The sequence below is a fragment of the Lontra canadensis genome, unplaced genomic scaffold (assembly GCF_010015895.1).
Source record: "Lontra canadensis isolate GAN:19392208 unplaced genomic scaffold, GSC_riverotter_1.0 scaffold20, whole genome shotgun sequence".
Lineage (NCBI taxonomy): Eukaryota > Metazoa > Chordata > Mammalia > Carnivora > Mustelidae > Lontra > Lontra canadensis.
This window is the reverse complement of record NW_022631014.1, coordinates 23,362,196-23,650,553: the sequence shown is the minus strand read 5'-3', so window position 1 is coordinate 23,650,553 and position 288,358 is coordinate 23,362,196. Positions and strand designations below refer to the sequence as shown.

Below are 288,358 nucleotides of genomic sequence, written 5' to 3'. Positions count from 1 at the left end.
ATATGTATATTTGAATTCAACAAAAATACCTTAAATTACATTTTATGGTCTCAAATACTGTGAAATGTTTTTGTTTCTCTAAACTCCATTAACATCACAGCATAGCATTGTACTTGAAAGCATTAGCATGTGACTCCTGTAAAAAAGTAAAATGTGGGTCCTTCCTGGAAGAAGCAATATGGGAAAATATACAGAAGCCTGTATAACACATTGAGAAAACATAAAAGACAAATTTATGAACAACAACTACAAAAAAGCATTGCAGCAAAGCACATCATCTCCTGAGTGTTTTCATCATAGAGAAAGGACAGAATTTCTTTGAGAAATAGAGATATGAAATATATATTATGATCCTGCTATACTTATTCAATAGATAATTTACTACTCATTGCTCACAAAAAATATTTACAGAATAGACATTGGTTGTGGGGCACCTGGGTGGCTCAGTTGCTGAAGCATCTGACTCTTGATTTTGGCTCAGATCGTGATCTGAGGTCAGAAGATCAAGCTCCATGCTCAGCATGGAGTCTGCTTGAGATTCTCTCTCTCCCTCCACCCTTCTCCCTGCTCATGTGCTCTAAATTAATTAATTAATTAATCTTAAAAAAAAGAATATTGTTTGTTTTATTATACTCAGCATAGAAAAATTTAAAAAGCAAGAGAAAACTTACTAATTCATATCAGTATGTCAAAAATGACCACAACTGAGGTTTCCTGTGCATAAATTACCAAGCATCAGAAGACATTATCTGTGACAAGAAGGGCAGATACTACTGTATCAATTAAATGTTAGCTGGGGAGTAATGTCTTGTTATGAATAAGTTATGCTATAGGTCATGATGTCATAGATGTTACATAATAAGAGTATATTAATCAACGAAATGTTAAGTAGGGAGTAATTACTCCATGTAACCTTAAGTTCTTATCAGTTTTACGACTGTCTGCAGTAAACAAGAAAATGAACAGTTAACCAGTGAATGGTATGGATAAAAAAAATGGGGAGCACTTAAAATATTCAGAAGATCAACCCTTTTCTTTTCACTTACAAGTAAGACTTTTTAAAAACCTGAATCATAAGTATTTAAGTCTATTCATTTTCCATGCATAGCGGTGACATGAATGACATTTAACACATATCAAACCTTAAAAACTAATTTTAGATAAAGGTCCTATTCCTGTGATAGTAGAAAAAGTATAGGATAAGGAGAAAGGCAAAACAGGGTTCAAATTCTAGCTCAGTCACCTACTATCTGGGTGACTTTAAACAAGTTACTGCAGTCATCCAAGCCTGGTTCCTAGGCAAAAACTTAGGCATAATAATACTTTCCTCACAAGGCTACTATAAGGACTTAATCAATGATAACTATTATGAAGAAAAGAAGATTGATTCTTAAATATTGGAATTTTTGAAACATTGAAAATAAATTTTCCTAAATTTTCCTTTTTGAGATTCTTTTGTACTCACCATTAACTGCTTTAAAAAGCATCTTGGGGCACCTGGGTGGCTCAGTCGGTTGTGTCTGACTCTTGGTTTTGGCTCAGACCATGATCTCAGGATCATGAGATTGAGCCCCTCATAGGGCTCTCAGTGCAGAGTCTGCTTGTTCCTCTCCCTCTGTTCCTACCCCCCAACTCTCTCTCTCTAAAATAAATAAATAAAATCTTTAAAAAATTTTTTTTTAAAGGAGGTGTTTTTAATCCCACTAAACCAGGGGGCTCCTGGGTGGCTCAGTGGGTTAAAGCCTCTGCCTTCGGCTCAGGTCATGATCCCAGGGTCCTGGGATGAAGCCCCACATCAGGCTCTCTGCTGGGTGGGGAGCCTGCTTCCCTTCCTCTCTCTCTGCCTGCCTCTCTGCCTACTTATAATCTCTGTTAAATAAATAAAATCTTAAAAAAAAAAAAAAACACTAAACCAGGCTCCACTTACTATAATTTCTAGAATCTTCAAGAAACTTTTCCTGTAAAATTAGCATATTTAACTTAGTTATGTACACCCTATGTGTTGGTTATTGTAGGAAGAAAATTTTTTTTCATGGTATCTGGCAATTAGAGAAAGTCAGTTACATTTTAATAGCTATGTAGCTTGAACCAATGGTGTGATCAACTATAAATTTGTTATTTCTGTTGTTATAAGTCATTTTGATCTATTAAAACTGACTTAAAGCTTTAACTGAATTAATTCTGGCCTCACACACCATACGGAGGTTAGTAGTTAACTATTGCCATGTAACAAATTACCCCAGAATTTAGTGGCTTAAAACAATGAAGGTTGATTATCTGACAGTTGCTATGGTAGCCAGACTGAGACACAAGATTTTTTACGACGGAGCCATGGAAGTCGCATGCCGTCACTTCTGCTGTATTCACAGACAAACCTTGATTCAATATGGAAGGGGAATACACAAAAGTACCAGGAGGTGAGCATCACTGGGAGACCGTCTTGGAAGCTGGCTACCCCACACCCACACAGGAGTAAATACTCTGAAGAGATGCCTTTACCAGTGAAAATGCTTTTAAAGGCAGAGTATTTCATGGGGCGCCTGGATGGCTCAGTGAGTTAAAGCCTCTGCATTCGGCTCAGGTCATTATCTCAGGGTCCTGGGATGGAGCCCCAAATGGGGAATCTCTGCTCAGCGGGGAGCCTGCTTCCCCCTCTCTCTGCCTACTTGTGATCTCTGTCAAATAAATAAATAAAAATCTTTAAAAAAATAATAAAGGCAGAGTATTTCATCTTAAACATAAAAGCGTTCAACAATTTGTTGAATGAATAAAGATTCGCTCTTACAACCTAAAGAGAAAACAATTAAGCCCATGAATTTAATGCGTTGGGGTCTGATCTTAGACCTTGATTGGTTAGCTTGCACTGTGTAGCTATCTTGTGTCTTTTGGAGATGGTGGTCAGCAGAAGTGAGCATTCTACCACAGGACACCTAGGACAATGGTGTTATAATCAGTTGCTACAGGTTTCCATGCTCCATGGAGGCAGAATGAGGATATGAGGGATGTTTCCAAAGCACCTGGGGCTTGGCTCTCAGGGCATAGTCATCAAGGAAAAAAGGTCTTTGGAGGATACCAGGACATCACAGTCAAGAGATAATGTCTGAAGATATATATCGACACACATAGTGTTTCTTCCTATGAATGTCATTCTAGCTGTGGTTACCTGTATGGTCAGGATAACTTTAAGATTTCAGTAGAAACACCCCATTTTCCCTCTCTACAACCTGCAGGTTACCACGTGCAGGAAGCTGAAGGGACCCATCCCAAATCTGAGCTCTATGGAGATAATATTTTTGGCAAAGAGCATCTGAAGCTAAAGCCAGTCTGCCTGTACGAGTACCAGAAATGGAATGATTGGTTTCCTAAAAGCTTCTGTCTGGGGATGATGCTCATAGTTCTCCACAGATGGCGCTTAATAAATATATTTACATGAATAAAAAATGAATGAGTAAAATTGCCCATGTATGAATTAAAAAGTTTTTTTAATTATTTAATGGGAGACTGAGTATATGGCACATGCTGGATAGCCAGCTTACCCTGAATGCCTCTGTTAATTATTATCTCGAGAATCTAGAGATCCTATCTCTCTCTATATTCCCATCAAGCAGAATGTGCAGAAGAACCCGTCGTTCAGTGTTCGAAGTCAGGGGCTTCCAGTGGTGGCCAGCGAAGATTGCCCAGGTGGCAGATCTTAATGTCCTTGGAAACCCTGGCTATGCGAGGAGGAGAAGGGCCACTGATGGTTGCTAGGGGAAGTTGCTATGAGTAAAAACTCACTGCACACAGAGCCAAGCAGCAGATCCTTTGTCCAGTCAGCCTCTCCCGAACTCCCTGGATGTAAGTTCCCCCAATAAACCTGCGTCTTGATCTCTGTCTCCGGGATTTTCTCTGGCCTCACCAGAACATCATCACCCCCACCCCTCAGACTTAGAGTCTGCTGGGGTGTGGCTGTACACTGAGTCAGCAAAGATATGTGATACAGACTTAGCATATCTTAAAACAATGCCATCCCATTCGAAACCACGTTCCCTGCTGCTATGACCTTGCTCTTTGCTGGAAATGGACACCTTGGGAAAAGGTACCAAGAGGCCAGCACGATGTTCCTTCTATGAAACTCTAGCTCCTAAACAATAAAGTTTGTTAATGAACATCTACTACTAGGTAATGGGGTCTCCTAAATGATTCCATATCTATCAATTCCAATAGCTACAAAGAATAATTGCTAAACCCCTTAAAGAAAGGACCAACGTGTTTGTCTCACCTCCTGCTGGAGACGGTCAGCAAACATTCTGTGGATGAATAAATGCTATGCCGGCTGGACTGTCTGCTCCCAGACAAGCTCCATAAACAGTTAATCAGAATTTAAACTGGAGTATAAAGCTTTTAAACCTCTTACAAGACATATATTGTTGCTTATGTGAAAAGGAAACAAGAGCATGAACCAAATGAGGAAGGCATATTTGACAAGAGACTGATTTGAGAGTAAGAACTAATTACTTAATGACAAGCTAAGTTGCTATAATGGATGAGGTTTATAGCCAAAGACATTACCAGGCTAGGACGATGTGGTTCAACCAGTTACAGGACCTTTGAAGTCAACCGTTTCAATCTGGCCGCAGGTAAAACTGTGAAACTGGCTTGGTCTGTCTGTGTGGCTCATAGACCTCCCTCTCTCCTTCAACCTTTTTCCTAGGCTAACAATTCCCTCGTGTGTTCTGCACTCTCCCCTTAACCTTTCTGTGTTATAAGGAAAATACAATGGTGGTTGTTTTAAATTATCTCTAAACATATCCCCCCAATCCATGTATTGCCACAGTCTCAGGTCAAATTTCCCAGGCTGTAGATGGTGAGTTACACCCCTGCTGAGTTGAAATAAACTCCAGTATTTTCCCTAGAAGAAAGGGTTAAGATTTCTGGCTTTTACTTACTACTTTTTTCTGGACGTGTGCGTTAGAAAGCCCAGCTCCCCATCAAGTAATGTAGTTAGATAGAATTCAACCTGGCTGAGTTAGGGGAGGTGGGGAAGTATAGCTCTTTAAGAAGTAAGCTCTTTTGTAATCACCGAATTACAATTGTAATTGTAATCACCGGTGATTACAAAACAGCCTTCGAGTTCAGGGATTATTTGATATCTAATCAACAACCTCTAAGCAACACTTGCTCCGGCAAGAAGATAATCCAATGCAAACAGAATTGGGCATTTCTTTGGGCAATTTATTTAGAATTTTTTGTCCTTGCATGATTCAGCCTGTCCTTTTAAAAACTGAATCACCATGATTCTCATTCTGACCAATATTTTAATGCTTCATGGTTTGGGGGGAAATGAGTATTGTATTTCAAATCCAGCACATTATAGCTAGCATAAATAGTGTTAACTACTGAAAGGGATTTTGAGTAATAAAGTAATAAAGTAAAGTAATAAAAAATAAAATAAAGTAATAAAAAATAAAGTAAAGTAATAAAAAAATAAAGTAATAAATAACTATGCAACAGCATGATACAAGATAGTTGCTTAATATTGTGTGTCTGGTTGGGACATCTGGAACTGCTGCAGCAGCCCTGTGACCATGAAGAGAGTGATAAAAGAACTTTTTGCTGGACCTTAAATATATGCATTCAGACTTGCTCGCTGCATGATCTAGACCCTGTAATATGTAGCAGGGAGAGAGACCACCTGTCTCCCCAGAAGAAGGAACCAGAGCAATCACTTTTCAGAAGGCTAGCTGGTCAGTAGAAAAGCTGCTGATGGTGAATTTGTGACTGTACTGTCTAGACTTGAAAAACTGACTTGGGGCATAGCAATCAGCCATGCCAAACTCCACTGTAACTAAGCAATTTTGAACTGGCAATCCAAAAGTTTGTTTAAACCAAGCAGTCATTTTCCCTTGTAAAAATTTGTGACTTCTGCATTTAGAGGTCCTGCCCTTGCCTTTGATCAGAGACATGCCTTCAGAAGGCTGTACTCTCTCTTACATTCCTGTAAAGGAGTAAATCCCCAAGACTTTACACTGAATTTGTCTACAAAGTATTCTTTGCAGTTTAACAATTACTCTGCCACAGAATCTGTGTTTCTTTTGTCTGGAGGTCAAAACTGACACACCAAGGATGGCAAAGTAGAAAGAAAGAATCTGATTCCTTGTTCATATCTTTCTTTTCCTAACTATGGAGCCCTTCGACCTCTAGACTTTTTGCTGTGTGATATAATAAATTTCCTTTTTTGTTTTGTTTTGTTTTGTTTTGTTTTGTTTCGTTGCCTAAGCCACATTGTTGTGTTTCCTGTTTACTTGCACCAAATTAATATAACTGATTTACCTTCTCTGGTTGCTCTTTCAAAACTAGTGCCCGATTCCATCACACACTGCTCTCTTATCCTCCTTATTACATATTTCTATGTTTGTTTACTTATTTATTGCTATTGTCTCCCGCTAAAATGTAAGCTCCACAAGACAAAGAAGTTGGTCTATTCAGATGCCCAGTGTCTAGGCAGTGCTAGGATATCATCAATGCCCAATAATACTAGTTCAATAAATGTTGATTTAATCCATGGGATTACATACTGTCTTAAATTGGGTTTCCTAGAAGCAAATCCCAAGATAAGGATGCAGAAGCATGTGATTTTTTTGAAGCAGTGCTCTTGCAGAAGGAGAAAAAGGGAGTGAAAGAAGCAGGCTAAGGTAGGCAGAGGAACCCAACAAGCTCCCTGAAGTCTAGCCTCATCCTGAGCCCATGGAGTGCTCCAGAGCGAGACTGGTTCCACAGTTAGCACCACTATAGAGCAAGGGCGGCAAGCTTTTTTTTTTTTTTTAACACCCAAATCAATAAGTCATTAGTTATTGACTGTATGCTGCTTGGTGGAAATGGAGGAGATTGTTATCTCCAAGGCAAGTCAGCTCCCATTCAATGAAGGGCAGTTCTCCAGAGAAGGGGGCAGCTGTGAGTAGTTAGTAATCAACATTCAGGAGAGCTGGGGGATGGGCACACTGCTCTCCTAAAGTGGATCCCAGTGGGATGATAATATCCCGGAAAATAGCCTAGAGAATTTCTAAAAGCAGAAGCAATAATAGGATTCAGTAAAATGGCAGATTATAAATTTAATGTATAAAAATCAACAGGGACATGTGGGTGGCTCAGTAAGTTAAGGGTCCAACTCTTGATTTCTGCTCAGGTCATGATCTCAGGGTCATGAGATCAAGCTCTGCATTGGGCTCTGTACTTAGCGTGGAGTCTGCTGGGGATTTTTCCTCTCCCTCTGCTCCCCACTGCCATCACTAAATAAATAAATAAATAAATAAATAAATAAATAAATAAATAAAATCTTAAAAAAGAAAGAAGTCCCTAATCAATAACTGTTAGAAAATCCAGTGGAAGAAATTATTTTTAAATCATAAACTGATCAAATATCTAAGTATTCACAAATTTTTTAAAAAGTGTGGAACTTAGATGAAGAAAACTTTAAAATTCTATCATATGACATAAAAGAAGACAAGTAAACTGAAAGACGTAACATTTCTTGCATCAGGAAACTAAATATGTTAAATATATGAAATCTCCACAAATTCTATAAATTAAATTTAATCCCAATTAAAATACAAACAGGAATGTTTTATCTTGAAAAATAATTCTATAATTCAGGAAAATTTAAAGCAAAGTATAACAAGAGACTGGTGCTACCACAGACTAATGCTGTAATAATAAATGCACTTGAATACTTGCAAAGAAATGGGCAGATTTATGGAATAGAATAAAGGGGCCAAAAATAGAACCAAATATGTATGAAGAGTTAGTGATAGAGGTGGTACCTCAAAGTGATGAAGAATGAGAGATTATTATATATGATATCAAAACAGCTAGGTAACTTTTAGAGGACAAAAATGTTGGATCCTTACCTCATTCCTTAAACCAGAGGGAGCAAAGATATTAGGCAACAAATGAAAAACAAAAGCTTCTAGAAGAGAGCACAGGAATATATTTTTGTTATTACAGAACAAGGAAAGCCTTACCAAGTAGTACACAAATCCATTTGAGTCAAAGCTCAAATGATGAGAAAACTATTAGCAACACATTTGACAGGCTAGTTTCCATACTTTACGAAGAGCTCTTATAAACCAGTAAGATTAAAATTGTGCAACGTATAAGGACAGATGGCCCAGAGAAAAATAAATGCTAATGACCAATAAACTTATAAAGAGAGACTTGACTTCAGCCACAGTTAAAGAAATGCAAATCCAAACAATGGAAGATTTTTTTCGCCTTTTGGATTGGGAAACTATTGAAGTTTAATGCTAGTTCTAACAAAATTGTGGTAAGTCAGGGAAATTCACAAAAGATTGGTGGTATTATAAATTAGTGGAAATTTTGTGTAGGTGATTTGGTAATCACCTACACAAAAATCACCTGAATTTTAATGTAGAATGCACATACCCTTGGCCTATCAAGCTCACTGCTAGAAATATTCCATAAGGCCATGCTTGCAAAAGTTTACCAAGGTAGGATGTATCAAGATGTTTAGTGAAGCACCATTTGAAAAACAAAATAAAAACAAAAACTGGAAACAAATCGCTAATCAATGGGGCATTAGTTTAATAACTAAGATAGGTTATTTTTTTTTAATATGAAATAGATTAGTTTTTGTTGATATGGAAATTATATGAACAATAATATATTTGATTTAATTAACTAGTCCCTTTTTAGTTTAATTAACTAGTCCCTTTTTAGCTGAATTAACTAACTCCAAACAGTTGACATATTCACCATTCACGTATTAGAATAACAACAAAAGCGTGTGTAATATTAAACTCCCCTAACTATCTTTTCAGTTCATTGCACTGCCTCAATTTTGTCATTAACAACTAGTGTCATAGCAGTAAAAAAACAGAAGCTATTGCAGACTTGCATTTGGAGTAAGAATAAAACAGTGACTAAGGGGCGCCTGGGTGGCTCAGTGGGTTAAAGCCTCTGCCTTCGGCTCAGGTCGTGATCCCAGGGTCCTGGGATCGAGCCCCGCATCGGGCTCTCTGTTCAGCAGGGAGCCTGCTTCCTCCTCTCTCTCTGCCTGTCTCTCTGCCTACTTGTGATCTCTGTCTGTCAAATAAATAAATAAAATATTAAAAAAAAAAAAACAGTGACTAAGAATGCAGACTGTCAGTAATCTATGCAACTTAACAAGTTACCCAAAGTACAGCAGCTTCAACAACAAATATTTATTATCTCATAATTTCTGTGGGTCAGAATCTGTGAGTGCCATAGCTGGATGGTTCTGGCTTCAGGGTCTCTCAGGAGGTTGTAGTCATGTCTCGCTGCAGTCATATAAAGGCTGAAAGAGGGCTGGAAATGTGCCTCTAACCCTACTCTTTGGTGGTGAACTTCAGTTCCTCTCTGGCTTTTGGTTAGAAGCCTTCTTTCCATCCCTATGTGGGGCTCTCCATGGGACTGCTGCCCATAGCAGCTGGTTTCCCCCCAGAGCAAATAATCCAAAAAAGAGCAGGCACCTAAGACAGAAGCCATTGTCTAATCTCAGAAGTGACATCCCATCTCTTCTGCTGTTGGTTTCACAATCCAACATATGTGAATACCTGTTGAGATCAGGAGCCATCTTGGAAGCTGGCTATCACATAGCCTCTGGACTCAGACTCCAGGGTTGAATCTCTTAATAGCATTGGCCTCAGTTTATACATATGTAAAGTGGGAATAGTAATAGTATCTACTTCTGTTGTGAACTTTATTTATTTTTTAAAAGATTTTTATTTATTTTTTTGACACAGAGAGAGAGAGAGATCACAAATAGGCAGAGCAGCAGGCAGAGAGAGGGGGAAGCAGGCGCCCTGCTGAGCAGAGAGCCCGATTCGGGGCTCAATCCCAGGGCCCTGAGATCATGACCTGAGCCCAAGGCAGAGGCTTTAACCCACTGAGCCACCCAGGCACCCCTCTGTTGTGAACTTTAAAACAGCTGATATATTTTAAAACTTTAGAATATGCTTAAGATATTTATGACTGAATTATAGGACATTTGATATTTGCCCCAAAAAATTGGGTAATAAGAATGATGATGGTAGATAAAACAAAGATGTTTTTAGATTATTTATTTATGTATTAGAGAGAGAGAGAGAGAGCAAGCGGAGAGGGGCAGAGGAAGAGGGAGAATCTCAGGCAGATTCCACACTGAGCTCAGACCAGCTCCAGGCTCCAACCCGTGACCATGAGATCAGGACCTGACCTGAAACCAAGAGTCAGTTGCTTAACCAACTGCACCACCCAGGTGTCCCTAAAATGTTTTGATAATGGTTAAAAGTGGGTGATATAGAGAGAGGTTCCTATATGAGCTTTTCTGTATTGCTTAGTTTTCCATAATAAATTTTCTATAATAAAAAGCTATGTAATTCTTTACGCAAAATGTTTATAGTGGTATCTGGAACATAGTATGGACTCAATAAATGTAAATTATTACTTTTGGAATGCTAGATGAGCCAGATTTTTCTTTATTCAAATGATGTAATTTCTTACACCCAGGGTCTTTATACATGTATGATTCTGGATTAAATATGTTAACTTAGGTCTATGTAATGTTTGCTTAAAAATCATTGGTCAGGTCAAGGGTGCCTGGCGCAGTTGGTAGAGGATGTGACTCTCAATCTTGGGGTTGTGAGTTCAAGCCCCACTTTGGGTGTATAGATGACTTAAAAAAAATTATTGATCAGGGTCGCTTGGGTGGCTCAGTTGGTTAAGTGTCCAACTCTTAATTTCAGCTCAGGTCATGATTTTAGGATTGTAAGATTGAGCCCCACTTTGTTCTGCACTGCGTATAGAGCCTGCTTGAGATTCTCTTTTTCCTCCTTCTACCCTTCCCCTGACACTCGCGCTTGCGCACACACATGTGTGCTTTCTCTCTCTCTCAAAAAAAATTTTTTTTTGACCAATTTAGCTGTAGTCATTTTTCTACCGTACCCAAGTAATCCTTGCAGCTACAGAAATGCAGATATAATTTCCTATATCTTGTACGCCATACCCATATCCTACGAGCCACAAGAGGGAGCCCATTGTCCAGAAGCATACTAAAAGTGACAAATTTAGAATTACTATTGACAAGAATGGTAGTCCACTGAGCAGTCGTTATGAACAGACACAACTAACAGTTCTCCAATCAGCATTCTTTACTCCTTTCCCCCAAAGCGAGGCCAACCTTGTTTCCCAAGACTCCTTGAGAAAACAAGTGGAGCCCTTCTAGTGTGAGAGGAGTTGAGCAAGCTATCTTGGTAGGGAGTGATGTCAGGTCGGGGAGACTGGACACACATTGGGGGGGGCCTGGTGGGGTGACCTGTACTTAGCTTCCTTGCTGCACCAGGGAAGAGAGCCAGAATCAGAGGAGCCCGTCTCAGACAGCAAGATTCAATAATATTTGAGATCTGAGGGGCATCTAGGGGTATTCCTGATTGACATGTCTTATACCAGCTTGTTCTCTTGCCTGAGATTTCCCTCTTCAGAAAGAGTTATTCCCCCTTAGAAGTTGGCCATCCTTAAAATGCACCTCATGCACAGGATAAAGGAAAGTAAATATTTCTTTTGCATCTAAGGCTGTTTATCAGGTTACTCAGGAGAGACTAGGGAAAGGAGCAAATGACGAAGTCCCATGAAGAATGCAGTCCTGGGAAGACACTAAGCACCTAGCTGGGCAAGCTAGGTGAGCCCAAGGGAGACATGGGCAATTTCAGACTGCCCTGAAGACAGTGAAAAATCACACTGAGACACTGCTTATGACAGATAATTACAAAAACTCAGATTTGCCTCATTTTTATGATCTAGGACTCAATTTCAATTCTACTCAGCTTTGTAACCCAGTTTTGGTGGAAGTTTTGTGAAATGTGTCCAGCCTTGGCTATTTGGAGACAAACATATTTTACATTTTTTCATTTCTCGTTATCACTAAAACCTTTTTTTTCTCCTATATAAATACTGCTTTCAATTACAGAGTTATGGACTTCAGTATTCCCTGTATGGTGCAATTTTCCTCTTAATAAATAGAAATTTTGTCCATCTCGTTATGAATTAGGATCTAACTTGGTTATAGTAGAGCCCTTCTTGCAAACACTCAGCATATCAAGATCCAACAGTGGTGCACAACAGAATATGTAAAATACATATTGTTTCCGTGCAATGTTAACTCCACTTATATTTCATAGACATTTATTGAAAGTCAATTCTGGGGGTACCATGATATACAAGAATAGTGATAATATGACTTGCACACAATTCTTGCACAAGTGGCACTTCTGAGTCTCATCTGTTCCCTACTATATCCCCCCCTTTTTTTGCTGGAAGGAGGGGCATTTATGATTAATACAGCTCATGTCAAACTTGTGACTATCCCACCCTTCTACCTTTTATTTATGCCATCCTTAAGTTTACAGAACAAAATCATAGGTATGGGATTTTTTCCTCCTAAGAGGAGCCAAGTGAAATGAACTTTTAAACCTGCAGACCAAACACATCTAATGTGTGGTTTCAGTACACCTGATACTTAACATGATGGAAAAAGGGTTGTCAGCAAATTCTTTCTCCTACCCTCAATAAAATAAGACAAACTAAGTAATTAAAGGCCCCTTGAAGGAAGCCTGTGAAGGAATCTCCTGGAGGGAGAAAAGGAGAGATGGGATGGACTGTCTTAATAGACGGGAATGTCAGGGGATGGGGAGAGCCCCCAAGGCTGAGGGAGGCATAGGTTTGGTGAAGTAAGGAGGCGGACCTGTGCTTAGCTCCTTAAAGCTACTGAAGGGGTATCAGACAACCTTAATTGTGAAATATTGTAGCAACTCTCTACCTAAGAACCCCGAATGGGGTAACTGGCTAAAGACTCTGGAATTGGCCATCATTGCCCTTTGCTGGTGTGACTACTGGACTGACCGTGACATCTCTTGAACTCATGCAGGAGGGACATAATCTACTTAATCAATAATCTACTTTGCCTTCTTTGCAGGGTAGTGTAGTGGGGAAGGAAGCTCAAAGAAGTCCTAGGATATGAATGACATCTAGTAGTTAAAAAGATAAAAAAGTATAAAGTGGTAACCACTGGTTATTGCAAAGAAAGGCATCTTATTTATGAGATAGAAATCATTTTACTGATCTTTATGATTGTATATGTAACACATGCTCATTGCAAAAATTCAGAAATACAGGAAAATATAAAGGTTCTGTGTATGATTTTAATGGGTTCAGTTGATAAATACTAATGATAACCTGCTTTTTTTCAAACAATCATATATTTTGGACATGTTCCCATGATAAGTAGTATCAATTTATGGCCACGGAATATTTCCTTGCATAAATACGTCAAATGTAATGCCTACTGGTAGATATGGAGATGGCTTACAGTGCGGTTTTTATAAAGAATGTTGACTGGGGCGCCTGTGTGGCTCAGGTGGTTAAGCGCTTGCCTTCAACTCAGGTCATGATCTTAAGGTCCTGGGATCAGGACCCATGTTCAGCTCCCAGCTCAGTGGGGAGCCTGCTCCTCCCTTTCCCTCTGCCTCTCCCCCTGCTCATGCTCTCTCTCTCTCTGTATCTCTCTGCCTCAAATGAACAAATAAAATCTTAAAAAAAAAAAAAAAGGGGGGGGGTGGGTGCCTGGGTGGCTCAGTGGGTTAAGCCTCTGCCTTTGGCTCAGGTCATGATCTCAGGGTCCTGGGATCGAGTTCCGCATCAGGCTCTCTGCTCAGCAGGGAGCCTGCTTCCTCCTCTCTCTCTGCCTGCCTCTCCTGTCTACTTGTAATCTTGTGATTTCTATCAAATAAACAATAAATAAAATCTTTTTTTTAAAAAAAGGAATAGTGATACAATGAACAGAATTTTGCACATTAACTCAATTACTTTCTTAGGACATATTTCTAAAATTGAAATTGTTGGGCCAAAGAGTACATTCATTTTTAGAACCTTGATGTGTACTATCAACTTATTCTCCAGAAGCTGAGAAGCAATTTTTATCTCCAGCAACAGAGTATTGACAGAGTCTATTTTTTCACATCCTTACCAATTCTGGCCATTGTCTTTTTTAAAATCAATGAATTCATTTTTTACTCAAAATTTTAAGAATCTTCCAAGCCCTGGATACCAATGATGCTTTTTTTAAAAAATTCTATAATAGAGGGGCGCCTGGGTGGCTCAGTGGGTTAAATCCTCTGCCTTCCTGTCAGGTCATGATCCCAGGGTCCTGGAATCGAGCCCCGCATCGGGCTGTCTGCTCAGCGGGGAGCCTGCTTCCTCCTCTCTCTCTGCCTGCCTCTCTGCCTACTTGTGATCTCTGTCAAATAAATAAATAAAATCTTTTAAAAAAATCTATAATAGTAAGAGTTGATCAAACATTCAGCGAGATAAGTTTCAACAGACAGTTCTGAGGCAATAAGCTTTCATTAAGGAAAAAGTAATGAATTAAAATTTTATTTGCATAACATCTCACAGACAAAGCAAATGATAATTATTTAGATATATGCTGTCACTATGCATCTCTTTCTAATGTTACCTGTGGCATGACTATGACAATACTTGTAGTTCAAAATCAGTTTGTTATTAAATTACCCATATTGACCTTTGTCCTAAACACAGAAGACTTTGGTCATAACATGAACCCAGGGAAGGACTCCAAAAACAGAAATGCCTATAATTCGTTCTTCCTTTTTTTTTTTTTTTAAGATTTTGTTTATTTATTTGACACACAGAGAGAGACCACAAGTAAGCAGACAGGCAAGCAGAGAGAAAGGGGGAAGCAGGCTCCCTGCTGAGCAGAGAGCCCGATGCGGGGCTCCATCCCAGGACCCTGGGATCATGATCTGAGCCGAAGGCAGAGGCTTTAACCCACTGAGCCACCCAGGCACCCCACGTTCTTCCTTTTTTGTATATATCTATATATAAGTAAGTAGGTATTTAGACCAAATAATTAAATCTGAGAATTATAGCCATTAAAGCCAACTTTAATGTCCAGTAAATGATTTTTAAATCTCCCTCAAACTGATACAATTACATTAATTAAAAACATGAGCCTAGAATAGTGGTTGGGCTTCTTATTCTTACCATGAGTAAGCATGGTCATTTAAAGAATTTGTAGTGATGCAAATTATAGTCCGTGTAAGTCAGAGCAGTGAAAAGCCAAAACAACTAGAGCATTTTAATTTAGAGTATTGGGATAATTCATTTCAATTTAATGAATGGATCAATTACTTAATGAGCTCACCTTAAATAAAAGTGTATGCAATCCATAGTCATAGTGTCTAAAACAAACAAAACAAGCTACAATTTTTCATCGAGATAAAGTTCTTGTAACATAAAATTCACCATTTTAAAGTTACAATTCAGAGGTTTTAGTATATTCACAATGTTGTGCAATCATCACTACTCTCTAATTCCGGAACATTTAAATCACCTCAAAAAGATGTTCTATACCTATTAACCGTCATTCTTGATTCCATCTTCCCTTGACCCTTTACAAACAGTGATCTACTTACTATATCAATGGATTTGCCTACCTGGACATTCATATAAGTGGAATCATGCAGTATGTGACCTTTTAAAGTAACAGCTTTATTAATATATAATTAAAATACCATATTATTCACATATTTAAGGTGTGCAATTCAATGTTTTTAGTGTATTTATAAATGCGTACAACCATCATAATACTCAATTTTACGATATTTTCATCACCTCAAAAAGAAACTCTGTACCTTTTAGCTGTTACCTCCCTATCCTGCCATTCTTCCCAGCCCTCAGCAACCAATAATCTACTTTTTGTCTCTAAAACATGCCTATTCTGTGGCTAAAATTAACAAGTCAGGAAATGACAGATGCTGGCAAGGATGCAGAGAAAGGGGAACCCTCCTACACTATTGGTGGGAATGCAAGCTTGTGCAGCCACTCTGGAAAACAGCATGGAGGTTCCTCAAAAAGTTGAAAATAGAGCTACCCTATGAACCAGCAATTGCACTACTGGTTATTTACCCTAAAGATACAAACGTAGTGATCAAAAGGGGCACGTGTACCTGAATGTTTATAGCAGCAATGTCCACAAGAGCCAAACTATGGAAAGAACCTAGATGTCCATCAACAGATGAATGGATAAAGAAGATGTGGTATGTATATACAATGGAATACTATGCAGCCATCAAAAGAAATGAAATCTTGTCATTTGCAACGACGTGGATGGAACTAGAGGGTATCATGCTTAGTGAAATAAGTCAATTGGAGAAAGACAACTATCATATGATCTCCCTGATATGAGGAAGTGGAGATGCAACATGGGGTTTTGAGGGGTAGGAAAAGAATAAATGAAACAAGATGGGATCGGGAGGGAGACAAACCATAAGAGACTATTAATCTCACAAAACAAACTGAGGGTTGCTGGGGGGAGGGGTGTCGGGAGAGGGTAGTGGGGTTATGGACATTGGGGAGGGTATGTGCTATGGTGAGTGCTGTGAAGTATGTAAACCTGGTGATTCACAGACCTGTATTCCTGGGGCTAATAATACATTATATGTTAATAAAAATTTTTTAAAAATAAAAATAAAACATGCCTATTCTGGACATTTTATATAAGTGGAATCATACAGTATGTGGTCTTTTGTGACTAGCTCCTGTAACCAACATATTCTTACCTGACTTTTTTTATTATAAACATCCTGGTCGGTGTGAAGTGGCATCTTGTGATTTGATTTGTATTTCCCTGATGACATATAAAGTTGAGTAACTTTAAATGTGTTTTTGGCTATTTATGTATCTTCTTTAGAGAAATGTCTATTTAGATCCTTTGCCCATAATAAAAATTAGGTTACATTTCTTGATTATTGAGTTTTAAGGGTTCTTTATATACTCTAGATATATGTCCCTAATCAGATATATGACTGCAAATACATTCTCCCATTCTGTAGGGTGTCTTTTCACTTTCTTGATAGTGCCATTTGAAACATGACACTAGACGCTTTTAATTTTGCTTAAATCCAATTTATCTATTTTTCCTTTTATTGCTCACACTTTCAGTATCACATCCAAGAATCTATTGTTAAATAGGAAGGAGCCATGAAGATTTACTACTATTTTTCTTCCAAGTGCGTTAGAGTTTTAGCTGTTTCATTTAGGTCTTTGATCCATTTTGAGTTAATTTTGTATGCGATATGAGATAGGACTCCAACCTCATGTAGATGTCAGGTTGTCCTGGCATCAATTGTTGAAAACACTATTGTTCCCTCATTGAATGGTCTTGGTATTCTGTCAAATTTCAATTGACCATAGATGCAGAGGTTTATTTATGGAATCTCAATTCCAATCCGTTGTTCTGTATTGCTATCTTCATGCCAGCACTGCATTGTCTTGATTACTTTGTTTTGTAGTAAGTTTTTCAACTGGGAAGTAAGTAAGTCCTCCAACTTTGCTCTTCTTTTTCAAGATTGTTTTGTCTATTCTTGGTCCCTTGATATTTTATACGAGTTTTAGGATCAGCTTGTCTGTTTCTGCAAGAAAAACCCACAGAATTGTGATAGGGGTTGTGCCGAATCTGCAGATGAATTTGGAAAGTACAAAACAAGCTTCTAAATAATGTTAGGTTATGGAAGACTTTTTGCAAAGATGGCCGCGATCATTCCCTTCCCCATTATACAGATAGATGTCATGGTTTTTGAGCTCCTCCCATCAAAAATTGGAGTCATTTCTCATCCCCTTGAACCCAGGCTGGGCTTGTGACTTACTTTGACTAAAAAGAATGAGGCAAGAGTGACACCGGGTTAGTTCCGAGCCTAGGCTTAGAAATTTCTTCCACTCTTCTCCTTATTCTATCACCATGTGATCATGGTAGCCTACTGGAGGATGAGAAACCACATGGAGCGTAGATAAATCACCCCAGCTGAGGCTGTCCTAGACCAACCAGCTCCCAGCCAACGTAGAAGTACTACAGCTATGACAGAAAACCCTGCTGAGATCACAAAAGCCTAGCTCAAATCAGCAGAGCTGCCCAGTCTATCCAAAGACTCTGGAGCAATTTTAAACAGGTATTATTCAAACAATCTGATTAAAAAATGGGCAGAGGACCCAAATAGACATTTTCCCGAAGAAGACATACAGATGGTCAACAGACACATGAAAAGATGCTTAACATCACTCATCACCAGGGAAATGCAAATCAAAACCACAATGAGATAACGCATCATACTTGTCAGAATGGCTAAAATAAAAAAGCCAGGAAATAGTGACTGTTGGTGAGGATGTGGAAAATTGGAACCCTTGTGAACTATTGGTAGGAATGTAAATTTGTGCAGCCACTATGGAAAACAGCATGGAGGTTCCTCAAATAATTAAAAACAGAACTACCATATCACCCAAAAATTCTACCACTGGATATTTACCCAAAGAAAATGAAAACATCATTTCCAAAAGATATATGCACCCACTTGTTTATTGAAATCTTATTTACAATTGCAAAATTATGGAAGCAACCTAAGCATCTGTCAATAGATGGATGGATAAGGAAGATTTTATATATATATATATATATACACACACACACACACACACACAGACATATATATATATACACACACACATATATATATAAATGGCATATATATGTATGTACATACATATATATACATATATGTATATATATATAATCATTGCAACAACAGGGATGGACCTAGAGAATATTATGCTAAGTGAAATACTCAGACTAAGATAAATATCGTATTATTTCATTTATATGTGGAACCTAAAACAAAACAAAACAAATTATAAACAAAGAAACAAAAAGCAGAGTCAGACCTATAAATACAGAAAACAAACTGATGGTTGCCAGAGGGGAAGGGGTGAGAGGAAGGGAAGAATGGATGAAGTGGGGTGGTAAATACAGGCTTCGTGTTATGGAATAAATAAGTCACAGGAAGGGGTGCCTGGGTTAAGTCTCTGCCTCCGACTCAGGTCATGATCTCAGGGTCCTGGGATAGAGCCCCGCTTCCTCGGGCTCTCTGCTCAGCAGGGAGCCTTCTTCCCGCTCTCTCTCTGTCAAATAAATAAATAAAATCTTTTAAAAAACATAGGTCACAGGAAAAGACATAGCATAAAGAATACAATCAATGATATTGTAATAGCATTGTATAGTGACACATGGTACACTTGTAGTGAGCATAGCATAATGTATAGAGAAATAGAATCACTATGTTGTACACCTGAAGTGAATGTAATATTGTGTACCAACTATACTCAAATTTCAAAAAACTTGAAGTTTTTAAAAAATATTTTAGGGACGCCTGGGTGGCTCAGTTGGTTGGACGACTGCCTTCGGCTCAGGTCATGATCCTGGAGTCCCGGGATCGAGTCCCACATCGGGCTCCCGGCTCCGCAGGGAGTCTGCTTCTCTCTCTGACCTTCTCCTTGCTCATGCTCTCTCTCACTGTCTCTCTCTCAAATAAATAAATAAAATCTTTAAAAAAAAATATTTTATTTATTTACTTGAGAGAGAGAGCTCATAGAGGGAGAGGGAGAAACAGGACCCACCCCCCAACTGAGCAGGGAGCCTAAAGAGAGGCTCGATCCCAGGACCCCAGGATCATGACCTGAGCCGAAGTCAGACACTTAACCAATTGAGCCACCCAGGTGCCCCCAAGGTTGTTATTTTAATATACTTGGGTATGGAGTGAGTTGTTTTATTTTTTTAAAGCAGTAAATATATAGGCAAAGAAAATTAGGCAAATTAAAAAAATAAAATATCCACAAAAATATGTTCTTCTTATGGACATAATATAGGCATATTACACAGGAAAATTAAAAAATAAAATGTCCACTAAAATGTGTCCTCTTGGGGTGCCTGGGTGGTTCAGTCAGCTAAGCATCTGACTTTAGACTTTGGTACAGGTCATGATCTCAGGGTCATGAGAGGGAGCCCTGCGTCAGACTCAGTGCTACGCATGGAGCCTGCTTAAGATTCTCTCCCTCTCCCTCCGCCTCTCTTCCTGTCACCCTCTCATGTGTGCTCTCTCGCTCTCTGTTAAAAAAAAAATGTGTCCTCTTTATGATTTTATGGATAAACAAAATGTGATGTGTGTGTGTGTGTATTTATAAATATATGCACACACTTACGCAATGGAACGTATTCAGCCTTAAAGAGGAATGGAATTCTAATACATACCATTATGGGTGAACCTGGAAACATTATGCTTACTGAGATAAGCCAGACACAGGAAAACAAACAAAACAAACACTGTATGATTCCACTTATATGATGTACCTAGAGTAGGCAAATTCACAGATACAGAAAGTACAATAGAGGTAACCAGGGACTGGAGAGTTATTGTTTAATGAATAGAGACGTGCTACTGGGGACGATGAAGAAGGTCCTGGAAATTGATAGCGGTGATGGTTGTACAACATTGTGAATGTACTTAATGCTGCTGAATTGAAGACTTAAAGGTGGTTGAAATTGTAAAATTTATGTTATGTGCATTTTGCCACAATGTTAAAAATATGTTTTCTTTGACCCTGATTTTTAAAATATGTCTAGTTAATTCATGTACCTGGATGGACACTCTAAAACAATACAAACTCACACGGACACAATAACCTTCGGTGCAGCTCTGAATTCTCTTGACTGGCCCCATTTCTGGTTCTAGCAGTTTGCCCTCCTATAGTGTCACCCAGCTCCCCACTCAATGCTTCAACTTCCGCTCCTTGGAATTGACAGCAGATTCTAATTCCTGAGTCTGGCCTTTGGTATTCCCCGGCACAAGACTCAATCCGTGCCTATGGTCCTTTGCATTTCTGACACCACTGGCCTCCCCTTCCTGCCCCACCTGCTTCTTACAATCCCATCTGAACTTTGAGATGCACAAGGTAGGCTTTTCAGAGAAAATACTTTTCATATTTGTGACATATTTATACTAAAAACTATTAATTGCTTATGTGAAGTTCAAATTTAACTAGAACGTCCTGTATTTTTATTTGCTACACATGGCAAGTGGATTTGGGGGCGGGGATGCATCAGGGAAAGTAAATGAATGCTTTTTATTTTTATTTTCTTTCCTGGTGAAGCCATTTTTCCAAGCACTGCATATGTTGGTATGTCAAGGACCTCAACAGCCAGACTAACAGTCACAAGCTTAGTTTGAAACACATACAACTGTGCCCTCCAGAGAGAAAATGAGGTGTAGTGAATCCAATAGTGTTTTATTCCACTGGGCTTCACAGTCAGTCAATGTATTACTTTATAGCAAGCTACATCGAGTGTGCATTTAGCCACATAAGTTTACATTATGTTAATTTACACTGAAAAAGCACATTTTCTCAAATTATTTTAAAAGGGGCAATTAGCATATAGTGAGCACATGCCCAAGTTTTATTTAACTCATTAATGAAGAAAATAGAAAACAGAGAAAATAGTTCGATGCGGATATGAGAAACTGGGATGGAAATGTCAGTGGGAAAAAGAATGTTGAAATCAGATGGCTGAGTTAGATCTGGAACGGGATCATATCCTACAAAGCAATAAAACCATAACCTCGGGGTTATCTTCTTTACCAGAGGGGGGGGGAAAATCATACCTTGCCAATTTTTATAAGTTAATATCTAACTTTACAGAGTTATGAGACATCTGGGCCCTAATCAGTCGTTAGACAAACAAAGTTCTCTTTCTTGAAAGATACGACCCTCAGGTGAGTCCATTGGAAAATGCTCTAACACGATGTTAAAATATCACTCATCTTTGGCCTTTTGTCCAATCGGGATCATTTTTCTGTACAATATATACTACATTCATAACTACATTTGGTATGGAAAAATAAAGGATAGAGACCAACGATATGCTTGATCCCCCTTCCATTCCATCCTGGGGTGAGCCTGGGATGCCAAATAAAAATCCACTCTTGCCTCAGTCCCTCTCCGTATCCCGGGGCCTCTCACCGGTGAATACAAGTCCAGTGTTTAAAGCTGTGAATGTTTCAAACAGAAGGTCCCCTAAACGCAAGCCAACTATTTCATGTGGTGCTTATCCAAAAAAACACAATTTGTTCCAATTCTGGCGGAAAAACTGACTAACATCTGGTCCTAAATTGAAGCCTTGCTAAGGATTTCTAAGGCTAACTTTTCCTGTTTAAATTTTGGCATTCATGCTGAATTTAGAATCTAGACAAACCACAAAGAGACCCTTCCATAATACTGATTTGTTTAATTGATTTTTTTTTTTTTTTTGAGGAGGTGAATACAGACTCCACAACTTTCAAAAAGTACAATGAGGTTGTAGTAGGCAATTATTGGGGCCACGTCCCTTCTTCTAATCTTGTTCCCTCCCAGCTGCTCTGAATATTGATTCCTGATTGCTAATTGCCCCTTTTCTAGAGGATGGCCTTTAGCCAATCAAGAGCCCCCTAAGAGGATACTCCCTCCTCCTGAGGCTGCCCGCAACCAAGGATTGACTGATGAAGGTATAAAGGCCTGGACCCTTTGGTTCTTTTGGGGGAATGGGGAGGTTTGTTTGTTTGTTTGTTTGTTTGTTTTTTAAGATTTTATTACTTTGCTTGAGAGACAGAGAGAACGAGCAGGGAGGAGGAGCAGAAGGAAAGAGAAGGAAGCAGACTCCCTGCTAAGCAGGGAGCCTGATGCGGGGCTCCATCCAGGACCTGAGCAGAAGGCAGATGCTTAATGATGAGCCATCCAGGCACCCCTGGACCCTTTGTTTGAAGGCAGGACCAACTCTAGGGCACAACCCAGACTCCAGAACTCCTCAAGGTATCAGGCAGAAGCTAGACTCCAGCTAAGACACCTTCTTGCTTAGCTTTTGATTCCTGCTTGTCCTGCTTATCTCCCCTTCTGACAACACACCCTCAAGAATCCCCATCACAACCTCTGTGTCTAGAGAATCTGACATAAGACAAGGGTATCTTTGCATCTTTCCTTCAAGGCACCAGTTAACTCCTAAGAGCTAACCAAGATTGCCAGTGTCTTAAATTAACTTACAGAAATATAAGAAAATGTATAATATGTAAATATAAAATATTAAATATGTATTTTGTGGGCTTATTATTGTTTTTATATAAACAGATAGTATCATAAACTATCACTGTTTTGCCTTTAGGCTTTTTAATTGATAATGAGTCTTGGAGATGTTTCTTATTGAGTACATATAGTGCTGTTTCTTTTGTAAAATTTTTAATACTCTGGGTTGGTTTTTTTTTTAAGATTTTTATTTATTTACTTGACAGAGCACAAGCAGGGGGAGTGAGGGAGGGAGAAGCAGGCTCCCTGCTGAGCATGGAGCCCAATGAGGAGCTCCATCCCAGGACCCTGGAATCATGACCTGAGTTGAAGGCAGATGCTTAACCAACTGAGCCACTCAGGCACCCCTTGAGTATTCTGTTGTATCTACTGTAATTAGGAAATTGGTCCCTTAATTTTGGACATGTAGATTTCCAATGTTTAGCTATTGAATAATATATATAGCAATGCTATTGTGAATTCTTGTTTGTGTGAATCCTTGTTTGTATGAAATATCATAAATAATGAATGTTTTTGTAGGACAAATTCCTATCAGCGGAATTCCCGAGTCAAAGTGTACATGCATTTGTATTTTGGCAGATATTGCTAACTTGCTTTCCACAGAAGTTAAATCACTTTTCACGATCACTGCCAATATAAGGGAATGGCTTGTCAGCCCTCACCAACATGCCAAGCTGGCAAGCTGGCATATGAAAAAAGGTATCTCTTGGGGTGCCTGGGTGGCTCAGTGGGTTAAGCCTCTGCCTTCGGCTCGGGTCATGATCCCAGGGTCCTGGGACTGAGTCCCGCATCGGGCTATCTGCTTGGCAGGGAGCCTCCTTCCTCCTCTCTCTCTCTCTCTGCTGCTTGTGATCTCTCTCTGTCAAATAAAAATTAAAAAAAAAAAAAGGTATCTCTTTTTTTTAAGGATTTTATTTATTTGAGAAAGAAAGGGAAAAAAAAACACAAGTTGGGGGGGAGGGGCAGAGGGGGAAGAAGACTCCTCGCTGAGCAGGGAGCTGAATGTGGGGCTCAATGTGGGGCTCAATCCCAGGACCCTGAGATCATAACCTGGGTTGAAGGCAGCCACTAAACCAATGGAGTCACCCAGGCACCCCCCAAAAAGGCATCTCTTATAAGGAATGAATTATGCATGTATTTATAGGTTTAAGAACCTTTTTTAGTTCTTTTTCTGTGCAGTATCTATTTATGTTCTTTTCCATTTTTATATTGGATTTTGGCTATTATTAATTTGTAGATATTCTGTGTAGAAAAATTAACTCTGTGATGTGTTATGAATATTTTTCCAAGTTTGTCATTTGTCCTTTTCCTTTGCTTATACAATTTTAATATTTTGCAGAATTCTTTTTTCTTTTTAGGTAGTTGAATATACAAATCTATTGTTTCTTGATTTTTTGTGTTATTGGGCAAGTTTTCCCCTGGTCTAAAGTTATTTTTGGAAATTCTATTATATTTTCTTCTAATACTTTTATAAGTATATTTTATTTTTTACATTTAATCTAATGCATCTGTAATGTGTTTGGGTAAAAAGTGAGAAGCAGTAATCCAATTCTCTTTTCCTGATGAATATCCAGATATCTCAATATAATTTATTAAATAATCCATCTTATTATTCCTATTTTATTAGTAGCTTTCATAAAAAATGGATGTTGGATTTCATCAAATGCTTTTTAGTGCATGTAGAGATAATTATATGATTTTCCCACTTTTTCTATATGAAATGGTGAATTATTGAAAAATCCTTGCCTTCATGGAGTAAATACCACTTAGTCAAGTTATATTATTCTTTTAATGTACTCCTTAACTGTTCACTAATATGCTACTTAGGATTTTTTTAATGGTGTTACTACTTAGGATTTTTATATGCATATTCACAAATGATATTGAGCTATATTTTATTTTGTTTATGTTTCCTTTGTTTTTAGCTTCATTTTATTAGAGATTTAGAAGTCTTATTCATGCATACTTTAGAACATAGAAACGTGAAGTCATTCTTCCTTGAAGATTCAGTAGAAGTCTTCAGTGAAAATAACTGTACTAGGGTGCTTTTGGGGGAATAGCTCTTTAATATTTCCCCATACACACACTTTTACTGTGGCAATCAATCTCCTTATATTTCCTATCCATTCTGAGATAAGTTTTGGTAATTCCTCATTTGGACCAGGTTCTCAAATTTACTTTATAGTGATGTACCAGGTAGTCTCCTGAATCTTTTAATTTATCCTATATCTATTTTTGATTCTCTCATATAAATTCTTATTTACTGCATTTATAATTTACTCTTTTAACCTTAATTAAATTAAATAACAGTTTATTTATCTTGCTTATTTTGGGGGAATTATATTTCAGATTTAATTTCTCAGATCTGCCATTTTTTCCAAGTTTCTAACTTCTGCTTTTATTTTTATTAATTCATTAATTTTTATAACACTAGGCTTATTTTCTTGTGCTTTTCTGATTTCTTGATTTGAACATCTAATTCTTTACTGTCAAGCTTGCTTTTTAAAAAATTAAATATTAAGACTTTCCATTTTCCTCCAAGCACTGCTTTGTATGTATCTCAGATATTTTACTGTTTTCACATTTCAGTTTTAGTTTCTTCTTTGATACAAAATTGTTTATGATTTGTTGGTATAATTTTTTTGTTAATTTCTAATTATATCTAATTATATCTATTCTAAATTGTATCAGGTACAAAATAATATTGCCAAAAATTAATGTTGTTTGTATTATTTCTATTTTTTGAAATTTATTGATTTTAAAAAATCACATCTTGCAGGTATTTCTTGGATGTATAAAAAGATGTATTTTTATTTGAAAAATATAGAGTTATATGAATTAGGCTATTTAACTATTTCTTCAGATGTTTGAATTCTTAGTGGAAAGACACAGAAAACATTTTTTTAAAGATGGTTTTAATACTCCTTTATCGTGGACTATTTTTAGTGGTATAGGGACAAGATGAATACTGTTGTTCTAAAAATTATAGATGTGTCTTGCCATTTGCAACCACATGGATGGACTTGAAGGATATTACACAAAGTAAAATAAGTCAGAGAAGGATAAATACCATATGATTTCACTTACATGAGGAATCCAAAAAAATAAAAGAAAACAAAAAAGCAGAAACAGACCCATAAATGCAGAAAGAAACTGAGGGCTGCCAGGGTGGATGGCTTAAGGGGGGGTGGACAAAAAGATGAGGGGGAGGTTCAGGCTACCAGTTACAGAGTAAAGAAGTCACAGGGATGAAAGTTACAGCATAGGGAATATAGTCAATGGTATTATAACGGCACTGCATGGTGACAGATGGGAGCTATCCTTGTGGCAAGCACAGCCTAATGTATAGACTTGTCTAATCACTACGTTGTACACCTGAAACTAATGTAACATTGTATGTCAATTATACTTCAAAAAAAGGTTGAGTACAGTATAAAATTCTTAAAAATAAATAATAAAAATTATAGGTGTAGTTTTTATCTTTTGCTCTAAAGGTTGTAAGAGCTGTATTATTTGGACAAACCTTTTCAGGAGTTTTCAACTGACACAAAAAAATATTGTAGCATGGCTGATTTAGGAGTAGTGATGATTGATACACAGTTTTAAAGTTCCATTTTCTCTGTACTAACACTCTTCTATTATGCTAAAACTTCTGGTGAGCCTGTTACATAAGGTGCTTTGGAGGAATCTAAGGAGAGATCTCTGAGAACACTCGAGGCAGTGGTGAACTCCAACTTCCTGAAGCAGATATATGGGAAATGGTGACTGGAGAAAAGGATGTGTTGTTGGTCCCAAGGATTGAAGCCTTAAGTGTGGACTTGAGACTCTTTTGGCATATAATAGCTAGCACAAAACCTTGAAAGGAGAAACTACAACCTGCTAACCCATGAGTTGGAGTTATCCAGTAGATATCACAGTCTACCCAGTAGATATCTATATAATGCTATTATAAATAATAATAGTTCAGTGCTTGCTTGAGCACTTACTATGTGCCAACCACTGGTATTGGGTGTGTGTGTGTGTGTGTGTGTGTATGTGTGTATGCATGTGTGTTTATTTCATTCTCACTACAGTCCCATGAGGCAAGTGCTAATTTAATCTCCATTTCACAAATGAGAAAAACATACTTAAAGAATGATCCAAGATGGCACAATTGGGATTTAAATACAAACAATATGACCCCCAACTGAGTCTTTAAGTATGGAAAGGATACTAAAGAGACTTCTGGTTGCCAATGAAATGGAATAGACACACTTCTTATTCCTTCCACTCAATACAACTCGAAACCTTGGACATTATATATAAAATAAATCAAGAAGACCCTGAAAGGTGAAGCAAAGATAACAAAATGGCTAGGCTAGGGACCTCAGGACCCAAGGAATGACATGCATTGAGTTCCCTGAATTTTCTTATTCTCAGCTAGATGCTAGAGAGGCTAACAACACAGAAATGTCAACAGGTGTAGACCAAAAACCAGATGTAGACCTTTCCAGCCAAAGGATGGCTAAGTCTAGCAAGACTGAAAACTTGTAGACAGTAATTGCCCCACTGCAGCAAAGGCCACAGGAAAAACTGAGGCTCCACCCAGAGCCCTATCAACGGAGGCTGAGTGGGAGGCCTAGACTTTGCTCTCACCCAAATGGGATGAGGCACTCCTGTTCCCCACCTCTGCCCCAACTGGGGTGGTATCAAAGAAGGCTAAGTGATGAGTCAGGACTTTTCATCCTAATCAGTCAGTAACAATCCCCTCCATCCTCTGACGTCTCAGAAGAGACCACGGGAAGAGCTTCCACCGCACCTGACAGTAACAAGGCAGCATCATTCTTTCCCCAGGAGATGGTGTCAGAAGAAACCTACTAAAACTGAAGATTTAAATAAGATCCAGAATCTCATAGCACAATAACCAAAATGTCTGAAACTAATTTAAAACATCAATCCTTTCCCCAAGAATCAAGAAAAATCTCAGCTAGAATGAGAAGAGACAATCAACAGATGGCAAGACCAGATGACAACAGACACTGAAATGACTTGACAAGGATTCTAAAGCAGGCATCATAAAAAATGCTTCAATGAGACTTTGTGAACATGCTGGAAACAAATGACAAAGTAAAGTTTCAGCAAAGAAATAGAAACTATAAAGAGGAGCCAAATAAAAGATTTAGAAATGAAACATACAATAAAATACAAAAACTCACTGATAGGCTCAATAGCTGATTGAAGAGGAGGTAAGAATAAATCCATGTGTTTAAAGTTAAATCAATTCAACTGTATGAATGACAGAAAGAAAAGAGACTGTTGGGAAAAAATGAACAGAACCTCAGGAACCTGTGGGGCAGTAACAAAAGGCTTTCATTTGTGTCATCAGGGAGGAGACAGTATGAAGCTGAAAAATTGTTTGACAAAGTAATGACTGGAATCTGGAATGTTATATAAACCTATGGATTCAAGAAGCTATTGAACCCTAAGCAGGATCTGCCCAAAGAAATTCATGCCAGGACACATCATAATAAAAAAAAAAAATGTTTTTTTAAGTGGATACTCCATATGAAGCCCAATGTGGGGCTTGAACTCATGACCCTGAGATCACTACCTGAGCTGGGATCAAAAGTCAGAAGCTTAACAAAGTGAGCCACCCAGGTGCCCCCATAATCAAGCTTCTGAATATGAAAGACAGAGGAAAAATCTTGAAAGCAAGAGAGAGAAATGATGCTTTACTCATACAGTAAAAATAATTTGAATGAGAGCAGATTTCTCACCAGAAATCACTGAGTCCAAAAGAAAGTTGCACAGCATTTCTGAAGCATTTAAATAAAAGAACTATTAACTCAGAATTATTTATCCAGTGAAAATCATTTTCAGGAATGAAGGGGAAATCCAGACACTCTCATATAAAGAAGAACTAAAAGAACTTGTCACCAGCAGACCACCCCTAAAAGAATGGCTATAAGATTTCAAACAGAAAGAAAATTGTAAAAGAAGGAATCTTGGAACATCAAGAAGAAAGAACAATGGAGAATAAAAATATGGATAAATACAAGACTCCTCTTCTTGAGTTTTCTAAATTATGTTTGTTGAAACAAAAATTATAACATTGTCTGATATGATTCTCGATATATGTAGAAGAAACAGTTTAGAGAATTAGGAAATGGGTAAAGGGAAAATGGAGATAAGGTTTCCATAATTCTCTCATAAAATAGCAATACCAAAACAAAAGTGTAAAAATTTAAAGAAGATATAACACTATAAAGAAAAAAAGTGATAAATTATACTAGTCCCATTAAAGAAAATAAACCGAAGAGCTTCTTCTGAAATGGGAAAGTGAGAGGTTCCACATTATTACACTGCTCAATATGACAAAGGTCAAGTTTGTCCCTGCTATAGGCAGACCGACTATGGACTTTAGAGAAAGAGTTGTGTTCTATGCCAAAAGAGCTGTGTATGTGGAAGTGTGTGTGTGTGTGTGTGTGTGTGCGCACACGCATGAGGGAGAGAGACAGAGAGATACCATGTTGGAACTCATGGTTCAACTTATTTTCATGACCCACCAGATGAGGCTTTCATGCTCCCTGGGGACCCAGCTCACAGCAGATGGCATGCACTCCCCGGAAAAGCCGTTTCCCCTTCCTTCAAGTACAAAGCTCTGGCAGCCCAAGGGAGCAAGAGGAGATTCAGGAAACAGCACTGCTCCCTGACCATGGACTCCTCTTGGAGAAGCCAGACAGCCAAGCAAACTGATGAGAAGACAAGAGTGGAAGACGGAGAGTAATTTTGTCCCTGGCATGAGAGAATACCTGGGGAACTCTGAGAAAAGATAGGACATCTGGGAGCAGAGACTAGAAAACTCAGTGGGCAGACAGGGGCTCAAAGTCCTTGAAATGAGACTACTACAGGAAATGCGGCTTCATCATACTTTTTTAGTTTAGTGCAACTTAGACACAGAAGCTATAGTTGTATTCTCAAAGATCTTCAGATGCTATATATCCTTCAGGTCTAGGTAGCTACAACACTTTTGATGAGAGACCATTGTTTCAAATTCTTAAGAAAAAAGAAATTTAATAGATTCCCTCACTATTCTGTTCATTATCTAGAAGATTTTACTATTTGAAAGTTGTTTCTACTTGCAAACCCTACTCTCCCAAGATGTGGTTAGATTTTATTTACTTATATTCTGTTTTCGTTTGAGTTGGAAGACAATCGACCTTCATATTTATTTTAAAAATCATATTTTAAAGGGTATCATTAAATCATTATGGTTGCACTAGTTGGAATTCTTTTGGTTGCAAGTGACAGAAACCCAACTCAAGTTAGCTCAAACAGCAAAAGCTCACGGCTACTTTAGGTCACATCCGGATTTGGGGGGCTCAAACAGTCTTCACAGCCTCACATTTTCTTTTTCCTACAATCCGAAGCTTGGTATATATCTCAGAAAATTCTGCCAAGGGACACATGGGTGGCTCAGTAGGTTAAAGCCTCTGGCTTTGGCTCAGGTTGTGATCCCAGAGTCCTGGGATCAAGCCCCGCATCGGGCTCTCTGTTCCATGGGGAGCCTGTTTCCTCCTCTTTTTCTGCCTGCTTCTCTGCCTACTTGGGATCTCTGCCAAATAAATAAATACAATCTTTAAAAAAGAAAAAAAAAAAGAAAAAGAAAAGTCTGCCAAACAAACAAATAAGAAAAGCCTTGGGGAAAACTAGTATTGGCCCAGCTTATTCATAGGCCTATTTCTGAACCAATCACCGTTCCCAGGGAAATGAATGGCCAGGCTCATGGGTGAGTGAACATTGAGAGTCTCACCAGATCCACACAAAATGACTCCCCCATAGGAAAGAAGAGGCCTGGTATCAGAGTAAGAGGAAAGGAATGCAAATCACACCCAAAATGATAGATGTCCAACAGATGTCTACTTACTGTGCTTGGCAACATGAATACAGAGGTAATAAAATATAGACACTACACTCAAGAGTCTCATTTTCCCCAATTTTCTTCCTTTTTCCTTCCTGATTCCTTTAACAATTTAGTAAATTGCTTTACCTCATTTGCAAAGTGCTCTTCCAGACTGGAGCCTTCTGGTTTCTATTTTAAAGATTTTTGAGATCAGGGACTTTCTGTTTCTGAATTACATTCAGGAAGAACTCCTGATCATTTTGGGACTCCCCAGTCACTGTGAGAACAAAAACATTTTAGATTAAAAACACTGCTTGCCCACTGTGGTTGTGAGTAACATACAACTGGTAAAACCAGAGATTCCTTTTATTAAAAAAAGAAGAAGAAGAAGAAGAAGAAGTGATGCGTGATTAAAGCAGTCCTGAGGAAAAGAATTCCAATCTAGATCCACCCATCATGGTGTAGGTGTGCCCCCGGCGTGTCCATACATGTCCTGTGTCCTGGGCAGACCTTACATGTGTGCTTCAGCCATGCTCACTCCACCCACCCCAAGAACCTGGAGAGTCAAGGTCTTTTTTTTTTTTTTTTTGGATATTATTAGCCTTGGGTAAGGGCTGGACTAAGGGGTGAGAAGGGAGGGGGTTTATTAAACTGCAAATGCCAAGACCAGTTATCTAATTTACTTGCCTCCTTCATCTTTTTAAAATTTATTTGACACAGAGAGAGAGAGAGAGAGAGAGACAGAGCACAAGCAAGGGGAGTGACAGGCAGGCAGAGGGAGAGGGAGAGAGAGAAGCAGGCTCCCCAATGAACAAGGAGCCCGATGCGGGGCTCAGTCCTAGGACCCTGGGATCATGACCTGAGCCGAAGGCAGATGCCTAACCGACTTAGCCACCCAGGTGCCCCACCTCATTCATTTTTATGATTAACCACTTACAATATGACTACTTCATTAATTTATTGAAAAGAACTTGAAAGATTGTTTAATCTGTCCTCTTGCTTCATGGACAGATCTCTACCTGATTTAACTAAGGAATTAATCCTCAGGCAGTAACATTCCATCCACCTGTGGTAATTTATTGCATCGCAGCCCATCCCTAGTACCCAACCCAGAACTTGGTTGGGTTGGGAACAAGATGAAGCATAGATGCATGGAAGTATTAATGAGTGATAGGCATACGGGAAGCAAAACATTTTTGTAGGTTGTTTTTTTTTTTAAGATTTTATTTCTTTATTTAGAGCATGAACAAGGGGAGGGGCAGAGGAAGAGGGAGAGAGAGAACCCTAAACAGACTCCATGCTGAGCACAGATTTTGTCCACACCCCTCGGGGGGCCTAATCCCATGACCACGAGATCATTACCAGAGCCAAAACCAAAAAGTTTTTAAGAGCGCTTTTTGAAAAGAGTACAGGATTCTTTTAAAAGTTACATGATCATACTTTCAGCTCAACATGGTGGATAAATCATGTCTATTTCTGTGTTCCATCCTAAAACTTCACTGAATTAGAGTTGAATTTTCAACAGTTTTATTGAGGTGTACTTGACATTCCATAAACTGTACATATTTGAAGTATACAGTTTGTGTGTGTGTGTGTGTGTGTGTGTGTTTTCACACACTCCTGCTATCACATGATCACGATAATGAGCATATCCATCATCCCTGAAAGTTTCTTGTGTCTCTTTATCATCTCTCCTTCCTACCTCTCCCTACCCATTCCCAGGTAACCACTGATCTGCTTTCTGGTCACTACACATTAGTTTGCATTTCCTAGAATTTTATAAATATAAATATTTACATATGAATATTTATAGACAATGTATAAAATATTTTAAATAATCTTATTAATATTAAATCACACAGTATGCATCTTTTATGTCTGACTGCCTTCAGTCAGCATAATTATTGTGAGATTTATCATGTTGTAGAATGTACTAATACATGTTGTAGAATGTACTAATACAAAAGAATGTTCATTCTTTTTATTGCAGAGCATCATTTCCCTGTATGGATATACTATACTCTGTTCATTAGTTGTTGTTTGACATTTTGTTATCTTCAGTTTTTAGCTATTACATAAAATTTCTGTGTACATTTGCGCTGAAGTCTTTGTAGGGACAGACGCTTTCATTTCCCATGGGTAGATACCCAGCACGGGAACTGCAGGATCTTATGAAAGGTGCATGTTTAACTTTTTTTTTTTTTTTTAGAGATTTTATTTGTTTATTTGACAGACGGAGATCACAGAGAAGCAGGCAGAGAGAGAGGAGGAAGCAGGCTCCCTGCTGAGCAGAGAGCCCGATGAGGGGCTCAATCCCAGGACTCTGGGATCATGACCTGAGCTGAAGGCAGAGGCTTTAAACTACTGAGCCACCCAGGCGCCCCGCATGTTTAACTTTTAAAGAAACGGACAAATTGGTTTCCTAAGCAGTTATCTATTTCATGTTTCCACCAGCAGTGTGGGAAAGGCCCAGTTTCTCCACACCCTTGCTAATGGTTGGTATAACCAGTCTTTTAAATGTTATTCATTGTAATAGGTATGCGGTGCTATGCTGGTCTGATTTTACTTGCATTTCTCTAATGACTAGTGATGTAGAGCACCTTTTTACCCTTATATCTTCTTTGGTGAAGTGTTGCCCATATTTTAAGTGTTGTTTGTTCCCTTAATTTTGATTTTTGGGAGCAATTAATATATATTAAGTACAATCTATCTACATTCTGCAAATCTATCTAAACTCTGCAAATAGCTTCTCTGAGTCTGTGGCATGGCTTTTCATTCTTTTAACATTACCTTTTGAAGGGCATTCATTTTAAATTTTATTGACATCCAATTTATTGATTTCTTCTTTTATGGATTGTGCTCTTGGTGTTATATCTAAGAAATCTTTTCCTGACCCAAAGTCACAAAGATTATTATCCTATGTTTTCTTTTAGAGGTTTTGTAATTTTACACTTTACATTTAGGCCTATGATCCACTCTGAGTTTATTTTTGTATATGGTGAAAGTCATTGATTTGAAAATTGTTGTTTGTTTTTGCATATGAATACCCAATTATTCTTGTAGAAACATTTGTTGAGAAGTCTATCCTTTCTGTACAGAATTGCCTTTCACATTTGGGGAAAATCCGTCATTCACATGTGGGTGGTTTTATTTTTCTTCTGTCTTCTTTTGTTCCATTGCTGTTTGTCTCTCTCTGTGAATACCACACTATCTTGGTTTCTCTTTTCTTTTTCCTTTTTCTTTTTGGCAAGGGAGTAGGGGGTGGAGCAGAGAGAAGGATCTCAAGCAGACTCCACACCCAGTGTGGGGCTCAGTCTCACCACCCTGAGATCATGACCGTAGCCAAAATCAAGAGTCAAACATTTGACCAATTGAGCCACCCAGGCAACCACTATCTTAGTTTATGTAGCTCTCCGATCTTGAAATTAGGTAGTGTTAGTCTCCCAACTTTGCTCTTCTTTCTCAAAATTTTAGTTATTGTAGGATCTTTGCATTTTCATTTGAATTCTGGAATCACCATATCAATTTCTACACAAAAAGCCTACTGGGATTTTGATTGGAATTGCATTGAATCTATAGCTCAACTGGGGAATATTGACATCTAAACAATATCGAGTCTTCCAACCCATGAACATGGTATATTGTTTCATTTATTTGACTTTCAAAGTTTCTCTCAGAAATATTTTATAATTTTCAGTGTTCAACTCTTTCACGTCCTCTGTTAGATTTACCCTAGTTGTCTCATTTTTTACGTTATTGTAATTTATATCATTTTTCTAAAATTTCAAAGTTATAGTGCCCTTTGCTTGTATTTGGACAAAATATTTATTTTTACAGACTGATCTTGTATACTGTAAGCTTGCTAAGCTAGCATATAATTTTAGAAGGTTTTTAGAACCTTCGTTGGATTTTCCATATAGACAATTATATCATCTATAAATAAAGACTATCAACTTCTTCTTTTCTAATTTAATTTCCTTCCTTGCCTGATTTCACTGGTAATGCTACATGGAAGCGATAATAGTGGGGAATCTTAGGGAGAAAACATTCAATCTTCTGCCATTAAGTATTATATTAACTGAAGCTTTTTTGTAGATCCCCTTTATCAAATTGAACAAATTCTCTTCTCTTCTTACTTAACTAGCAACCAGATCCTCTAAAAACTTATATGATTTGATTTCCAGCTGGACATGCCTGCCTGGGCACACATTTCATTGGTCCTTTCTGATCAGCACGGGAGTTTTGACCCGCTCTGTTTCCGACCTGGGCCAGTTCACCCCTCCTTAGGCAACCTGGTGGTCCCCCGCTCCAGGGAGGTCACCATATTGATGCCGAACTTAGTGCGGACACCCGATCGGCATAGCGCACTACAGCCCAGAACTCCTGGGCTCAAGCGATCCTCCTGCCTCAGCCTCCCAAGTAGCTGGGACTACAGGCGCGCGCCACCGCGCCTGGCTCATTGGTCCTTTCTGAATCCAACCAAAATAACCATAGATGATTTCTTTTAAAGATTATCTATCTATCTATCTATCTATCTATCTATCTATCTATTTGACAGAGAGAAAGTGAGAGAGGAAACACAAGCCGGGGGAGTGGTAGTGGGAGAAACAGGTTTCCTGCAGAGCAGGGAGCCCAACACGGGGCTCGATTCCAGGACTCCAGGATTATGACTTGTGCTGCAGGCAGACACTTAATGACTGAGCCACTCAGGCGCCCAGATGATTTTTTTTTTTTAATTCCAGAAAAACTCAAGAATGTGTATTGAAATTTTGTGAACAAGAACAAATCAGGAAATCTGAGAAGTTGACAGATATTATCTGTCAGAATTTGTACAAGACCTTGAAAGGGACATTAGGTCAGATATATTAAAGTGAACATTTACTTGTGTCCATGTGCCAGGGATAGTGTAATGAAAATCAGATGGTGAATTACAGTTGGCTTAGGAAGGTGCTCAACATTGCTACCACGGAGATTTACCCCAGGATGGCTAACTGAGATTTGTTAAACCATGCTGACTGTGAGTTTTCTGGAAATGTTGGAATGGTTTGCAGACCATCTTGCAGTGTGCCCTGAACCACCCTACTTTCTTTGCTCTTCTCTTCTGTGAAAGCTGTGGGCACAGAAGACTCCACTTTGTCACGACCGTGGTCACTCAAAGTGAGATTGAGCTTATACAAACAACACAGATGTTCAATCAGATGTGCCAGAAGACCCTGTGCACAGTGATTGCAAGTGACATGAGTGGAGATTACTGATGGCTTCTTCCGGCCATTGAAGGACAGTAGGAGGGATTTTTCAAATGAATAAAGTTATATGTGCCTTGTCCTTCAAAAAAATTTCCTTCACAGTGATTGACCTGCATGCAACAATATCGACCATCATCTAACCAAAAGACGTTTTTATTAAGAACTATATCAGGGTAATGTGCTTGGTTTGCACATGTAGTTATTGCCTTAATTCTAATGGTATTTTTTCTCTATGTACAATCAATGCAAAGCCTTTTCACAATGATAGAGTAATAATGTGATGCTTGTAAAACGTAATTCTCATTGCTCTTATGCTAATCAGCATGCCAAACTGAATAAAATCCCAAGAATCTCATTCAAAAAGATGCATTTTAAATACACATATAAAAAAAATCTACTGGCAGCAAATTAATTACTGGCAGCAAAAAATATATATAAATTTGTAAGAATAAAAAATTAAATATTGGCAACATAAAAAGCAAAGGAGTGAAAACTGACTTAAAATCATTGAAAAAGCTGGGAACTTATTACTTTTCTATTGCAATGGGAAACAGATGAGAACATGAATTTAAAGGACAAACCCCAGAAAAGACTTGAACTCAAAAAGACCAAGTAAGTCATTAGTAGGGTAAGAGGGTGGGAGGATTGGTTGATAATATGTATAAGAGCAGTGAAAACACCAATTCAGAATAAGAAATCACTTCCCCCAGCCTGTAACACTGGAAGGTCATCCTTCCTCTACTGCAGTTTAATATTGAAGGTTTACACACTGGAGAAATTTTAACCAAAGAGGATCTAAGGCAGAGCTAAGGCAGGGTATGGACGGCAATAATGCAAAGAAGGGGAATACATAAAAGTCTAGATACTGAATGGGGGAAATCACTAATATTCTCTCCTTGCTGATTCCTAGAATAGTAAAAACCAGCTTGTGCAGCTGTGTTAGTTTCCTAGAGATGTCATACCAAAGTACTATAAATTGGGTGGCTTTAAACAACAGACATTTATTGCCCCACAGTTCAGGAGGTTAGAAGTCCAAAATCAGGGTGCTGTCAGGGCCATGCTCTCTCTGAAGCCTCTAAGATTCTGTGTTGCCTCTTCCAGCTTCTGGAACCCAAGAGGTTCCTTGGTGTGTAGAGGAATTACTCCAATCTCTGCCTCTATTCTCACATGACCATCTTCTCTGTGTGTGTCGCCCTGTCTTTTCTTACTAAGGACACCATCATATTGGATGAAGGGTTCACCCTACTCCAATATGACCTCATCTTAACTAATTACATCTGCAATGACCTTATTTCCAAATAAGGCCACATTCCAAGTTTCTGGAGGTGAGGACTCCGCCTCCTGAGGGAGGACACAATGCACCCCATAACCACATGTTAGGCAAGAGATTGGGGGATTACATTCTGGGAAACTTGACTGAGTTAAGAGGAAAAAAACCTCCAGATCCTAACATTTGCGGAAGCCCCAATCAAATATCCAGGTTTTCGCCTGATTGCCTCTGGTGATCTGACTTACACACACACACACACACACACACACACACACACACACCGCTTCACAATGCTTCCAGTAGCTTCTTGTTACTTGCCTTATAAACAAGCATTTCAGGAAGTATTTATCGTGAAAGAGAGTTTTTAAAGGAAGCCAGAGTAAACAGACTATACAGAGAATAGGAAAAAATCTGTAAGAATCTTCAAAGAGATAACAGAAAACATCATATCTGACACACAGAACAGATTCCTCAAAAGTACATTAAAGGAATTAGCTCTGGGGTATAAAAGTATGATGGCCATTCTTTTGAGTTTAATAGGTTGGAAATAAAAATAGAGGAATCCTCCTGGAGAGTGGCAAAAAAAAAAAAAAGATATTGGAAACAAGAGAAAAAAAGGATATGAAAATAATGAGTTTGATTATTCCAGGAAGCCTAACATCCAGCAAACAGAAATTCCAGGAAGAAAAAACAGAGCAATAGAAGTGAGAACTTTCTCAAAGAAATAAGACAAAAGTCATCCGATCTGGACAGATTGCAAGGGTTTACTCAGTGGTTGGCAAAAAAAATTACAAGGAACCATATCAAGATACATCACTACAACTGAAATAAACAAAACATTATAAAGCTTCTCAAAAAAAAAAAATTTGGAATCCAGAAGAGCTTGGAGCAATGATTTCCAAAATGTAAGAGAAAATGGATTACAACACAGAATTCTGTAACCAAATTACCTAAGTATGAGGGTAGAATAACTATACAATTAGAAATGCCAGGTCTTAAATAATTTATCTTCCAATGGAGGATGTGATTCACAAGGTAAGAGTGTAAACCAAGATAGAGAAAATACAGGATCCATGTTACAAGGGACAGAGGGAATTCCTTAAATTATGGTGAAATTACAGTTTACAGTTGTATAAACCACCTGGAAAGCCACCATTCAGACTAGAAGAGGACAGAGGGAGGACTTTAGGTCTTTAACATCCTCCAGGAAGGAGGACTTTAAAGAAAATAGTTGAATTGATAAGCTACTATGTGTCTACAGTCATTGGGATGAGTTTTACCACTCTGAAAAGATTCTGAGGATGAATTAATGATAGGTATAAAAATATTAAACAAACAAAACACCAAGGCAATTATATATTCATAAGTTGAATAAACACAAATAAGTTGAATAAACACAAAAGGGGAGATATAATCACAATGTCCTGTGTGGCTCAATAGTAAACAATAATTACATAGTCCCTAAACAAAAAAACTATAAACATTGAGCTAGCTACAAATTGTAATTATATGTGGAAAATGAGATGAGAAGAAGTAGGTAAGGACAATGGGAATATAAAAAAATAATAAATCTTCCATTTCATTTTGAAAATAGTAGCTAATGTTTAATTTTAAAAAACCTAGAAGTAGCCTCGTAAGCTGGTATTTAGCAATGTGGTAATAAATACTAAAAAAAAAAAACCAGTTAAAAGTGTTTAAAGAGGCTATAATTATGCCAGTATGATGGCATCTGTCAATATGAAGCACATAATTTACTACTGATGGAAGCCATGAACCACTAACAGCTTCTGAAGTCATGACTTCAGAAGCATTTGCCCTGTGATTCTGAAGTACTTTGGAGGTTTCTGAGGAAAAAACAATAAACAGTATTATTCAGAATTTTGAAATAAAGGATTAACTGTTACTTTCTCAGAAAGCTGGTTATAGTCTTAAAAATCATTACAGTCTTAAAGATAGCTTTGAAATTATGAAAGAACAACTTATTTTGCCTAAAGTATAATTAACCAGCCATAGTTTATTTCAGCCCTGGTGTTTTTGAGTTATTTCCATGTGATTGTTTACTTTTGTTAAACTTTAATAGCTTTGATGTCTCAGCTGTGTTGTTCAAGATCCCCAAGTCATCAAACTCATCAATCATTGAGATATAGTTCTTGGAAGCTTAAAAGTAGTAATGCAAATAGTAACCTAAATACATCACTAAGAATAGCTTGGCTGTTCTAAGCATTTGCCAGAATCACTTGTCTGGGCTAGGCCTGATGTTAAGCTTTTAAAAATTAGCAGCAGTAAATGGAAATTTCAGAGCACCAAGGGACCAATAAACGAGGCAGATACTCTGCTACTCCCTTTTCTCTGTGGCAGCGCCTCTCAACCTTGTGAGCACATTAGAATCACTAGGGAAGCTTTGAGAATTCCAAACCCCATGCCTGATCTCAGACCACGTATGTCAGAATCTCTTGAGGTGGGACCCAGCTATGGGTATTGTTCAAACTACCCGGGTGATTCCACTGTGCTGCCAAGATTGAGAACTGCTGCTCTGTGAAAAACCATGACAGCATTCTGATATTAGTACACTGTCTTCAGCCTTCTTCTTAAATAATCTCAGCCTTCTACCTGCGAGATGTCCAGGCAAAGTTTGATCCCCACCTTTTTGGAGAAGATGGTGTTGAGAAGAGATTTCCCTCTCAACCAGATAACTGCTTCAAAGGCCAAGGTAGCTCCATCCCCACATAAAACCTCCCTCAGGGCAGTAAAGATGGGCAGGAATGACGTCCAATGATAACCCCATTACCCACTTGAGCTATGTTTCATAAGCAGGCTTCTCTCCGTTCTTCAGTTGCAATATTAAACATGCTTTTAAAAATTTTTATTGAGATACAATTTAATAACATAAAGTTGCCCATTTAAAGTATACAATTCAGTGGTGTCACTATCTAATCTCAGAACATTTTTGTCACCCAAAAGAACCCCACCTCTTTAGCAATCACTCCCATTCCCCTTGTAGAGAATTCCCAGCTCCCATACAACTTCTACTTTCTATCTCTATGTATTTGCCTATTCTGGACATTTCATGTAAGTGGAATTGTACAACATATGGTGTTTTATGACTGCCTTCTTTCACTTAGCATGTTTTCATGGTTCATTCATGTTCTAGCATGCATTAGTACTTCATATGAATGAATAATATTCCATTGTATGGCTATACCTTATTTTGTTTATCCATCCATCTGTTGATATACATTTGGGTGCCATTCACCTTAGGCTATTATGAATAATGCTGCTATGAAATTTCTATACAAGTTACGTATTTTTATTTCTCTTGGATACATGCTTAGAGGTGGAATTGCTAGGTCATGAAATAACTATGTTTAACCTTTTGAGGAACTGCCAGGATGTTTTTGCACAATTTTTGAAACAAAGATGGCTCAAGTAATGTTGCAAGTATTCAATGTTTCATTTGTAACAATAAAACGGAATTTATTTTTCAAAAGATGTTCAGAGAGATTAATGTGACTTTCTTAAGGACAGGAAATAGCTGTCCTAAAATTTTAACTTTCATTGCTTCCCCCTCACTCCCTGGAGAGAAAAAAAAATGTTTTATGGATGATAAGAGGACATTTGACTTACAAAAGTAGATTTAAACTAGGCTCTCCTGAGCAGTTGTCACAGGTCCCCAGACCAAATGTAAGATGGAGAGGTATACACAGTGGATAAAAAACCATGACTACAATTATAAATGGGATTGATTCCTTGATTTCTTTTTCTGCTGCTTCATTATTGGTGTATAGAGATGCAACTGATCTCTGTATGTTGATTTGTATCCTGTGACCTTACTGAATTCATGTATCAGTTCCAGCAATTTTTTGGTGGAGTCTTTCAGGTTTTCTGTATAGAGTATCATGTCATCTGCAGATGGTGAAAGTTTGACTTCTTCTTTGCCAATCTGAATGCATTTTATTTCTTTTTATTATCTGATTGCTGTGGCTAGGTCTTCCAGTACTGTGTTAAATAACAATGGTGAGAGAGGACATCCTTGTCTTGTTTCTGACCACAGAGGAAGAGCTCTCAGTTTTTCCCCCATTGAGGATGATGTTAGCCATAGGTTTTTCATATATGGCCCTTATTATGTTGCCATAAGTTCCCTCTCACCCTACTTTGTTGAGGATTCGTTTTTATCATGAAAGGATGTTGTACTTTCTCAAAAGTTTCTTCTGCATCTATTGAGAAGATCATATGGTTCTTATCCTACCTTTTATTAATGTGGTGTATCACATTGATTGATTTATGAATATTCAACCACTCTTGCAGCCCAGGAATAAATACCACTTGATCGTGGTGAATGATTCTTTTCAGAAAATGTTGGATTCAATTTGCTAGCATTTTGTTGAGAATTTTTGCACCCATGTTCCTCAGGCATATTGGCCTGTAGTTCTCTTTTTTGATGAAGTCTTTGTCTGGTTTTGGAATCAGGGTATTGCTGACCTCATAGAATGAGTTTGGAAGTTTTCCTTCCATTTCTGTTTTTTGGAATAACTTGGGAAGAATTGGTATTAACTCTTCTTTAAGTGTTTGGTAGAATTCACCTATCAAGTCATCTGGACCTGGATTTTTGTTTGTAGGGAGATTTTTTTTATTATTATTATTGATTCAGTTTCAGTTTCTTTGCTGCTTATTGGTCTGTTCAAGTTTTCTATTTCAACCTGTTTCAGCATGGGTAGGTTGTATATGTCTGGGAATTTATCCATTTCTTCCAGATTATCCAATTTGTTGGCATATCAATTTTTCATAATATTTTATTTGTATTTCTGTGGTGTTCGTTGTTATTTCTCCTCTCTTTTTTATGATTTTAATTTTTGGGTCCTTTCTCTTTTCTTTTTGATAAGTCTAGCTAGGGGTTTGTCAATGTTATTAATTTTTTCAAAGAACAACCTCCTGGTTTCATTGATCTGCTCTATTGTTTTTTAGTTTCTACATTATTTATCTCTGCTCTGATCTTCATTATTTCCCTTCTTGTGCTGGCTTTAGGTTTTGTTTGTTCTTTTTCTAGCTCCTTTAGGCATAAGTTTAGGTTGTATATTTGAGATTTTTCTTGCTTCTAGAGCTAGGTCTGTATTGCTATGTACTTCCCTCTTAGGAACGTTTTTGCTGCATCCAGAGGTTTTGGACCATTGTGTTTTCATTTTCATCTGTTTCTACATATTTTTTGCTTCTTCTTTGATTTCCTGGTTGATCCATTCATTGTTTAGAAACATACTGTTTAACCTACATGTATTTGTTTTCTTTCTGATTTTTTTCTCCTGGATGACTTCAAATTTCATAGTGTTGTGGTCAGAAAATACGCGTGGTATGATCTCAATCATTTTGTACATGTTGAGGCCTGATTTGTGACCTAGCATATGATCTATTCCGGAGAATGTTGCATATGCACTTGAAAGGAAGTAGCCACTCTGGGAGATAATATCGAGGTTCCTCAAAAAGTTAAAAATAGAACTACCCTACAATCCAGTAATTACACTACTAGGCATTTACACAAAGAATACAAAAATACTAATTCGAAAGGATACACCGGATGTTTATAGCAGCATTATCAACAATAGACAAATTATGGAAAGAGTCCAAATGTCCATCTGAGAAGGGAAATCTGTGTTCTAAGGTGGCCGACACGGGAATCCCAGTCCCAGCCCCAGGCCCATTCCAGGATTTCCCTCCTGCCTTGCCTGCCAAGGGCACAAGAGTGCCACAGATAAGGAAATGAAAGTGTATAAACTACCCCCTTTGTTTGTGTTCAGGTCTCAGACCTTGGGAGAACACTCTCCTCTGAGACCACTGGTGTTAAATAAGCCTCCTATCCTCCAGGGTCTCTGAGTGCTGTTTGTTTCTTCCATCAGGTGATCCAGTCCAGGTTCCACAAAAACCCAATCGTGCTGACCCATTGCTGCCACTGGTTTGGGGGCAATGGTGGGGCAGTGATGGAACGAGGGGTTCTAACAGAGAAGACGTGCCCTGCCTAATCTTTGGCAGTCTCCTGCATGGTCGCCTCAGACTAGCCCTGCTCTGCTGTTACCGCTGAACTCAAGGAGACTTGGCAGGTGAGGACCTGGTCCTTATCTCAGATTCCAGTAAGGCCTGCAGCCCCAGGACCCAGATAGGCCCACCTATCAGAGTGGAAGGGGAGACTGGTTACCTCCTAGGGACCTCCTAGAGGTCTCACAGGTAGAGACTCCTGGGTGGGGGTAGGTTCCTCAGGTTAGGAATCCCCAGAAATGGGGCGGGGGGGGGGACAGGAAGGAATTTCCAAAAGGAATTCCATAGGTCAGGGCCTCCTGGGTGGGGTGGCGGTGGCGGGGGAGGAACTGTAATAACTTCGGTGTGAATGCATGAATAAGTGAATGGCCTGTTTGTGTTTGTGACTCCATGGTCTTGAGACTATGAAGTCTGAGTGGACCCCAGCCTGTTTCCATGGTGACCTCATAGAGTCTATGGCAAGCCCTTCAGTGCACCAGTCTGGGGTCTATATGGACTTGCTATGGCTAAGAGACACCCAAGTCTCCTCCAGGAGGGCAGATAGGTGGACATCTGATTGGTCTCTCCTTTGGAAGGACGCCCACCCTTTGTCTTTGCACCACTGAACATGGGAGCATCACTATGGGATCAGGTCAGAGTAAACCTATGGTCCTCAAGACCATGATCAAAAATTTCAAGAAGGGGTTTTCAGAAGACTATGGAGTTAAGATCCATCCCTGCAAATTGAAAACCCTATGTGAGTTATGGCTCACCTTTAATGTCGGATGGCCTTCAGAAGGGAAATTGGATATCCCAACAGTTCGTAGCATGTGGCAAGTTGTAACAGGAGAGCCAGGACACCCTGACCAGTTTCCATATATTGACTCCTGGCTAGGAATTTCCCAGACCCTCCCAGCCTACCCCAGGTGTTTCACTTGCAATAGGCAGATCTTAATTGCCTCATCCAAGCGGCCCAAAGAAGACCAACAGAAGGCCCATCCTCCACAGATCCTAGCCAGAGATCCCAAGGATAAACCAATCCTGCCCCCTGCATATGCACCCCAAATCCATCTACACCTGGCTCCCCAGTTCCAGACACTCTACCATCATCAGTCTCCCCAGTGCCCCAGGCCCAGAGGATCCACTTTCTCCAGGACCAGCAACCAGGCTGCACCCCAGGACAGGCACAAGTGCCCTCCAAATGCCAGTATGAGAGATATCACGAGAGGCATGATGAAGACGGAACAGTCCATTATCAGCCCTTCTCCACCACTGACCTCCTCAACTAGAAACGTAACACCCCATCCTACTCTGAGAAACCACAGACTATGCTAGATCTCATAAAATCCCTCTTCCAGACTCATCAGCCAACCTGGGAAGACTGCCAACAGTTGTTCCGCACCCTGTTTCACACAGAGGAAAGGATGACAATAATGAAAGGAGCACAGCAGTACCTAGAAGAGCATGCACCCAGCAGGAGTCATCGACCTACTACTTGGGCCAATACGGCCACACCTAAAGAGCACCCGATATGGGACTTCACCACAACCGAGGGACAGGCCCACATCCACAGGTACCAGGAGGCCCTCCTCCAGGCAATCTGGGCAAGAGGTAAAAAAGCCAATCAACAGGGATGCCTGGGTGGCTCAGTGGTTTAGGCTGCTGCCTTCTGCTCAGGTCATGATCCCAGGGTCCTAGGATCAGGCCCCACATCGGGCTCCTTGCTTGTCGGGGAGCCTGCTTCTCTCTCTGTCTCTGCCTGCTTGTGTGCGCTCTCTCTCTCTTTCTCTCTGGCAAATAAATAAACAAATAAAATCTTAAAAAAAAAACCAACAATGAACATAACTAAGATATCTTCAGTCACCCAACAGTCAGGGGAGTTCCCTGGGGACTACTACAAAAGACTATGTGAAGCCTACTGAATATACATTCCGTTTGACCTCAAGGCACAGGAAAACCAACAGATGGTAAATACCTCCTTTGTGGCTCAGACCACCCCAGATATTAGAAGAAAGCTTCAAAAACTAGAGGGTTTTGCTGGGGTGAACATTACCCAATTAACAGAGATTGCCAATAAGTTCTACATGAATAAGGAGGTTGCAGCTGAAAGGGAGGCTGAAAAGAAAATGAAAAAACAAGTCAGCCTCCTTGCCGCTGCCCTGAAAGAAAAGGACGACATGAAGAGGGAGAGGCCCTGACCACCAGAAGGAGGCAGACCCAGAACCTCCTTGGCTAGGGATCAATGTGCTTACTGTAAAAAAAAGGGGCATTAGAAGAATGAATGTTCCAACCTGGGAAAGACTCAGAAGCCCAGCCATTACAAGGAAGAATGCTGAGAAGGGGACCTCATAGACCTTGCAGAAATAGACTCAGACTGAGGGGGACTCGGCTCCCTCCTACTTGGCCCCCAAGAGCCCACAGTCAAAATAAAAGTAAGGGGCCAACCTTTGGCCCCTTTTATGGTTGATACTGGAGTGGAGCACTCTGTTGTCACCTCCCCAGTGGCCCCCTTCTACAAAAGTACTGCGATCATCCTTGGGGCCACCGGGACATGAGCAGTACAACAGCCCTTTTGCCAGGCTCATCAGTGTAAACTCAGGGGCCACAAGGTCCAACATGAATTCCTTCATCTACCTGGTTGCCCTATCCCCCTCCAGGCCCAGACATACTCTCCAAGCTTGGGGCTCAGATAACCTTTGAGCCCACTGGGCACATCAGCCACTGATTAAACCCAGAGCAAGAGGAGACAGGGTCTCTTGTACTAGCAATTTCCATGCTGAGGGAAGAAGAATGGAGGCTATTCTGTGCCCAGGCCCAGCTGAATGGCCCGCTGGAGTTCAGGCTCGCCTTCCCTTCAGTATGGGCTGAAAACATCCCACCTGGACTAGCCCAGAATCAGGCCCCTATCATTGTTGAACTGATCCCAGCAGCCCAATCCCAGAGACAAGGGCAATAACCCCTTCCACAAGAGGCTAAGATTAGCATCCAAGAACATCTAGCCAAACTTAAAGAAGTGGGTATCCTAGTCGATTGCCAGTTGGCCTGGAACACCCCATTCCTGTCAGTTAAGAAGCCAGGAGAGGAATATTGACCTGCAGCCCATCTACAAGGATGGAGGAGAGCGTCTACCCCTACCTCTCCTAAACACTGCAGGAAAAGGTATCAGAAACAAGGAAGAAACTCTTTGAAGCCATCTGACTTCCAAGAGAAGTAGCAATCCTACACTATAAGGGACACCAGAAAGAAGATGACTCCACAGTGTGGGGAAATTATCTGACAGATGAAGCAGCCAAGACCACAGCCAGTAAAGACATGGACAGAGCCCCTTCCCTCACCATGGCCCTGACACCCTCTACCCAGTAACACTGAAAAAAAAAAAAAAAAAGAAAGAAAGAAAGAAAGGAAGGAAGGAAGAAAATGGGCATGGCTGAGGGAGCCATCCTGACTGCAAAGAGATGGTGGGTGATGCCAGATGGGCATGCTTTCATTCCAACAGCAATAGGAGGGCATCTAGTCAAGGAATACCACCAACTCACCCATTGAGGAAAAACTGCATTGGAGGCCCTCCTCAAAAAGCACTACTACATCAACCAGGTACCAGCACTATGCTGAGCAACCAGTGAGCAATGCCTAACATGTGCTAAAAGTAATGCTCGATCTACACTGCAGCCCCCCTCCAGGTGTCCAGAGGATGGGAATAACCCCTTTCAAAGATCTAGAAATAGACTTCACAGACATGAGGCTGAGCAGGGAGTTTTGATATCTACTAGTAATAGTATGCATATATTCTGCATGAGTCAAATCCTTCCCAGCCAGGATGCAGCAGAGCCAGGAAGTAGCCAAGGTCCTCTTGCAGGAGATCGTGCCTCGGTTTGGCCTGCCATTAACAATCTATAGTGACAATGGGCCTGCACTTATAGCAGACATTGTACATGTCTTGACCAAGTCTCTCAATATCACCTGGAGACTCCACACCGCCTACCACCCCCAAAGTTCAGAAAAAGTAGAGAAGATGAATCGTATCCTCAAAAGAACCTTAGCAAAGTTTTGTCAGGAGACTAACCTCCCATGGCCGGATCTGCTACCCCTCGGTCTCCTGCATGCTCACTGCACAACTGGGACACTAGGTTTCTCCCCTTTTGAATTAGTATATGGATGGATTCCCCCATGCCTGGAGAGCCTTCCAGGAAATTTACGTCAGATTGGGGATAAAGAAATAGAAAAACAACTTCAGGCCCTGGAGACTGAATAAATTATAAAGGTACACCATTGAGAGGGCCCCAATCTCCTTAGGGTCCCAGGTGTACTCCTTCCAGGCAGAAAACTCAGTGTGGGTCAAAGATTGAAAAAGGGACCCCCTCAAACCACAGTGGACAGGGCCTCACACTGTTGTTCTAACCAGCCCCACTGTCCTTAAGTTCTCTGATGTCACCCAGTGGGTCCACCACTCCAGAGTGAAAAAAAAGCCCATCACCCAGACGAGGAGCTATGCCAATGGAAAGTCCAGCCAAACCCCACAGACCTGCTTTGGCTTTGCCTTCGTTGAGTCTCCACTGACTGACGGACACCTGCTCGCCATGGTCCCTAGCTCTCATTAGCATGATGTCCCTAATCCTAGGGATCAGACTCCACATTGTTGCCCTTTCCAACTGGACTTTCCCCCAGACACTTGCCATTGTTTTTATATACTGGGTGACCCTAGGGTGTATTACTGTACTTACTTGTCCACAGGTTTTATCTGCTGTTGGGCTAGCCACGATGGCTCCCTATAACTAAGGTTGTGGACTCCATTTTTATTGGCCCTCTGCTGTCTACTCCTAAGCACATTTCACTATGGTTTTCCTGACCCCAGTCAGTCCTGGTCTTCTGGTACCTGGTTTGTTGTTCCTCCTCATTGCCTTTAGCTTGCCTGACCCAGTTGGCAGGGCAAACGTCCTGCATAATCAATAATGCATGCTTGTCAGTCTCTTACCCAATCTTTCAGTCCTCCCGGGGAGTGAAAACCTCCAAGCCACCCCCAAAGCTCCCCCACAGCCATTCCCCTTTTCATGAGCCTGCTGGCCGCGTCACAAGCTGCCCTCAATGCCACTGGCATCGGGATGTCACAGTTTCAGCACCAGGGGCTAACTCAACAACTCACAGTTGATTTCTCTGTCCTCACTCAATCAGTCCTGGCCTTGCAGTACCCACTCAGTTCACTGGCCTCAGTAGCCCTCCAAAACAGGCATGTTTTTTGAGCTCGACTTGCTCATGGCCGCACAAGGGGGACTGTATCTCTTCATAGAGGAGAAATGTTGTTTCTATGCTAATAAGTCAGGGGTGATCCAAGAAATGAGTAAATTACAATTACAGAAATGAGTAAATCACCGGTGGGAGGGGAGGCACTCCGGCGGACGACTTGGTGTGATTCCCTCTCACAACGGTTCACCTTGGTTCACCAACCCCCATCAGCCCTCTCCTTATGCTCCTCCTCTCAGTAGCATTTGTTCCTTCTACTCTTAATGCCCTTACTAGGTTTATCACTGCTCAAATTTCCAAGATCAGACTCCTGTTGGTCCTTACTCACTACCACCCTTGAAAAATAAAAATGATGCCCTTTAAAGTAGGTGTTTAAAGGAGTATCAAAGTGGGGAATGATAAGGGAAATCTGTGCTCTAAGGTGGCTGAGCAATCCAGCCGGGGAACCCCAGTCCTGGCCCAGAGCCATTCCAGGTTTTCCCTCCTGCCCCACCTGCCACAGGCACAAGAGTGCCACAGATAAAGAAGTGAAATTGTATAAACTACCCCCTTTGTTTGTTCTTGAGGCCCAGACCTTGGGAGATCACTCTCCTCTGAGCCCACCAGTGTTAAATAAAGCTCCTATCCTCCAAGATCTCCTAGTGATGCTTGGTTCTTCCATCAGACAATCCAGTCCAGGTTCCACAACTTATCGATTGATGAACGGATAAAGAAGATGTGAGATAGATAGATATACTCAGCCATAAAAAAGAATGAAATCTTGCCATTTGTAATAACATGAATGGAGCTAGAGAGTATCTTGCTAAGTGAAATAAGCCGCAGAAAGACAAATACCATATGATTTCACTTATATGTGGAATTTAAGAAACAGAACAAATGACCATAGGGAGAAAAAGAGAGAGGCAAACCAAGAAACAGACTTTTAACAACAGAGAATGAACTGATAGTTACCAAAGGGAAAATGGGTAAATCGGTGATGGGGATTAAGGAGTGCACTCGTGATGAACACAGGGTAAACTACAGAAGTGTTGAATCATTGTATTGTACACCTGAAATTAATATTACACTGTATGTTAACTAACTGGAATTTAAATTAAAAAAAATAGGGACACCTGGGTGGCTCAGTTAGTTAGGCATCTGCCTTCAGCTCAGGTCATGATTCCACAGGTCTGGGATCAAGTCCCACATTGGGCTCCCTGCTCAGCAGTGAGTCTGCTTGTCTCCTTCCACTCTCTCTCTCTCCATCGCAAATAAATAAATAAAATCTTAAAAGAAAACTTTAAAAAAATGACTACAAACTATAACTATGACTAACTGAATATTTTGATGAGAGCTCAACAATCCATTTGTCTCTGGACCACATCATACAGTCTGTTTTGAAACTGGATCAGTTGCTGGTGTGAGATCATCAAAACGTCACTTTGATTTCAAAGAAGCAGTGACCTTGCAAGTAAAAATTTGTTGATTTTTTTCTTTATCTGGTGCAAAATAATTAATTACAATATGCCTAACGAATCTCAAATCCTGTTACAAACATGGGAGGAGAAGCCAAAACTAAAACAAGAAAAACATCAAGAAGTAATTCAAAGTTGCACTCCGAGTAACAAAAATAGGAGTAAAGTACACTGTAGTCAAAAAGCTTGGAATCTATCCAATGAAGTTACTAACAAATGTTAGGCTTAGAGAGCTAATGGAAAGGCTACTAATGAAATGTATTTATTAAATAATGCTGTTGGACATAGAAAATAAACCACCATATTTTTACAGATTTTTACAGATCCTTAGCACTTTACTAGGACAAAACCATTCCTGCAGAGAAGGAGTTAGCTCTTGACATACACGATTGGAAAGTGCTGGTTGACTTTTTGCTCTGTTTATCATCTCAAACCCCCATCTGGGAGAACATTTCTTTTTCCTTCTTTTAGCTTTGACCCACCTCACCCTCATCTGATCTCAGGAGGTGGAGGACAGCCACAACAGCTGACTCCCCTCAAGCTCATATTAAAACCAATGCTCAAGTGCTTGCTTCAGCAGCACATATACTAAAGCCAATGCTCAAAAAGCTGTGAGAAGAGAGAGTGCTGCTGTCTCCATTTCTGGGTTTTCTCCATGCAGTAGTGTTGGTAAGCAGGAAAGGCTAGGCCATGTGGATCCACAGATCCTTGGTGGATATTCATAGGTAGTAGCTATACCAGTGGGAGAAATGATAGGTGTTAACCTTAAAAATAAAAGTCAGCTATTTTACCAACAAAAGTGGATTTATTCAGGAATAGTAGAGAATTGCAATTTGGGACAGGCAAGCTCTGGCAAAAACAATGGCAAGCCCAAGAAACAAAAGAGAGGAGCATTATTTTATGGAGGAGAAGGAGAAATTTGGGAATGGTTGTTCTGAACAAACATTGGAAAAAAAACAAGATCTCAGGGTGATCACAGTTTCTCATTGAGTTTCTTGTACAAAATGCAATATACATGTTTCCCTGGTGGGACCTGTAACTGATGATTCTTTCCTGTTGATCATTCTCCTGTTGGTCTCTGCAACTGACAAGTCTTCCTGTAATTCACACCAAGCAGTAGGGCTCCGCCTTCTAATCTCTTCTTCTAGCCTTTCTAATCTATTTTAGTGAGATTTCCCTTTATTAATTTCACATGGGTCTGTGCAGCGGCCAAGATAGTCAGGAACTCACAGGTGCACTGTATTCCTTTAATTGAAAACCTACACTCTTCCCTCAAATGATTTAATTTTTTTTAACTTTTCCTGAAATTCTAAGTGTTACGGCCAATAGACGTCCTAAATGCCCCCCATCAGCTCTTATATACAACTTATTTTATTTTCATGTGTTTTTGCTCATTGTAAGATAATCAGCATGGACAGAGGTCCTCAGTGTGCACCCATACGGTTATGTAATTTGTTCTCCGTCAAGAACCATTCCCTTGGTCAGCTCTCAGCTCTTGCTCACTTCATTTTTGATTTATACAAGGGCAAAAACTGAACTACCTCTTCCCCATCATCACACCTGTGCCCCACTGACCAAAACATATTTATCTAAGTCTCCTGATTCGATGCATTATTTTTTTCACTAAGTTATTCACAAATATTTCACCAAACATTCCCAAATTTATATCACCATAAGACTGTGTATCTTCCTTTCCAACTCCTCTATTTAAATACAAGTTATATACTTATCAGCTGTCAGTAAGTATCTCAAATTCAAATAAACTCCCTTTCAAATTAACATTACCTATTATTTATAATAATGTCAAAAGTCTGGAAAATGTGTTTTTGTGTCAGGATTAGACGGCACACCAGGGACGTAGGTAGCAAGAGAAAGCAGTGATACGTGAATTAGAAAGCTTATGCTGAATGTCAATCCGCATGCTGCTTTCTTCACCATTAAAAAAAAATTTTTTTTTAAGATTTTATTTATTTTTTTTGACAGAGAGAGTAAGACAGCACAAGCAGGGAGAGCAGCAGAGGGAGAGGGAGAAGCAGGATTCCAGCTGAGCAGAGAGCCCGATGTGGGGCTCTATCTAAGGACTCTGAGGATCATGACCCAAGCTGAAGGCAGACACTTAACCAAATGAGGCACCCAAGTGCCCGATAGCTTTATTTTTTTTATGACAAAGTATTCCATATGCTTATTGGAGGAAACTAGAAAAATATAGACTATCTACAAAGATTTTGTGACAACATTTAACAGAGACTTATAAAAGGTAGTTCAAGCCACCTGTACATAGGATTTATGTGATCCAACAGTCATCCTCAGCCTTGTTCTAGAGCATTTATCCCTCCTTTTCAGTGTTTCTGCCTGTGGCCACATTCTGGAAAAGGAGTGGAAGGAAGGCCCTGCTCAGATAACAATGAGCCAATGATTCTCTTTGATATCTTCTAAGTACCCTTTATCACAAGTCCTTAGCAAAAGGGTTGCTTGAACAAAGAGACTACTGGTATGAAAGGACTTAATTTGTAACATGTGACTGTAGTTGATAACACTGTATTGTATAATTGAAATATGCCAGGAAAGCAGTATTTTCTCACACACACAAAACAAATATATGAAGTGACAGAAGCAATAATTAACTCGATGAGGGAATCCTTTCACAATGTAGACATATATCAAATCATCATGTTTTATACTTTAAACATCTTACAGTTTTTCACTTATACCTCAATAAAGCTGGAGGGAAAAAAAGAAAAAATACAAAATAGAGTAAAAAACATAGATATCATAATCCACTATGGAGCTATAGTCATTGTTGACATCTCTTATAGTCTTTTGTCCAAGTTAGATAGGCTAAAAATTATAATTTAACTGCTTTTGGGAGGGTATTTATTGGTATTTTGTTTCAAGTCTAGGACTAGCATGAGGCAGTGAGATGTCTAGGGCACGAAATTTAGGTGGCACTCATTCTCAAGATTCTGTAGAGTCAGCATTTATATGACCCTGAAAGTTAGTATTTTCTTAAATTTTGTGCTGTGGCACTTCTATTCTCTACCCTGTTTCTTTCTGTGATTTCTCCCTCACTTTCAGGCTGTGACAGCAGGAAGAGAACAGCATGTCTTTTCCTCACTTGGTAGTTTCAAATCCTTAAGGAATGGAAATGGCTCAAAATATAGATAATGTTTAGGAGGGGGAAAGAAACCCAGAATAATGTAAAAGCCAACTCCTGTCTTGTTACTAAATGTGATTCTACAAGTGGAGAGGAAAGGAGCAGCAGAAGGGAAACGGGAAAATGATGGAAGTTTAAATAGAGACAAATCCTTGCACCTTGTTCACTCCTGGGCAGACGTCCCAAGGCACACTGTGCTCCAGCACAGCATGAAAGTAGCAGAAAGGACAGTGGAATCTACAGATGTCTTGAGAGTAAGAATAAGGGACATTCCCCAACAGTGAGCTGCTCAGGCCTGATAACCCAGGGATCCGATATCTGGATGGTGGTGAGGATAAAGGGTCCTCCTAAATTCCCCGAAGGCTGCTGGAACTTAGATACACCTTGAAGGAAATGCTGTGGTAGAGGGGAAACACAATTTGAACAAGATTAAATTGTCACCATCCTAGTGGAATGGAGGCTTACAAGAATAATTATACAGGAAATTATATAGGAGGGGAAAACATGTAATGGCTTTTTGCCTATTTGAATGTGTTCCCTAAGGTTTGTACTCATTACGCAAGCACAGAATGACCCCTTGTGTTTCATATCATATGCCCATGGGGTATGAGTGGCCAAGTGAAAGGGATGAAGTTATATGGCAAGGATTCAGCCTTTCAGAAGACAGAGGATCCTCTCAAGAGCTCTCTTAACATGGTGCCTTTCTTTATCTTCTCAACCTTACATACGCAATACCCATATTATTTCCTCCAGTTAATGCACTCTCTACTTCCAAATATCTGCTTATAATCTTAGGTGCCCTCCAAAACCTAACACACAAGACCATGAAGCTATAAGCCCTCTTTGTTGGTGTTGCCTGAAGAGGGTTCTGAAGGGATTTGAGCAGCGTACCTGGGTTCTCATCGTGCCCGGCAAGAAACATAGTCTTGAGGATTTCTTTGATTCATTCTGAGCATGATACTCCTATTCATCCTTGTCTTAGGGTTTGTCAATTTGTTGCTTTTTTCTTTTTGTTGTTGTTTTGTTTTGTTAATTTATTTTTTTAAGGTTTTAAGCAGGGAGGAGAGGGAGAAGCAGGCTCCTGCCAAGCAGGGAGCCAGACTTGGGGATCAGTCCCAGGACCCTGGGATCATGACCTGAGCCAAAAGCAGATGCTCAAGTGACTGAGCCACCCAGGTGCCCCTGTTTTTGTTAATTTATATCCAATATTTAAATTCTAGTTCTAGCACTTAGCATGGTGATAGCTTTTCTTTTTTTAAAGATTTTATTTATTTATTTGACAGAGAGACAGAGATCACAAGTAGGCAGAGAGGCAGGCAGAGAGTCGGGGAAGCGGGCTCCCTGCTGAGCAGAAAGCCTGATGCAGGGCTTGATCCCAGGACCCTGAGATCATGACCTGAGCCAAAGGCAGAGGCTTAACCCACTGAGCCACCCAGGTGCCACCATCGTTAAGTTTCTATATGAAACAATAAAAACTTCCAAATGTCTTAAACAAAGGGGTACATAGGTGGAGCAGTCAGTTGAACAACCCCCTCCTGTATTCAGCTCAGGTTGTGATCTCAGGGTCATGAGATCGAGCCTTTGTGTTGGGCTCCACGATCAGCGCAGTCTGCTTGAGATTCTCTTTCCCTGTCTCTCTGCCCCTGCTTGCACATGCTCTCTCTCTTTTTCTTTCTCAAATAAATAAATAAATCTTTTTTTAAAAAGTCTTAAACAAAAACAAATACCAGATCGTCCAAAGGGTTATATCTATAAAAGGAAACCACAAAAGTCCTTAGTCAAAGGCTTCAGAGCTGCTTTGGGAAGGTAGGAGCTTGAGAAGGTTAAACTGCTGTGCAGAAGAAAATGGAAAGAATTTGTTTTTTATGGGTTTTTTTTTCCCCCTTCGGAGAGGGCAAGCACAGAGGAGAGAGGAGTGAGTACAGAAACAAAATGCAGCCAAAAGACTGCTGAGAACGCGTGTCTGATGTCTGATTGTGAGATGCCTCTATGGCTTTACCTCCCTAAACATTCCTTGTGGACTGCTATGTACTCAGAACCTCGGGTAAGCAGAAGCCATTTTTGCTATGAAAACTAAGAAATGGATTGAAGACGGGGTAGAGATGAAGGAACAGCCTCACACTGCACATTGGAGAGCAAGAATTCAGCTGGAGGCAGCCAGATCCAGCATGGCCATGAGACCATAACTCCAGAGGGAATTCAGAGAGATCTTGGCCAGGGCACTGAGTTTCCTTTTCCCCACGCCATGGAATATGAACCTTCAGGCCAATCTTATCTAGATCCTTCCAGTAACAGGACTATACTAGGGAAGCTAAAAGCACTTCAAAATATCTTTATGAGATACTTTTATAAAATAATATGCAATCATAATGTGGGAGAATTTATGTGGGTTGTGTGAAAGCACAAAACAAGAAAGAGACAGAGGCAGCACCAGAACCCAGACATTAAAGTTCTTATAATCTTATAAATTCTTAGTGTGGTCTTCCATTTTATATTATTGTTCCCAGCAGCAGTTTGCAATGGCAGGCACAAAGTTACTGTATCTGAAGTTTTTCTGGAAACCTTAATGATGAAACCAGCAGTCTGAAAAATGGGTTCCCTGAAACCCTTTCAGCATCATACGTGTCTGAAAGCTGTTCCTTCAGAACTCACTGAAGCTGCCCTATGCAATTTGTAAACCTGGCTGGCTAAAGTTTCCTTTTCTATAATGTGTTACATTTCTTCTAGTCCATCCTTCTTTGTAAAGGCTTAACAAGCTTTGGTATTAAGGAAAAGTGAGCTAGTTACTCATGACCTGAAAACTTTTAGAATGCTACAGAGCAATTCCCAAGACCAGGAAGTCTCTATGTGTTCTGTTGAAGAAGGAAAGGGTTTGGAGTTCTCGAGAAACAGCAACTGGTTCCCTATGACTGGGGATGTGAGGCGAATGAAAGCTGGAAAGATCACAGGATCCAGGCCAGCAGTTTATAATGCCTTTTGGAATAAAGAGGTTCCTGAAGATTTTTTTAAATAAAAAAAGTAATATCCATCCTTGAAAGTGGGAGATCACTGGCTGCAAATTGCAAAACAGGTCAAAGAGAAGCCAGGTGTCATAGTCAGCTCAGATGTCTATAACAAAATACTATAGACTGTGTGGCTTAAACAACAGACATTTATTTCCCACTGTTGTGGAGGCTGGGAAGTCTGAGATGAGTGCCAGCAAGATCAAGGTGCAGATGGCTACCTTCTTGTGGTGTCATTACATGGGATGGGGGAGGAGAGAGAGAGGACTGATCCATCGTGAAGACCCCACCTTCATGACCTCGTTTAAACATAATTACCTCTCCCAAACCCCACCTCCTAACACCATCGCATTGGACTTCAACATAAGAGTTTTGAAGGATACAAATGTTCATTTCATAATCAGAGGATAATTTCTTAAGGAGGTTGTTGCAATAATCGAAGAAGAAAGGAGGTTGTTCTTTTAGAATGAGATTCTCACAACTATCAAAGAGCTGAATGAGACATTAGGAAAATAAAGATTGAATGATTTCCTTATCAATTACTTCAGATACATAGATACCTAGAAAAAAAAGTCAGCCTTTGTAGACTTAGCCTAATTGTTGACTGCCAAATGCTATGGTAAGGTAATACAGGATATTAAAGCTGTCCAGACTTGTGACTGTCTTGACATGATCCCCCTAGCTGGGGTGTCGAACCCAGGTGACACCTCATGTTCTGAGCTTAGGCCGGTAACATTAATGATGATCCAAAATGATCTCATCTTGACATCCTTTTATGTTTGCAAAGACCCTGTCTCCAAATAAGGTCACATTCACAGGTTCTGGGGTTAGGACACGGACATTTGTTTTGGGAAGCCACAACCAAAGCCACTGTACATATTCTAGTGCAGTAGTTCTGAGAGTGAGTCCGTTATTTTCATAATATTATTAAGACGCTATTGGCTTGTTACATGGGGTTGATACTGGCACTGATGGTACAAAAGAGTAGCAGGCAAAAGTACAATTTTCTGAGCATGAATAATGTATTGACACCAACTGCACCTGAGAAGGCAAGGTGGGGACAGTGTGGGGAGAGAGAAGTGGAGAAGCAGGTCTCTTCTGGAGCTGGGTAAGTGGGAGCCATAGTGGACCACAGCAGGACTAAGCAGGAACAAACCCTGAGGCCAAGGCAAAGTGATAGCTCTGGTTGAGTGGGTAGGGATATGCGGTAGAGTAGCCTAAAGGCAGGTGCCAGAGAATCTGTGATCAGAGACTAGGGGTGCAGAAGAAATGATCCAGCCTGTGTGATGGTCATGGCTACCAGACTGGGCCTCTTTTTTCCAGGTGCAAGTTTTGGAGGACCTAGGGTATAAGATAAAGATATAGTCACCATGGCAAATTCCAAGTTTTGTCCGAGGCAGGGAATAGAGTGTGTACTCTCCAGAGGGCCTACGGTGGCACGCAACTCTTATAATGCCTAGATGTCCAGAGGCTGGAGGCTGAGGGCAGACTTGCTTGGGTTTTGTCTTAGCCTGTGTTTCTCCAAGGGCAACGATTTGGGTGCAAGTAGTTAGTCAGAAAGTGATCCCTGGAAGGGTGGTGGTGAGACAGTGAGACCTGGAAGGAAGGAAAGCAAGGAAAGGAGTCTTTAATGAGTGAGTTACAACAGGGGGCAACTGGGGCTCAGTCACTCCGGGGACTGTGCAGAATACCTGGGATTGTCTCACGGAGAGGCAAGGCAGCTGGGGTATGTATCTACCAATTCCTGAACTTCTTTGGTTGAAGGTTGCTCTTGGGAACTCAACGCCATAGTGGCTTTTGTTGTCAGGGAAAACCATGTGGAGAGAAATGCAGGAATTCAATGTATAGAACTCTCCATAGGTGGGGGTACTGAGAACTTGGAATCTCCTTTCCCTGGCTTATTAGTTATGTGACTTTTATTCTCTGTATTTCAGTTGACTCATCTATGGAAGCAGGATGATAGTGATCAAACCTTATAGGGTTTCAATGAAAATTAAATGACAAAAGACATGTATGTGAACTACTTAAAAAATTCCCTGGAACAGCCTTAATAATATGGTTATCATGGGGATGCCTGGGTGGCTCAGTGGATTAAGCATCCAACTCTTGGATTCAGCCCAGACCATGATCTCAGGGTTGTGAGATCTAGGTTGGTCTCTGTGTTGGGTGTGAAGCCTGCTTAAGATTCTCCCTCTCTCTCCCTTTGCCCCTTCCCCTCTAAAAAATAATAGTACAGTTATCATGTGACCTCTGCATTGCTCAATTAATTATATTTACCTCTTTCTTATACTTTAGAAAAGTGATCATTTATTTGGTGTTAGTTGCTTTTTTTTTCTTTTTTAAGCAATCTAATGGTTTTTCCTCATAAAAGATTTTTCAGTTTCACCAGCATTCACGGTTGTGAATTTTGTTCTATCATTCATCATTATTTGTTAGCTGGGTGGTCTTCCATTAAACTGAGCTGACTTTAGTGTTCTGGAAACTTCAAAATATTCACTGCTACTGCAAGCAGAAAAACAACTAAAATGCCTTTCACTTCACTTCTCCCTGAATGGCAACACAAAACGTGATAAATGTAGTCGTATTTTCTAATTATAATATGGATCTTTAGAGACACTCTGCGTATATTTAGCAGAAGTTTACCTTGATAAACACAGATTTTTACATTTTTGATTGGTTGTTTGATTTTTGCCTTAGCATCAACTAAGGTGGAGCTAATATTACAACCTCATAGATAGTTTGTTGTGCTTAGCAATTGTTTGTATGGGAATCAAATTCCCTTCCACAAATCCATCTACAAGTTCTGAATGATTCAGGGCCATAACATACCTCTCACTGCCCCTGTTTACATTTTTGCTCTCAAAATAATGCCTTAAACTGTGTATCTTGAATATCAACACTCAATGTACACAGTTTCCCTCCCCAAAATGAGCATAGTTTTGCAGTTAAGGCTAAAGGATTCCGGGTCAGATTATCTGGATACAAATTTTGGCTTTGCCATTTATTAGCTGGGTGAACATGGGCAAGTAATTTAATCTCCCTTTACATCTGTATCCCCATCTGTACAGTGGAGATATTAACAGGACTTCATAAATTTGCTATGAAAACTCAATGAGCTAATATTTGTAAAGTGCTGAGAACAGCTCTTATCTCTTAAACGCTATTTAAGATTTCGTTAACTTAAAAACTTTATATATATTGACTATTTAGTATTTAATAGCTATTTAGTATTTAATATGTACTTTACATTTTACAATTGACTGCATTAGTCAAGTGAAAATCAGGGCAAGAAATCATTTATCTTTATTGAGATTGTCATTATTCCTCATTATTCTTTGTCTAGAAAATTGCAGTGAATATCTAAGGAGTCTCATTTCTAACCTCCTCTCTTTCTAGACCATCTCATCTATTGCTATTAGTAGCTTTGGTCATATCGCTAGATTTTCCAAAAATTTTAATGGCTCCCCATTTCCATTATGAGACTTCACTAAGTTTTATACAGAAAAACCTTTCCTAATTACACAGGAAAATGAACGTGTGCCCCGTGATAAATAAACTAAAACAACGAAGCCCAAGTAAGAAATTTCTTTGAACCCTGAGCCCCTAAGATTTATGTCAAATTTACATTCTAATCCATAACATAGGTATACTTATTTTAACTCAGAAAACATTTTACATTTCTTGCCATCAGGAAAGTTTTCAAGATTTTTCCTACTTGTTTCCTTGGTTAATTGATATAAGCTATTGCATCAAGTATACCAATTTTGGATAATTAGACTGAAGAGCAGAGACCTGACATTTCCCAACAGGCAATTTCTTTGTGCTAGGGGTGTCACGATATTTCTAAAATTCAGACAGTTGAATATACGGATATAATTTTTTAACTGCTTTGGGAGAGCTATGTGGGATAATCATTAAGTAGAGATGCCCTGGACGCTGACAAAGAGAATGAACATTTTCAGACTACTGTTGATTAAAATGTTAATACATCTGTCCTCATACTAACAAGTTGTTAAGATTGCAAGCAATAGAAAATCAACTCAAACCAGCTGAAGTGGAGAAGGACTTCATAGCTTAGTAAGTTTAAAGTCCAAGGTTGCAGCTGACTTTATCTGTGACTGTTTCCCAGGATTCCAGTGATCAGAGCTTTGCTCTCCATTTCTGGGACAGGGTTTTTGCACGTGGCAATCAAGATGGTGGTCATGGTAAATTGTACAATCGAAAAGAGCTCATTTTCCCTATTCCCTCTAGCAGAAAGTCCTGGACACAAGAACAGATTTGCTCAAATCCATTTCTCATTTTTTTTTGAAGATGTATTTATCTGAGAGAAAGAGAGAGAGAGGGAAAGAGAGAGAGAACAAGTGTGCATATGTGTGAACTAGCATGTGAAGGGACAGAGGGAGAGAGAGAGAATATCAAGCAGACTCTGGGCTGAGTGCGGAGCCTGGCATGGGGTTTGATCTCACCACCCTGAGACCAAGACCTGAGCCCAAATCAAGAGTCGGATGCTTAACTGATTGAGTCACCCAGGCGCCCCCATTTTCCCTTTAATCACTGACCACGTGGGTAGGATGCAGTGATTGACTAGAACTTGACTGAGTGCCATACCAATGGCCTGAGAAGGGCAGTTTGTTTGTCACCCTCTCACCCCTCCATAGCCCACACCTTTAGAATGACCAATTCTTCCCATTTTCCCAGGTCTATGGGGTTTCCCATACACAGAACTTTGAATGCTCAAGCTGGGCGGGGCATACCAGGACAGTTGGTTCCACCGCCTCATCACCCAAAGGTGGACGGAAAAGAGTGCTAGGCAGATCTGTAGCTACTACCCTATGCCAGGAGTCTAACTGCTTGTAGTTTATTGGCAGACTGAACTCATTTCTGAGCATTCCATCTCCCTTATTATCTTAGGATACATGTCAAGTGATGTTTTTTAGTGAAAAGAGTTGACTGGTGATTTTTAGTTTAGTGCCAGTCTTTTAAAATCTGATGTGTAAATGAACCAAGAGTCTCAAACAACTCATAGTTCCACCATGAACTCTCTTCCAATTCAGAATTGATTTTCACTTAGCAGTCTTGTCATGTGCAGTGAAAGTACTAGCATAACTTTGTAATTATCATTTGGGAGTTTAGCTTTTAAAATGCAAATTAAGTCAAATTTATAAGACAATTTTATTAGTAAAGTAGATGTTTAAAGAGTTCGTTCACTTAATCCAAGTTTTACCCTTTGTCATGGCATTTACTTTTTTTTCATGAAGAAAAATAATCCAGTCTTAAGATAGTAAACTTTGACCAGCAGCTATTCCTGGCTAATCCAGTATATATATATCTGCGTAGTAAAGCAAGCTTTCAAAATCAGCATGTTTATTATAAATTTGGCTTAAGGGCCTGGGTGGCTCAATTGGGTAAGCATCTGCCTTCCGCTCAGGTCATGATACCAAGGTCCTGGGATCAAGCCCCACACAGGGCTCCCGCTCAGTGGAGAGCCTGGTTCTCCCTCTCCCTCTGCTGCTCTCCCTGCTTTTGCTCACTCTCTCTCTGTCAAATAAATAAATAAAATATTTTTTAAAAATTTGACTCGAACAAATAATAAAACCACTATTTTTAAAGCAATATCTACTACTTTACTAGCCCTCTGAGAAAATACTAAAACAGATTATTTGCATGAAATGTTCTTGGAGGAAGAGCCTTGATGTGGGTCACCATTCCCGGAGTTTTGTCACATATTTGGTTTCATCTCTACACATTCCCATACATTTGTGTCTGGAAAATGGTGTGTGCTAAAATCCTTGCCTATTTGGTTGAAAATATTTCCTCCAGTTATTAATCAACACATATATTTGCAGGTATCACCATTACAAATATTATAAATAATTTCCTAATCAAAAACAACTATTTATTCATTCAACTATAAGAAAAAGAACTAGACTGCATATGATCTTTTGGGAAATCCTACTCAAATGTGTTTGTTAACTGTGTCATTTTTGAAAGAACACATTTTTCAGATTGGCAGCCTCTTTTTGACCTACACAGATTTTGAAATATCTACCATTTGGTTTATCACCAATTTTTCATATTTTTAAGTAAATGTCAGTTTCTAAGGTAATCAAAAACCAATCTTGAAGCTTTATACAATTTTTAATTGATGTGTGCATTTTACTGTAACACTCCAGTTGGGGCCTCTCTATATAATTTAAAAAGGAATCATAGTTTTTCTTAAAAGTTTACAAATAGGATTTGAAGATGACTCTTCAAATATAAGTGGTTTCGGGCAATTACTGTTCAGTTTTCTCAAAAACCAGAGATACCAACCTGGTGTAAATAGGCTCATTCATACATCCACAATAATGGAAATTTGTATTAAAGTTAACATTGGATTATATCCTGTACATTTTAGATGAACTTTATTTAGCTTATTAAAATGGTGATTGGAACATAACACTGTCAAAATAATTACAGGGAGATTTGGGTAGTTCTGGCTATCAAAAACCTCAGTAATTACAGGTTTTCCTGAATTTCTTCTATTCTCACAGTTTCAAACTTACACCTGAAACTTACTCTTTGGGGGGTGACTGGGTGACTCAGTCAGTTAAGTGTCTGCCTTTGGTTCAGGTCATGATTCCAGGGTCCTGGGATTGAGCCCCACATCAGGCTCTCTGCTAAGTGGAAAGCCTGCTTCTCCCTCTCCTTCTGCCTGCCTCTCTCTCTCTCCCTTTCTCTCTCTGCCAAATAAATAAAATCTTTAAAAAAAAAAAAAAGAAAATACAATTATAAATATTTAAAAAGTATTTCAGTTAAAGGTGGTGTGGTAGTCAGCCTCCAAAATGGTCCCCATCATTGCCTCTAGTTTTCCATGCCCTTGTGTAGTCCCCTCCCACACTGACCTGTGTGAATAATGAGACTATTGTGGAAATTATGGCATGTAACTCTTGAGATTAGGTCATAAAAGACATTGCAACTTTTTCTGTGGCCTTGAATCATTCACTTTGAAGGAAGTCCACTGCCCTATTACGAAGACAATCAAGTAACCCTACGGAGAAATTCATGGGGTAAGGAACTGAGGCCTCCTGCCAACAACCATGTGAATGAGATCCTCCAACACGGGTCAAGTCTCCAGATGATGCAGTCCTGGCTGACATCTTGCTGCTTTAGGCAAGAATCTGAGCCAAAATCCTCCAGTTAAGCCACTCTCAAATTCCTGGCCCACCAGAATCTGTAAGGTCATAAATATGTGTTGTTGCTTTAAACCGTTAAGATTGAGGCAATCTGTGGAGTGCCTGGGTGGTGTTGTCAGTTATGCAATGGACTCTGGTTTCAGCTCAGGTTCTGATCTCAGGGTCATGAGATGACCTATGTTGGTCTCTGCGCTCAGCACTGAGTCACCTTGAAATTCTCTCTCCCATTCATGCTCTCTCCCTCTCTCTCAAGTAAATATATAAATCTTAAAAAAAAAAAGAAGAAGAAGAAGAAGAGGACTGTTCGCAATAGGTAACTAAAACAGAAAATGAGACAGAAACCGAGTTTCAAAACACAAACTTTTTGTACTTTTTTCTTATCAGTAAACTCACTGCTAAATGAAACGGAGATGTGCCATTTGGAATAAAACATCCATTCACAGGCAACTGGGCAGGAATTGATGTTGTGGGAGTCACTGGATAATTCTTGTCAGAAGAAAATTTTCAACAGTTTTTCATAAGGTGGGGAATTTATTTTTGAAAATACCAACTGGGTAGATCCTTGCAGCCTGGACAAGAAATTGTGCTATAATACCATGGCTCTCAGTGATATTTTCATGGTATTTTTTACCACAATCTATTTCATCTTGGACGCATTTGACAGGAAAACATTACTGGACTCCCTGGTAACATCAAAGTACCAAATTTTCCAGTCATTCATGCACAGAAAATCTTCCATTTTTCCAGGCTTTTATGGAAAATAAGATATTGGCTACCATGAACAAGTGGTATATTATTTATTTTCCTTAATGAATGTGTGTGACAATACCTTTTGTTTTTTAAAGATTTATTTATTTATTTTGAGAGAGAGAGAGAGAGAGCGCATTGAGGGGCAAGGTGCAGAGGGAGAGGGAGAGAGAGAATCCCAAGCAGAATCGCTGCTGAGCATGGAGCCCAACAAGGGGCTTAATCTCAAGACACTGAGATCATGACCTGACCTGAAATCAAGAGTTGGCACTTAACCAACCTAGTCACACAGGCACCCCTGGGACAAAACCTTTTTAGGGATTACAAATTCTAACAAGAACTCCCTCATGTAGGTCCCAGGAAACCTGCTGAACTGGCCTGGCTGCAATTACTAAGCTCAGTCTGTCATTTATTTCCTGCCTCTATGTCTAGATTCTTTCTTATCTTGTGGGATTCCCTCTCTGCTTCTCCTTGCTGAAATCACACCCCTGCTCCCACACACCTCATTTGCTCATATGTCAAAAAGCTTCTCTTAAATCTGCCATGTAAGAGTAAACTTTTCTACCTTGGACCATACCCTTTTATGAACGTTACCATGTTTAGCATTGTAACATATACATTTTTGGAGTTGGGAATTTAGAGTTAAATTCTAGAAGAATTTAAGTAACTTCTGGATTTGAATTACCCTTTATAGAACTTATCTCAAATTCTTAAAAATGGCAAGAGATGGGGCGCCTGGGTGGCTCAGTGGGTTAAGCATCTGCCTTTGGTCATGGTCCGGGGTCCTGGGATCGACTCCTATGGTAGGCTCTGGGGAGGCTACTTCTCCCTCTGCTGCCCCCACTGCTTGTGTTCTCTCTCTCTCTCAAATAAATAAGTAAAAATCTTTTTTTAAAAACGCTAGGAGACTTGTTTGTCCAATAAATAAATAAAATCTTAAAAAAAAAAAAGGGGGCGCCTGGGTGGCTCAGTGGGTTAAAAACGCTAGGAGACTTAAAGGTATTTTCCAGTTGAAGGGTTACACAAGTAAGTCTTTCTGCACTCCAGGGACATACTAAGAATTTAGGAGAACTGACACCATTGGTGCTACAGAGTTGGGCAGAGCCCTCCTGATAAGCAGAGTCACAGAAACTTCACAAATTACAGTGCACTTTCAACCCTATCCCTAGTTGAACTCCTAGCCCCCTGCTTCAGCAAAGCATTCTACTCTTCAAGAACCCATCTTTGAGTTTTTTACATCAGAAACCAGTAAGAAAATATTTACTCACAGAAATAATTTTACAACAAATTTGCTGAGACAGGTAGGTCTATATCATCATCTATTAATTTCCAGAGCCATCTATGAATATATATCTATATATTCATATATGTTTGCTACATTTGCAAAGTCTCTTCACCTTCTAATGGACTTAATTCGATCTTTACCAAAAAGAAAAAAAAAAGTCTTTGGTGATGAGTGATGGGATTTGATTTTGCCCTCCTTACAAGTTGATAACTTAGCCTGTTTCTGTTTCACAGATTCCTGGGTCAGAGACAAAGAACTTTTTACCCATGACACATGTTTGCAGTGATTCCCCATTGCCTCCCAAATCTCATGAGGGTTGAGGTATAAGAGAAAAACAGAGGTTGGGGAACTCTTCATTTTATAGCAAGCAATAAGCAAACCTGTTCTTCGTCCTGGAAGGAGACATTATTTGATCCCTCAAAGTTGCTTGTTGCAAACATAACCCTGAGAAGCAACCCAAGCAAAGAATTTTCAAGGTCTTACATTCTTGGCATACCCAAGACTAGCTAAGAATTAGTGAGACTCATGGAGGAGTATCTCTCCCAACAATCATTATTAATCCCCTTTATTTAAACTGAAACACTGACACCCAGAGAAGTCAATAGATCACTTTACATACACAGCTAGTAATATCAGAACTTCTGTTTTCTTATTCTAAATTGGTGTTACTCTCAATAGACCTGTAGTATCTAATCTATAAAATATTTTATTAATAATTTTTAATTTTGATATCAGATTTTAATAATATTTAGATATTAATAAGATATTAAATATAATAAATAAATAGAACCATTAAAAATTATCACTTATAATTATTCAATGTTATTTTAAAATATTATTACATAAAATATTGTGAAATATATATTTTCTGAATATAACTTCACCCATATCTTTTTTTTTTTTTTTTAATTTGCTTTATTTATCTGAGACAGAGAGAAAGAACATGGGTTGGGGGCAAAGTGGGAGGGAGAGAAAGAATCTCAAGCCAACTCCCGGTTGAGGGTGCAGCCCAAAGCAGAGCTTGATCCCACTGCAGGCCTCCATCTTACAACCCATGAGATCCTGACCTGAGCTGCAATCAAGAGCCAAATGTTCAACTGACTGAGCTGCCCAGGTGCCCCTAAATTCACCTGTTTCGTTTTACTTTTTAAAATGTGGCTACTAGGGGTGCCTGGGTGGCTCAGTGGTTAAAGCCTCTGCCTTCGGCTGAGGTCATGATCCCAGGATCCTGGGATTGAGTCCCACATCAGGCTCTCTGCTCAGCAGGGAGCCTGCCTCCTCCTCCTCTCTATCTCTGCCTGCCTCTCTGCCTACTTGTGATCTGTCTGTCAAATAAATAAAAAAAAATCTTTAAAAAGAATAAAATAAAATGTGGCTACTAGACAATTTTTAATTATATATATTTCATGATCACATATATTGTATTTCTATTGGATAACACTGCAATATACCATAACTCTTTTATCCTCTATTTCCCTTTTAGTCCTTTGTTCCTAAAATTTCCCCATTTTTCTGCAGTTATAACATACATATTGCAGATGCACCATGTACTAATCTTAAGTACAGAACTTGCTGAATTTTTTTTACCTATGCGTATTTTGTTATAATTGAATAAGGAAAGGGTTAAGGGTTAGGCAGGGAAAGGCAGGGGGACCCTGAAACTATTCTTAGCAGGCAGAAGTGCTAAGTCAGAGAGAAGGAGAGATAAGGAAACAGACCACCTGGCCCTAAATATTAGGGAGTATTTTTCTTTGGTGGCTACATTGTATCACAAAAAGTGGCCAAACCTCAAAGAATTAAGTCATTAAGGGTGTTATCAATACTCCATACTCAAACCAAGAGGGCACACCAAGAAGCTCAAGGCCACAAGCTTCCCGGTCAGTTCTCAATAAAGACTGCCTGCCACTAAAAGCACTCAGTGGCAACCCATTTGGGACCCCTTTCACTCTAGACAGCTGCTTCTTTGCTTTCTGCTCTCACTTTCACTTAACAAACTTTCACTTCACTTCACCCTTTAGTGTCTACGAGATTCATTCTTCGACTTCTTGAGACAAGAACCTGCAATCCAGTAACATAATCACCTCTCGGATCAAGATGCAGAATGTTCCCTCCTACTCGGTATCCACGGACTCCCATTCTTTGTGAAAACTTATATTACCATTAGTAAGTTTTCCCTGTATTGGCACTTCATAGATATAGAATCACTCTTTTGTGTCTTGTGCTTAACATAGTTTTTTGGGGACTTATCCCCATTGTTGAGTCAATCAGTAGTTATTTTTTATTATTTTGCAGAATTCTATTGTATGGGTTTATATCCAGTTGGTAGGCACCTGGGGTGTTTCCAGGTTAGGCTATTTTGAATAAAGCTGCTCTGAACATTTGTGTACATACTTAACCTCTGAGGAGGGATTGATCTACCTTTGGTAAGTCATCTAATGCCCCTCTCCCACTCTAGTATTTTAACATAGTGCCCTACTTGATGAGTATTTATCGAAGTATGGTTTCAAACTAGCAGTGATTTGTCTCTTAGTCTTCAAATGGAAAATAAGGTTCAGTGTCATAATAACGTCTGCTCATAGTTTCCACTATCATCACAAATAATGAACGAATACGTCAGGAAGTCAGTCTCCTGTACTTAAATGCTCTATTTCGGTCTTGTTGCCAGTTAAAAATAGACTTGTACTACCAGATACATTTTAGTGACTGATTATGAAAGAATGTAGATATTTCCTACGCTGTTTTTTTCCCAAGATTCCTACCCATTTCCTTCTTCTCCTTATCTTTTTCTTTTTAATAGTAATTCAGAGGGGTGCCTGGATGACTCAGGCAGTTAAGCATCTGACTCTTGGTTTCAGTGCAGGTTGTGATCTCAGGACTGTGAAATCGAGCCCCACATCAGGCTCCACACTCAGAACAGTTGACATGAGATTCTCGGCCTCTCCCTCTGCCCTTCCCCCTGCTCACATGCTTTCTAAATAAATAAATAAATAGATAAAATAGTAATTCAGAGAAAAGTAGGTTCTAAGTGAAAATATTATAGAGAAACTCAAAGAAAGTCTATGTCATGCAAGGAGTGTTATTATTTTGGTAGTTAATTAAAAAAATTGTTTTCATCTTCTTTCCTTTAAGATTATGTATTTGGGAGACCATAGAAGCCAGACATCCTCTGTTTTAATCATGTATCTGAAATCATGAGACAGACTGGAGACTTAACCTCAGAGCCTCAGCTTTTTTGCCTCTAAAATGAGGATTCAATACCTTCCATATGGGATTGCTTGGAGGAGTAAAAGACCTAGCATAAGTGAAGCTGAGCTCTTCAGGCAACAGCCTTTGTAAAACAGTTCTCATTGGACCCTTACCTTCTTCCTACATGAGCTGCTGTTTGTGTTTCCTGTTCGTTGTCTCTCTGAGAACTTGGGTTTTGTCAGGTTATCTGTCTGCTAAGTTTTCTAAACTGTGTGCTCAGGCACCCCGGGGTGCTGCAGCAAGCTCACCTAGAGCAATCCAGGATATTTTAAATTTTAGAGGGAAACAGTATACCTGGTATCTTTCAGACATGATGTGAACTATACCGGCTCCAGAAAGTTCACAGTTTCAACATTAAATTGTGGTACATGTCTTTCATTGATGTCATATCTTTGCAAGGCTGTTTTCTGTGCAGCACAGAAGTCCACATACAACAGAATGAAGATGGCAGAATCAATCCCATCTGAATCGTGGTTTGAGAAATTGCACAGTGCCAAGAGGTACAGACATTTCATAAGTACCTAAGTGTGGTTATTGGAAAGTAAAATTAAAAATGTGTTTTTCTCTGGGCGCCTGCATGGCTCAGTGGTCTGAGCATCTTACTCTTTCTTGTTTCTGCTCAGGTCATGATCTTATGGGTTACGAGATTGAGCCCTGCCTTGGGCTTCACCTCAGCATGGATTCTGCTTGGGATTCTTTCCCTCTCCCCGCCCCCCACCCCGGGAATCTCTCTCTTTCTCTCAAATAAATAAATCTTTAGAAATGTATTTTTCTCAATTTCTGTGTATTATTTTTCATAAGCCTACTAAGATATGAATATTCATTAAGTTGTTTGGATCTTACTATTCAGTAGGTGGTATTTCTTACTTTTGTTGTTGTTGTTGTTGTTTAGAGGTGTGTAAAAAAATGACTGAGATACTAACTGCTGTGAACTAGAAAGTCTGAGAACTTTCTGTTCTAATGATGTTTAACCTATGATAGACAACAGTGATATAGAGAAATATGTAGATTTTATATTTTATAGTATTACAACAGTCAAGACTACATTTTTAAAAAGACTTTATTTATTTATTTGACAGACAGAGATCACAGGTAGGCAGAGAGGCAGGCACAGAGCGAGAGGGGGAAGCAGGCTCCCAGCTGAGCTCCCTGGGCTTGATCCCAGGACCCTGAGATCATGACCTGAACCGAAGGCAGAGGCTTTAACCACTGAGCTACCCAGGCACCCTAAAACTACATTTTGTAGATAACCTATTCCCCAGGAAACCACTTCCTTAGTTAATTCCTATGTACCCTCAAATCTCAATTTAAAGATAACCTCTTGTAGGAAGCCCTCCCTGATTAACAACTCCCCTACGCCCATTCTTGGTACTTTCTAAATAAGTAACCTCTCATCTAGGCTTCCCAAAACCCTTTGCTTATTCTACTGTAGCATCCTGCAAATACTGATTTTTTATTTTTATTTTTATTTTTTGGGGGGTCTCTATTTGAGTTTGTAATGGGTGGAGATTTAAGTGAACTTTGTATCAGTGGACTCTGGCAATGTCTGGCATGTAACAAGTGCTCAGAAGATATTTGTTGATGAATTAACAAAACACACACAGGTGTATATGGGTAATAGTAACCAGAGTTTACCAAGCATTTTACAAGTACTTCCAGGGTTATTCAAATGCCACAGTATTATCATATAACTTGAGGACTATTTACTTTTCTTATGACTTAAAGATTATCTAGTGTGATCCCCGAGTTCAGAAAGATGAATGGAGGACCAAGAGCAGTGGTCACTTTTGGTTATAGGAACACTCACTAAAATTTCTAAAACTAATAACCTAACCATACTAAATAGGGTGGAGAATGTGGAGCAACTGGAACTCTCAAGCTGGTCAGAGTGTTAAGATAGTCCAGCCACTTTGAACAACAATTTGGCAGTTTCTCCCCAAGTTAAATACATGCGCATCTGAAGACCTAGTAATTCCAGTCTTTGGTGTTTACCCAAGAGAAGCGAAAACATGTGTCGACACCATGACTTATACACTAACGGTTATAGCGGCTTTATATGTAATTATTAAAAAGCTGAAAACGTAAAAGTCTATACACAGATGAATGGGTCAACAATTGTACTGCTTCCATACCATGGAATTCTACCCAGCAATAAAGAAGGACTACTGAAATACTAGCAGTACTGGATGGATCTCGAAACATTACGCTAAGGGGAAGAAGTCTGGCTCCAAAGACTACAGACTGTATGAAGTGATGTGATGTTAAAGAACGGGGAGAACTACGCTAAGGTAATAGAAATTAGATTAGAATTGCTTTGGAGGGAGTGGTTATTGACTGGGAAGTTCCTAGAACTTATCAGAGTGGTGGAAATGCGCTATATATTCATTGGTGCTGTCGTTACCCTGGTGAATACATTTGCCCAAAACTCATGGGCTGTACACTTAAAATACGTGTATTTTATTCCATGTAAATTAAACCTCAGTTAAAAACAAAAAGAATTACATGGTGACCCAACCGACGATGGTGGCTGGAAGCAGGAGTCATGGTGTTCTAGGAGGAAGTGTATTCTTACCAGGTTAAAACAAAAACTAAAACAAAAACAAAAAAACGAGTGTGGAGATGGGGAAGTGGGATTTCCGAGTGCCAGAAACTTTCCCAGGTACTGATTTCAAGCAAAAGAAAACTTCTCTATTTTACAGAGTGAGGGAAGGAAGCTGTGATAGTGGGTGCCCGATATGGGCCAGTCTCTTACAGGAGTGCTGACCCAGTTAGACCCCAACTCCCGCCAGGGGTCCCACTACGCCCAGAAGATTCCTCCCGAGCAGCCGCCGCCGGGAAGCGGCAGCCGAGAAAGGCGGACGCTCGCCCGCGTCGCGCTGACGTCATGCGCGTGCTGACGTAGCCGGCGGCCGCGGCCTCTAAAGCGGGCTGGGTGGCGGGGGGCGCCGAGTTTGACTAGTTTGGGGGCCGCTCAGCGCCTGGCGCTAGTCCCGCCGCCCGCCGCGTCCCGCGAGCCGCGCGTCGGCCGGACCGAGCGCGTCCCGCCCGTTCCCGCGGGGACCCGCACTGGCGGCTGGGCGGCGCTCGGCAAAAGTTGGTCGCTCCCGGGCGGGCGGGCGGCCATGGAGCCCCGCAGCATGGAGTACTTCAGCGCCCAGGTGCAACAGAAGGACGTCGGCGGCCGTCTGCAGGTCGGCCAGGAGCTGCTGCTCTATCTCGGCGCCCCCGGCGCCATCCCGGACCTGGAGGAGGACCTGGGCCGCCTGGGCAAGACGGTCGACGCGCTCACCGGCTGGGTGGGCTCGAGCAACTACCGGGTAAGCGGCGGCGGCGCGGCCGGGCCGGGCACGCCCTCTCCGGCCAGCCCTTTAATCCCGGACATGCGCCAGCAGCCAGGCGAGCCCCCGGGGCGCGCTGGGCGCCTCGGAACCGCCCGGTGAAGGGGAAACCTGTTGACTCAGGGGTCCCTGGACGCGAGCCGGGGACTTAGTTCCCACCAGGACCAAGTTTTCCCCAGTTGTGAACAATGACAAATTTAGCGATTCCGTGACACAGTGCGGAGTTTTTTGGCATTAGGACACAATGTTTAATCACCTATTTAAAAAAATCATCGATGTTTTGCATACACGAAGTGATTGAAGACTGCATTTGTACCTACCTTGTAAACACTATCTAGATGAGGACGGGACATTAGGATACAATTTTTAAGTTCAAAAGAGTGTGTCAAGTTGATCCCGTTTAATTAGTGCTTTTTATCCTACTTAATCTTATTGCTTTTTTTCTTTGATACATTTTGAGTCTGGAAGGTTGTGCTCTTCGTCTCTAAGGGATCTTTAGAGCTTAATCGGGTGCCTGATTAAGTTTACCGTTAATCTAATACAAAGATGCTGACCCCAGGGCATTATGTATTTGTTTTTCATTTATTGTCTACAGAAAGCAGTTGAACGCTCCCTGTTAATTTGTTTTGCTGCACTTGAAGACTGACTCGGATTTGAAACCTGTGTGCTAGTAGGTGACCTAGTGAAACGTGTCTTGGTGGGTTAGCTGATGATGAAAAAATTCTGAGTTCGGAGAAGAATGAGTGTTTTTGAAGAGCTGTTAGTAGGCAGGCTGTAATATAGCTAGGTTGAGAAACCAGGTAAATGTTCTGTAATTAGGCTGCACTGTAGTTTTTAGCAGTTATTTTTCTTTCTAGTCTTCTGGTGGCAGTGTTGCTTTAAAATGCTGGCTCAAATCTACAGATGAAGTGATTCTTCTGAGTAATTTATACTAATAATCCTGCGAATAGGCTGTACTTTGAAAGCTGTATTCTCATAGAGTAGAAAGTCAAACTCTACATTTACTGTGCAGATTTAATGGCGAAACTTACATGAGTTTTGGAAGGGGTTGACTTTTATGAAGATAATAAACCATATGGGAATTAACCAACTTGATGCTCTGTTACATACTATTGCATTATTTTTCTTTTTAAAAAATTTTAGAAAATGTTTAATACTATATCAGTACGATTTGGGAGGTTACTATTTCTTTGGGAGAAACAAGCTAAATTTACTTACACTGTAAGGATGTATGCACACTCAAGATAATTGATTTTATGTTGCAACATAAGCTGTTGTAGAAAGTCAGCTTTTCCACAATGCTTGCTTCCCTTCCCAAGTGAAGGGTGTTACCTTCTATGCTGGCCATAGGGTGTTCGCTTTGCCACAGGGAGTTGGTTTTGGACCGTTTCACTCTTCAGATGTACCATCATGTCACCTTCTGTGTTGGCCATGGTGAGTTGGCTTTGGACCATTTCACTCTGAAGATGTGCCATCAGTGCATTTGAACAGTCCCGTCTCTTGAAATACATCTTGTGGCTTCTGTGATACCACAGTATCCCAATTTTTCTTTAATGTCTTTAAGCACTACTTCTTAGTGCTGTATTTTCCTTTCAGTTGGTCCTTAAGAATTAGAATCTGTCAGGAATCTGATGCAGGTTCTCATCTCCTTACTACACATTGTCTCCATGCTCCTTACTAGATACTGTAGTCTGAGACAGTTTCCACAATCAGAACAAAACTGCTGCCGGCTTCTACAACCTTATCTACACACTCCCTTACAGCTGTACCGTATGTTCTATCTTCTTCTCTGTTTCACTTACTAAATCAGTCCCTCTACATGAATGTTGGATTCCATAGTCTCTTGCCTACTTAAGGTTATTAATTCATCAATTCTACTTTCTCCTTCTTGAATCATTAGTTCTCTTCTTTCTACTGAATGCTGTATATAAATTTTCTGATGTATATAAATTTTCTGAGGGCATTTGGGTTAGTTTCCTGTTCGGGTTTTAAAAACTAAGTTATCAAACTAGGTCATCATTTTTTATCCAAGGTGCAATGACACATATTTAAGTCTTTAAGAAAAAAAGTGTATCATGGAATTTTTTTGAACATGCACAAAATAGAGAATTGTACTTAAATTTCTTTCTTTTTTTTTTTTAAGACTTTATTTATTTATTTGACAGAGATCACAAGTAGGCAGAGAGGCAGGCAGAGAGAGAGAGGGAAGCAGGCTCCCCAATGAGCAGAGAGCCCGACACGGGGCTCAATCCCAGGACCCTGAGATCATGACCTGAACTGAAGGCAGAGGCTCAACCCACTGAGCCACCCAGGTGCCCCCATACTTAAATTTCAAATTTTGCTGAGCAAAATATAATTTTCTTCAGATTTGATAGTATCTTAGAATTTGAGTATCTTAATAATCATCATTACTTCCAAAAATTTGAGTGATTATACTATATGCTGGGTATTGTTCTAGATACTGAAGATCCAGCTATGAGTAAGACTAATAAAGCTCATTCATTTAGCTTCATTTGGATATTTATTGAGGACCTACCATGAGCAGGCACTCTTTCTAAGCACTTCAGATCCGGTAGTGGGAAAACCAAAATCCTTGCCTTTGTGGACTTAGATTCTAGTGGAGGTAGAGAAATACACAAAGATAAATAACTAGAACTATAGTATGTTAGAGGAGGTAAGCGCTTTGGAGAAAAAAGCAGTGAAAGTAATAGGGAGTGTTGGGCAGGATGCAGGTAGTCAAGAAAGTGAGGTGAAATTGGGTATGATGTGAAATAAATAAAGGAGTGAAGAATGATTTAGACAGAGGAAACTGCAAATGTGGAGGCCCTAGTTCTGTGGAGGAACAAAGAAGGACAACATGGCTAGAATTTATAAGTGAGTGAGGTGTTAAAAAGGATGAAATTGGGGGGCAGGTGGAAAGAGCCTTACAGGATTTTATTCTAAGTCATTGGAGGATTTTATGTGGAGGGGTGGCTGCTTTTTGGAGAGTAGACCATAAAGGAGCAACAGAAGAACCAGAGAGATGATGGTGGCTAAGACTGGTTTGGTAGCAATGGCCATGTTGAGAAGTGGAAGATTTTGAGATACGCTTTGGTGATAGAGCCAACTGGACCTCCTGTCAGGTTGAGAGAGAGGAATTAAGGATAATTGCCTTTCTCAAGCTCCTGTCATATACTGGGCAAATTGATGGAGGAGTTTACTTAAAAATCAAAGGAATTGGAATTTCTTAAGATTCCCCTTCGGGTATGTACCCACCCCCCAGCATTTATACCCATACCAGGCTCTCAGTGTTTGTTGAATCTAAATTAAAGCACGTTTGTCCCTTGATTTATCAGCTGGAAAACTTATGTACTAAAACCATGCAAAAGAAAGGTTCTAGGCTGATAATTTCAAACAGGATTTTCATTTACTTGAACGGCTGACAGTAGCGCCTTGGGCTGCACGGCTCCAAGAAATAATAGTGTGTTGTATTACCCACTCCCTCAGTTTAGAATAACTGTTTTTGGGTATATGTCTAGAAGTAGAAATATTGGATTACACTTCTGTCTTTCTCCCTCACTTGATCTAGGATTAATCAGTATCTTTAATTTTGTCATTTGTTTCCCTCCCTTTTTGGAGGGAAATAGTTTTATTATTTATATAATTAAATAAAAATAACCTGATATTTCTCTGGGTTTCTATCTCGTGCATTTGTTTAGCTTTGCTGTTGTTTGACAACATTTCTGATTTAAACTATTTGGAAAATTAAACCTACTGAATTGAATGAAACTCCAGCCAATGTGACAACTTGAGTGTGATTTTATTGACATCACATTAGTTACTCAGATATGTTAAACCACTTGTGATTCAGATGTGAAAAGGGAGAGTGAGAAAGAGAATGGGAAAATGACCCTAAAGGTTCTGGGACTTCTTTTGGGGTTAATAAAATTTTATAAACCTTTTAAAATTTCTGTTTTAGGACTTCGAAACACCCTAAAATTTAAGCTTGGTCTTAGCCCCAAATTTGCTTTTTAGAGTTTCTGTTTTTCTACCTGTTAAAAAAATGTTATTTTTTTTTTAGTTTTTGTAATATTTTGAAGTTTTATACTTTTATATTTATATATTTAATGTTTTTATTTTTGCTTTTTTATTTTATATGCACCTTTTAGAAGGTACGCTTTTGCTTTTATGTTTTAAAGGACCTGAATGGAGGGGTGCCTGGAGGCTGAGTCAGTTGAGCAGTCTGCCTTTGGCTCAGGTCGTGATCCCAGAGTCCCAGAATCGAGCCCTGTGTCACGCTCCCTGCTTACTGGGGAGCATGCTTCTCCCTCTGCTCCTCCCCTCTGCTCATGGTTTCTCTCTCCTTCTCTCAAATAAATAAATGAAATCTTTAAAAAAATAAATAAATAAAAGACCTGAATGGAGGCATTTGAATTCCTAAGGAAGTGGTGAGGAGCAAATTGAAATATAGCTCTAGTTTTCTTCTCTTCTTTCTTTATGGTTTTCTTATTCTACTGAAATGACCCTTGGCCAAGATATAGGCTAAGTTGAAAGATGTCTAAATGGAAATTCAGGAAATCATTTGTCTGTAGCTCCATAGTAAATCTTGACATTTGCTGTATCAGATTCACTCACCATATTCTTTACGAATGTGTTGGCTTACTATTGGGTCTTTAGTTACTACCCCATGTGAATTTTAGAATCAGTTAGTCAAGTTGCACTAGAAAATCGGGCGGGGCTTTTATTGGAATTACATTAAGTGTCCTCTTTTTTTTTTTTTTATTTTACTTTATTTGTTTTCAGTGTTCCAAAATTCATTGTTTATGCACCACACCCAGTGCTCCATGCAATACATGCCCTCCATAATACCCACCACGAGGCTCACTCAACCCCCAACCCCCTCCCCTCCAAAACCCTCAGTTTGTTTCTCAGAGTCCACAGTCTTTCATGGTTTGTGTCTCCCTCTGATTTCTCCCAACTCACTTCTCCTCTCCACCTCCCAATGTCCTCTGTGTTATTCCTTATGCTCCACAAGTAAGTGAAACCATATGGTAATTGACTCTCTCTGCTTGACTTATTTCACTCAGCATAATCTCTTCCAGTCCTGTCCATGTTGATACAAAAGTTGAGTATTCATCCTTTGACAGAGGCATAATACTCCATTATATATATGGACCATATCTTTATCCATTCATCCGTTGAAGGGCATCTTGGTTCTTTCCACAGTTTGACAACTGTGGCCATTGCTGCTATGAACATTAGGGTACAGAAGGCCCTTCTTTCCACTACATCAGTACCTTTGGGGTAAATACCCAGTAGTGCAATTGCAGGGTCATAGGGAAGCTCTGTTTTTCTTAAGGAATCTCCACACTGATTTCCAAAGTGGCTGTACCAACTTGCATTCCAACCAACAGTGTACGAGGGTTCCCCTTTCTTCACATCCTCTCCAACACATATTGTTTACTGTCTTCTTAATTTTGGCCATTCTAACTGGCATAAGGTAGTATCTCAATGTGGTTTTGGTTTGAACCTTGAATCTCCCTAATTGCTAATGATGATGAACATTTTTTCATGTGTCTGTTAGCCATTTGTATGTCTTCTTTGGAGAAGTGTCTGTTCACGTCTTCTGCCCATTTTTTGACGTGATTATCTATTTTGTGTGTGTCCTCTTTTTGAGGGGGAAGACTCGATATCTTTATAATGACCTCTTTTACCCATGAAAATTGTTTGTTTTTTTTTAAAGATTTTATGTATTTATTTGAGAGAGGGAAAGTGAGTGAGTGAGTGAGTGAGTGAGCACCGGTGGAGGGAGAGGGAGAGTGAGAAGCATGCTCTCTGCTGAGCAGGGAGCCTGATGTGGGACTCGATTCCAGGACCCTGGGTTCATGACCTGAGCTGAAGGCAGACACTTAACCGACTGAGCCACTCAGGTGCTCCTATGTTTTCTTTAATGTGTTTCATTAATGTTTCATTATTTTCTCCCAATAGGTCTTACACACGTTTTGTTAGATTTATTTTCATAGTTAAAGAGTATAAATGCTATTTATTATTTTTAAAATTATGCTTTCTGATATATTGAAATGAAATGGCATTTTGGATATTGATTTTGTGGCCACACTGCTTATAATTCAAAACATTTTTTCTGCAGTTGATGGATTCTTTTAGGTTTTCTCTACATATGGTAGTCCCTCCTCATATCCATGGGGGCTAGCAGATGCTGGAAATAGCAGAGAGTACCTATATATATGTATACAGTGTTTTTCCTTATACATACATACCTATGATAAAGTTTAATTTATGTTAGGCACCATAAGAAATTAACAGTAATAATAAGACAGAACATTTATAACAATATACTATAATAAAAGCTACGTGAATGTGGTCTCGCTTACAATCTCCTTGTACTATACTTACCCTTCTTGTGATGATGTGGGATGAAGTGATGAGATGAAGTGAGGTTAATGATGTAGGCATTGTAACATAGTGTTAGGCTATTATTGATTTCTGAAGAGGATTATCTACTTCTGAACCACATTTGACCTTGGGTAATTCAGGCTGTGGAAGGCAAAACTGGGGATAACCGGGGACTACTGTAAATACTACCAGACAATGAAGATAGTATTCCTCCTTCTTTCCAGTTCTTTAGTTTTGCTTGGTTTGGGTGCATTGGCTAAGACTCTTAGGATGAGGTTGAGAAAAGAGTGTGGGCATTGAGTTGTTTTTTTGTTTCAAGGGTATGTTCATTTCACTATTAGGAATCACACTTCTTGTAGTTTTTTTTTTTTTTAACTTTTTACTTTAAAGAATTTTGAACATACATAAAGGTAGGCAGAATAAAATAACAAATCCACTCACAACATATCTGTCCATGGCTAATCATGCTCATCATTTTGTCACAAATCACAGATACATTGTTTCATCAATGAAACTTTTTATTTAGTGTCTTGAAGATAAGTATTCTTTAAAAAAATTGTTGGTGTGCATGGGTGGCTCAGGCAGTTAAGGGTCCAACTCTTGACCTCAGCTCAGGTCTTGATCTCAGGGTCTTGACTTAAAGCCCCAGTTGGTTTCCCAACTGGGTATGGAGCCTACATTTAAAAAATATATATATTAAAAAATTGTTAACCTCACTACCATTATCAAATGTAAAAAAATTCCTTGATATCAAATATGCAGGGTCAAATTTCCAATTTTTAAGATATCATACAAATTTTTAAATTAGTCATTTTATTTATTTGTTTACCTTAGTGGGCTCCCACCCAGCATTGAGGTCAGTGTGGGGCTTGAATTCACGACCCTGAGATCAAGACCTGAGCTGAAACCAAGAATTGAACACTTAACTGACTGAGCTACCCAGGCACCCCTTTAATTATTTCAAGAAAAATCAGGATCCACATAGGATTTCCACACTGTGATTCATTAATATATTAGTTTCCTGTTGCTGCTGCAACAAGTTACCACACACTTAGTAGCCTAAAACAACGTAAAAGATTTATTTTCTTATAGTTTTAGAGCTCAATTTCTAAATGGGTTTCATTGGGATAAAATCAAGGTTTCAGCAAGGTTGTATTCTTCTAAAGATGCATTCTTCTAAAGAACTTCAAGGTGATGATTGTCCATATTCTGGAAACTGCACCCATTTCTTGGCTTTATGGCCTCTTCCTCTGTCTTCAGAGCCAGCAGTATAGCACCTTCAGATCTTTCTGGCTACTGCTTTTATCATTGCAGCTCTGGCTCCTCTCCTGCCTCTCTTTTATGAGGGATCTTGTGATATATTGGGCCCAGGATAACCTAGAGTAATTTCCCCATTTTAAGACCTTTACCACATCTTTAAAGTTCTTTTTACTGCATAAGTAACATACCCACAGGTCTTAGAGGTTAGGGTATGGACACCTTTAGGTGTCTTTCTTTGAATTTGTTTCTCCCTCAGTGTCTCTTTTTAAAAATTCCTGGATTTTATTTGTAGATTTTTAAAAAATTCCTTATTTTATTTGTAGAGTTTCCCACAGGTGTGTTTTGCTGATTTCATTCCTATGATGTTAGTTCCTCTCTATTTCCTATAAATTGGTAGTTGGACCTATAGCTTGGTCAGATTCAGTGCCCCCCACCCCCGACCCCAGGAGGCACATAATGTCAAGAAAGCACATAAGGTGTGACAGTATCTTTTTATGGTGTTAGCAACCATTAATGTTCAGTGTTTAGATCCCTTAATTCATTAGGGTTTGCAAAATGATACTCTAATTTTGTCGTTCCCTCACGTATTAATTAGAATCCTTTTATAAAGAGAAGCTTAGACCATTTACTTCTATTTGGTTACTCATTGGCATAGTTTATAATAGAAAGGCAGACATACCCATTTTGTTTGCCTTACATTATTATGCTTCATAGATACAGCATTTTTCACAAATTGAAGGTTTGTGGCAACCGTTCATTAAACAAGTCAGTTGGTGCCCTTTTCCCAACAGCATTTGGTTACTTGGTTATCACAATGTTACATATTGGTAATTCTTACAGTATTTCTGATTTTTTTGTTATAATGTGTTAGGATGATCTGTAATCAGTGATCTCTAATGTTACTATTGTAATTGTTGGAACCACACCCATTCAAAATGGCATACTTAATCAATAAAAGTGTTCTTACTGCTCCACTGACCAGTCATTTCCTGTTTTTCTCCCTCTCCCTGTTTCTTGAGATACAACCATATTGAAATGAGGCCAGTTAATAGCTGTACAATGGCCTCTAAATGTTCAAGTGAAAGAAAGAGTTGTGTGTCTCTCACATTAAATCAAAAGCTAGAAATGATTAAGCTTAGTGAGGAAGGCAAGTCAAAAGCTGAGACAGGCCAAAAGCTAGGCCTCTTGTGAAAAACAGCCAACTTGTGACTGCAAAGGAAAGGTTCTTGAAGGAAATTAAAAGTGCTACTCCGGTGAACACACAGATGATAAGAAAGCAACATGGCTTTATTGCTGATATAGAGACAGAGTTTTCGTGGTCTGGATAGAAGATCAAAGTGACCACATCACTACCTGAAGCCGAGCGTTGTCCAAGGCCCTAACTCTCCTCAGTTCTGTGAAGGCTGAGATTGGTGAGGAAGCTGTGAACGTTTGAAGCCAGAAGTTGGTTCATGAGGTTTAAGGTTCACTTAACAATGAACGGTGGAGCAGCAAAGTGCTGGTACAGAAGTTCCACCAAATCATTCAGAAGATCTAGCTAGGATGATGCATGAAGGTAGCTACACTAAACAACAGATTTTCAATGTAGACGGAACAACTTTATATTAGGAATAAGATGCCATCTAGGACTTTGACAGCTAGAGAGGAGAGGTCAATGCCTGGCTTCAAACGACAAGGTTGACTCTCTTGTTATGGGATAATGAAGCCTGTTGACTTCAAGGTGAAGCCACTGCTTCACTTACCATTGTGAAAATCCTAAGGACCTTCAGAATTATGCTAAATCTACTCTCCTGTTGCTCCATAAATGGAACAACAAAGCCTGGGGGAGAGCACATGTATTTTCAACATGGTTTCCTGAATTCTTTAAACCACTGCTGAAACCTACTGCTAAGGAAAAAAAGATTCCTTTCAAAATACTACTGTTCATTGACAATGTGCCTGGTCATCCAAGAGCTGCAATGGAGATGTACAATGAGAGTTACTGTTGTCATCGTGCCTGCTAACACAATATCCATTCTGCAGCCCATGGATCAAGGAATAAGTTTTTTTTTTTTTTAAGATTTTATTTATTTATTTGACAGACAGAGATCCTTAAGTAGGCAGAGAGGCAGGCAGAGAGAAAGAGAGGAGGAAGCAGGCTCCCTGTAGAGCAGAGAGCCCGATGTGGGGCTCAATCCCAGGACCCTGGGATCATGACCTGAGCCAAAGGCAGAGGCTTTAACCCACTGAGCCACCCAGGCGCCCCCTCAAGGAGTAATTTTGATTTTAAATCTTATTTAAGAAACATACTTTGTAAGACTATAGCTGCCATAGGTGGTGATTCTGTGATGGATGTGGGCAAAGTAAATTGAAAGCCTTTTGTAAAGGATTCACCCTTTTAGATGCCAAGAACATTCCTGATTCCTGGGAAGAGATCAAAATATCAACATAAACAGGAGTTTGGAATTTGATGGCTTTGAGGTGTTCAGTGGAGGGCATAATTGCCGATGTGGTAGAAATAGCAATAGAACTAGAATTAGAAGTGGAGTCTTCTCTGCACAGTAACTTTTTATCTTGATCTAGTCCCAATGATTTATTTTTGCTTTTGTTTCCCTTGCCTCGGGAGACATATAGAGGTTGCTACAGCCAGTATCAAAGAAGTTAAATCTATGTTCTCTCCTAGGACTTTCATGGTTTCATGTCTTACAGTTAGGTCTTTGATCATTTTGAGTTTATTTTTGTGTAAGGTGTAAGACAGTGGTTCAATTTCATTCTTTTGTATGTTGCTTTTAATTTTCCCAACACCATTTGTTGAAGAGACTGTCTTTTTCCCACTGGGTATTCTCGTGGGTTAAATAGTGATGGCTATTAAAGAATGTATCTGTAGTGATGAGCACAGAGTGATGTAAGTGTTGAATTACTACATTGTACACCTGAAATTCATATAACACTGTATGTAAACTAACTGGAATTAAAAAAAAAACTTAAAAAAAAGGAAGAAAGAAAAGGATCCTAAAAATGTGATTCAGTTGCTACAGTTTCATGATAGAACTTGAGCACATGAGGAGTTGCTTCTTATGAATGAGGAAATAGTTTTTCTTGGGATGGTGTCTACTCCTGGTGAAGATATTGTGAAGATTGTTGAAATGACAGCAAAAGATTTAAAATATTACATATATTTAGATAATAAGCAGCATCAGAGTTTGAGAATATTGACTTCAATTTTGAACGAAATTCTGTAGGTAAAATGCTATCAAACAGCATCACATGCTACAGAGAAATCGTTCATGAAAGGAAAAGTCAATTGTGGCAAAGTTTATTGTCTTATTTTTAAGAAATTGCCATAGCCACCCGAGCCTTTAGCAACCACCACACTGATTGGTCAGCAGCCATCAACATTGAGGCAGGACCTTCCACCAGCCAAAAGATTACAACTTGCTGAAAGCTCAGATAATGGCTAATATTTTTAGCAGTATTTTATTTTTAAGGTATTCACTTTTCTTAAGACATAATGATATTGCATGCTTACTACAGCAAAATACAGGGTAAACATGACTTTTATATGCACTGGGAAATGAAAAAATTCACTTGACTCACTTTGTTGCGATATTCCCTTTATTTCAGTGGTCTGGAACAGAATCCACAGTATTTCTGAGGTATGCCTGTAGTTCATATGATTCTTTCCTTTCATTTATTAATTGTCAAAATATTAGGGTGGTCTTTTAAGCATCTTCCAGTATTGGCCAAATAGTTTTTATCATTATGAATTTTTGCATTTAAACATATCTAGTGTGTTTTAAGACAGTGCAGTTATTATCCTTGTTAATATTTAAATGTTGTATCTTGACATGACCCTAGTAATCTCTTATAGCATATTCACTAGCTGGTATCATAAAATGTCCTATTTCCTGCTTCTACCCTGGAATCAGCCACTTTGTTCTTTTTAGTGGGAAATAGTATATATATGAGTGCTAGTGGAACTCAGTGTTACTTGTTCATAGATTTTTTTCAATGAACAGGATAGGTTTTATCTTAATTTTGAAGAAAAATATATCATGAGTTCAAAGTGATTCTAATTTAGTTTCAGGACTGCATTTTTTTTTTTTTAAATACTACTTCTGTATGTCTTCTATCTCCTTCAATCAAAAAGATTTCTAAAAGTGTTGAAGTTTCTTTTTTAAAGAGTTTAGTGTATGTTCTTAGGGTATATCCCCCTGGAGAGAGATAATCAAAGTACTGTAGTTTAAAGTCACTTGAAATAGTCTTCTGTGTGGTTATAATACTAATTTAGTATGCATTTAGGTTCACTTATTTTGTTTTCAATGAAATAGTGTATTCAAAATAGTCTGGCTTCCTTCTCTATTCCTAATAGTCTATTCCTAACCATAAAATTTTTTTCCTGATTATTATTCCATTTCTGTTATTTTTTAAAATATTTTATTTATTTATTTGACAGAGAGAGTCACAGCGAGAGAGGGAACACAAGCAGGGGGAGTGGGAGAGGGAGAAGCAGGCTTCCCACTGAGCAAGGAGCCCAATGTGGGGCTCAATCCCAGGACCCTGGGATCATGACCTCTGCCAAAGGCAGACGCTTAACAACTGAGCCACCCAGGTGCCCCTCCATTGCTGTTATTTTTAGTAAATGTTTCTAACTATATCTACTTGTAGTACTCTCTGTATATATACGCATTGTCCCAACTTGGCTTGTTTCACTTAACAATATATCATGGAGGTACACTGGGGTGGTTCAGTTGGTTAAGCATCTGGCTCTTGATTTTGGCTCAGATAATGATCTCAGAGTCATGAGATCAAGACTCGAGTGGGGCTCTACACTCAGCGGGGAGCCTGCTTGAGATTCTCTCCCTCTCTCCCCCTGCTCACTCTCTCTCACTAAAATAGTAGTGGAGGTTATTACGTAGCAGAATTAAGGTAGTCCTCGTTGTTTTTAAAGTGTTACAGTACCCTATATTATGGGTATACTATAGTTTATTAAACCTGTCTCATATTGATGTTTGGATAGTTTCTGGTCTCTTACAGTGAATATTTACATGTTCTTTAACAATTTTGTTAGTGTATCTTGGGGATAGATTCCTAAGTGAGATCTTACCAAGTATGCATGTTTTTCCTGCTTATTTGAGATACTGCTTTTATTATCTATAAAGTCTATTAAGTCTGTGAGTCTATTTGTAGATTTTTCAATTATGTTTTAACAGCTTTATTGGTATAATTTACATACTACACAATTTAGTCAAATGAAGTGTACAGTTCATTGATTTTTTAAGTATATTTACAGATACACACAACCATCAGCACAGTTAACTTTAGAATATTTCCATCACCTCAAGAAGATCCCTGTACCATTTTGGAGATACGACCTTATCCCCCCACATTCCCTAGTTCTAGGCAACCACTAATTTGCTTTCTATCTTTATAGGTTTGCCTATTCTGGACATTTCTTATAAATTTAATCATACAACATCTGACCATATGTTACTTTTTTTGTTTCACTTACAATGTTTTCAAGGTTCATTCATGTTGTAACATACACCAATCAATCAGTTCTATTTAAGACCACGTTTTTTGGGACGCCTGGGTGGCTCAGTTGGTTGGGCGGCTGCCTTCGGCTCAGGTCATGATCCCAGCATCCTGGGATCGAGTCCCGCATCGGACTCCTTGCTCGGCAGGGAGCCTGCTTCTCCCTCTGCCTCTGCCTACCACTCTGTCTGCTTGTGCTCACTTTCGCTCCTCTCTCTCCCTGACAAATAAATAAATAAAATCTTTAAAAAATTTATTAAAAAAAAAAGACCACATTTTTTATTGAGTGCATATATCACATTTTCGTTATCCATCAGTTGAAGGACATGTGGGCTTTTGCACCTTTTAGCTATTATGAATAATGCTGTAATGAACATTGGCTTTCAGGTATCTGTGTGTGTCCTACTTTAATTCCTTTGGATATATACCTAAGAGTGGAATTAATTATTGGTCACTCAGTGTTTTTGTAACACCCTTCACTTTATACCTTCCCTTTTTTACTGTGCTTTATACAGGGTTTTTCTCCATGTTCTTGTCTCCAATGGTAAACTGCTCCTTACACTGTCCTTGCTAACCTAGATGTGGGGAGTGGGAGTGTTCTCTGTTTTTCTGGTCCAGCTTCAGTCTTAGGAGCCCTTTGTTCTTGAGTCTGGGGGATGAGACTTTAACAGAAATCCTGCTTCTCCTCAACTGTAGACTTCTAATCATTTGAGCCCAGGAAGATTTTCTGCTTCTCCCTCTGAAGTAGAGAACTTTTTTTCTTTTCTTTTTGCTCAGCAGCAGTGGGTTTTTACCTGTGTCCTAAGGTGACATTTTTTGTCTTTCTCTCAATAGCTTTATATCTTTATTTCTTATGAGTATGGGAAAGGAAAGGTTTGTGCCTTTCCTACATAGGCAGCTGCCTCCCTCTGTCAGACCTGTACAACCAAGAGATACTTTTTCCAATTTCGAGTGTCCAGTGGAGGTTTGTGGAGAAAGAGCCTGTAAATGGGTGTCTCTCCTTTTGTGTCTCTGGCTACTGGGATTATATATTTTCATGCTAACCTACATCCAGCTATTAACAATGAATTAAATATAGTTGAACTCTTAACCCACTTGTATCACATTTTCATTTTCCTTCTGTCCACAGCCACATGTGTCCTATTGCTTATGTCCCATCTCTCCTTGGGGACATCTGTCTTTCCTTAAATTTCAGGCTATTTGATTATCCTACAACTGATGGATTTCTGATGGATTCAAGAATAGATATGGTTCTATAGATTATTTGGCTTTTTCTTGTTACAGTGGGAGTGGTATTGTTTTCCGGTGTCTGTTATCCTAGACAAAAGCTGGAATTTCTGTATAATTAAAGGTGCTGTTATTTTAACTTTCATTTAGGAAACATTTCAACATTATAGGAAACTTGTGTGTATAGTCCATAAACTTCTTTGTACCCTTCACCTAATTTACCATTTATTAACATGGTAACTTGCTATCTTCCTGCCATATTTATACATCATCATTATTATTATTATTGAACCATTTGAGAACAGGGTGCCCTAATCTCATGACCCTTTATCGCCTGAACACTTCAATGTCCTTATTTTTTAAAAAAACTTGATAATATATGAAGATCTTTGTATGTCAGTGATTATAATTGATATGAAAGAAGGCATTGGTACTTTGTATTCATCAAAATTTCTTTCTGTCTGTAGGTATCATTAATGGGATTGGAAATTTTAAGTGCCTTTGTGGACAGATTATCAACACGATTTAAGTCCTATGTAGTAATGGGTAAGTTAACTTTATTTAAAAATTATTGCAGGTTTTGACATACTGACTTTTTCCCCCCTCATCATTTTTAATAGAATTCTTTCTCTGTGAGTGCAAAAATGTAATTCTGTACAACCCAGAGATCTACTTAGCATTTTAGGTTGCCTAGACATAAAAGATTTTAAGCCTATTTAAATATTTCCTTTGAGACAAAAAAAAAAAGCATAAAACACATTAAATATACTGTTGATAGATTTTTACTTCATATTTAAAAATATTTTACTGTAACTTTTATTTTTTTGTAACATTAAAAATTTATTACAGCACTTTTTCTTTCTCTTTAATTACTCGTTTATTTTCTTCCCTTTAAAAATTTTTATTTAAATTCCAGGTAACATGCAGTGTAATATTGGTTTCAAGAGTAGAATTCAGTGATTCATCACTTACATAGAACACCCAGTGCCCATCATAACAAGTGCCCTTCGTAATACCCATCACCCATCTAGCCTACTGCCAACCCACTTCCCTCCATCAACACTCCGTTTGTTCTCTGTTGTTAGAATCTCTTGTGATTTGTTTCCCTCTCCTTTTTTCCCTTCCCTTCTCATATGTTCATCTGTTTTGTTTCTTAAATTCCACATGTAAGTAAAGTCAGATGGTATTTGTCTTTCTCTGACTTAATTCACTTAACATAATATACTCTGGATCCATCCATGTCATTGCACATCATAAAGATATCATTCTTTTTGATGGCTGAGTAATATTCCATTATATAGAGACTCACGTCCCCCGTGTCATCTTTATCCATTCATCAGTTGATGGACATTTGGGCTTTTGCCGTAGTTTGACTATTGTTGATGATGTTGCTGTAAACATCATGGTGCATGTCCCCTTTCGAATCACTATGTTTGTATCCTTTGGGTAGATACCTAGCAGTACAGTTGCTAGGTTATAGCGTAGCTCTATTTCTAACTTTTTGAGGACCCTCCATACTGTTTTCCAGAGTGGCTGCTCCAGTTTGCATTCCTACAGCACAACTTGTTAGACTATATGTGAAGGACTTGTTCGACTATATGTGAAGGACTTGTTCTTTTGTTGCTAGTCTGTTGCAGATAAATATTTTGTAAAATACAATGAAAGTAAGTTACAGCAAAGTGAAAGGGAAAAAAATTCAAGGCCCAGTTTTTTGTTATTAGATTCAGTAAATAAAATTATTTTGGTCAGATTGTTTTTAAACTTTTATGTTATAAACACTCTCAATTTTTTTTACCACAGTTTGTAGACTGGTCTGGGCCGCCAGCCATACTTTGCGGTGCACTTACAGTAGTGTGTTTGTAGTACAGTACAGTATACTAATACAGTGCTTTTCTTTGTGTAGTGGTTAGGGTTACGTTGGTTTTGACCTGCTTTCTAAACCTGAGTGACCTTCATGTGTCTTTTGGAGTGCTTTGATGAGTACATTTGGTTCCTGTTATGTAGAAATATCTAAGGGGGGAAGAAAAGAAATATTTAAGGGAAACTTCAGATGTTTGTGATTTTCCTTTAATGAATTAATGTTTCATAATGCTACACTTATTTTTTAATTATCTTTGGTCAGCTTTTTATTCATGTTTGGTATCATACTGCTTTCTTCTTTTTATTTCCTTCTTTTTATTTTTATTGTTTAGCTATCCTTTTAGCAGAAGCCTCTTAGTGAGTTTCCCTTTATTATTCCCTTTTTAATCAATACCTGCTTCTAATTACGTATCTTGCTTATTTTTTTTAACACAAGGAGGGCTAGATGGGGTTTGATGATCCGACTGGTCATAGTTTGTTGCCTCCCAGGACTGTCCTGCTTTCAGAACTTCTGTTTGGTTGTCCTTTGGTGTTCTGATTCTCTTAGCATGTATGTCCCTTTTGCCTCTCAGTAGCCTTATTTATCAGTGATCTTTAGCAAGTACTCTTTTCCACTTTAGCTAATCAGAAACTTGCTCACTCTTGCTAGTTCTGGCCTAATTTGTTCCTAATTTGTGCTGTTCTTTCTTTTTGAAATCCTCTCCTCTTGGGGCACCTAGGTGGCATAGTCAAGTGTCCAGCTCTTGATTTTGGCTTAGGTTGTGTGATCTCAGGGTCCTGAGATTGAGCCCCACATCAGATTCCATGTGGAGTCTGCTTGGGACACTTTCTGCCCCTCCTCTCTTCTCTCTCTCAAATACATAAATCTTAAAAAAAAAAAAAAAAGAAAAGAAAAGAAAAAAGAAAAGAACTCCTGTTTTTCTCTTTAAAAGGTTTACTTCAGGTTCCAGTATCTGGGAGCTTTTCATATTAATCTCACCCTACACTGAAGTTTTCTTTACTCCATGATTCTTACACCCTTAAATACTTAATAAATTGTATTAAATTGCTTTTATTCGTATTTCATATGTGTTCTCCCTATGTCTACATAGGCTTATATGTGTAATTTTTTATCTTCTTATTTATTCTTTTTGTGCATTAATATTAGCCAGTATCATTTTTACTTTGAACCCTTCATACATGTTCATCATTTTCCTTGGTGAATCTTGAATTTGTTAATAGATGAGAGTCAGTGTGATATAATAGGAAAATTTTATCACTACTTTTCTACCATATATTGCCTACTTGTCATCCATTTATTAGGCCTTATCTGCTTTACATATGTGAGAGATTATCCTTACACTGTTTCTAATTTGTATGGTAGCTCTGTAAGTTAGGCAGTATATCTGTGTACTCTGAAGGAGGTATGGTACTAAACCAAGAGTCCCAGGGTTAACTTTCTTGTTTTACTCTGTCTTAGAACTTAGCCAAACCATGTTAGGAGCCTTTCTGTAAAAGGAAGGAATTGAATGAAATTATGTGTGGAAGGTTTTTTTGTTTTTTTTTTTTTTTTAAATAATGTAATCCTAGATATATGTAACTTGATGTGAGTGATATATATATATGTGTGGGTATATATATATATTTTAGTGCATTTAGGTTATTATAGCTATTTTTACCTTTTTATGTTAAAAGTGAAGTTTCAGGAAAATTGAGATACATGTTCACTTACAGACGAAGTGCCAGAAAGAGTATGGGCTCTATTGATGTAGTTCTTTAATATGAAAGATTTAAATTTTCTTTTGTGGCCACATGTACTGTGGAAAAATAAGCTTTTCAAACAAAAAATATTCAGTTTACATTTAATACTGATTACCAACCCTGGTTTTATGATAACTGAATTCAGTAAGGGATCTCATATTTTACAAATTTTAAGTAGATAGTTTTAATCGAAAATGGAATTACAGAAAGAGTATTAGAATAGTTGTGCTACCTGGCCATCAGTTTGCATCTTGTAAAATGGTATACATTCCATACAGTGCTAAGAGAATAAAACATACCAGCTGTGCTCTAAACTTCTTTGGTGTTCCACTGTTCAAATTCCAGTCTGATATATTCATTTGTTTAACAAGTTCTTATTGTTTATAGGATAAAAACTCTGTTTTGGATTCCCGTAATTATCTATTGTAATGGTCATCACATTAAGTGGTAAAATTCAGTGGTCATCATATTATATACAGATTTTTAGGATCCTTTAACTGTTGACTCTTCCAGATGCTTATTACAGGCTTAACACAGGGTTTTTTTGTTTTTTTGTTTTACCATTTTACCTCATCCTCTCATTAGGCATGTGAGGAATAGGCCTGCATCCCTTCTTATTTCATAGACAAGGGAACTTTGAAATGCAGAGAAGTTTACTGTCTTAAATAATTAATAACTGGTAGAGCAAGGAATGAAATCTTATTCTACTTGACACCAAGAGTGTCAACTCTTTAATTCAACTTTAATAAATTCAACTTTAATAAAAAGTTTATGTAGTGTGAAGTTGTTTATTTTCATTGTTTATATTTTATAAAATTTTAGTTTTTCTTATTGAAGTGAGCAGTTGTTTGGGCCAATGTGGGTTTTTTTTTCCTTTTTTAAAAATTTTATTTTATTTCTTTTCAGTGTTCCAGAATTCATTATTTATGCACCATACCCAGTGCTCCATGCAATACATGCCCTCCATAATACCCACCACCAGGCTCACCCAACCCCCACCTCTCCTCCCCTCCAAAACCCTCAGTTTGTTTCTCAGAGTCCACAGTCTCTTATGGTTTGTCTCTCCCTCTGATTTCCTCCTACTCACTTCTCCTCTCCTTCTCCCAATGTCCTCCGTGTTATTCCTTATGCTCCACAAGTATGTGAAACCATATGGTAATTGACTCTCTCTGCTTGACTTATTTCACTCAGCATAATCTCTTCCAGTCCTATCCATGTTGCTACAAAAGTTGGGTATTCATCCTTCCATTATGATGGAAGCATAATACCCCATTGTATATATGGACCATATCTTCTTTCTCCATTCGTCCGTTGAAGGGCATCTTGGTTCTTTCCACAGTTTGACAACTGTGGCCATTGCTGCTATGAACATTAGGGTACAGATAGCCCTTCTTTCCACTACATCAGTACCTTTGGGGTAAATACCCAGTAGTGCAATTGCAGGGTCATAGGGAAGCTCTGTTTTTAATTTCTTAAGGAATCTCCACACTGTTTTCCAAAGTGGCTGTACCAACTTGCATTCCCACCAGCAGTGTACGAGGGTTCCCCTTTCTCTACATCCTCTCCAACACATGTTTCCTGTCTTGCTAATTTTGGCCATTCTAACTGGCATAAGGTGGTATCTCAGTGTGGTTTTGATTTGAATCTCCCTGATGGCTAATGATGATGAACATTTTTTCATGTGTCTGTTAGCCATTTGTCTGTCTTCTTTGGAGAAGTGTCTGTTCACGTCTTCTGCCCCTTTTTTGACGGAATTATCTGTTTTGTGTGTGTTGAGTTTGAGGAGTTCTTTATAGATCTTGGATATCATCCTTTTGTCTGTAGTGTCATTTGCGAATATCTTCTCGCATTCCGTGGGTTGCCTCTTTATTTTGTTGACTGTTTTAATTTTCCTTTTGGATTTAAATTCCACTTCTCAAGAATGAAGTGGCTATTTTTTTTTTTTTTTTTTTACATACTACTATTGTGTGATTGTTAAAACACACACATGCAAAACACCTCAGTTACAAGTAGATAGAAATAGTTATGACTGGGACCTGATTGTGTGGATTATTTATTTATATATTTTTATTTAAGATTTTTTATTTACTTATTTGTCAGAGAGAGAAAGAGAGAGCACCAGCGAGCACATACAGGGAAGCAGCGGGCAGGGGAAGAAGCAGGCTCTCTGCTGAGCAGAGAGCCCGATGTGGGACTTGATCCCAGGACCCTGGGATCATACCTGAGCTGAAGGCAGACGCTTAACTGACTGAGCCACCCAGGATTCTGTGTGGGTTGTTTAAATCCTGGTTTCAACTTGTTATTTGTGTGACTTTGGGCAAGGTATTTGATGCCTTTGGGCCTTCTCTATCAAATGGGCCTATTCTATTTCATAGGATTGTTATGGGGATGACATGAGATAATTCGGTGCTTAGTACATAATAATATTTAATACTTATTAAGTGTTTATTGCTGTCTTCTGCCTCACAGAAGCTATTGGAACCAGAGTCCCACTGCAGCTAGTCCTGCAGGTGTCAGTGATTTTCTCTGATGTTAATAATATATCAGATAAATACTTTATTTTTTTATATTTTATATATTTATATTATTATTTTATATTATTCCAACCAACAGGTACTTCAGTTGCCTCCTGATTAGGCTTGTAATGTTATGGCAGGGACTTTTTTTTTACATAGTCACTTCCTTGATTAAGCTTGGGTTTTTGGATGATATCATTTCATTTGGTATAGTGGGCTTCTCATCCTAGTCGAATTTTCTTCCAAAAAGAATGTAATATCTTTTTTCCTTAAGTGTTGTTGTTTATTATTATTACATCAGTCTGCTTGTTATATTCTAGAACATATTTGCATCAGATTACTTATGCAGTTAATTATAATTGTCTATAAATAAATGAGAGAAAATCCGCTTCTTAATCTCATTTCTTCCTTCCCTTGTTTAAACTAGGCCTCAGCCTTCATTGCCCCAGGGAAAGGAAGGGTTTAGCTGTCATATCAAAAGAGAAACAAAAGTTAATTTCTTTGCCTTCCAACCTGTAAAATGATGCTAGCGATGGTGAGGGGTGGTAGGTGACACAGAGTGCTTACTCAGTGCTCTTCACTCTAAGTGGCTTACATTTATTCTCTTTTTAATTTTCAGTCCATCTTTTGAGGTGAGTACTGCTGCAGACATTAACGGTTAAGGATATAAAGACAAAAGGAGATGAAATATTGTGGCCACACACCTTGTAACACCACACAAGGGGAAGTGGTAGTTTAAGGGTTTACAGAAAGATAATTTTGACTTTGAGATATTTTTGCCAAATGAGTGGACTTTAGAACCTGTACCCTCTGAGTTCTATCTTCTGCTCCCTTTCCCTTCAGCCTCACCCTCAATAGATGTGATTTCTTTGTGGTGCTTTGTTGATTTATAGTTATAAAAACCTTTCTCATGAAAACTTTCCAAGAATGGACTCTTACCTGCTTTTTCCTCCCTCCTTTCATGAAATAGTGCCACAGTCTTGGACATAGTAGAGAAAAACTTCAATCCGGGGGCCTAGGCTTTTATTTTTGTCAGTTGAGTAATATGTCATACATACATAAGTGTGTATTACACACGTAATTGCACACCAACACCTGCCTGTCCCCAGGTGGAGAAACTAGAACTCTGTCATCCTAGATACTTCCTCTCTGCATTCCTGATGACACCTCCCTCCCTCTGCCAGGGGTGACCACGGACATGACCTTCTAGATAACCATTCCCTGCTCATCTGTAGAGCTTGACTAGCCATACACATTTCTAAGTAGGATAATATTTCGTCTTGCCTGTTTTTTGAACGTTATCATAAGTGGATATCATGTTGTATGTATGCTTTTGAAACTTTCTTCTCTGTTATTATTTATTAGACTCATGAGTAAAGAAAATAATTTGCTTACCTCAACTTTTCATTTATGGAAACAAACTGTTTATAATTTTGTAAAATATAGCTTACAATGGAGATGAATTATAAATATTTACTCTTTCTCTTGCCTTTCTCTAGTTATTGTAGCTTTAATAGACAGAATGGGAGATGCCAAAGACAAGGTTCGAGATGAAGCTCAGACTCTGATACTGAAGTTAATGGATCAAGTAGCACCACCTGTGGTAGGCCTTCATTTTCAAACTTACAGTTTTCTAATCAGTGTTGAAATATCGGTAAAAATAGCTGGTAATTACAGCAAGTTAGTGAAGCCCCAGGGGACAGGAAAGCTGGAATTTTAAATACTGAATTATTGTTAATTCTTTAAAGAAATTGAAATTTAAGATAAAATGTCAGTATTTAACTTTTTGGGGATTTTTTGCTTTTCTTTTTCCTATTTTCTACTCTTTGACATCTTTTACAAAGCTAACTCAGAGATTCTGCTGGATACTATGCTGATTATATTATTTTTTAGGATTTTTTTGGTTTTTCTTACTTGCAGATAATACAATGTTCACTGAGAAAGCTCATTTTGAGAACTACTGAAGTTATATTAATTTGTGCAACTTTTAGAGCAAGAAGAAAATTTTTTATTTGAACAGGTGGTTACTAATTGTATAAGGCATATATTCTATGATACCTATTTGTGTTTTATGAATACAGTAGAATAAATTAGCCCCCATAGAGATGTTTTGAAAGGAGAGCAGAAAGGGGCACCTGGATGGCTCAGTCAATTAAGCATCTGTCTTTTGATCTCAGCTCAGGTCTTGATCTCAGGGTTGTGAGTTCAAGTTCCATGTTGTACTCCATGCTGGGCATGGAGCATATGTGAAAAGTATGACAATAAATTGACATGTAAACAGAGATTTATAGAGTAGCTCATGTTAAGTAGAAAAAAACCCTGGAATTTACAATATATACAATGGTATTATGGGTTATTACCTAAAATACAGTTTTAGAATTATAAAACATATTGCATATGTTTTATAAAAAATTGCAAAAATAAACTGTTTGCCCAGATATTTTATACCTTAGAATGAAGTCCTTATTAATAGTTTGGTGGGTATCCTTCAACACTTGTTTAGTGGTTCAAATTTTAACTCATTTTTGACATGCTATTATAAGCAATTCTATAAGGAACATCCTTGACATATCTTTGGATATAAATATAAAATAGTATTCCAGAGATGGTGTTGCTCTATCATTATTCACACTTAAGATTTTCTGAGTAAACTTCCAAGTTACTTTCGAGAAAGTTTGGCAGAAAGAGAAGTATTAGTAGAATTGAATAAGGAGTCCAAGAAGATGTATATGTGTGTGTGTGTGTGTTCATGGATCTAATAAATGGTAAGGGTGGTGTTTCTAAATGTGGAGAAGGGATTGATTGAGCCAGTTGGCTGTATGTTTGGAAGAATAAAGTTGGGTTCCTTCCTACACCAAATTCATATAATTGCTGTGGAATATCTGTACAGGTTATATATGCTTTTTTAAAAAGGAAATTTTAGTAGATAGCAATAAAATGACTTTTATCAAATAATGTTTCTGTATTTGGATCCAGTGCTAAAGCGAGAAAAGCCTGAATTATAAAATGTTGAAAAAGCCTGTTCCATGTGACAATTTGGAGTAGTTGCTAAGCAGCATTGGACCTTTTAAATGCTTACTGGACTACTGGGCTTATAATGGTAGCATTGTTGTTGGGAGATTTCTAAAGCTTAGAAAGAATTCTGTGTCCGTGGAAATCTTAAGGTTTTTAGGTATTGGACATAGTTTTTCTGAAAATAACTGAAACCTAAAGTGAAAGATACTAAATAAAAACTAAAAATGTGATTAAGATACTTTAAAATGGGTGAGAGCAACATTAGTACAAATTTGGCTTAGGAAAACTTGTAGAGGGGCGCCTGGGTGGCTCAGTCCTTAAATGTCTGCCTTCAGCTCAGGTCATGATCCCAGGGTCCTGGAATCAAGCCCCGCATTGGGGGTCCCCTGCTCAGCGGAAAGCCTGCTTCTCCCTCTCACACTGCTTGTTGTGTTCCCTCTCTCCCTGTCTCTCTCGCTCGCTCTCTCTGTCAGATAAATAAAAACATTCTTAAAAAAAAAAATTAGTAAGAAGATGTAAAGTCTGATGGGAAAATTCAGTTATTTAAAGTTGGTGATAGGGTTGGGAATTAAAAAAGATTATAACATGAGTAATTTAATTTTTTTGTTATACTTGTTTTCTTTTAAATAGTACATTTGGGAACAGTTGGCTTCTGGTTTTAAGCACAAGAATTTTCGATCTCGAGAAGGCGTGTGTCTGTGTCTTATTGAAACCTTAAACATGTAAGTTTTATGATTACTGAAAATAGCTATCTTGTTTTTCGTTTTTCTAAAAGGAAAGAACAATATCCATTTCATAAAGCTTGAAGGAAGTTATGGAAATAACATTTTAAATAGTTATTAATTGATTTTTGGTATGAGAGCTTTTATTTGATTTGATATCTTCAGCTGTTAATTTTTTGTGTGTATATTAATTTAAAATTATTAGTGATAAGAAGTGTTTCTCTTTTTTTTAATAGTGCTACCCAAAATAGATGATCATATAAGAAGTATGTTGATATAACTTAGGTTCTACTTCTGTTCTGGACCCAGTTTGGAATTGTTTTAACTCCGTGGTATTTCAAATATTGTAGCCATTTCCCCCCAGCTAGGTTTTCTAGACCAGTGTGGATGGTTACCCAAATCACAGACCGAACAAGACTCTTCCAGGTAACTAGACAGTGAATCAGGTACCAGTATGTAGAGCTCTGACAGCATAGAGCCACCGAGCTCAGAACTCCGGTCTGAAGAAGTTGTTGGGGCTTTTGATCTCTTTCTGGATTATTTGTTCAAGTTCTATGCAACAAGATAGGTGATACATAGTAGCTTTCAACTTTTCCTGTAGTGTTACTTCCTTTTTTCTAACTATACCTTCATTTATTTTCTTTTACTCCACTGTGGTCCTTTCTGCCATCTAGAGCTTGTAAGTGCATTCAGTTTTGCACAACTTATGTGGTTTTTGGCTCTCCTGTCATTTGCTTTCAACCCATGACCTCATCAAATATTATAACCTTTATAAATAAAGGTTTTATTGGAATGCAAATTTGAGACCCAGCATCTAAAAAAAAAAAGTTAAGTATTTTAAGGCAAAAGCTCAAATTTTCCTGAGTGATCAGTAAGTTACTAGGTGTAAGAGTGCCATTGGTTGAACATTTTGTTCTCTTGGATCATGTGTTGACAGTTTTCATTGTCAGTCATGGTTTTTCAAGTTTGCATATTTCACATTGTTTAGAATTAGTTTTTGCTTGTGTCTGATGTCCTTCATGTTTTAATGATGTGTACCCATGCTCCCCATAATGTTTGTCTTATTGATATAGACAAGAAGAAAGTATAAGGTTATTTTGTTTACTGTTTGATTAAAACAAAATTCTCTTTATTTTTGTTTCAAATTATATTTAGTTTTGGGGCTCAGCCACTAGTTCTCAGCAAGCTGGTACCACATTTGTGTATCCTATTTGGAGATTCCAACAGTCAGGTAAAATTTTACTTATATTCAAGCATTGACTAATTTTTTTGGCTATCTCTTCTTTCCTAGCGCCCTTACTCCACTTAAAAAAAAGAAGAGGGCAGGTGGAGTTGGGTAGTGAAATCAAGATTTCACCTCATTTTTTCTCTTAAAATCCACCAAAGTTACTTTCTAAGAACACATTTTATTCACATAAGTTGCTTAAGTTTGTTACTCGTTTGGCTAGTATTAAGGATATATGGGACCAAAAGGATAGATCTTGGGTTTGAAAGACTGAGTGACAAAGAACTGGATTCCTTTTTATAGTCCTCCTATTTGTTATTTGTGAGGACAGGTTGTCAGTGTCCTTTCTTCATTCCTGAATGTGGTTGCATAACAACAGCTTTTTACAACAGTCATAACCCTATTTAACAGGAAATTTGTAATTTCTTTACTTGAGCTGTGTATGCTGTAGGCATAATACAGGGGTGTATCCTGGATCTTGTCCATCTTAGTGGATTTGAACCTTGACTGTAACCTTTTTGTCATAGCTTGGGCATTTGGAATAACTCTGGATAAAGTTCTCCTTGCTATTAGACCCTGGCTCTGCCTCTGGAAGTTGAAGAGAGTTCTATTACCTCTTTATTTGCTCTTTGTGACCTGTGCAAGGGAACTAGAGCTGTCTTCCAAATTCTGTCTTGAGGCCACATTTTTTTTCTTTTAATTGTGCTAAAATATACACAACATGAAATTTACCTTTCTAGTCATTTTTTAGTATCCAATTCATTGGCATTAAGTACATTCACGCTGTTGTGCAACCATCACCGCCATCCATTTCCAGAACTTTTTCATCTTCCAAACTCTGTACCCATTAAATAATAACTCCCCATTCTTCCCAACCCCCCAGCTCCTGACAATCACATTTTACTTTCTCTCCATATGATTATACTACTCTAGGTACTCCATGAAAGTGGAACCATACAATTTGTCATTTTGTATCTGGCATATTTCACATAGCATAATGTCTTCAAGGTTCATCTCTATTGTAGCATGTGTCAGAATTTCTGCCCTTCCCTTTTTAAGGCTGAATAATACTCCATTGTATGTGTATACCACATTTTGTTCATACATTCATCCTTAGGTGGACATTTGGGTTTGCTCCACCTTTTGACTATTGTAAAGAAAGATGCTATGAACACTGGTGTTGAGTTCAGACCACATTCTTGAAGGGCAGTTTTATTCGAGGGAAATATATTGGCCACAATAATACTTGTATTCACACAATTATTGGCAGTTCTTTGTGCAGTCTTATTACAAAAAGATTTTTTAAAAGCCGCATTAGTAACTTTTATATACATGTTTCTTAGATTTCTACAAAACCTTTTACAAGGTTTCTCTAGAGTTTTCTCAGCAGGTCCTCTTGGTTTTTGTTACTGACCTGCCAAAATCTCTTAGGGGTTTAGAGGCATTAAAACAACCGAGAACTTTAAGTTGTAATGGTGCCGTGAGATGACATATTTTATTATGTCTCATCTAAGCTTAAGTTCTGAATTCCTTGGCAGGTGAGAGATGCTGCAGTATTGGCTATAGTGGAGATCTATAGACATGTGGGAGAGAGAGTGAGGGTGGATCTCTGTAAGAGAGGAATTCCTCCTGCTAGGTAAGTCTTGCTAAAAAATTTTTTTTTTTTTTTTTGGCTACTCATTTTATAAGTTTTAATTTCATGTACGTTTGTTTTAAATAGTTTCAGTTTTCTGAGATTTTTAAAATTCACAAGATATGGGCACCTGGGTGGTTCAGTTGGTTAAATGTCTGCCTTCAGCTCAGGTCATGATCCCAGACTCCTGGGATCAAGTCCCACATCCAGCTCCTTGCTCAGCAGAGAGCCTGCTTCTCCCTCTCCCTCTGCTATTCCCCCTGCTTATACTCTCTTGCTCTGTCTGTCAAATAAATAAAATCTTTAAAAAAATAAAATAAAATAAAATTCACAAGATACAAAAAGATGTGTAGGCTTTCACTGTTTAAAAAGTTCTTTACATCCTGTAATTTTTTTGGACACTGTTTGATTATATATTCATGTATTATTTAATATGTAACTAAATACCATCCAGGAAACTGTCTTTTGATACCAGACAGTAATAATCATTATTTGGAAGATGCTTGATCAAGAATTTAGTAAAAATGGGGCACCTTGGTGGCTCAGTGGGTTAAAGCCTCTGCCTTCAGCTCAGGTCATGATCTCAGGGTCCTGGGATCGAGCCCCCATCGGGCTCTCTGCTCAGCAGGGATCCTGCTTCCCCCTCATTCTCTGCCTGCCTCTCTGCCTACTTGTGATCTCTCTCTATCAAATAAATAAATAAAATCTTAAAAAAAAAGAATTTAGTAAAAATATTAATCTACTCATTAAGTAAATATTTTTTTTGAGTGCCTCCTATTGAAAGGTATTACACAAGATACTGGATAACAGAAAGCTATACAAGAATTAGTCACTACTGGGGCACCTGGGTGGCTCATTCAGTTAAGCATCCGCCTTCAGCTCAGGTCATGATCCCAGAGTCCTGGGATTGAGTCCCACCTCAGGCTCTCTTTTCAGCAGAGTGTCCTTCTCCCTCTCCCTCTGCCATTCCCCCTGCTTATACTCTCTGGTTCTATCTCTGTCAAATAAATAAAATCTTAAAAAAGAAAAAAAGAATTAGTCACTACTCTTAAAATCTAGTCAAATAAAAAGGAAAATTAAGAATATCTGAGTACAGTGGCATCAGTTAAATCAGTAAAAATCGCATTGATGAACTTCTCATGTATCAGAACATTTTTTTCCAAAGGTAATTTTTTTCCTTTAGTACTTTTCAGAGTTTCTATTTTTATTAAAGATATTACTCCAGTTAAATTTTTTGGTAATCACATTTTAGTCCCATTTTAAGGGGGGCTTGAAAGGATTTCTTTTAACTTTTTATTACTGAAAATTTCAAACATAGAATGAAGTAGACAATAGTGTAATGAACTTCATGTACCCATTACGCAGCTTCAACAATTAACAACTCATGGCCAGTTTTGTATGTTATAATCTTACCTACTTACTCTTGTTTTATTTTGAAGCAAATCCCAAGTCATTTTATTTCATCTGTAATTAAGTGCATTCAGTACTAGCATCACAACTTAAAGGTTTTTTTGCAAATAATTCTATAAATCAAATATCCAGTCAGCATTCAAATTTCCAGTTGTTTCATAAACGTCATAAGTCTGTGTATATGTTTATGGGTTTCTTTGAATCCATATCCAAATAAAGTCCAACAATTAGTTGATAAGTTCTTACAAGTCTTTGTAAATCTTTATGTACCTCCAACACTTTTTTCTCTTGTGTTTATTTGTTGAATAAGGTAGGTAGTTTATCCTGTAAAGTTTCCCATATTCCAAATATTGCTGATTCTTTTTCTGTGATATCATTTAACATATCCTTCTGTCTTTATATTCTACAAATTGGTAGTTGGATCTCGAGGCTTGATTTGATTTTTGGTGGTAGGGGGTGGGGTGTCAGGAGATTGAAGACTACTTCAGAGGGATGTTCTAACTCTCATCATATCTGGCTATCTCTCTTACCATGTAGTTTTTTTCTAGTACTAATTATTTTTTTATAATAAGATAGTCCATTAATTGTGCATTTTGTTTACTTACTCATTTTCTACTTCCAGGACTAACAATTTCATTTGAGTAAATTTTACATCATTTTATGTAAATGAAAGAAATGATGTTAATGTAATGTATTTATGTGTATGTGTATATGTATGTATATTGCATTATATATTTTGAAATTTCTATTTAAAAATTTTTATTAAATAATTTATAATTTTATGCAAGTATGACATCCATACAGAAATGTATGTAAATCATGAGTATACAGCTCTGTAAATTATCATAAAGTGAATACACCCATGTATCCACATAGGTGGCAAAGTTGAATATTATAATCTAGAAGCTTCCCTAAATACTTCTTAATTCTTGAATTTTTGAGTTTTATATAAATGGAATCATATAGTATGTGCTCTTTTGTGTCTGGCTTTTTTCAGTTAATGTTGTTGTTATTATTTTTTAGTGATTTATTTACTTATTTTGGGGGGGTGCAGAGGAAGAGAATCCTTAAGCAGACCCACTGCTGAGCTGGGAACCCACCATAGGACTTGATCCCACAACCCTGAGAGTATGACCTGAGCTGAAACTGAGAGTTGCTTACCCATCTGAGCCACCCAGTGCCCCTTGTTTTAGTTTATTTGGGTTGTTGGATCTGGCTATAGTTGTTTCATTTTCATTGCAATTTACTTTTTTATGAATAAGTCCTACTTTATGAATCCATACTAATGATGGACTTGTGAGTTATTTTCAGTTTATAGCTCTTTAGAATAATGCTATTAAAAACATTCTTGTACATGTCTTTTGGTGTACCTGTGTATTCGTCTCTTAATCTAAGAGTGGAATTGCTGGGCCATCTGGTATGTTCACCTATAATTGATATTGACAAACAGTTTTCCAGAGTGGTTGTAACCATTTATTTTCTTGCTGACGCTGTTTGCAAGTTCCTGTTACTCTACATTTTCACTGATATTTAGCATTATTAGTCTGAATCTTACTAATTTTAGGTTTCTGATGTATGTATTTTCATTATAGTGGTAATCTGCATTTTTCTGATTACTAATAAAGAGAAGAACCATTTCATATATTTATCAATCATTTGGATATGTTCTTTCAAAGTGTCTTTTCAGGTCTCTTGCCTATTTTTAAAAACTGAGTGGTCTGTCACTTTTTAAAAATTGATTAGGGGGTGCCTGGGTGGCTCAGTTGGTTAAGCAACTGCCTTCGGCTCAGTTCATGGTCCCAGAGTCCTGGGATCAAGTCCCACATTGGGCTCCCAGCTCCATGGGGAGTCTGCTTCTCCCTCTGACCTCCCCTCTCATGCTCATTCTCTCTCTCTCTCAAATAAATAAAAATCTTAAAAAAAAAAAAATTTTGATTAGGAGGGGGCGCCTGAGTGGCTCAGTGGGTTAAGCCTCCGCCTTTGGCTCGGGTCATGATCTTAGGGTCCTGGGATCGAGTCCCACATCGTCTCTCTGCTCAGTAGGGAGCCTGCTTCCCCCCCTCTCTCTGGCTGCTTCTCTGCCTACTTGTGACCTCTCCCTGTCAAATAAATAAATAAAATCTTTTTTGAAAAAATTGATTAGGAGGATTTTTCAACATACATTCTAGGTACAAGCCCATTGTCAGCTATGTATATGTTTCAGGTATCTTCTCCCACCTTGTGATTTGCCTTTTTACTTTTTTGATGGTGTCTTTTAATGTACATAAGTTTTTAATTTTGATGTAGCTTTTGGTCATTTCCTTTATGATTAGACATTTCTGTGCCCAGTTTAAGAAATCTTTACTTAACCTAATATCTTAAAGACATTCTCTGGGTGATTGTCATGAAGTTTTATTCACATTTAGATTTATAGTCCATGTGGTATTTTCTTTGAAAATGGTGTGAAATGGGGGTTCAGAGCTTTCTGTCCTCAGTTTCTTACTCCTATTTTGCTACTCTGTTATTTTCATGCTTCTTAATATCTTGTTCTGCCATTTTCCCCAAAGAGCTCTCCTGGATACTATCCTTTCTGTACCTGACCTCTGTGGTCTTCATTCTGAGGTGTCCCACCTTCCAATTCCAGTGTTCCCTCTCCCATTTCATCTTGTCCACATCTTGTCTCTGGGCATCTTGTTCTGCTGTCTCCCTGAGTCTCTGGAAGATACTGTTCTGTAGGATGAAGCAACCTGTGTCTTTAAACTGAAGTGCTTGCTTTAAGATAATGTGAATATTTTTATTTGTTGTGAGCATTTTATTTGTTGAATTCAGTGGGGGTAGGAGGTAAGGCTAAGGTTTAGAAATCACATTATGATGAGTGTCTAGAAGGTTTTCAACTCTAAAAAACATATATTTTTTGAAAATTTTATTTATTTATTTGACAGAAATCACAAGTAGGCAGAGCAGCAGGCATAGAGAGAGGGGGAAGCAGGCTCCCTGCTGAGCAGAGAGCCCGACGCAGGGCTCGATCCCAGGACCCTGGGATCATGACCTGAGCTGAAGGCAGAGGCCTCAACCCACTGAGCCACCCAGGCGCCTCTAAAAAACATATATTTTTAAGGTAGAAAGTGTCTGCATTCTCAGTTTACAACTAAGAACTGACAGGATATGGGGGCGCCTGGGTGGCTCACTGGGTTAAAGCCTCTGCCTTCGGCTCAGGTCATGATCCCAGGATCCTGGGATCGAGCCCCGAATCGGGCTCTCTGCTTGGTGAAGAGCCTGCCTCCCTCTCTCTCTCTCTCTGCCTTCCTCTCTGCCTACTTGTGATTTTTGTCTGTGAAATAAATAAATAAAATCTTAAAAAAAGGAAAGAAGGAAATGACAGGATATGGACCACGGCTTAACTGAGGATGTAAAAATGACACTATGACAGAAACATAAGAGTAAGTCAGAGAACATGTAGCAGTTAAAAACAAAATGACAATGGCCCTCTTTCCTTCCCCAAATCTCTAAGTTCTAACTTTAAGAATAAATAATATCATAGGGGCACCTGGGTGGCTTAGTCAGTTAAGTATCTGACTCATGATTCCAGCTCAGGTCATAATCTGAGTCCTGAGATTGAGCACCATGTTGGGGTGTGGAACCTGCTTGAGATTTTTTTCTCTCCCTCTCCCCCTCCTTCCCCTCCTGTGCTTGCTGTCTGTCTCTCTCTCTCTCTCTCTCTCTCTCTCTCTCACAAAAAATAAATAAATAAATCATAGCATGATATATTGGAAAGTAAAAGCAAAGCAAACTAAAAAATACTGCTGTCAGCATAATACCATTTTGATCTGAAGAAAATTTATATATGAATACAAACCATCAGTACACAATTCAAAAAAATTGGATGATGGAATTGTGTTTGGGTTTTTTTCTTTGTTCCTAATTATGTTTCCTAGTTTTCTTTTATAATGAATGTACACTGCTTTTATAATAAGAAACACATTGTTAACTAAAAAAAAAAAGTGATACCAGAAGTATAGAAAGTAATTCTGAATATAATCAGAAGCAGTAACAGAATTGGTGTTAAAAGAAAGTAGGTTAATAGAGAAGATGTTAGTATTAGTCATATCCATATCACCTTAGTTTCTGTCGTTTTATATTTCATTGTTTTTATGTTTGCCTTATGTTTCCTTTGCATGAGTTCATGTACTTTTAAAGAGGTCTTGGTGACTGAGTACATTCATTATAAGGTTGTAACAAGTATTTTGATGGGTTTGGAGAAATAATTTTATGAGGAAACATGAAACTGTGTGCATGTAGGTGCTGCCTGTGTTTGGTTGCTTCTGTACTCAAGCAGGATGGGCTTGGTGTTTTCTCTCAGTAAGTGAGGTAATTGTAAAAGAGAGTTGTATGAAACTGAATTCCTGAACATACTTTTCTCAGGGAGGTGGTCAAGGAAATTGTTTCTATTTAAACTGTATATAAAACAAAATGTATTCTTTATTCCCAGGTTAGAGGTGATTTTTGCCAAATTTGATGAAGTGCAAAAGTCAGGCGGTATGATTTTGAGTGTCTGCAAAGGTAAGAATAAATAATTAAGTTATTTCACTTGTCAGAGATTTCTAAGATTATTTAGCAAAGTTTTAGATACTAAAACGTGTTTTCAAATCAACTATTATATCACTCATTTGATTTTGTGGCTTGAAGCTTAATTAAGGTATAAGAAAGTCTTTAGATACTGCTAATTATCATCTATTCTCTGACTCTTTTAGAGTAACTGAAAATTTAATTTTGGGTCAGTTGTGTAAAATGATACTGTTCTTTTGGCTTATTTTTTGTAGCTTCTGGGTTGAAGATTTGTTGACCCTCTTGCCTTCCATGTTCCGTGCATAAAATATTTTTATTCCGAAAGTAATTGTTTTACTTAGTTGTTTTTAATAAAAGTTTTGGGGTTGGTGGGCTTTATTTCACTTATGTGTAGACTCTCAGTGATGATACTGGTGAAGAGACATAGAAGTAGAAGCTTTACCAGAATGATCATCTTTGGCTTCTCAATTGGAATTGAAGGAGGTTGCAGGTTAATATCTGGCACTTAACTCAGTTTTGTGGTTGCTCTTCTTTTTGTAAGGTTGCTAGATTGTGTTTGCTTTTAGTGGGTGGCATTTACCCAGATTTTAGTTTTTATCCGTGTATGTGAAGAATATATTCTATTTCCAAAGATAACATAGGTTGTTTTTCTACCTAGGAAAGTAGGTTCCTATTAAAGAGAGTGGGGTAGGAAGGCACCTGGGTGGTTCAGTCTGTTAAGGGTCAGTTTTTAGTTTTGGCTCAGGTCATGATCTCAAGGTCTGAACTCAACTGAGAGTCTACTTCCCCTCTCCTCCCTCTGTTCCTTCCCAGGTGCACAGGCACGTTCTCTCTCTCTAAAGTAAATAAATGGAGCATGATTAGTTTAGTAATGTAATTGATATAGGGGGAAAAAATTGGTGTGTGAGTTGTATAGTCATATAATGAAAAAACTAGTTACTAATATAATTTAGTTCTTTTTCTCTGGATTAAACCAAGACTGAGCATTGTTGTGTTTCAGGAAGTCAGATGGAGTGAGAATTTAATGTTAAAAAGATTGTGTCTACCCTAATCTAAACTTGGTTCCACAAGCATAAATTGACTTCAGCGCTACCAGTCCTCACCCTGACTGCCAGCTTTTCTCACTCTTCTCTGAATAGAAGGTGTTTTAAGTACCTCATCCTTATTTTTCCAGCAGTTACCCCTATTTCCATAGAAACCAGAAACAGCAGGAAGATGGATAGTTGTTCAAATTCCTTGGATTGAGACTGCTGTGTTTTCATACCATTTATAGTGCATTCTCATTTGTGTACTCCAGACTATGTAGTTACAACTCTAAGAGAAAAGTATAATGCATATTATAAATGTAAGGTATTATTTGGATACAGTTTATTTTGAAAGTGCTGCATTTCTTGTATTTTGTGAGGTTATTTCTGTTATCTTCAAAATAGATTTTATATTCCCTATTCTCTTAGCTCCCATTTCTTTTTCTCTTGTTTCTCTCTCCATAAACAGGAGGTTTGGGGTCAGTATCTGGCGTTTGTTTCTCTTAGAGGGAGTCTTCAGAGATTTTTTTTGTATTGGAGATTATCTGAATATTGTAAGTGTGGTCATATGTGAATGTTAAAATCTAAGAGGTATACAGTGGGGTGTAGAAGTAGGTCAGGATGTTTTTGATGACAATATTATGCTGTCATTGAAAAATACTTTATTGGATTCATTAGTAAGGGAAGAGACTATAAGAGGTAAGCCTGTTTATCATGTTGGCAAGTCCCAGGGCCCAGGTCTCTCCTCTCACTTGTCTGTATTCTCTGTAATGTAATCCAACCCAAAGGCTTTAAATGATAACTATTTGCTGTTGACTTCTAAATGTGTGGTTCTGGCCCTCACTCATCTCTCTTATATTCCAGATTTGGTAGTTTGTGGCCTCGATGATGTTTCCTTTGGAGTGCCTAATAGGATCTCAGGCTTAACATGTCCAAAAGTAGAAAGCCTGTTATCTCTTTCTTCCCCTCAAATCTGTTGTTCCCCCAGTTTACCCATTTCAGTCAGTGCCTCCACCGTCAGCTCAGGCTAGAAACCTGGATTGATCACCCAGTCTGTCTACCTTTGAAGTCCTAATGTATCTAAAATTTGTCCTTTTTTCCCCTATCTCCACTGCTAAAACCCCAGTCTAAATCTTTAGCTTTTTTCCCCCATCTCCACTGCTAAAACCCCAGTCTAAATCTTTAGCTTTTACCTCGATTATTGCAGTAGATTTCTGTTCCATGTTTGCCTTCCAGAATCTGTTTTCGACCCAGGTTTGCCTTCCAGAATCTGTTTTCTACCCAGAAGTGAGAATGATCTTAAAATGTAAATTAGATCATGTCTCAGCACTGTTGAGACATGATCTGTCCTTCTCAACAAGAGAAGTTTCTGCCTTGGTGAGCCTACATTCTAGTGAGGGAGATAGATCGTAAACAAGTAAACAAGTAAGCAAATAAGCGAATGATTATCCAGAGTGATTGTAGTTGGTAATGGGAAGAAATACAACTACCCTTTGTTTAATGAATTTAATGAAATTAATTTAAATTATTTCTAAAATTCTTGCAGCTAAGTGAAAAGCATTAAATGAAAAAATAATTTCCACTAACCTTATGGTATGTGTGTCATCCCAACCCAGGACAATGAATAATTTTTTAATAATTTTTATAGGTAGAGAAATCTATTAACAGAACATGGAAAATGAGTTTTTGTAAGTAATTTGAAGGCAAAAAGTTAGTACCCAAAGTAATACTCTTTTTTAAATTTTTGTATGATTTTTCCCTACAAAATTTCTAGCCCTTTTGGCTTATTGTAATAGTGCACCCAGCCTAAAACTTTAAAGTTATGGGACAGAAATACATTTTAGGGCAAAATAAAGGCTCAAAAAAAAATTGTGGAAACAGGTCATGCACATAAGAGACTGAGAGCCATTGAAGATACCACCTTTTCTTTTTCGCACTTGATGTACATGTGCAAAGCAAATTGTTATGAATTCACCCAAACATGGCATTCAGTTCAGATTTGTTCCATATGATATTCTAGAAACTGTTATGTTAAATAAAATTTTTTAGTGTGTCTGTGCCTGAAGCCATAATAATGAAACATCAAACTTCTTATATTGATTTAGAGTGCTTTGAGATGAAAAAAGTGATTTTAGTAAACAGACAAAAGCAAAAAACCCAGGTTATAAAGGTGGTATAACTTGATTATAAGAGTTATTTTTTCCTCTTTAGTCTACCTCTTCTACCTTTATGCATGTCTCGGGGCACTTTTAAAATTATTATTATAATAAATAATATCTTGTGCTTTTTTCCTGATTTCGTTCAAAACTGCTTTATCTATATTCTTGATTCAAGTTTTGGTTGAATTCTTTGACTTGATTTTCTAGAGAATTAGTTCAGCACTCTCGAGACACAAAGTAAATATATCATCAGTGATGTGAGCATATCATTTAGTATAGGAAAGGGAGAAATGCTTTTTTTTTTTTGTCTTGAGGGTTTTTCAGGTCAGACTTTAATTCTCATATTACAAAGTAAGTTAGGCAGAATCCCTAAATACAGTAGAATTAGTTCGGCTGTGAGAAGGAAACGGAGTTTAATGTTAATCAGATCAAGGCTGGAAGAAGGCAATACCAGGAGGAAGGAAAAGGCTGGGAGTTGCAGGCCCCCTGTGATTATGGCTGGGCCTGTTGTTGTCATGGAGCTTTCTAGACCATCTCCTACGCTAAGATGTAAACACCAACAGTGTTGGTGGCTGTGACTGCAAGTCTTTTTCTCTTTGACTGTGATAAAACTATGCATAATTCTGATTTGTCTCATTTGCGTAGGACCTAATGAAGTCTTGGGGTGAAATCATTGTAAAATGTTTCCCCACTTCTCTATTTGAAACAGTTGCTAGGAAAAGAATGCTCTAGGAGGCTGGCAATAAAACAAAGCATAGGAATTAGGCTTTGAAATTACCTTGAAACTTGGCTTATAAGAGGCAGTAAGGTAACTTGCAGTCTAGTTTTTTGTATGGTCGTTGCATACACTTTCATGAAAAGCAAAGCAGCCCTTAGATTGATTTTAAAATGTGTCTGTTTGTGACCGTGAGCCCCAGGGCTTCCCGGAGCTTGACAATGTGCTGATGGTTGTGCAGCTTGGATGGTGGGTGCTCCGTGTCCTGCAGCTGCGCACTGACTGGGTTCTGTCTCCACCAGAAGCAAGCTTTGTTCCGTGTGGCTCTGCTGTCCACACACAGAGCAGCCTTTGATGGGCTGCCTTTGACGTGATTTGTTTACGGCAGCCAGAAATCCTTCCTGCATAATGAGAGCAGTTAATCATGGAAACTGGGCTATTCCTGTTTGTGCGCTTCTAGCAGTCTTCTGTTGTAAATATTAAAAGGTAATGACAAAAGGATGAAAACCTTTTTAAAAAGGCACAAATCAGTTAATCCATCAGATCATGTGATTGCTACTGATTACATGGATATCTTTAGGGAAGCAGAAAATGATTGCTGAACACATGCCTTGTGTTTTGATGATTGCATTAAAAGTCCCCCAGTGGGATGACATTTATTGGCTCCAGAGCTTTTCTTACATTAAATATCAGGCAGCCAGTACAAGGGGAAGCATCATAACCTGTATGTAACCACATATGTGCAGTTAAAGAATAATCTTGATCAAGCTCTGCTAGGTTCTGCTAAAGAGACGAGGATCTTCAGCAAGACCCCAGACTTTTATTTTGAAGTGGAGTAGCAGCTGTTGGCTATTGCGGTGCAGAGCTGCAGCGCGGCCTGGGTCACACAGTGCTCCGGGTGTCTGCAGGCTGCAGGCCGAGCCCAGTGGCGCAGGCACCGAGCTGCATTTATTTGCTGTGCTGTTTGACCTCTTGGTTTGAGAAAGCTCCCTGGACCATCTGAATGGCTATGGGAGATGGTGAGTAAGATGTGTTTTTCTTCTTATGCTTGTGTTAAACACTTCCTTTTAAAGTGACGATCATTTGCTGTGTAAGAAATATATTTCTCCCTGAAGAACGAAGGACACTGTGTGTGTGTGTGTGTGTGTGTGTACAGTCGTGTGTGCATATATGCACATGTGTGCTTACTTGCCATTTAGTATCCTTTTCTACTTGATATGTCTATATGGAATCTGGCGAATATGACAATTTACCTTGCAACCCAAATAAGCCCTCAGCCTTTGGTAGTGGTTATGAAGGGCTATTGCAAGAAACATGGACTATATGCAAAAGCTTTGAAGAGAGAATATGGAATATGGCCCTTAGAAGAATGGCAAATTTTGGCAGAAAGGTTTGCTTAGGAAGCTTGTCATCTTTGCTGTTGTATATGACAAGTAGAATTTTGTGGTAATAAAGTATTTAAAGGAAAATGGCTTGCCATAGACGCTATTTTAATTAATATGCTTGTGATTTGTCAGTGTCCCTAGTAAATAGTTTTCTAGAAAATATTGTCTTTTACAAGTCCTGTATAGGGTATAATTTTATTAAAAATTGATTTTGCTAGTGTTTTATTATAATAATAATTCTTTAAATATTTCTATAGTGCTTTATAGTGTTCCAAAGCACTTTAGTATACTTAGTATACCTTAACTTCTCAGGTACAAATAACTATATGAAGTGTACAGAGTATTTTGTTGTTTCCATTGCACAGATTAGGAAACTGAGGCTTGCTGATAGGCTAAGTCCTAGATCTAGGCACAGAGAGCAAACCAGAACCAAATCTAGAACATCAAGTTGCATTTGGTATTGTCCTTCATAACACTTAACTGAGCATGGTTTTTTTCATTATTAAAGCTTTTGTTAATATGCTTAGAGGTATATATTATAGTATCAATGCCAGAGATGTGTATGAAGGGGAACTTAAAGTTCCTGAAAAATATTCTGTGTATTTTTCATTAGGTTCTCAAGGAAGACTGGTCTGTATTTGGAAGTTTTAAGTCTAACAGTTTTATCCTTCCTTATGATGATATAATGACTTCTCTCTTAGGAGTTTGTCCCCTTGGGACTATGAGGAATGGGATGCAAATGTATACCAAAATGATGGCGTTGGTAAATAGTCATTTAAACTGTATGTACATGTTAATAGAAATAGAGTATATTTTCTTTTGGTATTGTAATGGTTTATTCCAAGGATTTACATAACTGTTTTATGTCGTTTTGGAAATAATTTTAACTATTAATTTTTAAGGCAAAATCCATCAAAATTAGCAAATTAAGTTCTCATATACTTAAGGGCATTGCCAAGTTTATATATTTATTTATGTTTTAAACCTTAATTTACTGGTAACTCTAAATGTTGCATTTGATTGGGGCCATATCCAGCTTTTATTTCATTCTTAAACATAGATTTGATGACTGTTAGTGTATCTTTACTTTTCTTTTCAAGCAATACATAAATACATTCCAACTACTTAGGAATGTACTGATTTTAAAAAGTCAAAGTAACAGCCTTTTACGAAGTTCAGAGGGTAACCTTCCTGCTCATCCTGTTCTTCAAAATGGAAATACTTTTATTTTTTGATAATTATAGTAATACATCTTAATTTAAAAATAGGAAATCTGGGGGGGGCAACCTGATTGGCTCAGTGGGTAAAGCATGATACTCTTGATCTTGGGGTTGTGAGTTTGAACCCCATGTTGGACATAGTGTTTACTTCAAAAAATAATTAATTTAAAAGATAAAAATAGGAGCTCTAAATAGTGAAGATATATAGTAACAGGTAATCTTGCGATTTCTAGTTCTTAACAGTTTCATATACTCTCTATATTGATCTTTCTCACATATAGTACACATATATTATACTAGTATCATGTAAACATGTGTAACAAATGGATTATGTCATTCCTAACCTGTGTTGTTTCTAATTTTTTATTTTAATTAACAGAAATATCTTCTTTTTAAAATTTAAACACTGCAGATAGTTTCCCCTCTGAACCACCTTCAAGCCCAGATATAAACAGTGGTGAACACTTTTATTTATTTTTTTAAAGATTTTATTTATTAATTTGACAGAGATTACAAGTAGGCAGAGAAGCAGGCAGAGAGAGAGAGAGAGAGGAGGAAGCCGGCTCCCTGCTGAGCAGAGAGCCCGATGCGGGGCTCCATCCCAGGACCCTGTGATCATGATCTGAGCCAAAGGCAGAGGCTTTAACCCACTGAGCCACCCAGGCGCCCCTGGTGACCACTTTTATTAGTGTGGTGTCTGCATACCTTTTACTGTCCCTTACATGTATATTAAGTATCAAAATAAATGGTTTTGTTTTTATTGTGTGCATATAAACAATATTGTTCTGAAAGTATTTTTGCCATCTGCTACATCTACTTGGTATGGCATAGAGTTTTTCTTTTTTCTTTTTTCTTTTTTCTTTTTTCTTTTTTTTTTTTTTTAATGTCCTCATGTGTAACTGTCTTCTTTGAACTGTTGTGTAATATTCCATAGTATGGATATATCATAACCATTTCTTTTATAGAATTTTAAGTTGTTTAATCATGTAGTTTTCTAAATGATTCTGAAACCCGTTTCTACAAATAATATGTGTGTATACATATACACGTGTATGTTTCTTACAATACCCTAGAGGTAGAATTTTTGTATCTAAGTTTTTATTCATTTCAGATTGTGTTGGTTCTAACTAATTTCCTCCAAAAGAGGCTTTACCACTTATATTCCCACCATCAGTGCCTGCTGTCCTGCATTCTTTTCAGTTCTCACTATTACTAGTTTTAAATTTTACCTGTCAAATGAATGAAAAATATTTTACCCTTTTAAAAACATTTCTGTTGTCTAATAAGGTTGATCATCTTCAGATGTTTGGTTATTTGTATTTCCTTTTCTATGGATTATGTTCTGGCATCCTTAGCCAGCTTTTTTCTTGTTCTTATTTGGCTTTTGTGTTGTTTTTTGATGTATTCTGGTTATCAATCTATTATCTATTAAATATTTGTTATATAAGCTTAACTTCAAGACCATATGAAAGATTTTTTTTTATATGAAAGATTTTTTTTTAAAGATTTTATTTATTTATTTATTTATTTGACAGAGATCACAAGTAGGCAGAGAGGCAGGCAGAGAGAAAGGGAAGCAGGCTCCCCACTGAGCAGAGAGCCTGATGTGGGGCTTGATCCCAGGACCCTAGGATCATGGCCTGAACTGAAGGCAGAGTCTTTAATCCACTGAGCCACCCAGGCACCCCCATATGAAAGATTTTAATAACAGTTTTATTTCTAGGCAAACTCGGGTTTTTGAAACACTGTAATGACTATCAAGTGAAGAGTTGTTGAGGGTGGCTCTCATGTGCATTTCTGTTTGGTTTTTATCCTTACCCAAGAATATAAAACCAAGTAGTCAGATAATTGTGAAGTAGCTCTGGATAGTCAAATCAGATAGAGTTTAAAAACCTGTAGGATTATTATGTGGCACTGAGCCCTGCAATCTGCCTCAAAAGCTCATGAGAGGAATTTGGCCTTTTGTTGTTATGCTGCAGCATGGCTGGAAAGAAATATGGTTTTGTTGCAAATTGTTTCTACACTTAGAGCATTTCAACAGTCTATTCTTCCAAACATGAATTTTTTAGAAAACATACACAAGTCATGATATAACCTTGACTTTCTGAAGGGAAGCCTTCTAGACCACTACAAACTGACATATCACTACTGATTTGGTAGGAAGGGAACAATAGCAAGAAATTAGTGCTGAGCAGGTATCTCCTCTTCTATACCCTTGAATATTCTATGTGCTATGCTAGAATTGGGTTAACACAAATCACTGAAAGAAGGCAACCCTTTAACTTAGTGGCGAAAAGGCCAAACTTTTTTATTTCTTGGAGCAGTGATAATGGGGACAACAGAGTCTATAAAGAGAAAAAGTAAATTACAAGGGACAAAAGACTGGGCATTCAGCAATATAGGTGGCAGTAGTGGGCACTAAGATCAAAACTCTTAGCCTTCTTGAAACAGGTTCCTTTTACCAATCTGGGTGCAAGGTCTTAGGACACTAGGAGCAACATATCTTCCAACATAAAAGTTGCTAATGAATCTGAGTCTTGAAAGAAATGGTTTACATCTTTTTTTGGGGGGGGGGTACATTGTAGAATGTATAGTTGATGCTCTTGACAGCTATTATAACCAAGTATAGTTGTCATGAAAATTTACCCAAAATGACTAGTTTCTGTGAGGGTTCTAAATAAACCTTATGGGGGCACCTGGGTGGCTCAGTCCATTAAGTGTCTGCCTTTGGCTCAAGTTATGATCCCAGGATCCTGGGATTGAGCCCTGCAGCAGACTTCTTGCTCAGCGGGAAGTCTCCTCCTCCCTCCCCGCTCTGCCTTTTCCCCCTGCTTGTGTTCTCCCTCTCTCTGTCTCTCTCAAATGAATAAATAAAAAAACTTACAATAAATAAATCTTATAAGCATCATTTATTATTTACTTTGATATTATGGCTATTGTAAAATATGTTGTTTTTAATTTTATTAATACCAAGTAATGTTTTTAAGTTATGTCTGCCCCCTAACGTCATTGAACTATCAAAGGGCTTAAATTTTTAATGGGCTTAAATTTTTTATGGGCTCCTTTAAAGAAAAGGATAAGTCTTCAAGTAGCTTTTTAATTAAGTTAATGATTACCTAGAAATTTTAAGAGACTTTATGAAATTTCTTGGTTTCTTTTCAACTTTATATGAGATGGACTTTATTTTTTTAAATAAAATTATTAACAATTTAAGATTAATTATGCTGCTGAAAACACAGCATCTTTATGTGAATATTAAAATTTGGCCATTGTTTTATTTTGAAGTACCTGGATTTTTAATTTCTAGTCACTTTACTGAAATTTTTTGTTTTTGTTTAAATTGAATACATTTATACATTTTAATGTGTACTGTTGGAGTATTTTACATCTGAAGGCCTATTATTTTCTTTAGCTCTGAGAAATCCTTCTCTGTTATTTTTTTTAATAAGTTTCTCCCCGTCATTAGCTTTAGTCTCTCCTTACAGAATTGTTACCAGTCAAATATTGAATCTCCCATGTTGATTCACTGTCCATTATGTTTTGTCTCTTTTCCTAAGTTTTATGTCTTTCTCTTTTCCCTTGTATTCTAGGGGATCTCCTTGACTTCCTTATCCAGCCCTTCCATTAAGATTTTACTTTTAGCAATTAAAAGTTTATATGATAACAAGAATTTTTTTTCCCTTTTCTGATGGTTCCATTTTTACAGAAGTGTGTGTGTGTGTGTGTGTGTGTGTGTACACTCATGCACATGCATATTTATTTGTAAAATATTGAGCTTTCTGAGTTGTGGGTGGAAAGAGCTTAATGATGAAATAATTTCATAGGTTTTCAGTGATTCCTTGCAAATCATTCCTGTACTTATTGGCTTAGAGAGTGTCACTTCTCTGTCATTCTGCGAGGTAGATCAGTCCTCACTGCTGTGTCAATCTGCTTCTGAGAATTCTGAGTTGCAGCTTTGCTGTGGTTTTATTCTTCAAAAGCTTTCCATCCTTTAAATTTGCATTTTATGAGAATTTGTTGCTATCTTTTGGATGCTGATTTCACATACTTTGTTCTGCCTCACTTTCTGTGGTCTTAACGATGTTGCTTATAATTTTATTGGGGTTCCATTACAGGGTTTTAAGCAAGAGAGCAAGGTAATTCAAATTATCATAGTTCTTTTAAGGAAGAATTTCATACATACCCAGAAATAAAGAATATTGTGACAAACCTCTGTTACTACCTACTATCCAGCTTCAAGAAATTATCAATAGATAGCCAGTCTTTAGTTATCTGTAACCCTACTTATCTTTCTCAGCCCTACCTACCCTGTAGGACCGGGGGATGGGTGTGTGGACACACATGCACATGTATTCATACATGTAAAGTAAAGTAAAACTTAGTCTTTTTAAAAAGAGAACTTTTTAAAAAACAGCTTATTTGTAACCAGGACATATTTTATTGACAACCAGTTTTCACACCTAAAAAATTAACCCTTAGTATCAAATATTCAGTGTTCAGATTTACTCAGTTGTTTCCTAAGTATCTTTTTACAGTTTGAGTTTTAATTCAGACAAGGTTCATCATTGTAATTGGTTGATATATCGCTTTACGCTCTAGTCATCTGTAGCAGTTGTCTTTCTTTTTCTCCTCTTGCCACTTATTTGTTGAAGAAAAACAATATCTCTCAGGTGAAGTTTTCCCACATACTAGATTTTGATAATTACATTGCCGCGGTGGTTTTACGTTCTTGTTTTTTAGGATTTTATATCCGCTTTGTTTCCTGAAAATTAAAAATTCTTTTAATGGCTTGATCAGAATCAGGTCTAATTTTTTGTTTTTGTTTCTTGGGCAGTTTTTGGCACACATTTTTATAGGTGGTATTATGCATCATGCGTTTTTATTGGGAGCCATGCCGTGTCTGATTATCTTTTTTTTTTTTTTTGGTATATTAATATTGAACATTGGGTTCGGGTGTTGTCAGCCTGATCTGTTATTTATAATAGTTTTTCATTTAACAGTTTCAGCAGCCACTGATCCAAATTACATTTTTAGATGATCTCATTGTCTTCTTTGGGGTTTGGAAGGTTGAGAATGGAAGCAGGGAGACCAGGTAAGAAGTTGTTCTAACAATATAGGCAGAGAGGATACTGGTCTGGTCTTAGATTAGGAATGGCACCAGAAGTAAAGAGAAATTAGGTAGATTTGAGATATAACTTGGAGTTATATACAACAAGAATTATTAATAGATAATCCATGTGGGGCAGAGAACTTGGAATGGGGCTCCTACATTGTGAGCTTGAGTAGCTAAATCAATGGTGATGTCATTTACTGGGATAGAGGTAGACTTAGGGAGAACAGAGAACAGGTTTGGAGATGGTACTGGTGTTACGTTATATATGTCAGATTAGAGATACCTTCAAGATATCCATGGGGGAGATGTTTAGTAGGGCAGTTGAGTATTTAGGTTTGGAATGGTATAGGTCAAAGATGGTATAGGCTAAAGACAAACATTTGAGAGTTGTCAGCGTAAAGATGTTTGTTGTTTTTTTTTAAAGATTTTATTTATTTATTTGACAGACAGAGATCACAAGCAGGCAGAGAGAGAGAAGGGGAAGCAGGCTCCCCACTGAGCAGAGAGCCCAATTCAGGGCTCGATCCCAGGACTCTGGGATCATGACCTGAGCTGAAGGCAGAGGCTTTAACCCAGTGAGCCACCCAGGTGCCCCCAGCGTAGAGATGTTTTGAACTGTTGAGAATGAAGGAAGACAATTAGAAAGTGTGTAATCCAGAGAAAAGATATTCAGCATTACTGATTGGATAAAGGAGGAAGAGACTGAGCTAGAGATCAGAGGAAAGCCAAGGAGAGTATTCTATTGTAAAAGCAGAATGGGGAGTGCAGGCAATTGAAACCAGTTTTCTGAAATACCTGTGGTACTATAACTTATAGTGATTATTGTTTCCTAATCTCAGTGACTAATTTATCTGTTATATATGACCGTGGTCATTGTTAGATACGTAAGAAGGTAAAACTAAAACCATTCAGGAATCCAGAGGCCTCTTACTCACTGTTTTAATTAGAATAGGGAAGGATATAGCTTCAAGAGAAAAGAGGAACTTTGGTATAAGAAGCTACTTAATATGAAATAGTATTATTTGTGCGTGAAAATCTATGGTGTTGTGGGTTCTTCTTTGTGAACTAGTTGGTTTACTGAAGAAAAGCCCCACAAAATGAATTTTTTAAATGAGATACGGTATAAAGTTTTAGCTTTCCTATCTATTGTTTGCCATTTTAGAATAGAGGGATTTTTCATCCTTTATGTGAATTCAGAAGCAGAAATTTCAGGTTTTGGAATACATGTAATCATAAAAGTGAATTGAAAAGTTTGAATAGCCATTTGAATATGTGGCTTTCCTTTGAAGGGAAGAAGAAAAAAATGAAGTGATTTCATTATGGTAATACAAGTTTACAGTTCATATCTGAAACTTGGGGACCAGCTATGTTTTGGAATTTTGAATAGGTCAGATTTTAGAAAAGTAATGGTCATAAACCATGTATGGTGCAACAACTCCAGCTGGGTCTGGGGCTTCACCTTATAATCAAGCATATTAATATTTTTGCAGTTAAATATATGCAAATTCACAATGAGTGAAGTAAATAACAATAAATAACCTCATGTCAGTTCACGTGTTTTGCCATAAACTAAGTTAAAATCAGTTTAGATTTTGCTACCAAATGAATTTTAAAAGACAAAACAATTTAAAGAAAAGTTAATAACCTGTTCTCAAACTATTCCAAAAAAAATAGAAGAGGAGGGAAGCTTACATATCCATTCTATGAAGCCAACATCACTCTGATACCAAAACCAGACAAAGACACTACAAAAAAAAAAAAAAAGAGAGAGAGAGAGAGAGAACACTACGGGCCAGTATCTCTAATGAACATAGATGTAAACATCATTAACAAAATTTTAGCAAATTGAATCCAACAATAAATTAAAAATCATTTACCATGATCAAGTGGGATTTAGCCCCACTAAGGGTGGGGGTGATCTAAGGGTGGTTCAGTATTCACAAATCAATCAACATGGTACATAAATCACATCAACAAGAGAAAGAGAGTTTAAAAACCGTATGATCAGGGGCTCCTAAGTGGCTCAGTTGGTTAAATGTCTGCCTTTGGCTCAGGTCATGATCTCAGGGTCCTGGGATCAAGCCCCACATCAGGCTCTCTGGGAGCCTGCTTTTCCCTCTTCCATTGCTGTTCTTCCTACTTATGCTCTTACTCTAGGTCATGCTCTCTGAGATAAGTAAATAAAACCATATGATCATTTCAGTAGACACAGAAAAAGCATTTGAAAAGATACAACATCCATTTTTGATAAAAACTCTCAACAAAGTAGGTTTAGAAGGAACATACTTCAACATAATAAAAGCCATATATGAAAAACCCACAGCTAACATCATACTTAATGGTGAAAAACTGAGAGCTTTTCCCTTAAGATCCAAAATAATAACTTTGATTCAACATAGTACTCGAAGTCCAAGAAAAAGAAATAAAAGGCATCTAGACTGGTAAGAAAAAAATTAAAGTTTCCCTGTTTGCAAAATAACGTGATACTATATATAAAAACCTGAAAGATTCCATCATACTACTACTGATAAATGAATTCAGTCATAGCACTAGTGACAAATGAATTCAGTAAGTCACAGGACACAAAATCATTGTACAGAAAACCATTGCATTTTTCTACACTAATAATGAAACATCAGAAAGAGAAATTAAGAAAATAATCCCATCTACAGTTGCACCAAAAATAATAAAATACCTAGTATTAAATGTAGTCAAGGCAGTGAAAGAGCTATACTCTGAAAAACTATAAAACATTGATGAAAGAAATTGAAGGTGACACAAACAAATGGAAAGATATTCTGTGCTCATGGATTGGAAGAACAAATATTGTTAAAATGTCTATGCTCTTCAAAGAAATCTACATATTTAATGCAGTCCCTTTCAAAATACCAACAACATTTTTCATAGAACTAGAACAAACAGTCCTAAACTTTGTATGGAACCACAGAAGTCCCCAAAGAGTCAAAGCAGTCTTGAAAAAGAAGACTAAAACTGGAGGTATCACAGTCCCAAATTTCAAGATACACTATAAAGCTGTAGTGATCAAAACATAGATCACTGGAACAGAATAGAGAGCCCAGAAATCCATGATTATAGTCAATTAATCCTTAACAAAGGAGGCAGGTATATGCAATGGGAAAAAGATAAGTCTCTTCAACAAATGGTGTTGGGATAACTGGACAGCTACATCCAAAAGAATGAAACTGGCCCACTTTCTTAGACCATACACAAAAATAAACTCAAATGCAATAAGGACCTGCCTAAAAGTGAGACCTGAAACCCTAAGAATCCTAGAAGAGCACAGGCAGTAATTTCTGTGATACTGGCCATAGCAACATTTTTCTCAATATGTTTGCTAAGGCAAGGGAAACAAAAGCAAAAATAAACTATTGGGACTACATCAGAATAAAAAGCTTATGCAGAGCAAAATAGTCAACAAAACTAAAAGACAACCTACGGAATGGGAGAAGATATTTGCAAATGACATATCCAAGAAAGGGTTAGCATTCATTAATATACAAAGATTACTCAGCCATAAAAAGGAATGAAATGTTGCCATTTGCAACAACATGGATGGATCTGGAGAGTATAATGTTAAGTGAAATAAGTCAGAGAAAGACAAATGTCATATGATTTCCTCCTATGTGGAATTTAAGAAACACAACAAAGGAACAAAGAAAAAGACAAACCAAGAAATGCTCTTAACAATGAAAACAAACTGATGGTTACCAGAAGGGAGGTGAGTAGGGGGATGGATGTAATAGGTGAAGGGGATTAAAAGTACACGTAACAGGATGAGTACTGAATAATGGATAGAATTATTGAATCACTATATTGTACACCTGAAACTAATATAACCCTGTATGTTAACTATGCCAGAGTTTAAAAAAAAAAAAAAAAAAGACGTGCTAAAGCTGGACTCTCAGAATTTACTGGCTTTCAGGCATTATGAAAGGGATTATGGGCCAGTCATCTCTCAGTGCTTGCTGAGAACAGTGTGCCATTATTATATGATTGCAACAAAAGGTATTCATATACCTTCTACTTGGGCTTCTTTTTATTTCTTAACATCTGCCCTATCCCACACCCTTCCTCCATCTCTCTTCTTCCCTTCTCCTCCATTTCCCTCTTTATTTTCATCTCCTCCTGCATTCTGTCACCATCACTTCTTCCTCCCCATCTGTTATCTCCATCTTTTTCTCCTACTCTTACCAGCTACTCTCCTTTTTCTCTCCTCCTTTTCCATTTCCATCACACACATAACGCAGCTTGCCTCTTTATTAATTTTTTTCCTTTAGCACTTTTTACTAAGTTCATCTTGTTCATTTTCTGCACCAAACCATAGTAATTTCTTTTTGAAACATTGTAATAAGAACAAAGGTGTCAGTATAATCATGCTTTCTATATTTAATCCTTTTTATTCAGTAAATATTAAAGTACCTTCTAAAAGTATTCCAGGTGATTTTTTTCTGATTTATCTTCCAGTACACTTGAGCTGTATCTAATCTGTCATGCCTGCCCACTGAATTTAAATTATATTTATTATATTTCTAGAAGTTCTGTTCGGTTGTTTTTTAAAAATCTGAAACTTTGGGGGGCACCTGGGTAGCTTAGTCTGTTGAATGTCTGACTCCTGATTTTGGCTCAGTCGTGATCTCAGGGTCCCGCGATTGGGCCCTGCATTGGTCTCAGTTCAACAGGAAGCGTGCTTGAGGATTCTCTCTCCCTCTCCCTTTGCCCCTCCTCTGCTCATGTGCATATACTCTTGCTCTCTCTCTCTCTCTCTCTCTGATAAAGAAATATTTAAAAATCTGTCACTCTTTAAATTTTCTGATCCCTGAAATTATTTTCAACCTTGTCTAGTAAAGCTTTTATAGTCTATGCTCGGTAATTCTAGGATTTTTAGTGGATTTCTTCCTATCATCTGTTTCTGTTTATTCTTGCTTATGGTGTCTTGTTCCCTATCGTGCACATAATATGAGGCCAGAGTCTTTATTCCAGGAAAATTCTGCATTTGCCTTGGCTGTTGCATGGGAGTAGGAATACTACTAGTGTGAGCCTACTAAGTTCCAAGGGCTTGAGTCTCTTGACTTTTCAAGCAGTTGACCTTAATCAAGTACTCCTTTTGATTTACTTGTCTGGTGCTTTCTTTTGAGAAGAAGAATGAAAGGCTATAAGAAGAGAAGGGCCAATAAAAATAAAGAAGAAGAAGAAGAAGATGAAGAAGAGAAGGGCTTACTTACAGTTCACTTTAATCTTGATAGCATTGTCATTTGGTATACCAGCATTCAGTGGGAGGAATCTCCTTTAGACTCTATATCTTTTTTATGTGGGTTTCAAATTCTATTCCCTTTGCCTTATGAGGCCTTCAGAATAGAAATTCAAAAGTACTGATTCTGTTCCCCATTTCTCACTATTTTGTCAAGAGCAGCAAGTTGGATCACGTTGGAGAGAGAACTACATGGTATCTAAGATCTTGCAGATACTGAAGTACTGGTAGGCCTTTTTATGGAGTCATAAGAGGATTTTGAGCAGTGGTGTTAGTTGACTTTGTTCAATACAGGACATCATGTAGAAAACAAGCTCGAAAGGACAAAAGTGGGAAGCAGGAAGAGGGTTAACTATGATACTTATCCTGGGATTTTTCTAGGTAATGGGGTTATAGGATAAATAAGACAATGTTTCTGCTCACTTTCAGTCCAATTTCTAGTTCACTCTTAAAAGTATCATTTCAGGAAGTGCCATATGATAAATATAATTGATGTGGTCTGAATATTTTATAATTAAAATATTTTTAAGCCTAGAATATTTATAATCTCTATAAATTACAAAACATTTTTAATTTGGGGACTTGTGATGATGAATTCATTTTATGAATTAGCTTGTCAAGAAAAGATATAACATTATTGGAAGTGGTAAGAATTTTTTCTGCTCTGTAGATAAGTCCTTTTTTGATTTATGTTTTCGAAGCTTTGTTAGTGGGTACATAAAAATTTAGGGTTCTGATTTTTTTTCCCTGTTGGATTGACCCCCTTTATCATTATTAAGAGTGTCTCTGTCTCTAGTAATTCTTTTTCAAACTGCTTTGAAGTTAGAATAGCTGCATCTACTTTCTGTTGATTGGTTTTTGCCATAGTTTGTCATTTTACCTTTATGTGACTTTGTAAAGTGTATCTTATTTAAGCAACCTATTTTTTAAAATTCAATATTGGTCTTTTACTTGGAATATTTAGTTCATTTACTTTTTAAGGTAGTTACTGATACATTTGGCTTCATTTTTGCCCCTTTGCCTTCTATTTCTATTTCCTCCACTTGTTTCAGTCCTTCTTTTTGTCCCCTTCCTGGTTCTTTTCAGTTAATCAGATTTTAAAATTTATCTTGTAGTTTATGTATACAGTTACTCTTTTTTTTAAAAAAAAGATTGTTATTTCTTTGTCAGAGAGGAGAGCACAGCAGTAGGCAGAGGGAGAAGCAGGCTCCCTGCTTAGCAAGGAGCCTGATATGGGACTCCATCCCAGGACCCTGGGATCATGACCTGAGTCAAAGGCAGGTGCTTAACCAGTTGAGCCACTCAGACATCCCTATATACAGTTACTCTTATTTTAGTGGTTACTCTAGAGCAGGGATTGGCAAACTGTTCCTTGCGAGCTAAATCCAGTACCCTCCTGATGGACATAAAATTTTATTGAGATGCAGCCACACCCATTTGTTTACATATCATGTATCACTGCCTTGGCACTACAATGGCATAATTGAGTAGCTGCAGAGAGAGAGACCACATGTATGGTTTACAAAGCCTAAAATAATTACTCTGTAGCCCTTTATAGAAAAAAAAAATCGCCAACTCCTGCTGTTGAGCAGTGGCTCTTAAGCCTGACCATGCTTCAGAGTTGCTGGGAGGGTTTGTTAATACACAGAATGCTGGGCCCCCATCTCCAGAGTTTCTGACTCATTAGATTTCTCTTGGGGCTGGAGAATTTGCATTTTTAAGAAACTGCCAGGTTTCTGGCTGGTCCAGTACTGCTTGTCCTAGAGGTTACAATATATATATTTGACTTACTCGATCAAAACTAATGTGTTTCCTACTTCCACAATAACGCTTCAAAGTCTTAGAACTCTTTAACTTTGTTTGCTTACCTCTTAGGAACACTATTTTATAATAATTTCAAACTGGCAACTACTCAAAGATCTATCATCAACAGAATGGATATTGCTAAATTGTGGTACACTGGATAACTATAAGCAATGAAAGTGAATCTTCAAACGTACTGAGTGAGAAGAACCTAGATACCAGAGTAGATATTGTATGTTTCCTTTCATATAAGGCTCAAGAATGGGCAGAGCCAATTATGGAATTAGAAGTCAAGACTGGTTAGTTGGCTCTGATAGGAAAAATTGATTTGGGGGAGGTCAGTGAGGGTGCATATAGGATGCTGATAATGCTCTTTTGGTCCAGAGACTGGTTACACTGTCATGTTTTGTGAAAATTCATTGAGCTGCATACTTATGATTTATATACTTTCATCTCCCTTATTTTGATAAAAAGTTAAAATTTAATTTCCCAGTAGTTTGGGAGTGTTAAGAGTTAAATTTTTTTAAGTGGTAGAGACATGTACTCTTCATTTCTTGTGTGTGTAGGAACAGAACACTGTTTCCATGGGAACTTCTGGCTACTCGGTGTTTCAGTACCTATCTTTCTGTGGATTTGTGTGTCTACTGTGTCTCTCTTAGCTATATATATTTTTTTATTTTACATGGTGGTGGCAGAAAAGTTTATTTGGGATTGTGTTAGTGTTTTTAACGGAGCAAACCTATATAGAACATAGATTTTAACTGATCTGGTCTGGCTCCCTAATAATAATATGCTAAAAAATGGGAAAAAAATGTCTTTTAACGTGAAGGTACTTTTTTCTTATAAATTGTGCTGTTTAAGAAAAAAGAAAACACTTGCTGAAATTGAGTATGGCTTTATATTGGTGTGTCTATTTGATTTTCTTTTTTTCCAAATAAAAGTCTTACCGCTTATTTGGTATATCTTCTTTAAATTATATTCAGTAATTGGACTCGGAAGTATCCCTTTGTAGTACTGATTTCATTCTAGTTGATTTGGGTATTTGCATAGGTAAGGGGGAGCAGGTTGAGAGGAAAAGATTCTGACATTGATCTGAAGCCTGTGGTAAATCTGCTTCTCTGCCTCGCCCATCTTGTTTGTCGTGGTTGGTTTGTGCAGGGTCCTAGAGAAAACCATCTTCTCAGACGAGTAAATGCATACAGTTTGCGATTTTTTTTGTGTGTGTGGGAGGTGGAGGGTTCCATTTTATACAAGGAGATGATACTAGTGTGGTCATTAATAAATATTCTGAAAGGAGCTTTGGGTAGAATATTTTAGAATCATTTATGAAAGCAAATTGTTTGGTTTCTGTGCCCTAAATAAACAGCAGATTGTAAGATTACAGAGCTAATTATGCACAGTAATGAGCACTGTGATATTCCATGTTTTACTGATGCAATAATAAGCACCACAGCAGAATGAATATTGCATAAAACCTTATTTTACATTTGTATTAATTTTCGTGTAAATTACATAAGAGAAAACAAATTTAGGTTTATAAACCTTTGTATTAAAAGCCTTTGAACTTTAGGTAAAGAATAAGGATTATAGCTGCATGGATAATTTTTTAAATACATGGAGAATTTTTACCTTTCATCTGGCAGTAGCTGCCATAAGATGATGTCACCTTGTAGCTGATTGGCTGTTACAGCACCTAGGGCAGGGAAGAGAAAGAAAAATGCCGGCACAAACCTTAGTGGTGGTTCTGTGGTTGTTTCAGTCTATTTTTGATAGAATCTTTGATTAGTACCGAATCTACTGTATTTGGCCATGTGAACCATTGGGAGCATCCTACGGTGAGGGAAATTAAGAGCTTTCAGAGGAATGAGGCGACTGATTTGCAAACGGATCTGTGATTGTAAGTTGCAGGATCTGGGTGTAAGGAATAAGGCAGGGTGTGCTGAAAGATATACTATGGGAGGAGCTGGCAGAAAATGCTCATATGAGTAGCAAAAAAAAAAAAGAAAATGCTTTTTACTATCCTTAGAGTTAATATATTTGGTTTTATGTTTTGACTTGATATATAGGTAAAAAAATAGGATAATACTCCAGTCAAATTTTAAATTATACTAGGTTATTTTATATGGTGTTAACCAATATATAAATGCTTATTCAAAGGAGCTTTATTTTGGATTACGTCTTAGAAAATAATGATTTTATATATAGTTTTATTTGATTTTGAGTCTTATGGAAAATGGAACAAAGCTTAGTTCTCTTAAAATACATTTTTCTAATGCTTGGTGTAGATAAAAGCTTTGATGATGAAGAATCAGTGGATGGAAATAGGCCATCATCAACTGCTTCAGCCTTCAAGGTTCCTGCACCTAAAACATCCGGAAATCCTGTCAACAGTGCAAGGAAGCCTGGTTCAGCAGGTGGCCCTAAGGTTGGAGGTAATGTAAATCCATTTCAAATCTAATGTGCATGCCTCATGCCCTTGATATGGACACACATACTTAGAACTTCAGAGGAATATGTTTATTCATGACTGCAGCACGATTGCAGATCTGGAGAGTCTGTTGCAACACACAGAAGAATATGCTGCCTTTTCAGAAATGTTTTTAAAATACTGTATATTTCTGTTTCCTATGGATTAGTGTAGTCTTAAGAGTATTCATTTTTCAGATGTTATTTTTAAAGGGAGACATTTAAGGAAGTTTTGGGATTTGGGGGTTTTGTTTTAGTTTTTGTTTTTAAGGACTGAGCAGGTTTTTCAGAATTTGGCTATTAATTTTCAGGTGCTATAGTTGTTAAAGAAATACTGATTTATGTAAACATTTCTATAAATTCATCCAGTAGTGAATCTTGAATACTTCAGTGTTGAAAAAATGGTTGAAGATCCTGGATATTGAATCATTTGTCACAATGGGAAATGGGTGGTGGTCAAGTAAAATTGCCTTAAAAATGGTTTCTGAATTAGATAATAATAAATAGGAAAAAACAGTTTTTGTGAAGTTATACAGCACATAGTACATTCTTTGATCACATTAGAACTGCTTCTAGCATATTGTTAATCTTTTAAAAATTTTTATGGTTTTTTTTCATATTCTGATAAGAAAGCCATGAGTACTTTTCAGGTGCTAGTTTCTGCAGGTCTTTCTGATAAAATAAATCCTATTAGAATAAGCAAGTATTTAATGCTAAAAGGACATTAGCTTCTTTCTCTTTTTCTTTCTCTCTTTCGTGTCTGTGTTGGGTGTGTTTTAGTTGTAACTTGGGAAAACAGATTTTTCCTTGTTTATAACTGGTAGGAAAATCGTCTTCAGAATTTTTGCTTTTCCTCTTTTTATCTATATCTCTTTTTAAAAGCATAAAGGAAAGAAAAATAAACTGTATATTTTGACCAGGTCCTGTAACTTGTGTTCTCTTGATCTTTCTATACCACTGAGCATTCATTTCAAGTCATATGTATTCTAAATGCAGGAAAAATATCATAAATATTTCATTTTAACTATCTTTTGTGTGCCATATAACTCTCAAGAAAGATGGTATGATATATACACACACTTACATATCTATATGCAAACATATACAAATATTTACATATATTCCTATACATAAAAATAGGTAAATATTGTGAAATAGAAATGCCCTACTGATTTATCTGGGTATTTTGAGTAATTTACATTTTGGTATCTTCTTTTTGTTTTGCAGTTATAGGAATATATTCTTATCCAAATGTTAGTTATCATATCCTATTACATGGTATTTTCTATTATGCATTCTTATCTCTGGTAAAAAAGTATGATATTCTATGGTTTCTTTCTTTTGTAACAAATGGCTACCTCGAATTACCGCAAGGAAAATTTTTTTGGTCTTGATTTTTGAATTAGAGATTTCTGATATATATGATATTTATTTCATGAAATGTCTTAGTTGACTTAAAATGAATTAATATTTGAAATACATGGTGATAATATATAATATTTTTGTAAATCTGAGCCATTGGTGTGTATTAGCTCTGTATTTCATGTTTTTTTCTCCTTTCTTAGATGAAAATTGAGATTGTAGTTTACCTACCAAAGCTCACTTAATTTTGATGTTAACTGAATTGATAAAATCTGATATTCTTTTTAAAGAAAGATTTTCTTTATGGCACCTCACCTTCTCTGGTTTGTTGTCCTACCAGATATGAAAATGCTAGGTAGCTTTTGTGATCGTAGGCATTAATCACTAATACAGATTGTATCATCCATCTAAGCAGCAGCTTTTTTGGAAAAAAAAAAATAAGGGTGAGGCCTTCATTCCTTCTTATCCTCTCCCTCATCCTTCTTCTTTTAGCAATTGCAGATTCATTCTGCAATTTTTTGGTTTTTGCTTTTGCTTGCCACAGCTTGTTTAGGTTCACTACCTATTTTTCTATCTAAGAAAAGAGCTACTGGCCAGAGGATATTGATACTGCTTCAGAAATTAATGCCTTTCTTGGCTCTCAGTCCTTTAAAAATTTAACTGTAGATTTTCTGTTCTTGGCACTGGCTTATTGATTTTTAAATTAGTTACAGAAAGTTTTCTTGAAGTTGTAGAATCTTGGAGAAGGAATGTTGGCATATAGTTCAATTTACTATTCAAGCATAGCAGTCCCTTTTATTATATTCCTGATAGATGACTATTAAACATATGATTAAAATAATGTGTGTGCATGAATTAAAATTTGGAATAGAAACTATCTACAGTACCACTACATGTGGGTATAATCAACTGATAAATTATGATGTAATTCTAATTGCTTTCATAATCACTTTTCCAATAATTTTTATAAGACATGTTTTCTTAGGAGGACAGAATTGGCACCATTAAATCGTTTTGTATACCTTTTCTCTTACTAGTATTTTACCTGGAGCATTTTCTCATTATCTTAAGTTATTAATTGAAAACTATTCATAGCTAAATAATATCTAGGTTGCTTTCAGTATTTTTTGCTGTTATAAACAATTCCATTATCCTTTTACATACATCTTTTTGCACATCTCCAGTTATTTCCTTGGGATAAATTTCTCAAGCTTACTGAATAAAAGATACAGTTATTCTTTCAGTTTGGCATAGTGTCCTCCAAGAAGGTTATAAGCCAAATTCAGTTCTGAATAATTTTTTTTTTTAATTTTTTTTTAAAGATTTTATTTATTTATTTGACAGAGAGAAATCACAAGTAGATGGAGAGGCAGGCAGAGAGAGAGAGAGAGAGAGGGAAGCAGGCTCCCTGCTGAGCAGAGAGCCTGATGTGGGACTCGATCCCAGGACCCTGAGATCATGACCTGAGCCGAAGGCAGCGGCTTAACCCACTGAGCCACCCAGGCGCCCAGTTCTGAATAATTTAATTCTATTTTATATTGCATGAAAATCTGTCTCTTTGTAACTTAAGCAAAGAAGATGGATTATTTGTTAACTGATACTTTGAAATACTTGAAGGTTGGGTTTCCCTGTCTTTCTGTATAACTATTCTGCTTCTGAAATAATGGGGATTCAGTCTAGGCATTTCATTTGCTACTCCTAGGTATATAATATACAGATAGGTATGAGTAGTTCCTTATTAAAGTAATATGGTAGATAGGGGGGTGGTATGTATATATTCATTGAAGCCCATCGCAGTCCACTGAGTTTAGCAAATACATTTTCAGGTAAGATTACCAAAATAAAAATAAAGTGAACTTCTTTGGAATCCTGACTGAATCTACTTATAGTTTGGGAGTTTAATTTATTTCTCCCAGAGATATATGTTAAGATTAAAGAGATGCATGCTATTTTTAGCAAAGTATCCTATCCAGTTAATTAAAGCCAATAGGACCTGTGTTTAATCTTTAGTGTGTGTTAGTTTTTCATTATTCTTTGGCTCTCCGTGCCAGCCTGTTCTATTCATATTGTAATTGTTTGGCCTTTAAGTCGGGGAGGATCAAAAAAAGGATTGTGGGTTACTCCATACCGATACGTTATTGCCATAAAAATCCATATTATGTTGGTGTCAAAAGTGTTACCTTTGTGCTTTACTAATTAGAGTAAGGATAAAATTAATTTCCTTAAACAGTTATTTTCTGATAACATTTATAACTTCATAATAGGAATTAAGGTAAACACGTTTTCTTTTCTTTTGGCTTAATGGTCTAGAATATAATTGCTGAAGGTACCTGTTTGCTTAAAATATTTATATCTCTAGGGGCACCTGGGTGGCTCAGATGGTTGAGTGTCTGCCGTCAGCTCAGATCATGATCTTCGGGTCCTGGGATTGAGCCCTGCATCAGGCCCCCAGCTCATTTGGGGTGCTTGCTTCTCCCTCTCTCTCCTGCTCCTCTCCCCTGCTTGTGTGCTCTCTCTTCCTCCCAGCCCCCCATCTCTGTCTCCAATGACTAAAAATATATATTTCTATCTCTAGAGTATTTTAGGTAATAATTTTTTTTTAAATGTTTGAGTGTTCTCACATATATTCTCTCATTTAAATCAAAACCCCTACAGTTAGGTGCTTTATTATCCTAATTTTATTGATGAGCAAACTAAAGTTTGGAGAAGTTAACTTGCACGGGGTCATGCATCTAATAAGTGCACTAAGCACAGAAAGTACTTGTCTATAATGCTATGTACTCTAATCTCACCGAGTAAATAAGTATTCTTCTAGATCTTTAGCTCTGAGATTATAATCTACAGTAATTATCACTACCTTTCAACATCCATAAATCCATCTTAAAGCTCGATTAGTATGATTCTCATTAAAATAGAACATTTGAAAATAAAGCAACTTGAAGTTTTGTCGTTTTAAGTAGAAATGCTTTTTAGTATTTTCTTGTTGAAATCACCCTCCTATACCAATAACTTTGACTGCTATTCTTTTTCAAATACAGAGATTGAATTAGATGGTAATATAATTGTTATTGTTTGTAATTTGTACCAGATTTTGAGGTTAGTTTTTTACTGAGGCTTATATGGAGACATGTCGTTGGCTAAATCATTAGTTCTCAGAGTTCTGTTGTTTTCCCTCACTTGCTCATTCATTCAGGTAGACAGCATTTTCTTTCTATGGTTTTCATCTAATGTGAAAGACTGCTTTAAAATAGTTTTAATTCTTATAATTAAGTAACTACTGTGTTTTCAAATCCAGGAATACTTAGTCATCTTTTTGATATATTTGTATTATTTCATTTATGTCTGACATAAGGTTTTATTAAGAATGTCCAAATATCTGTTTTCCATGCTAATCATTCACATTTTTTTCCCCTCATGCAAACAAAAAAGTTGATTTTTTTTTTTTTCTTTAAAAGAAATAAAGGGCACCTGGATGGCTCAGTCAGTTAAGCATCTACCTGTGGCTCAGATCATGATCAGCAGGGCATCTGCTTCTTCCTCTCCCTCTGCCCCTCCCCCTGCTTGTGCATGCACCAGTATTCTCTCTCAAATACATAAATAAAAGCTTTTTTTAAAAAAGTAAAGATCAGGGGCACCTGGGTGACTCAGTGGGTTAGGGCCTCTGCCTTTGGCTCAGGTTCATGATCTCAGGGTCCTGGGATCAAGACCCGCATTGGGCTCTCTGCTCAGCAGGATGCTTGCTTCTCCCTCTCTCTCTCTCTCTGCCTGCCTTTCTTCCTACTTGTGATCTCTTTCTGTCAAATAAATAAATAAAATCTTTAAAAATAATAAATAGGGGCGCCTGGGTGGCTCAGTGGGTTAAAGCCTCTGCTTTCGGCTCAGGTCATGATCCCAGGGTCCTGGGATCGAGCCCCGCATCAGGCTCTCTGCTCAGCAGGGAGCCTGCTTCCTCCTCTCTCTCTGCCTGCCTCTCTGCCTGCTTGTGACCTCTCTCTGTCAAATAAATAAATAAAATCTTAAAAAAAAAAAAGATTTTAAAAAATAAGAAATAAAAAATAAGAAATAAAAAAGTAAAGATCTTGAGAATCAGTCTATATTTAATAAAAGAAATCTCAGATAATTTAGTGTTTAATCTTAGAAATCAAATTTTTAACCGATAAACCTCAATTTCTTGCTTTTGAACTTTATATAAAACCAAATAAGTTTTCTGTTTGTGCATTTTGTTAGCGTTTGTTTTCTTCTCTTCTTCTCCTAATGTAAGGAAAGATACTAAACCAGAATGTTTTACCCCTTTAATCTTAAAGATTATCTGGCCCCAATTCAGGTGAAGAAACTGAGCCTTGGAGAGTTAAATGATGTATCTAAGATAAGAAAGTTACAAACAGAGATGAAACAAGAACCCAGTGCTTGGCCAGAGGCTTTTTCTTCGATCATCTCTGGGTCATCTCCTATCCAGTACTGCATGTGATAAATATTTTTATCCTATATATCAAAACACTATTATTGACATTTAGAAATTAGGGATTGGCCAATAGCCTTTCTCTGTTAAATTACAATGAATGCCACATCTTTTACTATCCATCATAAGAACCCCTGGTGCTATCTTTTTTTTTTTGAGATTTATTTATTTGAGAGAGATTGGGGTGGAGGGGGGCAGAGGGACAGGGAGAGAAATCCTCAGGTGGACTCCCCACTGATTGCAGACCAACACAGGGCTCAATCCCAGGACCCTGAGATCATGACCTGAGCCAAAATCAAGAGTCAGTCAGTCAGCTGCCTGCGCCACCCAGGTATCCCTGATGCTATCTATCTTAACTTTAGTTTCAAAGTGGGAAGATTCAAGTAATTGAACAGGTTTAATCTAATAGTATCTTGCCTCTCTACTCCTGTTGCTCTGCAGTAACGGGTGCTAAGTTTGATATGTATCCTTCCACATTTTACTCCATGTTCATTTATGTAGGTACTCAGATTAGATTTTATGTTTGCCCATACTAAACACACTAGTAAAACACTTTGCAGCTTCCTTTTTTTCACAGAACATTCATTCTTCAACATCAATAATGACAGCTCTCACATCCTTTTGATAGCCATATGCATCCCACATTATTGATATACCATGATGTAATAAACTTTTCATATGCATCCCACATTATTGATATACCATGATGTAATAAACTTTTCACAAGTCAGGGTCATTCATGTTGTCTACAATTTTATGCCATTACGAAGAATGCTGATCTCCATGTACTTATTATACTTGGAATTCTGGTGTTTCTAATCTGTGGAATAGATTCCTCCCAGTGTTTAATTAAGGATTGGGTATTTTTGTTTTTTGGGTTTTTTTTTAAGATTTTATTTATTTGACAGAGATCACAAGTAGGCAGAGAGGCAGGTAAAGAGAGGAAGGGAAGCTGGCTCCCCGCTGAGCAGAGAGCCCGATGCGGGGCTCAATCCCAGGACCCTGAGATCATGACCTGAGCCGAAGGCAGAGGCTTTCACCCACTGAGCCACCCAGGCGCCCCTGGTGTGTTTTTAATCAAGACATTATTTTCCTTTTCCAGCATTGAATGTAACAGCCTTGTTAATTATTATCATTTAGATAGGTGAAGAATTGTGCTTTTTTGGTTTTAATTTGCACTTTTCCATCCACCTATCCATCTGACCAACAGCTAGTGAATGTTTTTTGAAAGCTTTTAGCATGTTTCTGCTTTTGTAACCTATGGAAACATCAGTGAACCCAAAAGAAAAAGACCCTGCCTTCCTGGAGTTTTTATTCTATTGAGGTTCAGAGTATTTAAATTCATTAATGAAGTTAGCATATCCTCTTCTGCAAATTACATGTTGTTGTTCTTTCCCATCTTTTAATTGGGCTGTTTTATCTTCCCATCAGTCTGTTACAGTCTTTTAAATATTCAGATCTTTTATTCTTTTGTTAAAAAGTCTTAAATATTTCCTCAGTGTCTCCTTTGTCTGTGGCATTTTACATCAAATCTTAAAAGTTTTTGTTGTGGTAGGTAACATATCTGTTCTGTTCATTATGACTTCCAAATTTCCTATCCTGAATAAAAAGGACTATTGTCCAGTCCCAAGGCTATGCAAATGTTTTCCAGTTTATTCAAAAACATTATTTTACATTTAATTTGTTCAGTATATCTGGAGTTTATTTTTATATAAAGTAACAATATATCCTTTTAATTTATGTTCTTAATGCATGGCAAATTAATGTCCATGCAATTAAAGAAAACATCCTTTACTTCGTTTAATGAATACTGTCATATGTATTTCAGTTCTTTTCTGTAGTTTCTTTTCTTGTTTTCCAGATCTATATCTTTGTACCTACTTTAGTTTTATAGTGCATGGTTTCCCAGACTTCTTACTAAGAAAAATTTTGAGGATATAACCAAGTTGACAATGCAGTGAACACTCATCACCTAGATTGAATAACTAGTGTTTGCCATATTTGTTTTAACTCTCTGTATAAATACATTCCCACACACATTCTTTTTTTATCTCAGCAATTGGAAAGTTATAGACGTTATGACATTCCAGCCATAAATATTTAATATGCTCCTCCTAAGACTTTAAAGTATGCTGCATTATATCCATAATAGCATTATCATATGCAAGAAGGTTCCATAATATTGTGTATAAAACAGTCACATTATCAACTTTTATACCCGTAACATTGATACATTTTTTGAAGAGTCTAGGCCAGTTGTCTTAGATGGTCTGGGTTCTGGATTTGTCTGATTTCTTTGTGACATTATTTAACTTGTTCTTTCTGGACCTTGTATTTTTTGTAATTTTTTTTTTTAAGATTTTATTTATTTACTTGTCAGAGAGGAGAGAACACAAACAGGGGGAGAGGCAGGCGAAAGGAAGAGGGAGAAGCAGGCTTCCCACTGAGCAAGGAGCTCAATGTGGGACTCCCATCCCAGGACCCTAAGATCATGACCTGAGCCAAAGGCAGACGCTTAACCAACTGAATGAACCACCCAGGTGTCCCAATTCTTTGTAAATTTTTATACTATATGCTCAACGTCCTTTCAAGCTCTTCCATTCTATATTCAAATTTCCTGAAGTATCCTAAGAATTTTTTTTCTTTTTTTTATCCTAAGAATTTTTTTTACAAGTGATTCTTTGAGGCCAGGAAGAATTTTTAGTTTTTTCATTCAAGAATGCCCTCTTCTGTTGGTATAGTGAAATGGCAGCTTCTTTACTAAATGATACCTGGGCTTTCTGCTTCTAATTCTGCAGTAGCATCTTATTACAGTAGAGCCCTCATTTTCTCTTTCTCCCTTTCCTTGATCCACCAAGCTTTAAAGGGATAGCTCTCCTTTCTAAGTGCTACTTACCTGGTGGTCTTGGGGGGAATCTTAGTAGAGGTCTGCATTCCACCACTATCAGGATCTTTGTCCTCCATACAGTTTCCTCTGATTTTTCTCTCTGTGAGGACTCTGTAGTTGACATTGCTGGCCTTGGATGTCATATTTCCCTATTTACTTGTAAACTGAAGTTCGAAGTGTTATTAGTCTTCTCTTAGTATTGTAAGTATGTGCTGTGGGTAATTTTATTTGCTCTTCTTTTTGGTCTCTAGTTTTTGGAGTATGTGGTTTTGGAGTATGTGGTTGAATTTTTTATTTGAATTTGGATAACTACCATCTCCCAAGGGAATAAAAATGTCTACTGTAAGTTTTAATATTTAGTAAGGAAGTGCCTTTTTTCTTGATAAACCTATATCTCAGCATTTTGTTGAATTTTATGACATTATTATTTTCATAGGTCCTACTTTCAGCATTAATCTGAATCACTTCCTTGTCATGTATCAAAGTTTCTTAATATTTGTGGGCCATTTTTTGAAGTCTCTGTTTTGTTCATTTGATTAATTGGTCTCTTCCTGCACTAAAATCACATTGTCATAATTAGCTTTATAAATCTTAATAGCTGGTTGGTCAGGTACTTCCTCCCCCAAATTCATCTGTTTGTTCCTGATGTCTTTTGTTGATTGGTATCTTTGTAATTCTGTGTGTATTATTTCTTTAAATGTTATATTCATGTACATTTTGTAGTCTATAACTAGACAATATCTATAGTGCTAAATCTGTTGTTACCTGTGACTCTTCGTTCATAATGGTTTGCCTTGTGTATTTGAACTTTGTGAATTCATTGTTTGAAGGGAGTTCTTCAGGCCTAAACTGGGGATTGTGGAAGCTTTTCTTCAGATATTAATCCTGCTCAAAACTGGGGAATCAGGGACCCCTCCAGCCTTTCCTAGGTCTTGTCTCAACTCAAGAATCCCAGGTTACTTCTCCCCACCTGTTGGCTGGGGAATCCACTCTTGGATGGGAAGAGTTGCAAAGTCACATTTTGAAAGGAGCATTGAAGAATGTGAGGATTTGTTACCACTATCCTTCTAAACAACCTATTGCAGTTTGTCCTCTGACCACAAAATTCACATGCCTTTCACATACAAGATACACTCACAGATATTTCTCAGAAGTTTCCACTCACTTAAAGCATCAGGTTCAAAGTCCATGATTTTGTAGTCTGCATCAGGTCACATGCAAGAGTTCTCTGGTGTGCCTGCTGTCCATCCAGAGGCTAATGAACTAAAAAGATATCTTACTTGCACCCCAAATGCTCAGTATACAATGGTGGTATCAGGACAGAGTATCCATAATAGACATTCCATTCAAGGAGGGGAGGAATAGGGGGTGCCTGGGTGGTTCAGTTGATTAAGCGTTGGCTCAGGTCATGATCCCAGATTCCTTCATCAGGCTCCCTATAGGGAGCCTGCTTCTCCCTCCCTCTGCCTGTCCCCTACACCAGAGCTTGCTCGCTGTCGGTCTCTCTCTCAAATAAATAAAATGTTTGTTATTGTTATTGTTTTTGTTTTAAAAGGATGTGTGATGGCTTAGGGGGTTAAGTGAATGCCTCCAACTTGCGTCATGATCCCAGGGTCCTGGGATTGAGTCCCGCATCAGGCTCCTTGCTCAATGGGCAACCTGCTTCTCCCTCTACCTGCCGCTCCTCCACTTGTGCTCTCTCTCTCTCTCTGTGACAAATAAATAAATAAAATCATTTTTTAAAAATAAATTAAAAAGAAAGGGAGAAACATTCACTGACCTAGCAGTTTTCAAATCCAACAGGAACCTGTTGTCAGGTTCCCTTACTTCAGGGATGGTAAATGTTTCTTTGATGAATGTTTCATTCTCTCTTTGGGTGTGATTCTTTAAACCAGTGTTTTCCTCTGTTCTTGGTTCTGCACTGAACTCTGGGTTCTGCCTCCTGAAATATTTCCTTCTTTTGCATAAAAATCTTGTGTTGCCACCGTGCATATCTTATTCAGCCCTACTTGAAAGAAGGCTCTTACTTTAAACTGTCTCTTTTTTGGAGGCACTCTTCAGAAGCATTGGTAATGCTCTCATTGGTTAATTCTCTTTAAAAATTATGGGGTTTAACCCTCCTACACTGTTGGTGGGAATGCAAGCTGGTACAGCCACTCTGGAAAACAGCATGGAGGTTCCTCAAAAAGTTGAAAATAGAGCTACCCTACGACCTAGCAATTGCACTACTGGGTATTTACCCTAAAGATATAAATGTAGTGATCTGAAGGGGCACGTGCACCCAAATGTTTATAACAGCAGTGTTCACAATAGCCAAACTATGGAAAGAACCTGGATGTCCATCAACAGATGATGGATAAAGAAAAGGCGGTGTATATCTACAATGGAATACTATGCAGCCATCAAAAGAAATGAAATCTTGCCACTTGCAACGACATGGATGGAACTAGAGAATATTATGTTGAGCGAAATAAGTTAATCAGAGAAAGACAATTATCATATGACCTCCCTGATAGGAGGAATTTGATAGGCAGGGCAGGGTGTTTCAGGGGTAGGGAAGGAAAATGAAACAAGATGGGATTGGGAGGGAGACAAACCATAAGACAAACCAAAATAAATGAGGGTTGCTGAGGGGTAGGGGGGTAGGGAAAAGGTGGTTGGGTGATGGACATTGAGGAGGGTATGTGCTATGGTGAGTGCTGTGAAATGTGTAGGCCTGATGATTCACAGACATGTACCCCTGGGGCAAATAATACATTATATGTTAATAAAGAAAATAAGAATTATGGATTTTATATGAATTTTATTGGGATTTAAGCCATAATAACCCCCTAATGTTTATCATTTATTTTTCTCTTTAGGCTGGTCTCTTCATTGTAGCATAAGAAGAACCTGCTCCTTTCCAGCTCTAAGACTTGTTCTCCTTGTTCCTATATCTGAAACATATTGCTTTACCCTTTGTCTCATTCACCTTTGTATCTGATACTTTATCTTATTAGTTGTTAAGGACTAAGTAGAATGAATTTTCTCTTTATACTTAAACCTTTAAGTAATATTTTGTAATTTCTGAGAATGCCTACCCTAGTCAGTCTAGCATACTAGAAACCATGCTATCTCATAAATGCCAGAAGCCTCTAATCTCAATCACCCCACCCCCACCCCTGGCCCCCATCCAAGTGAATGCTAGTTTAGGGTGAGTTCTAGAGCAGGGATCAGCAAACTGGGTCATGGGCCACATGCAGCCAACTGTCTGTTTTTGTTCTATGCATGAGCTTAGAATGTTTTTTTACATTTTTAAATGATTAAAAATATTCAAAAGAAGAATAATACTGTATGACATGTGAAAACTATATGAAATTCAAATTTTAGTGTCCATAAATAGAGCTTTATTGGAATATAGCCTTGCTCATTCATTTACATGTTGTCTGTGGCTGCTTTCACGCTACAGTGGCAGAGTTGAGTAATTGCATCAGAAACCATATGGCCCACAAGTCTGAAATACTGTTTGGCCCATTACAGAAAAAATGTACTGACCTCTGTTTTAGAGTAGTTAGGCAACGGAACAAAGCTGTTCTGTTGTGGTTTTGCCCATTAATATCTTCTAGTGTGATAATTAACGCAGTTATATTTAAAAGAGCTTTAGTCAAGTTGGAAGCCAGCATTGCTCATCCCTTCAGCCCTTTAGCCTCTATTTGTGCTTCTGCTCTCAAACTTAATTTATTTAAATACATTGCCGCTTTGTGTATGCATTCACTGTCTTTTTCTTGCAGTAGTATTTAACATTAGAGCCCATCACTTGTTTTGACTCTCTGCCTATTGTATTCATTCTCCTTCCTGGTGCTAAAAGTATTTTATAGTATTTCTTAGGTGAACTTTAAAACTGTATCAGAAAATGGAATAATACTTGTGAGAATGAACAGTTTATTCAGCAGATTATTCCCCTGTGCAGAGATCCTTTTTCTACTTTTCTTGGCCACAAAATCAAAACCAAGGGGAGGGGAAACATTAGGCAAACTAGGATTATAAAAAGGTTTACTTGTAGTACGTATAATAGATAAGCAGGGCCAACCTCAACATGTCCTGTCTTTACACTATTCACATACCCAGTATGCTCCCATTAGCAGCAGTTCTGCTTATACAAAATGATTCTCAGGGTAAGAGTGAGATAGATTGGGGTCAACTATTTAAAACCATGCAAGTTCTTGTGAAATTTGGTAATGCCCATGTCCAGGTTTAGAGACCTAATTGTCACATCTGAACTGGTCATAAGGCTGCATTTAGTGTATTTGTAGCCCTTTTTCTCTGCAGCTTCTGCAGGACTTTTAAAAGCCATATAATTTCTACTGTACCTACTACCCTCCCCCTAGATTATTTGTCCCTACTTATAAGATATAACTCACTGGATAATAAAGCTAAGGCATTATGATCAAAGTGAATTGTGACTTTTAAAGTTAGGCTTTCCTATGCATGTTCTTAGTCAATTGCACATTATCTTTAATGTGGCTTTATTTGGGATTTGCTCAGATGTTCTGCATTCCCTTGAAGGTATTTGACATTGTGTTGTGGCTGGTGGGTTAATGTGTTGGAGTTAACATTCTAGTTTGCATTTGATTCCATTTGTAAACTGCCTGTAAACTGTAATAACTCTTCATATTGATCTCCCCTTCACTTTCCCATTCCTCTGTAAAACTTTCTGTCTTCCACATTTGAGCACACTGATGTTGTCAGTTGGCTCTGCTCTGGTACATTTGCACAGGTCTCCTCCACCAGTGGCTGCCTCCTCAAAGCTTGCCTAGTGGTTCCACTTGTTACTGTAAGAAAGTTATTTGTAAGAAGTGGTATATAAGTGAACAGACTATAGTTAATGAATGTGTAAAGAAAGCTGTACTGTGTTGAATGTTTAAGAACTACTTGATAAGGACAAGTCCCTAAAGAAATTTCTGTTCAGTGGCCTGGGCTGGACAAGACAACTGCAAAGATTGGGAAGAAATTATAAAAATATAGGCTTCTGCTTTCCTGTCAGGGAACCCATTGTCAAAACAAACTCATGGTGCTTGGCCAGCTCAGTCAGAAGAGAGAGCTGCTGTTGATCTTGGAGTCTTGGTTTAAGCCCCACATTGGGTATAGAGATTACAAAACAAAACAAAAACTTTAGAAAAAAAAAAAAAGAGGGTGCCTGGGTGGCTCAGTGGGTTAAAGCCTGTGCCTTCAGCTCAGTTCATGATCCCAGCGTCCTGGGATTGAGACCCACATCAGGCTCTCTGCTCAGCAGGGAACCTGCTTCTTCCTCTCTCTCTGCCTGCCTCTCTGCCTACTTGTGATCTCTGTCTGTCAAATTTAAAAAGAAAGAAAGAAAGAAAGAAACCTGTATAAGAGTTTGATAAATGAATATAGTATAAGATGTTAAGATAATATGGTTAGGTATCTTATTTTCTATTTCTTTACTTAAGCTATTTATTTTTATGTAATCTATTATTAGTACTGATCTTGGGAATGGAGTCGAGCATTTTATTGTTACTGGATTTTCTATAATATTTAAGGAATAACTAATTTATTTACTATTGTAAATTAATTTCCTATGGCAAGCATGCATTCATGCCTTTCTTAGTTTATTGTCACTGCTTTTAATTTGTAGTTTTTTATTGTCTTACAACTTTGTTACATTGTTCTGTGATCCATCTCGTACACTGTTAAAACTCAAAAAGATGATCTTCAAAGGTTTTTGGTTTTTTTAGGATGAGGAGCTTTGGAGATCTTTGTAGTGTTCTTTTTTTTATTAGGATGGTGTTAATTTTTTAAATTCAGTTTGAGAATAATATTTCCTTTGGTAGATGATAAACTAATTGGGGAGATATTTAGCTTTTTAATTGGATAGATTTTTTTTTTAAGATTTTATTTTTTTTTTAATTTATTTATTTGACAGAGATCACAAGTAGACAGAGAGGCCGGCAGAGAGAGAGAGAGAGAGGGAAACAAGCTCCCTGCTGAGCAGAGAGCCCGATGCGGGACTCGATCCCATGACCCTGAGATCATGACCTGAGCCGAAGGCAGCGGCTTAACCCACTGAGCCACCCAGGTGCCCCAAGCTAATTATCCCTTAGGATATACATCTTGTGTGGTTGAAATCGATTTCAATGTGTTAAATTACTACCATGAAGAAGTAAATATATAGAGTTAGAAACTAAGTACTACCTGTATCAGCCAGGGTTCAGTTAGGAGACAGAAACCACAGGGGCACCAGGGTGGCTTGGTTGGTTAACCGTCTCAGTCTTGGTTTCAGCTCAGGTCATGATCTCAGATTGTGATACCGGCAACGCATTGGGTTCCATGCTTAGCATGGAGTCTGCTTGAGATTCTCCGCCACTGCCCCCCATTCGTGTGCGCCTATGTGCGCACACGCTCTCTTTCTTTCTGAAATAAATAAGTCTTTAAAAGTAACTGTTGTGGTTTCTTTTAAGATTTTATTTATTTATTTGAGAGAGAGCAAACACAAGTTGGGGGAGGGGCAGAGGGAGAGGCAGAGAATCCCAAGCAGACCCCTGCAGAGCACAGAGCCCTACATGAGCTCTGTTCTACAACCCTGAGACCATGACCTAAGCCGAAATCAAGAGTTGGACGCTCAATCAATTGAGCCATCCAGGCTTCCCAACAGTTATTTTTACAGAGAGAATTTAATATGAAGAATTGTTAAATGGGTATGGTAAATTAAAAACGCAGAAAGAGAACACTAAAATGTCATGGAGGTAGTAATTATAGTCAACAGCTCCTACTCCTAGAGCTGGAAGAACAAAATGAGGAGGTTAAAACTTAGAGGTGGGGCCCTACAGAGCTGTGGCTCAGACTTCTGTGAGGAGTACTAGTGGGCTGGCGTTTCTGATGGGGCTGAGAGCTGCATAAGTGAGGGTTAGAAAAACTGTAGCAGGAATCAGGTGCTGCTAACTGAAAGGAGTCTCCTGCCAGAGTTGCTAGGGTTTTACAGACAAGAACAGGAAGCCAGAAGGAGTATCTCCCTTCTTCTGTCAACTTCCATCTTTTGAGCACCCCTGTTAATAGAGTTTAATAGGAAGCCATTAGAATGAGTAGAAAAATGGTTTACTCAATCCTAGGTAGGCCCAGCATCACTGAATATGAAAGAGCGGACTTGGAGCTGAAAGTTGCTTAATTACTCGCTCTTAAACAGCTACTATCTATAAAGTTTACTTTTTTATTGTCTATGTACAATAAAGGAAGATTTGTTTGCATATTTAAATTTAATTTCAAGGTCCTCATCTCTTTCACATTTGCTTTCCTGAACACTGCAGCATATGTGGATCGTCTGCTCTGTTACTCGCCATCATCTGTTGACATTTAGTGTCATTTAAAATTGCCATTTACCTTTTTAAACGATTATCTTTCCACCTTATTTCTTGTGTACTTGCCACCTCATTGAATAAGGATAGGAGGGCTCTGTTCCTACTGTTTGAAGTTTACAACTAGCCTACTTTAGTACTTACAGAGAATTAATCAGCTATTGCTATGGACCTTGACTTTCCTGAAAGATGGTGATTTTTTTTTAATGCTATCTTATAAAATGGAATGTCCCTCAAAATTAGTGCCTTTGTTGATATTAAAGGAGTTATATTTTTCACATTTTCTTTGATGCTAACATGCTTAAAATTAAACTTAAAAAATTAATTTTCTTTTGATTAGCAGGTGCTTCTAAAGAAGGAGGTGCTGGAGCAGTTGATGAAGATGACTTTATAAAAGCTTTTACAGATGTCCCTTCTGTTCAGGTAAGAATACTAGTAAAGTGGCATTCCCCATGAATAATGCTTACATATCTGTTCATACAATTATTTTTGTCCCTTTTGAAAAATTCTTTTTTTCCTTAAATGACTATGTAAGTAAAATATTTGGCTTATTATTACCAAGCTGTTATTTGTTGGTACAATTAGATTTTCAAATGATTTTTCTCAGGCTAAAATGGAATCCGTGAATTATGACATTGCAATGTTCAACTACATCTACTTTTTTAAAGTTGTTTTTAATACATTGTTCTTCCCTTTTTTGTTTCATTTTATTTTGGTTTTACCTCCTACCTTTTTATCCACTTTATCTCTTTCTCCTTTACAGGCATACTTTTCTCTACTTGCCTGTTGAATATTGGAATTTCTTAGGGGTCAGTTGTGGGTCCTCTCCTCTCCATTTTATTACTGAGTCACTTCCTTCAGACCCATGGCTTCAGCTCCTGCCTTTACATAGATGATGCATTTCTCTTGAGGGCTAAAATAATTTCTCCACTGATAGTTTACCTGACATGTCCTTATAGATGTCTCAGAGGCATCTCAGATTCAACCTGTCCGAAATGGGGCTCATGATCTTCCCCTTACAAATTTGTGCTTCTTTTGTTTTGTATGTGGAAACCATTACTTATTCCAGTTGTAAAAGTCAGAAATCTAGGACTTACTCTACTGCATCAGGTTTCTAACTTATTAGTATTCATACTTCTTTTGCTTATATTATCTCCTAAAAGAATGTTTGAAAAGTTGTATACCCTTTCGCCAAAGTAAATTTTTGACTTTTCTCTTTTTCTCTTGTTGGAGAAGGGGGAGCCTTAAACTATATTCCAGAGCAATGCATCATAATAAGATTCAGAGTGGCAGAGGGGCGTGTCTGCCTTCTGAATTGGGCAGAGAGGCTGTTGTGAGGGGAGCTGGGAGGCAGGAAAAGAACTGGCTCAGAATCCTCCAGTAGTCATTCTCTAACAGAATGTTATCTTGACCCCCTTCTACCTCCTCACCTTATCTCATGCCCTGGCTCCCCTTTGTACTGTTGTTGGGGGTGGGGGTTGTTTTAAGTGAAAGGGGAAATTAATGGCTGTTGAAAGTGAAAGACTCTTGATGAAGGTATCTGATATTACTTGGATGATGTCACCAGGACTCCCTTTCATTCCATCTCTCATTTCTGGGTTCCTCTACATGGTCTTCCCTCGTGGTCAGCAACATGGCTGTAGCTGTTTAAGCCTTACACCTTTCTCTGCCCTCTGCGTCTTTTCTGATTGATCCTGTAAAATTTGTGAGAGTTCTTCTGATTGAACTGACTTAAGTCACATGCCCACCTCTGAACCTTTGTGATTTGGAGAAATAATGTATACCAATTGATTATGGTTTGGTCATTGGCTCTTCCTCTGGCCCTCTTTGCACTTTATACTCCTGTGCTTTGGCCGTCTTTCACTTTCCTCTGTCACAGAGCCTTTGTACATGCTGTCCACTCTAAGGAAGACTAATCTCCCTGCTTTGCCTGATGATGATCCCTCCTTTTTTGGCTCTCAGTTCAAGCTTGACTCTTTTAACTAGTTTGCACCTCCTATATAGACTTTCATGGAATTGTAATTGTCTTTGGCAGTACTTTCTATTTGCAGTTTTATATCATTTGGTTAATTTTTTTTCTCTCCCTGACTGGATTATAAGCTCCATAAGGCAAAGACTATGCCTATTTTTACTTGCCTTAATATCCTTCATGCCTGGCATAATGCATCCCTGTTATGTAAATATATTTAAGTGAATGAAAGGATAATGGTATTTTTGGTAAACAGTTGACTCCTGAGGAAACAAAGCATGTAACTATCCTGGCTATAGTGTGGGGGAGCTAACCTAAATCATGTCCTTTTGCAATAGTGTATAAGTATATGAATGCAGTAGGTATATACCTGAAGTCATTTGGAGAAAATAGGCCTATTATTAGTTTTTAGGATATTTGCATCATGTTTCTAAATGACAAAGCATTTTTAAGAGCATATCTAAAGTTAGTCATGCACAGAGAAATAGCACAAGGGTAACAGGTAAGGAAGATAATATATTTTCCATTAATAATGGTTCTAGAATGGGAAATAACCTTATTACTTGAAAGAGTGCTATAAACCTTGGGGCGTATCTTTGATATTTCTTACAGCAAGAAATATTAATGTTATAACTTTGTATCTTTAAGATCTATTCTAGTCGAGAACTTGAAGAAACATTAAATAAAATTAGGGAAATATTGTCAGATGACAAACACGACTGGGATCAGCGTGCCAATGCAGTAAGTTTTTTAATTTTGTTATCCTTCTCTTTTTTTTTAATGTTCCCAAAACATGGGAATTCAGTAATATTACTACATGGTATTTGCTTATGAAATAGATATGAAAGCTAACATTTCTTTCTGGAAAAACACTTTGAGGTAATTGGAATTTTCTGAGTTAGGGTCGGTTTTTATTGTTTCTGCTGATCTGTGGAGCCTATCTCATTCGTTAGTTTCTCCACATGTGCTACTTGTTGATTGAACAAGAAAGTGTGAGCTTCACTGATGTCTGTGTGATGGCTTTGTGTGGGTTTACATAGTTGTTCATCAGTAGGCAGTGTTCTCAGATCTTATAAGCTTTTCCTGTAAAGCAGTTCACTTTGCCCCTGTGATCAGTAGTTTCATAGTATTGATATTGGTTGACGACAATAGGTCTGTTTGGCTTTTTTCTTTATTTTCTCACAATGGTGAAAAACATGATGAATATTTTTCACCCATGATTTAAAAAGAAAAAAGTCTCCTTGAGTTCAGAGTATTTTATCCTAAATTCCTCAATAAAATATTTGATAAGTACTTTTAAAATAATATCTATATCAACAAAGGACTGTATATTTTAATATTTTTTAATTTGTCATATTTATATCTGAGGTTCCAAATGAGTACCTCAGTGTCCTCAAGAAGCCAGAGAAAGGGTTTTATTTCTTTTTTCTTTTTAAGATTTTATTTATTTATTTGACAGAGAGCACACGAGCAAGGGTAGAGGGAGATGGAAAAGTAGACTCCCCTGTAGAGCAGGGAGCCCGATGCAGAACTTGATCCCAGGACCCTGGCGTCATGACCTGAGCCAAAATGAGCTGAGCCACCTAGGCACCCCAAAGGGTTCCATTTGAAGACTTCTGCTCTGAGAACTCTCAGTCTCCATTTTGATTAATAAATCATATGTGGCCCTTTGAAAATTGTGCTTTATGGTGCTACAAACAAAAGATTTTTCAGCTTCTCTTTAATAGGAAGTTTGCATATTTTAAGGTATTGAAATATTTAACAGAAAGTAACATTGCTCCATATTTGCAAAATATGATTCATTATTCTGTCTTCAGTTCCGAGATTAGTCTGAGATAGAAAGACCTCTGTCATAGGTAATCTGTGCAGAAACATGACAAATTAAATGTTATCAATATAAAACACAAACTTTGTACTTAAGAGTTTTTTGTTGGAATGCCTGGCTGGCTTATTCAGTAGAACATGCAACTCTTGATTTTGGGGTCAGGAGTCCAAGGGGTTGTGAGTTCAAGCTCTGTGTTCCTTGTAGAGATTATTATTTTTTTAAAATGAGTTTTTTGTTTTACTTCAAAACAACCCTTTTGGAAACACAGATGGCCTTTCAATTTTTTAATTAGAAAAGTGACATGGGCTCATTGCAATAAGTGGAACAGTACAGAAGATTATAAGGAAAAAGTTAACAGTTTACTCCCTATTAAGGAAACAAATGTTTTCATTTTGGAGTATATCCTCTTCTATATATATGTATGATAAGATAAACACAGTTTTTTTCTCCCACTTCTATAAAAATAAGTATCATACTGGATACATTACTCAATAACTTGTTTTCATTCAGTTTCTTTCATAAATTATGCCCTTTCAGTATAATTGCTGTAGGTGCCAGGCATATAGTAGTTGCTCAGATATTTGCTGAATGCAAATAAATAAGCACCAATATGTGCTTCTTTTTCTTAGTTAAAAGATAGCATGTAACTCATTAAACCATTTCCCATTTGATGGACTTAATACTTTTTTATTTTTTGCTATTTCGACAATATTGAATAAATATCCTTGCACACATCTATAACAATGGTGTTTTTATTTTTGTAGGTTAAGTTTTTAAAAGTGGGGTTGTCGGGTAAAGAGTAGATATGATTTTATTTTAGTAGTGTTGCCAAATTATTTTGAACAAAGGTGTTAGTGACTCATAATCTTACTTGCAGTAAGAGCATCTCTTTTTTTTCTCATACTGGATGCTGTTAAGTCTTTTTAATTTTTGCTGGTCTGATGGAGGAAAGTGATGTATCTTTGTTATAATTAGCATTTGCTTATCACTAGTAAGGTTGAGCACATTTTTATTTATTTATTTTGCTCAATTTAGTATTGGACTATTTGTTTTTATCTCATTTTATTATCATTCTTTGTGTATTGCACTTAATATGTTGCAGGTGATTTTTTCCAACCATGTTGTGATTTGTTTAATTTTTAGTTAATCTTGTTTAGGTGCCTTCTGATTTCTCTACCTATGATAGTTTCCCTTATGTGCGTTAAGATTATGTGTGTTAAGATTATATAACTATTCTTACAAAATTTTTCCTACCCTTATAATATCTTTCTTATGTTTTTCATTGTCAATCCATTTGATATAGTTTTAAAGATCTCTAAAAATTTAGAAAACCTCGGAGATTAACAGGAAATTATATATAATAATGGATATGATAGGTAAACTCAGCTTATCAGTATGTATGAGCACAGATATGTACCTGTGGGTATCTTTTGATTGATGTAATTTTATTAGGTATGTCTGGTGTTAATATAGAAAACATTTGTCAATCCTGTATTAAAAAGTAATGCTTAAGACATAGAAATAGGGGGAAAGACCTATTTATTTCACAAAGTGTGAAAACAGTAAAATATGGACCTGGCTGACTAGTTTGTCCATTTGATTCTGTACTTTGGCTTATGGGTGAATATAGTTTCCAAATTCCAAACTTTTAAAAATAGTTTCCTTGGTAGATAGTGGTAATTTTTGCCCGTTTTGAATATAGTTATGCCACTGAATTGTATGCTTTACAATGTTTAAAATGATTAATTTTATGTTAATGTGTATTTTACTACAATAAAAACTTTAAAACTTATCCTTAAGACTTTAAAATGTACTTAGCTATTCATATGTTACATATGTCCATTTTGTATATAACTAAATCTATAACATTCTTTTCCAGAAAACTTTCTTTAGTTTGCATGTTTATTTGTAAGACACATTTAATGCTGTTAAAATGTCTGAATATAGTTATAAAAACATAATGAAATGTTATTTTTAAATTTTTGTTCAAATGATGAAGTTTTGGTAACTTTTTTTTTTTTTTTTAACATCGACACTCTATGTCAATAATGAAAATTCTCTTCACTTCAGCTTAAGAAAATTCGATCGTTGCTTGTTGCTGGAGCTGCACAATATGACTGCTTTTTCCAACATTTACGCTTGTTGGATGGAGCACTTAAACTTTCAGCAAAAGATCTTAGATCCCAAGTGGTTAGAGAAGCTTGCATTACTGTAGCGTAAGTATGTTCTTTCTGTGATAAATGTTTTTTATGAATTCATTCAGTACTCAGTGATTTAGTGCTCATTAAGTAAAGCAGGACAACCCAAAAACAGCATATATGTAATCCGAAAGTAATTTTTATTATAAATAAAGATTCCATTTGTGTGATTTTTTTTTTAATCTTTCTTAACAATATTATATAAGCATTAAAATGTGGTTATATGTATAAAGCCTACGTGTGCATTTTTGGTCACTAAATCTTTAAGAAGAAAATTAATGGGTCTGAGAACTATTGTTTTCTCTTTACTAATTTGGATATTAAGCTCTCTATTTCTGACGTTTTAACAATTATCCTGGAATTATAATGTATTATTAACTTAATCAAGATTCAAAATTATTCTGCATGTTTATATTTTAACAAAATTCTAGTATGGTACAACACTGAAATTTCTTTTACCTCTACTTCTGATATGTGTACTGTTGTTATATAAGCATTCTTTGAAGCTAGGGAACACAAAAATGCCTATTATTAATATTTCTAATCAGAATTGCAATAAATGTCCTGGTCAGAATGGAGGGGGGGGGGAAAAAGCAACCCCAGGAAATAAAAGCTATGGGGATTGCTAGAAAAGGAACAAAACTGCCATTATTAACAGATGGTATATTTATCATTGGAATACCATAAGAATATATAGACAAATTATTTTAATTAAGGGACTTTAGCAAGATGCCAAATACAAGTCAATATACAAATATAATTGGATATCTTTTAAAAGCAAAAGTGAAAAGGAGAACAAAAATCTACAAACTATAACCTTGAAAAATATTCCATGGTGAGAGTTTTGGTTCTAACAATGATGCAACAACTGGTAAGGAGCTAACTGTTTTGCAGAAAATTGGATAAGACATGTAAAACAGGTATTTCTAGATAATGGACAGTGGACAGACAGAGCAAGATTATGATTCTTGAAAGAAACAGATCAGTTGAGCAGTATGATCAACACAGTTTTGATCTCGAGGTACTTTCTGGACCATGGAGAAGAGAGGAAGCACCCAAGCAGAGCAAGACAGTTTGGTTGAGTTGATGAAACAGAGACTGGGGTTTCTGAAGATTAAAGTGGTTAAAATTTGCAGAGCAGAATCCTGGAGAGTAGAGAGAGAAATAGAGAAAGAGCTGTAGAGAACAGCATAAGGGATCCCATGAGTCTAGTTGAGTACTTATCTGTGCATGTAAAATGTGCAACTCCCTGAGGATGGGAGAGAACTAGTGCTGGAGGCTATAAGGTAAACAACAGTTCCCAGAGCTCATATGGGCTGGGAGATGTTCAAGTTCTGATGAGCCATAATGGAGAAACCTAGTTGAATACCCAGGGCATTTGGTAGAGATCCCAGAGAGGCCACTGTATAGGAATAGTACTAAACTAAGTTTTAAAGTAAGGCTTCTTCTGATAAACTGATAAAGATCAAGCTGATTCCCAAGTACATCACCTGCCTACCCAAACAAAATTCTCTCTTTTCTTTTTTTTTTTCTTTAAAAAAAAAAAAAAAAAAACTCTCTTTAAAGGAAGACCAGACTATCCAGACACAGGTGGTACCTTCTTGCTTTTGATTTGAGGTTCCCTTCTTTTTTTTTTTTTTTTTTTTTTTAAGGTTTTATTTATTTATTTGACAGAAAGCACACACAAGCAGGGGGAGCTGCAGAGGAAGAGAGAGAAGCAGGGACCCTTATGTGGGCTAATCCCAGAATCCCAGGATTGTGACCTGAGCCCAAGGCAGATGTTTAACTGACTGAGCCACCCAGGCACCTCTGGGTGCCTTTTTGCCCACGAGTTTAGACATTAGAGAGCTTGAAAGTATAGCAGAACACTAGTAAATAGATCTGAATATCTCTGTTAATCAAGAACCTGAATTTTTTGAGCTAATTGTATCCCAGCAGTGTATTTGAAGACTTAAATACACAGAAAGTAACCAGGGGCGCCTGGGTGGCTCAGTGGGTTAAAGCCTCTGCCTTTGGCTCAGGTCATGATCCCAGGGTCCCGGGATCGAGCCCTGCATCGGGCTCTCTGCTCCGCAGGGAGTCTGCTTCTGCCTTTCTCTCTACCTTTTTTTAAAAAAAAAAAAAAAGAAGAAGAAGAAGAAAGTAACCAAAACTGCAACCATTGCCAGAACTGCGAATGATGAGAGCATCCTTCTTAGGTGTCCTAACTAAGTCATGCAGTTAAAGACTGAATTTAGTTGTTTAACTCCGAATTGGAAAGAGAAGACAGATGTTCTTAGGGTCACCCAACTAACTAGTGTATATGGTTGAGTTGTGTTTTCAGTCCAGAATTCTGAAACCATACACCAAAGATGTAAGAGAGTCTGCTTGTCCCTCCCTCCTCATCAGCCCCTGCCAAAATAAAAAATCTTTTTTAAAAAAGTGGGGATGCCTGGGGAGCTCAGTTAAGCATCTGACTCTTGATTTTGGCTCAGGTCATGATCTTGGGGAGCTCAGTTAGTTAAGCATCTGACTCTTGATTTTGGCTCAGGTCATGATCTTGGGGTCATGGGATTGAGCCCTGCAGGCTCTGCACTCAGCATGGAGTCTACTTAAGATACTACACAAACACATACACACACAACCGCCTCCCCGCACTCTCTCTCTAAATAACTGTACTCTTTCTAAATAAACTTATAAATAAAATATTTTTTAAAGGAGAGAAATGGTAAAATGCCAAATTTCAGCTTTGGACTAGACAGTTAAAGGGTAGGAAAAACAAGGAAATGAAGTAATATTTGCACTTCTCTTTCTCTTTTGTTTTTCTGCCTTTAGAAGTGATTGAAATAAAAATTTTAAGTTAATTCAGTAAGAGAATGTTTTTAAATTATATACTCCTACCTATACTTAATATTAAAAAAAATTTTTTTTTAATCTTCCTTTGTAGACATCTTTCAACAGTTTTGGGAAACAAATTTGATCATGGCGCCGAAGCCATTGTACCTACCCTTTTTAATCTCGTCCCCAATAGTGCAAAAGTCATGGCAACCTCTGGATGTGCAGCTATCAGATTCATCATTCGGGTAGGTTCTTTTCTGTCTTTCTCCCTCACTCCTCCCCTCTGGTTTCAATATACCTAAATAAATCATTGGTGTTTTGGTTTTTTTTTTTTAATCTCAAAGGAAAATCACTTTTGAATGACTCTTTCTGAAGTAAAAGCAGTACATGGTTATTACAGTTATTATAGAACATTTAAATAATACAGAAAGTTACCAAGTAAACATGCTTGCCTGCAGAATATAATATACACATACATGTACTTATGTGTACGTGTGTGTGTGTGTGTGTGTGTGTGTGTGTGTAATTGTGTTACAGATAGTAATGGGCAGATGTAAAACAGAAGAAGCTATGACAGGCAGAGTCTTAGTATTTCTTATCTTCCATATCTTGAATATGCCCCCCAAAAACAATTAAAAAAATAAATCTTCCCTCTTAAATTCTGGTTCTTCTACAACTAATCACTAAAGTCATTCAATATATACTTTTCCAAATTTCTATGCCCATACAAACTGTATTTATTACAAAATACAATATTTTACATATATAAATAATATTTTTTAACTTGCTTTTTAAACTTAATGTAGTGGGCAGCTTCCCTTGTCCACCCATGTAATTTTTCTTTTTTCTCTTTTTTAAAATTAACATATAATAGATTATTTACCCCAGGGGTACAGGTCTGTGAATCGTCAGGCTTACACATTTCACAGCACTTACCATAGCACATACTCTCCCCAATGTTCATAACCCAGCTACGCTATCCCTACCCACCCCCAACCCCAGCAACCCTCAGTTTGTTTTGTGAGATTAAGCGTCTCTTATGGTTTGTCTCCCTCCCAATATCATCTTGTATAATTTTCTTACTGTCTAGATTGGTTGTCTGGTAAAGGACAGTAACATTAAATCATCCTCATCATTCTTCCCCCTGAAGTTCATGGAGTCCTTTTTCCCCATCCTTTTCCAACATTGTGTATTATCTGTCTCTTAAAGTCCTCATTATTTGATAAATGAAATATTATCTCATATTCTGCTTCACATTTCTTAGATTACTAGATGCATTGGTATTTTTTTCCTTTCAGAATTCTTCTGTGGATTGCCAGTTATTCTCTTTGTACATTTTTTCCTCACTGATTTCGAAGGTCTTTTTCTGTATCATAAGTATATTTCTTCTGTGTTATAGATGTTGTAGGTATGATTTTCTACCAGTTTGTCAGTTCTTCAAATATTGTTTAAGCTATTATTTGTTATATATAGAACTTTTAAATTTTTATGTATTGAGACAATGCTCTTGTTTTGGGTTTTGTTATAGTTAAAATGACCTTCACCATTTCACAATTACAAGAATATTCATTTGTTTCAAACTTTTATAATACTGCTTTTTACATTTAGATCGAACTAGATTTTGTTTTCTTGTGAAGTATAGGTATCTAATATGATTTGCCCCAAAATACAAAACCACTTGACTCAATGGCATGTATAATTCAGTCTTTTCTTGCAATGCCAGCATGTTCACATAATAAATTTCCATTAAGTATATGGGTCTGTTTTCCAAACTCCTATTCAGTTTCTTTGATCAGTTTGTTCTTACAAAAGAAATGAAGTTTCAGGGTGCCTGGGTGGCTCAGTGGGTTAAGCCTCTGCCTTCAGCTCGGGTCGTGATTTCAGGGTCCTGGGATTGAGCCCCGCATCAGGCTCTCTGCTCAGCGGAGAGCCTGCTTCCTCCTCTCTCTCTGCCTGCCTCTCTGCCTACTTGTGATCTCTGTCAAATAAATAAATAAAATCTTTAAAAAACAAAATGAAGTTTCGTTTCAATATTGCTACACCAGAAGGTTTTTTTCAGCAGTGAAATTAAATGCCTATTTAGAAAGCTATGAATCCTTTTCTGTTTTAATATTTTTTTAAGTTTCTCTAAATCCAGCCTCTCCGTAACTGTGTTGAAAAGTAGTAGGAATTATTGAGATCCTTGTTTTGTCTCTGAGTCTAATGGGAGTACTTTAAATATGATGTTAGGTGTGGGTTTCTATGGATACTCTATATAAGATTATGGGAATTTCCCTGTAAAATATTTTTGCTAAATTTTGATCAGGAATTGATGTGAAATCTTATCAGCTCTCCATTTGATATCTTTAGAAATGATTCTATTTTATTTATTTTATTTATCCATTTTTATTTATTTTATTTATTTATTTATCCATTGTACATTCATGACCTGAATTTTGCTTGGCCATTGTACATCAGGATACTGCTAGATTCATTTGGCTACTACTTCGGTTAAGATTTTGGCATTCATTTCAATATGTGAGCCTTCATAGAATTTCCTGTACTTTTCCTGTTTCACATATTTTCTATTACATAATTCTGTTATTAGGGCTTGCTGACCTTGGAAGTTCTTTAATGACTTTTCTAGTATTTTAGACTCTGGGTACTTTTGTATTTCATTTTGAATTGTTACTTGTATTTTCTTAGAATATCCTTTTTATATGGACTTTAAGAATCCTTGGCATGAGGTTGTATACTGTATTCTCCTAAGTAACAAAAAGTCTCTACCACTGTGATTCAATTACCGTTTTGTCATGTTACAATATTATTTTTTTTACACTTGCCAGAGGCATTGTTTATCATTTTTTTAAAAATTGCTTGTTTACTTGAGATAGAACAAGTGGTGGGGAGGAGCAGAGAGAGAGGGCAAGAGAGAGAGAGAAAGAGAGAGAGAGAAGCAGCTCCCGGTTGAGTAGGAAGGCTGATGCAGGGCTCAATCCCAGGACCCAGAGATCACCACCCAGGCCAAAGACAGAGGCCCAACTGACTGAGCCACCCAGGCTCCCCGTTTGTAGTTTAGTTTTATTGTCTTTCGGTGGTGGTCTATAGTTTTTTTCTAATTTTTGGTTTCTTTAGGCTTCTTAGTTCCTTTCTTTGACTTGCGCTAGCTTCCCCCGCCCCCACCCCAGGTCTTTGTGGTATGTCCTTAGACAGTTTGTTGCAGTTTTTGTTGTTTAGTATTATAAGGCTATAGGTTTTCTTTTGAGTTTGGCATTGGCTGCATCAGAGTGATTTAGATTTACCAAATTCTCTTTATATTTATCACTTGTAATTTTCATTTCAGCATCCTCATTTGCACGTTCAGTTGGTTGTTACTCTTGTTGTTTTGGTTGTTACTCTTGTCATCAGTATGATTTCATTACATTCTGATCAGAGAATTTTGTTATACATTTTCTTCTTCAGTGAATGCCTTGAATTTTATTTGTGTCCCAGTACATCCTTAATTTATATAAGTAGTCTTTTAGTACCTGCGGAATATGGAATTTGTTTATGGAGTACTTTATTCATCTCTAAGTCCTGCTTGATGTTTCATCTTATTCAGAATCTTTATCCATTTTTTAAGAAGATACTTTATCTAGAAAATTCTGATTCTAGGTTTTTGTCAATTTCATTTTCCTAACAGTTATTTTATTTTATGTATGGTCAAAGTTTTTTACTACTACCATTTTGAAATAGTGGGGTTTTTTCCCTGTCATTTCTGTTTTCTCTTCATAGTGCTTTTTCTTACCTGTTTCTTATTTTCTTAGAAGTTCCTTATTCTTGATCAATAAAGATCTTGATCAATAAAGAATAAAACCTGTTTTACTTCCCTCACATTTTAAAAAGTTTACATTTTATCTCATTCATGTTGTTTTTCCCTTAACCATTTAATTGAACAAAAACATATTCATTTTCAGCAATTGAAACTTGTAGTTTTTTACTTTCATGCCTGACTACTGTTTGTTAGTAAACTCTTATTAACCATATTTTAATTGGTTCTGCATAATTTGTTTGATTTAGTGTGTTCTCAGATTTCATGCATATTTATCTTTGCATGTCTTATTTTTAAATTTTTTTTATTTTTATTATTTATTTGAGAGAGAACACATGCACACACATGAGTTGGGTGAGGGGCAGAGGGAGAGGAACAAGCAGACTCCCCACTGAGTGCAGAGCCCAACACAGGCTTGATCCCAGGACACTGAGATCATGACCTGAGCCAAAGGCAGACACTTAACCGAATGAACCACCCAGGCACAGCTAGCGGGTGACTCTTGATCTTGTGAGTTCGAGCCCCATGTTGGGTATAGAGATTACTTAAAAAGTTTTAAAAAATGGTTTTTAATTGTTGACTTTTGTTCAGAATTGTTTTCTTAATTTTTTTTTATTGTTTAAGAAGTAAGATACCATTTGTTTCTTTTCTGGGAAAACAAAAACAAAACTTTAGGAAGTTTTACAGAATAGCATCTGTGTTAGAAGTTTCCCTATAGCAGGTCTAGGAGTCTTCCTCCATTAGTGCTATCCTTCCACAGTGGATGAGGATTTCTGATGAAGGTGAATTTTCCTTAAATTATGTTAATTTTAATGGATCATTTAATTAATTGCTTCTGTTTTCTTTGTCAGGTTTTTTTCTTCTGTTAGTCTTATACATATTTTGGAACCTCAGTATCATTTATTATTTCTTAAGTAATTTTTTGTCTTTTGCTTTATAGCTATATATGTTCTCAAGAAAAATTTCTTTAAATTCTGCTTATGTGACCATATCCATGTTGCCATTCTTAGGCTTTACACATAATACATTGTTTTCAAATTTCTCATTTTTCATAAGGTTGCTTGATATTATTGATACACTAGTCTGTCATCTCACTGTAAATATAAATCAAGTGTTTTTTGTTGTTCTGTGTTATTTTCTGTTTTCTGTATTTTGTTTGGTCTCCCAGAGGACTGCTTCCTTAGAATGCTATATTTGATTTGTAATTCTCCTTTTAATTCTAAAGAAGCTTTTTATTTTTCAGTTATCAACTTGTATTAATACAGTAAAATCTAAATTTGACTTGGTGTTTGGTTGCAATGCTTCATCTGTAACTATGAGGTTCACTTTTTCATTTCCTTTGGTATAGCTCCCCTGAATATGGTGTAGTAATAGGTCAGTGTATCTCCCCATCCCTGCCACTGTGTTGAATGTGGGCTAATCAAAAGTAGAGTTTTGGGGAGGTTATGAGAGAGAGGAAGAAAATGGTAGGTAAGACCTATTAAGTATGTTGTGACTGGGGCATCTCCTTGGGCTTTAACTCCATAGCAGTGTTTGGGGAATGGATTCTTCCGGGTGCTATAGGAAACAAGTTCACAGAGCCCTTCTATGCTGAGTGTTGTATAATCCTCATTTTGAACAACTTTAGGTCTACTGGTGGTTTTCCTCTGTAATAGCTGAAAAAAAGTTTGCACTTTTATTTTGGTTGAGTTAGTTAAAGCAGACACAGATGTGATAAATATTCTCCTTCAGTGAAAGACTTGTTTTTCCAATACTGGAAGCACTACTGGCAGACAGCCTTTAGCGGCCTCCTTTTCAGGGATTGCCTCAGCTACAGAGAGCTGCCTTTTCGAAGCTCTTGCCCCTTCCCTTTATGGTCCACATCCAATAATTGATTGATGTGGAAGTATAAGTTTTGGCCATTTTTAACTAATTCAAGACTGCTCTGAAGGGCCATTTTAACTTCAAAGCCCCCTAAAGACTTTTAGCAAAGATATTCTATGGCTGAATCAGATTGATTGGTCTGCCAGTTCCTGCTTCCTTTACCTCCCTTTCACAAGTGTTGATTCTGAGGGTACTTCTTAGTATCCTGTATGCTAGACTTCATGTCAGAGCCTGCTTTCTAGGTAATCCATCTTGTGCCATTAGCTCAGAAGAAAAAGGGATATTTGAAGTATCAAATATGTATGCTTAGATTACTATTTTATTCTTCTGTCTCTTTTGTACTTTTTGATGTTTACTTCACTAAAGAAGAGCATTTAAGGATGAGTAGTAAAAATCAGAAGATTATATCAGTTGGGGCACCAGGGTGGCTAAGTTAGTTAACCGTCCAACTCTTGATTTCAACTCAGGTCATGATCTCAGTTGTGGGATCCAGCCCTGCATCATGGACTCTGCACTCAACAGGAAGTCCACTTGAGATTCTCTCTCTCCCTCTCACCCTCTGTCCCACCCCCCACATTGGCACATGGACTCTCACTCTCTCAAATAAATAAATAAATCTTTTTTTTTTTAAATGTACCTGTTGAACTTCAGCGGAATTCTAGACAGCTGTGGTCACAATGAAGGTTACATTAAAATCACCATTTCCAAGTGCATTCCCAGTAGTCAGGTGTGTAGATTCACTCTGGTTACTTGCTTTGATGACTTAGTTATTATTTTTCACCAGCAGTAGCCATCCCACCTCAGAGAGCATGATAGATGCATGCCCAGTTCCTCTAGTGCTCCCTCCCTAGAAATACACTGTCCTAATGTCTTTGCAATTACATCATTAATTTTTCTTTCTTAAATGGCATTTCAGCTACACCTGTCCTCCTGAAACTATGTCATCATTACTGTTACTTTAATTGGGGGAACTGTCTGACAGTCTTAATTTCTTTCCAAATCTGATTTTATGGTTTTTTTCGTTCTGTTCTAATGTATCTAAATACTTGGTTGTAAGGCAAATAGAAGAAGGGATTATATGAAGTGGACAGTATTTTTCAACTTTTTCTAAAACATCTTTTTCAGCATACTCATGTACCCAGACTTATACCTTTAATAACAAGCAATTGCACATCAAAATCAGTTCCTGTAAGAAGGTAAGTTTTGAGGGGAAAAAAATTTTAGTATAGCTTTAATACTGTATTATGTTTAATTCTTATTCTGGTGCAAAAATTAGTTGTCAGTAATTTCTTGCCTCCTAGAAACCTTAGTAAATTTTTTATGTTATGTCCTATAGGGAAAAAGGAATGAAATGATCATTATAACCACTCATGTTTTTCAGTTTTATCATATTAAGCTTTGGATTCTCTGGGCCACTGGTTGCCTGGTTTTCAGAGAGGATGGAATCCAGAGTCAGGCCTTTGCTAGAGTCCTGCAACTGCCATTGATTGACTGTCCTACCTTGGGCAATTTAAGCTTCTCTGAACTTCAGTATCTACATATGGTAGTAGGGCTAATGATATTGATCCCATAGAATTGTGAGGATAAAATGAGTTAGATGCACATTAGTAGAATTCAATGTAGTGTTTGGAACAGAGTAAATAGCCATATTAGGTCAATTTGTCAGTCTTTGTCTCTCCTTATGATTTCTACTGTTTTTAATGTCATCGGTGTCACCAGCAATACTAAAAACAACAAAAACAAGATTTGTACATTTGTTGTTCAAGAAAATTGTGAAGAATCAGGGATGCCTAACTGACTAGGTTGGAAGAGCATGTGACTTGATCTTGAGGTCATGAGTTGGAGCCCCGGGTTGGGTGTTGGGAATACTTATTCACATAAAGAAATACATACATACATACATACATCATACATACATACATACAAAAATTGAATCGGGGGCACCTGCATGGCTGAGTTGGTCGAATGTCCCAATCTTGGTCTTGGCTCAGGTCTTGTTCTAGGGGTCATAAGTTCAAGCCCCACATTGAGTTCCATGCTGGACATGGAGCCTACTTAAAAAATAAAAATGAAAGAAGAAAACAAAATTGAATTATATTGTTATTTCACTTACATATGGAATCTAAAAAATAAAGCAAATGAATGTAAACAAACACAGAGAGCTCACTGATGGTTGCCAAAGGGGAGGTGGATGGGCAAAATAGATTGAAGGGGATTAAGAGGTACCAGTTTGAGTTGTAAAATGAATAAGTTACAGGGGTGTGTAAAATACAACATAGGGAATATAATCAGTAATATTGTTTAACTTTGTATGATGACAGGTCATAACTACAGTTATTGTGTTGATTATTTTATAATGTCAAATCACTGTTACATACCTGAAACTAATATATTTTATGTCAAGTACAATTAAAAATAAATTTTAGAAATAAATAATTTTAAAGATAAAGATATTTAAGTACCATATCTTATATACTAATTTGATACATGTATCCATCTTTTCTTGATCTCAGTTTCTTAACTATTTTAAAATTATATTGGCTTGATTTATTTTATTCAAAAACCATCTTAAGCAATTTTTGCAAGACAGTAGACATAAGAGTATAACTACATTTTTTATATTTGCAATGGAAGACAACAGTTTAAGCTATTGTCCTATCTGATCATGTTTTGATATTATTTCTGTTGTTGTATGCTTATAAATCTGTTCTTATTCATTTGGTCATTATTGTGTCAATAAATATTGTTTAAGAACAAAACAAAATTATTTAAAAAAAAGACTTTTTTCTTGATAAATATGCATTCTTTTTCCTTGATAAATATGCATTTAAGTACTTTGACTGCTAGGAAGAAGCCAAAAGAGATGTTATTACCTTTAAGTGGTTCAGATTTGGGCAGTAGTTATTTGATCACGCTCTCTTACGTCTGAGGTCAGCAAATGACAGCTTGCTGGTCAAATCTGTCCAACAGTCTATTTTTGTACAGCCTGCAAGCAAAGATTCTTTCTTACATTTTTGAAGGGTGGTTATAAAGGGGAAAAGAAGAAAAATATGAGATAGAGACTTGTATGTGGTTTACAAAAGCCTAAAATATTTACTGTCTGGCCCTTTACAGAAGAGGTTTACCAATCTTATGTTGAGGAAAATGGTAACTGGAGAAATAAGAATGTAACAGAGAAGAGTCAGGAAATACATCATAAAATTGCCTTGAAAATGGGGAGCAATTCAATTACTGTAGGGGAATTGAGTGGGTGTAACCTACACAGAGATGTAAGCTTGCTAGTGTTACAGAGCCATCAAACAGGCCATGGAGGCCGGAACACATGATAAATATATTCTCATTAGGAAAAGAAGCTAACAGGTGGAGGGTACTTGTAGGGAGGGCAGGATTAGGTTGAAGTTTGAATGTCTACGAAGAGAAATTTTGACATTCCTCTATACCTTGACAGTTTTTGGTGAGAAGGTAATGTCATCCTAGTTTTTATTTCAGCTATGACCAATGATTATAAAAAGGGATAGGGAGAAGAATTGGCTTAATTAAGTAGGAATTCTTGTAGCTTATGTAAGAGGGGCAGGGTCTAAACTAGAGCTGTATTGATGATAATTGATTGACTATTTTATTCAGGAACTAATTCAAGTGATTTTGGGTGTAGAAATGAGAATTTGATCATGGGATATGGATGAAAAGGTGATATCAAGTGCTTCAGACTATGAGTTCTGGAATCAGAATGCTAGGGTTTGGTCCTGTCACTTTAGGCAAGTTAATTTAACCTCCCTGTTTCTCATTTTCTAATCTATATAATATGGGCTAAAAGAATGGATTCGAGAGGGTAAGAATTAATTTGTTCTTTTGTATGTAGTGTTTGAGTTGACAGTCTCTTTCTATGTAGGGATGTCCAGTTCAACCATGAACTGCTTGAAACTCTGACTTAACAGCCAAATCAAAGAACCAGTGCTAGAGATAGAGGCCTAGATGTGAGAAGCATAGCTGTTAGTCAGAGCTAAGGGTACAGATGATACAGATGTTGTTTCCCAAGTAAAGACTATGAAAGAGAAGTGGGCTGAGATCAGCACCAACCAGGTGAGCACCTATTTAAGGGAAGGTGGAGGAAAAGTGTTAATAAAAGAAGAAAAAAGAGGAGAGAAGTATGTCATCAGTTGCCAAAAATGAAGAGAAACTCAAGAAGGACACAGTTGAGGAAGTTGAGAACTAGGAGGCTTAGGAGAAAAGATGTAAATACTTGATTAAAAATTATGCATATTTAAGCGGCACCTGGGTGGCTCAGTGGGTTAAGCCTCTGCCTTTGGCTCAGGTCATGATCTCAGGGTCCTAGGATGGAGCCCCACATCAGGCCCTCTGCTCAGCAGGGAGCCTGCTTCCCCCTCTCTCTCTGCCTGCCTCTCTGCCTACTTGTGATCTCTCTGTCTCTCTCTCCCTCTGTCAAATAAATAAAATCTTCAAAAAAAAGTTATGCATATTTAAGAAAACATGGAGAAATGGAAGATCCATTCCATCTTTCTTGGTCACCATTGTATATCTTCAGTTTCTAGTGCAGAGTAGGTGTTTGATAAGTATTTTTTTTAATTAAATATTAAATTTTTATATTTGACAAACATTTTAAGGTAAAATTATGGGGAACCCTGAAGGTTTTTAGCATAGGAATAGTTGAAATCTTAAAGTTAGGTATTTGACGGTTAAAATAACTAAAAACAGTCTTATACTTTAGTTCAGAGAACCAAGTGCAGTATTATAGAAGAAATTAACATTTAAATTAATATAGCTTAATATAATGTTATAACACTTGGTTATAATTTGCTTTTATTTTTCAGGCGTTCATTTGAATTTTTAGATTTATTGTTACAAGAGTGGCAGACTCATTCATTGGAAAGGTATGCATTGACTCTTCCTTTCCTACTTCTCTTTTCTCCCCACTGTCACCAGTTCTTTAGAAGTGGATGGTTTTGATTTTGCATTATTTCTCCTTTTGCTTAAAAGTTACTTGTACTGGTTTTCCTTTAAAGCTGCGATGTAGCTTATTTGGTGCAGCTGTAATTTTCTTATTTGTGGGTTGAGTGAGGATCTCTTAAGCAGAATGGGTTATAAAAGATTAAATTGGGCAGAAATTTTAAAAAGTATCTCCAGACAAGTGACCTTGGTTTCCTGAGGTGTAATTAATCAACTAATAAATGATTTAAGGTAGAAGGAGGGTCCTTTTCAAAGGAAAGAGAGAGATTTTAAGAAGAGATTCATTGGAAAGTTTCTCTGTACCAGTTGTCTGGTGTCATTGGTCAGGAGTGTATGGAGCAATGTCTAATGTAGCTCCTAGATTGAACAAGAGGAGATGTGCACAGCTAGTTGGTCACTAGCTAGTAGGCTGTTTGCATGGTAGTAATTTCAGGTTTGAAGCTTGATACACCTTGGTATACCTGCATTTACACTGAATACCTTGCTGATTTTCCATTTTCATGGAAATCGTTAAACCTATTAACAGCCCTTTTTTTTTTTTTTTTAAATAAAGTTTGTTGTTTAATACAGGCATGATGTAATTCCAAGTTTTCTTGAAGTTCTTTTGTGGCAGCTGCTATTCAGTTAGGTCAGATCATAACTAATTATACTGTTAGCACATCATTTCTACATTGCTGGGTTGGTGAGGAACCACACCAAAGGAGTTTTAAGAATTTTAAATGTGGGGACACCTGGATAGCTCAGTGGGGTAAGACTTTGCCTTCAGCTCAGGTCATGATCTCGGGCTCCTGAGATCAAGCCCCACATTGGGTTCTCTGCTCAGTGGAGAGCCTGCTTTCCCCTCTCTCTCTGCCTGCCTACTGTGATCTCTCTCTCTCTGTCAAATAAATAAACAAAATCTTCAAAAAAAAAAAAAAAAGAATTTAAAATGTGGGTACTATACATATATATATTTTAAACATAATGTAACTTATAATTCAACTTTTTAATGTTTGACTTGTCAGGAGGAAACCATACACGGATGAAATGTGTGGAGTAGATTATGAGAAAATTTTAAACTTACTGCGCACTCATTAATCTTTTTATCTCACCTGCCCCTTTGTGATTGATGCGTAACATATACATAATAAGTATAATTTGTGGTGAAATATAGTTTTACTCATGAATCTAAAGGTGTTTGGGGACACCTCGTTGGCTCAGTTGGTAGAGCATGAGACTCTCAAGGGTTGTAAGTTCAAGCCCCATGTTGGGTGTAGAAATTACTTAAAAATAATAAAATCTTTAAATAAGCTATTTTGTTTTATAGACATGCAGCTGTCTTGGTTGAAACTATTAAGAAGGGAATTCATGATGCTGATGCTGAGGCCAGAGTGGAGGCAAGAAAGTAAGTCTATAATGTTTTTTTGTGACAGTGTAAATGTACTTGGATCTTTTCTTTGAAAGGAATCATACTGGAAGAATGAAAATATCAAAAGTGTCTCAAGTATTCTACTTGATTAAGTCTTTAGTAAATTCGAGATAGATTTTTCTCCATTAAAATGTACTAGATATATGGGGCCCCCTCATTTGGTAGAGTGTGCAACTCTTGATCTCAGGGTTGTAAATTTAAGCCCTACTTTGGGTGTAGAGATTATTTTTAAAAAAATCTGTACCAAAGGCTAACAGTTGACTTCACATTGTCATTCGTATGATCATCAGTATTCCTATTCCATCATAACATCCTCACTTTCATTGTGAATAAAAATAACTCATTTATTGAGAATGTGCTAATTATACTGTGGGACACTTGGTATACATTACTATCTAATCTTGAAAATGATCCTGCAAAGGTGGTATCTCTATAGATTGGCAACAAAAGTTTGGATATTTGGGGGTTTACTTCCGGCCACACAAACTGTAAGGATCACAGCCAGATTTTGAACAGAGATCTACTTTTCTCAAAAGCCTACCAGCTTTCCACCAAAACTTGTTAAATTTAGAAAGTGTTTACTTGAGGGGTACCTGGGTGGCTCAGTTGGCTAAGTGTCTGACTCTTGGCTTTGGCTCAGGTCACAGTCTTGCAGTCATGGGATCAAGCCCCTCCTCAGGCTCTGTGTTCAGTGCAGATTCTGCTTCAGATTATTTCTCTCACCCCCTCTGCCCCTCCTTTCTCTGCCCCTCTCTCTCTCTCTCTCAAATAATAAATAAAATGTTTTTTTTAAAAAAGGTATTCATATGATATGCGGTAGATATATTAATATGGTCTCATCTTCATTCTTGAATGTATACTTTTTTTTTTAAAGATTTTATTTATTCATTTGACAGAGAGAAAGAGATCACAGGTAGGCAGAGAGGCATGCAGAGAGAGAGGAGGAAGCAGGCTCCCTGCTGAGCAGAGGGCCCAATGTGGGGCTCGATCCCAGGACCCTGAGATCATGACCTGAGCTGAAGGCAGAGGCTTAACCCACTGAGCCACCCAGGCGCCCCAAATGTATACGTTTTATGTAAAGCTATTTATGTTCTTTTTTCCCTTTTTTTTTGTTGCTTGTCCATTTGTTTTACAGGACATATATGGGTCTTAGAAATCACTTTCCTGGTGAAGCTGAAACGTTGTATAATTCCCTTGAGCCATCCTATCAGAAGAGTCTTCAGACTTACTTAAAGAGTTCTGGCAGTGTAGCATCTCTTCCACAGTCCGACAGATCATCCTCTAGCTCACAGGAAAGTCTCAAGTAAGATCATATAAGTGATATCACTGATTTCTTCCTCTCCAAACCTTTGTAGTTCTCAAATTAGATGATTGGATATCTGCTTGGTTTCACTTGAAGCCTTGGAAGAATGATAACTGAAATGTACAGTTGACCCTTGAGCAGTAGGGGTGTCTACACCCCCATGAAGTTGAAAATCTGCATATAACTTGACTCCTCCAAAACTTAACTACTAGTACTCTACTGTTGACTGGAAACCTTATGGAGAACATAAACAATCAGTAGGCACATATTTTGTATGTTGTATATATGTTATGTATAGTATTCTTACAATAAAGTTAAGGTAGAGAAAAGAAAATGTTATTTAGGAGAACCATAGGAAGATAAGATACATTTACAACACAGTACTGTATTTGATGAAAAATAATCTACGTAGACATGGACCCACACAGTTCAATCTGTGTTGTTCACGGGTCACCTGTACTTACTTTTTTTTTTGGTCTGTGCCTCAAGGGTTGGTTGCATGCCTGTGTAACTTCTTTTGGGATGAAGAGTTTAGTGATTCAGATTTTGTTTCTGTATTTCATGTCTGTAAAAAATACTGGGAAACACTGATTTATATACATTTTTTAATATCCCCAAATAGTTCATATAGTAAGCAGCCCATTTCTAGGGCATTATAATGGAGGAACCGTAATGGGGATTTGGGAGTCATCTTCAGAACTCTGACACAGCACTGTGTGACTGGTAAAAACACACTGCTTTCCTGTGTTGTCTTTTGCACAGCTTAAAACTTCAGCAAATCCCTTCAGAGGGGCCAGATTCCCTAGCATCTGACTCACTTCTGTGTAATTCCATTCTCATCATTAAATGTTCGTTTCCTCAGACCCTTGCTGCCTTGGTAGCCTTACTCTAATTTTCTCTCTCCAGCCCTATGAGGTTGCTAAAATCTTTAGTGCCATCTCTATTCCCAAGCCGTGGCCTCCAGTATCTACAGGTTTCCTCACAGAATGTGGGCTACCTCTCTGTGATTCCTGTCCCTTTAGGATTTTGACCCTGCCCTCTCTGGAGGAGTGGGACCAGGGTGAGTCTAGTGAGGCAAACTAGGGCAGAGACTCAAGGACGCTCTCACAGGGTCTTGTGAGTACTGGACTAACATGCAATTACTTACAGGTTTTCGCAAGAAAAGCAGATATGATCCGATTTCAGTATAATTATTGTAGGAATAATTAACCTATCCAAACTTCGGTTTAAATTTGTGTTAAAATCTTCACTGCAAATGAGCTTTGTTGTTTTTTTCCCTTTACTTTTATTTACTTTGCTCAAACTTCAAAGTGCCTATGTATCATCTAAAGATCTTGTTAAAATGAATAATCTGATTCAGTGGATCTGGGAAAGGGCCTGAGATTTTGCATTTTTTAACATGTTCCTAGACGATATCTTCGCTTTTTTAGTATGGACCATACTTTAAATAGCAAGTACCCAAACAAGATATTTAATCTTATTTAGTATTAACATCTTTAAACATAACCAGCTTTAAGTTCTGTGAACCTTGAAGTGGTCTGCCTCAGTCTAATAGAATAACAGTTTTAAGGGCCAGTTATAAAAAATAATACAATACTGGGTTTAATAACCAACTACCAGATTTACATTTTGATAATAATGACTTAAAAAATATTTTTCAGTACCCTGATGTTAACCTGTTTGGAGTCTTTGCCTCTATTCCCCCCAGTATTAAGATTTATAGGTATACTTTCCTAATCCCCCTTACATATTTAGATGTATTATTTATCTCTGGACTGTAGAATGGCGTTACAATTAAAAGGTACTAAAGGAGATGTTGGGTTCTTTGAGAGGATTTGAGCTGTTTTGCTTTCCAACCGTGTTATCCTCAGCAGTAGTTCTTAGCCTCATTTCTCTTATCCCATGCAGTCATGCTCAGCAGCACTGCTGTAGGTGGTGTGATACCTACATGATAATGGCATGAATTGCCAGCGGCCACTAGCCAGTATGGCTTAGGTGAAAGGGGCTTTGGTCATGCTGAATTCCATGTGTGCTAGTGATAACTCTCTCTCTCCTCCTAAGGAAAACATCTTAGAATACAAATGTGGGAGTGTGCTTTATTGCATCCTCTGTGGTGAGCACCTTAATGGGTGCTGAGGACCAGAGTGAACAAAAGCAAGCTGGTTGCCTGTCTTGGTAGAGCTTACAATCTCTTCATTGCTAGTTACTTCATCTTTGCTTCGCAGCTGAGATACCACTGATAGGTGACCACTGTTCTCAAGTGATTTGTAAAAGGAAAAATAAAATTAGAAGTAAGCTATTCAGGAAACTCAATACTATTTCATTAATTGTTTTGAGAAGGGTAATAAATTACATCTTCTTACTAATTCTTTTCTTGTTACCTTGCAGTCGCCCTTTTTCTTCCAAATGGTCTACAGCAAACCCATCAACTGTGGCTGGAAGAGGTAAACTGCCTTTTTAAGCAAGAGTCATAGCATATTTTACATAGAAACCTAACACCACGTACATATGTTGTAGCTGTGTTTGTAGACTGTATACATATACTATACATAATATGTACAAGGTAGTATATACTATACATATATAGTATATACATATATAGTATATAGTATAGTATATACATATATAGTATATATAGTATATATATTACATAGTATATGGCATAATCCAAGTTCCCGGAAGCATTACTTACCCTTACTTGTGATGCACTCTGTTCTTCTCTTTTGTTTCAGTTCTTTCCAGTGCTGATCATGACCCACTCTGTTGATTTCACAGCCTGTTCATGGATCATAACTCACAGTTTATAAAACTCTTTATAAAACTGATAAAGACCAGAAATTTAATGACTTAATTTGCATTGCCTAAGAGTGGTAGAATCTGCATTACTCTCTGACTAACCATATCCTGGAGAAGTTCTCCCTGCATTTTTCTGATAGTAAAAAATAACAGTGTTGCCATCTGTTTATCATGTACAGTGCTTCATTTTCATGAATCAGTCATGAGCACCATCTCTTGATCTACAAAATGGTTGTGTAAATTTTATAAAGGATATTTTTAAAGAATATTTATAAAGGAATTTTGTTTTCTCAATTTATGGAAGACGAAAGTGAGGAAGAGGAATGTTGAGAAAATTGTCCAAGAAGATGTAGTTGCAACAGGACTGAAATGGAAGCATTCTTACTTTAAAATACTGTAAAGTACTTTGTAGTGTTCATTTGTACCCTGCCTCCTTTTTGACCATTTGTCATTAGCTCATGACAGTTTCGGGTTTATGTAATTTTCATGCTGTTCACAGTGATTTAAATAACATAGGTTACCTATGCTTTGTTTCCCATAGTATCAGCAGGCAGCAGCAAAGCCAGTTCCCTTCCAGGAAGCCTGCAGCGTTCACGAAGTGACATTGATGTGAATGCTGCTGCTGGTGCTAAGGCACATCATGCTGCCGGGCAGTCTGTGCGAAGTGGACGGTTAGGTGCAGGTGCCCTGAATCCAGGTTCCTATGCATCACTAGGTAAGACAGCTCATTATGGGATATTCTACATTATGGTCTCAATGAAGTCAGGATGATGGTGATATCTTAATCATTTCTATTTCATCCTTGCTAGTTAAGGATAGTCCATATGTTTTAATATGAATCTATACTTAGAACACAATTCTAAGGTATTTAAGCTGCCTTGTTTTTACTTTTTCCGTGTAATCCTCCTAATCATCTTGATCAGAGGAACAATTCTTGAGTCCATGATTTGCCTGTAGAATTTTCATAGTTCTGCACTACTGCCACATTTAACTACTGGTTACTAAGAAAGTTGGGAAGGGCTTTGGCCTTGAATCCATCCAGCTTCTGTTCCCTTACCAAAAAGTTAAAAGCCTTTGGGGATCTGGAGAAAATGCAAAGCTTAATTAAAATCAGAGTTTAATCATGTATTTCCAAAGCTATTTGGAATTTGTTTTTTATGTTTATCAACTTTATTATTAAATTTTTTTTTAGTATATCTATCTGTCTGTCTAAGTAATCTCTACACCCAATGTGGGGCTTGAATTCATGACCCCGGGATCAAGAGCTGTGTGCTCTTCAGCTGAGATGGCCAGGCATTCTTTTGTTTATCAACGCTACAAGTTTGAGGCTGGTTATTCATTGTGCTTCTCTGTTTTGTGCTTCATTTTTCTTTTCCTTGGGTAGTACTGGTAAAACACTAAGCAGGCAGCTCATTGGAGCCCAGTAGGAAGTACAGAGATATTGGAATGAACTGTAGTACATGATAAAGTTGGCACAGCTACATTCAATGAGGAAAAGATAAATAATTCAGTAAATGGTGTTTAGACACATGGTTTACAATTCGGTATAAAATTAAGTTAGAACCAGGGCGCCTGGGTGGCTCAGTGGGTTAAAGCCTTTGCCTGAGGCTCAGGTTGGGATCCCAGAGTCCTGGGATCGATCCCCACATCAGGCTCCCTGCTCAGCAGGGAGCCTGCTTCCTCCTCTCTCTCTCTCTGCCTGCCTCTCTGCCTACTTGTGGTCTCTGTCTGTCAAATAAATAAAAATCTTTATTAAAAAAATTAAGTTAGAACCATTTTTCACACCATATAAAAATTTATTCCAGATGACTAATGAGTTGAAAAATAGCTTGATAAAAAGAAATCTCAGGTTAGGGAAGGAATTTCTAAACATAAATACCAAAAAGTCGTGAGGGAAGAATCCCTCTGATTTAAATTTTAAGTCTGGAAATATAAAATCAAGTGGCTAAAAAACTAAAGGGGAGAAAGTTTTATCACATACTACCAAAACAGCTAAAATGTCAGCAAGTTTTATGAGTCTAAGAAAAACAGATGCACTTATTTTTATAGAAAAATAGTCTACGTATATCAAAATTGTCCTCCCAAAACACCAGAACAAATGTTGAATCTTAGCTGGACTCAAACAAGTGCAAATTGAAAGAACTGTAAATAAAAAAGTTAGGATTAGTGCCTGATGCTGATAAAAAAAATACAGTTAAAAAGTGCTGATGTGAATTAAACATGGAACACTTTTTCTAAGTGGCAATTTAGTAATACCATGAAGCTTTTCTTCATTATTATTATTATTTATTATTTGTTATTGAAATAAAATTGACATACAATATAATACTAGTTTCACAGGTACCACCTATTGATTCAACAGTTGTATACATTACTCAGTGCTCACCACAATAAGTATAGTCACCATATAAGGTTATTACAATATTATTGAATTCATGAAGCTAAATATTCAGAATTCATTTATTATTATTTATTTATTTATTATTTTTTTAAAGAGTGCAAGCATGAGCAGGACCAGGGAGGGGCACAGAGAGGGGGAAAAGAGAATCTTAAGCAGCCTGTACATCCAGCGCAGACTCTGACACAGTGCTCAGTCTCATGAACCTGAGATCATGACCTGAGCCAAAATCAAGAGTCGGATGCTTAACCGACCAAGCCACCCAGGTGCCCCTAAATGTTCAGAATTTAGATCCAGTAATCCAGTTTTTGTAGATAATTATGCAAGAAATAAAAAAGAATATTCATTGTATTTTTAATAATAGATGTTATTAGAGTCAACCTTGTTCTGTAACAAAAGGGGTATGATTAAATTATACATACTTATAAATACTATGCAGCCATTAACAAGTAACATTTTCAACAAAGATCAAACGATCCTATTAAATGAGTGATACTTTCATCATTTTGTATAAAATTATACATAGATAAATACACATATATTAAACAAAGATGTTAACAAGGATGTCAACAGTGGGTTGTTCAGTGCTTTTAATTTTCATAAAACTTTTCTGCATTAGATACATTACTGGGAATGCGGTGTTACTTCAGTATATGAAAATGAATCAATTAAATACATTTTATTAATAGAATAAAGGACAAAAACCACATAATTATTTCAGTACATGCAGAAAAGGCATTTTACAAAGCCCAAGACCTTTTCATGATAAAAAATAATCAACAAACTAGGAATAGAAGGGAAATTTGTGAACCTGGTAAAGAGCATCTATGAAAAATCCACAGCTAATACCATACTTAATGTGAAAGACTGGATGTTTTCTCCCAAGATCAGCAAGATAAGGATGTCCACTCTTGCCCTTCCTAACGTTACCATGGAGGTTCTAGCCAGGTCATTAGGGCAAGCAAAAGAAATAAGATGTATCCAAATTGGAAGAAAAGTAAAACTGTATTTGCAGAAAACATGACCTTATATTGAGAAAATCCTAAGGCATCCACAAAAAAAACTGTTAGAGCTTAATAATGAGTTCAGCAAGGCTGCAGAATATAAGATCAATATACAAAAATCAGTTATGTTTCTAAATGCTAGTGATAAATAATTTGAATATAAATACCAATTGTAGCATCAAAAAGAATAAAATACTTAGGAATTAATAGTAACAAAAAAAATGTAAAACTTCTCTAGGAAAAATCACTCCTGTATTTTTTCTTTATTCTTAACACTCATAATGCTGCTGGCACCAGATTTGTTGGTTTTCCACACCAACTACTTCTACAGCTGGATGTCCTATGTTTCAATTCAGCTCTGACTCTAGCCATAATTAGCATAGACCTCACAGATTAAGGGCTCAGTCCTATAAGACTGCCCCTGCCAGCCCCCATCCCCACTCTTCAGACATCAGTTGCATATCCAGGTTGTCACCGGTGCTTCTGACCAAATGGACTATAATCAGAGGTTCTGATAACCTCCTCTTCAGGTCCGTTAATTTGCTAGACTGACTCACAAAACTCAAGAAAACAGTCTACTTACTAGACTGCTGGTTTGTTACAAAGGACTTGTAAAAGATTTGAATGGGCAACCAGATGAAGAGATACATGAGGCAAGGTCTGGAAGAGTACAAAGCCCAGGAGTTTTTGTTCCCATGGAGTTATATTGTGCCACCCTCCTGGCACATTTACCAAACCAGAAAGTCTCTGAACCTTGTACTTTGGGGATTTTTAGGGACGCTTCATCACATAGGTCTGATCAGTCATTAACTAAGTCCTCAGTTTTTCTCCCTTTCCCAGAAGAGGGAGAATTCCTAAAAATTCCAAGCTTCTAATCATGCTTCTTCATCTTTCTGGTGACCAGCCTCAGTTCTCTCCAGGAGCACACCAGGAATCACCTCATTAAAACAAGACACTGCTTTCACTCAGAAAATTACAAGGGTCTTAAGTCAAGGTACCTGTGTCAGGTACCAGGGTCAAAGACCAAATATTAGAACAAAAAAGATACTCTTAGTGCTTTTATAATTTGGGAAATTATGAAGGTCTTAGGAACTCTGTGTGAGGAACCAGAGGACAGAGAACCAAGAGCAAAAAATTTTTATATGTATATTTTCACACTTGTTCACTGAAAACTACAATACATTGTTAAAAATCTAAATTAATGGAAAGACACCCAGGTTCTTTAAAGACTTACTACTGGGGGCGCCTGGGTGGCTTAGTCAATTGAGCATCCAGCTCTTCGTTTTAGCTCAGGTCATGTTCTCATGGGTCATGAGATCTAGTCCCACCTTGGGCTCTGTGCTTAGCAGGGAGTCTGCTGGAAATTCTCTCCCTCTCCCCCCCCTGCACTTGCTCATGCTCTCTCTCTTTTTCTCAAATCCTTAAAAAATTAAAGACTTGGCATTGTTAAGATTGCAAATTGACCTATAGATTTAATGCAGTCCCTGTCAAAAGTCCAGATGCCTTGTTATGGACATTGACACACACATCCGAAAATCCATATGAAAATGCAGGGAATCCAAAATAGATGAAATTATTTTGAGAAAGAACAATCTTGAAAAAGTTGGTTGGATTCACACTTTCCAATCTAAAAACTTATTCAGAGCTACAGTAATCAAGCCTCTGTAGTACGGACTTAAGGATAGATATATAGTCCAATGAAGTGTAGTTGAGCATCCAGAAATAAACCTGTATATTTATGATCAGTTGATTTTTTCACAAGGGTGCCAAGACCATTCATTGGGGAAAGAATTCATTTCAACAAATGGTGCTGAAACAACTAGATAGCTACTTGCCAAGGAATGCATTTGGATCCCTACCTCACACCATATTCAGAAAGTTAACTCAAAATGGATCAAAGACCCAAATGTAAGAGCTAAAACTGTAAAACGCTTGGAAGAAAACATAGGTGTAAATTTTTTAAGTAATGTTTTCTTAGATACTACACCACACACACAAACAACATAGGAAAGGATAGATAAACTGGGCTTCATCAAAATTTAAAACTTTAGTGCTTCCAAAGGCACCATCAAAAAAGTGAAAGGACAGCATAGAGGAGGAGAGAAGACGTTTCAAATCACATAACTGATATTAGGGACTTCTATTCCAATTACATGAAGAACTCTTATAACTCAGTAACAAAGACAATTCAATTTAAAAGTGTGCAGAAGATTTGAATAGACATTTCTCTAAAGACAACATACAGATTGCCAGTAAGTGCATGAAAAGATGCCTAACATTATTATTCATTAGGAAAGTGCAAATCAAAAGCATAATAAGAGGGCGCCTGGGTGGCTCAGTTGGTTGGACGACTGCCTTCGGCTCAGGTCATGATCCCGGACTTCCAGGATCGAGTCCCGCATCGGGCTCCCAGCTCTTTGGGGAGTCTGCTTCTCACTCTGACCTTCTCCTCTCTCATATTCTCTCTTTCACTCATTCTCTCTCAAATAAATAAAAATCTTTAAAAAAAAAAAAGCATAATAAGATACCACTTTATTCATGAAGAGGGCTATTATCAAAGAGATGGACAGTAACAAATGCTTGTGAGGATATGGAGAAATTAGAACCCTCATGCAGTGATGATAAGAATGTAGAATAGTGGAGCTGCTATGGCAACAGCTTGGGAGTTTCTCAAAAGTGAAACAGTTATCAGCTGACCAGCAGTTCCATTCCTAGCTGGTATGTTCCAAAATAATATGAAGAATATGTTATGAAAATGTGTACATGAATCTTCATAGCAACAGTATTCATAATAGCCATGGAAACAACCCAAATGTCCATCAGCTGGTGAATGGTTAAATAGATAAAGGTTAAATAGATATTGTTAAATAGAGTGGAATATTATTCAGCCATAAAAAGGAATATGTTACATAAAAGTACTAAAGCATGCTTCAGGATGGGTGGACATTTGTTGTTTGATTCCACTTACATGCAATGTCTAGAGTTGATAGATCCACAGAAAAAGAAAGTAAATTAGTTGCCAAGGGCAAAGAGGGGAATAGAGAATGACTCCTAACAGGATTTCTTTTGGGGGTGATAAAAACTTTTTAGAATTAGTGATAAGAGTTGTTCAACCTGTTAATACACTAAAGATATTGAATTGTATAGCATAAAAGGTTAATTTTATGATACATAAATTATATCTTTTTTTAAGTAGGGAAGAAACTGGAAAACATAAAATGTATTTATCTGGAGTCTTAAAAATGTGATATTTAGTATCTATTATTTTATTACCAGAAAAATACAATATTTGAAATGTTTCAGTGTGAACTAGGAAGGCAATTTGTAACAATTTTTTTTTCATAAGAACGTGCTGTGAGATTGACTTAATTAGTTTCTTTTAGTTTTTTAAGGTTTGAATTGCACATTTACTTCATTACAGAAGGGAACGATGTCCCTCTATCCTCTTTTTCTGGCCCATGTTTACACTCAGAGGCAATGAACTCCTTGCCTTTGGCTCTTTCCAGGGCCTGGATAATGGATTTTCTCATTCTTTTTCTGTTTCTCTATTTCTTCCTTCCTTTTTTTGTCTCTCTCTCTCTCCCCTACTCTCCTCCCTCCCCCCTCTTCTGCTTCTCTCCTTCTCTTCTCTGCCTCCCTTTCCCCACTACCCGCCTCTCCCTCCATCAGCTTTCTTATACACATGAGACTGATATATTCTGTTTCCTTCTGCTTTGAGCCTTGCTTGTCATGGCTGAACATTTATTGATCAGAGGGAGTGTTCCATTGTTTTTCAGCAAACACTTAATGAGCACTTCTGTTTTTGCCAGGCACACCACTAGGTCATGGAGATCCAGAAATAGATGCTTTTGTACTCAGGAGTCTCTCAGTCTAGTGGTAGATTGATAAAGGATGAGCAGCTGAAAATCTTGTTGCATTTTATGCATTTAGAATTTGAAGTCCCAGTGAAACATCAGACTGGAGGTGTTAAGGAGTTGTAGTATAATGAGAAAGAGAGGTACAGTGGCATCAAGATGGTATGGTAATGGAACTCGGGAGAAAGATGTGTGCTTGTGAGATTGGATTTGGAAGTCATTAGAGACTTTTCTTACTATAATCTTGCAGTGTTTAAACTTAGTTCATTACTTAAAGCAGTTGCTACTAGGTTTTTTTCTCCCAGTTTCTTTGGGAATGGGGAGAATGGGGAATGGGAATACGATGAGCGTTTGATGTCAGGAAACTCAGAAGACCAAAGCAAGAGGTCTGCCTGATGGTGGCAAGGGTACCAAGCTGGGATACGGGCTTCACTAACTTCTCACTCTAGGCAAGTGAAAATCAAACTCATTATCTTTGTTTTTGTATCTTTTTCTCACAAAGGAACCTCATCTTGTTTAAATCTCCTAGTATGTTTTAATTGAGTACAAGTTTCATATACGTGTCTGTACTATGAATTCTGTCTTCTTAAAAATAATGTCCTAGGGATTTTAAAATCATATTTTTCTAACATACTGAGTTTTCCTCTGTTCTTTGCTTGCTCTTTCATCAAAGAGGATACTTCTGACAAGATGGATGGTAAGAACTTACTTTTCTAATTCTACTAAAGATTTTTATGGCTCTTGGATTCTGTATAATATCTTCATTCTCTTTTCAAAAATATACTGCTTATTTTCTAGCAATCTTAATGTAAAAGTGGCTACCTGATTCTCTAAAATTTTGGGTTAAGCATAGTCATTTTTGGGTTACCCATTCTATTCAAATACTAGGATACTGTTTCTTTTAAGTTAAATCAGTTATCTTAAAATTTTTTACCTTAGCTCGTAGAAATATTCTTGATTTCTCAAGTCGCTCTCTGAAATAGAATCAGAATCATAAGAATGGAAAGAAATCTCATAAGTCATTTGATTGAACTCTTTAGTTTACTAACTGTGATACAGAGAGAGACAAATGAGATATTTTACAGATTCATGTGGTTATTTGTGAAAACAAAATGCAAGTTACAATGCTGTCTTTTTAAGAACAAGTTTAAAACTAACATTTAATCAGGACTGAACTTTTTTTTGTTTGAAAAGTTTTGCCTTTTTAATCTCAGTATTAAGTGATTATAGTTTATCTATACTTGCTTGGTTCAGTGTGGTATTTTTATCTTTATGGTATTTGTCAGATACTACATGGCATATTATCTACATTTTCCCTTCACTTCATCAGATACCATACTGTTGTCTAGGAACTTGAGCTTTTTTTAAGAACTTGTAAGAAGATACTGAATCTGTAAGTCCTAGTAAGAGATCTAGGAAAGATGGAAAATTGTATGTTTTTCTGTCAATTATTATATAAGCTCTTAAATAGATACATCTTCCATTCTGATGAAATGGGAGATTTATTTCATCTTGGGTTGGGTACATGACTGTTACTTATATTGTCTCTATGTTCCTCTGGATGTTTAATGTCTTTCATAAGTAAAAAAATTATTGAATGAAATGAAAACCCACCACAAGATAGTTTCTGTATTTTAAACACTTTATGGTATCACTTCTCACACTGGAATTCTGTGTCCTTAAACTATTCTCACGTTCCAGATTAAGATCTTTTTTTGTTTGGCTCAGAAACATCAACCTATTTGAAGAATCATCTGTGTCATGTGATGTGTTACTCTCACCTGATGTTCAGTCCTGTGTTTAAAAAAGAAATCTGTCTATACACATACAGAGATACATCTATTATTGCACAGAGTTGTGACATTTTTACCTGGGGCTAATAATACATTATGTGTTAGTATAGAGTTGTGACATTTTCACTTGTTCATTTCTGCTACTTTTCATTGACATCTTAGAGAGCACATATAAATGTTGAGTAAATAGTTGATGGATTGATAGGTCTTTGTAATGCTTTAATGAAAATACTGCGTTAATGAGGTCTACATCATGGATTTGACTTCTATGTTTGTCAGTTAGCTCTTCTAGTTCTTTTATGGACAACTTTTTGAAAATGCACAAAAAATATTCTTATTTTGTAAAAACCTTCATTTCAGAGAGTAATGACAGGGTTATGTCTTTCTTGAGGGATTACCTTCCATAATATTCTTCACCATTTCACATTTTGAGTATGAAATGGAGCAGATAAAAGTGCTGTGGAATTTTGCCATTTTCATTTGTCTAGTTTTAACCTTTTCTTGCTCTGTGGATCATTAGATGGCCTCAAATTTTGGGTAAGGCTATAAGACTAAGAGATTTTTTTTCACTCTTTCATTTTAGTCTTCGGTGGGAGGTGCAAGTAGGTCTTAACATCAGCATCGGCAGAATTTGTTGAAATGTTATTGTTTTATTTCTCTTATTTAGGAACAACATCCGAAGATGGTAAGAATTATACATTTTGTTAGTAACACAAATACCTCTACATTAACATTTTCATTAGTAGGAATTAAATATTAAAAACTAAAATGGGCTTTTTTTTTTTTTTTTTTTTTTTTGCAAAACTATATAATTTGCCAGCTGTGGTAGCATCTACATTTTATGTTTGGTTGTGTTAGTTACACATGTGAATTTTTTTCCTTTAGTTCTTCATTTGGAGTTTTGCTTTGTATCTTGGATCATCTCATGCTGGAAAACATAATTTCTTAACATGTTTAATAGTTTCTAGTATAAAGTTAGTAAATAATTTTTTTTCCTGTAGCATCATTAGTGCTTTTCCTTATTTTTATGTTTTGCTTTTTAATTTATGCTAATTCATTTATACTTTGGGGGAGCATGCTCCATTGCTGTATCATGAGAGTTTAAATGCATTTATTTAGTCTGCTTTTAAGTGTGTCTTTGATTTAGAATCAGTGGAGAATTGCATATATGATTTGAATTTGAGATGACAAAAAACTTGCTAGATACACTACTCTATTTTATTGAGCCAGTTTACTTTAAGAAAATATTTATTGCTTTTGAATTTGTAGAAAGAAAAAAATTCAGTTTTTTAATTTATATTGCCTGAAGGCTTTCTTATTAAACCTCTGATTTTGAAACACACTTCTTTTTCTCCTAAGTTTTACATGGATGACCTTTTCTTGTGATATAAAACCAAGTATATTTAACAATTTTAATCTCCTACCTACTCTGATCTATTTGAAATATTTCTTATTTTTCATATCAGTTGGAGTACTCTATAAAAATGGTTTCTGGCACTGTGGCATTGTAATTTAGAACAACAGTATCAAAAATACCTGTCCTGATTTATTTGTTATATTGGATAAATTTTCCATTTCAAAAATAATAATTTTGTCTTTCTGTTTTACTTCTTAGTCGGGAGAACATTGTATCCTACCTCTAAACAGACTCTGTAAAAGGGTGAAAGGCCTGAACTATGGGCTTATTCAGGGCCTTGAAGAATTGAGAATGCTAAACTCACCAACTAGAGTTCTGCTTTTGCTTCTGTTGTATTCCTGGTTTTTAATCACTCTTCTCTTCCGTCACTCATTTCTTAATTTTATAGTCTCTCCTCACTCTTCATTATTTTTTCCTAGTTGATATAGCCATATCAGGCTATCCAGTACAATGATTGCCCTACAAATTGTTTCTTTTAACTGAGCAGGATTCTGAGCCCTTCTTTATGATTGTGTTTAGTATTGGTTCTGATTTGAGATGGTTGAGACTGCTTGAGAACACCACAGTACCTACTAGTAATATACTTTTGTTTTTACTAATGACACTTTACTTAGGTACTTTGATCAACATCATCTCCTTTGGCTTAGAAGCTCTAGAAATAGATGTTTGTGGCTTGATTTTGTGGAGGGGGATGAGACATTGGTAGAGGAGAAGGGAGTTATGCTGAGAAAAGTGCCAACACTTATGTGATAGGTATTTCCTCAAATCATTTTATAAATGAAATTGATTGGGGGAAAAGAATCGTAAATGTGTCCATATTTGTCTGTAGTAATCTTGATGTTTAGCACAGGATAAAAATATTAAATATTTTACCTAATATTATCTCTTCTTGCAAATCCCTTTTAGAAGTATGTTTTCAGTCAAAAGAATTGTTTGGATAGTTGTTTCTAATAAGATTAGACTGATATTTATAAAACTATAAGCTGTATTTGAGAATAAACTAAATTTCATGGAAACTGAAATTTTAGAATTGGAACTGCCAATTAAGAAACAAGTAGCATGCCTGTGGTAATTATCTCAATTATGACTCTACTAAACTAATAATCTCAAACTAAGAATGGAAATCTTCTAGTTTGACTTTACTTTTACCCTTGAAGGAAAGTTAGCTTATGGTGCAACACATAAAAGGCAGTACGTATTTTAAAAATTTTAAGAGAAGTATCACCTGTCAGTGGTGGTTATGTTGTTAACAAAATTTAACAATACTTGAAAAGCACACCCAATTAGAAAATTATAGTGAGATTTTTTTTTCCTCATTACTAAATATCATTATAGAAAAATGTCTTTAATTACATAAATAATTTTATTCCTTAGGCCGGGTAAGAGCAAAGCTTTCAGCACCACTTGCTGGCATGGGAAATGCCAAGACAGATTCTCGAGGAAGAAGTCGAACAAAAATGGTGTCTCAGTCACAGCGTACGTATTGCCTGAGTTTTCCTGGATTTATAATACACTAGGATAAGTGTGTTGCTTGTATATGATTGTATTAGGAGATTGACCAGTGGATAAAGACAAAGCTAACTTCAAAAAAGACAAGCCACATACTGAGTTCTTGTTCTGTACTTTAGGTTCATCATCACCTGACAAAAATGAAGGTATTTTTTTTTTCAATGTTTTGGATCAGTTGTTGTGCATGTTTTGGAATTTTTTTGAGTGGGTGTTGTCTTGTCTTTCTTTGGTGTGTTACTAGGGCTGCATCATTGATATCCGCCACTTAGAAAGAAAAAACTTCATCCGCTGTACAAAGTTTTGCATGGAGATATTCTAAGTAGCACAAATCTCTTAGCATTAAGGTTTTCAAAGACTATGCAGAAACTTGCAAATGTAGAAAATTGTGCTTTTTAGAAGCAAAATAATTGCCATATGTTAGCATCTAATCTGGTTGCACCTAGCTAATCCTATTCAAGGACAGATATGTGTGTCTTCGTACTCTCCCCAAAATCTATTAGAATATGGTTAGCATTTTTGGCAGGTATATACGGATTCATAGTGAGGAAACATAAGATGACCAGTTCTGTTATATTTCTTATTAAATTTAAGATTTATATTTTTACTGTTTCATTGGGAGCTGAGTTCCTTATAAGCACAATTATTAAAAAGCACAATTTTGAGGTCTAGGTAAAATGAATGATTCATTTCTACATGTTCCAGAATAATAACCCATACATTTATGGCATTATTAATTTAAGAGTTTGTTCCTATTCTTTCTTTATTAAGAGATTTTCATTAGCACTTAGCTCTAAAAACAGGATTTTTTTTTCTAAGGAAGTAACTGGGGGTTATTCTGCATACTTGGCTATTTTGAAAAGAAGTATATATAACTGTCTTCCATGGTGGTGTAGGTGATTTATCAAGATATAGATGTCCCATTTGTCTGTTTTTAGTTTGATTCCCAAATCTTGGAATTAGGGAAAACAGCTAGGCTTGGAGGGGGCCAGGTGGTGATTACACAAGTCCTACCAGCAGGTTTTCCTTTTCTCCTCTTTCCAAAGTCAAAAAATCCAGGCAGAGAAATGATGGGAATATTAGTAAGAGCCCCAAAAATAAGGAAATGCTTGGTAAAATTGGTTTGCAAGTTGATGATTATTTATAAGTAAGAAAAATGGAAAATGCCCTCTGGGTAAGGGCTCTTCCAAATTCCACATTAGGAATAGATCATATCACATTCTCCCCTGATTTTTAATTTCTTTTTCTGTATTTTTAGAATAATTTTCTTAAGTAGTTCAGTCTTTAGCAGTTGTAGCATAGTTGGTTAGCCGTGCTACTCCAAATGTAGCATCAGCATCACCTGGGCGCTAGTTAGAAATGCACAGTGCCACCACAATGTCCTGGATTCAGTCTTTTTAACAAGACCACCAAGTGATTTGTGTATAATAAAGTCTCAGAAGTATCTGATTTAGATCATGTACTCTGGAGCCATATTACCCACATATGAATCAAAGCTCTTCCAGTCTACGTAACGTTGCTGTATTTCTGTATATTTATCTATAAAATGAGGAGAATAATCTCGGAGGATTGTAGTGAGGATTAAACATTACAGTGCATTTAATGTACTTTAAGATGGTATCCGGGCCCAGAATAAGCACTCTGTATTTCAGCTGATAAATTGTCCTCCCTGTTATTATTAATCTAATGTCAACTGAATTTTAAACTCTTGTGTACTTTTGAACCTTGTTTATGTATGGCCTTTGGGAAACAAATAAAAAATGATAATGTTAGGAAACTTAAAGCATAAAGAAGAATAAAGATAGCAACCCAAAACTGTCTGTATCCAGTATCTTAAGGATAAAATTTAATTTGATGTGACCTATTTTATTTAGTTCTTTTCTAAAGTAATACAAAAACAACTTGTGACAGATTTAAAGTGCTTTGCGTATGGTTTTCTAATATATTACCTAAGGGCCTCCCTTTTAGGTATATTGTAATTACTGATCACGTCAGTAAGATTTGGAATAACTTTTTTACATTTGGTTTTTTGCTTTGAAACCCAGTCTACAATACTTCAAATCCTCTCCTGACGTATGAGAACATAATGATAGGCTTTTTAGACCTGGTAGGATTTTAAGATCAGAAGACCCTCACTATGAAATCATTTGGGTTTTAAATCATATTGGAGAGGTTTCTGTTTGTTTGCTTGCTTATTTATTTGAATGACTGTATATTCCATTCCAGATTCTTTCGAAAACAGAAATTGTGGCTCTATATGATTTGATGCAAGTTTCTTTACAACATATTTGCACAGAAATATTGCTGTGACCTCCGTATTCACTTTGTTGGGAAGTAATTCATTAGGGTTTGCATGATCTTTTCAAATTTTTATGTTACCATTTAGGGGGAAAAAAAATCTCTTGGGTCAAAGCAGGTGTATTCTGATGACTAACCAAAATAAATAAAAGCAGACCCAATGGAGAGACTTCGGATTTATATTTACATAAGGATGGTGTCTTTTGTTATTGTTGGTAGTGACTGGTTGTGTACAAATGACTGTACAGCCCGTCAGAAACTTGGTCTCTTCACCCCAACCCCTGCCGTTTTTTTTTTGTTTTGTTTTCCTGTGCATCTTAAAAAAAAATTTGTAGCTTTTTCATGTAAGCTTTCTTCAGCTATAAGATACTGTAGTTCTTCTTTACCTGTACTTTTAAATTAAATGTTTAAATGCTTAAAAGTTAAACATTTAATTATTTAGATTATAGGCTATTAGTAGAAGAAAAGCTGAAGAATTTACATTTACTTTTGCAACTTCATTTCATCTGCTTTGTACATGAGTCTCTCTGATTTCAGCTGTAAAAGCTACTTAAATGTACTGCTTTTGTTACAGACGTCTATGGCTTAGGGATTTTTCTTTTAAAGTTTGCTTTTTTTTGCTTTAGGGTTTTTTATTTTCTAAGAACTGACTAAAGCTTTCTTATTTCCATCTGCCATTCATTTTAAATCTGCTCCTTCCCTCTTCGTGGATTATAACCCTTACCCTAATTCTGCCTTTACACTTGTTCAGGATCACAATCTGCTAATACCATTGGTGGTAAGAATCTATAGACTTTATGTGTGCATCTATTGTTTGATCATATTTTCATTATTGAGAATGGGTTCTATTCAGCAGAAATTCTCAACATAAAATTCCATCACTGTGTAGCCATATTGGAGCAAAAATCGCCAATTATCTTTGGCCTGTCTTTATTTTATTACCAAAACCTTCAATTGTTGAAATTATCCAAGTCGATCCCACAGGTTTAGATATTCAAAAGCAAAGGAGCTTTAGTAATGCCTTGAAAATACCTCATAAGAAGTATAAAATGTTAGTTTGAAAACTTTAGGTAGCACAAGAGAAATTAGGTATCCCATTTCAAGTTTTACAAATTATTTTCCAGTAGCATGCTATTCCCTTTTCTTTTCTAGCCTGCCCCTTTTCTTCAACTCTTCGGTTTTCTTATTAGTATTTAGCTTAGGTAGTCCTTGGGTGGGGAAAAAGCCTTGATATTTTCTCTAAGTACGAATAATTACAAAATGAGTCACAGGGATTGGAAGTATCACACTGTTAGTAGGGGATTGGAGTCAGTGGAGAAGAGAGGGTAATAGTGAAAATGAAATGAACACTGCCAATTTTCTTTTCTAGGAGAGAGTATGAATGAATTTAAATACAGAAGGAGTGCGCTTGCAAAATTTTGATAAACACAGTTAACCTACAATAGGTGGAGTGATTACTCTGCCTCTGTACTGCATGTTTTCTCTCTGCTGAATAGACCTACTTTTCAAGGAATTCTTAGTCTCCTACCAACACCTCTATCCCTTAAATTTATATTAGTTTTAACAGAGTACCGTATTGTATGTGTTCAGTTCATTATTTATACTTTCATATTGTTGCAAGTGTTCCCATAAAATATTCCATTGGCTTATCTTGCATTGTGAGTTTGTGGCATGTTGGGTGTTTGGATATTTTGGTGTGTATGTTTAGTTTAGATACTGCATGGAGAAAATAGGTGCCTTGTGGGTATCCTTAAGGTTATAACTGAAAAAAATCTGACTTGAAGATTCTTCACCTGAAACACCAAGAAACAATTCAAACGAGGCATTGTTTTAAAGTAAAACTGAATAATTTCCCTGTAATAATTTAGAATTCCTTCTACTCAAGTTAATTGTTAATTTCATTGGAAGTACTACTTTGTTTTAAACAGTATTGCTATAACCAGTGGAAGATAATTTTCATTTTGCGTGCTGGTAGAGTTTAGGAATTAAGCATGAATTTAAATTGTATTTAGTAAGACCATGCCAAGAAAACTATGGTGAGGGTCACAATCAGCAGCCCATGGACCACATCCAACCTACCTCTATTCATGTATTGTTTGGTCTACACAACATGATAAAAATGAGAAAATTTCAAAGGTTTCATTTTCTTAAAAAACCCTAAAACCCACCAGGTTTTAGGGTTTTTTAACTGTGAAGTCACCGCCCCCCCACCCTTACACTCAGTGCTCCTCCCTCATTAACATCTTCTGCTTGACCACATTGGCATTTGAGTCTTTAGGTTTTGCTCTGTGAAAATGAAGCATGATTGGGTAAGATTATACAAGGTGAGCAGTGACTGCCCTGTTGGTTAAGACAAGTGATGCCCAACAAAGGGAAAAAGTAGCTTTCATAAAGAGTTGCTTTCATTTGTCTAAGTGCAAGTTTAACTTTTCTATAGTGCTGCCGTTCAGAATGTAGAGTTAAATTTTATCTTGGAGTTATCTAGTTTGTTTTCCCATTCAGTAAAGACGTGAAATATTTTGATTGACAAGGATCTCATTTCCTTAAAAGTTAACCCATTCAATTCTAATTTAAAACCGTGTTTCTTAACTTTTTTTTTAGCCCTTGCCCCAGTCTGTGAGATTTTGTGCAGCTCCCTCTCTCTTTTCCCCTGACCACATATCCTCTGCCTTCCAAGACTGAGAATTGCTAGTTTAGAAAGGGTCTGACTTCTCTGACATTTGCTCAAAGTTCTTTTCTACTCCCAGTACCCCTACATCTACATCCTAGGCATGGCCACCCAAGATCCCTTTGCTGTTGGAAAATAGCAAGAAGCAAGTTTCTTTTTTCAGCTGGCCCAATTTTATATAAACATTTAAAATTTAATTTTGTAAAAATTTTTAAAAATTACTATTATATAGTAGCAAGATAATTTGCTACTACAGAAGCATCTCAGAAGGCAAATTGTTTTAACATGAAGAAAATTTTTATTATATTCTTAGCAAAATAATAGCGGTAATGGAATGACTGATTCTGTTCCTTGCATTCTAATATATAGCTGTAACCGTTTGAAAGAATGTATTGTCAGATAAGTTACTTTTTGGAAATCTCTTACGCTGTTTGTGTTCTGAAACATACTTTAGTGTTGTCCTATACCCCTCAAAACTGAAAATAGATTTTACATGATTTTTACTGTTCAGTCCTAGGATATATAGCATACTCTTTTTTTTCCAGGTTATGACCATCCTCAATCCATTTCCTTTGAACTTAGAACTTGCCATACTATCCCAGTTTTCTCAGATGTATTTCTTGAATTTTTATCCTTTCAACAAGTTTTCTTAGAGTTCATATCTTAACATTCATTATGTATGTTTGGTGTTCAGCTGGCAGCCGGTCGGGGTCTCCAGGAAGAGTTCTGACCACAACAGCCCTCTCCACTGTGAGCTCTGGTGTTCAAAGAGTCTTGGTCAATTCAGCCTCAGCGCCGAAGAGAAGCAAGATACCGCGGAGCCAGGGCTGTAGCAGAGAGGCTAGTCCCTCTAGGCTGTCCGTGGGTAAGATTTTTTTCTATGAGATTTGGGACCTCTTTTTTGTATTTCAGGCTTGGATATTGGATAGCATGGCAGACAAGAGTTGGGCCCTTAGAAGCTAGAAGAAAACAACTCAGAATTCAAAGAAAATTGATATATAGGTTATAAATTGAATTAGGTATCTTACTTGAAATGTATAATTCATTTATATTTTAATCCTTTTATTTGTAGCCTTACATTTGTAGAACACGATTTTACCCTTGTAAGTTTATACAGACTAGAGGACTATATTCAAATTTAACTGTATTCCTGATAATGCTTTATCAAGAGTAATTTGTTCTCAACCTCAGATTGATCAGTTTTTAAGAAACAAAAATAAAACTAACATATCAAAAATGCAAATTCTAGGGGCGCCTGGGTGGCTCATTCGTTAAGTGTCTTCGTTCATCTCAGGTCATGATCCCAGGGCCCTGGGATCAAGCCCCACATCAGGCTCTCTGCTCAGCAGGGAGCCTGCTTCTTCCTCGCCCACTCCCCCTGCTTGTGTTCCCTCTCTTGCTGTGTCTCTCTGTCAAATAAATAAAATTAAAAAAAAAAAAATGCAAATTCTGTCTTTTGTTTCCTCCCTTTCTGTGCTGCTGTTGGTTTCTGCCAGCCCGAAGTAGTCGTATTCCTCGACCAAGTGTGAGTCAAGGATGCAGCCGGGAAGCCAGTCGGGAGAGCAGCAGGGATACAAGTCCTGTTCGCTCTTTTCAGCCCCTCGGTAAGTACTTGGGCAGGTGTTGATTATGTTTCTTTCCCCTTTGTTACCACCATTTGATAACCTCAGCATACTTGGGGTTTAGCGTTCTTCATGGACTATGTCTTTGCCTTTCTTTTCTATCCTGATAGAGGAAAGAGTCAGAAGGAAATTACATGTTTGGGAAATTCCTTTGACATTTACTTGTTTTAAATGAGCAACTTAGACCTTGTATAAACAAATTGCCTCCAAAATCAAGTAAATATCACAAAGATTTAACTACTGAATATTGCGTTCAAGATTTATCTTAAGAAATAAACCTACATAGTTTAAAGGTAGTATTTAAATATTTAATCTCAAGTGAAGTATGGACCATTTTGTTTGATAAAATAAATGCTGTTGGTTTTTATAGCAGAAGTATTAACATTTCAACTCAGATATTTAACTTAGGTTATTAGAGTGCTACAAGATACCATATGAACTACTAACTAAAATGGGAGAGATTAACATTTTTTAAGTGTTTTATAGTTTTAATAGTCATTTCCTATATATTAGTTTGTGTCATGTCACTGCTCTAAAACCTCTCTGTTCCTGATTATATAGATTATATTATAACCTTGACTCTAATAGTATAGTTACCTCAATTATAAAAATCTTAAATGACTTTTTTAAAACTTGTAGTATTTGAGAGTAATCAGAGAGGCAGAATTTTTTACATTGAAAATTTTTAGAATTTCTGCATGGTCCTTCAGCTTTTTAACTAGTACTTTGTTTATAATGCCATTTCAGGTTTTTTATTTTAATTCCATAAAATGTAGGTTGCTGTAATACTTAAAGAATTTCTCCTCAGACTTAGTGACATTTAAGTAGAACATAGTTCTCTTCGTTGCCTGTTGGAATTACTATTTCATTCAATAGGCATATTAGTGTAGGATATCTAGAGATTAATTTCTGTTCTCTGGGCCATTTGGTTCAACTAAATCACTAGACTGTCCTGTACTGACTTAGAAAACCCCCATTGATCGAGGAACACAGACAGGGATATCCTCAGCCTTTGTTGTTTCTGTTCCAGTCCCAGGTGCCAGAGTTCCCTTTCAGTACTTTGCCAGAGATATTTTTAGTTCATATAAAGTAGTCATACACAGTATTTTTAGTTTATATACATACAGACTGTGTATATGCACACATATACATGTAGATATTTGTGGTACATCTTCATGTATTATGTTTTAAAAATGAAATAAATCCTACATTTGTATAAACTAACCGTGCCATCTTGAAGGGTTGAAGGAAGTATTGTGGGTGTAGTAGTTTAAGAGTATATGTTCTAGGTCACAAGTCCTGGGTTCTGTAACTTCTGTACCTGAGTTTCCCAGTCTGTAAAGTAGGATAATAATAGTATGTACTTGTTAGGATTGTTTTGAAGAAGCTGTAAATGAGCAAATACGTAAAACAGATCCCCCAGAGGAGTGTGCTTGGCACACAGTGAACACCTGGTTATCATCATCATCGCCACTGCCTCCACTATTGCTCCGCCACCTTTCCTCTAAAAAGCCCAAATTGTTTGCCTAGAAGTAGTTTCCTTGTACTTTAGTAACAAGGATCTTAGGTGTTTTTTTTTTAAAGATTTTATTTATTTATTTGACAGACAGAGATCACAAGTAGGCAGAGAGGCAGGCAGAGAGAGAGGAGGGGAGCAGGCCCCCCACCGAGCAGAGAGCCCCATGCGGGGCTCGATCCCAGGATCCTAGGATCATGACCCGAGCTGAAGGCAGAGGCTTAACCCACTGAGCCACCCAGGCGCCCCGGATCTTAGGTATTTTTAATGTCCTTAACACCTGCATCCATGATGCTAATGCGGCGGTATTATTAGAAAACATGAGATATCACCTACTTGTGATCCCTCTCTGTCTAACAAATAAATAAATAAAATCTTAAAAAAAAAAAAAGGGAAAAGAACAGAGAACATGAGATATCAAGAAGAAACCAAAATGTACCTTTTAAACCTTAAGTCAGAGATTAGAGAAAATTTAAAATCAGTTTTTAATCACTTATAAATAATCATCATTAATATGCTCTTTTTAAAGAGAAATGGTGGCTAGCCATTTATTTTCTAGATTTATCTCAAAGCCTCCATTTAACAATTTAAATCACTTAAGTTTTTATTATTAAAGGAAGCTGCTTTCCTGATTCTAGTGAAACATTATATTTGGATTAAAGAAGATATATCTTTTAATCATATAGTTTTAGAAAAATTGATTTTTATAGCCCTTTTATTTACATATGGATACTGCTTAGTGAAGGTAGCAGATTAGCCCCATTTATTGCACAGGGATGAGGAGTAGCATTCTGGAACATCAGGTTATCCTTCGCACTCCCATTGTTTGCTGTGTTTGCCTGCATTCTGCTGTCCTTACTGTGTTTATTTGGTGGATCCTTTTTTTCACCTCTGACTTGAATATCACCATTCAGCAGATGAACCCCAAAGTTTGCCATGCATTCAGTTGTAGCATAAGGCCCGTGTGAAGGTCCTAAAGCCCCAGAAATAAATCAGAGCTAAGGGTGCCTGGGTGGCTCAGCCCATTAAGCAACTGCCTTCAGCTCAGTCCTGGAGTGGAGCCCCACATCGGGCTCTCTGCTCATCAGGAAGCCTGCTTTTCCCTTCCTGTGCCCTCATCCAGCTTGTGCTCTCTTTCTCGCTCACTCTCTGTCTCTCAAATAAAGAAAAAATCTTTAAAAATAGAAGAGCAAAGTCAAACTTCTCTGGAACTTGTACCCTAGATTATGTTTATTTCTGGAGCCAAGTTTCAAAAAGAAGGCTTATGTTATTATAAGCATGTGAGTGGTGCCTCTTACCTCTTACCTGCAGCCACAGATAACCATTGATTCCAGAAAATTTTTCAAAAATTTTCATCCATTAGGCATTTCTATATTGATAACTCTCACCATTTTAAAAATTATTTCTGTCAGGTAAAATTAAAACTATATATTAGTATGTTCTAATAACAATACCAGTCACTTTTCAGGGTCTGATTAAACCTTTTGTGTGGCATTCTTTCTGTTTAATCCTTTCAATCTTTTTGATCTTTTTTTTGTTCATTAAGGTCTTATAGCAAAGAAAAGAGTGATTTGTGAAATAAAAGTATTTTAACTGCTCTAATTAATGTATCCCAATAAGAGTAATCTATTTCATTAAATACTAAAATGAGTCTTTCCTGGGTGATTTGTTTCTGTATCTAAGAAGAATGACTTTATGGTATTGGGAAAATCAGGATTTTAAGATATGAAATTTAAAATGTGCTAAAATTCGATTCAGAGAGACATGTCACATTTCTAGGTCTTTTGATTAGATTAGTAATACTCCCTTTTTTATGTTCAGATGTGCTTTGATATTTAAATAATCTTTTACTGAATGCAGAAGTTACTTTCTGTGAAACACGGAAAATGTTTAGGTGAATGTAAATGAGGTATGTTATCTTTTGAACAATTGAAGATGGTGTATGTTCTGTTTAAGAGCAAAGGCTTTGAAAGAAGACAGATACTGAGGTGTTTCACTTACTAGTAGTGTGGCTTTGATTACATTAATTAACTTCTCTCTATGCTTGAATTTACCTATCTATAAAATGGAATAGTAATACCTGCCTCATTGGGTTCAAGATTAAAGGAGAGAGGGTTATTATTGGTTACTTAGTTACCATAGTGGTTTTTTTTTTTTTAACTACAGTGTTCATTTTTTTGTTTCATGCTTGTACTTTTGACATTTCCTTCCATTTGAATACTTGCTTTTTTTGTCTCCTGTGGGCTTATGTCTGTCCCCCTAGGTGTAAGATGTTTTGTGTGTCAAGGGTGATATTACAGTGCTAATGTTCAATACTTGGCAGTATTCTGATCCTTAACTAGTACTAGTAATACCAGTGTTGACTAACTCTCCTTGCCTGACTATAGTGCTGCCATTATTCCTTGTTTCTGTGGTAATAGATGAGGTTTGTATGGTCCTGTTATTCCAGCCTCCAGACACCATTCCAGATCTACTGGTGCCCTCTACGCCCCCGATGTATATGGGGCCTCAGGTGAAGGATGAGTACATTTTCACTATCATCTATGCATTCATCTCAAATTTTTGTCCTTTTCAGTTTCCATTGAATTGTATATTTATGTTTTTAAATCAGTTTGTTTTTATTTCAATTTAATTTGTCAGATAATAAGTCATTTGTGATTTTTTTTTAATTTTCCCCCAAGTAACTTTTTCCCTTTCCACAACCTTATTTGGGCATTTTTCTCGCTGGCAGGTGACATTTTTTTGTGTGTGTATAACCTAAGTTATGTCATGTTTAAATATGGAATTATTTTATGTTCTCAATTATGTACTTCATCTTTGTACATGTTTTGGGAAAAAAAAAAAAAACCAAAATGGTGGATGAAGTGTTTTAATTGTAAATGATGGCGTAGAAAGTAGTTAAGGGGGAGAATCCATCTCTAGTTTGTCTTTACATACCTCAGAATGTTGGGCACACAGTAGGTGCTTAATAAATATTAATTGACATGTCTTAGTTATTAATTGAAATCAACCTATCTTGAAGGAGAATAAATAATAATTGTTGGAGGGTTTTTTCCCTTGTAAATGGGTGTGGCTTTTTTGAGCTCCCTGGTCATTATTGGTTTGAGGTTTGATCTTTGTTATGGACTGCTCCGTGGCTCACGTGAATAGATGAGATTTGCCTGACTGTGATAGAGCTGGGTAATTGCAAGGGCTACAGATTTGCAAGCCCTTAGCCGCCCATTCTTTCTTCTATCTTCTGGTCACAAATGTATCATAGCTACTCTTTTTTAAATTTGTTTTCCACACACTGTCAGTAATTTTAATTGCCTTTACCATTTTATTTGACCAAAAACCAAATGTACCCAGAAAATACAGAATTGCTTTTAAAATGCTTTGCCCCATTGGTTTTTTTTTTTTTTTCCCCTCCCCTTAAGGATCTTAAAGTTTCCAGTGTGACACTGTTATATTTATGACTCTCTCAAAGCTGTTTTCCTCCTTCTGACGAATCAGGTCCGGGGTATGGGATCAGCCAGTCAAGCCGACTATCATCTTCTGTCAGTGCCATGCGAGTCCTGAACACAGGTTCTGATGTGGAGGAGGCGGTAGCAGATGCCTTGGTACTCTTCTCCATTTCCTTATCATTACAGATCTTCCCATTATGAAACTAATGTATGGGTAAGGCAGTCTACCAGTGCAGAAAAGGACATGGGAAAATGCTTGTGGATTAAATCTAGGAAGATCAAATGTGGACAGTGTAAAAAGCAGAACAGTATAATCAATTCTTGATCTTTATTCTTGGCCAGAATTTTTAGCCAAGGGTAAAAGTAATTGATGGCATGTTAGGTATATAAATATTGATGTCATTAATATGGTGACGTGTTTTATGCACTGTAGTACACTAAGAGTAAGAGTAGATTAGATTAGTACGTAAATAAGTACACTACAAGCATATATTCAAAGCTTGCTTAACTTTGAGTATTTAGGGATTGTGTTAGTTTGGGGTAGGATTTTCTGAGCTGAGAGAAAGTAGAATTTCAAGACAAATGTTAATTAGGATATCCTCCTGGCTCTTTATGCCTGACACATTAAACAGTGAGATTTAAAAACATCACGTACAGATCCATGATAGTTCGTCAGAAGAGTGCTGTACATATTTCACTGTTGTTTTTCTCACTTAAAATTATGAAGGACGTGTCATTTGAACAATGAGTATAATTGGCTTTTGCCAATTTCCCAAGTCAGTTCAGTATGACACTTTCTCTTTCAAATTAATCCAATGTTTGAGAAGCATTTACTCAATTTCTTACACAGAATTTATAAAAGGCCTCATATTTGTTTTGAAATAAAAAATACATCGTGACTTTTAAGACTATATAATCACATTTTAACCAGTGTTGATATGACGCATTTTATCCCACATATTTGAGAAACAAGTTTTGAATAGTATTCATTGGTGACAGCTGTAATACAATAAATGTAATCACATACGTAGTTCTGCTCTAACAGTCTACGTGTGCTGAATTTTTCCCTTTATCTCACTCATTTGATTAATTTTCTAGAAATAATACAACTAAGTAGGAACTTTGTTCTCTCAGGCATGGAATATACTGATCGTATCTTGTTCTGATGATCTTAAGTCAGTCAGATGCTTTAAATTTACTGTTTTTAATCATGTATTTCTTAAATCATATTTCCTAGTTTCTTTTTAAATAGGAGATTTACTAGTTAAATTATGCTCACATTTTATGAATTGAATGGGTTATTCTTGAACTATTACTTATAATACTAAGATGTGTTTGAAATATATAAAGAATATTTAACTACCAGGCCCAAAAGCTGAATTCCAATAATTTGATTCTGCCTACTTCCATTATTTGCATAGCATAGTTACTCCAATTATAACTTAATTTCTAGAAAAAAATCTTTCCAACTAATAAGCCTAATTTGTACCTTGGGAAAATCACAGAAACAAAGTTAACTTTGGAAATGACAGAAGGATTCAAACAGAAAATTTGAGGGGCACCTGGGTAGCTTAGTTGGTTAAGCGTCTAACTCTTGATCTCAGCTTAGGTCTTCATCTTAGGAACATGAGTTCCAGCCCCATGCTGGGATCCACACTGGGCACATGGAGCCAACTTAAAAAAAAAAAAAAAAGAAAAGAAAATTTGAGTTTCTTTGGGAAAACTGGTTACGGGAGTATTTTTGTAGCATAGGAGTAAAGGATTTCGTCAAGATTGGAAGATACAGTCTGCTAATAAGCAGTTCTCATGTACCTATATATTAAAAAATTTAATGTTTCTGATTATGGGCATTGTTTATGCCTACTTCATTGTGCTGTTTAGCAAAATGTTCTTCATTATTTTCAATTTTTCTCTTTAAAAATTTACTGCTCTCAGCTCTTAGGAGACATACGGACTAAGGTATAGACATTGCTGTTTTCTGACATCTTACGATACCATAATTTTTTTCTTTTGCTTCATCAGATTAACACAGACAATAGTCTTCTAGAAAATACTCAAGTGGAAGTAATAAGATCCTTTAATACATCCATTTTTCTGTATATGTGATTATCAATAGGGAGATGCTGCTTGAACAGAATGTCCTGTGGGGGTTCTTGTTCTTCCAGCTTGACTACTCCATACAAATGAGATGTTATCATTCACAATGATGTCTGTAACAAAACTGAATCTAGAGCCCAACACAGGAAGTGCCATGTTAGCACTTTCTAAATTAAGATGATGTCTCTAAATCAGTGAGAGGCATTTAGTGATGAAACTGTCTTTATAAAGCTATTTTGAATTAAAGTCAAGTTACTTTTTGTTTTTAGATTTTAGACTTGGGAGAATTTGTAGCGACTGGAACTGTTTTAAATTATTGTGCTTATTAACATGTTTCATAGAAATGTCTTCATGCTCATCAGCCTAAGTTCAAATATCGGATTTTATAAAGATATATTTCCAGTCCTTCCAGGGAAATCTCAAATAAGCTATTTACTCTCTCCCATTTCATTGTTATTATGTAAGTTATTATTAGCAGTTACATTTATTAAATAATAAGTTTCAGATGTAAAGAAATCAAAGGAATCTAAATAAGCTTTCTTGCATTTATTGAAATAGATGGTACAGACATTAGGAAAAACATGGAGGACCCTCAGGGGGCTTGCCTCCTAAAAATAGTAGCAAGCAAAATAGGTTCTCATTATTTTTTGTCTGTATTTCACTTCCTAGGAGATATGAGGAAGAAAGTGTGGCAAGAGAAGTGGTAGCAGATATAAAAGGGGAACTAGAGAAAAGAGAAGGCAGACAAGAAAAAATAGAAGTCATACAGGAAAATGTGTTTTCCTGGTCTATTCTCATCCTTTAAAAAGTGGTGTTCTCTTCTTAACCAACTCAAATTTCAAGTAGTTTCTGTTCATTTATACTCTAATAGTTCTTGGTTTCCATGAAAAGGAAAAGGAAGAGGGAAAAAGCCACAATTTGAGCACTTCCCACTTTAATATCCGAACTTTCATATAGTCTTATTCTGTTTCTGCTATATCCCATAAAGTTTAAAAATATTTCATCTTCTACTAACTTCTAAAACATGTTTTCTGAAGCAAAACTAAACATTGATAATAAAATCAGTTATCAATTCATTGATATAACATTGATAATTTTATTATTACAGTGATTAGCCGCATGCTTGGTACTGATAGTAAAACAAAACCAGTCTTTGTGGTCAATAAAAATTGTAAAATATCAGTATATTCTTTTGGCTACTGCTAATGAGACCCTTTATGTGTAACAGAAAAAACCCGCTCGAAGAAGATATGAATCATATGGAATGCATTCAGATGATGACGCCAACAGTGATGCATCTAGTGCTTGTTCAGAACGCTCCTATAGTTCTCGAAATGGTAGTATTCCCACATACATGAGGCAGACAGAAGATGTGGCAGAAGTCCTCAATAGATGTGCTAGTTCCAATTGGTCAGAAAGGAAAGAAGGCCTCCTAGGTCTGCAGAACTTATTAAAAAATCAGAGAACACTAAGGTGAGTTGTGTTGTCTTAAAATAATAATCCTGTCAGTTTAGCACTTTCAACTTGACTTTGTCTGCATAACACCTTAGAGATATTAGTATGGGAACAGACTTGTTTGAAATTCAGAAGATGGCATCAAAATATTTTCCCAGGCTTCAAGACTATCTATACTATATATACTAGAAATTTTTATTTAAAAGGAGACTTCTAATTCACAAATGGAAATTCATGAAAAATATATTAATTTTTAAAATTAAAAAAATAATAAAGTGTACATAAGATTAAAGCTAGCCAGTTTATTAAAATTCATTCCTGATAAATTTTTCAGTAAGAGGAAAGAATGTTTATGCTCACTTGAACATGAAGGTGTATTCTCAGTGTTCATGTAATTTGTGAGTCTTAGTGTAATACAAAATGGAATTGGAGTGAATTTCTCTTAACTTTATATTGGTTTTTTGTTTGTTTGGTTTGGTTTGATTTCATTTGGTTTCCTTTCCTACTGGCTTTTACTTGCTTTTTCCTTCTAAATTCTTTATTGTCTTTATCTGTATAATGTTTTAAACTTCTTTAGTCAACCCATTTAAGAACCTAGATTTAGATAATTCTAAGTTTGAGTGTAGTGGAAAATTAGAGGAATACTTCCTGACTTGATACCTGAAATCAGGGTTAGAGTTGCTAGCTGTACTTACTTTAGAAAGTATTAAAACTGGGGCGCCTGGGTGGCTCAGTGGGTTAAAGCCTCTGCCTTCAGCTCAGGTCATGATTCCAGGGTCCTGGGATCAAGCCCTGCATCGGGCTCTCTGCTCAGCAGGGAGCCTGCTTCCCCCTCTCTCTCTGCCTGCCTCTATGCCTACTTGTGATCTCTATCAAATAAATAAATAAAATCTTTAAAAAAGAAAGTATTAAAACTATTTAATTTAAAATAGATGTTCATCTATATACTGTCTAATATATTTTAATGTTTGTATATCACACTTCATGAATCATTGCAGTAAATCATAATATTGTTCCTAACCCTGTCAAGATTAGGTTAGTATTAGGTTCAGTATATCATTGTCAGTGGCAAGAGGGTAGGCAGAGTGTAGAAAGATTTTAGCCCTCAGGTGGCCAAATTTAAGAAAACATCTTAGCACTTAAAGGATAAGATTCATGTGCTGGGAATGTCATTTGTACAGTTTCCCCTGTTGTGCTATATTAATGAAATACAATTATAGTTCTTTTCATGAAACTTTTAATTTTTAATATAATGTGGGTTGCAGCAGAATTATTGTTGTATTTAATAAATTTGTATTTATCCTTGATTAGTAAGTCCCACACATTTTTTGATTTGAAGGACTATTTTGTTTTTCTTTAAGAAGCCTAATTACAGCTAAAGTTATTTTAAATGAATTCTTCCTATAGCAAGGTATTAATAAGCTACTTTGGGGGCACCTGGGTAGTTTAGTTGGTTAAGTGTTTTACCTCAGCTCAGGTCATGATCTCAGGGTTATGGGATCAAGCCCTGTCCCTGTACCCCACCCTGCTTCAGGCTTCCTGCTTAGGGAAAACAGGGCCTTTGCTTGACCCCTCTCCCTCTTCCTCTGTCCCTCTGCCTGCTTGTGCTCTCTCTGTCTCTCAAATAAATCTTTTTTAAAAAAAGATATTAATAAGCTGCTTTATTATTTTGACAGTCGAGTTGAACTGAAAAGATTGTGTGAAATTTTCACAAGAATGTTTGCTGATCCTCATGGCAAGGTATGTTTTAGTATTTAAGATTATTTACTTCTATGGGATGTCATTTGTGGATTGCCAAAAAAAGCATAATATAATAGCAAAACACTATAAGCCATTTCTTTTCAAACATAATTGAAAGTGTTTGATATCATACATAATTTAGAAATTGCTCTCCAGTAACCATTTAAACTTCTCCAGAGAGATTGTTTTTTTAAGACTGTAAGCTGAGGGATATAGTAACAAGCATGATGCATAGAATTAGTCAAACTGAATGTGTTTGTATCACTAGAAACTTTTTACTGTTTGTAAAGAGATAAAATTGAGGTAAGTTGAAAAAAGGTCTTCTTGAGAACTTTTAATTGTTTTCTTCTTTTGCTGTGTTAATGTAAATATATTCTTATCTTAAAAGAACAATTGAATAAAAAAGAATTGCCATTAAATAACACAAAAGCACAAAATACCTGTCGGCCACAATTTGGTAGTAACATTAAAAAAAAGCATTTCATATGTTGACGTAGTCCATAAAAATTTTCAGAGCACTGTTTAATTTTTAACACTGATTAAAACATACTTCGTTTTAAGCACTTACGCGTAATCTGCATGTATACTGGGAAATTTTGGTTCACCTTGCAGGATAGTTACTGTTAAAAAATGTATTTGGTTACTCTGTTTTCAATAATGTGTCTGACAATGGTGAAACTTTATTGTCTTTTTTTAGGTTACCAGTTGTCTGCATGAGAATTTCTAACTTAAGTGAGAGGGAGATGTGGAAGGGAAATTATTTTTTAAAAAAATTTTAAATTTCACCATATTTTTTTTGTCTTCACTTTGTTGTTGCACATATCATTCTCATTTTTTTCTATTTTTGACATTTTCATTACTTGCAACACTACTTTAAAGATAATAAAATCCCACTTCATATATAAACTAAAATCTAGCTAAAGATTATAAATTGCTTCTACCTTACAACCGTTTTCAAAGATTACCCTCTATCAGAAGGTGTACTTATTTTATCCAAGAATGCAAGTTTCCATTATAGACAAAGATTAAAAAACACTTGACAAGCAGTTTGTTTAAAATTTATAACTTTCAGGGGTGCCTGGCTGGCTCAGTTAGCAGAGCTTGCAACTCTTGATCTCAGGATCATGAATTCAAGCCCCGCATTGGGCCTAGAGGTTACCTAAAAATAAATAAATAAATGAAGTTTATAACTTTCAAACTGAACATGTAGATAACTGTATGATTTTACACTTAACATTGTTACCACTCGTTATAGCTATAGGACTTGTTTTAATGCAAAAATTCTATCAATCTTGAACAAATTAATTGTTGGTCTATTTTCTTGGCAATAGAAACCAAAGGACAAAACAGTTGTTATCTGGATGGACCTCTTTTACAAACAATATTTTAGTAATTATCTATGCAACTTTAAAAAATGGAATTTTTTTTTTAAGATTTTCTTTGTTTATTGGCCAGAAATAGAGCTCAAGGAGGGGGAGTGGCAGGCAGACGGAGAAGCAGCCTCCCCACTGAGCAAGGAGCCCAATGTGGTACTCAGCCCTAGGACTCTGGGATCATGACCTGAGCTAAAGGCAGACACTTAACCAACTGAGCCACCCAGGCGTCCCTAAAAAACAGAATTATAAAATATCTTCAGTAAGTGATATAATTCTTCCCTGCTGGAAGGTATAAGACCAAGGCTGGATTATTTCTTGAAGCCTCAGTTTATTTTTTGCTAGGACAATAATACAATTTAGTTGGATGCTAGAATTTGTACATTAATAAAAAAGAAAGACTTTTTAAAGAGTCTCTTGGAGATGAAATAGGAAAGCTGAGTTTGATGTTGAGAAAGGAACTGAACTGAGCACATATGCTTGGCTTCCCTTAATAGACATAGAGAACCAGCTACGGTCCTCCTTAGAATTGCCATGAACATGACTTTTTGGTTTTTCTTCATCAGGTTTTATAACAATATACAGTTCTTACCAACCCATCTGGTTTTGTTCGTTTGATTATGTTTTTGGCAGTTTAGTTCAATGAAGACCCGGTGTAATGGGAAGATTTTTGTTAATTTGTTTCTGCTTGACTTTTTGTTTGGTGGTTGTCCATCAGAGGCTCTGCCAATAATGTAATTCATTAAGAATAAACTGGATATGTCACCATTCTGTGCTGAGTTTAAAATGTCAGGGTTTGGGGCGCCTGGGTGGCTCAGTTGGTTAAGCATCTGCCTTTGGCTCAAGGAATGGTCTCAGGGTCCTGGGATTGAGCCCTACGTCTCGCTTCAAGCTCAGTGAAGTCTACGTGTCCTCCTCCCTCTGCCCCTTCCCCCGCTCATGCGCTTTCTGTCTCCCTCTCAAATAAAAAAATAAAATATCAGGGTTTGATTTGAGCTTTTGCATTATATCCTGATATTACTAAAATAGCATATCTCTCTCTCCCCATTTTTTAAATATATCTTGATGTAAAGTACCAGCAGCTCCATCTTCAGGATCAAGCATTTTGATACTTTATTTTCTTTCCAGATACAGTTTTGTTATCGGAAGTAGACCATTTTTCTGTTCTGTAAAGGGCCAAATAGTAAATATTTGCAGCTTTATGTGCCATAAGGATCTCTGTCACCACTACTCAACTCCGCCATTGTTGCACAAAGACATCTGTACAAAATATGTAAACAAATGATTATGGCAGGGTTACAACAAAACTTTATTTATGAACATTGAAATTTTAATTTTCATGTAAATTGCCCATTTTAAAAAAATTCTTTTTAAAATCATTCTTAACTTTCAGACTGTAGTTTGCTGATCCCTATTTTCTGTGCTCAGTTCTGAGTTATTGACACTATAGTAGAAACATATGTCCAAGAGCCTCTGCTCACAGAGCTCATGCCACCAGTTGAAGGTTAGGATTTTTTTTTTTTTTTTTTTTTTTTAAGATTTTGTTTGAGAGAGCCAAGAGTGGGAGAGCACAAGCAGGGCAGGTAGCAGAGGGAGAGGAAGAAGCAGGCTCCCCGATGAGCAGGAAGCCCTCTGTGGGGCTTGATTCCAGAACCCTGGGATCATTACGTGAGCTGAAGACAGATGCTTAACTGAGCCACCTAGGCACTCCAAAGGTTGGGATTCTTGAAGGGAAACAATGTATAGGCCCCTAGGTGAAATCATCCAGTGTATTCTGGTATTTCTCTGCCATTCTCCATTACTGATCTGTGATTTTTGTTTAAATGCACAGTGCTGCCTTGTAATGCTTCTCCTCTCCTCTTTCTCTTCTCTTCTCCAAGGAGACCGTGTCAAATAGTTTCTCTCCTCAAAACTGCAGTCCATTCACCTCCCAACTTGTGTTATACCCCAAGCATATTTCTTGGCTTCTTAGCTTACCTGGAAATTGGAAGCCATCAAGCAGAAACTCTCCATTTCCTGCCTCCAAACCAGCCACTGTATCTACACAGAAACCCATTCTTTCTATCTTCCTTCCTATTGAAATGGAGGGAGGTCTCACCTTGAAGCTATTGTTAGCCACAATACTCTATTGGGCCTAATTTTTTGCTAATATGGTCTCATCTGCTTGGCTTCCGTGAATTGCTCATAAATTCCATTTTGCTGGTTGACATTTCTTTTTGTTTACAACTTTATTATTGGTTTTTTGATTTATCCTTTCTGTCTTTAAGGAATGTGATGTGTCTGTTGTTGAAGTGCCTGTTGTGTCTCATCCAGTCTCCCTCATACCTTTTGTCATGCAACCCCTATCTCTCTTGCCTGTTTTACTAAGTGTTGGTTCTGTGTAGATTCTTGTCCTGGGCTCTCTTCTTTCATTCAGTACCTTATCTAAAGCTTCAGTTACTGCTTGCTGTAACCTAATGACTCCCAAAAGTGTACTTTCATCCCATATTTTTCTCTTGTGCTTACTTAGTCTTCAACCTCACAATCTTCAACCTCACAACTGCTTTATCTCATTGGATGGTTTGTCTCATTAGATGAAATCTCCATTCGCTCATTGCCTAAGTGAACATTTTGGTCATCATTCTGGAAACTCAATCCTAATTGATCCAACCTTCTGAATATCTGTCCATTCTCACTGCCAGTTCAGGGCACAGTGGTCTTTTTCCTGTTGCACCTCCTCCACACTGCATCCTTTAGTAATCTTTCTATAAAAGATAAATTTTCTCTACCAGCTTAAAAACCCTATAGTGACTACTCATTGTCCTCAAGAAGATGGCAAAAGAAAGCCTATCATTTTGCTTGTCATTCCTTCCTCACTCTCACCCCAGCCCTAGACTACGTCCATGTCCCCAAAGGAGCAATGTACTTTTTTCTCATAGCCTTGAAAAATGTTGTCAGGGACATTTCTTTGTCTTCCTCAAGCCTGGATTAGCTCTCTACTACTAGTGAATCTTAGTCACTTAATCAGTGACCTCAACTGTCCTGAAACCTCACAGGGCAAAAACTGTCGAAGCCTTGCCCCAGAATGGGCCATAGTGTTTGGGAGGAGACATCTCCTACCACTAGCTTAGTTAGGTGGATTTTCCCATGTCTTTTTAAGTTAAAATCAACATTTCAGTCTCTATGTTAACACCTTCTGGATAATAGCCTACTTCATGGTAACTGAAAGCTGTTCTCACGCATGCCCAACACATTTGAGACTACTGTCCTCAGCAGAAACAAGATACATGGAGAAATAGGTTGTGGATAGCCCCATCTACTTTTCTACCATCTACTTTGATATAGATCTCCTTCTCCAACCCCCAGAATGTTTCCCTCTTACATATTTTAGAATGTCAAGAAAGCTCTAGTATGCAAGGCAGACACCCCAGAAAGGAAGGGCCAGGAGAGAGCTTTTTCTGAATACCGTTGAAATATATGCTGGATTTTTTTTCCTGGTATAAGATTAACAAATATAGTTTGCAGGCTGAAATTATTTGATACCTGTAACTTGACAAACTTTTTTTCACCTCAAATAACCATATGCAAATAAGTGGTGATGGATGATGATGTATGTATGACAGTAATTTAGAACATAAGCTGTAAATGTTTGATTTAAAGCCTGTTAATATTTTTCTAGAGAGACCGTACAACATGGTGATACCAAGTATGGATAGTAGAGCTAGATTACTTGTGTTCGAATTCTACCTCCAACACTTACTAGCAGTGTGCGCCTTAGTTTCCTTATCTGTAAAACAGTTAATAGTAATACCTACCTCATAATATTGTGAGGATGATTAAATGAGTTATTATATGTAAAGCCCTAAGTACACACCAAACACTGTGGAAGTTTTTTAAAAACTAAGTAAGCTTGAAGAATGAAGTAGTTCAGGGAAGATTTTTATTTTGACCACTCTAGAATCGTTTTTTTCCTTCAAAATGTAAGAAGGGTCAGATGCCAAAAGTTACCTTATGTGTTCTCACATTTGCCTCTAAAGGAACTGTTTGAAAGGAGCTACCTTCACTGAGATGCATGCATGCTTTGAATTGGCATTTTATGATCTATATAGTCCTACGTCTTGAAGTCATACCATTGAGTCTTAAACAACTAGGGTAGGAATTTAATCTATGGCTACTCAAATGGGACACAGTTGGGTGCCCAGGTCACTTCTGGTCTCCTAAATAAGTGTTCTAGACAGCAGAGCTGTTTACAGTCCTAGGATCAGGAAACCATAATGCACATCTTACTGGGGCAAAACTTGAAGTTATGGTATAAACAGTTACTTTTAATTTCCAAACAACTGTAGTTGTTCTAAACCTTCAGAGATACCATTTAAGTTGTAAATGTATTGCTTCTGAAGAGGAAAAAAAAAAGTAAATATTATACTTTGGAACTAAATGTTGGCACTGTTCAGAAATGGGGGCAGGTATCTTGGTCTTAGATTCTTTATAGAAGTTGATCCTCAAGGATATTAGAGTCTGGAAAAGAAGTTGGTTTTCTGGGTTTTGTTTTTACATTTCTTTGTCCAGGAGGTGAGGGAGAAACACAGAAAAATCACATGTTCTTCTCTCTTAACTGTTCATTTAACTCTTGTTTTAAAAACTATTTTGAGTTTATCATAAAACTTTGAAAAACATTTGTCACTTTTATTTTCTAAGTGTTTTTCTTCCATATAGGAACTTTGCATTGATGGCGACTAATTTGTGTGTTTTTCTTTTTTTTTTTTTTTTTTTTCTTTTTGCATGCTGTCCCCTGTGTTGGAACTCTCAATAGAGAGTAAGTTGGTTCAATATTTGTTGGAAACCTAACTTTACTGCATGACTGTGAAATTAACCCTTTTTCTCTATTTTCTCTCCCGAAGAGTTCATGCAGTGTTGGACCCTTTGCAATCTACGAAATGCTATTTGCAGTTATGCAAACTGTCATTCTGTTTGGAGATGTGCTTTTTAATCTACTAATTAATCTAATTTGATTATGTTCTTCTGTTCTGTATTTGATGACTGGCACACCTAAAATGTGAGATTGAGAAAAGACTGCCTCAACCGTAATAGCCCAAAGGTTACATTTTCCATTAAAGTACACTTGTGAGATATGTGGAGTTATAAACTGATTCCATTGAAGGGTGGTTCCATTGAATTATTAAAAATAATTCCCAAGTTTCACAATAATTAAAAAGTCTTAAGTCCCAACCTCAACATAAGTACTTTTTCTAATATTCTATAAACATCATTCCATGAAAGCAATCAGAACAGTTTATGGAGCAATTTTTCAGATTTTTTTTTTCTGAAATCTAAATTTTTAGCACTAATATAAATATATCTACTTTCCACTTTCTTCATTAATTTTAGATAAAGAAAAAGGAGGATATCAACATCTAACAGTGAACTCTGTGATAGGGCAGTCAAGTAAGAAATTTTATGTGGAAATTCCCAATATGTTTTTTGAATAGATATATATAGTCATTATCTTATCACTTAGTAAGGACTATTGATATGATTTAAGTATTTTGAAAAATAGTAGAATTCTATATGTGGAGTACTGTAAATAACACATCTACATTTTGTTCTCTGTGTTTTCATGGTATATAACCAAAAGAAATTTCCACTTAGGAGAAAATAGCAGTTCAGATCTTGGCAGGAACGTAAACTTTGGATATGTCAGCCTGAGAAGAAAGGGCCTCCGATGACTGGCATGAGTCTAGAGAAATAGGAGATGTCAGAAAGTTTATAGGAGAGAGAAAGAAGAAGTTAATCTTGGTTGGGATGAAGGGAGGGAAAAAAGTGCTGGCTATCAATTATAGTGTAAGTTTCCACATAAGAGAAAATCCTTACTCTTTAAGGAACTTTTTCCGCACATTAATTGAACAAGTTTTTGTTCAGTCTTCAGCCTCTGATAAACTTTGAGCTTGATTCTAATGGATAATGCAAGACTATATAAAAATAGAGGCTTTATTCTCAAATGTTACATGTTCCAAATGGTAAGATGATATACATACAGAAGAAGTTAAATAGCACCATAAAGCTCATCCCACAAAGGTTCCAAGTGGCTATATTCTGACATGGTCTAAGAAGCTTTTTGGCTGGGATTTGAGCAGTAAACTTTGTAGCAAGTCACAGGCTGTGTGTAAATAGAGGGGGCATGGTAGGAAATCAGGAGTGTGGTAAGAAGTGCTCAGAGACAAGGACTTTATGTTGCCAGATAGTCCAAGATCAGTTTGGAGAGTTAGACCATTGTCTAAGCATTTGAGACATTATTTTGTAGACTATAGGCAGTGGAGGATTTTATTTCTCTCAGAAGAATGATATCACAGTCTGATGGTGAGAAAGAAGCATTAGTTGGCCTGCTGCCTGTTCTGTAAATAAAATTATATTGGATCACAGCTGTATTCACTTGTTTGCATCCTGTCTATTGCTGTGCTACTGTAGCAGAGTCATTATGGTGATAGACACTGTATGGCCTGCAAAGCCATATGTACTTACCTGGCCTCTTCCAGAAATCAGACTTGAAGTCAGAAAGACCTGGTGCCTACAGTGATAGTAGGATGGATAGATTTGGGAAGGGCCAAAAGAAAGCTATTTCAAAGGTCCTGGGGCCTTCTAGGTAGGCTAGAGCAAAGTGGGCCTGTTAAAGAGCAGAGCAGGCCTATTAAAGTCACACTTTTGATGAAAAGCAAATCAAGATGAAGTCTGGCTTTTTTTTTCTTTAAGATTTTTATTTGTTTGATACACACAGAGAGAGAATACAAGCAGGCAGAGGGGGAGGGAGAAGCAAGCTCCCCACGGAGTAGGGAGCCTGATGTGGTGCTTGATCTCAGGACCCTGGGATCATGACCTGAGCCGAAGGCAGTCGCTTAACTGACTGAGCCATCCAGGTGCCCCTGAAGTCTGGCTCTTAATCACTGCACATTTAGAATGCAGAAGGAAAATGCCTGGCAACAGAAATGAAAGAAGGAAAATAACAGGAGGAAAGCAGTGGCAAGCTACAGAATAGCCAAGCATACTAAGGTAATGAAAAAGCTCCTGCTTCTTCTCAGGATCAGGAGATAGTTGGTGGGAAGGAAACTGAAGGAGAAATTCTTGAGAGGTTGTCTTCTGTAGCTGTAAGCAAAGGATTTAGATTGAGTGTAAAGATAGAGGAGACCATACTATAGAAAGCAAGAATCCAAAATAGAAAGATTAGTCTTAAAGAGGAATAAAATTGTCTCTCCCTTATAGAAACAATTACTAGAAGGATGGTTATAGAGGAAATCAAAGTGAGGGAAAAAGTCAGTGGAGAGTTTTATGTTGAATGACAGTCAAGTGCATGAGCTAAGTTATCTTGTAATGGAGTGGGTGGGACATAGCTGAAAGCCAACTAACTTGGTTTTAAGTCGTGACCCAACCATTGACTATGGAAACCTTGGACAAGTTACATAATTTTCTGGTTCTCAGTTTCTTGAGAACCAGATAGAATAGGAGAGTCGACTTTGGGATTCTAATGTTGATTTTACTATAGTGAAAGCTTAAAGTAAGAATCTTCAGGAAGAGAGGCAAGAGTTGAAACAAGGTTAAAAGTAAATCAAAGAATGAGAGTGTTGTGCCTGGCAAACTAGGTTTGGGGGATGGGCAGAAAGCTCTGATGTGTCCTATTTGCTGTAATTCCTGAGGTGTAAATACCCTACCATAGCTAATTTCAGGCTATTAACTACCTGACGAAATTCCTGAGTATTTAACAGTCAGCTTTCTAGTCAAGTACTAACTGAGTCAACACACCACTGGACAGATTTTAATGAGATGCATTACTTAAGAACACTAGCTTTCCTTAAAAATTTTTATCTTATAAAATTTTTTAAACTAGTAGATTAATATTGGAACCAAGTATAAAACCCATTGAAAGAAATGGAGACTAATAGCCTTCAATGATTTTTTTAAAATCACTAAAATTAAGGTGTAGATTTGTATAGTAACTACAGTTACCCACATCACTTACAATTACATTTGGGGCAGTTTTAATAAATACTGTATCTCATACCAAAAGGATTTGTGACCACTGACATATTGAGAAATCTCTGATTAGCCCAATATGTCAGAATGTTCTTATATTTTAACGTAGCTGTCAGCAAAGTCATCTTCTGATTAACTCAGTGCCATTCTTCCAAAGAGCTGAGAGGTGGTGAGGCTATCAGTAGGTAATTGCTTGCCCTAAATTTGAGATAAAATGGATTTCAGTTTAACTAGGCATCATTGACAACATTAGGTGTGCCAGCCATTGTGGCCAAAGTTTCTTTACCAAGTGATGCTGCATGGAATAGCTAATTGTTGAACTTCTGCGCAGAAGCTGGATAACAGTTCAAACATACTCTTGTATCACAGAGTCCAGTGAAAAGCAAGAGAGATTGTTTTTCCGCTTGGCTGCCAATCGCTGTGTCTCTGATTCCTGTATTCCCTTTCTATTTTGGTTTTGAATTGATCATAGAGGTCAATATTTCCTCCTTTTTCTCTTCCTTTCCCCATTTATCCACTGTAGGTATTCAGCATGTTTTTGGAGACTCTAGTGGATTTCATACAAGTCCACAAAGATGACCTTCAAGACTGGTTGTTTGTACTGCTGACGCAACTATTAAAAAAAATGGGTGCTGATTTGCTTGGGTCTGTTCAGGCAAAAGTTCAGAAAGCCCTTGATGTTACCAGGTAATGTTTTCTTTAGATACTTCAAGTTTATCCGGTAGTAATCAGAAATGTTTAGTTTCTGTGTTTAGATTTCTGAGCCCTTCTGATTCATTTAGGCTGCATGGGCTTCCTGTGAAAATTGTTAATGATGCCCATTTCACATCGATACATCTAATACATCATTGGTCCTTAAATCGAACACTGCCTTTCTTTTCTAAAACTGTCATGAACATTGGTTGAGTAATTCAAAGGTGGTATTTTATCTTAATTAGGATATTCAAAGCAGAGTTGAAGATCTTATTCAGTCTAATGTAAACATAAAAAATAGTTCCTAAATTTTAAAAGAATGTTTTATTATAACACTTAAATATTCAGAATCTTTTTTCAGAAGATTTTGAACCAATGATACATTTCTTTCTTGTGTAGATTGTTGAAGTGACTTATTTCAAATACCCACTTACTAGGTTGAGGTGAGTCTAGAATTCAGATATTAGGTCTGGGGAAATAACTCCGATAATGTTCAACTTAATTTTTTCTCTTACTTTTTTATTTTAAAGATTTTTTATTCATTTATTTTAGGGATTTTATTTGAATATTTTTATTCATTTATTTTAGAGAGCATGCAAGTGGGGAAGGGTAGAGGAAGAGGGAGAGAGAGAATTTCAGGCAGACTCCCTGCTGAGCATGGAGCCCCATGTGGGCCTCGGTCTTACAACCTGATCATGACCTAAGTTGAAATCAAGAGTTGGACTATTAACCAACTGAGGCACCCAGGCACCCACATTTTTTATTTATTTATTTTTTTTTTTGCTTAAATCCATACCTGAGTCAAGATAGACCATTATTTACTATAGTGTTGCTTTTTAACCCCCCTAGGATATAGAGTGAAATGTTCACATTGTTCGGGGAATAACTTAGGTGCTGTAAGTGGTATAATTATACCACTTACAGATACTACTTCATGCGTGCTCTTTGAATGGCATATTATGTTTTGGTATTAAGCATAATCTTCTGTTTACTTTGCTAAATGTTTACTTGATTAATTTTTGTTTTGCTTTATTCTTTCCTTGTTTCAGAGAATCTTTTCCAAATGATCTTCAATTTAATATTCTAATGAGATTCACTGTTGATCAGACCCAAACACCAAGCTTGAAGGTAAAAAATTGAAGTCTTTTGAAGACATTGTAAGGAATTGAAGTATTTTATTAATAAAGTTATGTGATATTTGTATTTCTGTCCAATGAAAAGCTGTTCCATCAGTGGATTTTGTTTTTATAAACTTTCAGACAGTCAAGCCAGCACTTCGGGACCAGCTTCACTCTTTTTGGAGCTCCAAGGTTTTTTTTGTTTTTGTTTTAATCTTCATTATTTCTTAACTCTCTGTAAAAACTCTGCTGTGTTTCAGAGAATGTTTGTATGCATCTGGTTTCAACTACTAACCTCTGTAAGCCCTTTAAGCATGCACAGATTTTATCTCAAATGTTACTCAATTGCCAGACTCTCTGGAGAAGCTTACTGGGGATTTCCATTTAGAAAGCAGTGCAAGTATGGCCGTCTAACTCTAAGCTGGTAATGCAGACTTGCTCTATAAAGTCTTACCTAATTTTATGTTTGTGATTTCCCAATACTTTTTTTTTTAAGTTTAGAAGTTTGAATCGGTATTTTGGGCAAAATGTCAGTTTTGCCTATGTATTTATTTTAGTAAACAAAAATTTTTAAGTTTAATCTCCCTGCTATTTTCCAGTTCTCCTTAACTGAAATAGTAACTTTTCTTTTTACAATGTGATATTTCTAGTGTGTGCATAAAATTTAGAATCAGGATTAACTTTCTCAATTATTATTAGCATACTTTTTAAAATTAATTTATGTGAAAATGAGATGGATTCCAATTTGTGACTTAAAATAATTAGTACGTTTGACATAGAAGAAAAAAAATTATACGTAAAAGCCCATGAATTCTTTACTAAAGATGTTTTCTTCGTGAGTTTTATTAAGTGAGATTAAAGTCAGGGAAATAACAAGCATATGTGCATTTACAAGCCTTACATTTTTCTGCTCTCTTCTGCACGAAATCTATTTCTACAAGCATTATTGCCCATGACTGATTTTCCTTTAAGTTTCTGAATATGATTTTGCCTTAAAAATCACAATTTCTTACAGGGTTGAGTTACTCAACATAACGTTAATTTCTTAGAGCCGCTTTGTGAAAGGGATTCCATTTATTTTGATTTTAAAATGTGACCTACAGAAGGAGAATCATTTACTTGATTTTACTGATAAATGTTTTGAACTCGTTCTTTGTCCTACCCATTGTGCAAGGCAATCCTAGGAATATAAAATTTATATTTTTTTATTATAATGCACAATAAACTATAATAAGGGCTATGATTTAGGTACCAGGGGTAGGTAGGTTTCAAGTGCTATTGAAAATGTGCATAGAGCTATTTCATGGGCTAGTGGAAAGGGAGGTCCAAACCACTCACTTAAGAAATAAAGATGATGGGTTCAGGGAGAGAATAATGTTGTCAAATGCCTAGAGAAAAAGATAGTGGGAAACAGGCAAATTAAAATTAGTTTTCCTGTTGGAAAATGGAGACTGGAATTACAGACTGTTTCTCTGAAAGCCATATATTTATATGAGCCGTATATTTATATGGCTTTTATATATACATGCATTACATTTTATATTAGCATACACACAAAGCAAAGCTATAGGGGAAAATCACTCGTCAACTCCTAAGTTAATATTTTAGAATAACAAGGAAAAGTTAAATTGAAGCCATACCTATGCCAAAAATAAATAACTTTCAGATTGGTTACAGATTAAGATTAAAAATCTGTTCTGAACAGGTTATAGAAAAACACGAACAGCTTGAGTGTGAGATCTATAAAGTTTTTTATTGAAAAAATGATGGATCTTGCAGATAAAAGAAAATTTTATACAAAATTTTATCTCCCACAGTCATGTGGTTAAATATCAGAAAAGAAGCAATAGAATGGGGGAAATGGCAGTACAGAGTGATTTTGAGTAAGTAATATTTTAAAAAATAATTTTGGTGACTTCTTTTTCTGGGTTTCACAGATATGTTGTAAAGTTATGCACACTTGAGCAGCAAGGTAATTTTTACTTCTCTGAAGAAGAATGAACATTTGTGTTATTAAAATTATAGATTATATATATAAACTTATGAAATATCCTACTTAAATCTGAACTTTCAAATGATTGTTATATATGTATTATGATTATTTTGCCTAGTGGTATAGTAAACACACCTACTCTATGAAACCCTTTTAAAACTTCATGTGTGTGGGGCACCCTGGGTGGCTCGGTGGGTTGAGCCTCTGCCCTTGGCTTGGGTCATGGTCTCAGGGTCCTGGGATCGAGCCCTGCATCAGGCTCTCTGCTCAGTGGGAAGCCTGCTTCCCTATCTCTCTCTGCCCGCCTCTCTGCCTACTTGTGATCTCTCTCTCTCTGTCAGGTAAATAAATAAAATCTTTTAAAAAAATTTTTTTAGAATTTAAAAATAAATAAATAAAACTTTATGTGCCTCTGTAAATTGCCAGGACACTGCACTAGTTAAATCTCACATAGCACAAGTAAGTATATTCAACTATAGATGGTGGCAAGTTGAAAACAAACTACACTGATGTTCATTCCTTGATTTACTATTGCCACCTTTCAGTTATTCACAGTGATAGAAGGTGACATGGCTTTAAGAATCCAGAATGTTAGGTGCTGCCATAATTTATTAGGCCTGCTACTGCAGAATTAACCCTAAGTCTCTTTCCCTTAGGTACCTAAGATGGCTGATAGGTTAACTCTCAAGTTTTTTTCCCAACATATCTCTTATGGTTCTTAAAATTTATTCATTTTGAAATGAATGTAATCTGATCACTTTTTTCTTTTAAAAAAAGTTTTTAAAGATTTATTTCTTTTAGAGAGAAAGAGCATGCCCAAGAGAGGGGGGAGAGGGAAAGAGAGAGAAAGGAGAGAAGCAGACTCCCTGCTAATCACAGAGCTCAATCACACGGTCCCAAGACCACAACCTAAGCCAAAACCAAGAGTCGGACACTTACCCGACTGAGGAACCCGGGCCCAGGCACCCCCTTTTTCTTTTATAAACAGGAGTCAGAAGTGGGGAAATGTACAAGAGTCAGAACCTTATTTTTAACACTTCACTTCCTATATATTGATTTAGCGCAGTACTTCTCAAGGACTTTATTTGGGTTGAGTGAGACAAGTGGCATCTTAAGATCAATAACAAGAGAAGAAGGATCATTGTTACCTTAATCTTTGGCAATGTTTTTTCAAAGTTGCTGTTTTAATCATACACGTAAACCTTCCAAGTCAGCAAATCAGTATTTAATACATGTTCAGCATCTGCTGTATCCAAGGACTGTACACTATGCTAGGTGCCATTTCCAGACTGCACTAGCAAAGTCCTTTAGAACCATTATTTACAAATCCTAGAATGTTAGAGGATGTGACAGTTGTTCTCACCCTGTTTTTCTGCTCCAACATACCTGAGAGAAAGGTGATAATTTAGCAGTGCTTACTCTAAGGATAACAAAGTCTGACCATAAGGAAGAAGCATGTGTGTTTGCCCCACCTCCTGCTGATTTTGAAGCCTACATTTGACCACACATCTATCTACCATGTACCCAAGCATCAGGAATTACAAATAAGTGTTGTATTTTCTCCAGTGGTACTTCTGTAAAACTTTTTTGTGACACTTCTTTTGAAAGGTAGTAATTCTGGCAGTTGATGGACCTATTAAGGTACATGATGTTTGGTGAATGTTACTGTTATGTTTGGGGGGAAACCTGTATTGCCCACCTCAATTACTTACTTGGTTTATGATACCTTATTTCCAGTATACTTTTGGTTCATTTCTCCAAAAGCCAAATTATACTTAATTTATAAAGGCTGACTCCCAGGGAAATCTAGACAAGAGTTAGCTATAAGCTCTGAAGGCAGGCTCAAGGAAGAGGGTCTAATTTTATCAAGAAGAGTCTTCAGGGGCGCCTGGGTGGCTCAGTGGGTTAAAGCCTCTGCCTTCGGCTCAGGTCATGATCCCAGGGACCTGGGATCGAGCCCCGCATCGGGCTCTCTGTTCAGCAGGGAGCCTGCTTCCTCCTCTCTCTCTGCCTGCCTCTCTGCCTACTTGTGATCTCTGTCTGTCAAATAAATAAATAAAATCTTAAAAAAAAAAAAAAAAGAAGAGTCTTCAGCTGTTGTTCAGCCACAGGAAATGAAACACCTGGGACTTAAAAGTTCTGCTATATGTGAAAACAAAAATCCACATTACCATGTATTTGTATCTCAGATACGTAAGTGGTTATATAATTTCTTTTTTGTTGTTGATGGTGTTTCAAGTATTGGTCAAAAAAATAATCACCTGATTGTTGCTGAAGTATTATTTGTATCCCTCAGTGATCATCTGACTGTCCTCTCATTTTGCTTACCTCTGTAGGTAAAGGTTGCTATCCTTAAATACATAGAAACTCTGGCCAAACAAATGGATCCAGGAGATTTTATAAATTCCAGTGAAACTCGCCTGGCAGTATCTCGGGTTATCACTTGGACAACAGAACCCAAAAGTTCTGATGTTCGGAAGGTATGTTTTAATTTAAGGTTTAGAAGGTAAATTAGAAAAGCAAGTCAGTTGTTTTGGATTGCCAATGAAGGAAATTAATATTTCAGGACATTACCAGTTAGTATTAAGTTATTTTCTTGGTGACATGAAGACTTTTATTTTTAATGTTCTCTTTTAAATTATTTTAAATTTTATCCAATTAATATGAGTATAATAGAAAAAAGACTGTCTTGGGGCACCTGTATGGTTAAGCATCTGACTCTTGGTTTCAGTGTTTGTTGTGATATCATTGGTCATGAGATCAAGCCCTGAGTCAGCTCCCTGCTCAGCAGAGAGTCTGCTTGAAGATTCTGTCCCTCTGCCGCTCCTTTCCACTCGCATGCGTGCTTTCTCCCTCTATCTCTAAAATAAATACCTCTTTTTCTTTTCTTTCTTCCTTTTTTTTTTTTTTAATAAACCTAAAAATAACTGTCCTGGGGCACCTGGGTGGCTCAGTTGGTTAAGCATCCAGCTCTTGATTTCAGCTCAGGTCATGATTTCAGGATTGTGAGATTGAGCCCTACTTTGGGCTCTGTGCTGGGTGTGGAGCCTGCTTAAGATTCTCTCTCTCTCTCCCTCTCCCTTCCTCCCCCCGCCACCAAAATAAATAAATAAATAAATATTAACTGTCCTTGCCACAATCCTCCCAAGCTCTAATCTTGTAACCATTCAAAATATAGTCAACCCTTGTTAGTAACCAAAATAGTTAGAGAATTTATGTCTCAACCTCCAAAAAAAATAATCCAACTAAAATGGGCAGAAGACATGAACAGACATTTCTCCAAAGAAGATATACAGATGGCCAACAGACATATGAAAAGATGCTTCACATCACTCATCATCAGGGAAATGCAAATTAAAACCACAATGAGTTATCACCTCACAGCTATCAGAACGTCTAAAGTCAAAAACACAGATCACAAGTGTTGGGATGGATGTGGAGAAAAGGGAACCCTCTTGCATAGTTGGTGGGAATCCAAATTGGTGCAGCCACTGTGAAAAACAGTATGGAGGTTTCTCAGAAATTTAAAAATAGAAGTACCCTATGATCCAGGAATTGCAGTATTGGGTATGTACCCAAAAAATACAAAAACACTAACTCAAAAGGATACATGCACCCCTATGTTTATAGCAGCATTATTTATAATAGTCAGACTATGGAAGCAGACCAAGTGTCCACTGATAGAGGAATGGATAAAAAAGAGGTGCTATATATTCACACACATATATACACATATATATAAATATATAATGGAATGTTATTCAGCCATAAACAAGAATGAAGTCTTGCCATATGAACAACATGGATAGAGCTAGACAGTATAATACTAAGCACAGTAGTCAGGAAAAGACAAATACTATATGATCTCACTCATGTGGAATTTAAGAAACAAAGGAGAAAAAAGAGACAAACCAGGAAACAGACTTTTAATTATAGAAAACAAACTGGTGGTTACCAGAGGGGAAGTGGATGAGGGGATGGGGGGAAAAGGGAAGATGATTAAAGAGTATACTGAACATAATCAACAAAAAAAAATGAAATAAAAAAATACGTTGACCATTGAACAACACAGATTTAAACCATGGTGGTCTACTTACATGCAGATATTTTTTATAGTATACTATAAATATATTTTCCTTAGGATCTTCTTAATAGCATCTTTAGTTTATTGTAAGAATACAGTATATAATACATAGAGCACACGAAAGATATGTTGATCTGCTGTCTATATTACCACTAAGACTTCTGTCAACAGTAGACTATTAGTAATTCAGTTTCGGGGGAGTCAAATTATAAAAAAAAATGCAGAGATTCGACTGTGCGGGAGGTTGGTGCTTGTTCAAGGGTCAACTATAGTCCAAATCTTTCCCCTTGCAGGTACCATTGTATTTCAAATAAGAGTTTACAATATTACCTGATCTCATTTTAGGTATTATCTGTTGATCTATTGATAAATTTAGCCATTATGTAGCTTTCTATCTATCTTTGTACATATTTAGCCATTATGTAGCTTTCTATCTATCTTTGTACATAAGAACTTAGCTTTGGGGACACCTGGGTGGCTGAGATGGTTGATCATCTGCCTCCCAGGTCCCACATCGGGCTCCTTACTCAGTGGGGAGCCTGCTTCTCCCTCTGCCTGCCACCCCCCCTGCTTGTGCGCGCGCGCTCTCTCTCTCTCTCTCTCTCTCTGACAAATAAATAAAATCTTTAACAACAACAAAAAAACTTAGCTTTACCCATACCATTCCCACATCCTTTCCTAAATCTTTCCCCATTATCTTCAGAATACTTAGGAATCAACCATTGTTAATCAATATAAAAGATTTACCTTTTGACCGTGGAAGTGTTCACTCCTACAACAAATGGTTTCTCCTTTCTTAAGCTTTGTCATGGTGAAAATAATTTACCTTGTTTTCCATTTCCCTGTTTTTTTTTTTTTAATGTTGTTTAACAGTTCATATTTTCAATATCTCTGTAACATGCTTATGGGTAACATTTTCCTTGTGCTCAAAAACCTGTGACTTATTTATTTCATGAGGAGCTCCTTTCTAGACCTTCTGTTCTCTTCGTCGTCTTCCTAAGACTTCTCTTCACCCTTTACTTTTTCACCCTATATGTAGCTCTGTTTACTCTCTTCCTTTGTGAATCATTTTCTTTGATATATGCTGTAAAGAAGACACAGAATATATATTTTGTGACCTTTATTTCTAATGGTGAACACTTTACCCAACAGAAGCAGAATATATATATTCTTTTCAAGTGTATATGGAACAGTCTCCAGGATAAGACCATATGCTAGGTGATGAAATAAGCCTAGGCGATGAAATAAACCTCAATAGTTATTTTCTTAAAAGAATAAAAATAATACAAAGTATGTTCTCTGCCCAAAATGGAATGAAATTAGAAGTTAATAACAGGGAAATTTGTGGGGGATGGGGGGCTTATAAATACATGGAAACTAAACAACTTATTCCTAAATCACCAGTGGATTGAAGAAGAAATCTAAAGGGAAATTAGAGAATACAATGAGGTGAATGAAAATGAAGACATGACATACCAGAATTTATAGGATGCAGCTAAAACAGTGCTTAGAGTGAAATTTATAAGAGTTGATGCTATAATAATAAAGGAGAAAGATCTCAAATTCGTAACCTTAACCACTATCTTATGACACTGGAAAAAGAAGATCAAACTAACCCTAAAGTAAACAGAAAGACAAGACTAAAGCACAAATTGGGGTGCCTGGCTCAGTTGGTAGAGCATGAGACTCATGATCTTAGGAGCCTACTTAGAAAAAAAAGATTAAAGCACAAATCAATAAAACAAAATAATCAGTGAAACTGAAAGCTGGTTTTTTGAAAGATCAACAAAACTGGCAAACTTTTAATTAGATTGACCAAGAAGAAAAGAGACTAAAATTACCAGAATTAGAAATGAAAGAAGGAATATGAACAACCTTACAGAAATCAAAAGAACTCTAAAGGAATACTATGAATACTTATATGTCAGTGGTTTAGATGAAATGAACAAATCCCTAGAAAGATGTAGACTACCGAAACTGACTCAGAAAGAGATAGACATTTTAAGAGAACAAGTAAAGAGATTCACTTAGTAATCAAAAAAGTACCCATGAAGAGAAGCCAGGCTCAGATGGCTTCCATGGCAAATTCCACCAAACAAATTACTACCAGTTCTTTAGAAACTCTTCCAAAAAAACAGAAGGAACACTTTCTAACTCATTGTGTGAGGGCAGTAGTACCTTGATTCCAAAACCAGGTAAAGACACCACACGCGTGTGCACACACACACACACAAACTACAGAGTGGTATCTTTCACGAATATGGATGCAATTTAATCCTCGACAAAATATTAGAAAACTAAATCAGCATAAAAAGAGAATTATACACCATGACCAAGTAAATGAGATTTATCCCAGGAAGGCAGGGTTAAATTAACATCTGAAAGTCTATTAAAGTAATACACCATTATCAACCAAAAGACAAACACATGATTGTATCAATAGAAAAGGCACCTAATGGTGCTCCTACCTGGCTCAGTCAGTGGAGCATAGGACTCTCCATCTCAGGATTGTAAGTTCGAGCCCCATATTGGGTGTAGAGATTAAAGATAAAATCTTAGAAGAAAAGGCATCTGGCAAAATCATAACATCCTTTTGTGATTTAACAAAAAATAAATACATGAAAACTAACAATGGAAGGAACTTTCTCAGGCCAGTAGATATCTAGACATCTGTAGATATCCACAGTTAAACTCATACTTAATGGTGAAAGACTGGATGCTTCCTCAAAGTTAGCAAGACAACTATGTCTGCTTTCACTATTTCTGTTCAGCATACACTATGTAATTCAGTATATACTCTGCATTACACTGTACTCTGGTCTAAGTGTGCTATACTGGCATGGCTAAAAATGTACACGTCAACAATTTCTATATCTATTCAACTGGGGATTCTAGCCAGGACAGTTAGGGAAAAATAAGAAAGAAAACGCATCTAGATTGTAAAATTAGTAATAAAACTCTTTCCATTTGCAAATGATACGATCTTGTATAGAGAAAATGCTAAGGAATCACTAAAAAACTATTAGAACTAGTAAGTTCATCAAGTTTGCAGGATATAAAACAGTATGCAGAAATCAGTTATATTTTTAAAACTTTTCAGTGAGCAATCCGAAAATGAAATTAGGGAAAGAATTTCATTTACATTTATAATAACATCAAAAAGATTAAAATCCATAAGAATACACTTGACAAAAGAAATGCAAAATTTATATAGACACTACCAAATAGTTTTGAAAGAAATTAATAATTTAAATAAACTGAAAAACATTCCATGTTCATGGATGGGAAGGCTTAATAAGATGGCAATACTGCCCAAAGTGATCCGCAGGTGAAATTTGTAGAAATTTGTGAAATCCCAGAAATTTGTAGAAACTTACAAGAAATTTGTTGAAATTTACAAGCTGATTCCAAAATTCTATGGAATTGCAAGGGTTCCATTATAGCCAAAGCAATCTTGAAAAAGTACAAAGTAGGAGGACTTCACACTTCCTGATTTCAAAACCTAGTATGGGCATACCTCAGACGTATTGCAGATTGTGTTCCAGACCACAGCAGTAAAGCCAAGTGATATGAATATTTTCATTTCCCAGTGTATATAAAAGTTACCTTTGCACTATGCTGTGGTCTGTTAAGTGTGCAATTATGTCCAAAAAGATGTACATACCTTAATTTAAAAACACTGCCAAAAAATGCTAACCATCATCTAAGAATTCAGAGTTCTAATTTTTGGCAGGTAGCGGGTCTCGTCTCAATGTTTACTGATCAGGGTGGTGGTTGCCAAATGTTGGGGTGGCTGTGGCAGTTATTTGAAAGAAAGCAGCAGTGGTGGAAAACAGTATGGAGCTTTCTCAAACAGAAATAGAAATACCATAGACAGGACTAGATATTACCCAAAGAAGATGAAAACGCTAATTTGAAAAGATAATTTGCACCCCTGTGTTTATTGCAGCATTATTTGCAGCATTATTCACAGTAGCCAAGATGTGGAAGCAATTCAACTGTCCATTGATAGATGAATGGATAAAGAAGATTAGGTATTCATATACAGTGGACTCTTAGCAGCCAGAAAAAAGGATGAGATCTTGTCGTTTGCAACAGCCTGGGTGGGCTTGAAGGATATTATGCTAAGTGAGATAAGTCAGATTGAAAAAAACAAATACCATGTGATTTCACTTAAGTGGAAACCAAAAAAAAAAAAGAATAAAAAGCGAGATCAGACTATAAATATGGAAAACAAACTGATGATTGCCAGAGGAAACAGGGTGGGGGATGGGGAAAATGGATAAAGGAGAATGGAAAATACAGGCTTTCAGTTATGGAATGAATAAGTCATGGTTATAATAAGCACAGCATAGGAAATATAATCAGTGATATTGTAATGATGTATGGTGACACGTCGTAGTTACACTCATGGTGGGCATAGCGTAACATAGAGGTTAAATCATCATGTACACTTGAACCCTATGGGACATTGTCAACTGTACTCAAGTTTTTAAAAACTTTTTTTTAAGATTTTGTTTATGATTTATTTGACAGAGATCATGAGTAGGCAGAGAGGCAGGCAGAGAGAGAGAGGAGGAAGCAGGCGCCCTGCTGAGCAGAAAGCCCAACAAGGGGCTCAATCCCAGGATCCTGGGATCATGACCTGAGCTGAAGGCAGAGGCTTTAACCCACTGAGCTACCTAGGTGCCCCTAAAATTGTTTTTAAATAACTAATTCCAAATCAAAATAAAAGTCATTCAGAATTCATTTTTTAAAAAATAAGGGGAAAATGAAGTTTTCTGCATCTATCAACTCTTCTACGGTTTCTCTGTAGTATGAAATGCTGTTTAATAGCATTTCTTTCAAAATTTCTTTCAAAATTAGTCAGTCCTCTCAGACCTGCAGCTGCTTTACCAACTAACCTATGTAATATTCTAAATTCTTTGTTATTTCAACAACCTATTCATCAGGAATAGATTCCATCTCAAATAACACTTTCTTTGTTCTTCCATAAGAAGCAACTTCTTATCTCTTCCAGTTTTGTCATGAAATAGCAGCAGTTCAGTCACATCTTTAGGCTTCACTTCTAGTTCTCTTGCTAATTCTACCATATCTGCAGTTATGCTCTCCACTGAAGTCTTGAACCCTTCAAAGTCATCCATGAAGGTTGGAATCAACTTTTTCCAAATTCCTGTTAATGTTGATACTTTGATCTCTTCCCAGGAATCACAAATGTTGTTAATGACATCTAGAATGGCAAATCCTTTTTCAGAAGATCTTCAATTTACTTTGCCCAGATCCATCACAGGAATTACTATCTATGGCAACTATAGCTTTACGAAATGTATTTAAGTTGTAAGTCTTCAAAGTCAAAATTACTCCACGATTCATGGGCTGCAAAATGGATACTGTGTTAGGGGTGAAGACAACAGTAACTCTCATCGTACATCTCTTGGGTGACCAAGGCACATTGTCAATGAACAGTAGTATTTTGAAAGGAATCTTTTTTTCCTTAGCAGTAGGTTTCAGCAGTGGTTTAAAGTATTCAGGAAACCATGTTGAAAATACATGTGCTCTCTCCCAGGCTTTGTTGTTCCATTTATGGAGCAACAGGAGAGTAGATTTAGCATAATTCTGAAGGGCCTTAGGATTTTCACAATGGTAAGTGAAGCAGTGGCTTCACCTTGAAGTCAACAGGCTTCATTATCCCATAACAAGAGAGTCACCTTGTCGTTTGACGCCAGGCATTGACCTCTCCTCTCTAGCTGTCAAAGTCCTATATGGCATCTTATTCCTGATACAAAGTTGTTCTGTCTACATTGAAAATCTGTTGTTTAGTGTAGTTACCTTCATGCATCATCCTAGCTAGATCTTCTGAATGATTTATTGGAACTTCTGTACCAGCACTTTGCTGCTCCACCATGCACTTTTATGTTATGGAGGGGGCTTCTTTCCTTAAACTTCATGAACCAACTTCTGGTTTCAAACATTCACAGCTTCCTCACCAATCTCAGCCTTCACAGAACTGAGGAGAGTTAGGGTCTTGCTCTGGACAATGCTCTGGCTTCAGAGAGTGTTGTAGCCACTTTGATCTTTTATCCAGACCACTAAAACTCTGTCTATATATCATCAATAAAGCTGCGTTGTTTTCTTGTCATCTCTGTGTTCACTGGAATAGCACTTTTAATTTCTTTCAAGAACCTTTCCTTCGCAGTCACAAGTTGGCTGTTTGTCACAAGAGGCCTAGCTTTTGATTTAATTTGAGAGACACACAGCTCTTTCTCTCACTTGAACACTTAAAGACCATTGTAGAACCATTAATTGGCCTCATTTCAATCAATATGGTTGTGTCTTAGGGAACAGGGAGTCCCAAGGAAAGGGAAAGAGATAGGATGGCTGGTCAATGGGACAGTCAGAACACAAACAACATTTAATGATTATGTTCGCCATCTCATATGAACATGATTCGTGGTACCCCAAAACAATTAGAGTAGTAACATCAGAGATCATTGATCACAGATCACCATACAAATATAATGATGAAAAAGTTTGAAATATGACACAGAGACATGAAGTGGGTAAATGCTGTTCTTGCTCAGCAGAGTTGCTACAAACTTCCAAAATATATAAAGAACTTATACAACTCAGTACCCAAAAAAACAGTCCAGTTTAAAAATGGGCAAGAGGCATGAACAGACATTTCTCCAAAGAAGACATACACATGGCCAACAGACACATGAAAAATGCTCAGCTTCACTCATCATCAGGAAAATGCAAATCAGAACTACGAAATATCACCTCAACTTGTCAAAGTGGCTAAAATCAACAAAACAGGAAGCAAGTATTGATGAGGCTGTGGAGAAAAAGGAGCCCTCTTGCCCTGTTGGTGGGAATGTAAATTGGTGCAGCCACTGTATGGAAGTTCCTCAAAAAATTGAAAGCAGTACTACCTTGTGATCCAGGAATTGGAATATTGGATATATATCCAAAAAACACAAGAACACTAATTCAGAAGGATATATGCACCCCTATGTTTATAGCAGCATTATTTACAATAGTCAAATTATGGAAGCTGCCCAAGTGTCCATGAGTTGATGAATGGATAAAGATGTCTGTATATATAAGGAATATTATCCAGCCATAAAAAAAGAATGGAATCTTGCCATTTACAACAACATGGATGGAGCTAGAGAGTATAATGCTAAGCAAAATAAGTCAGAGAAAGAAATACTGTGTGATTTCACTCATATGTGGGATTTAAGGAACAAAACAAAGGGGAAAAAACGAGAGAAAAGAGGGGCATCTGGCTGGTTCAGTCAGTAGAGCATGTTAACTCTTGATCTTGGGATTGTAAATTCAAGCCCCACATTGAGTGTAGAGATTACTTAAAAAAATAAAACCTTTAGGGACACCTGTGTGGCTCAGTCACCGGTCAGTCAGTTAAGCTGCTGCCTTCGGCTCAGGTCATGAACCTAGGGTCCTAGCATCGAGTCCTGCATCAGGCTCCTTGCTCGGCAGGGAACCTGCTTCTCTCTCTGCCTCTGCCTGCCACTCTGCCTACTTGTGCGCTTGCTCTCTCTCTTCTTCTTTCTCTCTCTGACAAATAAATAAATTAAATCTTTTTTAAAAATTAAATAAAACCTTTAAAAGAGAAAAAACTAATTGAAGGTTATCAGAAGGGAGATGGGTGCGGGGATGGGTTAAATAGTTGATGGGGATTAAGGTGCACTTTGATGAACACCAGGTGATATATGGAATTGTCGAATTACTGTATTATATACCTGAAACTAATAACACTGACACTGTATCTTAACTGGAATTAAAAGCTTAAGAAAAAAGAAATGGAATACAGTATTCTAATGAAGAGCTGATTTATATTGTGAAATAAGTAAATAAATGAATAAGTAAAAATGGATGTAGTAAAGCAAATGTGACAGTAAAGCATAACAAAAATGAAGGACTTTATCAAAATAGACTAAAAATACTGCATTTTAAATCATACAGCTTAAACCCATATTATTTAATGCAGAAATAGACAAATCAGTAGAACACATAGGAGGGTCAGAGGATCAGAAACAGTTTGGTTTATATGGGAAGTTAATTCATGAGAAGGGTGTCACCTCATGAGGAAAGAATATACTCATTGGTAAATGGTTTTGGAACAGTTAGGCTCTCTACCTCTGGAGGGAAAGAAAACTGAGTCTGCATACAAAAATAAAGCCTAGATGGGATAAAGTGTACCTTAACAATCATTAATTCCTTTGCTCAGAGTATCTTGAGGTAGTTTCAGTGTTCCAAAAAAGATCAATAAAGTTGTTTTCAAAATACGAGTAGGTTTGGTTTTTTTAAGATTTTATTTCAGAGAGAGGATACATGTGCAAGGGGGAGTTGGGGCAGAGGGAGAAACAGAGAGAGAGGGGGGCAGAGAATTTCAGGCAAACTCCCCATTGAGTGTGAAGCCTGACAAAGGGCTCTGTCTCATAATACTGAGGTCATGACCTGGACCCAAACCACAAGTGAGACACTTAACTGACTGAGCCACCCAGGCACCCCTAAAATAGAAATAGTTTTATTTAAGTACAATTAACGTGTTCGAGGACATACCCACACAATGTATATTGGGCTTATATTATAGCTGCTGTTTTGTTATATTTTTATTATTTTTTATTGTTCATTATATTTTTCCTTCAGCAGTATATGATAACCCTCTCCCGATTTCTTCATGTATAGAGTTCTATCATTCAAGGCCGTGTTGTATAGTGTGCCATTGTTCCACTGTAACATAATTTAACCATTCTCCTCGCGTTTTATATTCAGATATCATAAACATAGAACATTTAGGTTTTCATAGAATGGGGTCTGAAAAGGTCCAGGACAAGATGGACGTATTTTCATCTGAGTCATGATTGTGAACTATTTGGGTTTTTTCCTCTTCTCAGTGAAGTTTCTATGGTAATCTGAATTTCAAAGTTTGACTTTCAGTAGCTCTGTTGATTACATTAAAAGGAGGAAGTAAATTTCTCAGTTTTCTTAACTGATCTGAGGAAGCAAATCACAATATTTTTGTCTGTAAAGGAGCTGCAGGGTTTGAGAGGACTGACTTCATTGTTTTGTTCACATTTCCACCAAAACATTATTTTCCATTTATCTAAAAATCAATAATAAAGCATTAAGTTGCTCTGAGTGGACTTTTTATAGCTTAGGGGAATATATAGGTTTCCCCCACTATCTGAAAATAGAATGTTCCTGTGAAACCTTTCATATGCCAGAATGGTATAAAGCAAGGAAACAATTCCATTAATTTATATGGAAAAACTTGTAAGTCTTCCCAGACCCAAAAATAGCATCTTTTTTGCCTTTCTGATACCTTAGGATACATCTTGCTAACAGAAGCACAAAATAAATTAAAGCACAGATGCTTATATACACAGCTCAGCAATGCTATGCGCTATGGTGACTTGATGCTGAGTTTAGTTCCTGGGGAAGGAGCTTGGTGGTACCATTCTCACTACTCAGCGTGTGTGCTGCCTTTATAACGGTTCACTGCAAAACAAATGCTGAATACTATTTTTGCTTTTTGCCTTAATGTAAAGGTGAAGATCTTTTGTTTTTCTTTTGGTTAGGGAAGGCAAGTACTGTTGTAAGTCTTTCATAAAAGCAAAGTGGTATAATGTGAACTTTTGGAAAAGTGTAGGACACCTGTATTGGTGTATTTCCGTCCATCTTTCTTCTTGTAATCACTTATGAGGAAAAATGAAAAAGTAGTATATATTGGTAGAATAACTCCCAGAAACTGTTTAACTTTTGCCATTGAGTGCTAGATTATATTTGTAACTTTTTTTTTTAAAGATTTTTTTTTTATTATTTATTTTATTTATTTATTTATTTATTTGAGAGAGAGACAGTGAGAGAGAGCATGAGCAAGGAGAAGGTCAGAGGGAGAAGCAGACTCCCCATGGAGCTGGGAGCCCGATGCGGGACTCGATCCCGGGACTCGGGGATCATGACCTGAGCCGAAGGCAGTCGTCCAAACAACTAAGCCACCCAGGCGTCCCTGTAACATTTTTAATATTCCCTTGGCCAATTATTTTCTTACTCTCCCAACAAAGAATTTTGAAAATGTGTAAGAACCTCTTTTTCTGTGGGAACGATGGCCTTGTGCTATTGAACAGAAATGTTGAGTGAAGAAAATTGTCTCCTTTGAGTAACCAAAATATACTTCTTTACTTGTTTTATGTCTTTGTTTTCTAGGCAGCACAGTCAGTGCTGATTTCTTTATTTGAACTCAATACCCCAGAGTTTACAATGTTATTAGGAGCTTTACCAAAAACTTTTCAGGATGGTGCTACAAAGCTTCTTCATAATCACCTACGAAACACTGGCAATGGAACCCAGGTATCTTTCAGTTATTTTCTTGACTATTACGTGGTGTGATGGTTTCATAGCAATTGCTTTTTTACGTGAAGTAAACTTCTGATCCTAGTATATAATTTTTGCATCTGTATTAGGCAACATCTCCTATGCAGTATTAAATACTGTTCTGGAAAGAATATAGTCCTTGGGCTTGTCATATGTATGTTATAATTTGATATACATTAGGTTGCTGGTGAATGGTGGCCAGGGTATGAACAGGGAAAGCGAACCAGTCCTTACTTGAGGACTAGAAGGGACGACTTGGTTAACAAATAAGATCTGAAGAAGGTAGGGCTTTAAAAGTTGTGTTCACAAACCTGTTCACAGGTTTATGGGTCCCTAGTTGCTTGAATACAGAATTTTGTTTTGGAGAGGTAAGGTCTGGATAAATGAAACATTACAGTGTTATATGTACCTGTATGGCAAGAATCATTTATATAATATGCTTAAAAAATTAAATGTAAGTATTAAAAAACCGGTATTTGATCATGGGTAAAGGAAAAATTAGATGCACTTATGGCGGGCTTCAGGTAAAGTCTGAGGGTTAAAAACAATCTGAGAACAATTTCTTGGGACTAAATTTGATTATCTTTTAAAAGGAGAGGGATTGTTTAGTTATATCTTAAAAGGTAGGCAAAATAATAATGATGAACTTTACTTTGGTATGCTTGAGAAAATCATTTATAAAGCATACTCAAGGAGGAATAAAATTTGAATATTGATAATGGTTGAAGGAAGGATATTGGCTTACAATGGGAAGCTAATTTAAAATGATCAGTTTGGGGGGAGTACCTGGCTGGCTCAGTCTGTAGACCATGCAACTCTCAATCTCAGGATCATGAGTTCAAGCCCCACATAGGTTAGGGAGCCTACTTTAAAAAAGTTTTTTTTAATTTAAAAATTAATTAAAATAAAATAGTTTGGAGTCCTGTTGAATCTATGAAAAGGAAAATGTTGATAATATTTGAGAGCAGGAAACCGGTGAAGAAAACAAAAAAAGACTAGAGGTAGGTTTCTGAATGGGGAAAATGTTTTTTCCTACAGAAAGCAGAGATAAATACATGAATATTTAGAATACTCACCTACAAATATGTCTCGCTCATTGTTCATCTTCTTTATTGCATGACTTCCCTAAGAGCCTTTTAGTTGAACTTAACTGTCATATGTTAATATTTATTTGACTCCCCTAATCAGGGTTCCATGGGGAGTCCTTTGACAAGACCAACACCACGTTCACCAGCCAACTGGTCCAGTCCTCTTACTTCTCCTACCAATACATCACAGAATACTTTATCTCCAAGGTAATAAAAGGGTTATTTTCCATCATGGCTTGTGTTTGCTGATTCCCATTCTTAGACAACAGACAATAATGTAATTCCACTTGATTTCCACTTGACTTGAAAGGTTTTGACATACAGAAACTTAGCAGATTCAAAAAATTTTAAGTTTATTCCAAAACTAACCCTTTAAATGAAAATAATGCATCGGATAACTAAATTTTCTGTGAGAAGAAAACTTAAACAGCTTTTGTAAATTAGTGCTTGAAGCATTAAATAGAGTAGTTATGTTTCTGAGATATACTTACAGACAAAAACATAAAAATAAAGAAGAAAAAATAAGGAAAGGCTAAATATAAAATAGCATTATGTCTGTGTCTTCAGGAAAGAATGTGACTGTGAAATTTGTCCTTAATATAAAATAAAAGCTGTATAAAATTTTCACACACTTAATGCAGTTCAAGCATTGGCTGTATTTCAGATGAAGTTCTTGACTCATTAATAAACTAATATTTTCCTGGCCTTTTAAAAAATCATTTGCATTCTATTCCATATTTACTTACATAGTTATTAACATGATTTTATTAGCCATATGTCATAGCATGCTTCATCATATTTATTACAGTTATAGGATACTTCATCAGCATCTGAGGAAGAAGAATACATTGCATACTTAACCTGCCTTGTTTATTCCTTGTGACACACATATGACAATTTGATGGCTAAATTCCAGATTCAGTTGAGTTTTAGAATTTGATTATAGAAGTAATGTCAGTAACATGTATGTTTTGGTGTTAAAACTTCTCTGCCTTCCTATAAGTTTGTGTGAAATACATTTATCTTCTCTTTTAGCTGTTCCATAATTGTAAGTTAATCACAGGAGTTAGCACACTTTCTGTAAAGGGCCATATGGTAAATATTTCCAGCCTTGCGGGCCACACTGTATTTGTTACCTCTATTCAGTTCTGTGGTTACAGTGTGAAAATAGCTGTAGTGGGTACCTGAATAGATAAGTGCTGCTGGTCCCAATACCATTTTATTTATGGACACTATATGATTTTCATTGGAAAGGTGTTAGGAAATGTTATTTTGACTTTTCCCTCAACTATTTAAGAAAATAAACATTTTTAGATTTCCGGGGTCGTAATTTGCTGGCCCTGGTTAATCAGAACATTTTTGAAGGTAACAGATAAACGAGATGTTAAGGGCTATGCATTTAGAATCATTGTAAGCTACCCTTGGTGGGTGGACAAGGGGACATATACCTTAACCATTTACAGTTGTCAGGTTTTGTTTTGTTTTGCTGATTATGCTTTGGGGATCCTACATAATCGCAAATGTGTTTGTGTTTTAAAACTACACAAAAATAATTAGTTGTCTTTTTCATAGTGCATTTGATTATGACACAGAAAATATGAACTCTGAAGATATTTATAGCTCTCTTAGAGGTGTCACTGAAGCAATTCAGAATTTCAGCTTCCGTAGTCAAGAAGATATGAATGAACCATTGAAAAGGGATTCTAAAAAAGATGATAGTGATTCCGTGAGTATGAATATTCTTACATTGCAGACTTTTCCATTAAGAGATTTTTTAACTATATTTGTTTGTTTGTTTGTTTGTTTATTTTAAAGAGAGAGAGGATACTGACTCGGGGCTCAGTCCCATGACCCTGAGATCATGACCCGAGCTGAAATCAAGAATTGGACACTCAACTGACTGAGCCACCCAGGTGCCCCTCATTAAGAGATTTTTGTTGAATTTTTTTTTTTAACTTTGCTTTCTGTCATTTTTCAGATGTAATTTTTTAAGGGATCAGTCACTCTCCCAAGTGTTCACTGAGTATCTACACATGCCAGGCACTGTTCTAGGTCTTAGATTTTTACAAGGCAAAGTTGCTGCCCTCAAGTTCCTTATAAATTTTCAGAGAGAGATGAGTACTATTGAGTTTTATGTTAGAACACAAAGTGAATCTATTTTAGATTCATTGGTCGGGGAAGGCCTCTCTCAGTCAGTGGCATTTGCATTGAGAATAAACAAAGCCATACAAGATCTAGGAGAGAAGAATTCCATAAAAGAAGTGGCAAGTGCAAAGACATTTAGATGGGAACAAATTTTGCATAGTTGGGAACTGGGACGAAAGGGGGTGTTGTTGGATTGTTGTGAAAAAGTTGGGGGATGGAATATGGGCCAGATCACATTAGTCTTATAAGAGTAAATGCATTTAGGATTTTATTTTCCACTAAGTGTAGTGATAGAGGTTTGCATCATCAATTTGTAGAGCTCCAGTTGAGAGAGAATGTTACAACCCATTTTTCTGACATTGGTAAATATTGTTTAGTTTGTTGCTTCTGCCATCATACAAAGAGTAGTTGTTTTGCGTGGGGGAGGGAAAAAAAGAGTAGCTGTTTTTTACACTGCTGCCGAATACTTTTCTCAAAACAAGCCATCCCACCATTTCCTATGGAATCTGGTTCCTCAGTGTTTACAGAATTGTAGAACATTGCGGTGCTTCAGCACATCCCTAAAGGGCTCCCTCCTCTGCCCTCCTAACTGCTCTCCTGCTGTTGTTTTTCTCCCCATGCCTGTCTGGCAGATGGCCCTACCAAACTGGATGCCAAAAGCCAGCTTACCACTCAGATTTGAGGTTCCCCACCCCAAAAGCTATATGAAGTAGCAATAACAGTTTAGTAATAAAAATCACTGCTTGAGACTTTTTTACCTCAGAGATAGTAGGATACAATGTGGGGAGCTCGAGCAATGGATTCTGGCAGAATGAGTTTAAATTCCAGTTCCTGGCAGTTATTAACTAATCATACATGACCCTTCTAATCCTCAGTGTTTTCATTAGGAAAATAAGGATTATTACTGCCTACCTTAAAAGATACTATAAGTATAGTAAATTATATGACTAATTTGTTACATCCAGCTCCTTGTTTTAAGTTCCTGTCTTTTCCCCTAGAGCTCCTCTTTTCTGTTTCAGTTGACAGCAGCACTAGTTGCTCAGCCAAAAACCTTGGACCAAGGAGTTGTCCTTGTCTCCTCTCTTTCTGTCATCCTCCATGCTCTGTCAAAAATCTGTCACTTTGGTTTTCAGAATATATCCAAAACCCATCCACTTCCCATCACTGCCATTCTGGCTTGAAACATGATCATCAATTCTCTCGCCTGGGTTATTAAAATAGGCACTTAACTGGCCTTCTTGACTCTGCCCATTGGCTTCCTGTCATCCATTCTCACTCCTCGATTTATATAACTCCATAGGAGGTCCCAGAGTAAAATCCAAAGTCTGCACAATAGGCTTTTCCCCCTTTTACTCCTCTGACCTCATCTACTACTTTCCTCTGCTCCAGCCACACTGGCCTTCTTGCTATTCCTTGAACTTTCTGGGCATGCTCTTGCCTCAGGGCCTTTGTCTTGCCCCTTCCCTCAGGTAGCTCCATGGCTGATTTCCTCGCTTCCTTCAAGTCTTTGTTCAGAGGGCTTACTCTGACCCTGTCGAATCTGCACCCTCCTTCCTCCCACCACAGTGCTCATGGTCCCTTTAATCCTGCACTGCCTCCCATACACTAGTCACCTTCTACCATACTGGATACTTTACTCATTTGTTATGGTTAGAAATGTCTGCACCCCCACTAGAGTGTAAACTCCATGAAAGTGGACCTTGTTCTCCCTTTTGTTCACCAGTATATCCCCACTGCCAAGAACAATGCCTAGCACTCAGTAGGAGCACAGTAAATACATGAAGAATATTTGTAAAGCACCTGAGTAATGGCTTGGCATGTAGTTGCTGTGAGTAGATAGTGACAATGGTGATATTGATGGTTGTAATGATTTTCATACTAATATTAGTATCAGTGTTAGTATTGATGTTTTGATAAATATGTTAATGTGATCAAACTTCAGCAGACATCTATTCAAAGGGTATAGTCCTTGAGGCCTTTTTTTTTTTTTAATAGCAGGCCTTTAAAAAAAAAATTGATCCTCTTGTACTTTGTCATTGTGTAATTTACTGCCTTAATAATGGAACCTGCCAGCTTTTAGTTCTGTGTTGCCAGTGAAAATCCTTTTACATCTTTAAGTGGCATAGAGAAGCTTTTGGTAATCCCACTGTATATCCTTTGGTCAAGCCATTAGCAAGGGAACTATAGGAATTAGCAACAGCATTCTTTTATGATTCTTATTTGCCCTCACAGCTGTGGGTTTGGGTTTTTTTTACACCTTTACTTTAAATTTTGACATTTTAAATAAGTTTTAACTTATTGTGTTGATTCCCATTACTTTTTTTCAGCTGTTAATTGTTACCTTTTTTAAATCAACTTTGAAGCAGTAAAGAAGAAGCTTTCTAGAATTTCAGAGATACTTAAAAATAAATTATTTGTAAGGCACCTGGGTGCCTCAGTCAGTTAAGTGTCTAACTCTTGATTTTGGCTCAAGTCATGATCTCTCAGGGTCAGGTCATGAAGTTGAACCCCTTCTCTTGCACTCCCTCAATCCCTACTCCCCCTTTCTCTCAAATAAATAAGTAAAATATTTTTTAGAAAATGAATTAATTTGCTGTGCCTTCTCCCCATTAATAGATGTGTGGTGGTCCTGGGATGCCTGACCCAAGAGCAGGAGGTGATGCTACTGACTCAAGCCAGACAGCCATTGATAATAAAGCTTCGTTGCTCCATTCAATGCCTGCTCACTCCTCTCCTCGTGCTCGAGACTATAATCCATATAACTATTCAGATAGCATCAGTCCCTTCAATAAGTCTGCCCTCAAGGAAGCCATGTTTGATGATGATGCCGACCAGTTTCCTGATGGTAGGTTCTGGGTCATATTTTGTCACCTGTATTTTAGAGGATTGGTAGTCAAGGAAACAAAAGAAATACATGTGCTCTTTTATCATAATTCCTGAAGAAGTAAGGAGCTTTGGGATGAAAACGTTTCTCCCATCTTTTAGGAGCTCATTTCTAGTGGTTTGGTAGTTTTCTACCCCAGAATGAGAAACAGGGTAATCCTGAGATCATCCTCAAACATCAGGAAATCCTTACTGACTGCCCAGAAACAACTGAAATCAGTTGTAGCTCATAAATTTAGTTTATTTCTAGACATAATTCAGTCATTAATTTTTATACCAGCATGACAAAAACCTTTGAAGAACTACCCATTCTTAATAGTATCCCTTTAATAAAGTGTAAAATCATAAACTCTAGTAAGATGCAAGACCAATGTGAGGGAAGCTACCATTAGAATTTGGAGACAGCTTAGGACTAGCTCTGCACTTTCAGTGGCTTATACCAAGGGTGTGGGACTAGCTCTAACACTAAGTTGTCCAGCCTGATATTTGGTTGACTGTCCAAAGTGTCAACATCTGAAAGAGGATAGAAATGTCCTACCTACCAGCCCTTCCAATTATAGTATGCAGTTACTTTCACATATAAAATGTATAAAAACTGATATAAAATACAAAATACTACAAATGGTTTAGGTATTTTTAGTAAGAGGGAATTACATTTTTTCTCTACAAATTACATAATTTATTAATTTTTTTAATTGAAAACTCAAGTAATATAAAGTAATAGATAACTATGTGGGTAAATTTGAAAGTATCCCCTTACTCATGATACTATACTTAGGTAGTTTCTGGTTTTCCTTTGTTCCCCCAGTATTGCTGTCAGTGAACATATTATTGCATAAACGTTTATGAACATACATAATAATTTACTCTAAGACAGTCCTAGAGATGAATTGCTCAATAAAGGGATACATAAGTTGAAATTTTGAGAGTTACTACCCAATTACCAACTCAAAACACTTGGCTAGTTTAGGTAGTGCTGATTTCCTCACCAGCACAGAATGTTCAAACTTTTTAAAATTTTGAAATCCATCACCATGATGAATATAAAATAAGCCATCCTAATGAGCATTTCCCTAATTATTAGGATGACTGAGAAGTTAGATATCAGAAATAGTTTATAATTTTTGTAATTTGGTAAGTGGAAAAATCTCTTCATTTTTATTTCTTTGATTACCAATAAGGTTGACAAATCCTGTTTTTACCAATATGTCATGTTAAGAGTCTTAATATATCATAATTACCTCAAAGGCAAAATTATGACAACTTGCCATACTAAGTCTAAATTACATAAGAATGTATAAAATTGCCAAAATGATTCACTGCAGTGTGTTTTGATCTGTCACAACTAGTTACTCTGTTACTGAGGTTTAGTCACAGTAGCAGCAAAACGGGAGGGAATAAATTGGACCTAGCATGAGCGTGTCCTTTAAACCCTCCCTTGTTGCAGCAGCATGGTAAGCTGAGACCTAGTTTTAGCAGCTTTAGTTATTCTTAAATTATTTATGTACAGAGGTCACATGCTGGCAAACCAAATTGGTTCCACTGACATTGCTTGCCTTGGCTACAAAATATATATATGTATATATATTTTTTTTAACAATCAAAAGCAATATATATATATATTTTTTTTTTTAAACAATCAAAAGCTTAAAAGATGGGGGTATAGCACAAAGAACTTTTCCTTGAACCATTTGAGAGTAAGCTGCCAAAATGATGCTCGATCACCCCAAATACTTTAGAATATACTTTCCATAAAGACATTCTCCCACGTAACCACAATCTACTCATCCAAATCAGGTAATTATCATTAGTACAATAATAAACACCTGCCCTTAAACCCCATTAGATGCTGATTTGTAATGGGATGTTCTTGTCACATTTTTGTCACATTATCCATCCATTAAGAACAAATAAAAATGAGTAAAATAGGATTTTAATCAAATTCCCAAAATCAACTGCAGTATTTTTTTGAAGCTTTTATTTAAATTCCAGTTAGTTAATACAGTATAATATTAGTTTCAGGTGTGCAATTTAGTGATTCAGCACTTCCATACAACACCTAGTGCCAATTGCCAAACTCAACTGCAATATTTTAAACAAAAAAGTTGCTATTTTGACTGTTACTTTCTTTTCTGTGTCCCCAAATACTTTATTTACAGTGTTGTAGTCCTTATTTAATCTTTCAAGGTGTTATACTAAGTTATCAAATTATAAATTCCTTGAGAAGAGAAACCATCTTAATCATTGCTAGGTTTCTTACAATTTCCAACAGGGTGATTTATATATACTATGTGTCCAGTAAATGTTTTATTGAATTAAAAAAAAAACCTTCAAGCCAGAGGATCCACTTCAGAATCTCACATTTCATTGAGTCATCTGTGTCCTTTGTCTTCTTCAGTGTTCAGTCTTTCCTTTGTTCTCATGACTGTGGCACTTTTGAAGGTCAGAGACCTGTTATTTTGTAGGATTTCCCTCAATTTAGGTTTGTCTGATTTTTCTCGTGATTGGATTCAGGTCATGTGCTCTTGGCATCAGGGTCCCAGAAGTGATAGTGCATTCTTCAGGTAATACATGATTTCACTTTGCTCTTTGACTGATGATACAAACTTTAGTCACTTGATTATGGTGGTGCTTACCAGGCTTCTCCACTGTGAAATTACTCCTTCTATAATTAGTAAGTGTCTTGTGGGGAGGTACTTTAAAACTATATTAAAATTTATTCATTTAAAAAGTTTCATTTACATATTCCTAACTGTGAACTCATGGTTTGCATTGTACTCAGTGGGTTATAATTTGTAACTATCATTTATTTTGATGCTCTATTGTCTTTGATTTGACCTGTTCTTTTAACATGTCCCCATCCTTGCATGCTGGCATAACAGAATGTTGGACTGTCCCTTCTTGAGTCCTGGAATCAATCATTTCTGGTCTTTAAATGGTCTTTAAAGGCTAGAGTCTGGGCACAAAGTATACTCACTACTAGTGGGATATCACTATTTCCAAGACCTTTCAGTGGCCAGAGTTTAAGGAATGTGTGTGGTGTGGGTGTGTGTGTGTGTGTGTATCTGTGTACACACACTGATTTACATTTGTTTATTTCCATATCAAAAGCTGTGTGTTTATTCCAATCCCAATTTAGCACCATGAGATTAATTTTAATTTCCTCCTTTTCCATATTTTTTCTGACACTGAGAAACCTGGCTTTCATTATCTTTAATATATTTACTTATTTCATCAATCTTCCTGTATGCCACCAGTTTTCCATCTCTGCCACTACCTCTTCACCTTGCTGGGCTCTGCCACTCCACGTGGACACCTTCAATGTGCTTGGGCTCTGACACCCCTGGTCACCACTCCATGTAGACACCCTTCTTGCCCTGGTTGAGCTCTAAAATTCCATACTTTGCCACTCTCCCATGTGGGAAAAAACCCTGCTTACTCTGCTCAGGAATTTGTGTTCCCAGGCCTGGTCATTTGTATTTTTGATGAATGGAAAAATCTCTTTATTTATGAGGCTGAGGAATCATGTTTTTAGCAACTGCTTATGTTAAGAGAATTAATATATCACAAAGCCAAAACTGTGACAGCTTAGGAAGATTACCCACTTCGGGGGATGCCTGGGTGGCTCCTTCGGTTAAGCATCGGCCTTCGGTTTAGGTCATGATCCTGGTGTCCTGGGATCAAGTCCCACATCGGGCTCCTTGCTGCTCATCAGGGAACCTGCTTCTCCCTCTGCCTGCTGCTCCCCCTGCTTGTGGGTTCTCTCTTTCTCTCTCTCTCTGTCAAATAAATAAAATCTTTTAAAAAGAAATAAAAATTACCTACTTAGTAACTGACTGATTGTCTTTTCCTTTACTTAAGGTCTTATATTTTCCAATTGTTAAAGGAGGACATCATTGGAAATTATATAACTGAAGTCTAAACTGGATAGAATATTTTTGAACGAGAAAATTATTTCTTCACAGTATAATACTTTATTGATTTCTAAAACATAAGACAGTCATTTTATGCTGAACAGTCTTTGAAAATGGATAAACTGGGGCACCTGGGTGGCTCAGTGGGTTAAGCCTCTGCCTTCTGCTCAGGTCATGATCTCAGGGTCCTGAGATCAAGCCTGGCATCAGGCTCTCTGCTAAGTGGGGAGCCTGCTTCCCTGCCTCTCTCTCTCTGCCTGCCTCTCTGCCTACTTGTGATCTCTGTCTGTCTAATAAATAAAATCTTAAAAAAATAAAAAAGAAAATGGATAAACCATTAGTTAAGTAAAATAGTTGCTCTAAGCTTCATATAGCAATTAATCACTTATTGTTTATTTTCATTTTTTAAAGTTGAGGTAGGGAAGATCTTGTTTGACATTATTTTATTGTGAACATTGCTAATTTCACCCATTCTTTTTAATTTTTTTTTTTAAAGATTTTATTTATTTGACAGAGAGAGATCACAAGTAGACAGAGAGGCAGGCAGAGAGGGAGGGAGGGAAGCAGGCTCCCTGCTGAGCAGAGAGCCCGATGCGGGACTCAATCCCAGGACCCTGAGATCATGACCTGAGCCGAAGGCAGCGGCTTAACCCACTGAGCCACCCAGGCGCCCCCATTCTTTTTAATTTTATTTGCCTCCATTGCTCTTTTGATTTTCCTTCCATGTCTACCTCAGTGCAAAATTTTTCCTTTTTTTGTTTTTAAAGTCCATAAGTTTTGGCAGAAGATAATAATTTTGTTCAAGTCAGAATTTCTATAAAAAATTGTTTTGAAATTCTGAGACTTATTTAGTATGTCTGTTACTCAGATGTTTCTGTACACACTATAGACATACATACATAAGTGATAAATTTTTCAAAATCAACAAGTAAAAATAAAATTCCACTAATGTCCACATGTAATTATGATCTTTGTAAAGTTTACCAGGGACTATAATATTCCAGAATACTACTGCTAATGAGGATGGTTCTGTTATGCAAGAGAGACTCATATTAAAGTTAGCCAGTGAAAAGAATATCCCATATTTTTTCAGCACTGCAACAGAAATATTGGAATTGTAATAGTGCCAATATTTGTCATAAGAACAAAGAAAATTAATATTAGTGAGTTTACTGTATTCTGAGCCCAGGTCTTCACTATGACCATAGGAAGTCAGTACCCTCTTCCCATTTTACTCATAAGAAAATTGAGCCTCAGCACTAATTAAGAACATGTGCCTGTTGGACAAAGTAAGAAGCACAGGTTTAGTAGGACTCCAGAGCCTGCCTTTTCCCATGACCATGATGCCTCTTGTGAGGAAATACAGTTGGTTACACTTTATCTTAATGGAGTACTTTAGGTTTTCTCATTTGTATTCTATAAATCAGTTTTGGAAAAAAATATGTGTTTTCTTTGGCAGAAATTATTTTTCTGTTAGTCATCTGTTCAGACCACTTTATGTCAAGTCATTTCTAATTATCTCCTAGAGTAATTACAAAGTCTATATTAATGGAGGAAAGAGTTGCATTCCTTCGAAAGCATTTTTTTGTGTGTGAATTTCCTTTATTGAGCTGAAATAAAATAAAACTCTAAATAGAATGATCGGGCGCCTGGGTGGCTCAGTGGGTTAAAGCCTCTGCCTTCGGCTCGGGTCATGATCCCAGGGTCCTGGGATCGAGCCCCACATCGGGCTTTCTGCTCAGCAGGGAGCCTGCTTTCTCCTCTCTCTCTCTCTTCCTGCCTCTCTGCCTACTTGTGATCTTTGTCTGTCAAATAAATAAAATCTTTAAAAATAATAATAATAAATAAATAGAATGATCGATCCTCTGACATCTGTGAAAGTCTGATAACATGACTGCAGGAGTGACTTTTGTGAGATATATAGAGATGCATTTATTCTGCCACAGTAGCAGCTGTTACAGCGGCAGTACTGTTCCAGTGTTGGTCTATATACTGTAATTATTGTAAGACCGTTTTTATCCTCCAAGTAAGATACCATCTTTGAATGCAAATTTCTTCTTTTTTATGATTTTGCTCTGCATTTTACAGAGATTCTTCAAAAACCCTAATTTGATTCACCTGGTGGTCATTCTTTCCAGACTATCTCTCATTTTTAAGTTCAGCAATCACATTTTATGCTCTGTGTATGAGGTTGTTAGTGGTCTAATTGTAGTTCCATGAAAGTTGTCATAATAAACTTCTTTTTTAATAGTTAATGATTGTTGTCACTACGTTTTGGTTCAATTTTCCTTCCCTGTTATCTGTTAGTTTTACTCTAGTTGGATTCATCTATTCTTTTTTTTTTTTTTTTTTTTTTTTTTTTTTGAGAGAGGGGATGGGGAAGGGGCAAAGGGAGAGAGAGGGATAATCTTAAGCAGGCTCTGTGCCCAGTGCAGAGCCCAGCATGGGGCTCAGTCCCATGACCCTGCTATAATGACCTGGGCTGAAATCAAGAGTCAGACGCTTAACTGACTGAGCCACCCAGGCGCCCTGAACCCATCTATTCTAATGGTTCAGCTTAATTTCCTTTCCTTAGGTTTCCAAATCACCTTAAATAAAATATAATTTTTCTTTCCCCTACTTGTAGGTGTAGGTTCCCCACCTAAATGTCAGGCCATTGGTATCTCTAGGTCAATGGCTAACCAGCTGGCAGGATAAGGCACAGTAGCTTCTGTTTTTATGGACCAATAGTGACCATCTAGCAACCTCAAGGTTCATTTTTGGGAAGCTGGTTCTTTCCTCTTGAGCCTTTGCTTTTATAGGCAACAGCCATCTCCCAGATCCCAGATCCACAAGCTTTCTCTGGCCTGTTAGGATCAGTGTAAGTGGCAGCCCATCCTATGAAAGAGCAGCATGTAGGCCAAGTGGACCTACAGACAGTATAGCTCCATGACATCATCTGTCTCCCTGGAGATTTGGGAGAGGGAGTGACCCCAAGCTCAGGCACCATGTTCTGTGGTTATTTTGTTCCAGCGGATAAGGAAGAGTCTACAGCACAAGCTCAGGCCACTGTGTGCCCAAGTTCTGGAAAGGCTGAATTTATCATTTATCAACAAAAGAATTTAGGAAGAATTCTGGTATTTTATAATGTTTTAATATGAATTTTGGGATGTAACTATCTTTCCTACAAAAATTATTCAAGCACTTTAAGTGTCCTTTAACATTCATAAAATTCATGAGTTCATGATTATACTTCAAAAAAGAAAGCCAAAACAAAACTCTTTGATAATTTTTACGCCCAACTCTTGACTCTGAAATTTAAGGGACAATATTAAGTATTCTGCCTCTTCTATCAAACTATATTTCAGGATAATCAGAATAGCTCTAGTTGATAAAGTTACTCTCTACAGAAGAATTCCAGCCCATTTTTAATTTCTAATAAAATAATTCAAGAGTAATCAGTGGATGGAACCATTACTAAAAGATTGATTGGGGTGCCTGGGTGGCACCGGTGGTTAAGCGTCCAACTCTTGGTTTCTGCTCAGATTGTGATCTCAGAGTCCTATGATCCAGCCCTGCACTGGGCTCAGCTGGAGTCTGCCTGATTCTCTCTCCCTCTCCCTGTGCCCTTTCCCCCACTCATGTGCACGTGCTCACTCTCACTCTCTGAAATAAATCTTAAAAAAAAAAATGGGGGCGTGGTACCTGAGTGGCTTAGTCCATTGGATGTCCAACTCAATTTAATTCTGGCTTAGGTCATGATCAGAGTTGTGGATCGAACCCCGAATCAGGCTCTGTGCTGGGCATGGAGCCTGCTTAGGATTCTTTCCCTCCCCCCAGGCGAGGACACTCTCCCTCTCTCTCTTTAAAAAAAAAAAAAAAGAAAGAAATTTTTAATTGATAGGGAACTTTACAGTGATGGGATCAAGTTGTCACCACTTAAATCCAGTGGTTGTTATTAATAGCACTAAATATGGAGTACCCAAACATTGTGAGCCTCCTGGCATGGCACCATAGAAATGCATACTGATATAAGGATTAAATGATTTATTTGCCATTTACTAGAAATATTTCAGGGAAAAAAGTGGGAAGGGATGAAGATGAAGCAAGAATGATAAAATCTTAATAATTGTTAAATCTGGGTGAGGGGTGTGTAAGGGTTCATTATATTTTTCTTTATGTGAATTTTCATTACAAAAAGTTTTAAACTAGAATTGGTGTTTTCAAGATGAAAAAATGGAAAAGAAAATTAGTCTTTTTTTTTTTTCTTAAAACTAACATTGTCTGCTTCATAATGTTTTAAAGTCATCATCCCCATACTTATGAGAGCTGACCTATAAAGTTGCAGAATTAACATTATGTCCTCTTGCCAGATCTTTCCCTCGACCACTCTGACCTGGTTGCAGAGCTATTGAAGGAGCTGTCTAACCACAATGAACGTGTAGAAGAAAGAAAAATCGCCCTCTATGAACTCATGAAACTGACACAGGAAGAATCTTTCAGTGTTTGGGATGAACATTTCAAAACAATATTACTTCTATTGCTTGAAACCCTTGGGGATAAAGAGGTAAATGGCAGGATGTGTAAATAATAGCCTGTTTTCCTGTCTTTGATTGCTGGTTAATCAAGAACTACACAGATTTGGAAATTGGGAAAATGAGTCTCTCTTACTGCTTCTTCCTGTGTGAAATTTTCATAATGAGTACTTTTTTCTTCTAAACCAATAGTTCAATGATTTTGAACAATTGACAATGGGAAAAATTAAAGGTTGCTGATGTTATTTTTATAGGAGAGTACAAGTTGCTTGTTTTGCATATTTAAACTACTTGTTCAAAAGTGTAATTTCCTGTTTCATAGGATGTTGTTGGTTCTTGATCTCCTACAAGTATAAAAAGTGTGATTTAAGTTTTCAACTATAGATGTGAAAACTTAATTATGTAATATACCGTATACTTTGTGCAGTTGTCTACAACTTATCCCTGCCCTGATGTTAAGACCCTTAAGTTACAGAAATGGAAAATATGGAAGATTGTCTACAACCCAAAATATTAAAAACATTAAAATATTTCTTCTTAGCCTACAATCAGGGCTTTGGCATTAAAGGTTTTAAGAGAAATCCTAAGGCATCAACCAGCCAGATTTAAAAACTATGCAGAACTGACTGTCATGAAAACATTGGAAGCACATAAAGATCCTCATAAGGAGGTAAGTTACGTGACCATTAAATTATTATTTTATTCTCAGTACTTCTTTTTTTATTATTATTTTTATTAACATATAATGTAATATTTGCCCCACGGGTACAGATCTATGAATCGTCAGGCTTACACACTTCACAGCACTCACCATAGCACATACCATCCCCAGTGTCCATAACCCAACCACCCTCTCCATATCCTCCTTCCCCCCGGCAACCCTCAGTTTGTTTTTTGAGATTAAGAGTCTCTTATGGTTTCTCTCCCTCCCGATCTCATCTCGTTTCATTTTTTCCTTCCCTATCCCCCATAACCCCCTACTCTGCCTCTCAAATTCCTCCTATCAGGGAGATCATATGGTAATTGTCTTTCTCTGATTGACTTACTTTGCTCAGCATAATACCCTCTAGTTCCATCCACGTCATTGCAAATGGCAAGATTTTGTTTCTTTTGATGGCTGCATAGTATTCCATTGTAGATATATACCACCTCTTCTTTATCCATTTATCTGTTGATGGACATCTAGGTTTTTTCCATAGTTTGGCTATTGTGGACATTGCTGCTATAAACATTTGGGTACACTGCCCCTTCGGATCACTATATTTGTATCTTTAGGCTAAATACCCTATTCTCAGTACTTCTTATATTATCACATGAAATGTATAAACACTGCTTGAAGTATACCCTTGAAGAGTGTCAGTCATTTCAATCAAATGAACACTTAACTTTGATGTTCCAGGTAGTATATCTGACAAAGACGCAATCATATTTTTTCTATTAAATGAGCTATGGTGATATCATGGTTTTCACCTAAAATAAGCCAGCTCTAGGATATAATCTTGAGTTCATTTTTTCCTTCTTAATTTGACTTGTAGTTTTCTAATTTAGAAATCACCAGCCATTACTGTCCACTTATCATAAGAATTGGGTTTTTTGAGGGACGCCTGGGTGGCTCAGTGGGTTAAACCTCTGCCTTTGGCTCAGGTCATGATCTCATGGTCCTGGGATTGAGTCTCACGTCAGGCTCTCTGCTCAGAAGGGAGCATGCTTTCCCCTCTCTCTCTGCCTGCCTCTATGCCTACTTGTGATCTCTCTCTCTGGCAAATAAATAAAATCTTTAAAAAAAAAAAAAAAAAACAAGAATTTGTTTTTTTGAAGTAACTTAAGAAGAATCATTATTAAAATGGTAAAGTGCCTGTAGGAGCTAGATGTCTGTTCAAAGTTTATTCAATAAAATAATGAGGACAGCTTTCCTGAAAGAGTCCCGTAAATCTGTCTCATCTATCCATCTATCTATCTCTCTTTTTATTTATAGTTGTGTAAAAAAATTAGCCTTTTTAAACTTTTACTTAAATACCAATTAGTTAACATACATGTTAGATTAGTTTCATGTGTAAAGCACCAGAGCAGTAACATGAGGTACCTCTGGTAGAACCAAGACATAAGCAAAAGAAGTCAAACAAGGAAAGTTAAAAAATAGCAGTAAGACAAAATAGATCAAAACTAAATGTAAGAGCTGAAACTACAACTTTCAGAAGAAAGCATGGGTGTAAATCTTTGCCATCTTGGATTAAGCCGTAGTTTCTTAGATACAACACTAAAAGCACAAGTAGCCAACAACCACAACAAAAACATAAATTGGACTTAATCAAAATTTAAAACTTTGGTGCTTCAAGATGCCCAGGTGGCTCAGTTGGTAGAGCATGTGACTATTGATCTCAAGGTTGTAAGTTCAGTCCTCACGTTGGGTATAGAGATTACTTAAAATCTTTTGAGGGCACCTGGGTGGCTCAGTCAGTTAAGTATCCCATTCTTGGTTTTGGCTCCAGTCATGATCTCGGAGTCCTGAGCTTGAGCCTTTGGGCTCTGCACTCAGCTGGGAGTTGGTTTGAGATTCTCTCTCCCTCACCCTCTCCCTCTGCCTCTCCTGCTCATGCTCACTCTCACTCTCTCTCTTTCAAATAATCTTTAAAAAATGTATAATAAAGTATTTTTTTAAATAATAGAAAAGGGTGTCTGGGTGGCTCAGTCAGTTAAGCATCTGTCTCAGTTCAGGTCATGATCCCAAGGCTCCCTGCTCAGCAGGAAACTGCTTCTCCCTCTCCCACCTCTACTGCTTGTGTTCCCTCTCTTGCTGTGTCTCTCTCTGTCAAATAAAGAAAGAAAATCTTTTTTTTAATAATAATAATAAATAAAAACTTTCATGCTTCAGTGGCACCCGGCTGGGTCATTCAGTAAATCATGAAACTCTTGATCTTGGGATTATGAGTTCAACCCCATGTTGGGCATAGAGTTTACTCAAAAATAAATAAATAAAATTTAAAAATCAGTGTCACAAATTTAAATAATGTTTAAAAAAAGAAAACTCTGTGTTTCAAAGGGCACTCTAAAGAAAGTGGAAAGAAGAAGAAAATTTTTGCAAGTCATATGTCTGATAAGGTAATATATAAAAAAACTCTTGCAACTCGACAACAAAAAGAGAAATAACCCAGTTTAAAAATGAACAAAGAATGGGGTGCCTGGGTGGCTCAGTAGGTTGAGCGTCTGACTTGATTTCAGGGCATGGGATCGAGCACCATGTCCAGCTACATGCTCAGTGGGGAGTCTGCTTCTCTCTCTCTCTACCCCTTCCTACCTCTCCCCCCTGCCCCTCTCCCCTGCTCATGCTTGCTCTCTCTCTCTCTAAAATAAATAAATGAATTATTTTTTTTAAATGAACTAAGGACCTAAATAGACTGTTATCCAAAGAAGACATGCACATGAAAAAATGCCCAATATCAGTACTCATTAGGAAAATACACTAAACCCACAGTGAACTACCACTTCACATACATGAGGAAGAAAAACAATAAGTGTTGGTGAGGATTCGGGGGTACCTGATTTGCTCAATTGAAAGAACATATGGCTCTCGATGTTGGGATCTTGAGTTTAAGCCCCACGTTTACCATAGAGATTACTTAAATAAATAAATAAATCTTTTTTAAAAAATGAAAAAGAAAAGAAAGTAGTGTTGTGAGGATTTGAAGAAATTGAAACCCTCTAAATTTTCAGAAGATAATGACTAGAAGTCTTATAGGAGAGTGAGTCATGACTTCTAAATCTGTATGCATTCTTACTTAGATTTCTTTTTTTATTCAGCTGGTGTTTAGTAGTAGAACATCTGTAGTATCTTGCTGAAGGTTTAAAAAACTAATATTTGTAGTTATCCACCTTCTGACCCAAATAAGGCCTGGCATCTTTATTTTCACAAAAGATAAAATTGACATTCTTAAGGCATTACATCTAAAATTAGCCCTGGATCTTCTGACCTCCAGTATATATGCCACTGTACCTTTCTTAGTAGCTCTCATAGATTGAGATCCAAAGTGAGAAACTACTAAATTAGAATCAAAGGCGGTAATTTTTACATGGTCTCAAGACCATCTCTAGAGATTACAGATTATACTAAAATAGAAAGACAGCCATTTCTTCTCTTCATTATAAAATTAGTGTCAGTCCTCCACTGGCCCAATACAGAAGGAAAGAAAATCATTATAAACAGATGAAGGAATAGCATGTTAAGTTGATAACCCATTAATGAGACTTTTTTAAGATTTTATTTTTAAGTAACATTTTCACCTCACTTGGAGCTTGAACTCACAACCCCAAGATCAAGAGTTGTATGTTCGGGCCGCCTAGGTGGCTCAGTGGGTTAAGCCGCTGCCTTTGGCTCAGGTTGTGATCTCAGGGTCCTGGGATCAAGGGGATCAAGTCCTGCATCGGGCTCTCTGCTCAGCCGGGAGCCTGCTTCCCTTCCTCTCTCTCTGCCTGCCTCTCTGCCTACTTGTGATCTCTCTCTGTCAAATAAATAAATAAAATCTTGGGGCGCCTGGATGGCTCAGTGGGTTAAAGCCTCTGCCTTCGGTTCAGGTCATGATCCCAGGGTCCTGGGATCGAGCCCCGCATCAGGCTCTCTGCTCGGCAGGGAGCCTGCTTCCTCCTCTCTCTCTGCCTGCCTCTCTGCCTACTTGTGATCTCTCTCTGTCAAATAAATAAATAAAATCTTAAAAAAAAAAAAATCTTAAAAAAAAAAAGAGTTGTATGTTCTACCAACTGAGCATTCAGGTGCCCCAGGATTGATTATATTTTATTATAATAATAATATAATGTAATAATATAATGAAATATAATGAAAAGGGCATGAATACTCCTGGAGCTGAGGGTCCTGATAGTGAGCAGGGTTTCAGTATGGCTATTCTAGAGGATTCTGTTCACCTTAAAGATAAATGGAGCCTCCACCACCCATTACAGCTAGACCACAGTATGATTTAAAAATTGCATTAGCCTGAGGCATGCAGAATGCTCAGTCAGTTAAGTATCCAACTCTTGACTTCAGGTCATGATCTCAGGGTCATGAGATCTAGCCCCATGTCGGGCTCCATACTGAGTATAGAGCCTGCTTAGGATTCTCTCTCCCTCTCTCTGCCCTTTCCCTCCACCCACCCCCCAAAAAACAAAACAAAACAAACTTGGATTAGCCAACGTTAAGAGAACATGAAAGAAAGAAAGAATATCAGGAAAAATTATTTCTCCCCATAAATCTATTCTGGTTTCAAAAGTTACAGTTTGCCAACCCTGTGTTAACTGCACCCTCACTTTTTGTGTACATTTGTTTACTGTAGTAGTTTCAAAGCAAGTTATAGATACCTTGTTGTATTGCATATTTCATGAAGTTTTACTTCCAGGACACAGTATAGCATTTTAAAATTTTACTCCAATTTAAATATTTCCTCTTTGTTTTAGGTGGTAAGATCTGCTGAGGAAGCCGCATCAGTGCTAGCCACTTCAATCAGTCCAGAGCAGTGCATCAAAGTGCTTTGTCCTATCATCCAAACTGCAGATTACCCCATTAATCTGGCTGCAATCAAAATGCAAACAAAAGTGATAGAGAGAGTATCCAAGGAAACCCTTAACTTGCTTTTGCCAGAGATTATGCCAGGCCTAATACAGGTGAGAAACAAAATTTAGAGGAATAAATTATGATACATTTGGGATTCAGTTATTTTAGGCACTTCCTAGGCAACACTAGTGACATAACCAAGCCTTCCTGCTGTCTTGGATATTCAGAGCAAAGACTTTCCATAACTAGCTGTGTGTGTGTGTGTGTGTGTGTGTGTGTGTGTGTGTGTAAACCATTTAGTCATTTTTAAGTGTGCAGTTCAGTAGCATTAAATTCATTTATGATGTACAACCATTACAACTGTCCAGCTCCAGAATATATTTTATCATCCCAAACAGGAACTCTGTACCCATTAATAATTCCCTATTCCTTCTCCCCATTGCCCCTGGTAAATTCTACTTTCTCTCTTCTCTCTCTTCTGCTTTATAGGTTCCTCATGTAAATGGAATCACACAGTATTTCTTCTGTTGTGGCTGGCTGGCTTCATTTAGCGTTATATTTTTAGAATTCATCCATGTTATAGCATGTATTAGAATTTAATTCATTTTTTATGGCTGAGTAATTTCCATTAATGTGACTACCACAATTTGTTGAGCCATTCGTCTTTTGATGAATATCTGGGTTGTTTCCCTTTTTTTAATAACATAAATATTGCAGTGAACTTCCTTTTACCTTCTTATATGTATATATTTAGAAGTAGAATTCCTAGGTATTGCCACATTTCTCTCCAAAGTGGTTATACTGATTTGCAGTCATAGATGTAATGTGTTTTTCTCTATGCACACAAACCCATCCACATAAACGTTTTAATAGTGGGTTCACATTTTATAACATGCTTTGCTTAATCATAAATTGTTAACTTTTTCCATCCAATAGATTATATTCTATAATGTAACTTAATGACTAATATTATATAGTGTGTATAATAAAACCACTCCTGAAAAGAATTAATCATTAATTTCTTTGTGCATCTTTAGTATTATCTTTGTTCTAAGCCTAATATTAGTCATAATATTGTGGGGTCCTTTGGTCCTAAGAAAAGCATGTACACAGTATGTTTATGTCATACGTATAGTGGGTACTGAATAAATTTTTGCCAGGTGTATAACTTGGGGTAATGGTAGGGATGGGACAGATGTTGAGCTTAATTCAGCCTGAATTACAGGAGTACCTTGACTGCCAACCCCAGTTTTACTCTGTTTAGATTTTATTCAATAGTGAAGTGCTCTTGGGTTCCCTACAACTGAATAGGGGTCATCTGGAGACTTTACAGAGCAGGTTGATGAAGTGGCAGCTTTCCAGGCTAAATAAAGGTAGAACCCAATAAGGAAAGCTAGCTGATAGCGGAGTGGAGGTGTGGAAGGAGAGAAGGGCACATTTCTGCTGGGAAAGGGAGGAGGGTTAACTTCAGTCACTAAAGCTTCCTCTCCCTTGGTATGCCTATAATCTCATTTTTGAGCCACATCTTCCGTCCATGTTGGAATTGGAATAGTACCTTCTTAGATCCCCCAAGAGTGCTAACAAGGACTTTTCTCCCTAGGGTTATGATAATTCAGAGAGCAGTGTTCGGAAAGCTTGTGTCTTCTGCCTGGTGGCTGTTCATGCGGTAATTGGTGATGAGCTAAAACCACATCTCAGTCAGCTCACTGGCAGTAAAGTAAGTAATGATGCTTTGTCCTAAAGGTGGTGGCATTGGTACATTTTTCAGATTTAGTTCTTTGTTGTGTTAAAAGGTAAATTTGTTATTCAGCTTTGAACATGTCGGGCCTTGAGCATCCAACTCATTCCTCCTACCATTTGAATTTTAACTGTTCCTACTTTCACGTTGGTCACTCACATGAAGTCAGGTAGGGTAGGGTGCTGTGAAAGAAATGCCTACAGCCAGCACATTCCTTGCACACTCCCACACCCAAATCCTTGCCCCCAACGACTGTTTAAGAATAAATAGTGGTTGGGGCGCCTGGCTGGCTCAGTTGGTGGAGTGTGTGACGCTTGATCTCGGTTGTTGTGAGTTTGAGCCCCACAGTGGGTATAGAGATTATTTAAATACATAAGTACATAAATAAATACTCTTTAAAAAAAAAATAGTGGTTTTATATATTCATGGATTACTTTATGTCTCCCAAAATGTGGAACCCTTGGGCATTTCTTTAATTTCCCCCTATGAACTACGATAATCAAATATTTGCTTTCCTTAAGACTTTAAAAAAAAAAAAATGTAGGGGTACCTAGCTGACTCAGCCAGAAGGGCATGCAGCTCTTGATTTTGGGGTCATGAGTTCAAGCCCCACATTAAGTAATAAGATTACTTAACTAAATAAGCTTTAAAATTTTTTTTTAAAAAGAGTCTTTTTAAAAAAAGAGTCTTTCCTTATTTCTTTGATACTATCAAACATTGATATTTATTCTACGAGGTGAGGATAAACTATGATTGTTGAATTTTTGCTTATGAACCAGTTAGCAGGAAACACTCTTCCTCATTTAAATAGTTTCCCACACCCTAGCTATTGTCATTACTATGATCAAATTTATTTTTAAAATTGCAAAAAGGAGGGGTGCCTGGGTAGCTCAGTGGGTTAAAGCCTCTGCCTTCAGCTCAGGTCATGGTCCCAGGGTCCTGCATCTGGCTCTCTGCTCAGCGGGAAGCCTGCTTCCCCCTCTCTCTCTCTCTGCCTACTTGTGATCTCTGTCTGTCCAAAACAAAAAAACAAAAAAAAAATCAAAAAAATTACAAAGAGGTGGAGAAAATACCTATAAAGCTTAAGTATATACCTAACATTAAATACTTATGTAAGTTATAGGTAGATTAAAGCAGTGATTCTTAACCCTTTCTGAGTTACAGACCACTTTGAGATATGGGTTGTATCTCATCCCTAGAAAAATAAATAAATACAGAAAAATTTACACATAGTTTGAGAGGATTCACTGAATCCCTGAATCCCATGGACACCAGGTTAAAAACCCTTAAATCAATGAGTTAATGTTAAAAAAGCAAACTTTCAACAAAACAGTCTTCAAAAAAAAAAAAAAAAACAGTCTTCTTTTGGGGTTTTTTGGTTGTATTGTTGTTGTTTTAAGATTTTATTTATTTATTTGACAGAGACAGAAAGAGCACAAGTAGGGCAAGTGGCAGTCAAAGGGAGAAGCAGGGTCCCCACTAAGCAGGGAGCCTGATGTAGAACTTGATCCCAGGAGCATGGGATCATGACTGAGCTGAAAGCAGACACTTAACTGGCTGAGCCATCCAGGAGCCCCCCTTTTTTTTTTTTCCCCTAAAGTAAACTCTACACTGAGCTTGAACTCAAGAGTGCCACAGGCTCTACCAACTGAGCCAGCAAAGCGCCCCAACACAGTTGTTTTCAAAGAAAAAAAGCTTTTGTGATAAGCTCAAGTTGTGTCGTGATAATTCAAAGATGTCTGTAGAAGAATTAAATTTGAGTACTTTGTCAAGACTCTTAACTCCAGGAAACAAACTGAGGGTTGCTGGAGCCAAGATTGGTGGGGGGATGGGGTAATTGGCTGATAGGCATTTGAAGTAATGAGCACTGGGAGTTGTATGCAACTAATGAATTACTAAATTCTACCCCTGAAACTGATAATATATGTTAATTAAATTGAATCTAAGTAAAAAAAATTCTCAATTAAGTACTTTGTCAGAATGCTAGGCAGCCAGTTGCATATGAGATCCTAGCTAGGTTGAGAAAATATTTGGAAATGACATTAGATGACAAAAGTAAAGCATAAAATTGTATATGCACTGATAAAAACTTTATAAAAGTATGATCTCATCTAGCAAAGACTACAGAGTGACCCAGAGAAATCAAGAACATTCTTGGAGGGCAATGTTATAGTTTTTTAAGATCTTGGGTCCTGGAACCCAGGTGCCTAATTTCCTATCCAGGCCCATTTCTTACCTACCCTTGTGACTTTGGGGTAATGACTTACACATCCTATATCTTGATTTCCTCATCTGTAAATTATTATTGAGATAAAAAGAGATAGTGTAAGGTAGTTAGCTTATTATATAGCACATGGTGCTCAGATGTTTGTCCTTATTGTCTTAATGGTGACTTTTTTTTCCCTAAGTTTAAGTTTTACATGCTATCAGTACAACATTTTTCAAAAAGGCATATTAGAATACTCAGTTATCAGGGGTGCCTGGCTGGCTCATCCTGGTAGACCATGCAACTCTTGATCTCAGGGTCATGAGTTGAAGCCCCATGTTGGGTGCAGAGATTACATAAATAAATGAGTAAATAGAATACTCAGTTGTGAACAGACTGAGACTTAAATTTTTTTTTTTTTGGTAATTCTTAATTAACAACAATAACTTGGGTGTAACTTAGTCTAAAAATCTCTCTTAAATTCATATATGTATATAATTTTTTAATAAGCATCTTACTATAACTTATAATTTGCTCAGTGACTTATGTTCGGCTTGAATCTGCAGATGAAGCTACTGAATCTTTACATCAAACGTGCACAGACAGGTTCTGGAGGAGCTGATCCCACTACTGATGTTTCTGGACAAAGTTAGTGAAGCTGATTAAAGTGAACCAGGCCTCTCAAAGAAAGGACAGACAGACCACCCCTCATCAACGAAAGGAAATTTTCAAACACATCTTTTGGAACTTACCATCTTTCCCAGTTTTAGTTTTTTGTTTTGTTTTGTATTTTCTGTAACAGAGGGCTATCCTCAGTCTGCATGTAACCTTTATGATAGTTACTCCAAATTCAAGAAGAAGCAGTATTAACATCAGTTGATCAGTACCAAGTAATTTTTAATCAAATTCATCATTTCACATGTTTGTACTTCTTTGTCTTCCCATTAACCTTTGCCAGTGTTATGATTGTATAAATTTTTTTAAATGCTGGTTAAAGAGAATGCTTAAAGCTTTAAAAGTTTAACAGTCTAAAACATTTTTTTTGCCTCTATTCAGATGCAGAATAATATTTTTATTGCTACTTGGAGTTTTGTTCCGTATCATGTCCTATGCTAGAAATACTGAAATGATGTGAAACAAAGCAGGACTAATTTGAACTACAGCTGGACTCTGTTGGTGTGATGGTGATACATGTCATTAGTTGCAATTTCTTTGGGGTGATCTGTAGTTTAAAACTAAGACCTCAGAGAAAGTGCTACAGAATCAGCCAGTTCTGTAACACTGATACTGCTTGTTGGTTGTTGATCTTGCCATCTTTATTTAAAACCATGTCCCCTCTAAGATCCCTTAAGAAAGCTGCACCAAATCATCTGCCTGTTGTTTTCTTGATACTTATTAAAATAGAAGGTTTTATTGCAGGGTTTTTGGTTTATCTTTGTTGTGAATGATGCTTTTTTCATATTTATTAATCTCAAATTCACTTATGAACAAACTTGATAATGGAAAGAGACAAAAAGTAAATCAAGTGCATGTGTGTCCTTGACCGTCTTCTGTTTCTCATTTAATAAACAAACTTATTATTGAGACATGGGAGTCAACCAGCACCTTTTCTTTAATGGTGGAACCTGGTTTCCTTTTACCATGAAATTGTCTTACTTGAAAACATTGATCCTGATGAGAGAGAAGATGGTGCAAGGCTATTATCTTTGTGTAATGGACTCAAATTCTCTACCTCTTCAGGGTTAATCCTTATAACTGAGCTGCTGTCTGTAGTGTCCTTTGGAAAACTACTTCAAGGGTGATTTTCTGTTACATTTTAACAAATTTTTTTAATCACCTTTTACTACACCTATTCTTCTCATGTGCAGCCAACTTTCAAAAATTACCAGTTTGGTGAAAGGCAAATTAAATCATTGGGAACCAGGATACTAATGATTTCTCATCTTGACTTTTTTAAAAATCCTAACATGAAGTGAATTTGACTGGAAAGGCAAATAGCTATTAGGGAAGCAATTTGCTATTGTTACAGAGTTATCTGTACTTTATTTGTTTAATTGAAAAAAATGTAGAAATGTATGTAAAGAATTTAAGACAAGAGTACTGGATGGATGATTTGTCATAGGCTTTTCCCTTCGTTTCTGTTCTAGCAGCAGGAAAATAGTTTCTCTATATCCCCTCCCCTTTACCTGTAACAGTTTTGTTTTCTACTGTTAATTACATTGTGTATTTATAGTTCTATGCTTACTGTTGTGCATATACTGGCAATAAAACTGTACATAACATTACTTGAAAAAATTAGCAATGTATATCTGTTGTTTTTCTGTCTCACTGTGTGAAAAGTCATGTAGCTCCTAACTACATTTTTTAAACTATTTCAGAGGTCATGTATGAGTGCTCTTCACATGAATTTTGTAAGTGCATCTGAGGAAAACAGATTTATCGGGAGTAGCCTCCACAGTCAAATTAGATGGCTGTAGGGGCGCCTGGGTGGCTCAGTGGGTTAAGCCTCTGCCTTTGGCTCGGGTCATGATCTCGGGGTCCTGGGATCGAGCCCCGTATCGGGCTCTCTGCTCAGCGGGGAGGCTGCTTCCCCCTCTCTCTGCCTGTCTCTCTGCCTACTTGTACGTGCTCTCTCTCTCTCTCTCTGTCAAATAAATAAAATCTTTAAAAAAAACAAAATGAAGAGGGGCACCTGTGTGGCTCAGTGGGTTAAAGCCTCTGCCTTCGGCTTGGGTCATGATCCCAGGATCCTGGGATCGAGCCCCGCATCGGGCTCTCTGCTCAGCAGGGAGACTGCTTCCCTCTCTCTCTCTGCCTGCTTGTGATCTCTGTCTGTCAAATAAATAAATAAAATCTTTAAAAAAAAAAAAAAACTCATGAGGCCATTTCTTCAAAAACAAAAATATTAGATAGCTGCATATGCATGTGTATGACAGCTTATCTTTTTTTTCTTAAGATGTTTATTTGTTTGATAGAGCACAAGCAGGCAGAGCTGAAAGCAGAAGGAAAGGAGAAGCAGGCTCCCCTCTGGGCAGAGAGCCCAACGTGGAACTCAGTCCCAGGACCCTGGGATCATGACCTGAGCCGAAGGCAGAAAGCCAACCAACTGAGCCACCCAAGAGCCTCTGACAGCTTATCTTTAATAAGAAAAGGCATTTTTTTTTTTTTAAGATTTTATTTATTGGGAGACCTGGATGGCTCATTTGGTTAAGCATCTGCCTTAACCTGTTCAGGTTGAGATCTCCGAGTCCCAGGGTCAAGCCCCGCATAGGGCTCTCTGCATATCAGGGAGTCTGCGTCTCCCTCCCATTCTCCTTCTATATGCTCACTCTCACTGTCTCTCAAGTAAAATCTTTAATAAAATTAATTTTAAAAAATAAAGATTTATTTATTTGGCACACAGAGGGGTAGTAGCAGAGGAAGCTGGAGAGGAAAAGCAGACTCCCCACTGAGCAGGGAGCCTGATGCAGGACTCAATCCAAGGGCCCCAAGAAAAGGCATTTTAAACATTGAATTTTTCTTAGTTTCTTTGGTATATTTTATGTTCCATGATCTTTTCTGTGTTTTATAATAACTTTTAATCTAAATATTAATTTTTACCCCTGCTTCAAGATCCCGCTTTAACTACTGTTGACAACTAAGTAGTATGATGTAAGCTGAGTAATAGCTCCACTTGAACACCTGGATCAAGCACCTGGCATCCAAAGGCAGGCATTCGAATGAATGAACTGAGTAGTAAAAGTATGGTTTAATGTGTGTAGGTGAAAGCTAATATATAAAAACATGAAAAAATATTTAAATTTCTGTAATTTTAGGGGCACCTTGCTGGCTCAGTTGGTAGAGCATGTGACTCAATCTCAGGGTTATGATTTTGAGCCCCATGTTGGGCATAGAGATTACTTTAAAAAATAAATAACAAAAGTAAAAATATATACACATATAAAAAATTAAAAATTAAAATCTATAATTTCACTTAATGAGGATTTAAGGAAATTATTATTGACTATCCAAATTAGTTAATCCAGAAATATATTTAGATGTCAGCTATTAAAAACTGATAATAAGCTCCTGGTTAAATTTTTTCTTTCCACCTTTCTCCCTAAACATTATCAGTATCATTCATTTCCTGCACTGCTCAGAACTAATTAAAAGCACATAATTCCTCATTATAAACCATGTTTGTTTCTTGGAGGTTTTCAAAATCTATAATAGGCTTCTGCCATTTTCAAGTAGGATGTGGTATGCACCTGAGGTTTCAAATTTGGAGTATATTTACTGTATTCCTTCATATTCTATCTTAAACTTTGAGTCAAAGTGACTTTTCACCAAATATATCTCCAATAAAAGACTGGAATCTTATCAAACCAGATCTGTTTGTAAATTCAAGTTTATCTTATTAATTTAGAATACCATTTGCAGGAAATAGAAATGAGGATTGGTACCTTACTCCATAATACATAAAGGGTTTTTGTTTTTTGTTCTTTGTGGGTTTTTTTTTTTATTATTTATTTGACAGGGAGAGATCACAAGTAGGCAGAGAGGCAGGCAGAGAGAGAGGGGGAATCAGGCTCCCCACCAAGCAGAGAGCCCTATGTGGGGCTCCATCCCACGACCCTAAGATCATGACCCAAGCCGAAAGCAGAGGCTTAACCCACTGAGCCACCCAGGCGCCCCCATAAAGGGGGTTTTTTTAAGCTTAATCTTTCACACCTTTCTTTCTGTGGTGTTTAGGTTTATTTCATTGCAATTAATCACATACATTTTTACAGCTATGCAAAAGAAAGAATTAAGCTTAAAAAAGCTATCCATCTCCCTTTTTAAAAAATTTTTAAGTAATCTCTATACCCAGTGTGGGGCTCAAACTCACAACCCCAAGATCAAGAGTTGCATGCTCCACTGACTAAGCCAGCCAGGCACCCCAAAAGTTATCTATCTCTACAGAGCAGAAATAAATTATATAGAAACTAGAAAAACAATAGAACAGATCAATGAAACCAGGAGCTGGTTTTTTGAAAAAATTAATAACATTGATAAACTTCTAGCCAGACTTATCAAGAAAAATAAAGGACTCAATAGTATCACAAATGAGAGAGGAAAAATAACCAATCCCACAGAAATGCAATCATGAAAGAATATTATGAAAAACTATATACCAACAAACTGGACAGCCTATAAGAATTGGACAAATTCCTGGAAACATAACCTAACAAAACTGAAGCAGGAAGAAATAGAAAATTTGAACAGATTGATAACCAACAAAGAAATTGAATCAAACCCCGCCCCGGGCCAAAAAAAAAAGTCCAGGACTAGATGGCTCCGCAGGCAAATTTTTTTTTTAAGATTTTATGTATTTATTTGAGAGAGATCACAAGTAGGCAGAGAGGCAGGCAGAGAGAGAGGAGGAAGCAGGGTCCCTGCGTAACAGAGAGCCCGATGTGGGGCTCGATCCCAAGACCCTGGGATCGTGACCTGAGCCAAAAGCAGAGGCTTTAACCCACTGAGCCTCTTAGGCGCCCCTTCACAGGCAAATTCTACCAAACATTTAAAGAAGAGTTAATACCTATTCTCAAACTATTCCGAAAAACAGAAAAGGAAGTAAAACTTCCAAATTTATTCTATGGGGCCAGCATTACCCTGATACCAAAACCAGATAAATATGCCATGAAAAAGAATTACAGGCCAATATGAACATAGATGCAAAAATTCTCAACAAAATGAGAGCAAACTGAGTTCAGCAATACATTAAAAAAAAAAAAAATCCTTTACCACATGGGGTGCCTGGCTGGCTCAGCAGAGCATACAACTATTGATCTCAGGGCTGTGAGTTTAAGCCCGATGTTGGGCATGGGAGCCTACTTTAAAAATAAGACTCATTCACCATGACCAAGTGGTATTTATTCCTGGTTTGCAAGCATGGTCGAATATTCACAAATCAATCCACATGATACATCTGTAAGAAAGGTAAGAACCATAGATCATTTCAATAGATGCAGAAAAAGCATTTGACAAAGTATAACATTTATAATAAAAACTCAACAAAGTAGGTTTGGGGGAACATACCTCGGCATAATAATAAGCCCATCTGGGTGCCTGGGTGGCTCAGTGGGTTAAAGCCTCTGCCTTCAGGTCAGGTCATGATTCCAGGATCCTGGGATTGAGCCTCGCATCAGGCTCTCTGCTCAGCAGGGAGCCTGCTTCCCTTCCTCTCTTTCTGCCTGCCTCTCTGACTACTTGTGATCTCTGTCAAATAAATAAATAAAATCTTTAAAAAAATAATAATAAGTCCATCTGTGAAAAACCCACAGCTAACATCATCCTTTGGGGAAAAATTCTTTTTCCCTAAAGGTCAGGAACAAGACAAGGATATCCTCTCTCACCACTTTTATTCAACATAGTACTAGAAGTCCTAGCCACAGCACTCAGACAACAAAAAGAAATAAAAAATACAAATCAATAAGGAAGAAGTAAAATTTCCACTATTTGCAGATGACATGATGCTACATATAAAGAACTCAAGAGGGGTGCCTGGGTGGCTCAGTGGGTTAAAGCCTCTGCCTTCAGCTCAGGTCATGATCCCAGGGTCCTGGGATTGAGCCCCGCATCGGGCTCTCTGCTCAGCAGGGAGCCTGCTTCCCTTCCTCTCTCTCTGCCTGCCTCTCTGCCTACTTGTGATCTCTGTCTGTCAAATAAATAAATAAAATTAAAAAAAAAAAAAAAAAAAAAAAAGAACTCAAGAGACTCCACCACAAAACTGCTAAAATCAATGTACAGAAATCTGTTGCATTTCTATCTACCAATAATGAAGTAGCAGAAAGAGAAATTAAGAAAACAATCCCATTTACAATTGTGCCAAAAATGATAAAATACCTAGAAATAAACCTAACCAAATAGGTAAAAGATCTATACTCTGAAAACTATAGAACACTTAATGAAAGAAATTAAAGATGGCACAAAGAAAGATATTCCATTGGAATTGGAAGAATATTGTTAAAATGTTACTTACCCAAAGCAATCTACACATTTAATGCAATATCAAAATACCAATTGCATTTTTCAGAACTAGAAGAAACAATCCTAAATGTATATGGAAACTTACCTTTTTTTTTTTAAGATTTTATTTATTTATTTGACAGAGATCACAACTAGGCAAGAGGCAGGCAGAGAGAGGGGGAGAAGCAGGCTCCCTGCTGAGCAGAGAGCCCAATGTGGGGCTCGATCCCAGGTCCCTGGGATCATGACCTGAGCCGAAGGCAGAGGCTTAACCCACTGAGCCACCCAGGTACCCCTGGATCCCTACCTTTATGCCCCCAAATAGACAAAGTAGTCTTGAAAAGAGAAAAAAAAAAAAAAAAGCTGGAGATATCACTATTCCAGACTTCAAGTAATATTACAAAGCTGTCGTGATCAAAACAGTATGGTATTGGTACAAAAATAGGCAAGTAGATCAATGGAAGAATAGAAAAGCCAGAAATAAAACCACAGTTACATGGTCAATTAACATTCAACAAAGCAGGAAAGAATACCCAATAGGAAAAAGTCTCTTCAACAAATGGTGTGAGGAAAACTGGACAAGAACATGCAGAAGAATGAAACTGCATTACTTTCTTATACCATACACAAAAATAAACTCAAAATGGATTAAAGACATAAATGTGAGACCCTGAAACCATAAAAGTCCTAGAAAAGAACACAGGCCATAAGTTCTTTGACATTGACTGTAGCAACATCTTTTTAGATCTGTCTCCTGAGGCAATGGAAACAAAAACAAGAATAAACTATTGGGACAACATCAGAATAAATATCTTTTTTTTTAAGATTTTTTTTTTAATTCGACAGAGAGATCACAAGTAGGCAGAGAGGCCGGCAGAGAGAGAGGAGGAAGCAGGCTTTGTTCTGAGCAGAGAGCCCAATTCGGGACTTGATCCCAGGACCCTGAAATCATGACTGAGCTGAAGTCAGAGGCTTAACCCACTGAGCCACTCAGGCGCCCCAGAATAAAAATCTTTTACATAACGAAGGAAATAATCAGCAAAACTAAAAGACAGCATACAGAATGAAAGAAGATGTTTGCAAATGATACGTGCAGTAAAGGTTTAGTATCCAAAGTATATAAAGAACTTCTAAAACTAAACTTCTAAAGAACTTCTAAAATCAACAGGTGCTGGAGAGAATGTGCAGATAATGGAACCCTCTTACGGTTGGTGGGAATGCAAACTGGTACAGCCACTCGGAAAACAGTATGGAGTCTCCTCAAAAAGTTAAAAATGGAACTACTTTATGATCCAGCAATTGCACTACTGGGTATTTACCCAAAGAATACAAAAACACTAATTCCAAGGGATTCATGCACCCCTATGTTTATAGCAGCATTATTTACAATAGCCAAATTATGGAAGCAGCCCAAGTGTCCATCAACTGATGAATAAAGAAAAGGTGGCATACATATGCAATGGAATATTATTCAGTCATTAAAAAAGAATGAAATCTTGCTATCTGCGACCACATGGGTGGAGCTAGACAGTATAAAGCTAAGTGAAATAAGTCACAGGAAGAAATACCATATGATTTCACTCATATGTGGAACTGAAGAAACAAACTAGCAAAGGGGAAAAAATGAGAGGAGACAAATCTAATTATAGAAAACAAACTTGGGGCGCCTGTGTGGCTCAATGGGTTAAAGCCTGTGCCTTTGGCTCAGGTTATAGTCTCAGGTCCTGGGATCCAGCCCCGCATTGGGCTCTCTGCTCTGCAGGGAGCCTGCCTCCCCTCTGTCTCTCTGGCTGGCTCTCTGCCTACTTGTGATCTCTGTCTGTCAGATAAATAAATAAAATCTTAAAAAAAAAAAAGAAAGAAAGAAAGAAAGAAAGAAAGAAAGGAAGGAAGGAAGGAAGGAAGGAAGGAAGGAAGGAAGGAAGGAAGAAAGAAAGAAAGAAAGAAAGAAAGAAAGAAAGAAAGAAAGAAAGAAAGAAAGAAAGAAAACAAACTTGATGGTTACCAAAGAGAGGTGGGTGAGGGGATGGATGAAATAGGCGATGGGGATTAAGGAGGGCATATGTGATGAGCACCAGGTGATGTATGGAAGTGTTGAATCACTATATTGTACACCTGAAACAAACATAACCCTGTATGTTAACTGGAATTTCAATAAAAATAATAAAAATAAAAATAAAAAGTTACCTTTCTTTATTGTAAGCACAGAGATTGCTTAAATAAACTTAAAAAAATTTTTTAAAAAAAAGAGACTTGTTATGTTTTTAAGATTCTATTTTTTTTTTAAGATTTTATTTATTTATTTGACAGAGATCACAGGTAGGCAGAGAGGCAGACAGAGAGAGGGGGAAGCAGGCTCTCTGCTTGGCAGAGATGCAGGGCTCGATCCCAGGACCCTGAGACCATGACCTGAGCTGAAGGCAGAGGCTTAACCCACTGAGCCACCCAGGCGCCCCCTTAAGATTCTATTTTTTAAGTAATCTCCACACCAACATGTGACTTGAACTCACAACTATGAGATTAAGAGTCACATGTTCTACCAACTGAGCCAACCAGGTGGCCCCAAAAAAGCTTACTATAAGCAAATCAAGAAAATTGGGTGTAGCTTTTCTTCCAGAAGTTTTATTTCACAATTTTCTTCTTTCTTATGAAGTTATAATATTGAGTTTGCTCTCCAAACTGAGCAAGTCACTTTTCCCCCAACTGGCCACTGTTCCACAACTTAGTTTAGTTCAGCAGGACGGAGGGATACCAGTGGAGGAAGGACCCCAGATGCAGTGTTAGACATCTTAGGTATGCATTCTAAAATAAAACCTAATTAGGGACGCCTGGGTGGCTCAGTTGGTTAAGCAGCTGCCTTCGGCTCAGGTCATGATCCCAGCGTCCTGGGATCGAGTCCCACATCGGGCTCCTTGCTCGTCAGGGAACCTGCTTCTCCCTCTGCCTCTGCCTGCCATTCTGTCTGCCTGTGCTCGCTCTCTCTCCCTCTCTCTCTCTGACAAATAAATAAATAAAATCTTTTAAAAAAAATAAAATCTAATTGAACTAAAGAATTCACCAGAAACTTATGCAAAAGAATAATGTGATTAGAATCAGCTTACAAACACTGCAATTGTACATCCCCTGAAAACTTCAGAAGTGATGTGTTTTTAGGCTACGATGTTTTACAGATTGAGCTCTGTGAATCTGGTTCTGATTACCTTTATTTACTTATTAAATATTTTAGCACCTGCTGTGCATCTGATACCCCTTCAATCTGCCTGCTGTAAATACATAGTTGTAGATCTGATAATGAGAGGACAGCATTAATGTGCTTTTAGAGGGACTGATACAGGAAGCTCTGGCCCGGGACTCAATGACTAAGTGCAGAAAAGTGCCCAGTGGTGCTCCCAGCAAACCCACCATTCCGAAGGGCATGTGCTGTGAGCAGCCCTAGTCTCCCACTTCCTTCCACTCTTGGTGGTGTCAGACTCCTAAGACAGTATTTTTCCCCTTAAGAAAGTATAAATCGGTGACTTTGTTGGAAGTGAGTACAAAAAGATTGCTTAATAACCAGTTTTCAGGTTTTATGTCTACAGCCAAATGTATATTTTTATCAAAGTTTATCAGACTAGAGACTTAGACTCAGAGTTAGATCATTCTGACAAAGCAAGAAACGGGCTTTCTCTTCTCCATCCTCATAAAGCAGTGGTTCTCAACTTGGTGATTTTGCCCACTGGAGGACATTTGACGATATTTGGAGACATTTTTGGTTGTCATAACTTGGCAGGGAGGGCCACTGACATCTAGTGGGTACAGGCCAATGATGCTTGCTGCCAGACATCCTACAATACACAGGATTGCCCCCCACAACAAACAGGTATCCAGCCCCAGATAACAATGCCCAATAATGTCAGTAATGGCCAAACCTGGAAACCTTGCATCAAAGCAAGGGGGTTGCTATGGAGACCTGCCCTGGGTCAGGAAAAAAAAACAAGAACAAACCAAACAAACAAAAAACACTGAGTCAGGTTTTTCACACTAAGGTTGAACAGAAAGGTGAACAATCCAGAACTCACTTCTAGATGACTAATTTGAGGGTCAGTTTTCCCGTTTTTATACATACGGACTCACATGCCAACCACTCAACATAATCATCGACCCCCAACATAATCCAAACCATCCTGACTCATCTTCTGAAACTTACTCCATTCTGAACTCTCAGTCTAATGCAAAATTAGTCCCTCCAATTTTGCTCTCATCAAAGAAACGGTGATTTTTATTTCAAGGAGCAGATTATCTAGCTCCTGAGGGCAGAGAATTTCCATACAGCGAGGTTCACTGCAGACCAGCGGCAGTGCAATTGACCGAAGAGACCCAGGAGAATGGCCTTGGGGTTGGTGGGCCAGTGTTGAAAAGTCGATTGTTATCAACTTACCAAATACGGCATGATTCCACCTAGGAGGTACCTAGAGGAGTCAGATTCATATAGACAGAAAATGGGATGGTGGGTGCCAGAGGCTGAAGGGAGGGGGAACAGGAAGTGACCGTCTAGTGGGGACGGTCACTGTCTGGATGATGAAAAGAAGTGAATGGTGGTGGTGGCTACACAAGAGTGTGAATGTACTTAACACCACTCACCTACACATTTTAAAATGACTAAGATGGTAAATGCGATGTTGGGTGTTTTACCACAATTAGAAATAATAGAAAATAACAATGATTATTAAAATGAGGTCACCATATAAAAGTGATTCAAGAACTCTGTTCACCACCTGGTTACTGTGAATGGCCACATGTGAAGATGATCAGGTAGATAACCTATAGAATGCTATCTATATCCATCCATATACAAACAGAACATGTATAAGAACAGAGCAGGCAAATTGAAGCACCTTTAAAAAAAAAAAAACAGATGTGTTGAGAGATGTGTTGATAGTGCTTACCCACAGAATGTGACATTTCCATCTTTGCTTCCTCTCTTGTACACTGCCTGCTCATTTGTCCATGATCTTGGTTTCCCTGATGCTGACTTGCTGCTCATCTCGCTCCGTGTTTCTAGATGGAGCACCTAGAATCAGACCTTCTTTCGGGTTTACACAATAGGCAGACCTACCACCCTCCACCTCTTGTCACCCTTGCCTCCGCTGTTGCACCAACTATTAGCACCTGGCCCACAGATTTCCCCACCTTCCCAAAAGAGGTATAGCAGCTGACTGGTTAAAAGAAGGGGTTATGCCATAAAACCATTCACATACAAGTCACTATTTCCACCACTTGGGTGAGTTACTTAATCTCTCAAATCTTCAATTCCTCCCCTACAGAACAGTATGCTCCACAAGTGATGGCCTATTGTACTCTAGTCTCCGACGGGGGCAGTGGCCATCCAGCCGACACACTGGGATGCTGCCCCCCTCTTTCACATTGTCACTCCACCCTCCTTGGACCTGGGCTGCTCTGTCCAGCTAAGGATCACAAACCCAGCATTTCACTTGCTAATTGTAGGGGGCTTTAACAACTAGTATTATTTTATGTTTTTTTGTGGTAAAAGGATATACAACATTAAATTTACCATCTTAGCCTCTTTTTAAGTGTACTTTCAGTAGCGTTGAGTATATTCACATCGTTGTACAACAGATCTCTAGAATTTTTTCATCTTGTAAAACTGAAATTCTGTACCCATGAAAGACTAATTCCCCTTCCTCTAGCCCTTGACAACCACCTCTCTACTTTCTGTTGCTGCAATTCTGATACATTTTAGAAGTATCTATACATTTTAGAAGTATACTATCATATCGTATTTGTCCTTTTGTTCCTGGCTTGTTGCACTTAACATAATGTCCTTGAGGTTTGTCTGTTTTGTAACATATAACAAGGTTCTCTTCTTTTTGAAGGCTGAATAATATCCTATTGTATGAATATACACATTTCTTTATCCACTCCTGCCAATGGACATTTGGGTTGCTTCCACCTCTTGGCTATGAAAATGCTACACAGCGTTTTTTCTCTCTTTTGTAACCATGTATGTGTTTCTAGCACTGTCCACAATACTTGGAGCATAGCAATACGATAGCAAGTCTTAATATTTGTTTTATAAATGAATACATAAATGAATTAGCTCAGTGACTCTTTAGAATATCCAAATCTCTTAAAAACAGTAAATTGTGCACATTTTCACATTTCAGATTTTTGCTGGTGTTTCACATTTTAGCATGAAAGTATGTAGTAAATACTGCATACTTATTGTTCTTTCTCATGTGTCAGGATTTGTGCTCAGCACATTAGGGTACTCAGTCTTCATTCCAGTCCCATGAGTCAGGTACTATCACCAACCCCAATTTACAGAAGAGACTGAGACATGGAAAAGTTGATTGATTTGTCCAAGGTCTTGTAGCCCATAAGCTTGTAACTAAGTTTTAAACCCAGATTAGCTGAGACCAGAGACAGAAACTTAATCTCTATGCTAGAAATGCTCTAAGTATCTTACAGGGACATTGGTAAGGTTCTGCCCCAACTTTGTGAATATCGGCACCCTTTAAGGTCTAAAAAAAACAAAGAACAAAAAATAACTATGACATTTTAAAACTATTCTTTATATACTTTAAATAACTGGAGCGTAAAAAACACCGAGTCTCTAAAAACACACATACCTAACCTAGGGAAGTAATCAAAATGCGTAAAAATAATAGTCATAGTAGTTAAAGAGGAGGATACAATTTCCATATCCTCTCTCATACTGGAAGCATTGATAAAATGATAACTCAACTCAAACACCATTTGTCTTGGAGATGCTGGGCATGGCAGCAAGAGCTCCAGCTCTCCCATCTCACTGACACTGCGAATGCTGCTGATTACATCACCTCTTCCAATTGTCCTGCCTCCATTCACCTGCCTGTCTTCAAGCCTGGCTGGTGAAGAGAAGTGTCCCGAGGCCACCACTCATCAGCCCTAAGGAAGGTAGCCAGCCCAGACTGGAATGCAGGGAGAAGGGGCTCTGGGAGGAATTTCTCCAAGGAGAGGAGAGAAAGAAAGAGGGGGACAAAAGAAGAGGACTCATGGAGTGCATGTCTTGAGCGGATTTTCTCAGATTTGGGGAGGGAATTAATGTGGTTAATTTGACAAGCACATGGATGGCAAAGTATGTAACATAATATATCCTCATCTGTGAATAGTAAAACATAATGATAATGAAAGTTGACTTAATAAAAGAGCTGTAACAACTTTGACGAGGTAGGAGGTATATAGATCATTGAATCCTCACCTGCCATTGTAAAAAGTAAATAGATACTATCTAGAAACAAGTATGGAAAGAAATCACTGAAGGTTGAAAGTGGCTGCTGTGGAGAGGAGCAATCTCCTGAGAAGGCAGACCAGGGAACGGGGCTGAGTTTTGTTATACACTTGGCAGCATTAGTGGCTGTTTTCAGCTGTGTAGTTTTACCACCTCAACTTTCCTAAAACATAAAATGACTACACCAGCACTTCCCCATGTGTACTGTTCATGGTGGCAAAAACAATAACGGAGAAGGAGGAGGAGGAGGAGAAGGAAGAGAAGGAGGGGGAGGAGGAGGAAAAGGAAGAAGAGGGAGGAGGAGAAGGAAGGGAAAGAGGAAGAAGAAAAGGAGGAGGAGGAGGAAGAGGAGGAGGAAGAAGAAAGGAAAAGGAGAAAGGAAAGGAGAGGACGAAGGGAAGGGAAGGGAAGGGAAGGCTAGGGAGACTAACCCATGTGTGCATGATGTGGGATTTTAAAGTTTGGGAGAAACAAAAAATACATTCCAGATTACAAACGGATGTGGAAGTAGGGGGTTCACATGAAGAAGAGAGAAGAAAGAGGATTTTCAACTTTGCATATGATTTCATTTGTGGAAATTTATGTTTGTTTTATGAACATCTTACCTCTACAAAAAATATAAGTAAGCCTTCCAATCTTCCCTTCTGCTTCCTTGGTCCAGTGTGCCTTTTTTTTTTTCTGGCTTTTTTCTAGGTCCCTAGACCTCAGCTTTTAACATCTTTCCTGCAAGAGAAAAATTATTACCTCCCTGGGTTTAATTTCTGGTTTTAATATCATATAAGATCTTGCTATTTTGCAGGTCAGCAGCACAAGCATCATTCAGACCTACTGCATTTTTAACAGACTCCTTGGGGGACTCATATGGTTTGTGACTCATACGCAAGTTCATGTGTGAGAAGCACTGATCTAGAGGTGTTTATGGTAAACAACACTGACGTTATTTGGGCTGTCTGGTCCGTTCACTTCAGCAATTTGTCAAATAAATTAGGGACTCCACTTTGAATGCTTTCCAGTTGGTAGCTATTTCTTTGCATTACACATCCTCATAGGAAATCTATGAACAAGGGTGTAACTGTAACACTGGGAATTCTAGGACTACATCCCCAAGATCACAGCTTCTGGCAAAGACAGGTACGTTACATCGTGGTGAAATATCAAATGGCCGGATTCAAGTTCCCGATCAAAGATATTGTTCAATCAATAAATACTACAACACGAATGTAATTCCATTCTATTAAAAAATCATTTATTGGGGTGCGTGGGTGGCTCAGTTGGTTAAGCACCTGACTCTTGGTTTTGGCTCAGGTTATGATCTCAGGGTCCTGCAATTGGGCCACTGAGTTGGTCTCTGTGCTTAGCAGGAAGTCTTCTTGAGATTCTCTCTCTCTCTCTCTCTCTCTCTCTCTCTTTCTCTCTTCCCTTCCCCCTGCTCATGCTCTCACATGTGCATGCTCTCTCTCTGTCTCTCAAATAAATAAATATTTCTAAAAAGTTATTTATTCAACAAGTACTTGTGCTGTGGAGAAGACATTGGGGTTTGATCCAACAGCCAAGAAAGAATTCTTGAGATGTCTTTGGTGCAAGAAGGTAGCTTTATTAAAGCAGGGGGACGGGACCCGTGGGCAGAAAGAGCTGTACTGGGGTCGTGAGGAGTGACCCATTATATTCTTTCAAGTTGGGAGGGGGTTCGGGATAGTGTATGCCTCCAGGCATTTTGGAAACAAGGTTTCCAGGACCTTGAGGAGTCTAGCTATTGTTAGGAAAAGCTCATTTATTACTGTCTAATAAAACCCAAGTCATGAGACCGTTCAGATGTATATCAGATGTATATCAGTGAGTTATATGCTTGGGGGAGAGATAAAGGACGTTTCCAAAGGAATTTTTATATGTTAAAGTAGACTTACAGGATCCTGGGGATAGGGGTAAGATTGTCTTTTGCCCTTGGCAAAGTATTAGCATCAAGGCAGCTGTGTCCCTAGAGGAATGTCACTCTGCCTGGTTGAAGGATTTGTCAATGAGCTGTAGATAGTAAGGAAATTTAATTTAATTTTTTTTTTTTTGCCTTTGTGATCCACATCACTCAGACACCCATTCAAATGTCAGACACTGTTCTAGGCTCTAGGAATATCACACTGAAAAAGCAGACAAAAATCTCTTTCCTCCAGGAACTTACATTCTAGTCAGAGAGAAAAGACAAATAAGAAAAATGTAGCGTACCTGAGATAGTGGCAAGGACTAAGGGACAAAAAAAATCAGGGAAGGAGGATTCTGAAAGGCGAGGATATGATGGAAACTTACAAAGACTGGCCAGTGAAGCCCTCACTGAGAAGGACACTGAGCATAGGTGAAGGAAGTGAAGGGTGGTAGGCAGAGCAACGGCTCCCAAACGTGTCTATGTCCTAAGACCCCAGGACCTGTGGAAATTCTACCCTATATGGCAAAAGAGACTTTGCAGGTGTTATTAATTTGAGTGTCTGGAGATGGGAAGGTTGGCCTGGATTAGCCAGGTGGGCCCAATGTCATCACTATGTCCTTATAAGCAAAAGAGGGGGCAGGAGGGTCCGAGTGAGGAGCAGACCAGCCGACGGGAGCGGAGGTCAGAGCGATGTAGGTACCAAGGGATACACGCAGCCTCCCGAAACCCGGGAAAGGCCAGGAAACAGGTTCTCTTCCTAGCAACTCTAAAAGCAATGAAGCCTGTTGAACCTCGACTTGAGTCCAGTGAAGCTGATTTCAGACTTGTGACCACCAGAACTGTGAGATAATACTCTTTTGTGGTGCTGATCCCCCGAGTAAGTTGTTTACAGCATACTAGGAAACTAAGGCAAGGAGCCAGGCCTGCAGGGGTGCAGGTCTGTTAACTGCTGTGGCAAACATCCCAAAAGCGCAGGGGCTTTGTAAAACAAGCATTCAGTTCTGCTTTGCAGGACAATAGGACTGCGAGCAGGCCAGGTGCTCTGTGCCATGGACACAACAGGGATCCACTTCTGGGGCCCCATCATGGCTCCACCAGCCCCTCGGCCTCCCAGTCCCCCTGGATACTTTGCATCTGACTCAGTGATTAAGGAAGAAAGGGCATGGACAATTGCAAGAGAGAAAAGAAATGGGAGGGCCTGGAAGAGGCAAACGGCACTCCCACCCATGTTCCAGTGCCTAGGAGCTCCGTAAGACATGGCCCTCTCTAGTGTTGCAAGGGAGACTGGGAGCTGGACCTTATGTACATGCTCAACAAAATAAATCTGATTTGGCAAAATGACCACTCTGCTACAGCCCATCCACCTTTCTGGTCCCCAAATGTCTGGGCACGCCTTTGCCCACCCCCCACCCCCCACCCCCGGCCCAGAACACAGTGACTCTTCGTTGTAAGGGATACAACCCCAAGTCCCATTCAGTCAACACCCCACCCAAAACCCAGATGTCCAGTGATGTAAAATTCTCTCCAACAGGTTTGAATGTTAAAGGAAACCAAATACGTCACCCCCAACAAAGAATGCAAAGACTCTTCTGAGAGTTTTGAAATGGCCAAGCCTAAAAGTAACTTAGGTGAAGGGAAATTAGGTATAGATTATATGGGAACTCTCTGTACTCTCCTCAATTTTTCTGTAGAGAAACTCTAAAAAAATAAGCCTATTAAAAAAGCAGATGGGGAGCAGGGAAACTGCTCTAAAGAGACAAAAGAGAATGAAAAAGAAATGCAATTGTGACCCTTGGTTGAATTCTGGATTTGAAAAAAGCTGTAATAAACAATTTAGGGACAAAAGGACAGGTCTGGAAATGAAGTGACCATTAAATAATATGTTTTTAATCTATTTAACTGAATTATTAAATTTCCTGATGTAATAATGACATTAGAATCATGATGGATTGTTTCTGTCCTCTTAGAATACATTGTGAATGGGGCGCCTGGGGGGGTTCAGTCGGTTAAGCATCTGATTCTTGATTTCAGCTCAGGTCATGATCTCAGGGTCCAGGGATCGAGCCCTGCATGGAGCCCTGCATGAAGCCCTGCCTTGGGCTCCATGCTCAGTGGGGAGTCAGCTTATTTTCCCCTCTCTGAGCACTTGCTCTCTTTCTCTCTCAAATAAATAAATACAATCTTTAAAAAAATACACTGTGAAGAATTTAGGCATGAGTTATCATGAAAGCTGAAACTTAATCACATGGTTAAACAAATAAGTAGGCAAATGAAGAGTAGTAGAGAAATTAACAATAGTGAAATATAATATGTGACTAAAGAACATATAGCTGACTGTTCTTTTTGTTTTTTTTTTTTTAGTTTTTCTGTAGATTAAAAAAATTTACATACATAGTTGGAGGGAAAAAATAAGAAAGATCATTGCATTTTTTGGAGAAGCATAATTTTATATTAAACGTGCCTGTGAGAAAAAAATTTACCTGTTCTATTTTCCTCAAGACAAAGGGCTCTTAGAAGCGTGTTTGGATTGTCTGGTCTACAGTTCTCCAGGGTCAAGTCTTTGCTGAGTATAATATCTAAGAAATTCCCAAGTAGATTCAGGGTATTGGTAAAATGACTATATGCTGGGGACTGTCCACATTTGTATATGGTCAAGTAATATTTCATTCTTTATTGGATTTTATGACATGATCAAAAACACCATGAATGATGATAGCAAGGGCACTGGCAAATGAGTTGTCTGTCCTTGAGTTGCCTGCTTATCCAAGACCTAGTAGTCAACTCATTCTTGTTGGTGAGATGGGTCAGAGGTTACACATAACAACAACCACTTAAACATGAACCAGGCTGAGTTCAAAGCTCGGTAATGTATTAACTTATTTAATCTTCACAACTCCATGAAGGAGATACACTATTTTGCAGATGGGGAAACTAAGGTATTGTCCTAGATCACACACTCATAGTTGGCAGAGCTAGAATTTGAATCCAGACAATATAGCTACAGAGTGTAACTCATAGGTTATATTCAAAAGAGCACCTAGCCCATATTTATGGTCATGTAGTCTATATGATTTCACAGTCTTTCTTTTTTTTAGGATTTTATTTATTTATTTGACAGAGAGAGACACAGTGAGAGAAGGAACACAAGCTGGGGGAGTGGGAGAGGGAGAAGCAGGTTCCCGGTTCAGCAAGGAGCCCCATGTGGGGCTCCATCCCAAGAACCTGGGATCATGACCTGAGCCAAAGGCAGATGCTTAAAGACTGAGCTGCTCAGGTGCCCCTGGTGTTCATTCTTTTTGACAGAATTTGATTGCAGGGCATTTTCCCCATGCAAACAGAGCCAGGAAGGTAACATTCTCATTTTAAAGGCAAAGAGACTTTTATCAAATCCCACCCGATGGCATTGTTATCCACCAACCTCAGAATGAGCGTATTTGTCAACTGTTCCAGGAACAAATTTTGTTAGTTTTTTAGTTTTTTTTTTTTTTTTAAGATTTCATTTATTTATTTGACAGAGAGAGATGGAACACAAGAACAGGAAGCGGGAGAGGAAGGAGAAGGCTTCTCGCCGAGCAGGGAGCCCGTTGTGGGCCTCGATCCCAGAACTCTGGGATCATGACCTGGGCAGAAGGCAGCTGCTTAACGGCTGAGCCACCCAGGTGCCCACAAATTTTGCTAGTTTTAAGTCCAGTTGACTTGAAGCTTTTTTCAAACATCTTGCTACCTACCTGAATGTATGTGCTGTTCATAAGAAGGGCCACAATTTCCAATCCCCGTCCCATTTCTCTCAGAGAGAATCTGAAAAATGCATTTGATAATGGTGAAGCATTTTAAGAACTCCCAGACAAAAAACATCTTTGCTCCTTGTCAGCATTTATGTCAAATAATTTTTGGGATTTTGTATCTGCTTTCACCAAGAGGGGGAGTCTGTTTCTCCATCCCTTCTGTCTGGGCTGGTCTTACAACTTGCTTTGGTCAAGAGATTTCAGCAGAAGTGATGGTGTTCCAGGGCTGAGTAGAGGTCTCACCCTGGCCTGTTGTCTCTCAGAACCCATCCCACCACCATGAGAACAAGGTAGACCTAGTCTGCTGGAGCGTGGAGACCATGTAGCAGGATTCAAGTCAGCCCTGATGTCCCGGCCGAACCCCAGACATGTGAGAAAGCCAGCCAAGATCAGCAGAGCCATTGCTGGCAGCAAATGCATGAGGAAGCCTCGCCAGGCTCAAAACTGTACAGCTGAGCCCAGCAAAAGTTCTGACACACAGAAGCATGCACTAAGTAAATGGCTATTATTTTAAATCACTAAATTTTAAGGTGATTGGTGACCCAGCAAAAGTTAATTGACACTCTGGCTCGGTAGACACTTAGCACTGGCTTTTCTGAAACCTCAGCATGTCTCAAAGGTATCCCCAGTACCCCCATTGTCTTAGTCTCTTCAGGCTGCTGTAACAAAATACAGCAGACTGTGTGGCTTACCAACAACAACAATTTATTTCTCACAGTTCTGGAGGCTTGGAAGCCTGAGATCCAGGTGCCAGGTTTCTTCTGGGGTGCAGACTTCTCACCATACCCTCATACGGCAGAAGGGGAATGAGTGGGAGAGCTCTGTGGCTATCTTTTTATAAGAGTGTTAATCCCATTCTTGACGGCATAGCCCCTCCCAAAGACCCCACCTAATACTATCACCTTGTGGGGGGGCGTGTAGATTTCAATGTGATTTCAACATCTGAATTGTGATGAGACACAAGCAATTCACTGTCTTCATGACTGTTGACCAGAAGCCTCGGTGCCTCATTTGGGGACCATAGGGCTGCCTGAGTGTTTTCAAAACAGGCATCTAGCAGCACCCCCCACCCAAGTAAGTAAACCAAGACAGAGAAAGGAAGCTGCCACCCGTGAATGTCTTAACAAAGAATCTGAAAGGACGGATTGAAATGGTTAAGCAGCCCAAGAGCCATCACGCAGAAAGGGTGTTCCTACTTTTTAGCATTTGAAAAATTTACTACTAATTTTTCCTGGGGAAGAATTAATTGCTATGCAGAAGCCCAAGAAGGTAGGTCTTTTTAATCCCAGCAATCAAATGCGAACATTTCTAAAACCTGATTTTCTCTATCAGAAGCTTGGTCTTCCTGTTTACCAGCTGTATCTTCCTGTTCATTAGCTGTTCCTAAGTACCGAGTGGATAAAGACTGTGTAAGAACGCTTGTTCCTTTGGCTGATCCCCAGGGTCACATTTAATTGGGAGAAAATGGTAGGTAGGGGATCACTGACCATGATTATAGCAGCCTTTCTGTTGAGAGCTGTATCACAGTTTTGCAAAACAGCAAAAACAGAGCGTTCTTCAGATGCTGCTCATCTTTGCCCATTACTGACGATACAAAACTCTAGTGACCAGGTTTTAGACTGTGTTGCAGGAGGCAGCACTTCAAATTAGTTGTTTTCTTCCATGAAAATTTCTGTGTGAACAGATCTCAAACAGATGTGCTCCAACTTGTGTATTCTTTGGAGTACAAATGCCATTTCACCATACTTTGCTTAATCTATTTGCAGGATCTCTTAATGTGTTAGGGAAACACAACTTTTGTTCATGATCTAAGCTCTAAATAGTTTTGATTTTGCTTATGATGGTGTTTACTATAAAACTAATAATAGTTTTATGTTTTCAAGTGCATCAATCTTTTAAGATTGTTAGATTTTGTGTCGTACTTACAAAAGCCTTTTCCCAAGTCTCTACAATTACTTGCCCGTGTTTTCTTCTAGTGTTTTATAATTTCTGTTTGTTATCCTTTTAAGCCTTTTTAAAGAAAAAGAAATTTGAGTCATTTGGACTTTATTCTGGTATAAGCTTTTTCAGGTGCTTAGTTGATCCCCAAACCAGCTATTAAATAGTCCATTTTCTTTCACTGATTTGAGATGCCAGCTTTTATTACATAATAAATTCCCATATGCATATTGATCTGTTCCGGGATCTTTCATTCTCTTCCATTCATTGCTCATCCATTCATCAATGAATACTGTTTTTAAATACTTAGGTTTTATAATGTTTTAATATCTAAACTTAAAAAAAATTTTGACTGTTTTTGCTCATTTACTTTTCCATGTTAATCTTAGAATCATGCTGTCCAATTAAAAAAAATCTGTCAGTGTTTTTATTGGAATCACATTAACTTTACTGGCTAGCTTAAGCAGAACTACCATTATAATACCAGGTGTAGTATTTTACGTTCAGTATACTTTTGTATTCATTTTGAGGATTTAAAAATTTTGCTCACACACTTCTTTATAATTCTGTTAGGCTGGTTCGGATGTATTTTATCTTTTTAAATTCTGTTATAAATTGATCCTTTTCTTTCATTACATTGTCAAAGTTCTTTGTACGAAACTGTTGATTTATGAATATTCATGTTGTATGTCACTATGTTATTCAATTTTTACTTGTTTCCCATGAGATTTTCAGGTATATGAACATATAATCTATAAATAGTGATAACTTTAACCTCCTTTCCCCACTTTTATATCTCTAGTTTCTTTTTCTGATTTATTTTAAGGATTTTATTTATTCATTTGTCTGAGACGGAGCACACGCAAAAGCAGGAGGAGTGGCAGGCAGAGGGAGAGCTGGAAACAGACTCGCCACTGAGCAAAGAGCCAGATGCGGCACTTGATCCCAGCACCCTGGGATCACGACCTGAGCCGAAGACAGCTGCTTAACCAACTGAGCTACCCAGGTGCCCCTCTTTTTCTGATTTAATTGTTGTTTAGTGTTTTCAAAAACCCATTAAGTGATAATAATGAACATTGCTGTTCTGGTTAAAAATATGTAAAGTTCTTTGACATCTATCCTTCAAAAGATGGAGACAAATTCTTTTATTCCTTATTTTTTTAAAGATTTTATTTAGTTATTTGACAAAAAGAGAGAGAGAGAACACAAGCAGGGGGGAGCTGCAGAGGGAGACGGAGAAGCAGACTCCCCATTGAGTAGGAAGCACGGACGTGGGGCTCTATCCCAAAACCTGGCATCATGACCCTTGAGCTGAAGACAGATGCTTAACTGACAGAGCCGCCCAGGTGCCCTGGCAAATTCTCTTCTTGAATGGAGGCTAGATGGAGTGACTTGCTTGTTTGGAGCAGCAATAAAGTGGAAGGGATAATGTGTCTTTGGAGACCAGGTCATAAAAAGCAGAGCAGCCTCCTTTCTCTGTCTTGGTTTACTTACTTTGGGTGGGTGGGGGCGGTGCCAGATGCCATGTTTTGAGGATACTTAGGGAGTCCTGTGGTCCCAAATGAGGTACTGAGGCTTCTGGCCAACAGTCATGCACATGAGCTTTAAAAAAAATGGATCCTCCTGCCCCAGATAAGCCCACAGATAAACTGTAGCTCCAGCTGATATCTTGACTGTAATCTTAAGAGAAACATAAGCCAGAACAATGCCGCCAAGCTTGCCTCCCAGATACGTGTTGGTACCAAGTTTTTGTTCATTGGAGTAGATTATAAATTGATTCACAAAAACCCCACAAAGCTTAAAAATGAATTGTATCAGTTTGGTCTAAAAAGGGACAATGAGAGCACCACATGAAGAGAGTACTTCAGACCCCTGCACAACTATGGATGGAAAACAGCTGAGAAAACTGATTTATAAACATGGGCTACTTTTTAAGCAACAGGAAGGATAACGCAGAGGGCAGAATCAAGAGTCCAGTGGACAGAGAGAAGAGCCACTGAACAATCCCAGGAAGTATGATGAAGTCCTAAGCAAGGAACTGGCAACATTTACCCAACTGAATTTCAGAATGTCTATGATCTGGTGACTGCTTTGTGCCTTCCATTCCCCCTTTGAAGAAAAGTGTCTGTAGAGGTAAGTTTCCTGCGCCTCTCCCATTACTGGGTGTGAAGTATGTGGTAGTGGTTGGGACAGATCATTTGTCTTATTTATTTTTTGTTTGTTTAAAGATTTTATTTATTTATTTGACGGAGAGAGGAGACATAGCCAGAGAGGGAACACTAGCAGGGAGAGTGGGAGAGGGAGAAGCAGACTCCCCACCGAACAGGGAGACGGATGTGGGACTTGATCCCAGGACTCTGGGATCTTGACCCGAGCCAAAGGCAGATGCTTAACAACTGAGCCACCTGGGTGTCCATCATTTGTCTTTTTAATTCACAGATCTTCATACAGAGGAGCCAGTATTTATTTATTTATTTTTAAGATTTTATTTATTTATTTGACACACAGAGAGAGATCACAAGCAGGTAGAGAAAGAGGGGGAAGCAGACTCCCCACCGAGCAGGGAGACCAATGTAGGACTTGATCCCAGGACCCTGAGATCATGACCCAAGCCAAAGGCAGAGGCTCAACCCACTGAGCCACCCAGGCACCCCGATTTATTGATTTTTTAAGATAGATCTTATTTATTTATTGGACAGAGAGAGAGAGAGAGACAGCAAAAGAGGGAACACAAGCAGAGGGAGTGGGAGAGGGAGAAGTAGGCTGCCTGCTGAGCAGGGAGTCCAATGCAGAGCTGGATCCCAGGACCCTGGAATTATGATCAGATTGGAAGGCAGAGGTTTAAGGATTAAGCCACCCAGGTGCCCCAAGAGGAGCCACTTTAAAGAACCACTTAATGCACAACCAAGGAACAGCACCCAAAGTGCCTCATCTGTTCCAGGACCTCACAAAATCTCGAACCTTAATGTTGTAAAGGGATGAGGGCTTTTTGCAGGGGTCTGGGGAAGAGGTGAGTGTTCACTGCTTGTGGAAAGAGTATACAACATTTGTGGCCTGACCGTGAATTATGGAAATTTTAAAACATGGCCCCCCAAAACTAACTCTTCTCCCATCAACCTTATTCTATGGCTGCTTCACTAATACAGTACAGAATAAAGAGTCTGTGTCAGTTTTTGGTTCCAGGCTTTAAGAAAAAATATTCAGTGTCACTTGCTAAAAATGGCAGGACAGACTTTACTCAGGACCATTACAATAGGTATTAAGGATCATACCAACACAATTTTGCAATGGGGATTAGGCTCAACGCCAAATACAGCATGGCTAAGTGGGAATTTGGAGTCGAGGAGCAGGTTGGGGATGAGTGAATGCAAAGTTACTATGAAGAAATTACAAGGAGGTAAGGCGGGGTGGTTCCGGCAGAAGTACCTAACAGAATTCTTTTGAAGACCCGCCAGGGTGATCAGACATCAACCGGGGGATGACAGAGGCTAAGGAACCTGAGCAGTTAAGGAGGTAGAGGGTTCTTGCTAAAACTGAATTTTACAAGAATGTGCACAGATGGGTCTGGAAGGTTTGAGATCTGACTAAAGTTTGGTCAAGCGAAGAATCTTTGTCATTAAGAAACCAGCAATCTCCACTTTCTGTCGTTTGAGACACTTGCTTTAGGAACCCAGCTCCCATGCCGAGAGAAGACAAGACCACACGGAGAGGCCACTGTGTAGGCATTCCAACAACCCCAACTGACGTTCCAGGGGATAGCCGACATCAAGCAGTAAAACACATGAGTGGGGAAGCCCTTGAGAGGACTTTAGCACAGCCATGCCACTCCACCCACAGGACAGACAGACCCTGAACGAGAATCATCTAAGCCCAGTGAACCTCCAAAACCATGAGCGGTAACAGTAACACGATTGCTGGCTGTTACTGGGACTGAAAACCCAGTTTAACTCAGGCTCGCCATTATGCTCACCGCAATCTGCAACTGGGAGACAGCCGGAGGCCTTTTCAGAGGCGTTGATTGGCCTACACTCATGTCAACCCAGATTTTCTGCCCATTTGGCTTTTCAGTCCGCGCCCCCTCCACCCCCATTTGTAGTTTCGGCAAAACCCAGAGACTGCCCGGAAACACCCCAAGGGAGCAAAAGACCTCCAGAAGCGGCGTTTAGGACGGCTTCCTCCCGTGCGGCCCAATGAACTCTTCCTTTCGGCAGCCAATTCCATCCTCGAGACCGCCCAAGAGGAAGAACATTTTGATTGGTTGTTTAGTACAGGGGACCAGAGACTCACGGGAGCTTCGACCAAGCACTTGCCATTATTGTCCCGTTCGCCTGTCAATCAGTCCGCCTTTCTGAATGGGCGGAAACTGGCCGCCCTGCGGGCACCACCTCTTCCTGGGCTGGAGTGCGGGGAGGCTATGGGCCGCAGGGGCTGCGAAACGGCCGCGTGGGCGGGGCTGCGCTGCTCCGCCTGAACAGTTTCTCGGTCCCGAAGCGCCGGGAGTTCCCCGAAGCGCCCGGCCGTGCGGGGCGGGCCTGAGCGAGGATCGAAAGCGGGGCGGGGCGGGGGGGGTGGGGGCGGGACCGGGGCGGGGCCGGGAGGAGGCGGAAGCGGCGAGAGCGCTCAAGCCGCGGCCATATAGGAGTCAGCGTCCGGGCCGGCGGAGCGGCGGCGGCGGCGGGGTTGGCCGGGGTGGCGGGGAGCTTGTACCTGGGCGGGTGGGCCGAGGGCCGGGGTCGAGACCGGGGATCGGGTGACGGGCGGGCTGAGCTCCCGCCCCCGCGCGGCGCCGGGGAGGATGCGGCCGGGGGCTCCGGGGCGGGGCGGGCGGCGGCGGCTGCAGCGCTAGCGGCGCAGGGGGTGGGCGGCGGCGGCATGAGGCGCGGGGCCGGCGCCCGCGGGAGGGAGGCGCTGCCGGCGGCCCGGCCGCTCCCGCTGCAGCTGCTTGCCGGGCTCGCCGTGCCCTGCTTGCGGGGCCCCGGACGCTCTCGTCCCGGCCGCCGCCCGGGCCGCCTGTGGTGACCATCCGCCGCGCCGCCCGAGGCTTCACCCGCGCCCTCCCCCAGGGCGCGCCCGCGGAGCTCCGGCCCCAACGCCTGCTCGCGGAGGCCGCGCCGGGCGGCGGCGAGGCCGGAAGATGGCCTGGGTGCTCAAGATGGACGAGGTGATCGAGTCCGGGCTGGTGCACGACTTCGACGCCAGCCTCTCGGGCATCGGGCAGGAGCTGGGCGCCGGCGCCTACAGCATGAGGTACCGGGCGCCCCGGGCCGGGCGGGCGGAAGCTGGGGTCTCCTTGGGGAAGACCTGCACGACCCCGGGCCTCTGCCAGGCGCGGCTGCGCCCAGCGATGCCCGGGCCTCCCGGCCGCGGGGTCCGGGCCCTGCCGCGTGGCGGTCGGGTCCAGGGAGCCCGGCGGGCATCTGCCCACCCGGGTGGCGGGCGTGGGAGGGCGGCCCTGCAAGACGCCGCGGGAACTGCTTCTGAGAGCTGCATTTTTGCTGTAAAAGTGGCCGGCTGTTAGGATGGCTTGGGTTGGTGGGGGAAGGGGCTTCCTTTTCCTTGGAAGTGATTTACTAGTCCCTTGGAGTTGAATAGTGTACGAAATGGTAGAACTTGTATTGGGAAAATACTCAAGGTTTTGGCTACCAGTTTCTAGTCTGTTCTACATCGTAGTCTTTTCTGGTTGCAAATTTTAATCATTTGCTGTTACAGTAGTAATTATAAGTGAAAGGAGACTCGGGGGGAAAAAAACCCTTAGTGATGGTTTTTGATTGTTTCAAAGTGAAATTTTTCATTTTGGTGACCACTCTCTCAGGCTTTTTTTTTTTTTTTTTCCTTGAAGAAGGCTTTAAGATGCAGTGATTGCACAACAAACAATAGTTTGTTTAGTCTCTGTTGCCTGTCCCAGCAGCCATTCATTTTGTTTAATGTTGAAGGTTGAAACAGATCAGAGCTTAGTTTCTGGCCTTTATCCTGAAGAATGCTGTGTTGGGTTTTTTTGTTTTTGTTTTTAACTTAGGTCAGTTTGCTGGCTCTTTATTTTTAGCAGCTATGTTGAAATACAGTTTATGCAGTATAAGTTCACCTGATTAAAGTGTACAATTCCATGGTTTGGCAGCTTTTTTTTTGTTAAGGCGAATTGAGATTTTCTGAATGTGTTCTTTAAAGTAATGCCTGATGTCTTTGAAGTGCTGTCCAGTCTTCTAGTAGCTTTCGTACATCTCACTGCAGCTCTCCGGGAGGACAGAGAGCATAAATGTCCTGAAGAGAGACTTGGGGGTCAGCAGGCCTGGAATGGTGGGGGGAGGGGTGCACCCTGAAGAAATTCAGCTTTTATATCTTAAAGGGCAAACTCTGGGTAATAACTCTCAGAAAGGAGGAGATGTTTCTTAGAGTGTGGAAGTGTGTGGAGGAAAGCCTTTGGTCACCAGACTCTGACCCTGATTGGGTATGTGCTCCTCTCCCTGAACTTGGCACTTGCTCTCTGCAGTTGTGCAACTTGAGGGCTCTGGATGAGGTGGCTTATTTTCTAGAACAGCTGTCTCAGTTGAAGAAATTGATCTATTGAAAGTCACAGGGTCATCCCACACAGTACTAGAGACCGTGATTTCATAGTTAAAACACAGACCTCAGGTGCCATGCTGCTCCTGGAGACCATTTAAGGCACATGAAGGGACTTTAGTGTTTTCAGCTGAAAAGTTGCTTCTCAGGTCTCAGTTATGGCTAAATGGAAGTTTGTGGCCAAGAATTTTGCTTGTTAGGGTTATTATTTTTTTTTTTAAGATTTTATTTATTTGACAGAGATCACAAGTAGGGCAGAGAGGCAGGCAGAGAGAGGGAGAAGCAAGCTCCCTGCTGAGCAGTGAGCCCGATGCGGGGCTCGATCCCAGGTCCCTGGGATCATGACCCGAGCCAAAGGCAGAGGCTTTAACCCACTGAACCACCCAGGCGCCCCTTGTTAGGGTTATCTTGAGTTTTTACTTTTTTTCCTAGAGTTTTATTTGTTTTAGTGACCCAGCCAGCTAATGAACTTTTGTGTACATGTTAGTCTGTGAAAAGGAAAGAAAATCATGATTTTAACCTTTCCCTGACCTTGTTCTTAAAATGTCTGACATCTTTATGATTATGGGTCTTATACAACACTTGGCCATGGGGGAAACTTTCCATTAAATGTTTTTAGTTATTGCTTACATGGTGTGTCATTTAATCTAAAATTTCAGGTATCTTTGAAGGCAATACCAGTTTTTAAGGAGCTTATTTAGGTTTGTTTGTTTTCGTATTTAATTGGATCCTCAAAACTGAGCAGCTGATGAGAGTTCTTGCTTGCCTCTTGCAAATTCAAGGCCCTTTATTTGAAATTCAGACTTGGGCAGTTCCAAAATGGACTTGATACAGATTCAGTCTGAAGTAGGCTTTAGGCTGTTGGAGGCTTTCTTTGATTGCACTTCCCAGCTTGGACTGGGGGTCCTAAGAAGGCTGGATCTTCGGAGTGCCTGGTGTGTCTCTTCTGCATGGGCAAGTAGCCTCTCTTCATATCGCATCAAATGGGAAGTAAGGCTAAGTAAGGCTATTGATGCTTATCTTTCTCTTTGATTTCTTTTTTCTAAAGTTCAAGAATTAAACTCAAGGTGCTGAATTTGAAATTATTGGAAAATGACTTCTAAATGAAAGGCTGCCTACAAAGTAAATTTTTTTAAATTCCAAAGTGAAGTATGCTTACTATATTTGGTCTTTGGATGGTTTAAATCACCCTTTTTATTTTTATTTTTTAAAGATTTATGTGCTTGTCTGACAGAGAGCACAAGCAGGGGGAGCAGCAGGAGAGGGAGAAGCAGACTCTCTGCTGAGCATGGAGCCCAGTGTGGGTCTCAATCCTAGGACCTGGAGGTCATGATCTCAGCCAAAGGCAGACACTTAACTGATTGAGCCTCTCAGGCCCTATAAACCACCCATCTCTAAAGACTTTTTAAGAAATGGTTTCCTTGATTTGGGGGTAGAAAGATGGTTTCTCTCAGTAGTATGACTTAACTTAAAAATCTGTTTGCGTTAGGGCACCTGGCTGGCTCCGTAGAACATTGGCTCTCGATCTCAGGGTTGTGAGTTCAAGCCCCAGGTTAGGCATGGGACTTACTTAAAAAAACAACAACAACAAAAAAAACCCCAAAACTATTTGCATTAAACTGCAGGCTGATAGTATTAGGCTATGCTGTGACAAATTTTTGATACTGTCTTTGCTTCTTCCCCTCCTCTTTTTCTTCTTGGCTCTGTTTCATTTTCTCTGTCACCACCCTTCTCCCTCCCGTCTGTGTGTACTGGTATACCACATTTATATGTGAGGTATGAGCTACTGCAGATTCTGTTTGGAATGAGGCAGGTCATAAATGTTTTTTAGAATCTTAGTTATAATATCAAGATTCTAGAGATGGATGAAGAAACCTTAGAAACTTCTAAACCATTCCTTTTATTTTAAGTGAGTAATCTGAAGCCCACTGATGTTACAGTGTTGGGATCCAGGTGACCTGCTAGTGGTACTACCATTCCAAATGAAGGCTAAGCTTCCCCTCACTGAAGGAAGGCTGAAACCCATTGTACCTTGAAATCTGGGTCATTCATGTTTTCTGAAGTAAGGGACAGATAACTAAATGACCTTTAGGAAATAGCTCATTAAGACTTTCTTAGGAGGGTCTTTTGGGCCACCTGGTAATTTTCTTCCCATCTTACTGTTTACATGAAATTTAAAATCTATAACTTAATTTTTAGGACTTAGGAAGTACTATGATCTCTTTACACATAAAATATTAAATTATTACCTTACAGAAGACATTGGCCATGTAGACTGGGGAGACCTCAGGTCGTGTGAGGCTCTTGACCCCGGTTGTCTAAAAGATGTCACTGGAGGTTCTTGATCTCATCAGGAGAAAGACTTGAAGGACAGACACTACACAGCAGTACAAGCAGGAAAGTTTATTAAAGCAAAAGTATGCTCTCAAAATGTGAATGCTGGTGGGCTCCAGGGAGTGTGGCTTCCGTTAGGGTTTGGATTTCTATCCACGCCCAGCGTGGAGCCCAACACAGGACTTGAACTCAACCCTAAGATCAAGACCTGAGCTTAGATCAAGAGTTGAACGCTGAACCAACTGAGCCACCCAGGTGCTCCTGGGTTTCTCTCTTAAAAGTTGTTAACAAGGGGCGCCTGGGTGGCTCAGTGGGTTAAGCCGCTGCCTTCGGCTCAGGTCATGATCTCAGGGTCCTGGGATCGAGCCCCGCATCGGGCTCTCTGCTCAGCAGGGAGCCGGCTTCCTCCTCTCTGCCTGCCTCTCTGCCTGCTTGTGATCTCTCTCTGTCAAATAAATAAATAAAATCTTTAAAAAAAAAAAAAAAAAAGTTGTTAACAAGAGGGTGGAATATTCATCACTTGAGGAAGGAATTTCTTGGAAGCATAGCCTTTTCTTCCTTATTTGGCCAGGGGTTTCCTGTCATGAGACCCGTGTTGGGGAGATTTTAGGTATGGTAATGTGGTGTAATAATAAAGGAATAATGTGAACCTTGGCCTACTTTGTCAGCCATCTTGGACCTGTCTGGTTTGATCCAGTTTCTTGTGGTTTTGTTTTGGAATGCTGCCAGGACAGGCCTCTGACTTCCTCATAGTTGGCAATGACTTCCTGTACGCTGGCTTGCAGACATCCTATTAGAACCTAACTAACTGCCTACTCTAAAACCATTATAGTTGTTTCCCAGGAAATGATGGGCTCACTTTTTCATTTTTGAGGAAATTTCTGTCACATAACCAGGTCTGAATAATCAAAGTTTGTTAGTTTTTCTTTCAAGGTAAAGTGATATTCTGTGGGAGAAACTGCTCAGTCAGCCTCCAGATCAAAGATTATTAAGGTGGCATAAAAGCTTTCCTTGAGGGCGCCTGAGTGGCTCAGTGGGTTAAGCCGCTGCCTTTGGCTCAGGTCATGATCTCGGGGTCCTGGGATCGAGTCCTGCATCGGGCTCTCTGCTAAGCAGGGAGCCTGCTTCCTCCTCTCTCTCTCTCTGCCTGCCTCTCTGTCTACTTGTGATCTCTCTCTGTCAAATAAATAAAATCTTAAAAAAAAAAAAAAGCTTTCCTTGAGATAACCACTGCACTTCTGTGTGCAGCAGAAATATATTATACCTACCCAAGAACCAATATATACTAAAATTGATCTTTTTTTTTTTTTTAAAGATTTTATTTATTTATTTGACAGAGATCACAAGTAGGCAGAGAGGCAGGAAGGGAAGCAGGCTGCTTCCTCAGCAGGGAGCCTGATGCAGGACTTGATCCCAGGACCCTGAGATCATGACCCAAGCTGAGGGCAGATGTTTTAACTGACTGAGCCACCCAGACTCCCGTGAACTTAATAGTTATAATAATTTGTAGGATCTCAGACTTTGTAGTTAGACAGTATCTTTAAATAATGGTAGATTTGTTTCCTCCTATGTGATCTTTACATTTCATTTTCTTGCCTTGGTGTGTTGGTTAGGGCTTCACTCTAGTGTTATTTAGAACCACTAAAACTTGAGTTTTTAGTCGTAATGATTTTAGAGAATGTTCCCAAAGTTTCATAAACAGGTTATCTTTGTTCCTAAATGAGATTGGTCCTCAATTTTCTTGCACTCCTGGTATTTTTTTTTTTTTTAAACATGAAGGCTGTATCAGTTTCATGTTGAGTTGGGTAGCTTGCTCTTTATGTGCCAGAAGTTTTATTTATGTATTTATATATGTATGTATGTAGGCAGGCTCTATACCTAACATGGGGCTTGAAGTCACAACCATGCAATCAAGAGTTTTGTGCTCTGTGGACTGAACCAGCCAGGTGTCCCTAAACAGTTCTTTATTAGATGAGACTTAACTGTTCAAGATTTTGTGAAGTTCACCTGGAATACAGCCTGGATTTGGTGATTTTAACTTTCTTGCACAAGTAGATATTTGACGGTACCTGTAATTTATTTGACATAGGAGTATTCAGAATTTGTGTATCTTGGCCAGTTGTGGTAATTTTAAATTTCATCAAAAATTGTCTGCTCTGGGGCGCCTGGGTGGCTCAGTGGGTTAAGCCTCTGCCCTCGGCTCAGGTCATGATTCCAGGGTGCTGGGATCGAGCCCCGCATCGGGCTCTCTGCTCAGCGGGGAGCCTGCTTGCTCCTCTCTCTCTGCCTGCCTCTCTGCCTACTTGTGATCTCTCTCTCTGTCCAATAAATAAATAAAATCTTTAAAAAAAAATTGTCTGCTCTGAGTTTTCCAAATTTTTTAAAAAGATCTCTTCAATATTTGTGATGATGCCTTTTATTTTATGTACTACTTGTGTCTTTTCCTTTTTTGTGACCTATTTCAGAGGCTTGTATCTTCAGTGCTTCTCAAAAAGCCAAATTTTGGCTTTTCTTTTCTGTTGGATTTTCTATTTTACTTTTGTGGTCGTTTTCTTCCTTGTTTCTTGCTTGCTCTTGTTATTTTCCAACTTGGTTGGTTGGATGCTTTTTTCTTCTTTGGTTTTGGTGGTGGTTTTCTAACATGCATTTAAGGCTATATATTCAGCTAAGTATCTCACAGGATTCGAAGGGAACGCCTTTTTTTCATTCAGTTCTATTGTTTTCTTTTTTATTTTCTTTCTTGTAGTTCTTCATATATCCTGGACCCTAGCCTTTTATCGTGCATATATGTCATAAATACCTCACCTCTGTGACTTGCCTTTCTCTTCTTTTTGGTGGCTTTTGAATGTTCTTGATTTTGATATGGTCAGATTGACTAATCTTTTCACTTATAGTTGGTCTTTCCTTACTGTGAGGGTGTAAGATATTCTTACAGTCTTTTCTAAAGATTTATTACTTTATTTTTTTATTTTTTAAAGATTTTATTTATTTGACAGAGATCACAAGTAGGCAGAGAGGAAGGGAAGCAGGCTCCCCGCTGAGCAGAGAGCCCGATGTGGGGCTCGATCCCAGGAACCTGGGATTATGACCTGAGCTGAAGGCAGAGGCTTTAACCCACTGAGCCACCCAGGCCCCCTGATTTATTACTTTATATATCACACCTAAGTTTACAGTCTATCTGGAGTAAATTTTTGTTTGTTTGTTTTTGGTAAGGGTAAGGTATGAAGTAGGAGACCAATTGCACTTTTCCCTGTTTGAAAAGACTTTTTACTTGAGCCTCTTCACAATGACATTCTGTTCTAAATCAGCTGTCCAGAAGTGTGGAGTTCTGTTTCCAGATTCTGTATTCTGTCCTTGTGTTCCTGGGGAATACTCAACTACATCATGCTTTGTCATTATACTCTTGGATTTGATTTGTTAATTCTTAATTTGGGTCTTTGGCCTCTATATTTATGGCTGAAATGAGCTTTTCATTTTCATTTTTAGTTCTGTTTGTAGCTAGTTTTGACTTCAAAGTTACATTAGACTCCTAAAATGAGTTAGAGTGTATTTACTCTCTTTCTGTTCTGTTTGAAGACTTTCTGCGAGAACTGACTTTCTGACAGAACTTGCCTATAAAATCATTCTAGGGCAGGAATTTTCTTTGGGGGAATATTTTTAGCCACAATATCAGACTCTGTAGGATTATTTTAAAAAGATTTTTATGTCTTGAAGAAAGTTTTTGTAAGCTTTTATTTTTGTAAGTAATCTCTACACCCAACACAGGGCTTGAATATACAACCCCAAGATCAAGAGTCACATCCTCGGGCACCTGGGTGGCTCAGTGGGTTAAGCCTATGCCTTCAGCTCAGGTCATGATCTCAGGGTCCTGGGATCAAGCCCCGCATCGGGCTCGCTGCTCAGCGGGGAGCCTGCTTCCCCCTCTCTCTCTGCCTGCTTCTCTGCCTACTTGTGATCTCTCTGTCAAATAAATAAATAAAAATCTTAAAAAAAAAAGTCACATCCTCCATTGACTGAGCCAAGCCACGGTGCCCCTGTGTCTTAAAGTTTTGATAAATTATCTTTCTAGGAAATTGTTCATCTTATCCATAGTTTCAGATGTGTTGGCATAAAGTTGGTAGTGATATTCTCATCTTTTCAGGTTTTTTTTTTTTTTCTTTAAGATTTTATTTATTTGAGAGAGAGGAACATGAGTAGGGGGCGGAGGGAGAGGAAGAAGTAGACTCACTGCTGAGCAAGGGAGCCTCATGTGGGGCTTGATCTTAGGACTCTGAGATCATGACCTGAGCTGAAAGCAGATGCTTAACCAACTGAACCACTCATGCACCCCTCATTTTTAGTTTTTATTAGTGATAGCTCCTTTTTTATTCATACTTATTTGTGCTTTCTCTTTTTGAGTTGTCTCTCCGAGACAGATACATATAAATATAAATTTTTTAGGGCATATTGGACCAGACCCCAGACCTTTTGTGCCCTTCGTATTTATTTGTTAAGACTACAAGAAACTCCAGAGTTTCAGGATACTGCTTTTCTCCTGCATTTTGGTCAGCACTGTGGCGCTGCAACCCCTCAGTTCTTTTTTTTTTTTTTTTTTTTTTAAATTTTATTTATTTGAGAGAGTGAGCGCACATGTGCATGCATCTGTGAGCACGAGAGGGAGACGCAGACTCCCCTCAGAGGAGGGAGCCCGATGCAGGGCTCATACCCATGCTCTTGGGATCATGACCTGAGCCAAAGGCAGACAGTCAACTAAATGAGCCACCCAGCCGCCCCACACCTCCTTAGTTCTTAGCCATCTCCCCTTTCTTGCCAGTTCCTAACATCCTTCCACCTTGCCTTCTGGAACCTTCAATCTGCCATCACATGGGTTGAATTGTGTTCCCCAAGAGGATATATTAGAAGTCCTAACCCTCAGGACCTCAGAATGTGACTTTATTTGAATAAGATTTTTATAGAGGTAATCAACTAAAAATGATATAATGAGGACAGGCATTGGTGTCTTTATAAAGAGAGGACCTTTGGGCACAGAGGGAAGATTAAGTGCAGACCTACAAGGGGAAGCTGGCCATGTAATTTGGAGGGATGCATCCACAAGCCAGGAAGTGCAGGACTTCACCAAACACCAGAAGCTGGGGGAGAGGCCTGGACCAACTCTGCCAGCACCCTTATTTCAAACTTCTAGCCTCCAGAGCCGAGAGACGTACGTTTCTGTTGGTTTGAGCCACCCAGTTTTTGGTATGTTGTTATGGTAGCCTGAGGAGACTAACACAGGCAATTTTGTCTCATAATGATATCTTCATCTTCCTGTTCCTTTGGAAAGCGGGCTGTCCTCCCAGTCTATATTTTTCCTCTGAAGCCCTTGCAAGTGGTAAGTGGTGGTGGTTTATTAAGGAAATACTCCTCACTGTTACTTTTAAGCTATGCTCCCTTTCTTCCTTCCTTGTAAGACCCCCAACTTTGAATTTCGTGTTATCAAATTTTAACCAATCAGTCACTCAGTTATTGCAGTCATCTTTTTTTTTTTTTCAGTGTTCCAAAATTCATTGTTTATGCACCACACCCAGTACTCCATGCAATACGTGCCCTCCTTAATACCTACTACCAGGCTCACCCAAACCCCACACCCCCTCCCCTCCAAAACCCTCAGTTTGTTTCTGAGTCCATATTGCAGTTATCTTAGTGATTTCTGGGGCAGTCCTCATTTTTAAAATTTTAGGTCCTGGTTCACTGTCGTTACCTGACTCTACTAAATTCTCAGTGATTTCAGAATATATCCAAATGGACCTTCCAGTAGCCTAACATTTCTGTTCCCTGTATCTCTCTTACAGTGGTATATCTTCAGCTTCTCAGTCCTATGATCATATGTTAGACCTTGATATTTCTAATCATGTAACCCACATATAATTTCAAATTCAGAGTTCACTGTTAACTACTACCTTTCTACCCTTTCAGCTCACTCCCTCAGTACCTTCCTCTTGCTGTCATTTGGCCCACCTACGATCCTTGATTCAACTCTATTCACCCTTTTTTTTTTTTTTTTTTTTGCAATTTATTTATTTTAGGAGCGCCTGGGTGGCTTAGCCATTAAGCATCTGCCTTCCGCTCAGTTCACGATCCCAGGGTCCTGAGATTGAGCCCTGCATTGGGCTCCCTCTGGTGGGAAGGCTGCTTCTCCCTCTCCCTTTGCTTGTATTCCTCTCTTGCTGTCTCTGTCAAATAAATAAATAAAATCTTAAAAAAAAAAAAAAGATATGTTTACTTTAAAGAGAGCTCATGAGCCAGGGACAGGCAGAGGGAGAGGAAGAGAAGCAGACTCCCCACTGAGTGCAGCTCCAACTCACAACTCTGAGATCATGACCTGAGTCAAAATCTGAACTGACTGAGCTACCCAGGTGCTTCACATCCTCTTGAACACCTTTTTTTCCCTTCAGCCAGTTTTAATTTTCATGGACAGTCGTATTTCGTTGATTATAGTTTTGTCTCTCTTGCCCTCTCTTGCTTTATTTCCTTCCCATCTTTTTTATTTTAGCAGAACTGTAACCCTGATTAAATGTGATTTTTCACTTCCTTTTAGTCACCTAAGCAGTTGAATGTGGTCGAAAAGTACTGAGTGGACTCACTTGAAGTTCACAGCCTTAGTGTTTCAGTGCATCCTTTTGCCACTGCGTTGTTCCCATAGTGGCCTTGTCCACTGCTCCCCATCCCAGCACTTGATGACTCCAGGACTCCTCGGACCCTCCCACCTCCCATTGCATCCTCCCCTTTCCCACTTTCCACTGGTTGAGTCCTTTACTTTGTACTTCCTTCTAAGTTTAGATGTTTTTCTTGATGTACTTAGGTGTGGTTTTCTTTTATTTGTCCTGCTTTGGTTATTTGGGCTTCTCGAATCTGTGAATTGGTATATTTCATTAGTTCTGGAACTTGCTCAGCCTTTATCTCAAATACTTCCTCTACAATATTTTTCCATCTTCTGGAACTTCAATTCAATGTAAAATCTCACTATATCCTTTCTTTTTCTTTTGCATTTTCCCTCATTTCACTCTGCTGCCTTCTGAATAACTTATTTTTGCCTATATTCCAGTTTACTTATTCACTCTACTCTACATTTCTGTCTGAACTACTTTTAAAGCTAAGTTTTTAATTTTAGCAATTTTGTTTTCCAGTTCTAGAAGTTCTATTTGGGGAATGCCTGGGTGGCTCTATCAATTAAGCATCTGCCCTTGGTTCAGGTCATGATTCTGGGGTCCTGGGATCGAGCCCCGTATCTGGCTCCCTGTACAGCAGAGAGCCTGCTTCTCCTCCTCCTGCTGTTCCCCTTGCTTGTGCTCATTCTTTGTCTCTCTGTCAAATAAATAAATAAATGGAATCTTTAAAAAAAATTAAGTCATTTGTTCCTTTTCAGTTTTGCCTACCCTTAAAATTTCCTCTTCCGTGCAGTCTATTTGGGCTTGTCTTTTATTTCTTTAAACAGAATAAGCATAATTTTATAGTATGAGTCCATTAATTCTAGCATCTGAATTCTTTAGGGGTATCAGTCTGTGTCCAGTAGGAAAATAGAAACCATTTAGATGTTTAAAGCAGAGAAAGATGTAGTGAAGTATTAGTTTGCAAAGGTGCTAGAAGAGTTGGGCGCGTTGGGGGAGGACTTGTTACCTGGTTGCTCCTGGGCTGGCTGCTGAAGGGATGACTGCCCGGAAACTTCCTGTGGCACAGTCTGTGCAGTTTCCTGCCTCTCTGTCTTTTCCCACTACCTTTTAATTTCCCACCAGTGCTTCCCTTGTACAACCTAGCAAGACTCCAGCTGGCAAGAAGTCTTATATATGTAGTTTCAGACCTCGAACCCTCTGCAACAGAGGCGGAAGAGAGCTGAATACCAACAGACAGATCTGGAACTGGGTGTAGGCCATCTGTTGTTTTTGCTGTTGGTTCTTGCTCCCAGAGTCTTGTTTGTCTTTGTGTGCCTGGTTATTTTTGGGTACTGGCATTTCAGAATTACTTGTAATAATTTGAAGCCTTGAGAAACTTTTCATTTGGTTGTCAGATCCCTGGGAGCTCTACCTGTTGGGGATATGGGATTATAAAAACAACTGAATACTAGAACTTTCTTCAGGTTCACCCTAGAAGAAATGATCTTAAATTACCTAGGCACTTGGTTTTTTCTTTTCAGTAATAATTGGTTATTAGTGTTGCAGTTGGTTCATTGGTTCAGGAGGTACTGGAGACCCTTCTTTGTGCTAAATGCTGGGGTGAGTCAGTGAAGTGAAACAAATTTGGGGAGATCGTTATGTTTATGGGTGATAGAGACTTAAGTCCTTTCTACTGTGTGAAGGTGATGAGCTTTTTGTGGGTAGATAGAGCAGGACGGGGAAGTTGGGAACATGGATGCAAGGACTGCAGCTGTCTGGCTGTCACTGTGAAGGTGACATTTAAAGGGAGTGCACTAGAGGGACATCAGCAGAAGAGTAGAGCCAAACCCAAAGCCAGTGACAGGGTGGGAAAAAGGCAGGGTGGGAGGCTGGTGTGGGGGGCAGGGAAGTGAGGGCAAGTAAAGGAGGGAAGAATAAAGTGAGTGGGGCCTTGAAGGGACCCTAGTTGAAAGACTCTAGCTGAGGAAGAGAGTTCAAAGGAATGAAATGATCTGGCTTATGTTTGACGAGGAACACTGACTGCTGTGTTGACAGGAATGCATTTTCTAATGAAGTTAAAAATTAATTGGGATTTCAAAGGAAAATGATATTTTTTTAAGGTTTTATTTTCAAGTAATCTCTATACCCCACCCAACTTGGGTCTCAAACTTACAACCTGGAGATCAAGAGTTGCATGCCCTACTGACTGAGCCAGCCAGGCGCCTCTTTTTCTTGTCCTTTAAATACTTACATATATAGGACATAAGAATATATATATGTTTTCATCTACTGTAGAACCATTTTGACTGTTATAGTTGTTTTTCATGAAGAGAGTTGTTCTCAAGTCTTAAAGTACCACTTTTAAGTCACCTGAAAAGTTTCTATATCTGCCATAAGGTTTTATATCTGTGCCACTTAGGTGACCCCTAGGTTGTGCTGAGAAGAGCCATAGAGGAGGATTGGTGACCATTGCTGACTGTGTGTTTCTCAGTTATACTTGTATGCTTAGAAGCATTTTGACAGTTTCCAGGGATAAAGAGGAGGACTGGTGGGTAATAAGTCTCTGAATAATCAGTCTGGTGCTTTAATAGAGTATATGCAGGGAGGAGGGAATGCAATGCAGGTTTTTTCTCCCATCTCATTTATTTCAACATTTTGTTTTAAGTTGAATTTAATTAAAATGGACTAGCCAAATATCTTACTTAATGGCCTGTAGAGATAAAAAAGGAAAGTAAGCAATTCAGACAAACCCTTGCTATTGGTGTTGATGTAGTAGTTATTTATTTGGTTATATTTTTTAAAAGATTTATTTATTTTAGAGCAAGTGGGAAAGCATAGGGCAGGGGGAGGGGTGGAGGGAAAGAGAGAATCTGGAGCAGACTCCTTGCTGAGTAGGGCTTGATCTCACAACCCTGAGCTCATGATCTGAGCCGAAATCAAGAGTCCATACCTTAACCAGCTGAGCCATCCAGGTACCCCTCATTTGGATATTTTATTATTTTACTTTTTGCTGAGGAATGAACATGGAAACATTATCAAGATACAGAGGTACAAGTTAGTGATTTATCTCAAAAACAAATACCTATAACTCATACATTAATGATGGGAATGTAAAAATGGTGCAGCTGCTTTGGAAAGCCGTTTGGCATTTCCTCAAAAAGTTAAACAGTAACCATATAACCTAGCAGTTCTAC

At 37.8% G+C, this 288,358-nt stretch overlaps 2 protein-coding genes and 1 pseudogene across 52 annotated transcripts in view; all 3 read left to right on the top strand.

Annotated features, from left to right (window-relative positions):
* The first annotated feature begins 35,640 nt into the window (after positions 1-35,640).
* LOC116869825 lies at positions 35,641-36,171 on the top strand (annotated as a pseudogene).
* A 35,521-nt stretch (positions 36,172-71,692) lies between these two features.
* On the top strand, positions 71,693-250,054 carry CLASP2 (cytoplasmic linker associated protein 2). Of its 49 annotated transcripts, XM_032861360.1 has the most exons (45): positions 71,935-72,020; positions 83,298-83,329; positions 86,903-86,981; positions 94,051-94,154; positions 96,197-96,288; positions 97,444-97,519; positions 99,052-99,149; positions 105,025-105,095; positions 126,076-126,222; positions 142,654-142,736; positions 144,931-145,023; positions 148,178-148,323; positions 151,232-151,367; positions 157,901-157,971; positions 161,605-161,664; positions 163,047-163,124; positions 164,284-164,451; positions 166,840-166,895; positions 167,789-167,962; positions 175,177-175,200; positions 176,964-176,981; positions 179,088-179,189; positions 179,342-179,368; positions 182,269-182,295; positions 184,880-185,050; positions 185,682-185,789; positions 189,773-189,835; positions 190,816-190,922; positions 192,702-192,725; positions 194,092-194,336; positions 195,995-196,058; positions 202,224-202,226; positions 205,956-206,119; positions 207,175-207,253; positions 207,385-207,435; positions 211,573-211,716; positions 223,554-223,697; positions 224,910-225,016; positions 226,382-226,535; positions 229,571-229,799; positions 238,104-238,297; positions 238,807-238,935; positions 243,708-243,914; positions 245,405-245,521; positions 248,315-250,054. In XM_032861360.1, the coding sequence occupies exons 3-45, from the start codon at positions 86,912-86,914 to the stop codon at positions 248,399-248,401; spliced, it is 4,512 nt and encodes a 1,503-aa protein (XP_032717251.1). In that variant the 5' UTR covers positions 71,935-72,020; positions 83,298-83,329; positions 86,903-86,911; the 3' UTR covers positions 248,402-250,054. The 49 variants fall into 49 exon arrangements, with proteins under 49 accessions (XP_032717217.1, XP_032717216.1, XP_032717220.1 ...); XM_032861326.1 differs by lacking the exon at positions 83,298-83,329 and having other exon boundaries at positions 71,693-72,020; positions 142,657-142,736; XM_032861325.1 differs by lacking the exon at positions 83,298-83,329 and having other exon boundaries at positions 71,693-72,020.
* A 24,597-nt stretch (positions 250,055-274,651) lies between these two features.
* Positions 274,652-288,358, top strand: part of UBP1 (upstream binding protein 1) — a 67,087-nt gene continuing 53,380 nt past the window's right edge. For all 3 annotated transcript variants that reach the window (XR_004383103.1, XM_032861316.1, XM_032861315.1), the window contains exon 1: positions 274,652-274,893. Coding sequence is in view for 2 of the 3 variants with exons in the window: in XM_032861316.1 (XP_032717207.1) it covers positions 274,781-274,893 (113 nt within the window). In the remaining variant the exon portion in view is untranslated. The remainder of the gene's footprint in view (positions 274,894-288,358) is intronic.

What these genes read in the sequence shown, in the direction of transcription:
- CLASP2 (XM_032861325.1), top strand. Translation starts at nt 71,826, where the DNA reads ATGGAGCCCCGCAGCATGGAGTACTTCAGCGCCCAGGTGCAACAGAAG. An exon ending in CTATCAGATTCATCATTCGG is followed by an intron (nt 151,368 to 157,900) that starts GTAGGTTCTTTT and finishes CATCTTTTTCAG; the next exon opens with CATACTCATGTACCCAGACT. An exon ending in CCCAAACACCAAGCTTGAAG is followed by an intron (nt 207,254 to 207,384) that starts GTAAAAAATTGA and finishes ATAAACTTTCAG; the next exon opens with ACAGTCAAGCCAGCACTTCG.